The sequence below is a fragment of the Idiotropiscis lumnitzeri genome, chromosome 4, assembly GCF_059441095.1.
Source record: "Idiotropiscis lumnitzeri isolate Australia: NSW breed Sydney's pygmy pipehorse chromosome 4, RoL_Ilum_1.0, whole genome shotgun sequence".
Classification (NCBI taxonomy): domain Eukaryota; kingdom Metazoa; phylum Chordata; class Actinopteri; order Syngnathiformes; family Syngnathidae; genus Idiotropiscis; species Idiotropiscis lumnitzeri.
Genome location: NC_142394.1, coordinates 13,161,488 through 13,412,830, shown reverse-complemented (window position 1 = coordinate 13,412,830; position 251,343 = coordinate 13,161,488). Strand labels below are relative to the sequence as shown.

Genomic DNA, 251,343 nt, shown 5'->3' with positions numbered 1-251,343 from the left:
CTGTGTTATGTTGACTGTGGAAAATCCTCCTATTTCAACTTGAGAATAAATTCACAAAAGAAGCTCAGACTGTTTAAGTTTGCATGCTAATTTAGCTTAACCTTATACAAATACTTCTTGAAAAGTTACAACTGTTTCCTTGTTACGTTAACAGTTTTATTGCAAAACACTCCTTTTTGACCCTTGTAATAAAACTGCTTTGTTTTGCTTCTCCTTGTGGCCCTATTCCTACTCCTCTACAATCCAGATGACGCAAGTTAACAAGTGACATGACTGTTGATACCAGATTGAAAGTGAGAAAAACACGGGCACTAATTAAAAAAAACAAAAAAAAACACTGCGCTCCGTTGCACTCGCTTCAATTTGTAACAAGATGTTGATGGTAAAGATAATTGTGTTGGTAAGCAAGTTCCAGCGAGGGAGTTACAAGTCTCCGTAGTCATCAGAATAAAAATGACATGTCAGTAGATGCGTGCATATTTTCACTCGTGGGAAAAAGTGGCATCCATTGAGGGGGATGACCTCATTCTCTCGAGAAATTAAATCCATTTTACACGTGTACAGTTAAATTAACTTGTCGATTAATGTAACCCCAATCCCCATTCAGTTATTCGCGAAAGAAAATTGTTTAAAAGAAGATTGTTAGTTTCACAGGTACAATAATCTTAATCTTGTTTGTCATAATGTTCAGTCATCTATTTGAATTCCCCCACTGTGGCACAGTTGGGGAACATTTTCTCCTTTTAAATGTCTCACCTTTTTAAGAACAACTTGCAAGAGACCTCGGTAAAATGTGAGTCACCCGATCAATGTTTTCTCTTCATCCTCGCTCGAACTGATAAACTGTTTAAGAATAAAATAGCTTCAAAACGCACACGGGGACTGACTTCCTTTACTAGAGATTTAGAAAAAAAAACGTTTTTGACGTGACACCCCTCAAATGCGGTGATTATCTTTGGCGTTGCGCCAGTAGCAGTTGGAGACATTCTTAAGAGGATATAAATAGTAGTGTGTACGAATGCACAGCTTCGTTTCTGGCTGGCCAGCTTTTCCTCTCCACACTTTTTCCCAGACAACGCCGCTTCACCTCCTTCAGATGACACTTGCCTCCTGCCGTATAAGTGCAATAACATTATCCATGTGTTTTCCTTTCTAGGTTAAGATCTGTTCTAGGCGTGAATCACACGGGCATGATTTCTCATGCGTTGTTTACTTGTGATTCATAAAACTGAGGCATGATACGGCTAAAGCCAGCTCTTGACTCAGTCGCCACAAATATTGCTACAAACTTCTACCGCCGGTGCTGCGATTATTGTTGTTCCCAACATTTCTTTAGGGAATCTTGCACAATGCATCCAGCCATTCAAAACACAATTAAACTCAATAACTGTCAGGGAGGTCTTAAATTAACAATGTGCTGAACAAACACTGAAAGCTGTTTACAACAGTGGCAAACAGTCAAGGCAAGCAAAGTCTTCTCTAATGTTTGGCCATCAGGGACATAATTCAGGATTACCTCTCACACTTAGGACTCAAACGACTGAAATGTTTTTTGTTCTTTCAAAATACTGAAATGCACTGATACACAATACTCAAAGGCTCTCTCACATACACAAGTCAACCGCTCTCATACACATTAGTGTAACACTCTCAGGCGGCAGTCAAATACTCTCACACACACTCGGAAAACGCTCTCACGCTGATTTGTCAAACATTCTCACTAATATTATTGAAAGTGCTTTCATACTACTCGGATAAGATCATATACACATTTGAGGCACTCTCTTGAGGACACGCTGGCTGCATATTGACGTCGCTCAACCATCTCCCTCTGGACAGTGACAGAGCATAATTACATTTTAATGTTGTATAGTTGCATGTACTCTTAATGTCAAGTCAAGTCAAGTCAATTTTATTTGTATAGCCCTTAATCACAGACAGTCTCAAAGGGCTTTACATAGCCACAATCGACATCCCCGATCTTAACCCCCAGGAGGGCAAGGAAAAACTCAAAAAACCTCATTAGGGGAAAAGTGAGAAACCTTGAGAAGGGACCACAGATGGGGAAATCCCCCTTCCAGGATGACCAGGCTGCAATGGATGCCAACTGGGCAACATTTGACACTTACAATGAGTAATGGGTAGTTTGCGTGTAAAAATATGTACTGCCCAAAAAGTATTGGTCACCGGACATCGTGAAAATATAATTAAAATTATGGTCCGAACATGTAGTATTGTGAAGTGGCCGTGTTGGAACGCTCTGTCATGAGTAAACACACATCCATCTGTGCTTTAGTCCCAAAGGCGTATTCATTGTGCAACTTGGAAGCGAAAACCAGTATATTCTCAACTGGGAGCCGTCTTCCTTGTTGCTGCGGCGAAATAGCACAGTGAGGGAAAAATAAAAAACTAAAAATTTAAAAAACAAGAAGAATATCACAGCAGTGCCATCCAAAACTGTCGCATGGCTCCCGACTACCACACAGCTTCCTATTGGCCAATCAGATTCTCATGTGCTACAGATTAAAAGTTTTTCAAATTAAAAGCATTCATGATGTTAACTAAATGAGCAAAATTGTTATTGTAAAACAATAATCAGCGAGTATATGACATATGTGTAGACTATGAAGTATGTTAGGCTACTTCATGGTTATTGGGCAGCCGACGGCTTTTATTTTGAAAAACAAAAGAAAGGGATATCGTTCATGTCATATGTATAAACCTCTCACCAGAGATGCGCACTTTACCCCATTTAGCCCGTCCGTCCTCCGACCACGACCTGGGCCCCATTCTGTCATTGTCGCTCCGTCCTTATTCATAAAAATAATCATCCTCTCTCTCCACATCTGTCCTCATCCTTTTAAAGCGCTTCTGTCCTTACTTTTCACCAGCCGCCAACGATTCCTGCTTGGGCTGCCAGTCCTTGAGGCAGACCCGTCACCAGAGCCTTGCCATAAAGCGGGCACATGAAATGCATGAATGACCTAATTCATATTAATACCCTACAGACGGCGGCATGAAGGCTACTGGTTTGCACGATGGCCTCACAGTGCAGAGGTCGTGGGTTCCATTCCAGCTCCGGCCTTCCTGTCTGGAGTTTGCATGTTCTCCCCGTGCCTGCGTAGGATTCCTCCGGGTAATCCGGTTTCCTCCCACATTTCAAAAACATGCGTGGATGGTTGTTTGTCTCTATGTGCCCTGCGATTGGCTGGCAACCCGTTCAGGGTGTCCCCCGCTTACTGCCCAAAGACAGCTGGGATAGGCTCCAGCATCCCCCGCGACCCTTGTGGGGAGAAGCGGTACAGATAATGGATGGATGGATACCCTATAGACAACACTTATTCACATAGCGCTGCCGCTATGAATGGTGCTATTTGTGACAACCGCAAGTAAATATGATCATATACATTTACATTGCATACACAAAGACACCTTCTTGGAGCAGTATCATCAAGCAAGAACTCAAGAGATTAATACCAGATTATTGCTTTTGATTCCGTTATGTGATTCTTACTCATATTTTATGACAATTATTTGCTAAGTTTAAGGCTAATGCAATAGCCACATCTACATGGCTTTAACCCGGGGTGTCTGCTGCAGTATTTAAAAGAAAAAAAGGAAAAGAAAAATGATCTTCATTGACGATGTTCAAAGGGTTTGTGGCTCCTATGAATTTTTTAATGAAATGGTTCAAATGGCTGTTTAGTCATCAGTGAAATGGGCATCCGTTGGAACGTGACCTGGTTAAGGACGATTTAGGGACCCACTTCCATCCTTGCTTAGTCCATCCTTTTAAAAACTAAATTCTTGTCCTCCATCTCCAAAATGGGCGACCCTCCATAATGGACAGACGGACTGTCCCATCCCTGGGATGGAATGCCCATCTCTGCCTCGCACATCACACTGGAATGCGTTCAGAAATAAACTCAAATCCTTTCACTCATCCATATGAAACCCTGTTATACATATTACTGATACTTTTTAATCCAGAAAAAACTAATGTTATGCTCTGATACACAACTTTCGTATGCACAAATAAATTTCAGTTTGATATAGAATTTGAATTTACTTAATTAATACATATCAATTTTCTAATCTAATTATTAGTGAGAGAGAGAGGAAACAGCTCCTGGATTGGAAATGTTCTGGTTTTCTGTTCCAAGTTGCACCAAAAATACTCCTTTGTGAGTAAAGCCCAAATGGATGCGAGTTCACTCCTGGACGTAAGACAGAGAGAGCGTTCCAACACCATTTGGCGATTGCATGTGAGCGCATTTGACTAATGCGAGCGATAGCATTTGACTAATACATGTGAGAGCGTTTGACTAATGTGTGCAAGAGCATTTGAGTAATAGATGTGAGAGTGTTTGACTAATGTATGTGTGAGAATTTGACAAATGGACATGAGCTTGTGAGCGTTTGACAAATCTGTGTAAGAACGTTTTGATTCATGTGTGTGACAGCGTTTAACTAGTGCGTGTGAGAGTCCGTTTCACTAGTAAATGTGAGAATGTTTGAAAAAGAGAACATGAGACTAGTGTGTGTGAGAGTGTTTAAGTAGTGTGTGTGAAAGTCTTTGAGTATAGTATATGAGTGCATTTCACGAGTGTGTATGAGCAAAAACATTTCAATAGTGTGCATAAGAGACTAAGTTTGACGAGCAAAACACAATAACATACATACAAGTAATCATCTGAGATTCTGGTGCATTTTATTTCCATTTTTTTTATTGTTGTCGAGTTTTTAGACACATATTATGACCTTGTTTTTTTCAGTTAGTAATTCAGTTAGTTTTAATTAATTTTGAGAGCAGATTTGTTATAATTTGTCATAGTTTTATTTTTTTTCCAAATGGTATGTTTTAATCTATTTTCAGTATTTGTCAAGTACAAAATAAAAACAAGGTCTCTAGTATTACATAACAAAAAAAAGAAACAATTCTCAAATGTCTGTTTGACATTCCACTGCAATAGGAAAATAAATACACTTAAAAAAACCCTGAAAGCTCATATATGATATCAATTGACAAAAATGAACGACATTTTCACTATAATCATAGTTAGTTTTTATAAATGTAAGATGTAGTTTCAGTGAGTTTCCTCTATTTTTTAAGCCTTTTCAATTTTATATCATTAACGAAATTTTTGTTTTAGTTATTTGGTTCGTCCTCGTTAATTCTATAATAACCTTGGTTATTAACATGCACAGGTGTTCTTAATGTTCTAGCCAATATAATATTCTTGATGTCAAGTGTCAAGCGAGTCCTCTTCTGCGCTTCAATTGAAACCTTAAAGTTGAAAAACATTCTTGATCAATATCTTTGCTCTTACTCATGTCCTGGGCAATATTTCACAGAGCTGGAGTCCATTTGGGCCGGCATTGGCCTCAGTGGTGGCTTGTCTTCCTTCTCACATTGGTGGGTAAGTGTCTGTGACTGCCTGCCCTCCGGCCTGCAACTTCATCACGGTCAGTGCCTCTCTTATTTGAACTGATAAATTAAGTTGTGGCCTGTTGTGGGGCAGCCTCTCAGTCTGAGAGTCAGAGCGTCTGGGTTTAAATATCCGCCTTCTCTCTCTGGCTTCCTCCCACGTTACCGAATCATGCATTTTTGGTTAACTCAATACAAAGGATGCTTGCGTTATGACGTGGCGACATTTCTGACATTTTGAGGTGTGCCATGAGAATACCTGGTCATGCAGCACAAGAAGACACGCTCACTTACTATATTTCTTGCTGTTCTTCATTTTATTGTTTTATATTAGGTGTCTAGAAGTGTTTTAAATCCAAATATTTACTGTAATTATGACATTTTGTGATTCTGAACAGCGTGCGATGAGTTGTGGCGCAGTTTCGGAATATTTTGTCATGCGGCACACAAAGGCACGCTCAATTCCAGCCATACTGACTGCTCTTGATTCTATTGTTTTATATTGATGGCCTAGATGTGTTTTTATTACAAATATTGACTGTAATTATGACATTTTGTGGTTAGGAATGGCGCTCAGTGATACTCATTCCCACCAATTCCAAGTTTGGGTTATGACTCGGTCGTAGGAACGGAACTCCGCCGTAAAGTGAGGACCCCCTGTAAAGTATAGGTCACTCTAAATTATCCGTTGTTGAGAATGTGTACGCTAATGGTTATTTGTGTGTATGTTCCCTGTTCCGGTCTTGTGACCAGTCCAAGGTGTCCTCCTCCTCTCATACAAAAACCACCTGGGATTGGCTTCGGCTCACCAGTGACCCTTATAAGGGCAAGCAGTGTGGAAAGATAATGCCGGTGAGGAATTGACAATAAAATAGCACATTTTTTTCTAAGAGAACTGTGAATGCAAAATTTGCTAGACAGCGTAACCCAGATCTGATCTTACCTAAGTCTGTTTGTGTTTGACAAAAGGGATGTCACGTGGTTTGAATGTTTGCACACATAATATGGGAGCATTCACTTGATTTGTGCAGACTTATCCGGTGGTGTTTGCACATCCATGCCTCAGGTCAGTCATTGTTGTAGAATGAAGTGGTGCAATGAAATCTCAGAGACCAGCAAATCTCGTCGGTTATAACCAAAGGCCATACATAACATTAAGCGCACCTGCACAAAAAAAAAAAAGAAAAGATTCAATACCAGGGCTTTATCTATGGTTCTGCCTTTTGCTACTCTCACACAGTCCCAAAAAATGTTAGGAGAATCTTAGGTAAGATTTACTTTAGTTTTACACAACTACCGTGGTGCCTTGAGATGCGAGTGACCCAACTTTTGAGATACGTATACAAATCTTCAACTTGAGCCATCATTCCATCGAGGACTTGCAAGTGCAAATCTGAGATATGAGTGCTGTGTGACGGCAGTGAACTCAGCAGGAGTCACTTCACAATAAGCAGCATTTTGGAAAATAGATTTTTTTTATATGTATAAATTAATTGAAAAACACACTTTTTGCTGTTTGCAACTCCCGTTTGAAATTTACTGGCAAACCAAGCATAAAAAAAAGATAATTGTACTTTGCACATTTAAAACTAATAATAGCCAAAAGAAAATCCCTGCTAGCTTAATGCTAGCCATTCACCTGCTAATGCACAGTTGTCAAACTCAAGGCCCGGGGGCCAGATCTGGCCCACGACCTGATTTTATGTGGCCCGCAAAGGGGAAATTATGTGTGTCAACTTCCTGTTTCTAACACATTTATTTCACTTTTAACATTGAGATCTGAGATATTGTCGTTCATTTGTTTTAAAATAAATTGTTCAACAAACAATTACTTCCTGGCTTCTGATTTCAAAACTCGCTAACCCATCAGTTTGTTTCGGTACGCGGTAACGTCATAACGGCCCTCTGAGGGAAACCATAAGTATGATCTGGCCCATCCACAAAAATGAGTTTGACACCGCTGTGCTAATGATTAGCAACTATAGTCGCTGAGTTAGATCCTTTTAAGAAACTAATTTGACATATGATACTCACGTTATGTATTTACAGATATTCTTTATCCTCTGCAAAAAAAAATTCCAACATTATTGTAGATTATTGTGTCACCGGAAGATAGTGACGTGAATTGAGGCAAACGAAAAGCCACTGCCTTCTTCATTTGCCCGTATGGCTGTATTACATCCATCCATCCATTATCTGTACGGCTTCTCCTCACTAGGGTCGCGGGGGGTGCTGGAGCCTATCCCGGCTGTCTTCGGGCAGCAGGCGGGGGAAACACCCTGAACTGGTTGCCAGCCAATCGCAGGGCACACAGAGACAAACAACCATCCGCACTCACACTCATACCTAGGGGCAATTTAGAGTGTTCAATCGACCTGCCATGCATGTTTTTGGAATGTAGGAGGAAACCGGAGTACCCGGGGGAAACCCACGCAGGCACGGGGAGAACATGCAAACTCCACACAGGAAGGGCGGAGTCAGAATCGATCGAGAGAGCCTCTGTGAGGCCATCCTGCTCAGATGAAATCATAATACGCACACTGTTAAATATTTTTACATTCTATTTATGTTTCTGAGCAAGAATTTTTACCAAGTTTTGTTTTAAGTACAATGTAGCAGACTGCTTTTAAATTATTCTTCTTAAAAAAAAAGACATTTTTCTTTCAGGGGGGTGTGGAGGAAGGTAAATAAATTAATTAACAGCATTACCATATAGCTGGGCTTGGCTCCAGCCCGCCCAAGTTCAGATAATGGTTCGGGTTTGAGTTATGAGCGCTGTCACGGAATTAATTAAATTACGCTTGTATCTCAAGGCACTGCTTTACAAAAAATAAGAAAAGTCAGCCTTATTAGCATCCCAATACGACAAATATTGAACCAGCTTTTTTAACGTGCCGGTTTTCCTAATATCATGTGCCTCCATTGCCTGTATGTCATGTTTTAAACTCAATCAGGTGGAAGCGGAGATTTAGTAAAATAATAGTAATGATAAAGAATGGTTTTGTTTGTTTGTTTTTGTGATTTGTGTGGCGTCAATGCAGGGCCCCAAGAAGGCTGTGCCTTTTCTGGATTTAATTTACGTCACCTTCTCAGCGCAGCTTCTCACTGCACTTCACACTTCTTGTTGTTTTTGTTGTAGCTAAATTAAAACTTGAAACTTGATGATTTTGTTCAATGTTTGCAGACAGTCACTAACAGAAGCATCTCTGAGGTACATTTTTAATACTGCATGACCATGCACATGATGGTTATTCATACTGTATAGTTTTCTACAGTTTTTGCTCATCGTTTTACATTTTAGTCAACATTGTGATCTGCATGTACTGTATACAACACCCATTGTTACCGAAGTCACTTTAGAATTGTGCAGAGGGGAAATAATCAGCTCCGGGCTGAGTTCTGTTAATCTTCCTAAATTCCTTCCTCGCTCTTGCAAAAGAAAGCTGGGAAAGCAGCTTTGCCACCCAGAAAGCCTTCCTGTGTTTATGTGCGCCTAGGAGTCGGCCAAATGATTTTTTTGAAGGCTTTCCTGAAATCCCTGTTGAAAATTGTGTAAATGATGGGGTTGACAGAGCTATTGCAGTAGCCAATCCAAAAGAAAAGGTTGAAAAGTGTGCCAGGGATGTAGCAGCTGTCCCTGCAGATAGCGTGCAGGCTGTAGGTGAAAAAGAAGGGGAACCAGCAGAGCACAAACACCCCCATCACCACAGCCAGGACGAACGTGAAGCGCTTCTCCCGCATCTGGGCCACTTTGGTCTTGTTTACAGCGGCAGCATGTTGGCGCCCGACCGGTACGTGTTTGTGCTCCGGGTAGGGCTGTGACGCGCGGGACGAAGCCCAGGAAATGCGACAGTTCTGTGACGAGCAGTTGTCCGAACCCTCCACTTTCCCCCTTCGGCTGAAGTGGTGATTGCGAGGTTTGGTATCCGACGGACAGCAGCTCTCCTCCAAGTCGATGTCGTCAAGCTCGCCCTGTCTCTGCGGATGGCTGCCGGAACTTTGGCTACTGGGACTCTCCATCTCGAAGCGGTCGTTCCGGGTGAAGCAGGTTTCGGACTGGGAGGGCTGCCTCTCCAGTCCATTTTTGGCCACGAACACCGTGGAGGAGCGCTGCTTGGCCACCTTGTAGATCTTACAGTAGACCAAGATCATGATGAGACCCGGCGCAAAGAAGGACACCACGCAGGAGGAAAGGATGTACCACGTCTCATCGTTGATGAGACACTCCCGCTCGTCGTGCTTGGTCATGAGCAGAGGAGGGAAGGAGATGATCGCCGAGATCACCCACACCATCACGATCATGGATTTGATCCGCTTCGGAGTCCGCTTCAGGTTATAGCTCACCGCCTTCGTGACAGACCAGTAGCGATCCAAACTGATGGCGCATAGGTGCACAATAGAAGAGGTGCAGAACAGCACATCCAGTGCCAGGTAAAATGCGCACCAAGTGCTTCCAAAGTACCAGTAGCCCATCACCTCGTTTACCAGCGAGAAGGGGATGACCAGGGTGGCCACCAGGATGTCCGCCGAAGCCAAAGAAACCAGGAAGAGGTTTTGAGGGGCGCGCAGAGCCCTGCTCGTCAGCACCGCCACGATCACCAGCACATTCCCCACGATCGTCACGGAGATGATCACAGCGACCACCAAAATGATGAGCGCGGCGGCCGGCACCGTGTGGGGCCACTCGAGCGGCGCGTCCGTGTGGTTAACATCAACGGAGACATTTTCGAACACGTTCACCTCACTTGAATCCATCGCGGCTCAGAAGTGCCCCGGTGCGTCATGTTTGTGCGTGCGCCTTCCGCTCGTCCTCCCGAACAGCCGAGACGTGGAGTCGAAGCGCGCGTAATGCTCTCTTAACCGATAGTAACCTACGAGAGAATTACGACTGCCAGAGCGTAACGCTAACCCACCACTACAACACCCCCCAAAAGTCCCGATGCGACCAAGTAGTTCCGAGGGCATCGTAAATGTGAGACAAAGCATGTCACATGCAGTTAAGGATCCGTGCGTAATGCTGCCTCTGTGTTGATGTGCCAAGCGTCTCTTCGGGGACGCAGGCTGCGAGTGGTTGGAAGCTCATCCAGGAGGGAGGTGACATCACTCCGAGGACCAGCCCGTTTTCTAAACTTCAAAAGAGGAGAGGGAGAGAGACAGGGAGAAAGAGGCTGTTTGGACAGCTGGTTTTGAGATGTCTTCTAAACAGGAAACATTTTCCCTTCTAGGGTGCCCTTGGGCTTGTTCTGTTTGATTTCATACTTTTGATTTTTCTCCGTGACTTTCATCTACTGATATGCAGTATAGTGTAGTAGAAAGAACAACCTTGGACTGCCAAAATAGATGAAGGCTAACATGTTATGAAATCGTCTCTATTTTTAATGCTAAGTGTGCTCGCTTCTAAAAGGCAGGTTAAATGTCCCTGATGAGAGAAACCGGTTTGTGTCACCCTAATCACCCCATTAATAAAATCCGTTTTCAATCACTAAGCCGCAGTTTTCCAACCTTGATTTTAGCCATTGCACATGCTTTACATCCGACAAATCTCATGGAAAACCACTAAACAACTGTGACTGAAAGGTCTACTGAAATGATCGTGTCTCAATTTTATTTACTCAGTGTGAAATCTGGGACTGTTTTTTTAGTTAGTTCAGTTTAAACTGTTTAAAAGTTTGTCATTAGAAAAAGTCATATCTGGTCATGTTTGTTAAAAGAGTAGTACACGAGAGAAATCATTCACTATGTGAAAAAAATTCAGACCTCTCTGGTCCTGTCTTGTACCGCTAATTAGATTTTTAGGAAACCACCGTGCCTGAGGATAACCAACCAAACAGACAAAGAAGGCATGACTGACGAGGTGTCAATCATTTGTCATTCACTTGCTGGCAGTCTCATTGCAGGCACACCTTTGCGGCCATATGCTAACCTGACCTTTTTAGTGAGGACTGCAGCAACTTTACTGAAATTATGGCTGAATATCCACCTCTGGAAAATTTTTTTTTTTTTTAAATGCCCATTCCTTGTTTGCTAACAACTTGGCATAAGACTGGCAAACAAGTTTCACGAAGGGATTGGGTTGATTGAGTGAGGTTTGGCGTGCGGCCGTCATGCGGCCGAATTGGCAACAGGGTGCTGCTGTCACGCAATAAACGTAATCGTTAACGGAAATACACCTTATCACTGAAGGTTGCCTAATGGTCGAATAACAAGCCATATGGGTACTTTATTGTCAATTGGGCCTTGAGGGACAGAATCTCCCCGTTTAACCCCTAGAATAGTACCTGTTAGTAGAGGGAGCTCTGGTTATGTAACATGCATGCAGCAGTGTAAACCTGACGTATGACCGGGGGATATTTAGTGTGCAGCAGTGATTCAAAAAAATCATACATGCACACCCAGAGCTCTGAAACTGAAAATATTAATGGCTATTACTGCCTTCCAATTTGGGATTTCTTAAAATGAATTAACATGACTACAGGTTGTTGATTTTGAGTCTCATTTGGTTACTTGTTTTTTTCTACATTTGGGAGGCAGACACAAGATAGCAGGACACCAAGAGACATTCTTTCTTTCTCACACACAGTTCCGAATGGCGATTGTCTTCAGGCTGACTGTCACCATGTATCAGGGCCGTGACGATATCTGCTGGAGGACGTACCTGCCTGCTCCATGGGAACACAGCGACCTCAGCAAACTTGCAAAACACACGCTCTGCACGTTGGATGACTCGCCAACCCACAGGGTGTCTGGTAAATATGATGCAATTGTAATTATTACAAACGAGTAAGCCTCGTTATGCAACCCGTGATGGACGATGTAATTATGTATATGTCCTCTATTTATGTGTTTCCTCTTGAAGATTAATTTTACATTAAAGGCAAATTAACAACGTTTAGAGCACATGGGACAACATTTTTTTCTGGGGTTTAATTTAAGAAATATATGCCGGAGATATATTATCCTCTTCAGTTGAACCTGAATGCACTTTTTATTCTGTGTCACGCGCTCTTCAATATTTCAGAGAGTTGCTCTCAGGCGGTGACCAAATGTGGTCAAAAGGAGCCATCTTTTGCAAAGGTTTTTTTATTTATTTATTTTTTGCAGAGAACAAAGTGCAGACTTACTCAAAACAGCAACAAAGGCTGGAAAACAAATTCAAATAAATTCAGGACTTTGAATGTGCAATATGCATGATTATGTAACACATTATATCTTTGAAGCTGAAAGTGGCTGGACGCACTGTCGGTAAATTGACTCTCCCACATTATGCTGGATGTTACAAAAATAACCATACGTGATCACACATGCATGCTCTGCACATCCTGCATGGATCATTTCTACATAGGGTAAAAATATTATTGTACAGTGAAGCACCGTTAATCGTGGATTTAGTTAAAAGCAGAGCTGGGCATCGTCAGTCCGTCACAAAGTTGTCGTCAATATTTCAGGCCAACACACATGGACCCAGTCTGTCTCTCGCCAGCACCAGCCAATCGGCGCCGAGAACGAACTTGTGTCATGTCACACGCATGCGCCACACAAACAGACACGCTGCCAGATAAATAAAAAGAAAATATATATATAAAAACAACATACACCCACACGCAGTGTGGTGATCGCTGAAATAAATAAAGTCAGTAAAAAAGAAATAAAATATAAAGTGACATTAAAAAGTCAGTTCTCAACGCTGTTTGGCTGACTCGGACCGAATGGGCGGGGCTGAAATGCTGATGAGAACTCATAGACGGACTAAGGCACTGGTTAAAAGTACACAATAATATAATCGCAATAAATTTAGCTGACTACATATAACAAATAAATACGTGTATGACAAATATATAAAATTAACATTTGGAAAAAATATGATCAATTAGAAATACTTGTACACAAACTGCCTTAAAGTTCTGTATGTTTTTCTTTCAATGGAACAAGAATAACGAGCTTCCTTTTCCCCGGGGTGCAGTTTCCTGTTATAATGCAGTCGTCATGCCTAATCGGCGGTGTGCTGAACCTACATTACTTGCGTCCTCGCTGCCTTGCACATGAAGAAATTACATGAAGCAAAGAACCTTGCTGTTCCTGATTAATCTGTTGCCAAAAGTTGCACTAAAACTGAATCATATGACACAGTCAGCAAAATATAGAAAATAAATAAATCCTAAATTCAATTTATCCGTTCCAGACACTCCAAAATATTTACAAAAGCAGACATTTCATAGCGAATAACTAGTCGAATATACAGCAAAGGAACAAATGAACATTAACCATCACTTTTACCGATATTCTAGATGCGTGATGACTGATGAAATGAGGAATGGAATAGAGAGATTATTATTTGGAAGGGGGCTCCGCCATTTCTTACTAGGAGCACTTTCTTGAATTCTTTGGTATTTTTCATCATCTTCTTTATGAAAAAAAAAAACTCAAACTCACTACGGATCCCCCCCCCCAAAAAAATAATATGCATATGTTTAATAAGGGACGCTTCCGATGCAACTATCTTACAAAATATTACAAATTTCGATCTGATATTTTTAGATTTGTCGTTATACAAGGATCCCTCTACGGAGTCATGAGAGCCTCACAAAGAACGAACTTCACTGTTTGCATCACCATTTGGAGTAAATGTTGTCTTGGTGGGTTTTCCTTTTATTTCATGGATCATGGTTCTGACATGATTCTGATGAATCTTTGAGTAGCACTCAGAGATATTACCACATAAGAGAAAATGTATAATTGCAGTCTTACCGATTAATTGTGCATGCAGCACTTCTTACAAACTTATTGGTACAACCGGATGTCACGCATTTGCATTTTCCCCAAAGGGACAGAAAATTACATGAAAACACCACAGATAAATCACTATATTCAAGTTAGGCATGCTTAGTGAGTGGTAATGCGAGATGGCGGCTAGTGACTTCATTTCTTGTTCCGACAAGAAAGCAGCATTGTTCGGCCATTCATATATAAGTATAAATCCAGGAAATAGATCAATAAAATTGCGCATGATTTTGGGTGAGTGGATTCATTTGGTACGGACAATTTTCAACGTACGAAAACCAAGTGGCGATAAAAAACGGAACCAAAATTATGTAAAAAAAAAATAAAATAAAATAAATAAATAAAATCAAATCAAATAAACAAATCTTTGCACGCAGACAAGAGCAAAGGAAAGCCTACACTGTATTGCAACAGTTGCCATCTAATTATACTGGTGACTGAAAAGGTCAAAGTGATGCGTAATTGTTGTTTGTCATGTTTGTGACAAACATCTCGCATTTATTTGCACCCCATTCATTCACTATTCCATCATTCATTGCAATCTTAATCAATTCATCGGTCTTCAGTGAACATGCATGATTATTGAACAATTTTTCAATGAGCAGGTAATCCTCCGATTTTGATGCTGTTTAGCACTGGTTAAGTTCACTGCAGGGTCCTAAAATCTGTTCAAAACTAGATCAAAAGATTTAAAAAAAAAAAAAAAAAAATAGTGAACAGACATGTTGAAACAACAGGGGGTTGCATCCCCCAGCCTTAAACCGTTTTTTTTTTTTTTTTTTGCTATTTCGGCTGAATGTGCACAGAACCCAGTGTAGTTATGTAATATTCCAGGAATAAATGGCCTTAGGTGGTGTGTGTGAAAACATCATCATCTGAGGCTGCAGGTGCTTTGTAAAAGTAATCATTCCTTCTGGGATTTCAGCCTGCATAAATTCAACTTTGACCCCCTTTTATTTACATGCGTGAGTGCGACCCCGGCTATGCTCGATGTGTTGTAGCAGATAGCGAGTGGGAGGGGACTTATGACTTATGAGTCTGTGTAAGTGTATCACAGTGATTCACATGTTTGTTTTTTTCCCCCCAGACATCTTTCCACATCTTGCAGCCATTCGTCTCGTGTTGCCGCCGCTGTCTTTTGGCCTGGCAGGTTGGGGATAAATACATGACGGCTGACCTTTTGTTGTGTCCCAAACAAACACAATTTCCCCTTTGCATTTTCTTATAGCTTTGGACTAAAACACAATGGAAGTTGAGAGTGTGACCAGACTAATGAAGCATTGAAGGTCACACTTGTCAGCACTAAATAAAGTTTTCTCCTTGGATTTTAAAAAGCCCATTAGATTTATCTCGCATTTCTCACGTATGGCCCGAGGCATTTAGTTATTCAACTGCAGGGTGTAGCAGGTAATTATTTGGAGGGAGTGTCTTTTCCGTGGCAGGCCTTTATTCAAACAAAGTGGTTAGGTGGAACTAGATAAGCTGATGTCCTGTGGCGTGCAAAGTGTGTGCGTGTGGAGGTGGGCAATAAGGCTGTGGTCAGGGGTGCCTTTAATCACCTTAGGGGCCCTTCTGGCCCAAAATCACCAAGATCATCAGTCAATCCAGAAATATTTTATTTTAATCAACAGAAGTGCACAAACATGTGAGAAAACTTTATCTTCAATATAACATGACAAACGCAACTGGAATATGCGTCATTTTCTGAATGACAAAAAACACAATTAAGCCAAAAATATAATAAAAATGTCTCATGGTATTTTGTTTTGATTTTTAAAAAATGTGTTTAATTTATATAAGACTTTTCCATCCCGCCCAAATGTACGCAATTTAAATCAGGAAAAAATATGCTATTTCTTTGTGTTATTGCATTAAAGAGCAAATCACTGTAATTTTCATGTTTAAAAGAATAAAAAGTAGGGCTGTCAAAATTAAAGTGTGATAAATCCAAAATATTCTCACTCAGTTAATTTCAGTTTGATTTACTTCAAAAATAATTTGCATACTTTGCAAATATTGTGCAATATTAGCTGTCTTTAGCACGTCTCAGAACAAAACACTGTGTTTAAGTTACCACTGGGCCTTGCAAACCAACACTGCTGGAGTGTGGCACTTGTGGGCAGTTTTGAGAAATGTTTCGAAAATAAATGTCTGCAAAAATGTCTCCATTTAGATCGTATTCAAGAATCCAAGAAAGCTATTAGAACAGTCTTTGAAATAAATATACTTCATATTTGGTGATTTTGCAGCAATTCCAAGATATTATCCAAGTAAATATCTGTTATAAGCTTTGCAAAAAATAGTAGTTTTATTATTTTTGTGATTAATTAGTTAAAAAAATTAATCACTTGACAGCACTAATAAAATGTAATTGTAGAGGTAAGTTTTTGTTGTGGTTGTTGTGGCCGCAAGAACTTCAACAATTATAGAATCTCCGGGTTGGAAAACACAGTGGGAGAAGCACAACATATTTTGTCATCTGGCTTTATGTTCACGCTGCAAGAATTGTGGCTGCTACAGTTACTGTTGCTACACACTAAACATTCAGATCTGTGCGAAATAATTAATGAACAACAAGCGTCACTGTTCCTGAAAATATATTTGATTAATGTGGCATACTGAAATTTCAACGAGATATATGATATTGCCCTCTTCCAAAGGCAAATTAGTTTCTGGTTAGCTTTCTGTGTTTAAATAAGACATTTGAATTTATCACTTTGCCGTTGTCATTTTTTTTTTCCATCTTCTTACTTTTCTTCTTCTTTTCCTCAATTTTCCGCAGAAAGTCGGCTCCCTTTCACCGGGGTTTTCAACGTGTCACTGCAGAGGTTTCAGGTTACACGTGTCATCGATATGGATCGATATTGGTCGTGTCTCGGCCTTAGCACACTAGGCCGTGACAGCTGTACATTTTTTCCCCCAGTGCATCAATATGGTTGCATGTCTAAATGTCATTCTGTTATTGACAAAAGAAGTCATGTCAGCACTGTCCTTTCCAGTTCGGGGCCCATTGGCAATTGCCTAGTATGTCTACCGAACCGTTTTGGCGTCTCAGGCTGTGGCCTCGGCCCACCTGAAGCGTGCAGTTCTTCCAAAAAAAGAGGCTTCGAGTTGAAAAATCTCACTCCCACTAAAGTTTACTTTAAAACTAAATATAAAACAAACAGAATTTCACGTTGTGTATTTAAAACAATCACATAACTTTAAAGTCTGCTAGCTTACTGCTATCACATCATGAAAAATACCAAAGGATGGCTTATAAAAAGCATCTTTTTAGGTGGCTTTGTTATTACGCTTTAAACAACAGTCCATAAAGTTTAAGAACAGAATCGGTGGCAAAGGACAGTGTTGGCGGAGTCCAACCTTCACTAGAAACTAATCTTACATACTGCCGACAGTGCAGAACAAACTCCAACACCGGTCGTACAGGGATCGAACTGCTCATACTCCCAGAGCACCCTCCACAAGATCCCCCAAACGCCTTTGTGAAGTTCACCAAGTCTCACTGTTATTACCCACGTATTCATTTTTTGTGCCTGCATGACCATATTATACTCTTCCCACTGTTTTCTAGGATGTTAAGAATTACTCAGAATCTACCATAGCCAAGCACCAATGTAGTCTACAGGAGCAGAGGCCACTGTTTAAAGATATAACAGTGTGACCCCCTCATGAATGCATGTGGGGGAAGGTGATCGCCCTTCAAAATCCAACTTGGCAGAACACTGTTGGCTTTCATACTCAGTTAGTGTACCTTGACAGACACTAAAACGCGTTTAATTGCCTTTGCAGTGATCTGACAGGAGTGAACGGCAAGGATGCCAGTGATGACACCCGCCAACCTTTTGTGTCACTTATTGTGGAGTGAGTCATCAGGCCGTGATCCATGTCAAACCTATTGAGGCTGTGTAACTGGCACGCTTTGTCAGTCAGATGTTGGGGATAACCAGCCTGCTCCATCCACTGTCACAAACAAAAGTGGAGGTGACGTAACTATTCAGAAACTGACGCAGGCAGGCGTGGGTTAAAAGCTTGAGGCCGTGATGGGGCCGTAGACGCAAGACATAAAGACAGAAAAAGGAAAGCCTATCACCAACAACCGATTTGTAAGAATATTTGCAATGGCCCCACGGGTGTGACGTGACTGCAAGTGACCATGAATAACCTCTTAAGAACGGCTTGACCTTGGACCATTACTGTTGAAAATGATCCAGAACATTAATTGAAGTTCTTTTGTCATGGGATTTAGCCTCTCAAACTATTTTAATCTCTAAAATAATTATTAATACATATTAGGTGAAGGAATGTAGACTGTAGAGCAGGCGTGGGCAAACTACGGCCCGGGGGCTACACGTGGCCCGTTAAACGTTTTAATCCGGCCCGCCGAACTTGAAAAAAATTCAATGAATAAACATTGTCAATGTTTTACTTTTTAAATATTGTGTTTTTTTCAAAGACATATGTATTGTTGTAATACTTTTGTTCACTTTCATTTAGAATTAAATGTATTTTTTTTTTCTCCGATGAGGTGAGGTTACCAAAACACTCCATCCATCTGTTCCTGGTCCGGCCCCTCTGTAAAATTTTAGAACCCATTGTGGCCCGCCAATCAAAAAGTTAGCCCACCCCTGCCATAGAGTTTGGACATGTTGCATTAGTTTGTTCATATCTGTCAATAAAAATGATGGGTGTCATGAGTAGAAATTTTTCTGGACAGTTGCAACCTGCTGAAGTGCTGCCAACTTAAACTTTAAAATAATTGTTTGTATGTGTTAGTTTGCTCATTGCCCTACGACAGGGTATTCCCAACTCAAGGTTTTGACACAAAGCTATAAAACTCGTTAATCCTTGATAGTGGTGGACAAAGGTAAGGGATGGGTTTGGGCCTCAGCTAACATGTAGGCCTTAAAATCAATAGTGTTCTTCCTTTGCTGTTTTTAACGCAAAAGTCAGCAGGGGTGAGGTGAGGGATTTTGGATCCTTTTTTTTTATCACCATGTAAAACTAAATCTGAACAGGTTGTAAAGGCCCCAGCAAGACAAAATCTAGTCTAGATGACTGAAACATCATAATTAGTCAACCAGTCCTCCCTCAAACGTCTCCAGTTGGTCCATAATACTGCGACTCACCTTCGAACTGGAGCTCGAAAGAGGGCGCATGTAACTCCAATTCTCGCCCCTCCACATCTGATTATAGAGTTAATTTTAAGATACTTCTATTTGCCTTCAAATCATTGAATGGCCTCGCCCCAACGTTCCTCTCTGAACACTTGCACCGCTATACACCTGCCCGCTGCCTCAGGTCTGCGGGCCAGATGCTATTGGAGCTGCCAAGGACTTAGCGGAGCCTCAGAGGGTGTCCAACATTGTCTGTTGCCGGTCCTTCCCTCTGGAATGACCTTCCATTAAATGTTAGGCAAGCCCCCCTCTCTGTCCACTTTTAAAACTTGCTTGAAGATACATTTTTATTCTTTGATGTTGACTGTATATGTGTTAGTATCATTAATTTATATTTAAATTTGCTGCTTTTGCTGTCTTTGTTATTGAATTATTGCTATTTTATGTTATACTCTATGTGAAGCGTTTTGTTGCAGCTGCAGCCGTTGTGAAATGCGCTACACAAATAAAGTGATATTGTTATGCATTACTGGACGTTCAATAACAAAAACAGTGATGCATTTATAGCGTTGACACACTATTGTTTATTGTTTGTTTGTTTTTTTTTTTTATAACCCTGTCCAGTAACTATCCCATCTACAATGTCCAATCAATCTGTTGGACAATCTTTTTATTCTTTGTATTGATGCAGTCGGCTTCATAAAACAATCTGGAAAGTAATTCTATTTGTGCGTTTTCCCTCTGGACCTCTGCAATATTTTTAGAAGACAAAAAGGGTAGATCCCATGGGTAACATTTTTTAGCCTTTCTCTTTCTTCACATACGACAATCTCTGTGTCCAGAACCTGGATTCCCCCCAACACTCTTTATATATATTTATATCCTATAAACTGGAAGATTTTTCCAAGTAAATTTGACACAAAATTCCATAAGTAAGTCTGTCTCAAAGTCATTACTGATATTGACTAAAAAAATAACAAGTAGTACAACACAATACAACATTGTTGATTTTCTCTCTGAAGAGATTTGTTCATCAGCGCCTGATGGAAATTGTACTCATTCTCACCCAAATGCTACAAGGCAGCAGAAGTGACCTCATACTGCGGCTGAGAGCATTGACAATCTCCCGCCGAGGTGTCTGGCTTGATTCAGATATTGGAACTCCTTTGTATTCAGCATAGTGCTATGAAAAAGTATATGCCCATTCCTTAAATGCTTACTTTTTAACCTAGTTTCCCAACTTAAATGTTTAAGATCATCAAAATAGAAAAAAAGTAACTATCAGACCGCGATAACCCAATAAACTCAATATATATATTTTTTTAAAAGGTGTTTTTATTTTTTCAGTGGAAAAAAAAACATTCAACGCAACATGACCATGTGTCCCCCACTTGTTCGCTCATGACTTAACTGTAGCTAATCAGATTTTTTGGGAAAACTGAGTTCATTTTCTCTCACCACCTCCAAGCCTGATTAACTCCAGACCCGTTCAACGAGTATAGACGCAGAACATAACCTGGTTCATTTTTGCATCTGTGAACATAGAACTGATGTGACTTGTTACAAAGCTACGATTTTGTCTCGTCTATCCAAAGCACATTCTGATACAAACTTTGTCTCTTGTCAATATACAGTTCTGAAAATTCCAGTCTCGATACTTCCATGTTATTGCAAGTGACTATTTTTTTTTTTTTTTTCTGTAATGGAAGGATACCAACGATTTTGCCTACGTGTGTAGGCAGTCAAGATTTTTGCACATTGGCATGCTCGTCATCTCACAAATGCTCATTCCTTACAAATGGGATATCATTTAAAAGGATAATAAACAGGCTTTGGCAGGAAGCACTGTTGCAATTGAGAAATCAAATCTACCAAGCACAAATGATGTCCGATGTTTTGGTTCAGTTTGTGCATGAATGCACATCTGGCTTCACGTACGCATGTGAAATGTGTGTCTGTGGTATTTTCAATAAAGGGACACAAAAACAAGACTTCAAATATTTTCCTGATACCATTGTGTCCTAATGTGTGTAGACATATTGTACTTCTGATCCAGTTTCAAATGGTAACTCTCATGGTCCGCTGCTCATTAGATATTTCACCCCTAGATCTGTGTCCATGTATGGTTGCAGGACATTTGGAGCTACGGTACATTTAGACTCTTAAGTGGTCTTCTAGCTCTCACTCACATCTTATTTAACTTGAATCACATTGTCCCGCAGAATGGTGAGTTTTTTCTCTCTCTCTTCTCAGAACTCAAGGGTGATCATATCAAAGCAAATTCTTCACTGGAATGTACGACGCACCCACACAGTCATTTGCACCTTACACCATACAGACATGCATTATGTTCCTCTTTGGAAACGCGGCCTACTCCAGGCTCACATTGCTACAAAGTGTCAAGCTCACATCTGACCATGACTCATCCCGTGTCAGTTGGAGGCAGGCGTCTGAGGTCACTTGCTCTATTCATCCAATTATGTGACTGCGGTTTAAGCATCCATTTTCTGAGAAAAACAATCAACACTTAACTCATTCACTACCGGCTGAGTAAAAAAAAAATGACGTATTTAGCCGTCAATGGTATTGAATGGGTTAAAGAGAGAAAAAACACTTTAATTTCCGGGAATAGTTCTTGAGAGCGACAAATCCTTTCGGAAAAGCATCTCAAAACATTAATAGTATCACAGATAAGCACAGTAGCCTCATACAAATATTTTTGCCAGTCTTGGTTGTGAAACACCAGAGAAAGTTGGTTCCACTGTGCCATTGTTTTAAAACACTTTGGTTCTTTTTGTGCGCTCCATCTGTTTCTTGCTCATTGGCCACTTCGCATTAAATATGGATTTAATTTATTTAAGTGGGTAACAGAGTGTGACGACTAAGGTATGAATATCATCATCAAAGACTTGTAATACAGCTATTTGAAAAGTGTAAGAATATTTTTTTTAATTCACGTGTTTGAGAAGCCAGGCAATTACAGACTTAACATTTTTGCACCTTACTCTGAATATTAAAATTAATGGGTAGCGTCACATGAGGTGTTTGCAATGCATGAGCGCCCTCAAGTGGCGCTCGTTGAACGGTGATTGTTTTGTGGCATCTTCTAGCAGTGCTATGAACAGGATTCTTGAGGGTGTTAAAAATAAGAAATATTGTTATAAACAGCATTTAGCTGCTAATATTATAAATTGTCAAATTATATTATAAGGATCACTCTATTCTTAAATCTGGCCTGCCGAGCATACGCAATGTAGGAGTCCTGGAAAAAATTGGATAGTTAAAATGTATTGACCGATTTTTTTCAGTCATTTATCACATCTCACTATTTGCGGGGCTCGAGGCGGATTCTTACCGTGAATAGAGGGGGAAATGCAAGTAATTGACACCCCCTTTATGAAAAAATATGTACCATATTAATAGTTTGAATTGTAATAATCTCAGAACAGTTTTATATAATTTTGCACTCACTTTACAATAATAATTTGTAAATACGTGGCTTTCATATGAGTTCAGTTAGAAAATACATGTTTATTAAAGTAAAAATAAATTCAAATTTGAACAAATTAGATAATAAATAAAAAATAAAGTAGCTAAGTAGACAAAGGAACATTGTGGCTCGTGGTTTGCAGATCGGCCTTACAAGACTACATTTACATGTAGTTGTTAATATCTTTAAATAACTATTAAATAACTAAGTATGTAATTCATCCTAAATATATAGTTAATTAAAAATGAATTAATGACCTGGCCCGTCTGTCCGTTTCAGTAAATCAAATGTGAGCTTTTGGCACAATTACCCATCCCTGCCGTACTGCACCGTTACGTTAGATGTCACTGAAACGCGATTAATGCCACAGGTATACATATTCAACGTAGAAGAAGAAAAATCAAAACGAATGAAGAAGGGCAGCAGTGCGTAATGTTCATGCAGTATGTGATGACGAATATTCGGTTTGCTCTAATACCGTGTATCTATTATGTAAGATATCATACTTTGTTTTAAATAAGTATTTTAATTTTACTGTCGCGTGTCTTTATTTTGCGTTAAATGAATGTCGTTAGGTTGTTTTCATCAGCTCGTTTTGGCCCTCGAAAACCTCGACATTATTAGAAGGAAGAGGGATGAAGGTTGTTATCACCATCAGCTCTGACTCCGACAGTGATGAAGACTGCTCGGATGTGGAATTTGTCGGCTCCTACAGCATCTCAGCCGCCGAGCAGGAGTCCACCACGGCGGTGCTAGTTGACGTCCAAGACGCCATCAACCCACTTGTAAGTACGCTTTATTAGCGCAAATTGAGCTACACAAACCTTATTGGGAAAGCGTCAGGTAACGCGAGAGCAGAGGTGGCCAGCACGCGAAGCGCCGTTGGATTAAAACTTTGTTGTTGTTGTTGTTTTTTTTTTACTTTCACTTTGATAACCTGCTTGTGCGCTTACTAAATGTATGCCAGTAGATGGCAGTAAAATGTCTGACAGGAGACATTGTGGAACTCAACTAATATAGTGCTTTCACTATTGATATCTATCGGAACGCTTGACGGTAATGACGTCGTCATAACATGACAATCAATGGAGCACGGACTTTGAAATAACTGCAGATTGAACAGCTCTCCCAACCGCTTTTCAAACTACTCAGTGTGTCGAGTAAACGTCAGAGATGTAATTTTACTACCCCATTGAATCTGATATAAAAAGTACATTAGGGAGATAGGTAAGGCTATAGCTTTATACACACACGCAGAAAATATATTGTCAATACTTAGAATATTCAAAATTTAATAAAATAAAAATGATAATCTGAATAAAAAAAGAACTAAGAGATCAAGGTTTAAAAACTATCGGCTCAGTGAATGGAGAAATATAATAATAAAGTGATGATAAGAGAAATCAACCTCCCTTTACAACCAACAGGAATGGCAACAAATATCTGTATGGACACTCATTTGGAGCTAGTGTTCTTTAAAAAGGACCATTTTGTTGAGCATCTGTCGCTTCTTGTTGATCCGTATGCTGTGTGGTGCAGGATTTGCTTGGAGAAGAGGCACAACTGAGGTCAACTGTGTATGGTGGTGACAGTCGATGCAATAGCATGTGGTGTTGATGTGCTCCCCGAGTAAAAAACACATCTTTTGAGCTGATCTTCTGCACCATGGAGAAGACCTCCAACATTTTGATGGGATGTCATCCTCTGAAATCTACTACTGCCAGGCAAACGACCTATTCAGCTGTCCTGACAACCTCCAGGGTGCCTTTGGATGGAATAATGAGACTGCCGTTGTTTATGAGGGTCAGCAGGTGGTAGCTCACATCCCCCCTGGTAGAGTCAGTATCCATTGCAAGACTGAAGTGGCCAACACAGGACAGCTTCTCTAAATGTACAATAAAAAATACAAATATCCGTTCTTTTAATAAACTGATCTTAATCGTCTGGTTTGTAAGGTAAAAACATGTCTTTATGTGTTTTGACAAAAATGCCTCTCTTGTCAAGGTTCCCTACGCCTTGGTGTCGTTTGCACGTTTATTTATCAAGGTGTATGTGTGATATAAAGCAAGTGACATAACACATTTATAACGTTTATAATAAATCAATCTGTTTGTAAATCAGTCAACAATTCAGCCAGTTACGAGTAGTCAAGTGACTAAATCATCTACATTACCTCCGATTACAGCACAGCGCACCCGAGTCGTCCACTGTCCCAGGATGGCCAACCACTGATGATGCTGTCGACTCGGCCTTGAGCCATCTACCATTTTTATAGATAAGGCTGACACAGCTGCAGTGGTAACACAACAATTTGACTCAAGTAAAAACTAGTCCTCCAAATAATTACTTGAGTAAGATCGAAATATTCAGGGTTACCGACATTGAAATTGCTCAGTCTGGTGGTAGAGAAGACCAGCGGGGATTTAAAAAAATACATATTTAAAAGTTGACAGGAATTTTGATATTACAAGCCGTTTATTAACAATTCTTACACATGGTCTTACAAAAAAGCACTATCTTGAAATACGGTTGAACAAAACGATGCAATCAAAAAGTAATCCAAATGTCTATATTCGGGCGGAACTGTTGTGTTTTATTCACCACTTAAAACTTGGCTACCTGCTCAGATTCTCCACGCTTCAATGCAACCGTAGCTGTGGCTAACCGAAGCACGAGAACTTTTCATCGCCAATTCATGATGCCCATTATTGCCCAGACCACAAAAAAGCTAACAAAATTTGCTGCAAAATGTAAACGTAACTTCTAGCAGGCAAAATTCACGACACTGAGGTAATATACTCTGAATTTGAGAGGCTCTCATTACTCCATACAGGGGATCCTAGCCGGAAATTTCCACTTAGAACAGTATTTTCAGCGAAATAATAAGTTGTTCGTAACAATGGCAACGTAAGATGGCTGCCCTCTGGCTTGAGCTGCGAGAGGCGTATTGTTGGGCCAATTTGTCCGTGGGTGTCGGGACGTAGAAAAACTAATTTTGGGGGTTGGGTGGGGGCTTATTATGATAATTATGTCGTGTCAATGTACACGACAACATTCTAATACTATGAGTCTCACGTCCACTAAAGCGCATAAAAAAAGAGAGCCGTGACCGAACCTTTAGCGTACAGTGTCTCATAACTTGCATCACAGGGAAGAAAAAACTGCATCACAGAAAATTGTTAGTCGCTGGCAGCTAGAGATGAGCCAATAATATACATATTTATTTCCCCCGCTTTGTTTTCGTTTAAAACTTGTTTGGTCTGCAACGCAACGACGGCACTGGTAAAGAAACTGAATCTCATGCGACACTAACGAGAGTCGCTAGCTAGCATAGGGACGTTCCTGTGAACATGTCTTTTACGCGCTACAGAAGTACGTTACCGCCTCAGTTTCCCACTAAGGTAGGCACATTATACAGTTTTTTTTAACTCTTTATCTTTAAAGGCATCAAACTCATAACAAAGCAAACAAAAGAGAAATGCGTCGGCGGGGATTTGTATATGAATGGACGAACAAGGCGGCTTACTCGCCGTCGGCCGACGTGAAGCTATCGCGGAACATCTTAATTTGTCACTCGCTATGCCCGCCTAGGATTAATATATTGATATCTCCGCGGAGTCTTCACTTTATTTTCTGTCTCATCGGCAAAAAAAAGTGATGGCATAGGGTTGTACCTATCAGTCTGGGAGAAGTGCTGCACTCACATTTCCTCACTAAAAATGTGAATTGAAATTATCTGTTTGTGTTTATTGTGCGTGCTACTGAAAGGTTCGTCTGCATCATGTTGTCAGTACACCATAGTTCAGAGTCATCAACAATAAATGAAATAAAAGCTCATCGGGAAAAAATCGCGGCATTCGAGGAAGGTGGGAAGTCGGACTTCAGCAAATGGGAAAAGTGCACTCCAACGACTGTTTGAACTGGGTGGGAAAAAAAGGATCCCAGGTTCGTCGACTGATTTGATTGTGACGTCACTCGACAATGGCTATTCCATGGAGACGGACCGTGAATGGCAAACATAATTTATACCATGATAAATATTTTCAGCTTTAGTGATGTTGAAGTTACATGAAGAAATTATTGTTAAATGTGCAATTTTATCGCACAGAGCAAGTGTTGAGGGACCGTGCAATTGGCATGTTGAGTGCAGCAATGTCCATAATACAGTCAAATGACACATTTTAGAGTCATTGTGATCTGCCTAGGGGACACCTGTGCAATAATTATGCTGTCCAACCAGCATCTTGATTTGTCACACCTGTGAGGTTGACGGATTATCTCAGGAAACGATACATGCTTTTTTATTGACAAATTTAGATAGATTCGTTAACAGTAGTTGTGGAAAATATGCCGTGGGAAAGTCTTGGCTCTCTAAGTTCCTATGATGAAAAGTGGGAGCAAACGTGTTTTATTATTGCAAATTTGTGAATAATAAAGTTTATCTCTAATTTCGGTGTTGAGACTGCGGCTCTCTTGGTTACAACGATGGAGTGAAATCCATTTTCCCTTGGTAGCTTCAAGGTGAACCTAATAAAGATTTAGTTTTTTTCTGAATCAATTTGGGTTACAATATGACATACATAAGATGGAACAGTGGAGCTGATGTTTTAATGTCAATTTGTGCGCATTTTTATCCGCTGTTCATGTACAACTTCTATCTGGGCATATTCTTCCTGTCTGCATAAACAACAATTACAAACAAGATACTGTGTCTCCCCTTTTTCTAGGCTGCAACTGGGGAGAGAGAATCAACAAAGACTCATCCAGAAGTAAAGTCGCATGAGAGACGGACGGACTTCAATGAGAACACTTTGACGAAGAAGCCCAAACAAGAGGAGAATGTGCTAAAAAGAACAGGGAAACATGACACTTCAAATGAACTTGATTTACATAAACACAAATCATCGAAGCAGGACTGTGCAAAGTTAAAGCCAAACTTGGAGGTGTTATCTTTTCAGTTCAAACCTATCCAGAATTACAGAATACCAAAAAAACGCTCTTTTGTAGAAGCGAGAGGAACGGAAGGCACTCATTCAGCTTCTCAAGCTCCTCTAGGAGTTCCCAAAGAGGCCACTCAGAGGTCACTATGTCCTGGACAGCCGCACAGCACTCAAGCAGACAAAGTGGATGACGCCTCTCCATTCGTGCACATCACATCTTCATTCACCCCTGCGTCATCTCACCCAAACAACAGCCAAGAAGACCCAACGTCACCGTGTGACCATGCACAAGATGGGACCACCAGTTCACAGAGTGGAACAAAAGTCGTGACTGATACTGAGTCAAACGCGGCAGATCACCTGTCTCAGAGCATTCCCGTTGACTCTCCTTGGTCCATCTCAAAAAATGAAGAGTTGGATGGCTTTTGGCAAGATGGCGATGAAGCGGAGAGAGACAGTCCCACATATTTAATGTGGCAAGGAGACAGCGATGGCGAAGGGAATGCTGATGTTGAATTCAGAGGGGCCAGTCCCGATGAAAGGCATTTTGTGTGCCCACGTGCGTGTCAAAAAATAATGGATGGATTAGCAAATACCCTGGTTGGGAGCGTTCTTCACATTTTTGTATTTTAATTCACTTAATTGCACCCATTAAGCATTGGCCTCCCCATATGCTTTCTTTCTAGATGCACGAGGAAAATGTCAACTGTGACAAATCAACGGTTCAGTTCAAGCAAAGACTCAGCCTAGTTTACGTCACCATGGAAGAGAGCTACCATGAGGGCACGCTGCAGCTTTTGTCGGACCTCCTCCATCCTGGTTACTGTCTTCCCAAGGATGTCACGTCCCACCTGCTAACTGGCATCCTGCTGGACCCGCTCTGTCCACATCATCTTTGTGTGCAGGCTTGGAATATTCTGATGAGGACACAAAGGTGAGAGAGCCAACAACTGAATGATTATCTGTCCAAAGAAAATGACCTCACATTCTGAAGTTGCCATCTTCAACTTTCTGGATCAAAATCATGTTTTAATTGTAGACAACACCTGGTGGATATAAACACAGTCCCTTGGAGCTGGGAGATGTTGACTGCAGTCATGTCCACTCAGGTACTGAACAATCTGGGCAATTTTTCCTAGCTAGCTTGTTAGTCTTGTTGAACCCTTTCTCGGCACTGGTCGATCTCCAGTTTATTTGTTGTAAAATAATTTCCCCACTCTTAGGGCAAAATCTAACTTTTTTTTTTCACAAGAAGAAAAATTATAATGACAAATCTTTTAGAATTCAATTCAAATTTAAAGGTCCTATTCCCGTGTTTTTTAATAAACAAATAAAATAAATTAATCTGTAATACAATACAAAATAATATACTTAATAAAATAAATGTTTTGGTTTTATAGTTAAGGCTTTTGGTAATAAATCTAGGCAAATGAACGATGAATTAATATGGATAGTTTAACTACTTCAGTTAGAGTTCTTAATTTACTAAACACGTTGACTGGTCTTGATTTTTAAGCATTCGGTGCGACAACTTGACAAAATTCTACTCATCAATTCTGCCGTAAACCTAAATCGGCAAGTTAGAAATCAGATTAATGTAAATATCTGTGGCGTTGAAAAAAATCAAGCCGACCAAAATTATGTATTTTTTTTCCAAATGGCAGCCTTTGCGATTTGAACATTGCATTCTACTACACTATGTTGCGGTGTAAATTCCATCAATTATTCCGTTATATTTCCATTAATTTCTAGTCCATATTCTTCTTCTTGTACCACAATCCTTTTCTAAAGTGTTGCAAAAAGCTAAACAAAACAAAATCGATCATTCAATGATGGCTGAAATAGGGCCAGGTCTGGTGCGCCAATGGTCTGATCTCCAAAATCTCAATGACATTTAAAGATTGTACAAACTACCAGTTTACTGATGTTCTTCCGCTGGCATCTCACCATCAGGATGAGAAAACAACTCATCACCCTGAGGTGGTGCGCATGCTCCTGGAGTATATTGTGCAGACTTTGGAGGATGACTTCTTTCACAAAAAGTCCACATCTGAACTCCATCACTCCATCGCAAGAGCGACCTTGTCATGCAATCAGCGCTTCCCACAAGTACAGTGAGTGTGGCATTTAGGCGCTTACAGGCCTTAAACTAAACTATTACTTGATTCACTCAGTCAGCGGTTGTCCTTTGGTGCGGCTGATTTTTTTAATCAAAGATCCTGACTCTTTAAGAGAAATCCAAAGCCACAGACAATTGTGTTAAGTATCGTTCCATCCATTTTCTCTACCGCTTGTCCTCATTTGGGTCAGAGATGGAGCTGGAGATTATCCAATGTGAAGTACACCTCGGACTGGCAGCCAACCAATCACACGGCAGACAGAAACAATCAACTAATTATCGCAATACGGATTTTAGCAAGTGTTGTAATTTATAACTGAAATTAAAAAAAATACACCTGTTGACCATAATTCATGAATATTACTAAATATCATATATATTGTTGTATTGTTATTATAAAAAAAAGCTGATGGGCTAGCAAAAAGAAGATTCTGAATCAGCGCGAAAAATAAACGGAGAGAAATTACATGTCTGATGAAATAATTGTTGAATATAGTTGGCCATTGTTATTTTCATCACACATTTAGATGTCTTTTTCTTTTTAATAAATTGGTTATGATCATGTCAGAAAAAAAGGCAAAAAAGGGCAGTGTCATACTGTGATTGTTAATTAAAAGCTTTTTTTTAATACTGTCAAAGGAGCAGTAGTTGTATAATAAAATGATATATAATACAAGACAGAAAACAAAGCAGATGTTTGCCGATGTCATATTTTGAAAAACAAGACAATGAGTCTATCAACAAGTTTACATTTTTTAACGTATTAATTATCAAAAAAGTTGTTAATTTGATGAGCAATTAGTTGTTACTTGATGAATTGTGACACCGCTGTTTGTCTTATTTAAGACTATTTTAGGTTCATGCGCTATTAAAACAAATAAAATGTAACTTACTCAGCAGTCACTGAATACTCTTGCTGAAGTCATTATTTGGTGGATTATTTTTACTGAAGTAAAAATATTTTAACCTGACATTCCTCTCGATCGAGTCTAGTTTTTGTCAACGGCACCCACCTGTGGGCAATTATGACAATTTATAATCTTGGTCTTCTAGGGATGTCATCAAGTGGCTATTTTCTGCCATTATGAAATCGACTGATAGTGGAAAAAGTAGTGACACGGCCAGAGAAAAAGATGAGCATATCAGGTAAACATCACTTTTTTTTTGTGCGCACACATGGAGAGAACAAAAATTAGCATTAAGGACAAAAGTTGAATTTCCGAAATACTTTTCTTTTTCCCTTTATTATGAAACTTGCAGAATTGTGTTCGTTCTCCAGAGGATGTTATGTCTAGCTTTAGAGGTGGATCGCTCTCCAGCTTTAAGCGCACCCAAGATGTCCCAGGAGCTCTTTTTCACTCTCATCAGCATTGAGCCTCTACGAGCACACAGGTGAGCATGAGAGAAGAGTAGTGGAGGCAAACTAGAAAACGTTACCGTTCTCCTGCTACACTATTGTTCTCTTCTCCTGAGTTTCTGTCTGTGCCCCAATGACTCCAAGGCTCCTTCTGCTGGACAGCCTGAAGAGCAACCATCTGAGACGAAAGCTGCTGGAACAGCTGCTGGACTACGCGTGCCCACTGAAAACAATTGTGCCCATGTCTCTGAGCCGCTTGTTGCACTTTTTGGAGAACTGCACACTGGCTGCTGACCCAACGGTGACGACTGCACTACACCACGAAGGATGATTCATGATTTATGAACGAAATGTTATTGTATGGATATGACTGTTTAGTATGCATACATTGGCCGTTTAGAAACAACCTCCTTTGTCCATTCATTTATATTTTATAATTAGGTTGATGGTTTACATGATATATACAACAAAAGCCCGTTTGTCACAGGTGATGTGTTTTCCAGTCCTACCCATGAGCGAGACGATTGGGGGGGGGGGAATCATGTCCAGCTTTCAACACATTTAAACTCACTTATCTTAAAGGCTCATTGGACACCTAAGTGACATGGCCAAACACAACTATTTATCTTGGGGACTCTTCACTGCACACATTGCAATTGAACATTGCACATCTCCTGGAGCGCTGGGGAATTTTGAGTACAAAATTACTTCGTGGATTATATCGTTTCAATCGATCAAATACAAATTATGATGATAATACATCGATTTAATAGATATATTGTTACACCCCAACGCTCGCACACACTGTATTTTTTTAATTCCTGTAATCCTGCGCTGATTAAAATAGCATAATACATGCATCATCTACTCTGCATGTTGCAGCACAAGGTCATACTGTCACACGAGTCGCACAACTCAAAATTCAGACGTGCCTGGATATATTGTAAAAACACATGAAAAAATGTGATATGGCAAACGATGAACCAAATATCTAATGTGTCATTTTCATCCCCAGGATGACGGTGAACGTTGGAAGAAATGGGAGGAGTTAGTCCAACACTTCTGGATGTTGCTTGTCAGCTACAACACAACAATGAAAGGTGAGATTTTCAGAAGAACCGGGATGGTCATACTGCATTATTTCTCTGCTGGAGAGAGAATGTTGGAATCATTTTTTGATGTCCCGTGTTGTTATGCCGCTAACCTCCACACTGTACACGTCATCTCTAGGGTATCTGTACAGCTCAGTCAGTAAGCAAATAAGCCAGCCGGGCTCCTTGGCCTACAAGGCCGATGATATGCTAACAAAAGCGGCCATTTGTAAAGCTGTGGAGGCCTTCCTGTCCAGATCCCAGGCAGACGTCGGCCAAGCGTTGCCCCCTCATGTGGAAGAGTCCCTCACTTATTTACAGGACGTCCTGCTAGATGTCTGTGAATGTTAAATGAGGAAACGTTGATTTTGTTTAATATTGTCTTACTCTATGTAAGATAAGTCTTTTGAGAACAACAAACAAATGACTGCTTTTGCACTTGTTTATATGTGAAAAGATTCATTCTGGATTTATTTTGATCTTTTATTTGTTCTATTGGGCTCCGTGTGCATTAATGAACATTATTGACTGATATTATATTGTTAAATGGCATATATGAATTACAAAGGCCAATCAAATATATATTTTTGGGGTTTTGTCTAATTGTTAAGATATTCCTCGGCAATGTTGTTTTTGTTAAATTGAGTTTATTAATGAGAAAGATGCAAGGCTCCTTCCAGCTACCTGTTTTCTGGAACTCATAAAAGCTGTTGCCTCTCAATCCCAGTTGACTTTGAGCAAGAGGCAGGACACCCGCTGGACTGGTGCCAGGCAGTTGCAAGGCACGATGACGATTCACACTCACATATTCAGTGATTTAAAAAATGGTTTGTAACCACGGACCTTTTTATGATGAACCAAAACCACTCAATTAGGTCCATTATCCTTCCATTTATTTTATATACCACTCGTCCTACGAGGTCATGGGTTGGGCAAGGTTTGAATCTGACGCCGGGCTTCCTGTGTGGAGTTTGCACGTTTTTCCCGTGCCTGTGTGGGTTTTTTCCGGGTACCCCAGTTTCCTCCCGTATTACAAAAACAATTGGTTAATGCAGTGTGAAATCTTCGACCAGCAGGGGTCCTCTGCCCAATGGCGTGCTGGTTTGCATTTTCTAGCCAACAACCTATCAGAGTCCAATCTTGTATCTAAACAGCACAATTACTGTACTCCTAATTCTTCACAATTCCAGCCATCTTTTCCTCACAAGGATCGTGGAATGAACTCTGCAACTCTGCGCTGTGAGGCGGACGTGCTAACCAATCACAATGATCCTTCACTATTCCAGTTTTTTACCAGTGCTGGGCATTAGACCATTTTTTGCTAGTCTGTCCCTTGCCTTCCGGCCGAGATCTCAGTACGGTTTCGGCCTCGACCCTCCGTCCGTATTTGTAAAAATTGTCAACCCCCCGACCCGGTTACTTTGAGACTGGATTACCTTTGTTCAAGATAGAAAATCTGATGGTGGTGATTGTTTTCAGTTAATATGAATTGTACATTAATAAAAGACTGCTTTCTTTTCGTAGTTTTTATTTTATGAGTGTTGAGTTTATTTTGTCGTGGTCCCAATATTGTAGCACTCGGTGCATCAGGAGAGATTCCCAGGCTATCTTGACATATTGCAGCAAGACTACGGATTGAATCGGGTCAAGGTTGAATGTTTTGTATGCTTTTGAATAGACAGAGAGTGTCTGCCCACCTGACTGTAACAGGAAAATCGTTCTACAGGAGGAGAACCTCATATCGAAAGGCTTTATTGATTTGCTTCCACTTTGTCCTGAAGGCATCGTAACTAGATTCATCGACCATCCTGCGTTCTTAACTTTTTTTTTCCAACTGAGAGGAACATTCAACGAGGTTAGTTAGGCACCGCCAGTTTTTTTTAAATGTCCCATGTCACTACTTTTTTTTTTTTTTAATATTTCATTGTCTTTATCGGGTTTACAAGATTATTTTTTCCCATTCAATGTATTCACATTTTGGATGCTCCCTTTTCAAGCTTTCCTAGTTGGTCTGAAACTTATAAGCTTTGCTCTGATTGGATCGCAATTTCTCATCAATTAGAGCAATTTGCAAAATGTGATATGAGTACCATTGCTGGTGAGTGGTCCTCTTCTCTCGAACCTGAGGATGATAAAGTAGCTCCAATTAAAAAAAAAAAAGACAATCCAGTGCAGTACATTTTTTAATTGCAATGAAGTCACATTGACATATTTGTGATCAATCACTATTAATATTTTTTTCAAAAATGTTTTCACGTACAATTTCATTTGTATTAGCATTACATTTTAAAACATTTAAGTGTATTTTTGTATATTCATTTTTCTATGAATTTTGTTCTAAGAAATTATACTAAATACTCCTAGATGTATTAAAATATTTAGTATAATTTTAGGAAATATTTGCTAGATTTAAGAGTATTCAGCTAAATTTAGGGAGAATTTCAGTAGATTTAATATGAGAAATTACGTAACCCAGGGGACTGTTTCAGTAGTATTTAGGTAGCTTTTCGGGAGGAGCTAATATATTTGGGAGTATGCACCTTTGAGGGAGTATTTTGTGATTTTAATGGTATTTAAGTAACTTTAAGGAAGTATTTTATATATTTAACAATACTTTCTTAACTTTAAGGGAATATTTTAGTTAATTTAAGAATATTTCAAAGTATTTGAGTACACCCAGGAGTGTTTGTGTCACATTGTACATGAACACTTCGGCCCACTATGCAACTGGATTTCAATGTTGGCCACTTTGGTTATAGAAGTGTTTTTTTGGGGGGGGGTTTTTTCGTGATACTCACTGTAAAAACTTTAACAACCACTTGGTTTATTACATCACTTCAATGAGATCTAGATATAGCTGGAATACACAAATATGGACAGAGCTGGAAAAAAATACCGTTAAAATATTGCAACTTTCTTGCTCAGCATTCTCCAGGCCTTCTCTTTTAGATATTAAAGTTATATCACTACACATCTTGCCTCTGAGGTGCGAGACGATAAGTACTATATTTCATTTTTTTCTGACTTTATTTGACCATCCCCAACAAAAGAAGCCAGCGCACCTGGAGAAAACTGACACAAGCTTGTTGAGAATATGCAGTCACCATCCATTTTCTATGACCTTTCTCAGCATTTGGGTCACGGGTCATCTGGAGCCTATCGGAGCTGGCTGCTTGACAGGTGGAATTATTATTAATCGTAACGACAACTGACAAAAGAACTAAAACTCAGATTGAGAAAAACGTTTTTGTATACAAAATAAAATAAAAACTAATTTTAATTTGAAAACAGAAAATTAAATTAAACTATATCTTACGTGTATAAAACTAACTAGAAGTTAAAAACCATAATTGTATCGAAAATGTCTTTCATTTTCGTTTTCGTCAATATCAAACTTGAGCTTCCGGGACTTCATTTTAAAAGTATTTATTTTGCTGTTGCTGTACGTCCATACAGTTGAAGAAAGAAGGAAGGACAGTAATTTGAAAATTGTAGTTTAGTTTACCTTATTAAACAATACTTAGTGACCTTTTTGGGTTTATCTTGCACTTCACAAATACTCCATATAGTAATAAAATAATACTAAAACTAATTAAAACTAAATTACAATGAATCATTTGGCAGCCTTGAGCAACAGACTTGCCCTAAAACTAACTGAATTTAAACAAAAGTCAAACCAAAATAAAACTAACGATAATGAAATATTATAAGGCAAACAAACATTCCGACTCACAACTATGGACAATTTTGAGTCTTCACATAACTTATTAGGCATGTTTTGGGGATCTAGGAGGAAGAACTTGCAGAAAACTCTTGCACCAACATAGACTCTCGACAAAGAACGGTCAAACATTTGAACCCCGGACCGTCAACTTGCGATGATTGCTAGTCCGTCGTGATAGATACCTCTCTCCCTTTACTAAAATCGTTTATTTTTATTAAAGATCCTATGAAGTGATTTTGGTTGTTTGTTTTTAAATAGAATAAATGTGTTTGAAGATAAGTGATGAAAACATGCGCAAAGTCTGAGAACAAACTAGCACGAAATCTTTGAGATCTTGAGATCAAACACCATTTCAAGTTGTCCGTTTTTTGGGTGGTGTGGTTAAAGCCAAACACAAGTATGTGTTTTCTAACATTAGTCTACCGCTATGCTCTGTGGATCCACAGACACTCAACACAGAACTGAATGAGGCGGTGATTTACTGGATGACACCAGTTTGTTGTCTACGGATTAACGAGCCAGCCAGCTCAAGGGCTAGAAGGCCTCGCCAACCATGCCGCCCGTAGGGTGTCATCGTTTAATAAGTCGCCACCTCAATTGATTTTGTGTTGCGTGTGGTTCCTGGGAAGTGGACAGAAATGTTTCAGTAGGGTCGCCGGGGTGAGACAACATCTCACTGGCCATAGATACGAGGTGGCCATAAGCCGCAAGCGTGCACACACGCTTGCAACCAACCATCTCTGAAACTGAGAAGTCATTGTTTATCATCAGCTAAATTAGCACTCAGAAATCACTCTGCCGGTCTCGCTCCTATTAGTGCTTTCTAAATTGATGGATACTAGAACCTTTTGTTTTTAATTCGGCGCACACAGCATCAGGCTGTTGGGAGCAGGGCTCTTTTGGATACTCGTCTTATATACTTGCACTTTTTAAAATGCATTTATTCAAATTTACCACTCTTGTTAACAATATTCGCTGAAGTGTTTTTAGCCATTTCATTTTCACTTTCCAGGGACTTTAAACTCATTTTGCACCCATGTCTGTACTGCATCATATCAGTGTAAGAAAGCTACCCATCATTACTGAAGGGAAGAAGGAGCAGAAGCCAAATTTGTAATGTTCACTAACGATGAGGGTTTTATTTTGATTCAACAGCTGTTCGAGGCCGTTAGACGCCGACCAATCGGAGCGCTCGCCGTTATCAGCAGAGGGAAAAAATCCCCACCGTCGCCATAATACAGCAGCAGCGGAAACGGCTAAGAAGTGGCTAGAAAACAAAAGAGAGCACGCAGTCGTCCTCGCCATTTGGTATGCTCTTGCAGGTATAAACGCCACTCTTTCCATCCTGCGGACTTTGCATTGATCTTGTCGCGCGTCTAAACCGAGTCGGATATCGAAAACGTATCGGTGTTTGTTTTTTTCTTCTCCGCAGCGAGACTTATTAGAATGGCAAGTCGGTCAGCTTCGAATAATTGGATCTGTTAGCTTGTAGCTTGCTAGCTAGCTAACGAGCGCTAAAGCTAAAATAGCTCGGAAGGAATCACTGACGCGATATTGGGATGCTTTTGTTAGCCCGCGTACTTTAATAAGAATGATACATTTTTGGTGCATTCTGTAATGTCAGCTAGTTAGCAGTAGCTTGCTGCTGCGATGTTTCTTGGCCTAGTGTTTGTTGTTCGCTAGGCAGTGCACGGCTGTTATGTAAACAATTGTGATGTACCTTTTAAATAAATTTCACGTTTCGCGTCTTTGATAAGCTCAGTGGGACAATGCTAACCGCAATAAATGCGTGATCCGAGCCACTTTGTGACTCCCCTTCGGTCTGCGAGGAAATGCGTCCGTGTTAACATTAGCTGTGTGGCGTGTGTGTTGTGAAGAGTTTGGTGGCCAACAAAACCTATTTAGGTTAATCTAGGTTAATCAGCGATCGTCAATGAGGGAACAAAAATTCGCTTAAGCAGTACCTTGGATTGAAACTGTTATAAACACTACCTTTCTAGGCTACAGCGTTGTTGCAAATATTTATTACAGTGATCTATGGCGCTTGAAGTTGGCGTAATCTCCTGACTCACATGTAATATAGTTTGCCAAGACTTGTTAGATATCATTTTCATATGGCTCCATTTCAGGCACGTGCGATTTTCAGCGGCTCAATTTAATAGTATTTAATATGCGCACATCTTCAAATAGCCTTCATCTCTGCTAATCTTTAGAGCAGGGTTTCCGCAATTTTGGAACCCATATGGTTTGTGTCATTTCAGTAAGTCATTTATTGATCATTACGCAGGCAAACGTCTATATTTTTTCATGTACATGACTTTTATTGTGTTTCAGTCTTGCAATTGATGACACAACTTTATCTTTTTTCCAGCCACTCCTAATGGCATTGATCTGTCTCCCTCTCTCTCTCTCTCTCTAGTGTTACAGGAATGCCCAAGGAAAAATATGACCCGCCGGATCCCAGGCGGATGTACACGATAATGTCCAGCGAGGAGGCAGCCAATGGGAAGAAGTCGTCCTGGGCTGAGTTGGAAATTAGTGGTGCGTATTTATCAAAAGATCCTGACTGCAAAGGTTTTCTTTTTTGAATTTTTAATATAATTATACCAACTTGGTGTTTTTTGTTTAATTTGCCTTACAGTATTATTTTGGATTATTTAAATTATATCAATTTGGAATGCACAGAAATGAAAATGCTTGACCTTTTCCTGCACTTTAAATAGTTGGTCCTGCAATTCTGTCATTCGTTATTTTGTTTGAATAAACACATTTAACTGAGTGTCTGTTCCATTTGGCCACAAAAATAAAAATAAAATAACTAAAATTTTCATGACCATAAGGCGCACCTAGTCTTAAATTTTCTCCAAAATGGAAAGGCGCCTTATGCATGCACCGGGTATGCTGAAGTCACGCCCCTAGTAGGTACTGTATAGTGCAGCAAATTATCTCTGAACTTGCCATCATTCTCACCGTTGGAAATCGGTGTAAACAGGACGTTCAAAGTGACGTTGCGAGCAATGGATAGATGGCTAACACAGCTTTACTAAGACTGCGGGGCAGTGCCTGGTGAGTTAGGCCACAATTTGTGAATGGATTGTGGATGCTTGGGCTAACATGTATGCATTCACTATTGTTCGAGCTTTCTTTAAAGCCGACATCATTTCTGAGGAGCTGCATGGCAACGAGACTGACTCTGAGCAGAGGGAATCTGGCATAATAAATACTTCAATACTTCATTAAAGTACAACCGATCATTCTACCCTGTGTTTTAAGATAGCATATAATTTTATTATGCCTGTGCCCAATAATACGCTGAACTTTATGTATGAGTTAAATACAGAAATATCACCCGTAACAGAGACAGTGTCTTTGCGTGGTATGGTTGTGAAAATACGGTAATTACACTGGTTCATGGTAACTAAACCTAACCATTCTCTTGTTTCTGAAGTCTTCTATTTTCTCAAATGCATTGATCTCATAATGGAATAAAAATAGGGCTGTCAAACAATTAACAATTAATTGTAATAATTGCAATTTGAACTTGTTCCAAAATATGCCATATTTTAGACATGCTTATGGAGAACAAGCTGCGGTGGAACTGGAATTCCTTCTTGCCATGAGTGCAAATCACTACCTGTGTATTTGTTTCATCTGTATTCTTGTTTTATTTAAATTCCCACCCAGAGGGCCAATCTGCTTTACTTTCATGTTTACATTTACACATGCATGTGTCCACCGGGGCTGAACGATTTCAGGAGAGAATTGTATTGCGCTTTTTCTGACCGATATCGTGATTTTGATTTTACTTGTGTTCTTCTTTACAATGCGCAGTTAAACATGACAGAAAATGCCAGAATACCATGAAATCAATTAGAGCCATTATTGTATAACTGCAGGTATGACATTTTGTGAGAGAGGCAGTCCTTTTTCAAGTTGTTAAAAATGTTTCAAGTAAGGAAAGACCTTCTGCACTACTTGCCGTCAAGTATAATTTTCTATTTGCGTAATTTTGTATGAAAATGTGTTTTTTAACCCCCAAAATATTTTACTTTGAAGTAATGTGTATTTTCCTTGTACTTATATGTAAACTTATGTCAATAAAAAAAAACTGTCCTTTATCAATGCTAAATTGATTTAAAATTGATACCTATTATTGCATAGATCTCAAAACGCTATACTCTGTGGTGCAAAATAGAGTAAATAACATTAACGAGATTATACATATTTAATACACGTTTGACATGGAGCTCTTTGTCATGGCTGACGTCAGCCGCTTCCGTGTTCTGGTCTGAAAGCGTTTGCTAAATTGGAGTCGTTTACTTCACCATGGAGGAGATGATCTGCATCATGCAGCTCGTTGCTGCTGCTGTGCACAGAATATAGTACAAATAAAGTCCATGATGTTGCGACGCAGTCTATTTTAGCTGGGGGGGAAAAATGACGCCTAGCGTTCAAGTAGCTGCAAACACTTCCCGGAGTACGTGCGGCAGCTTAATGTAGGCATGACGTTATCTTATTTTATTTTTTTTTAAACTGGTTGGGTGCTGGTTAGTGTGACATTTTTACTGTAATATGTCTCTGGTTCGTGGCGATAGGGGGTGGATGGGTTTAAAAAAAAAACGCAGCTTTGGCTATCTCAAAATCGCATTGTCTGCGAACATTGAAACGCTGGCCGCTCTCATGCTCACGGCACGATGCAATTATGGGATGCATGGGCGGGTTATTCTGCGCATGCGTTAAATTCATCAAATATTTTGACTCGATTAATTACTGCCCATTAACACGATAAATTTGACAACCCTTGTTGGGGAGGCTATTAGGCTTAAAATAAAAACATCTTGATGATTCTGCAAGGCGAAGTTATGGAGAGTAACTGTTGATCATATTTTACTTTAATTCCACTTTAAACAAAGCATATAAGAGCTTTGTGACAGTCATTGAAGTGATCTGATTGTCTCATTTCTCGCCTCATCCTTATTTCAGTCTTCCTGTGTTCTTGTTGGGATTTCTGGTGGGAGGCGTAAACATGTAAATAAAGGAACGAGGACCTAGCTGTATATGTGCTTTTTCTGCATCACGTTTTAGTGCTTAACTCCGTCAGTGTGTGGGGTGGTGTGGCTACACTTTGACTCGTTTAAAAATGGCCGCAATTTGAGTGATAAAAATGATTTGTGTGTTTTGCGATGCGCTCAAAGCGGTCTTCAGCATGCGGTTTAGAGGTTTGGCAATGTCTTCGAAGTAGCAACAACTGGAGTTAAAAAAAAAAACGAGTGGTCCGTTTACTTTCGTGTCAATGTTGTTAATAAACGTGCCATATCTAACTCTCTAAACTACTGCTAGTTGCTCATTGGGTTGCCATTGTCGTAACATTGAGGTATGCTTGGCTAGAAAGCGAAAGAAAATCCAAATGCTTGCATTACCTTACTGTGGCTCTGTATTAGCACCGCACTACTATTAGCTATGTGACAGGATTTCACAAGCAACAATAATTTTGTAAATCAGATGAAGCGCTCCTCAAAAATTGAGCTTAATGCGTGCGTGTTCGAGGAAAATCTGGTGAAAAATGCACTTTCAAGTTTGAGTAAAACAATGTCACTTCATTATTTCTCAACACATCTCCAACACTTACTAAACAAAATACAGTAATGTACTTGGCCATACTAAATTCAATTTTGAACTTATTCCCTATAAAAATTATTTGAAAGCCCTAATTAGCATGCATACATTGCCCCATTTGTTTTATTCTTTAAAGGAATTGACTCTTATTTTCTTTCCAAAAGGAAAACAATTGAGTTAACCTATTCAAACTCTGACATAATATATGAACCCATAATGTCATTGAAAATGTAGAAAATATCATCCTCGGTTGCCATGGTGACGGGAACTGGACTATGGACGTAGGTTTAGATCAGTAGTCCACAACTGCCCAACTCCATAACCTTTGCGAACTGGTAATGGGGCATGGTGCTGGCCACTCATTTTTCAGCGCGGGCATTGTATGTGGTACGGTTTGTACTCATTTTACTAGCTTGTGGGTTTAATATTAGCGTGATGCGACCGAGACAATTAGCATCCTGATTTGCATCAACTGCAAGTTCTTATTTTAATTTTTTATTTCTTTCATACGGTGGCTATGACCGCTGGTTGGGGACCACATGTATATGATTCACTCGTAACGCTATTTCACCGAAATTGATGGATAGATTTGGTTGAAACTTGTCATGCACCTGCCCATAATGCGATTGAGTGTAACTATGAAATTTGGCGCTATGCAGTTAAATTCTGCTTGATGCTATATTTGCACTAAATTCTAAAGCACCCCTACAGAGCTCATCTTTCCTAACCTTGAGAAGTTGAGAACAATATATTGGGAAATTGTCATTAGAAACGGTTGTAGAATCCTGTTTGCATTAAGGAAAGAGTCATGCAAAACTGTGAATATTTAAAGTTATGTTTAGTCGATGGTACAATCTATAGATTATATCAAAGTTAGTTACGATAGATATCCCAGACGACCTCTTTCATAGATTATGCTAAATTTTATTGGGTCCGCCTATTTCCAATTAAAATGACGGCATTCTTCAAAACAGGACTCATGACATTGTTGACATTTTGCTGAGCGCCGTGAGTTGTAATTAAATTCAGTGTGGAATGATAGTTGTATGTATCTAAGGGAAACTACAAGATTACACAATAATTGACATTTTAACATTACCACAATCAAATAAAACTAGATCAGTGCCTTTTTTGTTGTTATTTCTTTCGGTGACTTCAGGTCGTGAGCTGTTCGGCTTGCCACTTCTTTAGAGACAGCGAGGCGGAGGTCGATCTGCGTATGTTATTTTCTGTGTTTAAAAAAAATGCGGGGTTGTGCTTTTTTTTTTTTTTTTTTTTTCCAATGGTACAGGCAAGTTTTCTGGCATTTTATTTATTTATTTTGTTTTAACTGAGCTCGAGGACATCGCACGTACACAGTGCACGTCGACGTGCGGCGTGTTCCGTATGCTTGGAAAATCTCTCGTTTCTATGATCAACTCTGAGTTAAAAGCTTAGTTATACATGACATTTGGGATTATAACAGTTGAAATTGGTTTCAAGAAACATACTGAAACCCAAACACAATGTCAGTACTTACTCATTAAGGCTTCATTTTCCGTCAACTTTGGCATTTGTTGTGTGGATGTCCACAGCTGGTCTGCGACTCAGAGAACAGTTTCAGCCTAAAACATCCACAAATTAGTTTATATGGGTAGTTCCTAGGTGTGCTCCAAGTGGGCTTCTTAAATTTACTGTGTTGCTTCAAACTTCATCACTTGCCCTAAAAAAAAATCCAGTAGTGCAAATTAAACATTGTTCACGAGCAGAGCAGTGTGGCCAGTCAAATAGGTCATGTACTTTAGTCAGCAATTATTTTCTCATGAATTTATCTCATTTAGAATTTTAGAGCAGTTTGAAGTGCAAATGATATGTTTGTGTGTTTTTATTTTTTTTAAAGGTTATAAAATTCCTCCAAGATGGCGGCCCCTTGTCACGTTGCTACTATTATGCTCCGCAGTTGCCATTTAGCTGCAGTAGTTTAAGTGTCAAAGTTGTGGACATCTGTCTTGTGAAAACCTACTACTGGGATCATAACCCCCTTCTCATATGCTTTTAAGGTCGAGTAAGGAGTCTCAGCACAGCCCTGTGGTCACTCACCCACCTCACTGCCCTGCACCTTAGTGACAACTCATTGTCACGCATCCCGCCAGACATTGCCAAACTTCACAATTTGGTGTACCTGGATCTTTCATCCAACAAGATCAGGAGCCTGCCGGCAGAGCTCGGCAACATGGTGTCTCTCAGGTGAGCCATCTACGGTTTTTCCCATTCTGCCTTCTCTTAGACAGAATGAATTTTTATTTTTATTTTTTTTTTTAGAATTAGATTATCGTTAAAATTCAGTCTTGTCTTCTTCAAGTGAATAAGATACTTGTTGCAAGGCTGAAAGTGTTCCTTCCTTTTGATCAACTACTATCACCTTTTTTCCTCTACAGGGAACTGCTTTTAAATAACAACCAGTTGCGGGTTCTGCCGTTTGAATTGGGAAAACTGTTTCAGTTACAAACACTGGGGTTAAAAGGTGAGTAGCTCATTAACATCAGGCGCAGCCACCCGTACCTTGAAATGTCATTTTCTCTCACTGCTTTGCTTTGCCCTCTCAAGGAAACCCACTTGCACAAGAAATCATGAGCCTCTACCAGGAACCCGATGGCACGCGAAGACTGCTCAACTACTTGTTAGACAATCTGGCTGGGGCAATCAAGCGCAGTGAGTGGTCTCTCTGGATACCCCATCTCTCCATATTGCAGGCATTTCTGTAAAACCTACCCGTTATCACACACGGTAAACATTATTTTACTCTTTTTCAGTACCAACTGAGCAGCCCCCCGCCCGGTCGTGGATCTCTCTCCTGGAACCAGACCGAGCCCGGCCATCAGGTAAGTCGGTTGGACCATTAGTACACTGTGACAATTTTTATATGGTTAAAAATTAGCCAATAAAGTTTAAATGTATTTACATTAGAATTTTTGTACGTCGGGGTGAGGTGCTTCCCATTTTCTAGATTAATTAAATGAACGATATTAACCCAAATTAGTAGTCCTGCTAAACGAAGAAAAAACAAAAATCTTGATTAACAAGGAAATAAATAATAGTTGAATATAAAAATTAATTTTATTTGATTGTCGATGTCGTCATGATTGGTCGACTAATCATGGCAGCTCTACATGCGTCCACTTTGTGCTGGGTGACGTATAGATATCTAGATATGAACATTAAAGATATTGGAAAATTAAGACTATATCTGCCATGCGGACTTTGCACGCTTGCGCCGCATGTTCATTTTAGGCCAACCAACCACATACCTCTTAAGTTTGGCATTGATCAATAGCTAAAGCTAGCCAATAGCATTCGTCTGACGGTGGGAGGGTGGGAGTGAGGGAGAGACGCACAGACGCAGAATCGCATACGCGTAGCCACACGCGAAAAATCCATCTGTGTCATAAGTGAGGGAGACACAACCGTGAGCCGACAAGACATACAAATACAGTCTATAAGGTACACATATTGTGTTTTACAACAACACGTAACCATATTTATAATTTCATGTACCAGTGGATAAAATCCCAAAGCTTGTTTTAAAACTGTATGAGCGGGCTGCACCTTGCGGCGCCATTCAATTGAATGAGAGCGTCTCGCCTTTCAATCCACACTTGCCTCAAGTTTATCGGCCATGTCCTATTTCTGTAGCAAACCATTTGTTGGTTGACTGACAGTCTGACATATTTTTGTGAATTAAAAAAGTGTATGGGGAGCTGAGGTGTTACGGGCTACCACAGTTTGCATCGCAGTGAGTCCGCACAATAATTCGCCCAATGCCCGGAGTGAGTGGCCACCTGTCTTTTTTTTTTTTTTTGCAACAATCCAGTCAAAAACAGCCTCATAAGCACAAATTGGTACAAAACAAACACAATGATGCAGTTACACATACACTCGTATGAAAACAAACGCTCCGTCGTAGAATAAAATTATTGTTAAAGCACAGTTGCAGTACAATGTGGATTTTATTTGATTTAATTGTTGACTGTCAGTGTATTTTAATAAAAAAAAACAACGCATTCCACATCCTTTTAGATTGATTTTTTTGCTTTTTCTTTAAAAATGTTTTAACTGAACACAGTATTGTTATCAGTATTTTCATTTTTTTTTTTCAAAAGTAGTGAATAAACATTTTTCCTATTTTTTTTTTTTTAAATTATGTGAGAGGAACCAAATGTTTTCTGTGCTTTCTCCCTCGCAGCTTTGTTCTCTGTCATGTGCTACAACGTGTTGTGTGATAAATACGCCACGAGGCAGCTGTACGGCTACTGCCCCTCTTGGGCTCTAAACTGGGAGTACAGGAAGAAGTCCATCATGCAAGAGATTATGGGCTGCAATGCAGACATCATCAGTTTGCAGGTGAGACTTGTATTATTGTCCCTTCTGGCACACCATTTCCTTTTTTTTTTCTATTTAAATGTGTGCCAATATATCTGTCATCACCTTGTGTTCATCCTGTGACCTATGTGTCTCCTTGTGAAACATAGGAAGTGGAGACGGAGCAGTACTACAATTTTTTCTTGCCTGAGCTGAAGGAGCAGGGTTATGATGGGTTCTTCAGTCCAAAGTCACGAGCTAGGACCATGTCAGAGTCGGACCGCAAACATGTGGACGGATGTGCGATTTTCTACAAGACAGAAAAGTATGTTGTCAAAGGTTTTCTAACCCTTCTTTAAGAAAGAATTCAGCATTGTTGATCTCTTAATGTGGCTATTTTCCCAAACATTTCACCCAAACTGGAGTTTTTGGAGTTATTGTGGTATTGTGTCGTGAGATAAAATTTGAAGTTGCCACTCAAGTGAAGTGAAAAACTAAATTGAGCAACTAATGTACTGTAAGGCACCAAAACAAAATCAGGACACTTACAAGAATCATGTCTCATTCCTAGATGCTCACACTGAAGTACGACTGCATTATTTTAATAATTATTTTAATAATGGAAGATTAATTTCCATTCCTTTATTAAACAGTGGGACGTAAATAGTTATGATTCATTTTGTGTGGACCAAAACATCAGAAAATTGGCAAAACTGCTCATTAATTTTCAAAATAAAAGCAGATGTTTGCAAAAGTGTTATTTTGGAGAAGAAAAAAAAGCTAAAAGGGGTGCACTCATGGAGAATTATACAAATCTGAGGCAGTTTACTGTTCAGAGAAGGGCTGTCGCAAGCAAATCTTTTTCAAATCAATTATTCTATTTATTATTCCATCGATTACTTGAGTAATCATCATAATCGCAATCACTGCCACTGGCTCGTCGACATGCGGGGTCACATTCCCGTGCGCTCCTCTCCAATATCCGCTACCTCTGCTTTGCAGTAGTACATAAAACAATACCTCCCCCCTTCTCGGGTATTTGTGACCACAAACTCTTGGCATGCTGCTGTAAGATAAAGATGGTTAGATAGGTGATATTGCTTGCTGGTGCGATATTCTGTGATTTGCATATGATCCAATTAGTCGACTAATTGCACTACTATAGTTGACTAGTCAACTAGTGAAATAGTTTCTGTGGCAGCCCTACTTGAGACACCCTACTGATCAATCCCCACCATCTCTTCATTTCCAGATTCAGTGCAGTGCAGAAGCACACAGTGGAGTTTAACCAGCTGGCAATGGCTAACTCAGAAGGCTCAGAGGCCATGTTGAACCGCGTGATGACGAAGGACAACATCGGGGTTGCTGTGTTGCTCGAAGTCCGCAAAGAGATGATGGAAGCCTCCTGTGAGTGGATGCTACTACCTCCGTATACTTGTGTATTTTTGGGAGCTTTTGTTTTACTTCTGGATCGTTGACTTTTCAGCCGGAAAATCATTGCACGGCATGGAGAAGCAGCTGCTGCTGGTAGCCAACGCCCACATGCACTGGGACCCGGAATACTCTGACGTGAAGCTGGTTCAGACCATGATGTTCCTGTCAGAAGTGAAGAACATCGTGGACAAGGCGACACGCAGCCTCAAGTTGTCCTCAGTCTCTGGTGAAACCAATGCCATTCCACTGGTGCTCTGTGCTGACCTCAACTCTTTGCCCGACTCTGGTATGTGGAACAGATTGTTTAGTTCACTCGTGCAAATCAAAATTAAATCAACGACAAAAAAGATGGTGCGTCATGATCACTTTCTAGAGTAATTGGTCATGCATTCTGCCATCTAGAAACTTCATTCTTTGGATTAGAAGGATTGTCACAGCCCGAATATTCACAATTACACCAATAAAAGCTTATCCATCGAAGACAAAACAATACAAATAAGCAAATACAAAAGCACCATGAGAGATCGCAAGGAAAAAATAATTAATCTGAGCCAGAAAAAAATGGAAGGAAAAAATGGAAATATTGCTCAATTGCCACCTCAGTGGAGAAACGACACACACACTCTTAAGATGTAACTCAATCATTTTCACATCTGTTTTCACAAAGTTTTTGACACCTTTGGACTTTGTTCATTTCATAAGACGGTTTCTGGCTCCCAATGCAGGTGTGGTAGAGTACTTGAGTACTGGTGGAGTGGACTGCACTCACAAGGACTTCAAGGAGCTACGCTACAGCGACAGCCTGACCAAATTCAACTGCAACGGCAAGAACAGCACGTCCAACGGCAGGATCACCCACGGCTTCAAGCTGAAAAGCGCTTACGAGAACGGCCTGATGCCTTATACCAACTACACGTTTGACTTCAAGGTAAGCAGAATGACTGCTGATAGTCTTGGTCAGTGGTACCCATCCTTATTTGTGCCAAGGGCCAGTTTCAGGTAAAACAATCTTTCGACCGGCATAGAAATAAATACAAAGTAATCATGAAGAATGTGATTCCCCATTTTGACGAATGTAGCTGATAAAATTAGTGAGAGCCCTGAGCTTGTTTCTCTTCAATAAAACAGACCGATCTTAGGGTAATGCGAAACGATGATTCCCAAAGCATTTTGCTTCCGTCCTTTGAATTTCTTATTTATTTTTTTATTCGCTGGGATGTTGGTTTTAGAAACAACGTAGAGTGAAACATGGGGTTATGACTTTCATTGTCTGTGTTTCCCTTTGAAATAAGTGCAAATACAATTGATCAAATCCAGTCCCAAGACTGCATAAGGAACCTTGATACCAGTACAGAAACCATTCCATGCCAAAAACTTAGAACTTCGAGAAAAAGCAGTGTAATAATATCACACAGATAAACAACTTCAAATTCTACTTTTGATGAAATCCCCCCAAAAATTAAAATATTTTTACTCGCATTAGAAGAATTGAAGAAAAACCTTTTAACATTTTTGGACTCATCTAATAATATAAATATTCAGTACTGTACTTTTTGTGGGAGGGGAGGAGGCTCAGGCTTTGCACGTTTTTGTTTTTTTATTTCGTGTAGCCTGTGCACACTTTGTCTTACAACCTCAAAAAGGTATTTAAAAAAAAAATGTAGATCACCTTTAACCTGTGGTTGGCGGCTGACTTGCAACACAGGAAGTTGTTAGCAGTCAGCAGACGCTTTCAGCTAGCAATCAGTCGTTAAATTATGCATACTTTTTTTAGTCTTTTTTTCTTCATTTATTTCCAAAATGAGCGAAAATAAGCATACAGTTTAATGCAGTAACTTGTGGAAAACAGCAAAATTAAGACCATCCGACCATAGAGGAAAGAAAAAACCTGAGCAAAGCAGACTTACAAATAATCAAAATAACACTGGTAAGCTACCTGCTTCCACCTTTCATAATTAATAGTATCGTTATCTAATCCTGTCCCCTTTTATCTATTTCATTATTGGTACATGGCAGTTTTTAGGTATAGTCATGTGTTGATCCATGAAATAAAATGCAATACTATGCACAATATTCCAAACACCTTTTTGTAACAATAACATATTTAACTATCAACATACCCTTAGCCATTTTTTTAGCACTTGGCCATCAATATAATAGTTTGTATAGCCATTTTACCAAATAATATATTTTATACCCCTATTTAGTAGTGGTGCAATGGATCATCTTTGATCCGTGATCAGTACTAATCAAGCATCATGGTTTGAACAAAATATGCAGTGTGCCTAATTAGTACTGTAATATCAAATCAGAGATTTGACTTCCTTTTTGTCTCCTTTCAGGGTGTCATCGACTACATTTTCTACTCCAAGCCTCACCTGAACGTCCTGGGCATCCTAGGCCCCTTGGATCCTCACTGGCTGGTAGAGAACAATGTCAGCGGCTGCCCGCACCCTCACATCCCCTCCGACCACTTCAGTCTCTTCACCCAGTTGGAGCTGCTCCTGCCCAATGTGCCCCCCCAGGTCAATGGTCTCCATCTGCCTGCACGCAGGTAGTGAGTCCCTGCCTCTCCACCAGGGGGCGCCTCTCTCCCTCTCTGCCCACATCCCCTCCCATGACCAGCTCTTCCCTCTGCCACCCCGGAGGAGGAAGGCAAAAAAGAAAAAGAAAAAACACAACCTGTAAAATATTCGTACAGTGAAGTCTGGCCAACAGGGATTTCGTATGATGTTATAGATATTCTATATTTTTCTTTCTTTTTTCTCCTCTTTTTTTTTTTTTAAACTGCTCAATTCAGTCCACTTCGTGTATCATATTTTGTCTTTTGGACTCCCTTTCCCACCCATCCGTACTCGTTCCCGTCTTATTAAGCTACACAGGATGCTAGCTCATCCCGCGTTTTTCGACGCGAGAGGGGGGGGCCACGTTTAGCGGAGAAGCTTCCCAGCTGATGGTGCGTGTGCGCGTGTGTCTGCCAGTCGTGTATAAACCTGAAACCAGCAAAGACGGCAGACGTGTCACTCTTTACACCGCCATCGCGCGAGAAGAGGGCTGGTATCAGGGAGTCGAGATGGAAGCTTTTGCCGCTGTCGTTCAGTGGTGCTCGGGGCCCTGTTGAGTGCTCACGGCCTCCTGTGGTGCTACACCTCCGACCCCCTCGGCCGGCCCTGGTGCAATAGCTCCCACACCCACAGAGCCACCCAACGGTGCTGCATGACTTCACACAGCCTGGAGGGACGCTTTGAGAAACAGCTAGCAACCTAATTTCAGACTGTTTTGGGTGTTGTTAGTCTCGTCTTAATGCTACACGGCACTCTCAGCTTGCACTTAATTTTGCGTAGGGCCCATTTGGGGATTGTGGTCTTGATTTGCTTCTAGTCAGCAAGTGACAAAGCGAGTCATGGGTGGTACGACCAGCATTCCTCTCACTATCCAGCTCAACACACACACACACACACACAGATTTTGTAGCACTGTCTTGACGGCCAGTAGTGATGTTTCCGCTCCATCTATCCCACGTACACACACTCTCATAATATCAGTGTTTTCTGTTCTTTCGGTCTTTCCCCCGCCCCAAACAAGTGTTTGTACAGAAACAAAAGCGTAGACTCAGTCTTTACATGATTGTATATGAACCACAGAAGACTTGTTTTCTGGTGTTTTTTGTACCAAGAGTAAATTATGATCCCATTTGAGAGATTGTATGTAAACTATGACTAAATTTTTATCCCGTTCATGTCGCGGTGAAACAGATAACCAGCTTGTACAAACGACGTAAGCAGAAGATGAAGAGGTTGTTCACGGCGTTATGTCACGACTTTGCACTCCTTTCAAGATCGCATAGCGAATCTGTTGTTTTCAAGCCCCCGTCATTTCTGATGTTGATTTGGTTTGTTTGTGGCAATTTGTACATAGACGCTGAGTCAACTCTGCCATGCGTCATCCCCACCCCTCCATTAACATACACGCACACCGATGTGGCGTGTGACTGACACCCGATTACGAATCCCCCCCCAGTCCGAGCAAACATCGTGCCTCATCGTAGCAGTCGTTGTCTTGCACTACTAAACATTTGACAGACGCCTGAACAACCTTTTCTGCTTTTATTTTTAAATACTGTTGAGACATTTGTGATGATTTTATGTCCTTTTGTGTTTTGTTAAAGTTGGTTCTCCTTTTTTGTTTTTTTTTTTTTTTTTTTACAAACCTTGACATTGTTAATGATGTTGTGTATATTGTTTTTGACCCCTCCCCATATAATCAGGTATGTGTGTTAAACCCCCCCCCCCCACCCGCTACGTTCGCCCCTTAAGATCAGGTGTGTCTTTTATGAAGTCATTGTACATTAGCACAGCTCTGCTACTTTGCTTTCACAGCCAGATGATCTCCACATTTCAAAAACACCCGCCGCCCTCCCCACCTCCAGTCTTTGGTTAGTTGAGCTGTGTCGTTTTAAATCCCTCTTGAGCAACCACTTTGTATCATTGTCACGCACATTCACGTGCACGTGCATGACGCTGCAGCTACTGTGCCATCCGTGGACCCCCCCCCCCCCCCCAACCCCCCCAAAAACTGAAACAAAACAAACACGAGCATACTTTGCATTTGGTCCCCCCTTGCCCCAAAATGTCAGCGATGGGCTGGCTTTTTATACCACAGGAAGACGAGCACTTAGTATATCCCCCCCCCACACACACACACATCGCTGACATCTCACCACGTTGTTTTAAAGCGACGGAAGCAAAGAAATAGGAAGTATAAAGTTAGTCCTCAGAGGTCTTTCCTCTCCTGTTTGTTTGCCGACGAAATGTTTTTAACTGAAAACCAACAATGTTCACTTTTTTTCCCCCTTCCTTTTCCTGAATGGCATTAGTATTGTAGTAGATGAAAAGGCTAGCTTTTTTTGTAAAGTGTGAATAAAAGATGTATCTCATGTTTCCTTTCTAAAATGATATTGAATTGTGTTGATGTATAAATACTGAATTCTACGACGGTATTGTTTGCTACTTTCCCATTGTACACCCGCCACAAACCAAATCCTCTGTAGATGATTTATAACGGGAGTTGAATGTTCCGGAATGAAGGATGGAGTTTTTGGGCATCAGGAAGGGCAACATCTTTAGGTGTTGCGGACTCAACCCTCCCCCCCACTGTTTTCTTTTTTTAGTTATTATTTTCATTTGTTTTGTTACCTTTCAGCTTTTATTGCGGATATTTTGCCTGGTACTAGCTGGAGAGTGCTAGTGCCCGAATGCGAGGGCAGCAGAGCTGACCTCCTTGTGGCTGCTGAGCTTAGATGTGCCGCTGGTCGCCAGACTGCTCCTGTGATCGTTTCTCCTTTTTTTTTTTTCTTTCATTTTAAAAAAAAAATTTTTTGGTAATGTCACATCGCTTGATTTCGCACGCAACCCTCACGAAGGCAGACTATTCTCGCCTCCGAGGGCCAAATCGCAGAGCAAAACACGTGTGATCGTGTTGTGCTTTGTGATGTTTGGGAGTAGAGCGATCCATTTTCCCCAAGCTGCATCTTGTTGTTGCGGTGCACACCAAAGCTGCTTGTAGTAACGGATTTTATTTTCTCCCCATCCAAGTTCTGTTAAATGGAGGGCTTCGAGGAACGTTTTCCTTGGACTGACTTCATTCCTTTCACAGTCTAATTGATTGCATCCTTTGCAAAAAAAATGGCAATAATACTCAACTTTCAAACACTTTTTTAAGGCATTTTATGTGGAGACTATTGTAGCTTCTTTCATCCTTTAACACTGCGCTCACTGTCGTTAGCTGATGCATTTATTTCACCTGTATATTTGCTCATCTCCTTCCCCTGCTGACCTCGTGCTAGTTGTTCAATGATCAGGATTGTTTATCTGTAGTCAGCTGAGTACATTTTTATTGATCTGTCACTGTGTTTATGCACTGGACCAACTATTGTTTACCATTCATGAAATACCAGCAAAAAAAGAAAAAGAATAAATTAATAACTGATGATAAAACACTTGCACAATGTTGTAGAATGTCCATTAACCCAGACAAGAAATCAAGGCAGCTCTTTTCAAATCAACGCATAATTGTTTGAAAAAGGAACTGAATGGTAAACAATGTTTTCTGTTGTACACTTAGCCGTCCTCTCAATTCTCTTTGGACTAGTTTTGTACTTTTTTTTTCATTGACTACAGTTTCTGCTTGTTTCCTTTTCACCTACCTATGTATTTTCCTACTTCTTGTTCAGAATAAATTCTATATTATCTGTTTCAAGCTGTGTCACCTTTTATTCTTTGCCATGAATATTGGAAATAAATTCTATATCTGTTCTCATCTGGACTCATTCTCCTATTTTATCCTCTGCCAAATGTTCTTACTGTACATTTTAATGAAAGTCACTGAATACACCACAGGAGCTTCTGAACTCAGCCTAGTTGTGAATCAGGTAAATTTGCCCCCCAGCGATTGGACAAATGTGTAAATTCTACTCCGATTGTGACCTGCCTCCATCCAATGTTTCACTGAAAACATACAGAATAAAATACTATTTAAAAATCTAGCACAGTGGCTTATACACACAAAAAATGTCACAGGTCACATTAATAGACTAAATGGGTCATTCCAGAATTTAATCCACATTCAAAAATAATAAAACATGAATTTCTGAGCAAATTTATATATAAAAAAAAGTTATAGAAAAGAATGCTTGAAAATTGTTTTAAAATACCAAATAAGTCTGGAGTACACCCCTAAAACGTCAATTTTCTCTTATTTCCCATTTATTATTATTATTGTTATTAGTAGAAGTAGTAAAGATGAATGTGTGGCAGTAAATCAGAAAAGTTTATTTAAAAAAATGGAAACCCAAATGCCCTCCTATTCTGAAATGACCAATAAATTCATTTCTTTCGGGTTGGACAAATTGTATTAAACACACACGCACGCGTGCGTGCACGCCCACACGCACGCAAAAGTGTAAACAACTTTATTTTTGTGATTAATGAGTTGAAATGGTCTACTTTCACGTTCAAGACTAAAAATATTAAAAACACACGCACATGAAAATCGATTTTATTTTTTGTCACAAGTGGATAGTCAATGAGGCTAAAATATACATTCAAAGCAAAAAAAATGTAGTTCCAGACTAAGAAAAATAAAATTCTAAAGACCTATCCATCAATTCTTAGCGAATGGGTAATTCCGAAACGAAGGAAAAACAATCACTGATGTACAGAGACAACAATTTGTAATTTTTAAGTAGTGGGGGCGCTCGAGAGCACACTGGTTCATGTTCGTGCCAATAATTCTGTTTTTCTTCTACGCAATGACCCGGTTGGCTCGCCTCATAAACAACATGCGTGGCCTAGCGATTAACATATATGGCGATATAAGGATTTTAGCCTGACTGCCGGAGGCGACAAAATTACCTGCTGATCACTGTGCCAGCTCCATTGGTGTCTGTGGAAACATCATCCTCGGTGCAATAACAGACATAAAAAAACAATTCATTCGGAGTACAACAGAGGACTTATAAAGGAAATGTCATTGATGTTTTGAGAGAGACTTCCATCTCCAAGTAAAGGTAAGACAATAAAGCATTTATAATTAAATCTAAAATGAGATCAGACTATAAAAATAATCATCCAAAAGCCTACATAAAAGCAACATTTGGAACTTTTTTCTTCATATTCTGTTGTTGAAAAGTTTGTTTAAAATATTTGAGCAATATAGTAAAAATATCAAAACCAAGCATCACATTTCCTAATATTCTTAAATAATTTCTTTTATTCAAAACATTGGGTAGCAATTCTATTAATGGTTGCAATGAAAACTATTATTGCTCTACCCCTTACGGTCTGTGGGGAAAAATGTCGATCGATTTTATTATTATTATTATTATTATTGTATTATTGTTGTTGTTGTAAATGCGCTGCTCAGTTTAACCCATGAATGTGTAAATCTAACTTTTATATCACAGCCATTCACATTTCATGTTTGTCGGAGCCCTTGGACAAAAATGTTGAAACAATAACAACTACAAGAACAACATCAGATAATTGTTCCGTATCACTACAAATATTCTGCTCATATTTAGAAGTGAAAATTATAGGTGCACTTTCCAATCAGCATGTTGTGTGATGTGCAGCGATCGTTGGCGATCCCAAGTCCCGACAAATGACTTTTTGAGGTTATGACATCATCGCCCATTCCTAACCAAGCCCGGAAAAGAGTAATAGAAAGAATCTAGATTTAGTATTTTGTTCCTGCAACTATTTACTGTAATTATGACTTTACCATGCGTTTCGATTTACGTTGGTTTCGTCGCCGTGGAACGGAAGTCCATCGTAAACCGAGTACCACCCTGTCCGTCTCTGAAAATAGCGTGTAGAATCACTTATAGACACTAGGGAGAGCCAAAGATTCACATGTAAGATTCCCCCATGAAGCTAAGATTCCAATGAGTTTGGTCAAGCCTGAGTGCATGAAGCTGTGTAAATTGAAGCGCAAAATAATACAGGTTCAACTGTTAACTGTTAAGCATGACTCGATGAAGCTGGAAAATAGGGATAAGTGACACTGCTGAACATATTATCACAATGTAAGTATTTCATATCAGCCAATATTTATAAATATATGTACATATCGATCCATTATCTAAACCACTTCTGGACAGTAGCCGAAGGACACCCTGAACTGGTTGCCAGCCAATCGCAGGGCACACATTGACAAATTATCCGTGTTCATTTATATACCCTATTCAGTATTATTTTCCATTGCACTCTCTTATTTATCTAATTTATATATTTGTCTGTATTATTGTTGTATTGCACTGGAGAGGGGAGCTCTCTAATCTCGTTGCACACTTGAGTACAATGACAATAAAGGGATTTCTAATTCTAAAAAAAAAAAAAAAAAATTTAGAGTGTCTAATCAACCTACCATGCATGTTTTTGGAATGTGGGGAACCAGAGGTAGATACACACTAATAATGCATTCTAAGCATTAACGGAAACCTTATAAACATGAATATAGTCATAGAAATTGCACCTGAATGGGCATATGAGGATTTACAAAGATAAAGTTAACTTAGAAAAACATTGTCAGCAATGCATGGCATTTTGTAGCTAGCCGCAGGAGGGCACCTTGGTATCAATGACTGGTATCGACTGGTATGCCAGATACTTTGAAATAAGGAATCGGTACTTGCCCTGTGAGTGAATGATTGTCTGTCTCTATATGTGCCTTACAACTGGCGACCAAGTTTGTCTTTCAAATGGAATTGGCTGTTATAGGCGGGAAAGAAATGGATGGTTTGATACTTTCCACCACTCGCTTTTAGTCCTTAAATAATCAAACAATCCCAACTTTTCGGAAGCTGTGATGTCATCAAGCTGTAATTGTTTTATTCCGAATGCAGAAAAAAGCTTTCAACCGCCTAAATGAGATTTACATAATTTGACTGAGGAAAAGTCGTCCAAGTATCTGACTGGAAGAAGAAGGGTGCATTTGTGGCTGACGTCCCGTTTCGTTACTTGGCCGGTGTTGTATTCACTGTCGACTTTCATTTATGTTGGCTGGAATGTCGGGTCCTGCTGCAGCTGGGAGCTTAGACATGGACAGTGTCACTAAATGATGATCATTTATGTGTTTCAAGGACATTTTTGCAATTGTGAGACTTACGATCACGCACGTTTATGTGTGCGAGTACTGAATGTGACCCTTACCGAAGCTTTGTTGTAAGACACACTCCTCCTTTTCCTTGTCTCCTCAAAGTTGGCAGACGACGTCTGTTGTGTTGACGTGGCAGCGCCATTGCAAAGCCTATGAAGTCCTCTCGCACATGGACACTTTCAACCTTCCCTCGCTTGTTTTTGTCCTCCTCGGCTTCACACTAAACCACTTAAAAAAAAAAAAAAGATCCCTCCCTCTGAAAGTCCCACTTGTGTCTATGTGTGCATGCATGGGGCCATTTGACTGAGTGATGCTCTGCCAACTCCCGCTGACACGCTTCTTTGGCTTTCTTGTTTGCAAATCCAAGTTGTGAGGAACCAGAAATGAGCCATTTGAAATATAGCTCGGTGTATGTGTGTTTCTAATTGAGGCTGCCAGACTCCACATAGCCAGAACAGAAAGAGCGGACAATAAAATGTTCCTGGTGATTCCTGTTGAGTGGAAGTTACAAGTCAGAGTGTCACTGAACCGTGACAAGTACCAAAACAGAGAAGTCTTGGCCATGAGCAGACACCTGAAAAACAGAGAGTGCTGTGAAAAGAAAATGGGGTCCACACATCCCAATAATCAGGGTGAATTTGCAAATTTCCCATGGATTACGATCAACGCCAGCCAAGGCTCGATTCTGAGATGTCTCTCAAGATTATCCTGTGGTGTGCAGAGTTTTCCCTTGAAAATCATAAATGTCAAACCTGTCTCGTGGCAAATTTTTATTTGTGCGATCTGGTGGCGGCCACATCCGGCCCACCGGCTGCCCATTTGTGAATTACGGTAACGGTCCTTCCCAAATTCTGACGTGGTTGCTGAGTGGAAGCAACGGATTACAACTCAGGCAGTAGCGTGTGAGCCGGATAATGAATTCTATTTCGTTTGGGTGTGCCTCAATGACAAAGTGGGTTGTGAGACCGTATGCCTTATTTGCTGAAGCCATGAGTTTTTGCACCAGAATGTGTAATTAGAGAATTTGACGTGATGTTTATTACGGTTTTATCAATCTCTAAATTAGTCACGAGCGTGACAGCTACTATCGGAAGTGCTGCAAGTTGTTTTTCAGAATAAGAGCGTAATACGACAAGTGCTCTGTTAATTAACTGTGTAAATGTGACTTACTTACCAGCTGTATTAATCATATATGATAATTCTTACTCTCTTAGAAAAACACGTGTGTATATATATATATATATATATATATATATATACACACAAACACACAAACATGCTCAAGAACACCGACCGACAGACACACACACACACACAGGCAGAGTGACTTTTTACTTAATTTATATGAAAAGAGAAGCGACATTTTATTTGAGTTGTTTTTTTTTTTTTTTTTTTTAATTGTTTTGTATGCAAAAGCCAGTGCCTTTTGAATTTATAGTATTGTCGCATGTGACCTGACCAACCTCGATAAATTGGCCTTTGACTCACTGCAAAGTTCCCTTGCGCCCCATTGCGATTTATATTTGAGTACGCTGGGTATAAAGTTTAATGTCCCAAGTCCTTCATCACAATTAAAAAGATTATAAGGAGAAGCCTTTTAACTGCAATTTAGTTACCGGAGAAGCTGCTAGTTGGCTTAGCAGGTTTTTGTTCTTCGTATTTTCCAGCAGTGAGGATGCCTTGTGGCACCTTGTGTCATTTCACAGGTCAGTTTTGGAACGACTACAGACACACAGTGCGTGTCCCACTTTGCACAATATTGTTTTAAACTAAAAACAATTGGAAATCTTTGTTGATTTGGCAACTCATTGAAAGTACAAACTTGATGGATCTTGAAGGTTGAGTTTTTAAAATAGCTACATTAAAAAAAAAACAAAAAAAAACAAAAACAAGTGAACAATGTGTGAGCACACCACATTCAACATAATCATTAGCTGTTTTGCTGCTCGATATGAACTTCGAACCTCTTGAGAACATCGTCGTCTGTGCATGAAAATTTTTCAAACAGTTTTTTACTCAGCGGTTGTGCTTTAAACAGCTGCTAGTGGGTAGGACATTTGAGGCTGGCGAGAGTCCGCCGTAAGCACGTGCGCATGGATTTCTTTGCATGTGAGAGCAGGGCGGTCAGTTGTTATCATGGCCAGATGTAAAAAGTCAGAACCGAACCCACTTCATATATGTTTGGTTAGGCTGCAATGAGCTTAGACACATCGAACATGCACCGGGACACTTGCTGTATTTCACTTCTTTTGGTGTTTTTTTCCCCCCTCCGAAGTTCCTTCATCGCGGGCCATTCAAAGGCTGTTTCCCATTACTCTGTTTTATTGTGATGATTTGGGACGAGCCTCCTCGAACATATTTTAGGATGCCACGTGTTGAAAAACTTGAAAAATAAAGAAAGGTCTGCAAATGCAAGACAGACTTTCAACGTATGGACGTTTCCTGCTTTGATGTGCGCGGTTTGTGTTGTGTTTTGAACACACCGCACGGCTACTGTATGCTGGCAAGCCACAGAGGCAATGTGATCACAATTCAGAATTAAAACACAGTCATGCCTGAAGACGTTCTGGTAACAATAACATGTGGCAACAAGGAAAATAGCCCCGCTTTAAAGAAAAATGGACAAATTACGAGTTGCGGAAGACAGATTGGGCGATACTGAATTTGACTTCGTATCGTTTCAAGATTCAACAAGACAAATAAACCATGCTTATGCATCCATCAGTTTTATATAGTGTTTGTCCTTTTTTGGGTCACGGCTTGAGCTGGAACATGTCCCAGCCATCCTCCAGGCGCGGTGTACTCAATTCCAACCCTTTCTTTCATTTAATGTATTAATTTTCATTTAGTGACATTTTTGGGTTGAGTCCCATTCCAACATTGAAGATCACCCAAAACCCAAATCTGATTAGATTGTGCGCATTTACCGAATGTTGTGGCCAGAGTGTTTATTATGCACCGAGCGCCAGAAAGGAAACCGGGCAACTTGTCAGTGAAGCCGAGCCAAGAATTTGCGGCACGTATTTTGTGAAAAGGAGTGAGATTAAAAAAAAAAAAAGTGTTTGCCGATTTTTCTCAAAACAAAGCAATGTTCCGTGGTTCCTACGTTTATTTGGAGTGGAGGTGTAAGCAGTCAGACTAAACGCACTGCGTTGGACTGAACCAAAGCTGCACTTAGTCATGGAAAATTGTGACATGCACTACTTGGAGAGCAGTTTTACACATACACAAGGTAAAGATCAAAGTTAGCATATCAAAACAAACCAATTTGGTTGCGTCTCAGTGGAACAAGATGACAGGTTGTTCGTTGAGGCCCAAAGCTGCTGAACCATTCACTCAAATTACACGTGAGAATTGGATCCCAGTCTCTTTTCCTCTCTGGCATCACGACAACATGTTACGTGGCCCGAGCAGGATCTTTGGGTGACAGTGTCTATCTTTTGCTTGTCTATTCCTGTGGAATCCCGAGAAAAGGAACAAAGCGCGAGTTGCGAAAGTGGCTGCGCTTTCCACTCAGTCTTCGTCGTACAACGATATATGGAAGTGGAAAACCTTGAAGCTACCATTCAGTGGTCTCAAGGAAGCACAAGGTGAGTTGTTTCACACTCCAGGGACGCTAAAGTATTAGCAGATGGCATCGAGGTTAGCACAGGAAGCAAATAGAAAGCAGCGGAGGTGGTGGTGTCACACCTGAGACAAAAGGCACAGGTGGGCGCCATGGCAACCAGCAGAGCAGGTTTTCATTACTTTCAAATAACCTCAGCCGGCATAGCCAAGTGATAGGAGAGAGACGCCACCTTCTCCAAATGGAATTATGATCCGGGGTGGAGGAAGAACAAGCCAATCGGGGCCTGGCAGCAGCAAACTTGGACCAGGCGGGAGGGGACACTGGGGCACAGAATCACCTGGTATACGATCAAGTCCTGTTGCTGGTGCAGACAGTCTATGACGCCTTGCCAAGCCCAGTAAACCTTCACATCGGAGAAAAGAACGAGGCACCTTCCTGCCTGCTCTGCTCTGGAAGAGGCTCATTAGAACATCTCCTCAGTAGCTGCCCAAAGGTTCTGGCTGACGGCTGCTGTTGCTGGCGACATGAGCAGCTGCTGAGGGCAGTTGCCATGAGTCATCCATCAACACATCTCCACTCACCAAAGAAAATAAACGCTGTGTGTTCAGACCAGAACGCAAGTTGATTGTTTCTTGCTGTGTTTCCATATATTGTCAATGCAGTTTTTGCGTTCAGGAGTGAAACGGTGCGGATGAAGTGTGTGAAGTGAAAAATGTGATTCTTCACGCATATTGTTGGGGTTCGCAAATGTGATCTCGAAGGGGCATTTTGTCGCTAACTGCCATTCGGCATCGCGAATGTCCTTATTAGTTCATATGCAAAACAAGCACTAACAGACACACAAAATTGTGGTCATATGAAAACAATGAAAAGCAATATCTGAGTGATTGTTTGTGCAGTTGCTCAGATCGATTTTTCCTTGTTCTCTCAGCTTCAAAATGGTTTGGTTTTCTTCCATTAACAGCTGTCTGGTGTTCATGTTTGCTTAACAGCAAATGCAATTTTCTCGCATGTAGCCCAAAGCCAAAAACAATCATGATCTAATGTTTAAGCAATCAACCGAAAAGGCAACAATGAGCCACGACAAACACCCTACAGTCAACATGTTCCAATAATTTTGCTCACTTGAAAAGTGGGTGAGTTCAAACAGAAGGTTTCTGTCCTGAGTTGTTTAACGCAACTAGTTGTCAATATGATGAGATAAAATCTGGAATTCTGACATTTTGTCTGATATTCAACTTTTGATTTGACTTTGGCATAGAAAATAAAACAAAACAACAAACAAAAAAAAAATACAAAAGAATTGACCTTGCCATTCCAACACTTTTGGAGAGGACTATAAGTTTGAAACTTGAAATCCCTGCATAATAGGACAGTCCATTTTTCTTCTGGTTCTTTGTTTATATTTTAAAAATAAATGTTATTTTGAACACCTAGAATATATATATTAATTTTTAATTCAAGACAGCGGTCATATTTTGAGTTAATCAATAATTTTAATTCATGTCTAAATTAAAATTACCGACATATTTTTGCACATTTTAGCTCCTATTTTTGTTGTGTTTCCACATCGGTGCATATCAGGGATTGATTATCGTATCAACATCATTCAAAATCATTTTAGCGAGTTGGTTATTTTACCAGGGTGTATCAAAGCATTAAGAAGTACGTCATTCTTGTTTGGTGACCCGTGCGGAGTACACTAAAGAAAAAAATGACCTCAGCAAGCAGACTGTTGTGGTTGTTGACTCACAGAAGCTGTGACTGTGAGTTGTGCGATTGCCGCTGTCACACTTGAAGTCCATGCCTGTGCTGTCAGCCTGTGGGAAGGAGCAAAAAGCGGTACGCGCGAGCCTGCCGTCTGGCTGCGGTTGTCTCTTCCTTAACTCTTGTTTAGTCTCTTGTATTTATAGGTGGAGTGCTGCGTGTTTCAGCGAGCCATCGGGTGGCCACCGTAAGGTTGATTGATGCGATCGTGGACTCGCTTTCCGAAGAAGTTTGACCCGTTTTTTCCCCTGTCACTGTGGAAGTATGTACTCTTTTGTGGGTGTATGCGTATCCTCAAAGCCTGCAAATATGCATGGATGCAGTCATCCCTTTAAGATGTCGCCCCGTGGCATTTTTCACATTTTATTCTCCGCCATTAAATAGTCCACCTGACAGGGGGCTGAGGTCTCCTCCGTCGCCTATTTAACATGCAGACACAGACCCCAGGAATGTTCTTTAATCAAACTTAATTATAGTTTCCCTGACGCGGCCGCTCGCAGGTCCCTGTTAATCCAGGCTTCTGGTTCAAAAGTTCACTGAGGTTTGTTCAGACAGTGAGGAGTGCCGGGGGGGCGCGGACCTCCTGCACAATACTAACTAACTGTTGGTGATGCAACATTCATTACGAGCTTCTTGTCTGCACTCCCGCATGTCGATGTCCTGACAGCAGGATGCCTTTAATGCAGCGTAATTGGACCAAGTAAGAAAGTACAAATAGATGGTTGTTATGTTTAACTGGAGTTAAGATGAGTTTATTTTTCTGAAAACTCAAACTGTATTTACTTTCTATTCTAACCTTGTCGAAATTGGTTCAACCTTCGCAGACAAATCCAATCCAAGTCAATTATGTAAGGAGAAGCAAGCTATTCCCCATCCATGGCCTTATTTAGGCAAATTGTTTGATCTTGCTCGAAAAATTGCTTCAGAGCTCGTGCATTTTGTCTTGCGCCTTACCCACACGAGAAAAGAGTTTGAACCTTCACCGTGTTTTGCATATCCGCCACAAATTGCCCCTCAAAATTCTCTCGTTTGTTCTCATGTTTCGGGCTTGCAGCTGCATGAGGAGAATGAAGACAGTGACAGGTGGCGGCGCTGAATTGACACATCACTGAGAGAGAATGATGCCTTTGTTGTATTGCCCTGTGTTTGCGTGTAAATAACAAAAATTTCTGGGGTCGCTCCAGCACAAAGAAATATGGAGAACTCATTGAGTGACGCCTGAACAATAATTCAGGCCACACCAGGATAAACACAAGACACATGTGGAGTGCGGATGTTGTGTGCATAGCTTGGAACGGCGGTTGACACGTTTTCGAAACAGTGTGCGCTGCTTGAAAGTATGCTGGACGGGTCATTGGAGTTTGACGGGAGAAAAACAGCCTGTTGTCAGCTGCGCGCAACTTATCGTGTTTGACTCCCACCTCAAGAGGCCCCCGTGTTTATATACACATTTGGATTTGGTGGAAAAATGGGAAGTGAAGTGGGTTGCTACAGAATATCTGGCAAATTTAAAATAATGAGGCAGCCAAGTAATAGCTCATTCCCATGTCCTCCCTAAATAACTGTGACTTACTGACACAAATTGTATAAGTAGCACGGTCATGTGAATGCAAATAATGTTACCGTATGTGCTGTTGCCTTTATGTCTTAGAGGCCTGATGTCTTACAGTATTTAAGCGCAAAGTTACGCAGTGACAAATTGTCAGGACGTGAAGCTTTCTTCAAGTGAAGAAGTCAGCTTACTTCCTTGTCTTCTGAATCAAGCCCTTTAGTTTGTATTTTCCCTGATAAAGACTTTTACTTTTCAACTTCTGTGTCAAGTCTCCTGTTCTGCACGTGACAGGTGCAAGCGTTTACAATTCTAGAAATACCATCCATGTATCGATTATATTTGTAAAACTGATTGCACAGTCTTCACTGAAGATATGTTTTTGGAATGTGTGAGGAAGCCAGAGAAAACTTTTCAATTCAAACGGCACACAGTAGAGAATTGTTTTCTGCTGGAAGTGGCCGGTTGTTCATTTTTGAGCATTTTTCAAACTAGCGAGTGGAGCAACCTTGTCCAGTTATATTAACCTAAAACTAACTGCATAGGTTCCATTCATGAATGTCCTCTTTTTTCATAGTTATTACAACTCGGCGAGAGCAATATTACATTCTGACGCTATGATAATCATAGGCAGAAATTCTGAAGTATCACGGAATTAAAATGACATCTTTAAAAATGTCCTTTTTGGAAAATATTTGAGTACGGTAAATTAAAAACTGCATTTTTTCGCTCCATCGAACCTAATCTATTTTCTTTTTAAACTAAATATAGAATATTTGGTACAATGAGATGCGAGCTCCATGTTAAGTTGAAAGAAAGAAAGACAATGAAAGAGACAGAGTAACATTCTTCTTATGTTTTAATTCTTCTTAGTCGCAGTGTGTTTTTTGGGAACAGAAGCAAGCTAGTCATGTTGTCCTTGGGGCTAACTAGTACCTGCTGGCACAGTTTACATTTTTTTAGGACAATGCACATTAATCAACGAAGAGGAATTAGGCTGTAGCATGGCACTTGTTCTCTGTTCTCTCTCACTTCCTCTCCCTGTAACTGCTCACCCCTCCCCTCTCTGCTCAGTTGTGAAGGAGGGAAAAAAGGTGGCTGGCGTCTCTCCGTCAGTCAACACGACGACTCGTTAACTGATCGCTGCAATCAATCACATTGCAGCTGCTTACAAGGGACCTCAAAAACAAAAGTAAAGCTCATTACAGGTGATGGGCAGTTTTAGCGGTAATTGAAACCTTGACTTTTTAAAACCAAGATTAACCATCAAAACCAGTAATCGGCCCATGCCTAATTATAACACACACTGGGTTATGTGGATAGGTTCAAAAGAAACAGCTGTGAATCTAGGCAGCATGGTGGACTAGTGGTAAGGACATCTGAGTCATGGTTCTGGGTTTGAATCGTGGTTGCTCTGATTTCCTCCAGCATTCCAAAAAGATCCCATATTAAACATTTAAAAGACAGAAAACACCAAATGTACTGTAAGTGTATATTCTATCCGTATTTATTTGTCTTTTTTTCCCAGCGTATTTCTTACTGAAGTAATCCAAATGCATTTGAATGAACTGCAGTCACATGACTTTAATGTTATGGGACATTATTTATATTGCACGTTTTTTATAAAAGCTAACCTTGTGTGCTTTATGTGATTCAAATTACAACATTTAAAACCATTTCAAAACATTGGAAAAAATATTGGAAAATAAACTACAGAAATGAAATGCATCTCACTAAAAATTCATTTTAAACGTATTTTAGAAATGCTTAAAAACAACTCATTCATAAGAAAAAGAGTATAGTTCTTAACCTGGACTTAAAAACATTCACACTTGGCTGATTTCACGTCTGTTGGTAGTTTATTTCATTTGTGTGCGGCATCACATCTAAATGCGACGTGACCATGTTTGCTTTAACCCCAACCCTACCTTTGATTGACTGGTGACCAGTCCAAGTTGGCTTCTTGTCCAAAGTCAGCTATAATTGTCTCTAGCTCGCTGCGACCCAGAACAGGATAAGCGTTGTAGAGAATCGTTAGATAGAAAAATGACATGTAAAAGTACAAAACATTTATTTTTCCAAAAGATTTTGACACGGTTTCATGTTATGTACATTTTCCAAATGTTGAAGTCACTCATGGTTTAACAACTCTTTATTTTGCCTGACTGTAGTGCAGGCAGCGTGGGTTCAATTTCCACTTCACAGTGGTGTGAACGTGAGTCTGAAAGGTTGTTTTTATTTAAATGTGGCGACCAGTCCAGGCTTGGGTGCAATCTGCCTTTAGCTTGAAGTCATCTGGGATCGGCTCCAGCTTTCTGTGACCCTGATTAGCGGAATTGAACAGTCCAATCAAGGCCTCGTTGGTAGTGTGGCTTCTGCAAGAATATGGAATTTGCTACTATTTATACATTGCAGACACAAATAGTGTATGTTTGCATAGAGAGCAGGCTAATTAGAGCTGATCAGCGGTCAGAGGACACGCAGGCAGAGATTCATTCTCATGCCAGTGTGAAGCCCCTGTCCGTGTGCCCTCAGCTCACCCAGGAAGAATTTTAATGCTAGGTCCAAACAGGGCCGCAGAGACCCGGGAAGTGTTTCGGAATATCGATCTCGATTGAGCACAGCCATCTGAGAGGCGCGCAAATGACAGCTGCTGGTCGCTTCTTCCATTTCATTATGCAGTCTGCAGTGCTTCATTCGCATCCCACTCGGCTCATTATGTCCTGCAGCAGTCCTCAAGGCAAGTAAGCGAATGTGTGCGTGCCTGGCTCACCCCTGTGCAGGGGGGACTTTTTATCTGGACCTTGTGAAATCCAGCAGGTGGCGCTCTGAAGAATTCTTTGAAATTAACTTGCTATTCAATATGCAGAATACAGTTCGTTGCAAACCTTATCACTTTTATTATTATTATTATTATTATTATTATTATTATTAGTCGTAGCAGCAGTAGTAGTAGTAGTGTATGAATACATTTAATCCACATTTTAATGCCATAGTTTGTCTGTCTGGTTTTGTCTGATAATTTCGTCGTCTATTACGTATGGTCTTGTCACATAACACAATGGCACACAAAAAAAACCCTTTCAGATTCACTTTAAAAATTATTGATGTATTTGTTACGTTTTAGTCTGCGTACCGAATATATTTAGCTCTTTGGCAACTCTTCAATCAACCAGAGTTTAAGAGTACACGTTTTAGATACAGTATATTACGTACATATTTTTGTGTTGTGTATTCCGCATCAATATGTTAAACCAAATTTGTCGAGGGGGGGAATCATCAAATAATTTGCTGAGAGGGGAAGCTATTGTCTGAGACGGGAAAAGAGCTGAGAGGTGAGAATAGATAATGATGCAGCTGGCGTGTGAGCCCCTGAGGATTCTGGGAAAAGCGTCTTCACGTCCTGTGGCATTGACCACATGACGACTCTGTTGTCACGAGACCACGTTGTAGAGATTGGCTCCGTATTGATGAGATTGTGACTTCACAATCGACTGTTAATTGTCTAAGAATCCGAAAACGGACGTTATATCGGATGTGCTGTGTTTTGTATTGGCCCTCAACTGTTCCAGTTGTTGTTTTAGCTGTTAAACTTCAGCAGCTAAAATATACCATTTTCTCTAAAGTGTCTGTTCCGTCCATTTCACGTGGGCAGTGGAAGGAAAGATGTCTGTCGTGTTCCAAAGGAACACATTTCCATGCATCAATGACAGTGTACGTCTATCAACAGCTTGGGTCTGTTACAAAACCGCCGTGGTCTCTTTACTCTCCATCCAGCCTTGACTTCATGGTCTGGGCCGATGACACTCGAGTCTGACCCGATGCTCGTGTTCTCACAGAAAGGGAAGATTTTTATTTTCACGTTGTACACTCGACCGTGAAGCAGAATGGATCAGCATTTTGATAGATACATGTTACTGAGTGACCTGTTGAGGCAGCAGATAATATTTCAATATCTATCACTCGGATATTTGTGAGGCGTCTTCTCTTGCAATGCAGTATGAAAGCCCCCGGTGTTAATATCTATGTGATGGAAATAAGTGAATATCAAACGGATGAAAATGTTCTATTCCTACTTCCTTTTTAATGAGACATTACAGAGGCAAGGCTCAGGTGCCTTAATTTCAAGATAGGGCAGCTGAAAAAGATTAGCGCTGAAGGAAGGGAGAAAAAAACGTGTTTACGATGTCATACCTACTAATGGATGAAATATTGCAGCTTGGGGTAAACATTTTCAGAAGCGCACTTACCGCTGGCTGGGTTCCATCGCAGCCTGGAGGCTCTGCGGTCACTCGGCCCCACATTTTTAGCCCCCATTTATAGGATGATGGCTTCAAGCGGCCGCCAGAGGGTTCGAAGGTCGGCGAGTTATGAGGACCGAGCTGTACCTTTTCCTCTTTAACGGTACTTTTACTTTTGCTGCTGGATACTCTAAATTGTGGACTCAATTGGAGTAGAGTAGAAATCGACTAGTTCAAGCGACTTTTCAGCGCATTTTCAACAATGTCCGCGTGCTGTCCTCAGTCTCGGCCGTCTTTCCGCTACATAAGTAAGTTACACAAGATAAAAAGACTTTCCTAAAAGTTGGCTGATGCCACAGTGGATCTTTGGGTCAGTCTCAAGCAACTGCAGTTGAATCTATGTTTTTACTGATTCGTTTAAAGCAGACAATTTTTTTAGGTTGTTTTGTTACCTGTCACATGATCCGGCGAGTCTTTCGCCTTCTTCAGAGTGTCACATCACACAACCGCGGTTGAAGAATGTGTGGCATCAGACGACCTTTGCCGCCTGGTTTAACTGTGCACCGTTTTTGTCTTCACATTCTAAACCAAAAAGGTATGTCAAAGCTTTTTCCAGCAACACATAAATATGCTCTCTAAAATATTTTCTGTATATTTTCCCTGCAATGTTACACTTAATGATCCTCTCTACACTGCGAGGCCTGCTTACTTTGTTCATAGATAATTACGTGCAGGGCAAGCCGCGGCCCTTGGGGCCTTTGGGAAGACCTTTAGCTGAGGAGAGACGGCTTTACGCCTGTAATATAAATTAAGAGCGGCCATGCAGGGGAGGAGAGAGGATGGACACCTGAACCTCTTTCATGAGGCAATATCTGCTCGTTGACTTTCCTAGCCGGTGATTTATTGCACCCAGAAGGAGAGGCGCAAGTTTTTGCAGCCTGAAGTTTTGTTGTGGTGACTTGTCATGGACCACTTTTAAACAAACAAATTGTCTGTTTGCAAAAAGAAAAGCAATAAATATGCCAGACGCCTGAATACATCGGGATTTTTGACTGTATGATGGTTTTGTAATGAGCTTGATGGGCCCCATCCTAGTCAGGACGCTTGGGGGGAAAATGACATCAACCCTTTGGTCCCGTTTCTCTTCTTTGACTTTTGGGTTTAAATTAGGGTTAGGTCTAGTTTTGGGATGAGGGGTTGGGGTTTGGATGTTTAGGTATTGATAAAGGGGTAACGTAGGTTATGAGGGTTTAGGTTAGGAATTACGTTGGATTTATGATTGGGGTAAGGCTTTGTCAGGATAAGATCTGGGTTTAGGTTAGGCTTTAGATCCTCTTATAATTTAGGTTAGGATCTTGGTTAGGGGTGAGTTTAGGGTTGTTTAAAGGAACTCAGATGACATCTTTTTCTGTATGATTTATTTTGTTGTTTGTAACATAACTATAAGATCAAAACATGTCATTGCAGTTGGGGTTCCTTTTAAGGGTAACGATTCTCAGGATTTGTACATCGGGGGAAGGATTTGTGTCATGTTCGGGTTTGTGTTAAAATGGAATTAGGGTTAAGGAAAGGGAAGGGTTATAGAGTCTGAGTTTATGTAAGGGTGGGTCAATTTAGGTCTAAGTAAGAAATTAGGTTCAGTAGTATAGTTATGATTTCTTAGGTTACACAACTGCAGTTTCCCACTACTGGAAACCAAATAATAATTGATAACGTCTGTCAATTTCAAGTGAGCATTACAATGGCCACCTGTACCTAATGTAGCATCCGGTGGCTGAAGAAGATTTACCACAGTAATTTACATTTATGTTTCAACATTCTGGTATCCCAATTTGAACCCTGGTGGGCGGTCATAAAAATGATTTGTCCTGTCTTATAATTTTCACCATGACATAAGTAACCATTGTCTTAAAAGTCTACCATTGCCTTACTTGAGGTACCAAAGCTCTCAAAATGATTGTTTCAAAGGGAAAGTCTTTGTGTACTAGGAATAGTTTTTCCATCTGGAAGGAACATCTGCTCTTTTAATATGGAAGACAATGAATCATTTCCCCCATCTTCTAATTCTTAAAACAAGAGCTCACTAGAAGGAGAAATCTCTCTGAGCGACATCCGCGCTATTCTTTTACTTTGCGTTCTCGTGAAAAACTTCCAAGCGGTTTACTCGCCGTCCTGCAGTTGCAAGCAATGCATTCATCTTCCCAAAGTACTTGTTATGGCAATCAAACAAAATAAAACGGTCATGAGCCGTGACCTTGTGATTTCTGTCAGCCTGCTGTAGCCGTTGCCTGTTCAGGAAGTCTGGAAGCATCAGCAGGCCCGATTAAAAAATCATGAATCAATTTGGGCCGGTTCAAAATTTCAAACAGAGCTCCCATTAAAAATTCACAGTCGCCTGGCCTTCTCTCGCATGTAAATGCATCATTGCTATTGCGGAGGCTGATTAAGCCTCCTTATGTGCTTGATATTTGACATTGGTGTTAAATACTTAGTTGGATAAAGTTCTCCTCAGAGGGGTTGACCATGAAACGCATTTTACTGCTGAATAGCGAGACACAAACTGTATTGCCACATTTTCACTCATTCACAACGTGAAAATGCGGAAAAAAAGTGAACTCCGTGAGGTGAATGCACCTTTTTACCCGATGCATCGCTCTTCCTTGCGCGCGCACACACAACCTCCCAAGTTTCTATGGATACCAGTGGGGAAATAACAGAGATCTCAAGGACAGGTATGTTTTGCAAATGAGAGCCGCTTATAATCAGCGATGTCATCGCTACACAAGATACACGTGCATTTCAACACAAAACACGATGAACCATCGGAATTCAAATGTGACATGACACACGCTAGCGTCGATCACAAGAGTCTGGCTGAAATGTCGCCAATGCGTAATAAACGACGAGGAAATGGAATTGGAGGGCAGCTTGCAAATGACAACAGCTGCAGTTGCATGTCGAATTAATTATGCATTAAAGCAGCAAGTATAGTCCAAATCTTGTATTTTGACTCCATTGTGGTATCTCCATATTTGCACTTTAGTTCAAAATTCATTATCTTTTAAAACATTCCTCCTTCAAATGTTGCAAAAATAAAATTGAAAGAACATTTTCACATTATTTACTAATCATAGGAAGCAACTTAATAATTATATTACATATTAACACATATGGATATTTATATATTTATTGAGTGGTTGACTCATTCTGCTCATTAATGATAAAAAAATCTCTTGATCTTTAACAAAAAGACATTTATTGATTTAAGTTAGTTCTCTTTTTTAACATTATTGATTAATTTAACAACAAAAAGCGTCAACATATTTTTATTGAATTTAATTCAGTAACAGTGTTTTTGTAGAGTGTAGATTTGAACAAATACTTACATAGGGTCACTGTATCACTGAAACAAATTTATCTGTGAAGTCATTGCACGCAATTAAAAATGGATTATGACTAATGTATTATATTATTTATGCAATGATTATTTAACATTAATTCAATTTTATTTGACTGTTGTGGTGTTTGTTAGAAAACGGTAAATGCCCCCAGTGACCGGACACACACGCACACACACAGTGATTCCGTGCTCAGATGAGTTATTTAATCCCTTCCAGCATGCTCTGCTCGTGGGCTACCAGTTTGGCATGACCGGAACACCTCCAATGGGAGGCACCCACAAGGCAGCAGATGCCCTAACCACCTCAAATGACTCCGGTGGATGCGAAAAGGCTCTACTTTGAGCTCTTTATACAGCTGTCTGAGCTGCTCACCCGATACGGCCGAGGCCCATCAGCTCCTTTATGAAACCAACTCATTTTGGAATCCAAATTAACATTCAGGTTAGTACCACGTTGGGCCGCGACATGCCGGGCAGCAACAAGGTCTTTGGGAAGAGAAGCAGGCGGCATAATTAAGAGCAAGAATAAAAGGCAGGGAAGGTTCCCAACTAAGTTTGCTGTCACAGAGGAGGCATGGTGAGTATTGTTGTATGCATGTGGTGCTACCAGGATTGGAGAGTAATGTAATACATGTCACGGTTACAGTGTTGCGCCTCTTGCGACCTCACTTCACTTGCATTTTTTATGTTTTGACCATGTGGCTCAATCCTGCAACTGACCCGTCCCAAAATGCCGACCGAGCCCAACAGCCAAGTCAATACCCATAAATCAAATAAAAGTAATTGTCAGGAGTGGGATTTGAACCCACGTCTCCATCCAGAGACCAGAAGCCCCAATTCATCATTGGAAGATTACCACCTTGAGTCTGGCGCCTTAGACCAGTCGGCCATCCCGACACTGTTTGAAGGGGACTCTTTACTGGTGTTTGTTTTAAAAAATGCTCTATGTGGAACTGCAAAGTTCTTGCATTGTATTATATTTTGGCCTTGTGACTGTGGTCCAGAGTGGAGCTCAAACATGCAAATGACCTGGACTAAGAAAATATCCCAACAGCAAAGTCAATACCCATAAATTGAAGTACTTGTCAGGAGTGGGATTTGAACCCACGGCCCGATCCAGAGACCAGAAGCAGTAATTCACAATGGAAAGCTTTACACCTTAAGGATGGCGCCGTAGACCACTTGGCCATCCTGACACTGGTGGGATGATGCTCTTTTTTGGTGGGTTGTTTAAAAATGCATTACGGAGAACAATGGAGATGAATTTTACACATTTAGTGTTTGTAATTGCAGTCAATAAGGGGCTCAAACCTGCAACTGAGATGTCCCTAAGACACTAATCCAACAGGTAAAACTAGACTCAGAATCACACACTTGTCAGGAGTGGGATTTGAACCCACGCCTCCAGTTGGAGACCAGAAGACCTAGTTCACAATTGAAAGTATTGCACCTTAAGTCCGGCGCCTTAGACCACTCGGCCATCCTGACACACAAGACATGAAAGTCTTTTCTGTTGAGTGATTTTAAAATTGTAAAATGGATTTTTTTTTATTTTTTTTTTTTTTAAATTTATTTTCTTAATTTATTATTTTTTATCTTTAGACCACGTGGCTGTGGTTGACAGTGGGGCTCCATGCTGCAACAGACCGGTCGCGAAGAAAATATTACAACTGCCGAGACAGAAATAATAACAAGCTGACTTGACAGGAGAGGGATTCGAACCCACGCCTCCATCCAGAGACCAGAAGCCCCAATTCAACATTGGAAGATTAACACCTTGAGTCTGGCGCCTTAGACCACTCAGCCATCCGGAGACACAAGACATGAATGTCTTTTCTGTTGAGTGATTTTAAAATTGTAAGATGGATTTATTTATTTATTTATTTTTTAAATTTATTTTCTTAATTTATTATTTTTTATCTTTAGACCACGTGGCTGTGGTTGACAGTGGGGCTCCATGCTGCAACAGACCGGTCGCGAAGAAAATATTACAACTGCCGAGACAGAAATACTAAAAAGCCGACTTGTCAGCAGAGGGATTAGAACTCACGCCTCCATCCAGAGACCAGAAGCCCCAATTCAACATTGGAAGATTAACACCTTGAGTCGGGCGCCGTAGACCTCTCGGCCATCCTGACACATTGGGTAGGCCACTCTTTCCTGGTTGGTGGTTTAAAAATGCATTACAGAGCTGCAAAGGAGATTAATTTTATACATTTTGTATTTGTGATAGCAGTCAATTGGGAGCTCAAACCTGCAACGGAGATGTCCCTAAGAGATTAACCCAACAGGTAAGATAATAGTCAGTAATGCAAAGAAGAATATTCGTCAGGAGTGGGATTTGAACACACGACTCCATAATCCCCAATTCACAATGGAAAGTTTTACACTTTAAGTGTGGCGCCTTAGACCAGTCGGCCATCCTGACACTCTAGATTTGGGAGTCTTTTCTTTTGAGTGAATTTAAAACTGCATGATGGAGAGCAGAGTGAGGACATTTAATCTTTAGACCGTGTGAAGGTGATTCACAGTGGGGCTCAATTTTGCAACAGACCGGTGCCTAAGAAAATATCCCAACTGCCAAGACACAGAAATACAAACAAGAGCTCATGTCAGGAGTGGGATTTGAACCCACGCCTCCATCCAGAGACCAGAAGCCCCAATGCATCATTGGAAGATCAACACCTTGAGTCTGGCGCCTTAGACCACTCGGCCATCCTGACATATATCTCTCCGCACTGGTGTGTGGTTTAAAAACATCAGAGCGCAACATTTTGGCCTTGTGACTGTGGTCCAATACGGAGCCCAAAAGCCCCAATTCACTTTGAAAACATTTACCCCTTATGTCTTACACCTTCGACCGCTCAACCATCCTGACTCCTGGTGGATGAAACCTTTTACTGGTGGGTGGTTTTAAAACTGCACTAAGGGGAACTGCAAAGTAGATGAATTGTGTACATTTTGTATTTGTGGTCAATAGGGGGCTCAAACCTGAAAACGTGTGTTTTAGTCACTTGTGTTTAAATCATTTGGGATGGGTGCAATTATTTAAAAAACTGTTTTTTATTCAGTCTCTCTATTTGAGGATATTCACGTTGCGGTTGGGCCTGGACAAACGAGGGTTCTCTCTTTTATGTTGTCTCATCCATAATCTCCACATGGGTGTGCGCAGTTTGTGTTCAAGTTAGTGCTTAAATACATCACTCCATGCATGTACTGTACGTGCTGAACAGGTTGCTCTGCCCCCCCTATAGCACTCCATACCATATGTCAACCCCGCGGAAAGAATTAGCTCTGCTGTTGTATTAAGCTGTGCAGGCCTTCACTATATCATGAACCAAACATCCGATTTGCATACATTCCCATGTTCACGCCACACAAGTTGATATAGTGACTGCAAGTCAAAGTGTTTAGTCAATTAAATCGAAGTGAAGTCGATTAAAAAAAAAAAGCTCTCATCATAACTCGTGTTTCATTTTTCTTTTTTGACCACAAACCTACGCTATTAGACAAAGACATTCATATGTACTGTAATCAATCTGATATTGTTAACTTAAACAAACTAACTTAAAAAAATACATGAGAAGGACCTTGAAAAAAAAAAATCCATATTAAATCACACATTATTGAGGGAGGGGCTGGAATCATAATTTTGATCTTATTTTTCAAAATGGTTCTGCCCATCATTCATTCTTAAATATACCAACGGAATGATTCAGTAAACTGCTGTCATATTAGACGTTTTTCTCAAAGGATAAAGATAATAAGGTTGTGAGCATTGTTATACTTTTGCGTAACACGCAACCAACAACTATTTGTTAGTTCATCTACAGCTTTTTGCATAATGTGTTAGCATTAAACGAGTGGAAGGATAAGTTAGGTTGTTGTTTTGAATGCACAACATGCAATTTCCTTTGTTTTATGTGTTTTAAATACACAGTATGTAATCCCCCTTAGATAGTTTGACAGTAAACCTCAAGTGGGGGTGGTCATAAACAGCTTGAAGCCTTTTTTTGAAGAAATATTCACAATGCCAAACTGCTGGCTGCCTGCGAGTTGAGTTCATATTCGTATCTCAAATGTTTGCTTACAAGTCAAAGCAAATTATCAACCAAACAACAACGCTTACCCCAAAGAATTGGAGGTTGAGTAACATAAAACATACTGTGTTTAGAGGTGTTAAACTTGATCGATTAATCAACAATCAATACTTTATCAGATTAATCGACAACTATTTTAACAATCATGGAATTATTTAATTTCAAATTTTCCAAATCCTCCGATTTCAGCCTCTAAGTAGTAAGTATTCCGATTTCTGTATCATCCTTCACGAAAGAAGACGGATTATCTCTTTTTGTTTTACGAAAATGTGAATATCTGCTTTTACTTTGCAAAACAATGACTGAACCAGGATCGTAATCTATTTAATCCATGTACTAATCGACAGAATAATGTCAATATTCCAAAAATATTGACAGTCCTAATTGTGTTTGACGATGAGCTTGTGTATTTGTGCACTCGGAGCGCCGTGTTAGTCGAACACTCGTAATGTAACGACTGTCGCGTTCTGTCTCATCTTTCCTCCGTCGTCTGCGTTGCGCTAACAAGGTGGATGCGTGTGGATGATGGCCTGATTAACGTCACAGCAGCTGCATTCTCACATCGCCACTCTCATGCGTAGCAAGCAAATTGTTTGTCTCCTTTCATCGTTTGTCTTCAACTCAGGGTGATGAGTGATAATGTCTGTTAGCATACTCTCACACTGAAAATTGTCGACATGGTTCACCAGACACAAAATCCAACTTCTCCCATGTCCATCTCAGTCCCCAGACCTCAACCCCATAGAAAACCTGTGGAATGAATTGAAGAGGAGAGTGCATCAATGGCTGGATTATTTAGAGAGATTGCGCAAATAGGAATGCTCGAAGATCCCCCGTTGTGCATTCTCCCATCTTGTGAAACATTATAAGAGAAAATTCTGTGCTGTTCTGTTGACAAAATGGGTTGTACAAAGTAATAATATCAAGGGGTTATTTATTTATTTATTCATTCCATTTGATGTATTTTTTTTTTACTTTCATTATGTATTATAATCTCAATCTCAAAAGTGTGTACTGTTTAATTTGTGCCCTTGCTTTTTGAACAACTTCACAATTCTTCAGAGGCACACATTGCTGAGCAGAATGATGCCAAGCAATGGGAAATCTTATTAGGCCCATTTGGGAGCTGTTGTTTTTATTTCTTCTGTGAAATGCGCGCAGTAAGTGGAGTCACATGTAGAACTAAGCAAGAGCACACAAGATTTCAAGTCGTGCATCTACAAGTTCTTTTTTCAAAAGGGAAGTCATAGTTGTGATGACTTCAAATCTGCCACTGCACTCAGAAATTGCACAAAGTGGAGGTGAATCGCGTGTAAAATTGTTGATATCTTTGCAACAACACTAATTCTTTATACAACATAATAAAGTGAGTGACATAAGACACCAGGCGATGAATAGCTACAGGTAAAATACTGTCCTGTTCATTGTGCATTTAAAATATATATTAAGATACAAATAAGTAAGATTCAAAATCAATCGAAAAAAGGTAGATGGGGAAATTTAAACATATTGACTACGCCTCGCAAAAGACTCTGAAATGTAATTTCCTGAACAAAGGCCCAAGTTGTTTACTGCCGCAAAAGAAGAATTAAATGTTGTGTTCTCAAAACAACCACAAGTCTTTGAATGTTAACAAACTATGTACAACTCCATAGACAGGCTAAGGAATAGGATTGGCGTTAGAACAGTTTAAGCAACAGATGCACTCAAACGTAGACAAACACCTTAACATTACTCACAGTCGCAGGCATATATTATTCACCAATTGGAAAAAAACAACAAAAAAAACAAAACAATAATCCTGATTCTTAAAAAGGCCAGTCGTTGCATCATTTCCCCATTTAGGCATCCTAACGTCCGGTCGCTCGTTTAACTATTAGCGATACTATCAAACTCTTTAAAATAGACTAGCAATCTACTGAGACGACATCACTTTACCATAAATGACATATTACATTATTGTTTGCGCCAGTTGTCCGAGAGTTGGCCAAGCGATCAAAGGACTGTATCTCATTAAATGAGCCATTTGCTGTCTCTCAGTTCACGGAGGTCCGTGTGAACATTTTCCAATTGCTGGATTTATTTTGACACACTTAACTCAACGTTGTTTATAAGGCACAAAACAACCGCAACCTAAAATAGAAAGCATTTATGGTCACGTTCTGTGGTGGAGGTGCAACAAATCTTGAGCGTATGGAAAGATCAAAGGCAAGCAGTAAGATGATAATAATAATAATGACAACTGCTAAGTGCAGGATGAGGATTAATGTTCAAACAGCTTTGTGACAGAGTGGCCGACGTCACCGCCTTGCTATAGCCATTTCCAAGTAAAACAAAACTAATAATTAACAGATAATAAAAGAGCCCATTTTTAGATGGAGACACACGGCAAACAACTCCATTCAAGAACACATAAAAAAGGGAGACTGTATTGTTTCCAGGTTGAAGTGAAGCATTCTGTGACTTGGGGAAGGTGACGTCACGCACGTACGATGTCGTCTTTTGACCACTTGAAAAATAACAAAGGAGGAAGCAGAAGGTTTTTAAGTTGAAAATACGATTTTGAGTTGGTGTCAGCTAAAAAAAACGTTAAGGTGCGTTGTTGCTACAATCCCTCAGTCACTGTGGGACTGCATTTTTAAAATCCATATTTTGAAATGTTCAATGTAAGTCGTTAATTATGCGGTTGTCATGCAATCTCTTTTATTACCTGAATTTCAGGGCAGGATATGAATGCTCAGGTTCCAAAGCATTTAATTACAAAACATAACCCGTCTTGTAGCAGTACCATTTTATTTTCATTATTGCAATACTTTGTAATTTAAGATATAACATATAAAAACTCATTCTTTGTGTGTCCGAACTTGTAACTCAGGGTTAAATAAATGAGGCATAGAAAAAGTTACAATTAACTGGAAAATAAAAACTTCAACGTAAGAAGCAACTTCTTTCTCTGCACGTATGGTAATAATTCAAAGAAACATATAAAATGTAATATATTACATTGTGGAAGTTACCTGCCCAACACTGTTCACAATGAAGAACAGAAAACTTCAAAATAAACCCCCAAGCATGCCAGTTGTCTACTAATCACAATTCATAGCATTTGATCCAAATTCCAATTGAGCGACAACGCCAGCATAGAGACAAGTCTAAGAAATCCAAATATTTGTCACTGAAGTGTGTTTAAGCTGGCAGCACAAAGAGCACTGAATGTCTACACGCGAGTAATGAAGAGCCAACTCGAATGAGAAGAGCACGCCGAACAGCAGGTAGGGGAGATGGAGACATGCAGCAGCAGTGTGGCGCTTCATCACTTTGGGCTTTCCTGTTTATGACTGCTTCTGTCTGCCTAAGTCAACAGTCCGAAAGGAAAAACAAGTCCTGGTATGTGTTCCCTTTTCCAACCTATCTCTCCATGACTTCAAATTAATTAGCTGTTCCCTTTCTGCACTCCCCCTTATTTCTCTTCTTTTCTCTCCCTCCCCCCGCTATAGTCGCGTCTGTCTGCTTCTTCCTGCAAAGGCATGTGCTGGGTCTTGGCAGAGTGGCACACTTCCATATGGAAGTGTTCAGGAGATGATATATAACATATGTGACCCGAACTCACTGGCTCTGCACTCAGCGGAGATCGCACAGTGTCATTAGTGGCAGCGAGAACACCAGCGCTGCAGTGCGAGGGAGGAGAAAGAAGGATGAGGATGGATATAATTACAGTAGGTTAAGGAAGGGGAAATGGGTGGCGCAACAAGGAAAAAGATGGTGAGGAGATCGCTGCGTGTGTGTTGTGGCCTCAAAGTTTTGATCTAAAGCAAAGTACGACACGTTCAAACGGTTCAAACCCGCTGTGACCTGCTTGCATAACGGTGACGGTCAGAGGCTTATTCGATGGGTAAAAGAAGCAAATTGGACACTTTCAAACCACATCCAAGTGTACTTTGCACAATGACAATATGTTAGAATTGTCTTTTTATTTTTTACTTGACACTGAATGAATACAATTTTATTCAAGTGACATTTTGACGAGCAAGAAATTGGATTCTCTGAAATTGCATGATGTCAATAAGTCACATGTGTAAAATAAAACAAATAATACACATATCACATCAATTATATGAATTAATCATGTTAATATACACAACCTGTGCAATCTAATATAAAATAAAAGATCAAATACTGTGATTTCTTGAGCTATAAGCGACCTGACTTCTGAATTTTTCAAGATCCAATCCATTGTTAGCAGAGCAGCCAACTGTTCCGGGTTGTCGGCATTTTGTAAGAGAAATCACTGAATGCTCGTAACACTGAATGTTATGGATATTTTAAAAAAATGATGGGTCACATAATTGCTCAATCAAACGCATTGAAAACAAGCAAAATAGATAATTGTGATGTATGATTGACAACGTGGCGTCATTCCACTGGTAGGCTCTAGTGACATTGCGTAGTGTAGTGCAAGCTAGCGGAAGAGTCCGACGTTAGCCGAAAGCTAACGATTTGAGGCTTACCGCAATCGTTGCCAGCCTTATTTATTCACTGAAACATTATCTTCTGTGAAAGATGGCTCATATTCTTGCCGCTAAATTACTGACGAGCCTCCGGAAGGAGCAGAACAATATCTATTGAATTAAAAACGTGGCAAAAACTGTTTTAGTTACTGTATGTCATTACTTATTGTTTTTATAGAACACAATATTATAGAGTACCAGGTTGTTGTTTTTTTAGTTAGTAAAAAACACAAATGCATTTCTTTTTAATGGAAACTTCATATAAAAGTTGATTAATGGCAATTCCATTCATCTCAGTGGGGAATGATGATTTGAAAGCTGATTGTTTTGAGTTGTGAGTCTGGTCATGGTACGACTTTGACTCAGATCTCAAGGCACGACTGCATACTGTATAATATATAAAGTGAGCTGTACAACAATCTGGTTTCTGACCTCTTCCAAAGACGCTTTAAACCCCATTTTCAATACTATGATTTCTATTGGTTTTGCCTCTTTGCCTTCACTGGTACCATTTGAAAAAGCTTCTGGAGTTAATCGTTTTGATCACAAACGGTGCACTCACTCTCGCCGTCATTCAAGCCAGCCCACGACCAAACTGAGTTTGACACCCCTGCTGCTGTCTGACGCTTGGCTGAAATTTGGTGATGTCTCGCATGACAGTAGTTGTTTCTAAGTTTTGTATGACTTTTGACTTGGCACAATTTCCATTCCGATGCCAAACTGTGGAGAACGTTTTGGGGCATTACACAGCCTAAAGTCATGGTGAGATAAGATTCCGAATTATTTCGAAGGAAGTAAGCACATTTGGAAAGAGAAATTGTGCTAATTAACTGACAAAGTGCATGATAAGCAGTCAAATTGACTTTGAGACGGTAAGAGAAGGCAGTTCAGCGAGAGCAGGATGACACAACGGAGAAGAGGGATGATCCAACGGAGAGAAAGATGGCATCTGAGAGAGACAGACACGACTTGTTTGCTTAGGCATTGATTCAGGGCCCCTCGAGGCTGCGTCTTCCATTTACCAATTTGTTTCTTTCCCTCTCTCATCCTCACCTCCGCCCATCTTCCCTGTCTCTGGCAGATCATTCGTCAGGAACAAACAGTGCCGCTCTGGAACACCGGACCCTTGGTTGCCGGGCAACCACACACTGACTTGATGGAGTGGAGGCAACTTCAGAGGCCTGTGTGAGAACAGTATCATAGTTGTTATTAGACCCGAGTCCTGATAATGCCAACACACATCTAGAAGGCATGGCACAACAGTTTAACCGTGCCGAATCGACAAAAAGCACAAACGCATGCTGGGAATCCCACACAAAGCTAACGTTGTGCCTTTATTTTAAACATTTAGTGCACAAAATACGCACATTTTTTCTAATGCACAACACAGGTCCAAAGTGCTGTTTTAGTTGTTCTTTCTTTTGAAACCTGTCGATTTTATGATTGAATGATCCAAGTAGTCTTTAAGTACAACTGAACAAATCACCAGAGGAGCAATTTTTGGTTGCTTCCAGATTTTGTTCGAATCGCAGAACTAGTACAAACTAACACTACTACTATTCCGCAATACAGAACACGCTACTCCACCCACGTGTCACCAAAATGTGATCATATGTTTTAAATAGTCATATATGTTGCTTAAAAAAGTAACAAAAATCTTGGCTTGGTTGCACAAATCTCATTGCAGTGGGATAATTTGTGCATTAAATGTCTGGTGTGTTGATGTGAGTTTACAACCATTTTTTTTTAATAAGACTGTTGTTACGACATGGTTTATGAAAACAAGTGAACGAGCAAACAAAGTGTGTTTTCATTGGTTGTTTACACGTTCAGTGTTGTCAGTACATGGAGACCAGTCATTAATTGGGCGATATGGATGTTGATATATGACGATACAATTAAGGATTGTTGTGATGTCTGCTTGTGTTCAGATATGTGTTGTGCTTGTTTCAAATACACAACATGCGATTCTCTTTGTTTTATGTTGAGGTCAGTAAACTTCAACTGGTAGTGAATTAAGGGTTGGGTTCAATACCGGGCTCTGGCCTTCCTGTGTGGAGTTTGCATGTTCTCCCCGTGCCTGCGTGGGTTTCCTCCGGCTACTCCAGTTTCCTCCCACATTCGAAAGACATGCAATGATAGGTTAATGGAACACTCTAAATTGACCCTAGGTATGGCTGTGAGTGTAAATAGATGTTTGTCTATGTGTGCCCTCTGATTGGCTGACAACCCCATGACACTTGTGTGGATAAGTGGCAAAGATAATGGTTGGATAATATAATATAATATAATATAATATAATATAATATAATATAATATAATATAATATAATACAATACAATACAATACAATACAATACAATACAATACAATACAATAGAATACAATACAATACAATAGAATACAATAGAATACAATAGAATACAATAGAATAGAATAGAATAGAATAGAATAGAATAGAATAGAATATAACATGCTACACTTACCACATGAAACACATGCACCACCAGATCAGATTTAGTAGTGTCTGGAATCTCGAGTGTTGCCAGAATGTATTGGCTGACCTGCTATTTTTGCACTTATGTCCTGGGTTTTACTCAATTTTATTGCAGATGTCAAACACATCTCTTTCACCATGCTCTTTCTTGTTTTAATTTTTTCAATGAGTGACGCAGGAAGTTTTTGCTAGCTCCTCCCTGTTAAAGTACGGCTTTGATAATAACAGAGACTGCTATTAATTAAAGGGGGATTGGACCCATAGCGACTCTCTTTAATTCAGCAGTGCAGTATATACCACATGACTCTAAAATGTGGAAGAGAAAAATGTAAGTGCTGGCATCAGACAACACTTTCCACTGATTTGGGCTTTAAAATGAACAGCAACCATACAGTCTTTTGATTTAAAGAGGTTGGACAACATTCAACTTTTGCTTACCATTGGCACCCTGTGCGGCAGTTGCAACGCCATTAATTCACCTTTTCTTCAAAGATTCTCTATGAACCTGTTGCAAATGGTATGGTAAGGCTAGTGTAGGATAGTAACTCATAAAAGTTGCCTTTAAACAGACAAGCTAATGCAGCTTTAACAGTCCAAAGGAAAAAACCTCATATATGAGGAGCAGTGAGGGGAAAGTATGCAATAAAAAGGTCAAGAGAGGAAAGTGGTAAAAAAAAAACGTCTAGCCTTACTGTAATGAAATGTTTGTAAAAGTCCTTGCATAAATAGAAATGTAATGTTTAATTTATAATAGTAACTTTAAGCCAACATTGTTTGAAATTCCGGGAATCACCAGTATCGAAAAACGGATTCCTTTTTAAGTGGCCCAATGTACAGCCTCCATTCTGTGAAAAAAATGTCCTTCAGTCGAAGCCTTGGGAGGTGGACACAATTTGAGAGGTTATAACATTGGGCAAACACAACGATTTCAGTTCTAAAAAAGTAGGCTTTATTTAATATTCCTCAAAGCCACTGTTGCATTCTTCAGTTTGAACATTGCGCTCAGGAAATAACTTTAAGAATAATAATGAAATGAAAATCAAATAAATGAAAAATGTATCTAACTACCTTGAAAACCAACAGTTCTTAAAGATCCAAGCAAATATATTGAAATTAAAGTTAAACACAACTGAACTATGTGAATGTATTGATTGGTTCACATGCCACCCCTCGTGGTACCTTGTTTCCGTCAGTATTTCAAGCAGACCCAAGTAGTCCCCGTATGTTCTTCGTCGCCGACAGCCAATCAGCGTTGAGAACTGAATACTGTTCTAAATGAAAGAGTAAAATTGAAAGAAATAAGACGATCAGAGCTGTAATTTCCTTCCTAGCTACATTGCAGAATATCCTCGTACCCATCCCAGAGAGTAAAGTCTGATGATTGCTCCTGACACCATTTATTATGGGTTTTGTTCTTCGGCAGTAGTTTGAAAACGGAGTCAACGTGTGAATGGAGGCGCTGGGAGAAGGCGCTAAAAAAATCAGACAAATTCACACAAAACATAAAAGCAAGAGACTTCTCAGCAATACCACAAAGTCGTCTCTCTCTCTGCTTCTCCAATCGTCCAAATGCAGCGTCGTGCAGATGTTCTCAAGGTTCCTGCTTGTGACTAAATGCTTTCAATCTTACTTATCCACAGGTGGCAAACAAAACTAGGCAGAGATCTGTGCTGAGGATGACAAACTTGGCTTCGCGCAGATTGGATTGGCTTTGCCTCGAGGACGCCTGGGGCCGCTTAACCATTTGGCGGGGCCTTTTTTATCGTGGCGACCCTTCTCATCTTCGGTGCAGCCTTAGGGGAGGAACAGGCGAGTGAGGTCAAGTGGAATTGGACACAAGATCCTCTCCAAGAACAGTGAGATGACATTCCAATAACCCTGAAACCTTCACTTGGACCTGCCTCATATCACGGCTTGGGGACATGGTGTGCAAGTTGGCGTGTTTACATTCCAAGTGTCCAAGTGGAATTAAATGCACGTACGTACGTACATGAGATTGCATAATACAGACTTATAATGCAACACTTGAAATTTCAGCTAAATGAGCCGTATTTATAAGCAAAGAGATTTATGTCCAGTCCACATCAGCACACCCTGATCTGGCTTGTGTTATCACCCTGGGGGTTTGTAAACGGCAGTTGTTAGTCAGGAAGGCCTTCACTGTTGATTTAAAAACTTCAGAAGTATTGTATTTATTTATTCCCAAATCGGTTTTCTTCACTTGATAGCTTTTCTCTTTACGCTGCGCTACTTCCAACGTTCGAATGGAGATATTAGATGTTTTTGTCCAGTCAGACTTCAGTTTTTTTGTTCCCATGAAAATCAGAATTAGTAGTGCTTGCCGGGGTAACTTAAATTGTAGTTGAGCTGGTGCAGTTTTTTAAATAATGGTCGGGAGAGTTTGAACACAAGATTTGTGATCCCGAGATTTGCAATTGACATAATTAACTTAAGTGAAAACCCGCTTGTCAATTTTGTCCGCCGATCACCCTAATTTGGGTGATCAGGTACGTACACATCCACTTTGTATCAAAAAAATGCCTGACACCTGGTTTGTTGTGAAGTTGCTTGATAGATTCGGCCTGTGCAACTGTAAGACGACTGCAATGATTACCGCGAGATCAAGGTTTGAAAGGTGCTGTTTTTTTTGGTTTTTTTTTATCTCAGTGAGTTCAGTTTGAATAGCTTCCTCAACCTTGTAGAAGCCTTATCTAAATCACCTTTTGATTAAAAATTAAAAATGGCTAAATATTGTACTTGTACTCCGATCCGACAACAGCAAGTCCAGTTAAAAGTCCGAACTTTCCCACAGCGAGGCAATTCTTCATTATTTTCCCCTCTGATGACCTAAGTATGCATAGTCATGGCATTCTTCGATTGTGATGTAAGCAGAATTTTCCCCCAGACTTTGTCAGGTTTCTGGTCACTCTCCCCGTTGATCTTCCCAATTTTCCAGAGTGGCAAATCCAGCAACGTTTTGCCCCAAGTGAGCTTCTTGGATGAGAAAGCATTTCATGAGCGCCTTGAGTGTCAGTTCTGTGTTTTGGAGACAGACTTAATGAAAATAAGCCAATGTTAATATTTCTTTTTCCAGCGTCTGCTTCTCTCACTTTTGAACTATAAAATGTCTGCTAAGAAACAGGCCTGTTACCCAACATATGGTGGAGGTTTACAAACTGAAAAGAAATTTGACTGAGATGATGACTGATTACGGGAGCTATCTACCGTGTAGCGTATGCTGTGCGCCAAGTAAGCCCAAATCCACTTCATCGCGGATCATTTGCTCTCCGAATCATGGAAGCTGTCTGGAGAGAAGGAGGGGTTCCCTTGACGGGGGCAGCAAGCCGAGAGAACACAAACTTCAGGGCAGGGTAAGTGGCTTCTGTTGTATGTTCTCAATCGATGAGTGTTGCATAACTTTAGGTCAGGCACTTATCTAACCATCTTTTGCTTTCCCCCCCGCCCCCTCCTGTCTCGCCTCGGAGGTACTGGATGTTCATCTGTGAGGGGAGGTTACCAATCACATGGCAAGGAGAACTCCAACCGCGCCACACTGATCCCTCGTTCACGCATGAGCTGGCTCCTGATTGGCAACCGGAACGACATGTGGTTGACTCTGGCATCTAATTAACAGACGCAATTGAATAATTGAAAGGCTCCAAGGAGAGATTGTGTGGGCATACATAAAAATGACTAAATATTTAGATTTCTGGCTTTTGAGAGAAAGCATCATCTTTAAGTGGATTGTATGCATTAAATAATACAGAATTTTATTTCATAGTTTATCAAACTGATCATGTGCCATCGCAAAAATAATTAATTTACCTTTGCAATGTTTGTGTCTTTATTGTTTTACACTATTGGATTCAAATGTAAACAGTATCTAGGTGATGATCGCTTACCCGAATTAGGGTAACAGGTGTGCTTGAGCCTATCCCGGCTGAATTAACGCCAGCCAATGGCAGGACACACAATTTCAACAACTGGTTAAAAGTACAAAAGTGGTAAAAAGTCAAAAGGACAACTAAGGATGCTTAAAGCAGTCAGAGCAGATTGTCTTGAGCCCGACAGGAGGGTGAATGAGATGAGACGTGAAAAAAAGCGAATCTCTGCAGATCAATAAATCATGTCAGCAAACAAATGAGGGCATGAAATCAGAGGAATAAAACAAATTCATCTTAGAAAAATGTGCGAATCACGTGTCCGCGTTTACTGCTCACAGATGGCAATAGTGCTCACGCTCCCTAGAGCCGTAGTGCAGTTACTTGCGTAAAATAGTCGTCTGTTAAATATAAACTGCCAATGTTTTGATACCTTAACACAATGGGCAAAAAAATTCAAAACAGAAAAAGTTTTCCTTGCATTCGTTGTGAAACTTGTGAAAAACCCGACTTGACTCGAACTTGGCAATCATGAGCCTCGACTTGGCTTTGCCTTTAACGACTGGACTTTACATTTGAAAATGTTATTTTAAGTCTAATGTGCCTTTGGTTTTTGGAAGTTGTTATTTTTGTGTCATGTGTGCTGTCTGTATTATTGTTGTATTGCACTGGAGAGGGGAGCCCTCTAATCTCGTTGCACACTTGAGTACAATGACAATAAAGGGATTTCTATTCTATTTCTATTCAACTCATGGAGGGACCTCCAAATATGACATTTGAATTCACTGATTGTCTTTGTGATGAAACTGGACAATGGAAACATGCACGGTGTGTAACTCAAAGATAGGCAACATAACATCTACGTCTACATTCATCTATCACTGTGAAACCTACTGAAGCAGTCAAGCTAACTAGGTTAGCTTCACAGTTTAGCTCAGAAAATATTTGATGCGGCAAAGTGGCTAGGAACTGACCAGTGATGAAAACCTGTGCCACCTGTGTGAAAGTCAGCAGCATGCACCAGTCTTTGCCACATGTGCAACGGCATGAGCATAGTCGGTCGGTGTATGTTTTCAAAAGTCAAATAATCATTGACCTGATCATGATTCAAATCACATAAAAACTAATTTATAGCCACAATAAAAAAGTTGAAAGAACTCCAACATAGAATATGGAAAAGATTAGAACTTACATTAATTAGAATAATTCACTGGTAGTACTTTGGAATTTCCTCCAACAACCCAGGCTAAACTCTAATCTCGTTGCACACTTGAGTACAATGACAATAAAGGGATTTCTAATTCTAATTCTAAACCTGGATTCCCGACATACAAAGATGTCAGTCTGTCAGTTAAGATGTATAACTTGATCATGATAGTAAGAACTTGACAGCAAAGCCGGAGAACATAAGAATGTTATAGAAAGTGCACAAAATACACAGGTAAGTTCCTCAAAATAGGTTTCTCCAAAAAAAAAAAAAAAAAGCACAAATAAGTGAATTTGTGAATTCTCTGTATTTTTCGTGGTCCAACAAAATGTGATGCGGTATGCTCATTTAAGGTAGACCACTTAAAAAGGGGAAAGCAATCAGACTTCTTTTCATAATAATTTCCCCAAATATAGCAGTTTATCAATCCAACGGCTGCATAATCCATTTTTTTGGAAATAAGTGGCACAAAAGCAGAACATTGACTTGTGTGTCACATATGATGATGGTTAGATCTTGTTCTTGTGACACTTTAAAGGAATATTGGTGATTTCCAAATTTCCTGACCATCATTCTGCTCAAATTCTGAGGCAACCCGTAATTTGTGAGCTCAATCAGAGGGCTCACAAACTGCTCATCTGAAAAAGAAAAATTTGTCCGTTTCCCCTTGTCTCCATGTGAAGGCAACTGAGGCAGCCCATGCACATGTGTGCACTTTGGAGGGGAACGGGTTTGGGTTGAAGTTACCTGGCTCTGACTGTGGCACAGATCGTAAATCATCAATCGTATATTATCTTGAGGCTATCTTGAATTCATGCGTGCATTTTCCAAAGCTATTCTTACTTTCAAAAATATTTCAGAGCCACACCTGACACCCTCGGCATTCGGAAGGAGCCCACGATCTGTGCGTCTCTCAAGGTTCAAGCTACAATTAAATATCTTCAAAGGGTGAATTTGTGCACTTAATGGTACCTGAAAAGAGACAGGTAATGATTTTGAGAAATAAACAACAAGTGTACTTTTGTTACGTTTCTACTTTTGTTTCGTTTTACAAAGTTTACATGCAAGGTTTTGGTTCACATCACAGTCATAGCGTCCAACTTTTATTTGTCCCTTTGAGGAGAACCCAGCCAGACACCGCCGCCTAATTGGTAAATACAAGAGGAGTGTTGCTGAATACATTAAAAGGCAGCTGACAAGGGTTTTACTTACGATGTGAGGGAGGTTCCAGACGTAGCATGATAAACATCCAACTTTGCACTTGTGAAGTATATTCATTTGTTCCATGATCAATGTGGAAGACGACGCGGGTGGCGTGTGAAAGCTATTCAGTGCTTTGATACGACGTAAGCTGCATGTTGAAATTGGATTGAAGCGTTCCTTTAAATCCCCACTCTACAGTATGTGCACGCGCGTTTGTTTGTGTATAAATACTTTAATTCAAGCACTGCCGGTGGATGCAGATTTACTTTCTCCAGAGAGAATAATAACTCCCTCAATGTGCCACTATTCTATTTTAGGGTACTGGTACCATTGAAAAAAAAACTAATCATCACAAGATTAACAGCATCATTCCCAGTCTCTTTGGCATTTTATCTAATACACATTTTAAAATACCAAAACGATTAATTTTCATGTGGGGCCATAGGTCAGCTTAGCTCAATAATTCTTGTAAAGACTGAAACTACTTGATTTTGTTTGATCAAGTGAAAGGCTGATAAGCAATATGTGAAAATGCAATCAGAGTTTTAAATGACATCATGCACTTTTCTAGGACTATTTTTAGTAATTCCTTAGCCCTGAATTAACAATTGCTCCATGTGCAATTTTCAGGAATTTTCCGTGATGTAGTCTCGGTAGTAATAGCACAATCTGTATTTTGTTTTGAGAAATTAAATTCTCGGGATATTCATGGGTTGCTTCAAAACATTCCCTCCATCTCCAACGTTCACATTTGTTAACCATGTGTCACGAAAAGGAATCCGAAACAGCTTATTTAGTAGTACATTTTTAACATATTTTGTGCAGGAACAAATCTCGAGACTAAGACCCCGGGCTTTGGAGCCAACACCTTTGGCAAGAACCCCGTTGCTTGGCACAGTATCTTGGCTTTTTTAAAAAAAATTTTTATAGCTTATTATTCAACTAGCACTTGCTAGTTAATGTGCCACCAACTTTGTTGCAAAGTGTATGAATATTTGTTTTGTTTTCATGCAGAAGCACAACTGGCTAATCTCAGCAATGCAAATCTCTCCACGAACAAAAATGCAGTCATTTTTAATACTTCAGATAGTACTTTAGATAATAGTGATAATTGTCTCATGATGTACCACATGTATATATTTTACAATTGGGATAATAAAAAAAAACAACATGAAAATAACGAAGACAAGACTATCAGATCAAAAAGAGATCTGTTTTATAGTTCCAAGAAATCATGAGCCAAACAGATGGTGAAAGAAATGTCCAAAGCACTTCAAGCTTTTTTGATTGACTTAATATCAGTCAAAATACAACTTTTCAACCTTTAAATTTTTTTTTTTGCTAGGTAGCTGTCAGGACATGCAGACAACAATATGAATTCCAAATATGCGCTTGCGTTTCTCAAATTTATTTTGTGTATCCTGGCAGCAGTTGGAAGATGATGAATGAGCATCAGGATTGAGTTGATGTTTTTACAGCTGGATTATATTGCATCTCAGAATGAGCCCCAGATAAAATAACATCCAGCCCTAGATTGTCTTCATTATACAAAAAGATACCGCCGATTCCATACAGGTTATATTTGACACTCCGTTGCATGTTCTGTATACAAACAAAGACACAACCACACTGGTAACCACAGGCAAACAAATCCTACAAACTGTACCAAAGATTCCGCCGATGCATGAATAACAGACCAATTTAGTTTTGGACAATCCACATTTCTCATTGGGACCTGTGTAGAATTTGTGTCTGCTCAGAAGGGTCCACTCTTTGATTGAACATGACACTTTGACAACATAATCAGTTTATATTTGGTTGCTTTTATTGACTGGTTTTCATTCTCTTTGGGTTTACCCCCCCAACTGTGGTTCACCGAAAAGAGAAGCTAATTTTCCATTGAAGAGAATGAAATGCATTATACATATATGTTTTCCTGCTTCAAGTGCAAAAGGCATGATCAAATAAAAAAAAAAAGTTTCTGGGTCATATGCAGGCATGTATGCTCCGGTTTCAAGTTATAGCACAATTTTAAATAAAGTCAACGTATCAAAATTGCTCCAACTGAACATCAAGCGGTCTGAGCTGTCTTCTTTTTTTTTTTTTTTTTGTCGTTTGACAACGCCTCCTCCTGTTGTTGGCGTGTGCAGTAAGTCAGATGACTTTTCCGAAGGTCGTCTCTTTGGTAAATTTTTGGGCTGCCCCGGTTTGGTCGAGGAAGTTCAGTAGATGCAAAACGTGTTTTGAAGAGCAGCTGCTAAACAAGGCAATTCCCAAAAAATATCAAACTTATATAAATGCCAACGGTCAATCTTCAACCAAGTCAAAGCGATGTTAATAAATTACTAGAACACTGTCTTAAAATAATTGAGAGATAGCATGTGTAATGAAAGAGACGCTATAGACCCTTTCACCATAACGTCATGTTTGTGCGCAGTGTGCAAAGATGTCTCTTTATTTGAGGGCAAGTGAGTGAGACAACAGAGACAAAATAGTCACTAAGTCCACTTTACAGGATGTTCACAAGTCAAAGCAGTGGTAAACATCTGTGCAGTTTACAGTTGCTACGCTCGCTCAACTAATGATAAGATATCAGTCTTGACACTTATCTTTTTGCAAATACCCATGCAAATTTTTTGTTGATGAAATCTCATAGAACATTTTCCGTCAGTCTTGTAAACATTTTCACATGATAATCGCAACACTTTAAACCCAGACTTAATGTCTGCTGAACGATTTGTTCCAAACAAGCACTTCTCTTTGTTAGCAGCTAGCAAGCTAAGCGCTAGCTTGGAAGGCTTCAACAACCTGCGTATCCAGACACAAATGATTTAAGGATTTATGTTTTACACCAATAAAGTAGAGCTTGACGCACTGTGTCAGCCAAAAGCAACATACCTTTGCTGTCACGAGACCAAGATGGTGTTGAAAGCAGGCGAAACGTTTCACCCACCCTGACGCAGAGTAAAGAAAAGAGTCCAGGCTCTTGACAACATCAAAGTGTTTCTATGTGTGGGCACTCTTCCTTATAATCAAGAAATTCACAATGTTGTGACTCAACATCTAACTTCGGGGAAAAAACTAGCCTCATTTGACCAGTCTGATTTTGGAAGTACATACTGATCATTCCCTTCAACCAACTTCAGTTCTTCTTCAAATCCCGTCGAACAACTGCTTCCAATATATAGTGTCCGATAGTGACCTTTATCTCCAAACTAAACACAAGGAGACCGATGACTGAAGCTTCCAATGGATTAGGCTTCTCTTCGTGTTTTTCTTCCGCGTGCGTGCCTTTGAATATGGCACGACACGGCCATTCGCCCAAGCCTCAAAGGTTGGTCCAGTCTTGTGTATACAGTAAAGTCAACCAGAGCTTCACACAACTTTGTGGCGTGTTACCTTTGATGTGAATAGTGCTTGCTTTTTCCAGACCTTCACTTTTATCTTCGTAAGAATGTGAATAAAGATATTTGTTTGAGTCCTTTGTATTGATATGCTGTGCACAACATTTCCACCTTGGTCGAGGTCTGTTGTGTTTGTTTTGTTTTTCCATTTAGATGCAGTACTATGTGTGTAGAACGTGTTTTTGTGTTTTCCACGAGACAGTTGTAATCATCACCTCAAATATTATGCACGGACGTGAATTTGTGGGAAACTAAAAGAAAGAAACACCTCTGAACTTAAAAACATACAGTGTATGTTTATTCTCTGCACACCCTGTGTCTTTTTAACTCGCTTTACTTGAACTGGAGTTGTGTGGGGTTTCATGAGGAGACGCGCTCCCGACAGAAGGACAACACAACAACATGTGGCTTAAGAAGCAAAACAGGAGCTTTGAAAAGGAAGGTTTGTGATTTATATGCTGCCAAGCTGTTTTCAGAAGGATGCAACTTGTTCACGTGCAATGGGACAACATTGATTTGTCACTTTCGCCCATTTTCAAACTCCTCTTTATTCTTGAATACACGATACACAAACCTAAAATGTATCTTTGGCAGCAACCGTCTGCAATTACAGCACATTTCAGGGTTGGACACACTTGCAAATTTGTCTTGAAGGAGACCGACCTATTGTGCTTTTCTTCACAACTCAAAATAGTTCCCATATGTTGGAATAACACGTCTGTGACATTCTTTTGTCAAAACACCCTTAGGATCAAGAATGGCAACTGCATCAGCTTTACACTCCATATTTCTTGTCTGCCTGAAATTAGCTCACTTTTAGGGGCTGGCCTTGTTTCATGCACGTGAGCAACATACCCCAACCCATGCGTGTATGCTGCGTGGCCAATGGCAGAGCCCGAACATTGGACAGGAGCATCTGTGGGTAGAGTAGTCGAAAATTGTACTCAATAGTATAGTTGCTTTGGAATAGCACTAAAGCTAAAGTAAAATGAGTAAAATAGTCCTAATAATAAGTACTTGAGTATGAGTAAGTGGTGTCTCAGTGAAAAAACTACCCGAGTACTGAGTAACTGCTAACTCATGATTTTTGTGACTATTGAGAAAATGATCAAATGGAACATGAAACTTCAGATATCTCCCAACAAAGCCACTTTAATTAGAACTAAAAAATAATGATAATTCAGCCACAAGAAATGATCTTAAATTAACTTTCCTTATTTACATTAATTAGGCAGAGAAAACAAGAAAACGATCTTTTTCTCTCGTGTTCGAAGTGGAGTTCTTGTAGATTGAAATGTGTCCTTTTTAGGTTGAAGTGAATGACAGCTGTCTTTTTTTGTCTGATAGATCAATGGATTGGATGTGAGAGCAGGATTGTTGTGAGTCTTTTGATTGTGAGTTGCACTCTTTTTTTTTTTTCTGTCATGCTTCACACAAATGAATCACTTTGATGAGCACTGCATCATTGTGGTCCTGAGTGGCTTTACATGTGATCATGTGACTGCTTGGATCCATTTAATTGGTGAAAAGGAGTCAAACCGTAACCTAGTGATTATGTTGGATTGATCACGATGAACCAAACAGAGTAAATGTTGCATTTCGTCTAATTAAAATTCTCAAATAAAAAGTATGGTGCATCAAAAGTAAAAACTGAGTAGCGATGGGGGACTTGAGTCATGTGAATTAACTCGAGTCAGACGCGAGTAATTACTTTTAAGACTTGCGTTTTGCCTGCCAAAAACACTGGAACGACTTGATTTGGTATTTAACTGACTCAACTTGAGGACAACAACAACTTATTTATAGTTCAGTATCTGCATTCTAACATAGTTAGCCTTTTTAAAAGGAAAGAAAGAATATTGGGAACAAAGTCACTGTTTAGCTAGCAAAGCGGTCATTGCTTTGGGACCAGTAAAAAACATGATTGTGAACATTTAAGTAGAAATAAGTGAGACGGTTTGTAAAAACTGAGAAAAAAATGTTCATGCATCAATTTACTCCCACCTTTTGCTATTAGCGGACACTCATTTATCCATCCAATAGAAGTTGTTGCAGCTCTGCTTACCTTTTGGCTCTGACTTGATAGCTGGGGTGTCACTCCCGTGGTGAAAGTGGGTGTGTCTTTGCATGTTGCAGTTGGATTTTCACGATCAGCGAAAAGACCCATTTGTATACATTTCTGTAACAGATTTCAGATGTGACAAAGCTGTTATCAGCGACTGAATTTTCAATTAACATTTAAATTGCCTGCGATTGCTGTCACCTCATATACACTGACAAAGCAAAGATTATCAAGCACAAGGCAAATTAACACTGACAAATAGAAAAACTCAGAGGGGCGTATTCCTCTGCAGCGGGTTTGGCCCCTACGAGTTCTCAAGCAAACAGAAAGTCAGATTTCATTACTTTCTAAAAGCCTGGACTAATTACAGTACAGAGACATGAGGCGAGTCTGATCTTTCAAGTGTTTTCCTTGATGTGACCTACGACGGTAAAACGTAAATAAAGCGGACAACAGAGATTTGCTTGAAATAAGTTGAAGAATGTGCATTGGCGTTGGTGTTGCAAAAATGGAGACGCACTAACAACCCGTTAACATAAACTGTCATCTAACAAGACAACATGAATGCCACAGCACAAAAACACCTTAGTTGCAGTCTTGGCAACTGTTTGCTTCTTTTTTAATTAGAGCAAAAGATCAGAGAAATACCAAGTGTCAATACCACAGAGAAAGACAATATGCCAACGGCGACCTTTGAGAGCTCCTTGATCTTTTATAATGTCAACGATGCAGCATCTTGTTCTCTGCTGTCATGCTTTTATTCCACGCCCTCAAATGGAAAATTAGAGAACTGCAAACCATTACAGGCAATGGCTGTTTTTCACCATCTTCATGTCGTGGTTCTCATTGGGGAAACTGCATTTGGCATCAGATGGCGCAGTCTTCTGAATCTACTTTTTACATCGAATCAACAGATTTATTTATTTATCTAGGGAACGTAAATATTCGGTAAATAACGCAGTGTTCAGTTCCTATTTATAAGAATTATTCCTCGCCATTCTGCAACTCGATTAATGAAGTGTGCATCTCATGAGCCCTGTTACATATTTGTCTTTACAAAATACTGTTGTTGTTTCAACACTGAAAACTACACCCATAGCTAAAATAAAGACGATAAGTCACACCACTCAAAAAACATACATCACGAGGAAGTCAAAAACATATAAAAATGGCTAGTATAAGTCACATATTTTTGCTAAATGTATTTGACAAAATCCGAAACCAAGAACAGCAGAGCTCAGACTCCAACCTAAAATCTCACATCCCAATTTGGTGTTGACAGATGCAAAAGAGTTCCAGTAAGATTTTTGCTCTTTAATTCTTTTTTTTTTTTTTTTTTAATCTTGAATTATGACCTTTGTTCAATCAATGAACAATGTTCCCTTTAGGACAGTTTAGGACTTTGTTTTATTTTTATTGTATTAAATGTGTCGGCGGCACGGTGGCCGACTGGTTAGCACGATGGCCTCACAGTGAGAGACAGCATCGGGCGCATCCGGCCATCCTGTGTGGAGTTTGCATGTTCTCCCCGTGCTTGTGTGGGTTTCCTCCGGGTACTCCGGTTTCCTCCCACATTCCAAAAACATGCATGGCAGGCCGATTGAACACTCTAAATTGCCCCTAGGTATGAGTGTGAGTGCGGATGGTTGTTCGTCTTTGTGTGCTCTGCAATTGGCTGGCAACCAGTTCAGGGTGTCCCCCACCTACTGCCCGAAGATAGCTGGGATAGGCTCCAGCGACCCTAGTGAGGAGAAGCCGTATAGATGATGGATGGATGGATGGATAAATGTGGCACTATTATGGAATAGTGGTTAGCACAGCTGCTTATTTCCTCAGGGATTCAAATCCAGGCTCCACCTTTCTTTCCATGCTTGTGTTTTCTCCATGTACTCTGGCTTTAACACACATTGTGACAACATGTTTCTCAAGTTAAAATGCTCTAAATTGTTCATAGTTTGGAGTTTGAATGGATTTTTCAACCATGTCACTGTGAATCAAGGATTGTAGCATATTTCCCACACCCTGTTTCTTGTCTCGCTGAAATTAGCCAGTTTCTAGCGGCTGGCCGTGTTTCATCTTCCATTGCAGGAGAGAAGCCTAAATACAAGCATAAATAAATAAATATATATATATATATATATATATATGGGCTTTTGTAAGTGATGAGTGTATCTCATCCATTCGTCAGGTGTCCTGTGTGAGATCTTCCATCACAATTCAACCCTCTCCCTCTTGTAGGGGAAGGTGCTTGTTGTGTTGGCTCTTGTATTACCCTTTGGGGCACAGTAAGACTTTTTGTGTGGCGGCCATATCTCCTAATCCATCTTTATAAATGGCCGGCGTTTATGTTGTCAGTCGACTGGAAAACAAAGGCCAGAGCAAGCGGCTATAAAATGGCGCGAGTGATAAATGTACTCTGCCCTGCTCCATGGATGGTGGCGAAGGTGTTGAAATGAAAGTCAGGCAGTTCTCCAACCCTCATCTATTTTGCTTGTACTTCTTGTGTGAACTAACTTGGAGCACTCGTTTAAACCATCAAAGATTTTATGTGTTGAAAAGATACGGCGGAATTTCGTGCAAAACACAACAAGTGAAGACAAGAAGATGACAAAAAATGGACTTTTAGCAAAGCAGACTGGCAGCAAAAAAAATCCTCGAATAAGGTCGAAGGGACTTTTATGGGTCTGTGTAAAGTTCACACGACATCGACACATGCTTACTAACATGTATCGCGTGTGCTAGCTCATGTCCATGTGGGCCTACATGGGAAACGGGCTAGCTTGGCTTGTGGCCTTGGCTGGTTTAACTGTGATATCTTCCTCCTGATCCAGCAACTCACAGCCTGTGGCTTAGACTGAATTAGTATGCCCAGAAATCACTTTTGGTGCACCAGAGACCAATGTATTCTTCCAACTTCATTGTACTGAGTGCATGTTCAAAGTTTTAGAAACGCTGTCCATCTAGCCAGGTGGTGGTTTAGCTGGAGGCTGTTCCAGGTCATGCACTAAAAAAAGTAATCGTTGATATTTTCCCGAAATTCCCAATGGCCAACCCGCCCCTGCTCCGAAGTGAGTTCTCCACCTCAAGCAGTACCCAATAAGTAGCTCTTCTTTCATAAAAGCTTGTTGACCCCTTCACTAGCCCCACTGGTCCTACTTTATTTATTTGTGTTGTCACTACATGAAGTAAGTAAGTCAGTCACATTCATCTTGTCGTAAAAATGGACAATAGAAATAAAAATCATTTGGAATTTGTCATTCTTACAGAATTACTTGACAATCAAGGGTGGCGCTAATGAGAGAGAGTCTAGGAAAAGTGTAGCATGAAAAGTGCAAGACACAGATTTGCGAGAGCAAAGGGACGTCAAGGGGGTGTGAGGAGCAGTCCTGTTATTGTGTGTCTATGTGGGACCCAGATGGACTTTGTTGAGGTAATGGACTTGCCTCCAAAAAAACCTGTTGAATTTTTTGCATCCTGCTCGAAAATCACTTGTTGTACTGCGCAACATTCGACAACATTGCGTATGTATTGTGACATTTAGGTCCCAGTACACGAAAAATTGAAGAGAAGAACTCGAATCAGAGGTAAGAAACAGAAAGTGATATGAGCTGCTTACGACTAAGTTTTAATGGTCAAGTTAATCCTGACCTTTGTGCGTACTTGCACACTCACACTCGCTTGCTCAGTGTTACACAAGCGACCAGCTGGGTAGGAATCAATCAGGTAAACTGGGTCAAAGGAAGCAAGGAGCGAGAGATGCGGGGGGTCTCAGAGGAGCGGGCCTTTGTTCCATATCGGAGGTGGATTGAGACAAGCTCCGAGTTCCATTAGGTCGCCGGTACATGTCTGCATGTGATGCAAGAACACATGCATCGCCTCTGATGTGTACTTGTATGTTCAAGCGAATGCACCACAACAGTTTCCCAAGTGATGCCTTGAGACTTTGATCCCAGCGGAACTGAGGCATTAATGTCCTGTCGGCTTCCCTTCCACGAAAGGAGCGGTCAACTTTGCAGAGCAAGCTCCATCCGATCAACAGGTGACCGCGTTACGTCCTCGCTAACCCAATAAAGATCACATCATGCTCCCCAACTTCGAACAAAACACGGCGATGTTGGATGAAATCTCTTCAGAACCAATTTTTTCGTCTCATCCCTAATAACGGTGACTATTGCAAGCGCAGCATTTACCCATATGGGGAAATAACGCAGCACACAATCGAATCAATGAAATCCATCCGCTGTCATGTAATAGAAAAGATGTATTCTGGTTAACGTGGTTATCCGCGCTGTTCGTTCAATTATGCATTGCTGCGTTCACAGGATTTATCAATATTTATTTTTAGGTGATGAATTTTAAATCAAAAGTTACATAATGGTTTTATTATGCATCGACACCAATTATTTTGCATGCTCAGTTTTTTGTGTGTTGGCGTTGTGCATGTGTCAGACAGTCTCCTTCTACATGCGGGCTGCAGGGAAGTTCTATAAAGTTTAATTATATGTTGCGTTCCCAGTGGGAAGGCTGAGATTAAACTAAATTAAATTGTGTCGGGGTGCATAAAATGTTTCTCTGCTGTGGAGTATACACACTCTCACACGCACACGGACACACACACGCACACACACACACGCACACAAAGGAAGCGCGCCAAACCGACACGCGGGGGTAGAAGGCACAGCTCTGCGGTTTCAAGAGCTTCGACGGAATTATATGTGGCTTACATGTTTGCTTTTGCTGAAAATGACCGTGTTATCTAATACGTCTGCCGGCAGGTCGTTTTGTTTTCTTTGCCGTCTCAAACAAAAGTAAGGACTTTGATCATTTCGGCCGATAAGAGGAAACCTAAACAGCGCATTACATCCCCGAAGATTCATGGAGGATCAGTGCTTCTTGCCTCTGCCCAATGTCCTGTCTTAGCCCTTTCAGTATTAAAAATATTACTTTGAATCTATATGGAGACAAATCACGTGGTAGGCCTCAGGTCAAATTTTGCGCAATTATTTGAAATTTGGGGTCAAACATTTGAATTGTTAAAAACCAATCTTATTTTCTTTGACAGCAAAGAAGATCAAAGTTTGATCTAGATAAATTGAAAATTGGCCTGAGCTGAAAAGAAACATATGAAAGTGATTCTTGACCTCAGCTGCCATGATCATTTTGTATCAGGTGATGCCAGTCATGCTACAGCAATCACTTCAGTTTGACTAAAGTAACGCTGTGAACCTCCACAATCGACTTCAACCAAAAACTTTACGACTCAAACATCACACGAATCTTTTTATGATGTTGAATCATCACCATGCATGATGTCAACAAATATCATCGGCTGGATTCACGTTGCAGTTTTCGGTGCCCGGTAGGAATCCTAATACTGAAATCGCGTTTTTCTCTGGGCCGAAGGACACAGATTGCAATCAATCAGTAACTTTTCTGACATGAAGCCTGTTATAGAATCTGATGCAGTCCGTCTCCATTAATTCAAAATAAATTTCACACAATGACAGCGCAAAACAAGCCACTGCCAATATTTTGGGCGGATCTACTCATCTTTACATTTCCTCTTTTAATCGACTCCGATTGACTTCAAATTTGACAGGGATTAGCGTTTGGTGAATAGGATCACAATGTTTGTTTTTCTTGTGAAACCTTCCTCAGTTGCCATGTTTTGTCTATTTTAGGTGTACTTTCATGTCTTGTAGTATTCCAAATATGCTGCCTTGTGAGTGTCCCGCTATTTTGATGTGCCATCAACACATGCCGCGGGTTTAATTAGGATTAGTGGAGTGATTTTGTTTTGTTATCATCGAAATAATGGAGTGACACATTTGTACATTTAGCCAAGTTAATCCGATTTGAGACAAATATAGATATGTATGTATTGCTTTTGCGTGGTAATGCTGGATAGCATTGAGTCTTTTGTGAAACGAGGCGCATCCTATTTTATTTTTGATTCCCTCCTCATCTATCAAATAGTAGGGCCTACATAGCTGGTTAGGGATGTTGTAAGTGTTTTTGTCAGAATCAGTTCATAAGCGTGTCGTGGTGTAATTACTGCAATCACAATCAATCAGGGGGAATGACATCAAACTCGTGACAAATTAAAACTGCATGTCGTGCGTCCTACAAAATGACAGCAAATTCCATTGACTCTGGTTTTGGCCTCCAAAAGAGGCGCAGTCTTGAAGCGGGCCTCATATTTGTTGGAATGTCTAAATGTTTGAGTGGACTATGACTGCGCTTCCAAAGCTAAATTTGATATGTTGTTTGCTTGTGAAATTGACCTCTGCCCGCATTGGAGCTTCGGGATAATCTTTACAAACACTTGAGTGGACAGTCTAAACCCTGAACAATGTGATCAGTTCTCCTTTTTATCAATTCCAAAAGAAAGGCTGTATGGTTTACAACCTTCAAATGGTTATGAAACTGCAATGATTTATTTATAGGTTATGCAAGAGAAGAAAACGTACACAATTGATGGTGAATTGGTGAGGCCATCCTGTTCTGAAACATAATATGTTGATACAGCATTTGTGGACACGTTCCTTTGCAAATATTTTATAGTAGTTTGCTAGGTTACATTAAAACGTTATAGTTGTGTATATGTCACAGGTGTCAAACTCAAGGCCCGTGGACCAGATTTTATGTCGGCAGCAAAGGCAAATTTTTTGTGTCAATTTCATGACTCTTGCAGTGCACCACTTATGTGCACCCCTGTGTATCAAACGATCATACATTTGTATGGGCTCACAGTCAAAATATGGCACCATAACCGCGATGTTCCCCCGACAAAAAATGACTCCAACAATTCAGCTGCTTCAGGTTTTGCTTGTAAAAGTGACACTTGTCTAAAGGAGCAGCATAATGTCCATTGTATTCAAGCAAAAAATGTTTATTTACATTCTATATAGGCATTAATGTATTTTTTTATAAGGTCACCTTTTGTAGAGTGTTATTTTTCAGTTTTGTTTTTTGTGATGCCGAAACGGATTGATTTCTGTTCATTTGAATGGAGAGCGATGATTTGGGATGCAAGTGATTTCAAGTTACAAGCGTGGTCACGAAACGAACTGAATTGGTATCTCAAGGCACCATTATATACTGTCGTTAATTGGTATTCAAATGAACCGTTAGCGTAATCCTCACTAACATTAGCCAGCAAGCTGATGCATTTGCTGCCTAAATCACAGCGAGCAGCGTTCCACTGTCCCATGTCTAACATGGAGTGTTGGAGTGAGCCCATCAGATGACGGTCACTGCAAGAATACAAATAAAACTCACATGAATTCGGTTTCAGCATCACTGCTGACAATGACACAAATACTTATTGTTGCTCTTGGACTCGCGGAAAGAATACAGAGAGACTCCAATACACGTTGCACAATAGTATCTTAACGCTTTTTTATTTATTTATTTATTTTTAATAAGTTCCGCCAAAGCATTAGAAATGATGTGACAAACTGCCGCGCAGAAACAATCTGTCAATCATACTTGTTCGGTAAACAACGGCCAGAACAAGAAAAAAAAAATGCTTCTCGGACACAACATGATTACTTGATGACGTGACTTGATTTGCGCATTTGAAAAGACCCCATACATTAACTTCCTTGACAGATATTGCAGTCATCTAGCATCCAGCGCTGCTCATTAGACAACATCTTCACACGCTCTGCTTCCATGCAATGATCAACACTGGCCATATTTGGATGTTGTTACGAGCTGCATATTTGATTAACAGGCAGACAAATGAATTGTGTCCACTCTGCCAGGGATAACGGTCGCACTGTGCTCGTGCTGAGCCGTTTGTGCTGTGTAAAAGCCCTTTCTACGTGTGTGAGACTAACACCAATGTCACACTGATCTTTGCAGAATTGAATGGTTCATGAGGGACGACATCAACTCACCACAACCCTGAGCCGCCCACACCGTGAAAGAGAGGAGAAGAAAGGTGTCCATTCCTTTACAAGGCCCTCGTGCCTCCTCAGGCTTTGCAGAACAGATAATGTATGTGCAGCATGTGGGTGTGTGTGTGTGTGTGTGTGGTGCACAGTCAAACTTTGTCTTCCTATGAATTGTGCTTATGCCTTTAAGAAATATCCATCTTTTAAAAACGGCACCGTGAATCAAAGTATTTTTTTTCCCGACCGTTTCCCCAAGAGGTTGTGAAAAGTGACTAAATATATCAATCCTTTATAAACCATGCATTTTTTGAAATGGTGATCTGAAAGAGAAATCTCACACGTTATGTATGATTCTTGCTTCCTTGACAAATAACGAGACGTTGATGGCAACTGAAAACCGAATTATAAATGTATCCACGGCAATGTGACAGCTGATGAAATGGTTGTTGCTTTACCCTTGTGATGTGGTTTGCGTAATCAGATGCTTTCGAAACAAATTTTGAATACGCCATGATATTTAATGAAGGTTCCAAAAACTGGCAAGTTAGGTGAATTGAAGACTCAAAATTGTCAAGGGGAGCGATTGTGAGTGTGAATTGATATTTGTTTCTATATACCCTGAGATTGGCTATAGAGCAGTCCAGGTTGGATACTCTCGCCCAAAATCAGGTGGGATTATCTCCCGGTCACTTGTCACGATGAGGACAAGTGTTATAGAAAACTGATGGCTGCATGAACATTTTTTTGTACTGCACAGATGATGCAAAGAATTCTCATTTGTTGACTGCAGAGGACTCTTTATTTGTAAAACGGATCCTGTCAATCAATTGCAAGTGCCGCCTCCGAAGAGTGGGCGGTTACATGTCAAAGAGCACTTATGTATGAACTGGCAATGATTAGCCATGCATGAATTATTGGATGAGCGATTGTTTCACGGTGTTAGTAGTAGCTTGGGGTTTGGCTATATGTATAGCCAACATCAAATGGAAGACAGCAACTGTTCACGTGAGATTAAAATGCTTCAAGAATATAGTTGGACTTCAATCTGTCATAAATGTTACACATCTGGCAATAAATAAATAAAGCATATCTGATCTATTATTAGAGTTTATGCCAAAAAATACCTCACCCACATGTTGTAATACCATTGAAACATAAAAACCATCATTTTAAATTCTCCCATAATGTTGGACTAGAAATTACATCTGTCACAAAATGCAAAATGAAGAAGAAAAAGAACATATGTACTGTAAGTCACTCCATAGATGAAGTCACATTTTTGGGGGAAATTTGTTTTGGGCAGCCCGGAGACCATGGTAAGCACATCGGCCTCGCAGTGCTGAGGTATGGGCTTCGACGCTGGGCTTCCTGTGAGGAATACCTTTGCTGCATTACCGCCACCGGTGGTGATGCACCAAAAGTATTTGCTAACTGTCAAAAGACAGTTAACACGATTAGGGGCCGAGTATTTTGGGTGGCAGTCCAAGCTCTAATTTATGTATACACAAGTTGAACCTGAATATACTTCACATGACTTGCCAAACTATGAAAACAATTGTGGATTAAAGTCCAAAAATGACGGGTAAATCCCCGATATAGCAGGACAGCGATAGATTAGATAAACCATGTGCAGTGGGGATTTCTGTAGTGTAATTGAATATAACTTCCTATATATTTGAGGGTTAAATTTGGGATTCTAGTCACTGCCCCCTAAATCATAATTTACCCAACGATTGAGGTAAATGAATGTGTTAGTAAACAAGGAAAAGCTTTTCCGCAGTAAAAGCCCACAGCTAAGATGCTCAGAACAGAAGCTGCCATCACTCAATGGAATATGAAAGTCAGTTGGCCACGATGCCTTTGTTGCACACACCCTAACCCAGAGACTTTTCCAAACAGCCTGTTTTTAGTCTAAATTCCACCTTTTGCTTCCTTTCTTGAACACAAAAACACATTCTTTCCCACGGATGATTATAGTGCTTAGACTTCTCTTTCAGGACCTTGAGCTTCCTGTGGTCAGGTCAAATTCAGCGGCCATTGTGCCTCTGAAGTCGCAGAATTTCTCTACTTGTACACTGCTCCTCATCTGCATCTGAGATGAGACATCGGCCATCCAGGTTGCGCATTTGCCCTGCAGCAATATAGCAGTATATATAAAACTGAACACAATGAGATAAACGGACTGACAAATAGTAAATTCATGCAAAAAAACATAAGTATTAGTGTTGGGTTGTGAAAATGCAAACAGAAATACAAACCTCCAAGCTCCAACTACCCATCCATCAATTATCTGAACTAGCAAATGGACCGAACGGATCACAGGCGAGCGTGGGGGAAAATAGGGCATAGGCACCCTCTGAGTTCTTAGATAACATGCATGTGTGTGTGAACAGTCAATGCAACACTGGAGAGTCTATGTGTGCACCTTTGAGCGGCTAAGTAAACACTCAAGGGTGGTCCTGAAGTGCATGGTGGCATATTGGCATCGCCAAGCAAAAAGTACAGGTACTATTGACCTGCGGGTCAAACTCCACGGGATTTCATAGTTCTTCACTCGATTAAAAGTATTGACAAAATCATGCCGTAAATCTTACTGAAAAGGCATAATATCGGAAAGAATAAAAATGAGCTCGGGGACGATGTGTGGGGTGAATGGCTGTTTCGCTCAATATTGTTGACCACCTCTCAAAATGTAGATTGTCGAATTGCTGTGTGTTTGTATAGACGCTAAATGCCTGCACACATTCTCAGTTAAATCTATCACAGGCATTGCTTATTCATCAGAAAACAATACCACAGTCATTATTCCCTCACCTGATCCTTTCAGTTATTGTTTGTGGCACCATCAAGGTTCATGGCTCTTGCCTGATGCGCTGTCATCGGCCTTTGATGCTTCGTCATGTAACCTCAGGAAGACACTGGCAACACCTGCCATTGCGCTCATAAGGCATGCTAATGCATGCAGACACATGGTGGCCTGCTGCCTGACCTTGCTAGGACGGCAGGAGTCATTGGAGACAGGCCACGGCCACTCTGCAGGACACAATACGGCATATGCTCACTTGGTAAAGCCCTTATACATGCAACATCAAATTGCTGATCCAATGGGGACAGAAAGCTCAGGTGAACCATGACCACTTAGCATTTATTCAAGGTAATCAGACGTAGACATTTATGTCTTTATGTGCCGACCTTAGCGTTGTTACACAACAAAAATCCATCTAAAAAAATAAATAAATACATTCAATTTCTGGTGCGAATGGATCTTTGTATCATTCCATATTTCAATTTTAGATTGACAATCAAAAATCAAAAAGTGTCTCATTATATAGCTCTTGTTATATTTATATATTTATTTATTCATATATTTTTAACCCAAGACAATAATAAGATACTGCCTTATTTACATATGTAAACGTAAGACTCGGATTACGAATATCATAAAGAAAGAGTGACCAAATTGTATTTGGTCACTTTTTAATTGAATGAAAATGTTGGTAACGGGCATCCGTAAAGATACGTTTACTTGTTATCTTAATACACTGTGATCCAAAAGCCATGAATATGATCCTAATTTATCAATTCACTGCATGTAGTTAAATACATTAATTAAACCGCACCACATTTAAAGCTGCAGGAGGAGAAACTTTTAGTACGGTAATTATAACATATAATGTTTAGAGCGGGGTGACCAACCGTTTTGAACCTGAGGGCTACTCCCTGGGTATAGACGGAAAGGTCTACTAGTTATATGCACACTGCTGAAAAAAAAGACACTGATCGTGTTAATGATTGTTCATGATAATCATCACATTGATCTAAGAAGGCAGGAAACTCTTTTTCTATAAATCTCTACACACGTTTACATTTTCAAACGATCACTTCTACAACAGTCCTTGGAAATCACAATGTCCCATCACTGGTGAGCTATTTCTAGAACAGAGCCATACTCGCCATTGACTCATGTGGTCCTTGGGGGCGATCTGGTGCCAACGGGCAGGATGTTAGTGACCCCTGATTTAGAGGGACAAAATGTGTGACTTTCAGGAAGAGGACAAGACAATTGCGCTCTCTGCTCAGTTTGTCCACACGAAACATCGCATTAAGACTGGTAGACTTGGCGCAATTCACTTCAACAACACTGCTATTTTCATTCTTCTTTCAGCAATTGTACAAAGATGCAAGGAAATGTGCGGATATTTTTCGGTTGGTTTTAGATTTTCTATCGCCACATGAAAATGGAAAGTGCGAATGATATACCGATTTGTACACTTCCTCTCAGGGACATCCAGTTATCCAAACTTAGCGCTTCAAGCAGTCACTTGTTTAGACAAGTAGCTTTTCAACTCGTATCATCACGGCCAGTGCACTACAATGAGTTTTTAATTCACATTTCTTGTCTGACCATCTTGCTTATTTTCATCACTCACAATCTGTTTGTGCATGCACCAGCAGCGGACATCGGAACAACCCCCTCCCTGAAAAATACACAACCACGTGCCTGTACACACACATACACTCTGCCAAACACAGCTATAATAATAACCTCCACAAATACACAAGTTCATGTGTGTGTGTGTGTGTGTCTGTTTGTCTGGGGGAAACGGGATATTATTGTCTCTCTCCCTAGCTCCTTCAAAGTGCACTTTTCAAGGTGCAGGGCTTGGTATCTCCATGGCAACAGCTTAGCGACCAGGATCAGTAAGAGGGAGGAGATGGTGGGCGATGGGGATGGAGGAAGGAGAGGCGATGGGGTGGCTGTGGGTGGATGAGGGCCACATAGGCATGCAGGGTACATCGACTGGGAACATTGTGACATTTTCTTGAGTCGTGATGGCGGGAACAAAGAGGGCGGGTCGTTCTTCCAAAGGTGGATATTTGTATTTGTGTGGCATTATCTGGCCATCTGACCATGTTCCCAAATAGCCATGTTGTTATCTATGCACCAAGAGCTCAGGTGTGATCTCCATGCACGGTAAATTATGACCTCCCTCTGTCGAACACACACACAACGACACTGGCTCTTTAGTGTTACTCTTTGTATATCAGTCTTTCATTAAAAAAAAGAAAAAAAAGTGTTTACATGTGTCTGTATCCATTCTGGCCCAGACAGACCACTGATTTTCACCTCCTTTTTTCTCTCTCTACTACACTCTTTTTAAGCTTTCAACATATTACAAAATAAATTCAAAGTATTCCGTCTTTGCACTGGTCATTTGCAGAAATGGGAATCTCATCCCACGGATGGAATGGTCGGACGCTCATTATTGGGATGGAGGACGAGAGGTTTTTAAGGACAGACTATGCAAGGCACAAAATGGGTTTAAGTCCATCCCTTTAATAGTCCCTAACCAGGTTAAGTAGCGCATGTACAGAATGCAAATATTTGCACTTACGGCAGAATTAAATCTTGTGACTTTTACGTGTACTGGTCTTTTAAAACTGAGATTTCAACTGAGAGCGAGCAGGCGTGAGAGAGCGAGCAAGAAAGAGCAAGTGAGCAAGGACAAAAACATGCGATACACATGGCTGTGTGAAGAAGCAATTGAGAGCCAAAATAAGACTTTTAAGTTGTGTTTAATTTGTGCAAAGGGATCAACTTGACGGATACAGCCTTCGCTACAGTGCCACCCCGGTCCAAGTTCATCTGTGAATTTGCACCGGAGTGACAACAGGAGTCTGAGAAAGGTTCCTGTACGCTGTGTAACGATAGCTGCGCTTGATCGTTAGGGGAAAAATTACTGTCTACCGGTGTTTTTAATGAAGATAATAACCTATTTAAAGTTTGGAGACCAGGGGCTATTCGTCCGTTTTTTTTTTATCCGTTTTTAGAGTCTGTAGTTTTGTAGTCTGGAAATTACGGTAAACGGACATGAATAGGAAATTGGCCATCTAATGAGTCTCAAATTATGTTCATGATTTATGAAACTTCTGCCGTTAGCCTCTCGTCATGAATGGAGGCTTTTTTTGGGGGGGGGGCAGGTGGGACAGACTGGTAAAATGCATTATCTTATGAATAAGGTCGGAGAGACAATCACGGAAGGGTGCCCAGGTCGCGGAAGGACCTCAGACTGGCAAAATAGGCTGACGTAGCGATCGTTGGTCATTTTTTTTACCCTTGTTAATGCCTTTAGGTAACAAAGGTTTTCTTTGTGTTCTTAACCAAATAAATAATAACAGTGGTAGTCAAGGAGCAATTTATTTTTGGAAAAAAAATCTCAAAACACTCGCGGGATGGACTTTAGAAAGAGATTTTTTTTATGTGTGCCAAAATTGACTACTCAGTAAAAGTAGAACTGAATTCTATCTGTGATATTCTGTAGATCAGAGGTCACCAACTTGGCACCAGCTAGCCCACACGGACTACAAAGTAAACCAGCAGGCCTGATCGAGAAACAGTTTACAGTTGTTGAGACATTCTGATTTTCTAGGAATGTTGCACAAGAGATCATTTGAAAATGTAAACACTGGCAAGGCCTTATAGAAATAGTGTTGCCTATTGATGATATTAATCTGTTTCATAATTATTGTGTGAAAGAAAAGTATCTTCATATACAGTAAATGGGTATCATTAAATCTAAATTAAAAATAAATGTTGCTAATGTGAGCAAATTTATTTCAGCAGTCAAGGGGGTTTGAAATTGGTAAACTTTCACCTTGATCAGCACCCAATCCATCGATCCATCGATTAGCAGGGTAGTGCAGACTTCCATCCCCACAGCCACTTCCAGCTCTTCAGAGATCAAGAGGTGCTCGATGGCCCGGCGGGACACATATTCTTGCCAGCGTCCTGGGTCATCCCTTGGGCCTTCACCCAGCGGGATGTGCCCGTAACAGCTCACCAGGGAGGCCTCACAGAGGTATCCTAACTAGATGACAGAGCCACCTCATCTGGCTCTGAGTCCCTCCCCGATGACCGTATATATATATAGATATATATACCACATGTAATAATGCCGCGGCGACGTAGTGTGTACGATCCGCCTATATACTTTTTACACTTTTTCAGGGTTGAGTGGCAAAAAAAAAACGCTCAAATATTGAAGAACTAGTTTCGAAGTTTTACTCGCGGAAAAGGGTCTCGTTCTTGATTATGCCCTTGAACAGATGAATTCCCACTGTGGGCCTGTCGAGTGCAAACACACTTGCACGTGTGTATTTTAGCCTGATGTGTGCGTGCACTCCATGGAGTGCGGTGAGTGGGGACTACTCGCCAAAATAGAGAGGAATTGATAGTGTGAGAGAGGAGGAGAGTTGTGGGAGTGGAAGAGAGAGAGAGAGAGAGAGAGAGAGAGAGACTTCCACTGAGAGGAGGAGAGAAAGAGAGCGAGCGAGGCAGAGCGAGACGGGAGGAGAGCTCCGTCTCTCCCGGTGCACTTGGCAGTCTTGTTGCGGGCTGCTGTGCTGTTGCTGTCGTGGCGTGGCTGGTCGCGCCAGGCGGGGGAACTTCACCACACTGGAGCCCGGAGTCCCACTCTCTCACCTGCGCAGTTCGGAGCTGCCATGGGTCTCTCGCCTGGATTTACTGTCCTAATCATTTTACCGGCCTTTCTGCTGCACACCAGCGGCCTTTACATCGCCAGTAGCGTTGGTACGTACAGCGGCGCGGGTGGAAACGTGGCCGGTGTTTACGTTGTTGCCTGTCCTATCGGCTCATGTCTTATCTGCACACATGGGAACTCCCCCGGTGGCGTGCGGAAGCTCCAACGCGGGCGTGCTTGTTTGATTTGTGCCATGCAATTTCTGCAAACAACTTCTGCGTGTCCCGCTTGCGGTGCTTAATTGCGGAGACTTTCCAGAGGTCCCCGGGCGGCGTTTTGATTCTTCCACGGCCCATCAAAGCATCGTTACACTACCGGAATAGGCAGGACGGCATGACCCTCCCGCCCCCACCAACAACTCTTTATGATGTGCTTCGCATCTATCGATCTGTCACAGGACGCTGGAGTCGGATGTCAGCATATTGATTACACTATTCTGAAATCATTCTCTAACACGGGGTGTGAACATTGTTGTTAGTGCATTGCCAACCTGCAAACTTTTTAAAGACCTTGTACGGTGATGATTGACAGCCAAAGCAAGGGCACCTGAGGATGACTTCAAATGATGCTGCTGCTTGCGTGTGCCTCGTGTGTATGTGCGAGCGCTTGTGTGTGCGGGGCATCCCCCAAAACTTGCATGTCACTGTCACAGTCACGTGGTAAATACAAATGTTGCCCAATGCAAAAATGTGCATGTTATTAGTGCTCCTCGCTCATGGTTACGATGCGACAATGAATATTCAGGATGATGTGTTGATGAGAGTATTAGGCAATAAGGGAATTACTTGACAGATGGGTTTTGCTTTATTTCTGTTTCCTGTCTGTGAGGCTTTTCGAAAGAAATTTTCTCAGCTCAAGCAGCCTGACAGTGAGAAAGCAGTGTGAGAGAGCCGCAGTTAGCACCTTGATCTCGCACGGGCATCCTTGTTGATGGTGGAAGGGCACAGAAGGTGTCAGGAGCGCAGTGCGCTCTGCTGAGGCTGCCGTTTCCAAACATGTAGCCTGCCTCCCTGCACGGGTTCGCCTCTGGGTTCATGGGTGTGCCTGTGCGTGCGTATGTGTGTGTGTACGCCACACACCTTTTATTCCCTTTATTATTGCTCACCATGTGACATCTTGGATGGAAGAACGCATTCCTCGACATGCTTGACATTTCTTTTATCCCTTATTTTTCCTCCCATGTCTTTTTTTCCCCATCCCAACCCGCTCAACTATTTATGCACCTTTTCCTTTTTTTGCTCTTCTCATCTGTCATGATCAATCTAATCTTTCCATGTGCATTGTGACTCCCTCAATCACACGCTCACCTCTTCGCCCCCTGTCCTTTTCTCAGACTCCCTGCAGCATGTCCTGGGGGAGTATGGACTGGTGAGGCCGATGAGTGTGGATGCAGAGGGCCACTTCCTGTCGCACGCTGTTTCGGCAGGCCGTGTGGCAGGAGGGCAGCCCCGTAGGCGCCAGAAGAGGGAGGTAGGAGGAGGCAATGAAGAGTGGGAAGGACCGAGAGGATCGGACCAAGGCGGAGAGCCGGCGGCCCGCCAGGAAAGGCTCTACTACAACGTCACCGTCTTCGGCCGGGAGTTCCACCTGCGCCTGCGCCACAACGCCAGGCTGGTGGCCCCCGGAGCCAAGATGGAGTGGCACGACGACGACGGTAGCACACGGCACTTTGACACGCTGCACGACGACTGCTTGTATGTGGGGGACATCACAGACACGCCAGGAGCCACCGTGGCCATCAGCAACTGTGACGGCTTGGTGAGTCACTTGCGCTCTTGCTGTTTTAATGGAAAACTCTGAATATTTGTTCTTGACCCTGCCATTGTTCCCAAAGTGTCTTTCTGCTGCTCTGCAAACTTGACCTCTCTGAAAGCAAAACAACCAATCACAGCAGTAGACAACTAAGCTTCCTTCATAATATTTACAGGTCACTTGGATGGATTTTTTTTTCTAGTTGCCCACTGGCAGGTTTTTGGAAGTTTGCCAATTCGATGAAAGTTAGGTATTCGGGTCGGAAAGACTCATATTAAGATTCAGTGTTTCACTTGGGCTTTGTTCACACCGCCAGACTCATATTTAATTTCTTCATCTGCAGCGTGCTTTTATGAAGTCTGAACAACAAACCGCATGGAGGTGTTTTAAGGGCATTACGTTGTTCAAGACTGGTCCGTTCTGGTTGTCTTGGAATACGTTTCACCTCTCATCCAAGGAGGCTTTATCAGTTCATGCATGAAGGATAAATTGGACATCTCAACATTTCAAACCTGGCAACGTCCTGAGACGAAGGCTGGTAAACCCCAAAGATTTGAACCCCCAGCCCAGAAAAACAATCTGGTGTATGCTGTCCAGTACACTGAGTGCAGTGAGGAGTGCACTGATGCATATATTAGAAAAAACAAGCAGCCACTGAACAGGTGCATGACACAACACACCAAGGTTATAATCGTGAATAAAAACTTGTGTAATTATGACAAATAAAATTGAAAAAAACATTGAAATTTACTAAATGAAATTGAAACAAAAACAAGTGTTTTCATCTTTGTCCATTAACATCATGCCTGAGCTTTCGTGTTCATTTAAAACATTATTTCAGTAGTGCTGTACAACTGTAACTACAGAACAAGTATGATCAAATAGTTGTTGAGAATTGAATTACTTTATCATACTGTAGATTATATATTACTTTAGTTTATTATACAATACTTAGTGTCACTCGACTCAGTATATTAAAAAAAGAAAACTATACTAAAACTAACACCAAATCTAATGAACATTAAACTGAAACGAAGTATTAAAAACTAACAAACTTGCCCTAAAATGGGTGCCAAACTCATCGTAGTTTTGGTTTCCTTTGAAGGGCTGTTATGAATGTGAATACAAATATATATACTCAACTAGATGGTGAATACCTGTGTAAAAATGGTTTGCTAAAATATTATTCCAATAGTTATTGAAGCAGTATTGGTAAAAAAAAAAATCTTGCACAAACTCAATATTATTCAAAGTGAACACTAGTTGCTATTTTGGTATTTTACTGAGAAACATGAAGTTGATGCAAATAATTTGCTTTTGCCCGCCACATAAAATGATGTGGCGGGCCAGATCTGGATCTCGGGCCTGGAGTGTGAAACCTGAGCTCGAACAAAATTAAAACTGAAAAGAAAAAAACTAATTGTTAGAAAATTTCTATTTAAATTATATTCTAACTCTGCAACCTAGATGAGCTAACACTTAGGCTGTGTCAGGGTCTGCCGGTGAGGCGAGGAGGACCCAAAATGCTGTGGCGTGCAGAATTGCCAAGACAAGGGCAGCGATGTCGGGAAGGAAGGGCAACGCACCGACAATGGGTTGCTGGATTGAGGTGTTTAAATAGTCCAGTCATTAGGGGAGCAGATGGGAATCAGGTGTGTGAGGCTAACGGGCAACAGGTGCGTGGCTGGTGGGGAACGAGTGCTGAAGGGGAACGCCCCACTCAGCTGACCAAATAAACAAAGGAGCACATGGCGGGAAGGTGAAGAAAATAACAAAAACACTGACATGACCGACACGGATCATGACAGGCTGACCTGTACCTGTCTATCTGCAACTTAAAGAGAAACATCACTTTTTTTTAGGACAAAAATGCAGATACTCTGTACAGAGTAGAAATATGGTTTGAAAACAAAGTGAGGAGGTTTGGATTTGAGGGGGGGGTGCGTTTTCTACGTCCTGGTTAAGAATCCATCTGTAAACCTTTGGAATCGGCTTACATCGCCACCAATATCCAACATTCGATGATGTCCTTTAAGACCTTCTAAAGAGACTATAGATCATTTTTCATGCAATAAATGACAAATAAATAAATAATTAAACAAACAAACATAGACACTTTGGACCTTCAGGTGAATGCGATTCCACCCACATAACAGGCAAAATTGTCTTCCAAGACAACCAGAACAGTCCAGTCCGTGACGATGAAATGACCCGGATGAATGACAATATACTCACATACACATGAAAGTGAGGGCGGTTATAGATTCATAAAGATGCATCTTCAGTTTGGATGTTCTGTTCTTTCACATCAACAGCTATATTTTCATATACATGGAAAATGCAATCTACCACCGGCTTTGATGCACTAAACAAATCCTGAGAAGTTGAGGTGAAGCTCTGCATAACGGCAGTAGCAGCAGTAATAGCTGTAAATGCGTCCAAATTGAAATTGCCATCGCAAATGCCCATCTAAGAAGTGGCCTGGCAGTAATTTGGCTGTCCGGCCGTCAAACGTGTCCACAAGGAAGATACTGAATAAACCCCACAGTTGCTGCTGATGGATCATTGTGAATGCCCCTCTGTGGGACGATGCAGGATGGCTTTCTTATGTTAACATGAGGTGCACCGGCACAATCTTGTCACATCCAATGCACAAATATTTAGATCAGGGATGGGTGGCTGGCAGACCAAACATTTTTGGGGGAGGTGGGTAGGGGGGATTACAAACAGTTTTCCTCAGTGGATCGCAGAATACTTGTGCCTCGGCACCATTTGCAGGTTTTTTTTTTCAATATTCATTACATTATATGAAGTGGAAAGTGTATATTGGAGGTTTAACAGTGTTTTAATGTTTACATTTTTTATCACCACAATGCATTTCTATGGGTGGCAATTCTACCCAGATTTTCGATATTTGCGGGTCGGCCCGGTCCCGATTCCTCACGAATAGTGGGATTCAACTGTGTAGTTTTAAGTTGTAATATCAGCACTCACTACTAGATGGCAGACTTGTTCAGCCTATATTTGATACCTTTGAGTCAAATGCTTCTGAAAGCCAATGTTGGCGATCAGTTATGCAGATGACACACAGCTATATCTATCAATGTCTGCAAATGACAGCGGTCCAATCAATGAATTGTGTCACTGTCTAGCACAAATTGACAACAGGATGAATCAACATTTCCTTCAGCGAAACCAAAACAAAACAGAGGTAATTGTTTTGGGCAATAAAGAAAAGAGGATTGCGCTTCGAAAATACATGGAGTCACTGTGTTTAGAAACCAAAGAACAAGTCTGAAATCTTGGGGTACTGATAGGCTCAGACTTGACTTTCAGCTATCGGATCAATTTAATCACTCAAACAGTCCTTTTACCTCCTGAAAAGTATTTCCTGACTGAAGGTTTGCTTGTGAGTGTTTGTATGGTATATAATAAATGCCAAGTAATGTGTTGAGTCAATATGAGATGGTGAGGAGGAGATCCCCTCAGTGGGAGACTGCTCATTAGTCAGCCAGACCAGCCCACCACTAGAGCTGAGCAGAGGCAACTGGATCCGTTTAGGACTGAGGATGCTGGGGAGAGAGCGAGCATCTGAGGGAGCAGGCAGGGAGCCACGACAACACAGACCTGACATGCCCATTCAGCATGACACCAACCAGCGGCAGCTCATTGTCGCTGGTTCCTACGGCCTGCCATCGCGGGGCCTGTCGACAATTTGGGGGGAACGCTACTGTCAAAACGCGATCCGATTGGGATAAAGGATGAGCTTGACTGCCCCAATATGGCAAAGCACACATTTAAGTCATAGTTGGGCCATTGTTGGTCTGTCATCACCCATGCGCTAATCTAATATTGACACCATTTAAGATTATAATCAAATAATGTGACTACATTTAACAAGAAGTAGCTGCAAATACAGACTTATCCCTACAAACCACAATATTAAATGAATTTACTACAAGGATATGTTCAAATGAAAATAACATCATTTTGTTGCTGTCTTTTTAAGGAGGTTTAATCAAAGCCGCTGCTGCACTCGCCACTCAGTATAAGCCCTACTATAAGTAACAATCCAGAGTGCTGTCCACTTGTGTTTAATTTGTTTCTCCTCGTCCCTGAGCAACTTACGTCGTCACCCATTAGTTCTTTCAGCCTCCGGAGGCATGCAAAGAAGTACAGCCAAGCTTTTTTAAACCCAGTGGAGCTACAATGGCCGCTGTCCGACCAACTGTGTCCCCTTCTTCAGCAAAGCTGAGTCTTTATGTCTCGTTGGTTCAGGTCCAAAAGTTTCAGATGAGGAGCCGAGAAGGGCACAAGGGAGAATCTTTGGCCTGCCAAGTGACCCTTGAAGGGAATTGGATTTATGTGACGTGTGGCTGTGATCAGATGGTTAGCTGCTGGGTTTGGTTGTGAGGAGTCAAAACACTGAGCAGCATTAAAAATGAGCTGTGTGGTGTGAGTGCGTGGATTTAACATTTTTGGTGTGGGGCATTCAAATTAAAACGTGGTTTTGGGATGCAAGCACCAGAGTAAACAAAAAATGTGTTACAGCCAAATAGAAAGAATATATCTTTGTGTGGTTTTAGGAGTGGGATTTCTATAAATTGTGTGCTGCAATGTCTATCATATGCTGTGGTGGGATTAAGGATACAGTATGGTTTGTGCTCTCTGTCATTATAATTCCATTTGCATCTGTCAAAAAAAACCCCAACATTTTAGCCCAAAGCTTGATCAGTTTGATATCAATAGTCATTTAGTAATTACAATGTAACTACTTCGATGAACGTCATTTTACAACCAATTTGGCATGCCGTTTCCTGCAGCATGTGGCAGACTTTGTGGCTTGGTGTACTGCTTTTATGATATGACTTCTGTTTCTTTTTTTATACTCATCAACAAACTGTAGCAGCTTTAATGTAGATTCAGGCACAATCTATATATATATAAAAAGAAATAATAATGCAAAAAGGATATTTAAAAAAAAAACTAACAAATAAAATAAACCCATCCCCCAAAAAAGCAAATATTTTTAGCAATTGTCCGAAACAGCCTTTTTTTGCCACATCTTAACCACACACGGACATAGAGAGATTAACTTGTGGTAACTGCCCTTTATTTCCCTGAACTGAACTTTCCACAAAACATTTTTTTAGTCATCATTAATGAAGTTATCGGCCGCACAGTGGAGACTGGTTAGCACGATGGCCTCTCAGTGACGATGTCGTTGGTTCGATTCCACCCCCGGACCTTCTTGTGTGGAGTTTGCATGTTCCCCCTGTGCCTGCGTGGCTTTCCTCTGGGCACTCCGGTTTCCTTCCAGACATGCATCGTAGATTGATTGAACACTCTAAATTGTTCCTGAGCGTGGATGGTTGTCCGTCCATGTGTAACCTGGAATAGGCTCCAGCTTGCCCGCGACTCTTGGGAGCTTCAGCAGCTTGGATAATGAACAGGAGGATAGCAGTTCTGTTGGACACATAGAATAATGAAACACTGTGCCATGTTACTTAAGTGTGCTGTGAGAGATCATCAAGTTTACTGGAGAATATAATTACATTTCATTTCCCTGGTCAAAAAAAAAAAAAAAAAGACGATTAGTTTAATAAAAATAATGCTTCTTTCAAGGTTTAGATTGGGTTGCAAATTGGTGCTAGGGCTTCAAAGTAGGGTTAGTTTTACACAAAGTAGAATTTTAAAGGAGAGTTTGGCTTTCCACGCATGGTCACAATGTCCACGAGTCCAAGTTGCGAGTCCCCATCTCTGCTTCTTTGTTAATCTAGCTATGCCAGCAACGCATAGCGATAGGCAGCGCAATGAAATGCTCTTCGACTCAATAGCATAATTTTACCTGTGTATCCACCTCTTGCCATCCATTCGACAGAATAATAGCCTTATGTTCAATTCAACAGCCCTAGATTTCACACTAAGTCATTTTGTGAGTAAATTATATTACATTTAAAATATTACACATTTACAGGAAAAACAAAAGTATGCTGATGAGACTGTGACTGTTTCAATCGCTAATTGTTGAAAGATTTCAATATCTCCTCCTTTGTCTGTAAACGTACACACGCACACATAGTTGTTTGTGCGACTGCTGCCTGCGCTCTCGAGTTCATCATTGGGTTGTGACAAATGCTAGGGTAGCCACGCTAGCGTGCCAATAGCGGGGTCATAGAGGTTGCGCTTAGCAGCATGCAAGCAGGTTGCGACGGAGCTTCAGCTGGACAGGAACGGATCCTTATGTCCCAAATGAAGTGTGGGACCTGTCATTCCTGAGTTTGAGAGCCAAAATCCAGGTGGACGCACACCTGGATGACCAATGTTTTACATCTTTTGATGAACACCTCCAAAACACACATTCAATAGCCATTTGGCTATTGCCGGAGTAAAAATCAGGTGGGCTGATGTGTGATCGCACTAACAGTGTCAAAGCAACATTCGTTTGCACCAGCTTCACTTCGCCAAACAATGCATGCACATTTCGCATGTCTCCACCCACTCTGGTTACTTATATCCATGGATATTGCATGAAAAGTAACACTGTATTTCAGTTGAAAAGCACTTGTAATTTAGGTTTGACTAGTTAAAAACAACATTTTATTTCAAGTAATCAGTGCCAAAGTATGACAAAAGATATTGGCTCTTTGAGAGCCAAGTGACAGGACTTCAAAGTTTTTCAGATGCGATCGCCTGATTTGTAGCTTGACTTGCGAGCCAAAATGGGAGCGCTGTCTGGTGGCAGTGAGCTTAACTCAGCTCACAGCAAGCAGAGTGAATAAATCTTCAAAAATGAGGGTTCAGGCTGTTTAATGCCACTCGTAGTTAAAAGTTAACCGTCATACTAATCAAAAATTAAGAGAATTATGTGTTGAAATCAACCACACAAATTTTCCATGATGGCAAAACAAACAAACAGAAGTTATGTGGCACTTAGAACACTTTAAAGGGTGAGTCAAGGCCACATTTTTTATTTATTTTTTTTAACAATGATATGGCCTCGCTAGTCAAAACACAAGACGGCCCCTCGACAGCGCAAAGCCCTCTGAAAAATCTGAGGTTGTTTTGTGTCTGTTTTCTTTTCAAGGCTGGTCAGGTTCAGGCAGACAAACTGACAGCTTACCATAAAAACAGTTCAAAAGTCTAATATCGGAAAATATGCTGTTAGATATGGAGGACCAATTGTCCCATAAATAAACAACGGTGTAATTATGTATTTATATCAATAAATACATTTATTCATTAATTTCATTAATTCAAATGTTATTTATTTTATATTAAAAAAAAATCAATCCCGAGCTAAATAAATACCCATATATTTATTTATATATTGATAAAAATACTTAATTGCGAAACTCTTGGTCCTCAAGAAATAGCAACCCCGCACACCTCTTGACCTCTTGACTTATCTGTTTTAATAAATATAACAGAAAACTCAAGTGGAAATCAAGTTATGAGGCAATTGTTTTCATCTCATGCCATCATGGGAAAGTTTTGACTACCTTAGGAAAATTTGAGTCCATCTGTCAAGCGAAGAGGAAAATTATGTTGAAAAAAGTTATTTCCACTCGAGGCAGTCAACTTCAATCAATACGTACGGGCGCGGTTTCAAATACAAATTGACACCAATCAGGGTTAAATCCAGGTGCCACAACATTTTAACAACGTATCAGTGTTACAACCTAGACGACACAGGTTGTTTTGTTACTGAGTGGTGTTATTTTTTTTTTGTGTCCTGACCCTTATGATGTTCTGTCCCCTTTTTGTGGCACGGCACTCATATACGGTGGAGTGGTGTGAAGTTGTGCTGTGCAATTTTATCTTAATTGTTCAGAAGCATGTATAAATGATTACTTAAAGAAAAAATGTACTTTAAGGATGAATTCATGTGATTGATTACTTTATAGCTGTCAATATAATTTAGATTGATTCAAAAACAAATGCAGTTCACTTGATTGTGCTTGCCATTGTAGTGAACATGCACACACTGCCATACTGGTAGCAGAGGGTTTAATTGCGAGTGAGTGTGTTGACAGAAGAGTAGGCCAATCATAACAATATCACAAGAAACACAAAACGAGAGTGACACAGACTGTTACACCAGCCATGCCCCGGGAATACTCTCAGTCATTACTGCAGCATTAGGAGTCAATAGACAAGACATCCCTTAGCTGAGACAACCCATCCATCCCTCCATCCATCCAGCAGGCCCGACAGTCAAACCCGATCAAGCGTGGCGGCTCGCTGGGCCCTGCAGTGTGTTATTCCAGCCCGGGTCACATGATAAGCAGCTCTCAGTTGTAATCAGCTCAAATTGAAATGATGACATCAATTACAGCACAGCGCACAGATGTTATTGACCCCAGACCTCCTGGCTTTGTAAAGTCGGTCGTGTGTGCAAACGGAGTGGTGGGGCCGGGTAGCGGAGTACCTGCAGGCTGCGCGGTGCTGAAGGGAGAGCCCGGTTGTGCGAGCGCAAGGCATGACTGAGAGAGAGCGATTAGTGTTCTCTGTATCTGATTGCAGGTTCCACCCTGCAGTGTAGCTCACTCAAACGCACAATTATTCAATCTAGAGCTATTATCAGACAGACAGAAACACAGGAAGAGAGGGGGAGAGAGCCGGCCCATTCTGAGGAGCGCTGAATAGAGCGAAGGAGTGCTTTTACCAGAGCTGTGATTACTGCCGCTCTCTCAGTGCACTTAACCAGCCCCCTCACCTCGCTTTCCTCTGGCGCTCTGTCATTGAAAAAGTGATGGCTCAGATTGTTTGAGTGCGGGAAATAACAGGTTTCAATTGAGAAAATAAAAGCGCGGAATCCCAATGATTAGAGGGGAATACGTCTGATGTCACTTTAGAATGATAGTGAAAAGGATCTCGTCAAGAAAGAAACATGGCCCGGGTATGGAATTTCAGTCTTTCCCGCAGACACGATGTGCCAGTCAGTCAATCAGCCAGCCAGTCAGTCGGTCGGTCGGTCCCTGAGGCTGCAGGGGCTGATCGATGCGAGCCAACATCAGCATTTCTCTTACTAATAGGGCCTGGAGCTGCAGAATCTTGCCAACATTCTCCCAGTCAGACATTTCCAACTCCCTTCTGACACGATTCTACCTCGCAGCCATCATATTCCCAGAGACTCATTGCAATGTTTTCATCCTCAGAAATAAAACACTGTTGACTGAAAATGTTTATTAATCCAGAAGGAGGGTGACGCGCAGCACACGGCGCACAAGAACGACAGAAGCATCATAAAGCCGACAATGCAATCATTACTGTCGCAGTGAGGCCGAAACAACTATTTCAGCATTTCTCTTTTTATGCTCTTCTCTGAGCGAGGGTCACTTCCTGCCTCGGTGAAACTCGGGCACCTCTCGGCCTGATCATGGATATTTCATGTCAGACAGTCACTTTTACTACATAAGTGCATGCTTGAACCCATTGCACTTAGAAAACGGGAGCGCCAAGTCGGATGTAATGAGTTATGTGTTGATTTGCTTCTATAATGTGCCTGCACGTTCCTTAGTGGAGAGGAACACAGTTGAGAATTGCACCGACTAGCAGAACCTCACACCCTCCTCGTTACGCAGACTGTTTGCATTTGTTTTGCCTGCAAAAGAGAAACAATCACATTTTCTATTCTAATGGAATATGTTTTTAAATTTGTTTTAATACAAATACACAAGGAAGCAGAATATGTAATATATTATGTAATTTATTGTATCGTAACTGACTGTGGGGGTTGGAGTGAAGCAACAGAAACAAAGAAACACATCTCATGTGCTTTGATGATGATGACTGATTATCTGCCAGTGCATGCAAGGAAGTCTTACTTAGTTTGATGTAATATGTTTTAATGATGACTGTCTCTATATACGTATATAAGGAAGGGCTGATTTTAAATTGCATCAATTGTGTAAAATGGATTATTGTTTGTTAATAGCATCTTGAAGCAATAGCGGTAAAATGGCATTTTCATAATAGTTAGCAAAAACTAAGTAACTACACTGAAAAGAGATTTTGTTGAATTTACTCAATTTTATTTCAAGCTGTTGCAAAATATCCTCTAGATCCAGATCCAGTCATTTGTAGACATCTTTGTAAAAAAAAAAAATCTGGATCAATATTATTTTATTTTGAGCAATCTTTTGCTGAAATAAATATAATAGAGAAAATTTAACATCATTTTCTTTCAGTGTGAAATTGCAATTACAATCAACCGGGAAAAAGAAGGGATTACTGTAATCATTAATTTCGCGTGTTTGCTTTTGCATCACTGATAAACTCTAAATCGTCCATAGTTGTTGATGTCAGCGTAAATTGTCGTTTGTCTCTACTTGTTCTGTGACTGGCTGTCACCCAGTTGGGTGTGTCGACCCCGACTCTTACACTCAGTCAGCAGTGCTCAGCTCCGACTCGCCCTCGACCCTCGTGGGGATAAGCGGTACAGAAAATGGAGGGATGCTAACTTTTATGTTCAAATGCCTTTCCCTAGTATCTTTTCCGACGGCTTCTGAGCTGCGCTGAAGGTGAATCAGCGACAGGTCATGTCAAACAGTCGCAGCATAATGTTCGCCTCGTTCACATCATCGGTCGTGTCCTTGAACAGCTCCATGCAGCGGTTTTGTGGCGGACCTTGACCTCTGATCTCTTCAAGAGAGGAAGTCGATCCGTCACGGATCAATAAAGCCTCATGTTCATCGGAAGAAGCTGCTTGCTGTCACCCTTTGCAAAGGTTTTGTGTTTGTTTAATAGCCGTTAATGCTTGCAAACAGAATACAGGAACACATACCTATTTTGATTTATGATACCTGTACGGTCATTGCCAGAACTGTGCTGATTCATAGTTCTGTTCCTCTCCGTCTCTCACTTTCTCTCCGTCTCTCTCTGTCTTTTTTTTCCGAGGCTAATCCTGTGCTTTTCCCTTTCCACACACACTGACATTCAGACACAGACGCACTTGGGAAAAGAGACTTATTGTCGTGTTGCACCACAGTTCATCTTTAATCCGTTGCCTCGCCACCTCCACCTACGTCTCCGCTCGCAGCGCCTTGGCCGTATTCCTGTGGCTCCAACCCACGCAGGGATACGCCACATGAGTCTCCGATGCGGCCCAATCAGGAGAGTGGCATCACAGTGAGAGGAGAGTGGCAGATGTGAGAGATGAGGAATGGGACACAATTGAAATGAGGCTCACTGGAGAGGAAAGACTAATTGAGGAATAGAACAGAGCAGCCGTTCTCCATTAGAATCCGTAGGGCAACAATAAATACTGTCTTGTTCATGCTTTGCTTTATTCTCCTCTTCTCACAGGGCGGGTGTGACTTTGATGTGATCTGACAGAACCCCCTGTCTCGATTTTATTTCGGTCTGACAACATAAAGGCAACATCTACCTCCGTGGCTTTTCTCTCTTCATCCTATTTATTCATTTTACACACTAGTTGGGTGGTGGAAAATCTGTATGCGATATGTGTGTCTTCACGCATAATCACACTATGTCATTGTTAAAAAAACCAAAAGCAAACTCCAAAAACTGCTCATGCTAATAAACATAGCACAAATAGTAAGGACATTGGTCATGTTTTGCGAGGTAGAGGACTCAAATGCAGGGAGGCGAGGCAGAGGAGAAGCAGGGCGTGCAGAAAAAAGCAATTAAAAAAACACTAGCAGTGCCTACTGTGGAAAAAAAATCAACATCACTAAGGAAGTCCTGAAAAGACCAAAACTCAAAGCAACAACAAAACACCAGGAAACAAAACACACCACTTGAAGAAACAAAACGACGTGCCAGGAACAGCAATCCAATACCAGGAAACTAAATACAAGCCGACTGACGAGACCACGAGGAACACCTGGACAAGGTATGACTGGCAGGCGGAGCTGATTGGAAGACACAAGCACAGGTGGAAACAAATGCCCTAACGAGCAAGACGGGACACAAGAAAACAAGCCTAAACAAGAAATACATCTAAATACAAACTAGACAAAGACAAATCATGACAAAATGCCTTTGGTAGATTAGTTCTTTGTTGTAAAAATGATTCTTGGCAGTATAAAAGTCTATCATTGGAAAGCCTGTTTCATTCCCCTTTCAACTGTGCCACATTTGTAAGGAACATACATTGGTGGGATGAGCAGCATGATGAAGGGGGCGCGGGCTGCCCGAGAAAAATGTGTACACGTATGCAAGGTTTGTACGCGTAGCGGTGCACGGCGGTTTAGAGCCAAAATAAGCATCTTGAGTTGAGCTTAAATTTGCTTTCGTGACATTGAAAATTCCCTTGTGTGTTTGATTCATCCAATCGTGTGATAGATAACAATAGAACTCAATGCTCCATATTTGTGAAAGTTGTTGTTGATGGGGCGAGAGATTTGTTGGCAGGAAACGTTGACATGAGGACGTTTTTTGAACGGAACGTCCTTATATCTTCAAAAATTCCAACTGGTATGACCAAGTCATTCACAAGCTGTTGATGTCTACCTGCTGATGTGACCCGCGAGCCCAGTGTACATTCCCCCCATCATAATGATAATGTATTAAAAGTGTTTTTGCTCAAATAGACAAACACTGCCTGGAAAAAAGAACATTTGAATCGTTGCTTCCAGTTTGAAGAGTGAGTGATTTGATACATTTACAAGGTGGATGACGACATCATTGGCGAGAATGACTTTTGGTCATAAGTGACATTGGTAAGAACAAATAATCATTTTGCAGATGGGGTGATGTAACTCAAAGGTGGCTTTCCCAGAAATGATGCGTTTCTGCCGAATCCTGATGGCTTTGCTCGCTTTTTGCCCGTCGCCATCTCTTGTGATTTTAAACCAAAAGAGCTTGGACAGTCTTAACACCCTATATTTGTGTGATGCCTATGATGAGCAGTCATAAAATTGATTGATGTTTGCCGGAAGAGAGCTGAGCGTGACCACCTCTTCTTACATTGCTGCAGCTCGTTCCTCAGTGTCGATGACACCGGGGGATAGCTGAGATGGGGGCTGGGGTGTAATTTGGTGACTGGAGGTAACTATGAGTTATGGTGGAGGGGAAGGCACAGCCGTGCACTGGCGATGGCCTGTGATGTATAATGGCAATGCATGTGAGCTCAGAAAAAAATGGCCGACATGAACGACACACACACACACACGCACACACGGAGTTACACACCATGAAAGGCTTTCTTTTAAACATATCGAAGCAACTTAACAACTTTCCTCCCTGATGTGTCAGACAGATCCCCGTGAAAGTATTAGATGATGCGCAGGACAAAATTGCACAAAATCCCTTTTCACAAAGCGCTTGAGTCATTTACGCTCTCTTGCAGTTTAAGTGGCTTTTGCCGAAGCCCGCTTGGCAGCGTCGCGCTCAAAGCAGAGGCGAAAAGGGTCTGATTTCCTCCGAGATGATGTGATTGTATTAAACTGTGGCCATTGACTTTGCTTCCAAGCCCCAGTAATTGGTGGCAATAGAGGAGCCTGGTGTTTCCCCCCCAGATGAAATCTCTGGTCCAGCTCAAATGGATGGGAATTACAGTGTCCTCCTGCATGCTGGGTGCTGATGTGTGTGCGTGCGCGTGCGTGCGTGCGTGTCTGTGTGTGGAGGCAGAACATGTCTGAGGGTGTTATGGGTGCACTAGCCCATATTTATTTGTTAGAAAGTGTAGGGATTCCCCAGTGATTGCCACTTTGATAGCTCCTCTTTTATTTTTCTGCTGCTGAGTTTCCTCTACGGACACACAATATAAATCTATTTCTTCTCCATGTGTAGCAGAGTGTAGGCAGCATAGTGCCGAGGGGCTTTGGACATTCTTGCCAGTCTATGATCAGTTGGAGCTTCTGATGCTGTTGCAAAGGCAACATGTCCATCTGATTTAACTGGCACATTGGATTCAATTCACCGTAAAATATACGTGCGGTTGTTGACATGTTATCATACGACTGTATAGATTTATTTTTTTGTCCCAATTTATTTTCATTCCTGATGTTCATACAGGCGCCCATCAGATTTTGATTTTGTTTCAGACACAGGTAGACAAATGCATGCAAACGATCGATGGCAGCAGTTTATACATGACGGCCATCAGCATTTACCAGCAACAACCATCAACTGATTCTGCATTTAATGAGGGTACTTACACCGGACAAGTGCTTAGGTCACATACGGATCGCTACGTCCCTTTCCACCTTTTTAGTGAGTTTGCCACATTTAAAGGGAATTAGAAGACCTTTTTTGATCGGTGGCAAATGGTGTGGGCTATATTCACGCCCACAACGATGCAAACCGCTCTTTTTTAAGTGCATTGGCTTGTTTGGGTCAGCAAAATTACCAACACCTGATCAAATTGCGTCAGACATATTTATATACCACATATTCTTTTTTTATTTGTAAAGGCGCAACCATTTGTATAGTGGAGTGCATTTCATCCGAATAATAAACTTGAATATACAATATGGATGCTTTAGCCGACTTTGGGGAGGAACGCCTTCAATTACATCTGAGCAAGCTTATGTTGTTGTGACAGCCAACAAAGTAAATGTAATCTGATCTTAATGTTTTCCTAATAGATGCATGCACACCTGCATCATTACGCGCAACACTTTGTTATACATCTCGCTAGGGTGCTCTGCATCGCCTGTATGCGAGAGTTCAGTTCCGACTGAAATTTGAATATACTCGTATGACATCCTTAAGGCTGACTTCTCATTTTAAGATATAGGTTAGTGTGATTAGACCCGTCGGGCCTCATACTGTGTGTATGGGTCAGCTGTCAGTGGCAGTTTGCACAGTAAGTGTTTTTCTAGCATTTCTCCTCCCTCAGTTTGAGTGCTGCAGATAGAGATGTAATAATTATATTTCCAGAGTGGGAACACGTGTTTTCCACTTCTTGGCAGTTTTCAAAAAAACAACAGGTCATAAGATGACACATGTGACACAAAATTCCTATGCTGTCATATTCGAAGAGAACCGCTGACAAGGTTTGAACTTCAAGTGTGACTCTTTTGCGTTTCAATTCATATAACTCTGTTTAGTTGCCTGTCATCTATATACTCCAGGTTCAAATATGTGGATCATATATCTGAGCAATGGCTCTCCTTTTGACGAGGCCCTCCAGAGATGACTGCATACTCTTGGCCCAGCTAGACTGCAGTGGATTGACAAAGTATACGTTCTGTTCGAAAAGTTGACATTCGTCAGTAAGGCAGAGTTGTATTTCTCTTTTCTTGTTCTCTCCAAGTGTATGTGGAATGAGACATGAGGACGTTTCTTACACTTGTATGTTATACGATCTTATGCCAGAGGTTTCCTCTATTATGTATGCAGTCTCTGTCACACACTTAGGAAATGTTTTTTTTTGCTTTTTTTTTCTCCCTTTCTTGAAACGCTGAGATCTCATTTTAAGTTCTCAAATGTTCTCATCCAAGTAGAAAGGTACAATATGTTTATTGAATTGGCTTTCCATCATTTCTTTCATTGCTTATCATGCACATGATTTTGGCAGGTCCCACACACTGTAAATTGTTGATTGATACAAAATCATTTGATACATTTTACTGTCCACAAGTGATTTGATAAAAGGAGTCATTTGATCATTTTCTGATTTCATAATCATATTAAACATTTTGCAGGTGTGCCTGAAAGCGCTGACCACCCTGTCGTTATGGGTAACTTCCCCTTCCGCAACTCACAACCCACTTACTATACTGTACTGGGAAAAGACAGAAGAGACGATCACTGGTTCAGATGTGACGTTGGCTTCAGGAAGCGGCCTTCTCAATTGACACCCCACTCCGAGATACACCTCTCTTTTTTAAACTAACGTAAACTAGCCCCACAGTTTGAAATTAAAAATAGCCCAAGTACAGCACTCAGACAGATAGCTCATTTGAAAATTGAGACAAGAGGAAAAAATGAGTGCGAAATAGCCCACAGTGCATAAGTGATGGATTGCAGAGAAAAGGGGAAAAAAAAATTCCCTTGTACGTCTGTTTGTTTTTGTTCCCATCACTCAGCTGGATGATCCAAATATTCCAAATGTTTTTGAAACCCAAAGAGGGAAGCAATCTCTCCTCTGGGGTAGCACACACACACACGCACCTCTCATGGTCGAGAGATTGAGCTTGTGGAGCATGCCCGCGAATATTTTTTCTCAATTTGCGCACAAGCGCTCTGGATGCATGGGCGCTGGCCGAGGCCCTCCTTTGTCATGGAAACACCGATCTTTAATTTGGGTTCCTTTTTAAAACTAATGAATTCAATCCGCTCATAGCGGTTAACTGACTCCCAGACTCCCAGCATGAGCACACACCTTAGATTAGTGCCAGTGGTGTGCAAAGAGGTGGAATGAGAGGAGCCAACACCTTGATTGTCAATAGCCAGTCAACACCTTTAGTATGCAAAGCATCAAATTGAGGCAATGTAAAGTCCGCCCTGCACATAAGGTCAAATGTGGAGCCATTTGGCACATTTAAAACACAATTGGTTCGAGAGTGTCAGTTGGGGTTGAATGTGTTGAATTTTTGTCAAATCTCTACCTTTGCTTTTATCTCTCTTCTTTTATTTTTTAAAATTTTGTTTCTTGAAACCGACACTTAAAATCCCCCCAAACAACAGCTTGGGTGAACATTGAATTAGCATTTCAGTCTGTGGTGTAAAGACGTAACTGTGCCACACCCATTTCTCTAAATTTTCACAGGCGGCTCCGATGGTATCCCTGGCTACCGCTGGTAACCTTGGTGATACTGGCGGAGATATGCTGCAGTCAGTGGGCGTTGCCAGGGCGTGATATGAAAGCATAGTGTGTGAGCGTGTGTCTGAGATCCCGATAGCAGCCTCCGCCTGAGCCTTCAATTTGACGTATCCTTTGATGACGGCATTGGCATTCGAACACACACACGCACACGCACGCACGCACACACACATGCTTAAAGCAGTGGGGCAATTAGGGAAATTGTTCAATGTGAAACTGGAACATTTAGGTGAATATACCTGCATGCATAAATAATTAATTAATTAACAATAAGCCACCAGTTCATTTCAAGGGAGCATTGTTTCTTTACGTTTTGCTGTCTGAACTACATTAGATGTCCCTGTGGGCCTGTGAGGCCACAGAAGCCGGACCTCTCCTCTGTGAGATTTATTGCCAAATAATTGTGCTTCATCAACAGCAATTGCTTTCTTGGATCTATACGCGGCATCACGGCCTGTGCTGCATACTTATCAACGTAATGAGCAAGGCCACTACGTGCAATGATATGATTATCAATAGGATTATAATTAGGATTGGGAATTAGAGAAACACAATTCCTTTTTTTTAATTTGGATTTATTTATTTATTTATTTATTTTCTTTTTTTTAGTGAATGAATTAGTTATAGCCTAAAGTGACAGGATTTCCTAATATTTCGTATTTTCTCATTTCCACTCACTGGCTGCATCAGGTTTACCTCATTGAGTGTATCAGAAAAATTGAACAGAAAAGTATTTATTTAATAGAATGCAATAGTATATACTCTAATACATTTATATTGTTGACAACTGCAGTGGTGTATAAAACGGAGGTGCTCTCGGCCCAGTCGCAGTGTGTAAATGATAAACATTATCAGTCAGGTGAATTTGATTGTTATCATTTATTATCTACAAATATGTTTTGTTATTTTCTCATAAGAAGGCCAGTCCTGGATTTGTTTATTTAAGGGAATTATATATATATATGTACTTTATAAGCAGGGCTATAGACTGCAGACCTACTATTTTTGATGAGAAGAACAGTGGCCATTCACTTGAAATTTTAAGGACGCAAGTAGAAAATTTAGGCAGGCACATGAATCATATAGTCATGTCATGTCATTATCCACACGGCTTATCCTGTTCGGGGTCGCGGGAGGGTGCTGGAGCCTATCCCAACTGACTACGGGCGAAAGGCACACTACACCCTGAACTGGTCGCCAGCCAGTTACAGGGCAGACATCGACACCGTCACTGAGTGGGAACTGAACCCACGCTGCCCGCACACAACTCAGGCGAGTGTACCACTACACCATCAGTGACCTCGAATCATATAGTGACTGTATTACTGATATATATAGGCGGAAGAGTGGAAAAAATATGCAAATTTATTGTTCATACGTGAGTAGATAAATTTAGTTTCACTATCTCAAATTGTAGGGGAACAATGTCACTAATTAGGGGCAGTCTAGAGTCTTGATACATGTACAAAATATTAAAATGTATAGTTTATGCCCCACAATATTCTTACCAAGGCCCAAGTATGATTTAAAATTAATTAGTTGAAGGCCTATTCATAGCTGGAAACAACACAAGAAAATTACTTTTAGTAAATGTTTTTAATATCCCCCCCAAATCTTGAGGAAACAATTTTTATGAATTATATGCGTGTTATTATGGACAGTTCTCACAGTTCTGAAGTTGTTCTCCCGGCTTTCTCCAAGTTCTCTGGCTTCTTCCCATAACAAAAAACGTTCTTAGGTTAATTGTATTACATTGTCCTTGGGTGTAGGATTCGGGTTAGTAAATGGTTGTTGGTCTAAATGTTGTAACTGGCGACCAGTCCAGGCTGCACGTCTGCGCGCCTGCTCAGCCTCGACCCTATTGAGGCTAAGCGGTGCAGAAAATGAATTTCTATGACCCCAAAGCATTTCGATTTAAGGCCAGAAACTGGATGAATAAAACAGCTTGGAATTTTCACACAATGTTATTCACTAACTACGTTTTATTTCATTTCATAACCAAATTTCTGGAACAGATCAAGTTTCCTGACTTGAGAGTCCCAGTATTGGCTGTGTTACTAGCAAGATTTGGGGCAAATTAAATCAGTCTAATACCAAAACGGAAAGCCCGTTTTACTCGTGTTTTGAAGGTGAATAATCCCCTTCTGTTATGCGAGGTTTCAGTGCAAGGACTCACAGACGCACTCACTCAAGCTAGAGCGAGCAGCTTCCCAAAGTGGGTTGATGTGGAGGCCAGAGATGTTCACTGGTCTGTAGAACACGCACACTGTGTGTCCGTAAGAGCGAGGTTCCCCTGGCCTGGCCTGGCCTGCCTTCGGCAACATATTAGCGATATGCTGCTGCCAGCTTTTGTGACTTCTTTGAAGAACACGCGGTTGCTATCCACACACTGAAGGACGAGCAGGGAGCAGGTGTTAAGAATGTGCTCAATACTGCATGAGGTATATTCAGTAGACTTTTTTTTTTTTTTTTTTTTACCTGTCTGCCAGTGTGCCTGATTTCACTCCAGCAACCTTGACTTCTTCTCATTTGCCTGTTGCAGCCCTCCCTTCCTCTCCACCTTTGAATTTCAGCAAAGGGGCTCATTACCAGAGTTCCCCTCAGGTTCCTCTTTATCAAATATTTGACCTAATGAAGGTATTTAATTAATGATTGCCTAGCGCTGGAGTTGCCGGATTTTTGTCACCCCCTTTTCCTATTTTCTTCTCTATATTGTTATACTGACAGCTCGAATGCGCACTTGCAACCATGAGTGTGTGAGAGAGTGAAATGTTCTTTGAAGCTGCCCGTTGTAGTCCGTGCGAAGCTGCGTTGGCCACTTGAGACTGTGATGGCGGAATGGCATCTAAACTATGCTAATCCTCGCCACTTTTCTGTACAAGGACGGCCTTACTTTGCATTCTTTCAGTGAGATGCCCCAACAATGCGGCAAATCATTAATGTGCCATTTTCTGGTCAGCAGGAAAGAAGAAGAAATATTCAGAATGGCGATGCCCGCGGTCCGCTCTTCTGTCTTCTCTGACACGTTGTGGAAAGTACACGATTGTACTTTTCAGGGCAGCAGTTTCCAACCTTTTCTATGCCCTTCATTGCAAGAAAACCTTTTCTATGTTTTTCTGCACCTTGTACAAAAGTATTTTTTCATCTATCAAGCCATCCATTTTCTGTCGCTTATCCTCTTCAGGGTCACTCGTAAGTTGGAGGCTATTCTAGCTGAGAGGCGGGGCGAGTTTCACACACTTTGTGCACGTGCATGTGTCCATGCATGCGTGTGTGTGTGTGTAAGGGATGGAAAAACATTGGCTTGGCTGTTCAGATGCAGCTTGTAAGTTTCAGAAGATCATAATACATTTTACTGATAAGATTGTGAATTGCTTGAAAAGTAGTGCTGCACATTTTTTTGCATTTTACTTGCAAGCAAACATTTTTAATAAAATCGCTGTACGGTGGCAACAAACTCAACTCGACACTTCACAAGCAGCAGTTTGACAGATTTTGAACAATTCTTAAAAAAAGGCTTGAAGCTGTTATGCCACTTTCAGTTGGAACTTTTTGCCTACCAACTAAAAATAAAATAAAGAGAATCACTGAGTGTATTTTACACCCCCATAGCTTTGCTTTAGATACGTCTGTTTAGCTTCAAGGAATCATTCAGCCAGCTGAGTACAATGGACCAAGAATTTTGAGTTCCGGAAAAATTTAGTTTGTTGTGTTGGAAATAAATGACAATATTGGGGAATCATTTTGTGTCACATTGCCTGTCACTTTTTTGTTTCTCAACATATGGACTTGCCCCATCTATTTCATTTGCGATGTACGAACCCCTTCCCTGATTGGATGACACATTTTAATGGAATATATCCCGCTATAAGATGCTGCAGAGTGAAATTTTAAAGGCTTCTCCAAGTCCTTGCATAAAATTGATTGTGACAATTCAAACCATGTCAGTTGCCCTAAAAACTCGACTTAAACAGCACAAATGGAACATCACGCATGAGAAAAGCAGTGTGGACTGTACAGAAGGTCATGTACTACAGTCATAATTTGTGAACTTTTTGAAAATGTGAGAAGTGCTCATTCAACATTTCCACAAATATGGCGGCCACTCATTCTGTTGCTAATTGTACTGACTCAGGTTGCCAAGGGAAAGGTTCAGTATCTAGTTGCAGGTCTGTGCGTATCGCCCTGAAAGGTTCTGTGAGTCTCCAAATGGTTTTGATGGGCATTCCTTCCCAGGGACACAAGGCTCCTTCTGTCTGTCCCGGACGGACTAAGCAAGGACAGAAGTGGATTTTTGTCTGTCCCTGTAATGGTCCCTACCGCTTTGAGGGTGGGATCATCGCCAAGAAGTTACATATCGTTCAAAATATGCAACGATGTTTTGATTTCTCGTGTTTGTAAACCAGGTGGAGCGTGCCCAACATGATGCATTTGTCATCTTTTTGAAATGTGAAAGCTGCTACCAACTGTTTTAAGCTGTTTACTACTGAGAATGACTAATTGCTCATATTTTCTGGGTTGTACTCCAGGCAAACAGCCTTGCGCCATATGTGCCAGACACAGAAAAGATAACAAAATACCAACAATAAAAAGTTGTTAAGAGAGGAGCATTTTGAGCATTTTTCCAAGATGCCCTCCAAAGCACACTTTTCCTCCCAACATTGCAATCCCATTAGTTATTTGATGTTTTGGAAAATCCAAATTCCAGCATGTCTCTATGCTTCCTCGTTAACTCCTGCCAACTCTCTGCTTCTCTATTCTGTGCACACAACTTATTTTCTTTTCTTTTTTTTTTTGCCATTGGTATGTGCATGATGATATATTTATGTAACTGCAGAAAGAGAGCATTTCGTCAGGAGGGACCAATGGCTTGCAATTGGATGCATACTTCCACAAGTCTAATTGAAATTGGCATAAACATGTGAAGCAGTTTTGGAGAAAACAAAAAGTTAGTTTGCAGAAACACCGTTTGTCAATCCTTGTCTTCTGCATCAGCAACAAATCACTTGACTCACTAGTCTCTTATTTGTTGAGAGCTAAATGCTAGCAATGCAATAATGACGCCTCACTCCCCAATGAGAGATTCACCTGCAAGTTCCAATAGGAGACATTTAATAGGAGATGCATATTTTTTCACAATTCAAAACAGTTCCCCCAAATAATCCAAACATGCACCAACTAACTAACTAACCAACTAACTTACACATTTTTAGGAAAAGTCTTCCATACAATTTTTTTTGCGCTGATTATGAATTTGCCTTTGTTTCTTCTCGGCATGTCAGGTTTTCCTATTACCATTGCTACCGCTACTATTAATGAATAATATTGTAATACATTTAATAATATTCATAAATTCCATGTTAGGTTCAGCAACAGGTGGGATTTTTTTCGGAAACGTCATAACTATAAATAAAATATGTATTGCGCAAGGTTTTATGGGTCAAACTCATAAAAATCAAAAATGAAAATAACTCAAAAACCTGATCAGTGTAAAAATTATGCTTGGGTACACATAAAAGCATGTCTGATTAAATTATTTTTTTTTTTTTTGCAAAAGCAACATATTTAGTAAAGATTGAAGAAACAAATAAAACAAATTCAAGCTGGCTATGTACTGTAGAAGGCATTAGCTTTGTTGTGCGTCGTCGTATTGCAGCCCTCGTCATGATACAAGTTGGTTTGTCTGCTATCCCCCCTTTTGTAGGGCAGCAAGAACAATCCGGCACAGCTGTTGAGAACGCATTAGTTGAGGTTTGACGCTAACCTTGCAAATAGAATGACCACCTGAACGTCCTTGTTTGCTACAAAAGCAGCACAAAATGTTTTGAGTAATTTTGAGCCATGTACATAATACGTGTTTCGCTACGGCAGGATTCCATAAATCAGGCTGATGGTGCATGCGACCAGCATTGCATAATAAAGCTTTTCCTCCACAAAACAAAATTGCATTTTACAAACACTTTCCTTCGCTTCACCGTGAATCTGAAAGGAGGTGTAACGTGCTGACTGGAACAGAATTTTTGATCCTCTCATCTCAACTCAATCCCTTATTTTCTTTTCATGGTCGATGGGCCAGTGTTCCATTTTGATCATCATAGGTATGACCATGACAGCTGTCACGCTGTTTGGAGCTCACACCTCCAATCAAACGTTCTTAAAGTATTTTCAAAGCTGTCATGAGGTAAACAGTGATGGAGAATGGCGGTACTCAAAGCTTTTTTTTTTATTTTTGTTTTATTCCTGTAAAGAAAAGTATCATATTTTGCCTCTATTTTTCTGCCCTATCTAATGAGATTCCAAACATAAGCTGAATAAGAATATCAATCGTCACTAAAGTAAGGAAACTGTCAGTGGTATCAAATTAAGTAAGTTTATAATTGTGGTGAAGAATTGCACTGAGAGGTGTTTCTAATTTTCATGACAATTTTAAAACTGACCTTTGCCGTCTTTGTATAAGACACATTGATGAAACAGTTCCACAAGTGCTTTTTCATGTGGGGTCAGGTACCTTTGAATATATTTTTAAGAATTATAGAAGGGGGCAAATACTTATTCATAGCAATGTATTTGGATGGATTTTTCTTTAACCCAAGCTGTTCTTATTTTATGGGCCATCTCTTTAACTTTGCCTCACCATCAGGATAGGACAGTCTGATGCCCAATACATTATCTATCCATCCATTATCTGAACCGCTTCTCCTCATGAGGTTTGCAGGGGTGCTGGAGCCTATCCCAGCTATCTTTGGGCACAGCTGACATCCTGTTTCAATGGCCATTGCTCGCAGTTGTTGTGCTAAATAGCTCGGACCCCTCTCAGTTGTATTTGAAGTACAACTCCGTCCTCCGTTCCCAGATGGGGAATGCAAACTTGGCATGAGGACACAGGAGGAGCATCCCACAGTAATCAGTGAGCGAAAAGAGGAGGTTATAAAAAGCACGGATGAGAAAGAAAGAGAAGGTCGAACACGTGGCGCGCACCGCATGTCATTACGGTCCAAATAGACACAAACAAATAATTTTGATTCCAATTCATCGCTGACATTATTCATCAATTTTCCTCCGCTTCTGATTGAACATCCATCCACCTCTGCTGACTCCTCAATGTGAAGAAGCAGAAATGTCAAACCTTAGCAGTTATAAAAAAACATATAACGAGAAAGGCATTCAAGAGCGCGCCAACTTTTACCAAGGTGACAAGATTGTGGTCCACATATCAAAATATGAATGATTTCTGGCAATGAATAGTTCAAATCAAAACAATTTACTGGATGTAAAGTAATTAAGAAAAAAACTATGAAGGCATACTGCAAAATCAAAAGCTAATGTATCTCAAAAGGAACATAATCGTGAGCTCCCCAATGCTCCCTGGCCTTCATAAAGTTCCTCACCAATGTGTAATAATACTCGGTGCTTTATTGCACCAAGCAGCACTACAAAGTTACAAGATGCAGCCATTGACATTGGCTGCTGAATAGTGTGATCGACTTAAAAACAAAGAGTCCCCGCAAATGTAATGCAGCACAGACGTTAGCATAGCACGGGATCAGCATCATACATTCCTCTCAACATTTGTTGTTTAAATGCAGTCGGCATTTTCAAAATGTGACTGTGACTGATGTCTCCGAGCGTTATGTCAGGTTGCAGTTGCGTGAGAACACACGAGAGTGCCTCCGCCCAGTGAGGCAGAGGGAAGATCAGAGATCAGGCTGTACACAGACGGTGCACATCTCTATTAGTGTCCAGGCTGGGAGCAAGGACATCAGGTGATTAAAAAGAGAAGAGGGAGAGGGTCAAAGTGGGAAGGGAGCGAGTGAAAAGAAGAGCATTGAAGGTCAATGGATGACCTTTTGTCAAATTGAAGCATATGCACCTTCCATGCAAAAGTTGGTGGTTTGTGCCCCTCTTGTGTCACTTACTGTAGGTTGGACTCAGTGTTGCAGCATCGACATGCACACGTATGTGTGTGTCCATTGGTTAAATATTAAGTCGGAGCTGTCAGACTGGCTCGAGTGGAACTTTACTTCCAGGCACGTCCACCTCAAGCTCCTGAGGTGAGGTGAAGAGGTTCAAACATTCGGGGTCCGAGGGCAAAACCAAATGGCTCCCTCTCTCAAGACACAGAGAGAGTGAACATTCCACTGGAAAGGGAGAACACAAGTGAAAGATTCTGTTCTTCCTCCCACATCTTTTTGCTTGAGTCATCTGTCCGAGTTGGAAAGAAGAAGGGGAGAGCGAGAGACACACTCAGCTGCCATTATGAAAAATACAGCATGTTTTCATTTCTGTTTGTTTTCAGTTGTCATGGCAGCAGGAAGTTGAGTTAGCCTTCCCCGGGTCAGGTGTGTGTTGGTTTGACCCTCGTCTTTTCGAGCTGACAAGTGCTTGAGAGACGGCGGTTCACGCCGGCTAACTCACAGACGCTGACATATCCGCACACACGAGGCTTAAACCGCATCTCAGGCGCGGAGGGCCAGCATTAGACGAGTGGTTAAAAATGGAGCCTGTGAACGACGGGCATGTGGACAGGGGCACTTTCAAGCTCAGGGCGTCCTTGAACAAGACACATAACTCCTCCAATTGCTTGTTCTGAACATTCAGAAATAATCAAAATAATATCTCATGTTTAAAAAACACGTCTTTACAAAGTGCTTTGACAGACCAATTAGAACGCAAATTTCAAACCATAAAATGTTAACTACTTAATGACATGAAAGTGATAATAACTTTAACAATAACAATCACAACAAGAATGAAGGAAAAACCCTCGGCAATGTCATGACTGCAATGGCCTAATTGCAACATTTTAATTTTGTCGAACCAGCTGTGAGGAGCACTTGGTTAAAATAAAAACGTATCTGTCTTGTCATCTCGAAGAGGTATATTTAATGTCTCCATTTGCAAAAAAAAAAAAAAAAAAAGATGGAATGGAAAAAACAACAACAAAGCAGAATAATGATGCTTCAGCTGTTGTGGCTAAAACAACAATTAAGATCAGAAATGTAAATATATACTGAATATCATTACACGGTCTCACAATGTATTGTTTAATGTGTTAAATAGACATCATTTTCGGGGGATGAGCTTTTTTTTTCTGATGGTTTCCCATGATTTTACAAGCTGTGAATATTTTCATCAGCTTGTAACAATAGATCGCAAGGTAACACTAGAGTGAACCCCTTTTAGATTTATCACAGGGACTACACAATATAGAAAGCCCTTATAAAAACCTCGTCTGTTTTAAAATAGATACCCCTCCCACGTACTTTAATCACATTTAGACTTATTAAAAGAGACTTTTAATGCAGTCCTCGGCGCCTGTTCTCAAGCTATTACTGTCGAGCAATGGAAGTACAACATCCATTTGTGGAAATAAAAAGAACACTTTTGCTCGCACAAACTTTCAAGTAATAGACTGTTTCAAGTTGGTTATTTGACGATTAGTTTATTTTACTGCAAAGCTGACACGCGCGTAAATGATACAGCAATTATAAACTTTCAAATAACTGATAATACAAGAAAGTTGTTCTTAAGATGAATGTTCGGATGTGATATTAAAAATCTGAGATAAAGTGGTTAACGAATGAACCACGATAAAGTTTACGTGAATATACACTTTTTTAATGTCCACAATTTGAGCAAAGCACTGAATTTATCAGAGCACGTTACCATATTTTGCCCGTCGTGGGCAGCCTTCCGTCATTGTCTCTGTCATAATTCATAAAAATAATATTGGACAGGAATAAAAGGTTTTGAAAACTTTTTTAATCTGGTAAATGACCCCAAAAAGTTTGTCTGTGCATTTTCCTCACTTAATTTCAACCCTGCGTCTAAACAAATGGAGGAAAAAGTCCAACATGTTGGGGCCAAAATGAATAAATAAAACCAAAAAGTGGCACGTGCACATAATTCATGTGGCGCTGTCCATTTGAACTGTATGTGCAGTACCTCAGTGCAGGGAAGAGGTAGGAAAGTGGAACAGCTCTCTCTTTCAGCTTAGTTGAAGTGAATGAATCTCTCATTCTGCGTGCCGCGTAAATATTTCAACAGTTTAGGCGCCTGCGCTAAGCCTAGCCACAGCGCTAACATGTCATTGACCATTAGTGCTAACCTGCTGCTTCTGCTTCTTTCCTTTTATCCTTCTTTCACTTCACCCAAATAACTTCAGTCCCCATACTAGTTCATATAAATGACAACTATAAGATGTTTTCTTTTCTTTCTATGTCTCTTTTACACAGTTTCAGATGCATTTAATGTAACAATGTAACTTAAAATTTAACATAGCGATACATTTATGAGTATCAAAGCTGGGCATGATCTTGGTCGTGGATGCAGCTTTTGGCATGTATTGGAGAGTGTCAGAGAACATAATGAAGTGGACAGTGAAAGTTCAACAATCTTTGAATTAAATATACTCCATATTTGGTGATTTTGCGTTACTTCAAAGATATTATTTAAGTAAATATCTGTTACAAACTTCATAAAATAATGTGATTAATCACAATTAATCAGGGATTTTTTTTTTGTGATTAATTAGTTTAATAATCACTTGACATCACTAATTTAAATAGTCTTTCCTTCCCTTTAACACACAAAAAAATGAAATTCAATCAGGAGAACCTCAAGGTCCGAGCCGTCACTTGAAGCTCATTCTGAACCAATCGATCCAGACGCATATTTTATCGGCATCCCCTCCATTTGGGCTGACACGTGACTTACAGACTTGTAAAGAAATGTGTTACGGCTGTGTTGAAGCCGTGGAGGTGAAAAGTGGACCCAAGAGCAACGGAGTCAGCAGTGGCAAAGAATAGGGATTCATTGTGGAGAAGGTTGTTACAGGCGGGGGGGTCCAGTGGAAGGCAGGCCAGGTGAGAGGACGATGCAGCTTCAGGAGGTTCCAGGTGTTAACGCGGGGCTTGGGCAGACGGGCAGGAGGGACTGTAGACGGGACAAGAGAGAAACAGGAAATTGAGTCAGTTGGCAGTAGTTCACTTGAGCAGGGTTGCATAAACGCAGGTGGGAGCCTGCGTACCGCAGTTGACGCAGGATAATCTGGCGCCTGACTCTTTGCTGCACTGAGCTTTTATCTGCTGGATGATTGTCAGTGATGAGCTGCAGGTGCGCCGGATCAGGAGGGCGATGAGAGGGATCCGCCCAAGCCCTGTAGGGAAACACAGAGGCTCCAAAAAGCAGGACACCGTAAAATGTGCCATAAGACAAAGATTAGTGAGCCGACTTAAACAAACATGTTGATGGGTGGTATTTTGTTTGAGTCATTCACGGTGTGTGTATGGGCATGTGGAAGTGCGTGAGAGGATTAAACCATTTAGAAGTCCCGCTTGTCCATTTAACCTGATGAGTCATACTGAAACGACAACACCTTGAGAACGTACACAAGATTCAAGGCTGCTCGGAAATGAATTACTATTAGCACAACATGCTAACTAGCTTTCTCTCTATCGCTATGTGACCTGTGATAGACTGGCAACCGGTCCAGGGTGTACTCTGCCTTTCATGCAAAGTCAGCAAGGACAGGCCTTAGTTGCCAGCAAACCTGATGTTAGGACAAAGTGACCTGAATGATCGTCCTTTTGAATTTTTGCTAGAATTGACAGCTAATATGGTGCTAGTAAGCAGAGAAGTCCTTCCCTGTTAAGTTATAGTTGCAAGTTTTTTTTTATAGTGTTCTGATAACATATGTTTGGCTTAGTTTTAACAATCGTTTCATCTATTTCAAAGTGAGTTCCAAGTCCGTCTGTTGTGTCTGAGCTAATTAAAGTTGAATTATTGATACACTTGTGAATTATTCAGAAAGGGTAATTAGCCACCGAGACAATGGTAAACACAGGTACAAGAGGAGCATCTCGGGCGAGAGACGATGAAGGCAAAACGTGATGGTCTGGCCTTTCATTCGTCCTCAGACTTCCTCTTCCTTCTTCACTTCCTTTCCTCCACGATGTTTATGTTCCCATCACTCCTAGCTTGACGTTTCTGTGTTGATCACTCCGTTTCATCCCTATACTTCCCTGATGTCCTCCATCTTCCTCACGAACCTTCTATTACTGGACTTTGCTTCCCCCACTGCACCCACTGGACTTTCCTTCCCCTTGTTGCTATGACATTAGCTAGCTGTAGCGGTGTCAGGCATGTCTTGAGGGATGAGACTAGAGAGCTAAGTCTTGTGCTCTTTTAATTTAATTACTCCTCCTCCTCTTTGGCTCCCTCCTCCCATCCCGTTTCTCTCGGTATATCACACACTCTCCCCCTTTCTAATCCGCCCATCTTTATGCTCCTTTGTCTCTTGCTCATCTCTACCTGCATGCTGATTCCTGAGGTGGGGAGAAGAGGTGAAAACGGCACACCCACATCATGCGGAATCCTGCCCGATTTCACTCATGATTGTCACCCTTTCTGGTTCTCAAAGCAAATATTGATTTGAAATGTTGGTTGAGCAAAGTGGGCAAAGGTGTGTGTCGGGGCGAGGGCCCGCTTCTGTGTGGGTTGGCCTAGGCTTGACCTTGATTAGCACGGTGACGGTGAGGCTCCTCATTAGTGCTGGACTGGAGGAAACAGTTGAGTAATGAGGGAGCAGTGTTGTCCCAAGGCACAAAACACACACGCACACACAGGTACCAATGCAGCACTTCGTGTTAGCACTTCCATGCACCTGCTGACACCTGCACTTATGCAAGAAGCCACACACACGCGCGTATACACGCGCAACTACTTGTGAGTACATCTCAGTCTCATGCCTCCCCCCTCCCCCACTCACTTGTCTCGCCTCACCTTCTGTTTAGTGTTTTTCTCTCCCACACACATTCTGCCTCTTCCCCGGTCTCTCGTCTTCCTCTTGCTCGTCTTCCCACCAGACAGACCTGGCAGACCTCTCTACCCAGTCACTTCCTACAGGCCTGGAAATGTCTCGGTGTCGCCCCCCAGTGGCTTCGCTCAAATCGCAGCTCCGGAAGACTCGCAAGGTCGCACCGGTGCAAAAGTTAGTGCGCAACCCTGCTCAAAGTCAGCTGACAAAGGTGGCTGGCTTGAAAATGGATGAAGATAGAGATACAGAACATGCATACTGTTTGACTTCCAAGTAACCCCGGCCCCACAAGTGACAACCAAAAAGTGTGACAATAACCATAGAACCAAGAATCAATTTTCTGTGCCAGAGCAGATGCTAATGTACTGTAAAAGCACTTATACACTTTCTGCAGTCTTCTAACAACACCCATAAAACATAAGACAGTGTCGCTTTGCAACGTGCCACTATGTGTCTGTCGGATGTCCTTCAAGGAAAGAGCAATTTCATTTTAGTTCCGTCTTATTGAATTTCATGATACAGCAGCCAACTTCTCTTAATACTTTTATGACAGATATGAATTTAATGTTATTAAAAACTCTCAAAATAATGACAATGAAAATAAACGATTTTGCTAACCCATATTTGAATAGTTTTAAGCTTGCCACAGACATCCTTCATGACTTTACATGCATGCATTATGCATATTCAGCCATGTAAAATCGATTATGAAAATTGACCTCACAAATTGCATTACCAATAATACTGGGTTTAATATGGTTAAGTAGCAATTACAGACAATAAATCGCCTGCAGGGTTTGGACCATGTGAAACCTGCAATCACATAATTAAAGAGGTGCACCAGAATCAACGCCTCACTCTGTGCGATTAGACTGTATCAACACTCGCTTTTCACACACTTAAACACGCACGCTCATGCAGTGGAATCCCTGGTATTGCAGCTTGAAAACAATGACTGTGTTTTTTTTTTTTTTTGGTTTGTTTGTGTTGTGATATACTTTGCGAGTATGACTTACTAGAAAATGTCAATGGTTAATGTGTTTAGTCTTTCAGGTATTAAGGCGTTTGCAAAATAATTTTCTTAATTTCCTGACGAATAAAAGGACATTATTTGGCTGGCCCCTTTAAGTAGTTCTATCCAGAATGACGTAAATGGACATTTTTCCCCCCATGCACTCGGCCCCTTATTTGGACCTTTAGGTCGTTCTGTGTCAACTGAAGTCTAGCTTCATACGTTGAATGTATGTGCTTTTGATGCAAAATGATTACTTGTGATTTTGTCTTTCACATCATGCCCAACAGCAGTGTTGATGATACAGATGATAAACAGGAAATATGATCTTGAAATGTTTGCCTCTGTGTGAAGCGAGGCTATATAATGATCCTATATAAAGAATGTGCCTTTTTGAATAGAACTAATAAAATAAATCATATTTTCTAATTTTGTGAGACACACCTATATCCGTCTGAATTGTTTCCACATGTAACTTCCTTCCTTCCGGTTCTGCAACAGGTAAGTGAGCCCATTTGTACAGTTTAAGCTCTGGCTGTGGTCCTATGAGAGTCATGTGCACCGGTTCCTTCGGGTCAAAAGAGTGCTGAGCACGGGGCAAGTCCCAGTTGGTTCCTGTTACTGCCCTGAGACAAAGCCATTAGCTTTCCCACCCAGCAATCAGTATAGTGAGCAGGTAGGGGAGGGTCTTCTCGGCGCTCTGTTGCTAGGTTACAGGTATAATAGATGGGGAGATATTGAGAGACACTGTAGATGGGGATGAGGATGGATGTGTGCACTTTGTGTGTACGTGTGTGTGTGTGTGTGTGTGTCAATGGGTGACAATATCAGAGTGGGGACACACATGGAGGATGCAAGGTGTGGTGCATGCATATTTTAGCACCGAGTGGTAAAATTGTGTTGAGGATTTTATTATTTTGCTGAGTTACACTAACCTTTCATGTACATTCCAAACCAATTATTGTTGTGGGATTTACAACTTTTCACTTTCAAAACTGAAAAAGAATAGACAGTCAAGTGGGTGAAATGACAACCAGATGGCGGACAAATGTGTTAACAAGGATCTTTCTTCATCCAACCGGGAGATACAGGTGCAGTTTTGTAATTGTTCAATGCTGGCAGATCTCAGGCCTGCGGTGCGTTTGAAATTCATTTAGTGAGCAGTTGTATTAATCACGGACTGCTTTGGACAACACTGCTCGCAGAGCAGCTGTTCCACTGCAATCATGGAGCGGTCAGACGCCTCTAATCGGGGTCATTTATCAAGATGTAAGACTGCGCGTAGCAAATCTGCACCAAATAAAATATGGGTACACACACACGCAATCCCGAGGCGGAGTTTGTAGGATGATGGATACTTGGCTGGTACTATATGCAGCTCTATCTATCTATCTTTCCATTCATCCATCTATTCAACCTTCCATTGTTCCATCTGTCAGTCAAGTGCATCATATGAATGTGTCCTGTCCCATGTCCTGTTCTGAGGTTTTTTTTTTTTTTTTGTCAGGGAGGCCTAAATGTGAACCCTATCTCAATATCATCAAGCATCCACAAGCCAGTACCTGACTGGAATGCTATTTGCCTCAGTGCCCGAGTGAATTCCATCCAAGCGTACATTAGCTTTATGATTTATCACCTCCCAACTTGGCAGCCTCTGTACAAGGTACAGACATTCTCGTATAATCCGACCTGCACAGTATAACCCCAAAGAAACAAAGTCGATACACGTGCAGCAACCAGATTGTGTTCATTTTTCAAATATATCCTAACTGTTTCTCAACACAATTGAGGGATTGTTGGATTCTGGAGTGCCAAATTATCGGCTACAGAAAGCCGTTTTTTTTTACTGATCTACAAAAATTAAATCCAAACATTTTCGTTACTTCAGACCAGCTTGATCAGAGGTGAACCGGATTCAACAACCAAAGAGTCAAGCTGCCTTGATTGAACCGCTGTGAATTAAAATGACTAAGATTCTACATCGACATTTTTTTTCTATGAAGAGTATAAAAAAAATAGGCAAAATATGACATTTCTAGTGCTGTTACTGTTTTTAATGCTGATGTGAATCCTGCTACGCTGTGTGCTCACCTGCTCGTACCATTCGCTACTTGCTTTCTGTTTGGTTGCAAGACAATATTTGAGAGGATGAGGCAATAAGAGCAATTAGAATGGAGAAGGATTTATCACAGCAGACAGTGATCTGACGACGGAGTAAATTATCTTGATTTGCTACTTTCGCTCTCAATTGGTTGAAATGACTCGATTGTGCCTCCCGGTCATCCTCTATTCTTGTCTCTGATTGGGAAGTGATGATGCTTATCGATCCTTTTCAATACCAACACTTCCTTCACTTGGTGCTCGTGTTCACACGGCTTTCTTTCAAACTTCCCTGCTGACGACTGACATAGACTTTACTTGGACGGAAAGAGGTGGAAAGCGTCTGTCCTGATGAGTGACACGGAGTATTAGGAAGGAGGCAACAATATGCGTGTGTGGGGGTGTGTGTGTGTGTGTGTGTCAGGCACTACTGCTTGATCTGCCAGGCTGTCAGTTCTTAGCTGCCTGTGTCAACACACTCGCCCCCCTGAACCAAATTTTCTATGGCTCATGTGGTTTGGGCTCAACAGGTCTGGCTTATTACTGCTATTCTTGAAAAAGTAAGTCCCCTCTGAATTTATATAACTCTGTATGCAACATGCATGAGGAAAAGAAGAAAACCTTTCATCTCCTGAAGGGGAGAATTTAGAAGATGGCGTAATAACGGGTTTGTGTGCCTTTTGGAATCAAGTGATAGAAAATCTGACCGTGGCGCGGTGGAGTGGGGGCTCTTTAAGATGTTCTAGGAGATAAGCAAGGCCTTCAAGTGGATCGCTGGCCCTGTGTTCAGGTCTCACTCACCTCCTACCGTTGAACACGTAATCACTCTTCAAGGGGCTCGCTGAGAGTTAGTGTGAATGGCCGAGAGACCATGCTGTCCAAAACCTTAAATGACCCTCACTCCAGCTCCCCATCTCTCGCTCGCTCTCACTCTCGCTCATTCTGTGATCAAAAATTTAGGTCATTAGACGAACAATTTGCAAATGAGGTGGAGAAAGCGGAAACGGAGGAGTGACCGGGAATGGCTTGCGTGTGAGCGTGTGTGGGTGTTTTCTGACTCGATGTGTGTGACCATTTTAGAGACCACTCTATGTAATGAGTGGAGCAAGATGACAGGGTTGGGTCGCTAAGTCCTCTATGGCTTAAATCATACTGGCATCTGGCTTCCACCCCCAACCCGTAAACACACACATCACACACACACACACCCGCACATACATAACCTTACATATTAGTGTGTTTAAGTATGTGCGTCGAAATGATGAAAAAGCTTCTCTTTTCACACGTTTACAGTTTATTTCTAATTCTAATCACTTTGCTTGCTCTATGGAGATCCATTATTTAGTGTTACATAATCAATCTGTCCTCAAGTCGCAGTGAGGAACTATGGTTTTATTTTTGCTCCCAAATTGTAAATTTCAATTTACTTTTAAGGCACTGTTATTGATAAAAAACTGGCAATGATAAATAGTAGACAAACGAGATGTGTTTTGATTCTGATTAAACACCCCAGCCTTTTTTTTTTTTTTTACACGTCTCTGTCCAGATATTTGAGAGTTCTACAATGTTTAAGACCACTAATATGGGTATTCAAGGGTTGCCATGGCAATGACAGATGTTATTACATGGATAGTGTACACAATATTTCATCAGTGCAAATGGGGCGGCCACGCACTTCCTAATCAGATGCATGATAAAAAATATATTTTAAATATGGACAAAATATATGCATACGTGCAAAATACCTGTACGTCTTAAAATATTTCATTTTCAATTCATCTATAAAAGATCAACTATCCTCACCCAATAACAAAGGGTCTGCGTCACTTTGGTGCATCCAGGAGCCCTCAAACCAATCAATCGAGTAGTCAATGTGTCAACTTTACTACTCCGCATTGACCTTTAAAGCTGGAAGACATGTTTTTGGCATTCGTCTCATTTTGTTGCAAAGTAAGTGCAAGTAAAACGGCATCTTTGTCTTGCGTGTGCAACATTATGACACCCGTGTCGCTTTACAACACTGTTTCTTAACACTTGCTGCGAGTTTTTTTCCTAAAATGACACCAGGAGCTTGGTCGCTTGGAAAAAATGCAAGTGCGTCCTCCATTACAAGAAAAGCAAAGAAGAGAAACAGAGAAAAGCATATTTTTTTGGAGTCAGGCTAGAATTAACAACACGGAAAACAAGATGAAGCCAGCTTGCTCATTGAAGAGAAAAACATGCACTGCTCATAATGATTACAACGACGAGTGTATTTTTAATCGATTGTTTTTATTTGTTCCTGGACTGTTTGATTGAAATATGTCTACATCAAACAGGTTCTGTGGTGCAAAAAAATAATAATTGGGGGTTGCTGTGCTAAGCTGGAAAAAAAATTCACTGATTCAGATGACGGTCATCGATTAATCAACTTTCAGCAGACTTTAATCACATTGTGGTTGACGACAAGAAAACATCTTTAGTTGTTTAACCTCTTGCATCCTCGCAGAAGCACAGCTGATTCAGTCTCAGCTCGTTTTGCTGTCTAAAGAAACAACGGGCATCGCACCGGGCCCCCTCGGGAGGGTCCGATCCGCTAGTTGAGAAGGACTGGCTTAATGGAACCGTTTCTAAAAATCTGTTTTGTGTCAGCACAAAATGTAAATGTCTGAGTACAGCAGTGGGTCGAAGGGTTATTGTGTGAAACAAAAGCTGATATTTTCAGTGACGTCTGTCCTTAATCTGCCTCTTTGAATTGCTTCTGATTTTTCACTGCAGCCTTATTTCTGTAAGGGACTGATTTTCTTATGACTGAATGGGTGAGTGAAATGGAGGATTATTGCATGTAGGAGACACACACATGCACATGCACACACACACGCACACACATACGCACGCGCAAGGTAGACTCACTGAAGGACCCCCAACAGGGTGTCACTTTGATCGTCACCGCAACATCCGCTCGCTGTGCCCCCCAGGACACTTCCACATGGTTCAAGTTACTTCTTTCATAATTTCAAGCCCGAGTACTGTGATGTATATTCAGAATGCAGGATACACCACTACTAGTTCGATTGGAGGTTTGCGGTTTACATGACATCATTTACAGGTTGAAGTGGACAAGGGTCTTTTAGCTATGCGAAAGTTTTGTCTCCATAAGCTATAGACAGGCAGCCAGTCGTGGATGTTAGCTCCTGCTAGCTCCCGTGGCTAACAAAAGTACAGCAATTAGCACTTTACCACTAAACAGACAAGGTTAGCAGAACAAAACTATCTTCTTACCATCCAGACATGGACCTCTGTGTTGCAGGCATCGAAGAGCCCCGCCAATTCTCCTGCTGTAGCAAGAGAAATTGCTAATTCTGTCCAGGCAGAGATGTGGCTCGCGTCACGGGGCGAGCTGGTGTCAGTTTCGTATAAACAGGTCCTCAACAAGCCCCAGAGGTCGGTTTTGAAAGATTTCCGCTCGCTAAAAACACGGAGCGAGAGCGTCAATGTCAGTAAGCAATCTCCACAACAGGGGTGGGCAAACTTTTTGATTGGCGGGCCACAATGGGTTCTAAAATTTGACAGAAGGGTCGGACCAGGAGCAGATGGATGGAGCGCGTTGGTAACCTCACCTCATCGGAGAAAAAAAATACATTCAATTTGAAATGAAAGTGAATTAAAGCATTACAACAATATATATGTCTTTGAAAAACCACAGTATTTAGAAAATAAAACATTAACAAGGTTTATTCATTTAATTTTTTCCAAGTTTGACGGCCCGGATTAAAACGTTTAACGCAGCACATGTGGCCTACGGGCCGTAGTTTGCCCACGCCTGCTCCACGACAATCCCGGTTGTTGCGCTTCCAAATTGGACTTTGAAAAATCCAGCATGAAATGGATGGCTGGATGGATAGACTTTGAAAAATTTGAGCACCTAAGCTTCAGCGAGGAGGTCAACTCAACAGTTGAGTGTGGCTGAGTTTGATGCCTCATTTTCGGATGAGTGGTGCAGCGCCCCCCCCTCCCCCTAGAGGTGGCCATAGCAAAAAAGTAAATCAAGCTAACGCTCATATATTAAAATCTAATATATACATCCTCCAAACAAATTAAGACACTTGGAAATCTACTATCAAAGAAAAGACATGACATGCATGTAAGCTGCTCATTTGCTTATTTTCTTTTAAGTCAGCCATGAAAAGGGTAATCGTTCTGATATTGTCAGAGGCCACATACATTTTGGGGCCGATTGATCTCCCGGGCGGTTTTAAAGGTGTTTATTATTTACTGATTTTGCCAAATTGGTAAAATTGAAAATGCAACATTTTCAATTTCATTTTCCTGATAAAAAAAAAAAATCCATAAACTGACCTTGGTAGTGAGAAATGGACCATCCCAGCTGGATGATCCCATTAAGCTTTCAGATTTAGTAATAAATAATGTGCTTATTTAACAATCAAGTTAACATTTCCATTCGTCGTCAAACTGCCCTCTCTTTGTGTGCGGCGGAGCTAACCTATGACATCCACTTATACTTAATGTTCCAGCTTTTTGTTGCCACAACACTCAAGTGGCTCTTTCAATAAACCATCTTGTGTTGGTACATGCCGTTCATGCTGAGTTTTCCTGGATCTCACATTTGGACAAGCCGACATGTAATCCCCTGGAGGAGCACAAGGAGAAGATGTTCATTGTGGATTTGTGTGCCGACGCTTTGAAACTGTGTTGACTTGAGCTTTTCAAAGGACATGTCCATTCACATGTTACCCTCCCTGTGACCCGCCCACCTGCAAACCCCCCCCCCCCTCCCCCCACCACACTCCTCGCCACTGTGCTGGTTCAGATCGATCCAGCGACATCGCTGTCCCACATGTCATCTTTTTTCTTTGACACAACGCTTCTCTCTGCACTGCTTGGTATTCTGGGTTGGCAACGCATGCACCATCTAAGATCTATCAGCTCCGATCGGAATGCCGCACCACCGCTTTGGGGAGATGCAGGGATGAAACGAGTGCGAGGGAGGGAGCGAGTGAGATGACAGGTCAATGGCTAGTTGATGTGGTTTTGCCACCGGAGCCTCAGGCTTATAAAGAGAAAGACAGAATGGGAAGAAAAAAAACTGTGTTAAGTGAATAGAAAGAACCTTCTTATATAAGAAATGTTTAGGATTTCACAAAGGAAGTGATAAATTACAATTATTGCACAACTGAACAATTTTTTGGGTGGCTTTAATATATTCTCAAGTAAGGTTTTGGCTTCAACTATTCAGGAATCTACTTTTATCAAGCCAATAATTTATTCCACCTCGCAATTTGTCATTTATCTGCACTAACCAAGATTGCCTGTCACTTTAACTTGGAGAAATAAATACAATAAGCAAGAAAAAAAATATTTTCAGAGCATGAGTTTTATTTTCAAAATCACTCCCTTTCACTTTGATGACATTATGAGGTTTTAACGTTTGGAGTTTTTATTTGAATCTATTTCTCAGGTCTTTTAAGCATAAATGAATGCATTGCAAAAACCTTTGCAATCTTTTTATTACACGCTCTTATGCAATATCTGAAAGTTTCAGCGCTCAGAATGGAAGTAAAAATCCTAATGTTGTTTTTCTGCTCTTTCCGTTTATTTATGGCTTTCTTTCTTAAAGTTCCACTCCAAAGCCTTGTCATTGTGCCTTGTCCCTCATGGCTCTCATCTCCGGCAGAACGTTGCCTTGGTGATTACCAATTGTCTTAGCCAGGCACACGCAATAAAGCAAAATGTTCAATTTCACTCTGCGTATTATCGAAACTCATTTTCAACATTATGCTTGTATAATTCTTGAAGTGTGTTCATATTCCCACAGTTTCTATCCCAGTTTGAGCCAGTCAGTGAGAGTTTGTGCACAATTCATGCGTGTGTGTTTTTAAGACAGATGTGCAGGATTAGCTGGTGCAGAATGGGAGAGAGACAGTCTCATCTCCTGATTTGACCATTTCACACGTCAGGTGTCACTCGGGCCTCTGCAGGGTCTCACTTGGGATCACTGCTGCTTCCTCCCCAAAGTAAAAGACTATTTCTGACTTTTAACGTGTCAGTGATTGAAATGCAGTAAGATGTTGTAAGTTCAGTTACCAAATAACAGGACCCTGCTGTTACGACAATAGTAAAGCTGGAAAATAAGTTTTTTTTTTTATTTTAGGGAGCATCTCCAAACAAACAAAAGATACAGTTGAAGAGATCTTGGAGATTGCCACACTTTTGTTCAATTTTCTGACTTTCTGGAATTTTGTCTGCCAGCCCTTTGATACTATATCCTATATTTTATACACAATATGGTGGCAGTAAACTCAATTCAACTCACTTCACATTAAGTAGCACTTCAGCAAATATTGAGCAATTTTACCTCAAGGTGTTTTTTGCCACTACCAGTTGACGTTTACTGTAAAACTAAACATAAAACAAAGAGAATTACCTTTACTGTACATTGAAAGAAAGCTGAAATGACTTTATGTATTCAAAACAAACACATTGCTTTAAGCCTGTCAGTCCGGTTGCATCTACTGTATGTGCCGTTTTATTTTTGTTTTGTTTTGTTTAAATCTTCCGTTCTGAACAAGTACAGTTAGTGTGGCACTGATGAGCTGAGAAGAGTTGAAAAGTTGATGCAGTGAGACAAAAACGGTTTTATTTATGTATTTATTTGCGTTTAATTATGCTATTACTGTATAGTTTTGTAAAGCGCAATATATGTCCTCATCAAAATACACTTCACAATGTTTTTAGTTGTTATAATTAGAGGGCAGGGGGGCTGGAACGGATTCAGCACATTTCCATTCATTTGGCCACAAGCGCGATCACAAAATATATGAAATTTGTATCTCAAATCCCACTGTCATTTCGGAATGATCTAATCTATGGTCCATGATAGTAATCCAGTCAGCCCTTTGTGCGTCTGCGTAGCATATCAGTGTTGCAACAGGCTGTAATATCACCTTTTTGTCGCGTCGGTCACACTGACACAGAAAGCAGCTGCTACACAACATGAGCGCCTCAACAACAACAGCACACCCACTATCCCTCTCAGTTCTCCTTCCGTGTTACTCGCAGTCTTGATCACACATCATCCACGGGAGGGGAAATGATGTCTGTATGAGTGCCCATTTTTGGGTCGGATTATCCAATTAGCTGCTTTGAAGTGGTATTTAAACAAAGCAGGGAAATAATGTTGGTGTGATCATGACGATTGTTTATGATTTTGGGAACAACACACTCCAGTTTCCAAAACATTTGGGATTACCCGTTTACTCCCGTATCCATAGTAATTCTGATCAACTGGAATAGGTAGACGTCACTATTAGAGAACACAAACCAATGTTCCTTTCAATGGAGGTATTCTGATACATGTTTATATGGCCAAAAATCCGGGTTAGAAAAGGAGTAAACCAGGGTTTCCAAACCCGAATATTGCTAATATTCGGGTTTTGAAAGGGTTAATGACTACATGAAAACGTAGTCACTTATTTCCAATAAATTCACGGGCCAATCCATTTAGAAGGTACAAAATAAAATCCAACAGAGGAGATTTGGTTACTTTTGTGTTTTGCTATTTTTATATACAGTATGTGGGAGGCACATTAATGGTTGTTGTGTTGGATAGCAAGAAAATGTGGAGTTGTCATCTCTATAAATAATTCCAACTGTCACTTGATTGTGGAATTAGATTATTTTGGCTTCAGATATCCCACTGCTTGAATGAAAATCACTGATGTGCTTTATGCTGTTTATTGACAAGGATAAAATCACGAGTTCAAAATGAAAACACTCAAAAGGAGCATGGAGGTCATGCTAACACTGAAATAATCGCATGGTAAACAGATTACCTTAACGCATTGACTCCGGACTTCAGATGTTACTCATTAGGCAGAGCTGTGTGTGATTCGGGCGTAATGATGCTTCATAAAAACTGTTTTATATTTTGCAATACAGATTCAAGTCAAGGTATCACTGCACCAAGGAATGCAAATGAAGTTGCTTTCAAATTAATTGACATTAGTTGTATCCATTAGTGAAATGTACCTCATCTGTTTTTTTTAGGCTGGCATGATCAGGACCGAGCAAGACGAGTACTTCATCGAGCCCGCGGAAAGAGCTGACGGCGTGATTGAGGAGGAAGAGGCAGCAGGAGGAAGAACGCACATCGTCTATCGCTCTTCAGCCGTAAAGAAGGTGCCCATCAACAGCTCGGCGGGAGACTACCATTCCAGAGGTCAGTCTGTGACTCACACTCTGTGTGTGTATACCGTATACTACGTTGCAGTTAAAGACCATTTGAGGATGGTACATTTTCAAGTCGAGTGATTCGATTCAGTTTGGTGCGATGCGCTCATTCATATCGTTTAAATCCAAACGGATTTTCTGATTCAAATCTCTTTTCGTTACACTCCTACTGTATAACCTTCCCTCCTTTTTAACAGCGCTCTAAGCCTCGCTCACAAACCCTAAATGCAGTATTAGTGTTTTGTTATGTGTCAGTAGGATCTTAAACACTTCACATAATCATGCCCGCTGCACCACCTCAAACTACAGAAAAGAAATGCTCGCCCTGTCACCTCGTAAAATGATACAATTGATTGAGCACAAAGCAAACGAATTGCAGCAGGATCGGAAAGAAAAAAAAAAAAGTTTCACACGGACTGCACGAACACTTGCAGCCATCCTAAATACACACATTGTTGAGAAAAATATGACGCGGAGATGTTAGCCCCGTTTATTATAGCCTAAGTTTTAACACCTTCCATGGTTTTATATTCAATATTTCACTACTTGGACTAGCTCAAAAATTAAGCTGTACAAATATGCACGATTAAAGGATGCATTATAAACAACGGTTGTGAAAATCAATTCATTCACACTTACAGTACAACATTTTCTTCAAATTGGATTTCTCGGAAATAAACGGCAACATAATACATCGTGAAATGACCCTGGCCATAAGGCAATTCATCTCGCTTCAAGGGGATTTGACATTACTGAAGTAGCACAATAAAAGAAGCTATGCTGCATTTCAATATGAATAATCATTTGACCACATTTCACCTTCAGTTTCAGGCCCAACCTCTGCACCATTTCAGAGAAATTTTTTATCAGTATGATGGTGGAAGATGGCGTATTGGGTTTAAATGCAAGGCTCTTTGATGTGGTGCGTTTTTAGAAAGAAAATATTCTCCAAAGAGAGAAAGTACAACATGCTTTTATTTACTGACATTCCACGCACACTCCTGCAAACGAGAAGACTATTTGTGATTCTTTGTTCTTGCTATACGCCGCATTTGTTTGATAGTTTGCTCAAAACAACTTCACTTTTGAGGGGAATGAGGCTATGTTCACACTCAGGTCAGTTTAGTTTTTTTTTTTTTGTCCGTACGCGACATGTATTTTTATTTTTTTTTCATGCATTGTGAACAGTACAATTAAGGCCTCTTTCGTATGTGTATCCAATACGTCTTCAGTATGAACCATACTACTGACAATCATCTGTCAAAAGTTGTTTTCTGGTACCCGTGTTACTTTTATATTTGACTTTGATTTATTCCCACCTGAAACATGAAGCATGAAATGGACGTTTGTGGTGAGGAATTCATCCACGTCAACGGTTCATTTTGTAAGTGTTATAATGTCATCGTTAGTGGGCGTCTCCATGAAATGAGGGGATCAAGGAGTGTTGTTTCAGTTCCCCAAAATATTTCTACATCCTCCAGCCTCACTGCTCGTTCAATAGGAGTCACGTGAATCACGTGATGTTGTTTTTTTCATTTTGTGCGTCACTCGCCGTCGTGCTTTGATTTTTTTGCATGCGTGTCATATGACCGATGCGTTCCGTTCACATTAAAAGTCACATTTGTTTTTGAAACGTGAAAGACGACATATTTTTTTTAAAAAATTTTTTATCAAAAAATCTGAATTGGACATCACACCCTGTAATGTGAATGGAGTAGTCAACATATATCTGGGAAGTTTTTTTGCGGGTTAGGATGAACCAATTTTGTCGTTTGCTGTGGTGAAAAGCTTCACATACCTGAAAAGGTAATATTTTCCTCACCTTGTGTCAGGTACCTGAGAAGTTCATATTAGAAACATTTCTTGTCACCACACCACCTGAAACAAACAATAAAAAACACAGCGATAATATCAACAACAATGGGCAACACTGAGAAGATTTTCTAACAATCAGGTCCCTCACCCTGTGCGCGCTCGAGTCGAGATGAGATTTCTAATGAGGATTTTGCAAAGGCTGTGTCTTCCTACTCGGAGCAGATGACACTCCAATGTCTAATAATACACAGAAGAAGAAGAGAGTTTCCATAGGAACACCCAGCGAGGACACACTGCAGTGGAGTAACACTGATCCGCTCTCAGATGCTGCTGACACCTGAACACACCCTGCACAGCGACACGGAGATGCAAGATGCTCTCTCACACACACACACACACACCCACACACAGGGAGGGTGTAACCACACACGGATTCTTTGATGATGCATGTGCGCACACATGCACACAATGCCCCACTATTCCTGTTGCCTTTGCATCCGTCTTTCTAATGAAGAGTGGGCTGTGGATCGATCGCGTGGGATAAAGCAGGCCCTTGCCTGTGCATGTGTGTGCAAGTGCGCGTGGGGGTGGGGTGTGGGGGTGTGTGTGTGCGTGTGGCAAGGGTTTTGTAGATGTCTGGCTTGCAATGTTGCAGACAAGCAGGCATTTGAATCTTGTTGTTGCTTCTCTTTACTCTTCCAGAGTGCAAGTTCATCTGTTACATTCACTCACTGTCATATCAATGTAGAAATCATTATAGCTACTCAGGCTATTTACGTTCATCTCCTCAGTTTAAAACGCAACCTCTCCACTCTCTCATTCCCCTGGATTGTCTTTCATCCTTCCCTGTGGATCAATCAGGGGCATTAGCAAATAAATATATAATCAATCAATCAATCATTTCTGGAGATGTCCTTCACCAAAGTCTGTTTAATTTACAGTCAGTTATTGAATGCCAGACTCATTTCCTGGCTAAAGATAAAAGGGAACGGGGTTATATTTAGCAAGGCGAGATGGAGAGGGAAACAGGATTGATCAGTTCCTTGCACCATGAACTGAGGAGGTGTGAATCGATGTCCTGGGAGGAAGGAGCAGGCGTTATCATTCAAATGGCATTCACCAATTAATTGCCGCACTGATAAAAAAAAAAAAAAAAGGAAAGTCTACCATTCTTCAATTTCTTTCTTATAATGTCACTTTCTGACCTTCTTTCAGCTGTTTTTTATGTCCACAGGGCTCAACCTGACATCGCACTTTTGCCCCCAGACAAAACTCATCACGCTTTGCTCTGTTTGTTTCTTATACTCAAGCGTGTGTGTCTCTGTTGCTACTGCAGCCTAGTGTCAACATGCATTTGTAAGCATTCCATTGCAGAACAAAATGTAACCGGGGTCATCCAGAGCTTTTCATTTAATCCCCATGTCGTATCACAATCACAAAAAAAAGCCTCTGAAAATGAATCATATGATCATTGCAGTAGTTCCGCCAATGAGGTGTTTGTCATTGTGGCTTTTGTATGTTTTCTTATATTACGAGTGTTGATATCAGCCTGGATAATTTGTACTTTAAGAGGGGTTGACACATTTTTCTTTCCATCTGAGAGCGATTTCTTTGGCACTGATTAATGCAAAGGGCTATCGGTTTGATGCACCCTTCTGAAATAACACATTTGCTCAAATTACATGTAATTGTATGTCATTAGTAATAATTAGACATTATGAAGACAGATTATGTTAAATATTTCTCACAATAATTATTAGTAATGATTTACTAAGGTAGGAAACTGATCAATATCATTATGCAACACGTAGTTTTTTATAAATTGTCATGTATTTACACTTTCAAATGGTCTCTTCTTCAACCAAGGGAATCACAATGTCCCATTTTTGGTGAGCGATATTTAAAACAGGCACTTCTTGTGTGGTCCATGTTGGTAAAACCTGCAGCTGAACATTGAGGTATTCCTGTTAGAACACATATTTACGAGTAATGAATTATTGTTTCAAAAAGTACATAATCGACAGAAAATTTGTTTCTGTCAAATTTCCTCAAGTAATGTGATGTCAAGTGCTGTATATTTAGGACAAAAATCTTAGATTTTAAGATGAGGTACGATCACACTTGACAGCTTTTCATTTCCCTTGATATTTGAAATATTTTTCTCAAGAACCGATGGAAATGGAAATAAAGAATTCCAAGTTTTCCATTGCATCAGCTACATTTTTTCGTTTTTAATTATGAATTACAAAAGAAATATAAAGAGTGTCATGATACTTAGCAGCAGTTAATAATATAAGACAAAGCACTCTAAATTAGCTTAAATGAATTAAGTGACGACGCATCTGCTGACACCATTCTTCTGATGCGGCTTAACTTGACTTCTCTTAACACCTCTGCTTGAGGCTCCAGCTTCTTTTGAAACGAGTGTCACAACACAACACAATGAAAAAGAAAAACGCACACTCAAATGAACCGATAATGCTCGCTGACATCTCCTGTGACAACATTTTCAGACTTGGGTTATATATATCGTATATTTTTGTATGCTTTTCTTCTTTTGATTTGATTTGAGTGGCAATGTGGCTTTTATCTGGTGTGATTGACCGATCCCATGCAGCTGCACTTCTGTGCTCTTCCGGTACGTTCTCTGCTGAGTGATGTCAGATAGTTGCAGGCTGGATGTGCGATACAGGTGGATGTACAGTATCTGCCGGTATGTGTGTGACCTAGTAGAGCTCTGACATGCTGCTAATAGGAGGTTGGTAGTGGGGTCAACAGGGGGCCAGTGGTGCTCATAGTTGCTATTCAGTATCTGACTTCCACAGACGATGATGGGTGCCCCATCGAATAAGCGAACGTTATCGCTTCTTCCTCTGTCATGTTTCAGATAAGGATAGTTGTATGGTGAGGCGATGCGCAACACAGCACTTTGTAACACAGACACATCCACTTTGCACTACAATGGAGTGAAGTACATGCACGCAGACACATTACTAGGCGGATGATGAAAGCTGCCTCACACGGTGCCAACCAGTTCATCGGGCGCAATTAGCAGTATAGCTTGTTGCTCAAGGTCATTTTGACACAGTCGCTTTGGGGATTCAAACTTTGACCTTCTTCACTTAATAGCTCTACTCGTCCTGTGCCAAACTAGAATCATTTTTTGGGCTCAGTTTCTTCATGTTTATCTGACACAGTGGCGGGCTAAGATACTTTTATATAAGTGCAAGTTATTGTACTATGCAAAGATTGGATCGACAATAATTTATGGAGCGTTTAAACAAGATGCATTATGTGTACAGTATTTTCCGGACTTTAAGACACACCCATATATAAGCCGCAGCAACTATTTTTTGGTGAAAAAAATAAAAAATAAAAATAAATAAATCAAACATATACAGGCCACACCAGGCTATAAGTCGCAGTTTTCTATGTTGAAAAAAAAAAATCGTTTTTTTTACTGCATGTACAGAACGATTTTGTACTGTGAATGCACATAAAAGATAAAGATAAAGATAAAGATGTCCTTTATTAGTCCCACAATGGGGAAATTTGAAAAGGTACAGAAACAGATTGTTAAAACAGTGCCTTTTAAAACCGCAACAACTTTGCTAATTAAAACAAAACAGACCCAAGAGAAAAAAAAAAACGAGATTTATTTAGCTTATTTTCTGAACTATAGAGCGCCCCTATCGGTGAAAGAAAAACCCACAGAAAATATTATTAGCCGCACGGTTAAAAATCTAGGAAAAAAATTAGTGGCTTATAGTCTGGAAAATACGGTAGTTAACTTTTTAATGTTTGTATTCCAAATAGTTGTGTGTCTGGAGCGTGTGTCCGCCCCTCAAGTGTGAAACAACTATAGAATCACTTTGATGCACAAGCAGAAGCACTAGCATGTCAAATTCAAAATGTAAGCAGAGCTGCAGTATTGGCATGAGCGAATAGTATTACCTACGTTTGCTTCTGATGTTAACTTGTAATTATAATGTTCAGCTTAGTTTTCAACGTGGTGGTGGAGGTGGGGCAATAAACTGAATTGTATTGGGTTTTCTGGGCTTCACAGGACTGCTTTAGCTAAATGGTACGTTCTTGATGGCTTGCTGAAGTTGTTGACAGGGCGGCTGGTGGTGTTTATGTTTGCTTGTGTGTCCACGTGCCACAAAAATGCTTTCATTTTCTTGGGTACTCACTTGTTTTTTCCACATTCCGTGCTATGCTTTTGTTTGGAGAAACAAACAGCTGAAAGGCAGGAACGTGTCAGAAGAGCTTCAGCTTGTCATTGGCCGACTTGAATGCACCATATATGTTATTAAAACAACTCGGGACTGTTTGAAATTGTGAAAATGGGAATAATTTTTCTCTTAAAGTCGTTCAGGTTGTTACATTAGCAGAATGAAGCAAGAGTAATTGCAGTGAACTCTTCAAGAATGTAATTGGAATGTGCCTAAAGGATTTTATTTTCTATTCATCCAAAGTCAGAGGTCACGAATGTGGGAATTAACATTCGGAGTTCACTGACGATCTTAGTCAAACCACTAATAAATTGATTGATTACACGTCATCCACTAACAGCCCAGGTAAAATGAATGCACTTTTTGGCTTCTACACCCATCAATGGCAGTGAATGAGTTCAGCAAGAGGTGTGTACGAACATGATCAATCTCGGCACAAAGAGGTGATTGATGGAAATGAAGATGAACTCCCAACCACTTGGTTATTTTAGTCTGTATCTTCTGTCATGATACTGCTTGTCTGAAAGATTGTCTTTTCTGATCTTCCCATTTGCCCTAAAGCAAGTTGGCCATCTAAACTGTGAGATTAAAATCAGGAGCCGTCTGTCATGTGCCTTGTCAGGCTCCCGTTTTGAGCTCTAAAATGAGTGGTTTTAGAGGAACATTCCAGAACTATATATAGTGCAGATATGTCCTTTGCCTGTGTGAGCCTGAACATTATTTTTGACCGTGAAGATCCAAAGCGTTTTTCCACAGCATAAACTTTATAGCCTTTACCAAGCATGATTCAATAGGAGCTTTCGCCATTACAATGAAACAAGTTTAAAAAATGTTCATCACTGCAAATATTCTGACACAATCCACTGTGTGAGAAAGGTACATAAAATAAAATGCAGTACTCAGGGCTGGCTAAGATGCTTTATTGACTTTGGTCGGCGTAAATAATTTCAGAGGAGGTGGTTGTGGTTTCACGCGTTTGTTATCTAAAAAAATAGCAAAATTTCCAATTCCCACAAAGATTTGCATGGATCTAAGAAACCATGACATTTTTTGCCAATTGGGATAGTATGTCAATGTGTATTTATTTTTTTACAATTCGAGGAATTCTCCACATGTTGTAGGGCTGTGCAATTAATCGAAATTCAATTACGATTATTAGTTTGAATAATCGTGATTTCAATTATGACTAAAATTATCGTGATTAATATTTTTTTCATAATCCAGCAGACTTGTCACATATGCTAAAATCCTCTCCTCCTCTTTGCGCACAATCACACGGTATACAAGTAAGCGAGCATTGGCTCAGGTGTGCCTCTGGCGGGAAATTACTGCGTGGTTAGGGGAAGTATTTTCTGATGCCAGCTGCTTCCTCCCTCCCACCCTCTCTGTGGCGGCCGGCGTGATCCCAGGAGAGCACGACTGGCTTATTATCACATGTAGCATATGCGTGTGTTTGTCTTGTTTGTATGTGTGAATGTGCACTTTGTGTTTCTCGCCTGTTTAACAACTGACTGATGGCGCTCATGCGTCCAGCAGCGTGTATTTGCCCGTGTGCGTTCTCCCCCCGGCTGCTCACCTGCTAGGAATCTCCCAGCAGGCCTTTCTATTGAGCGTAACTTGACATACTACAACTGCCGTTGCCGCCTTTACACTGAGCTTTGTAGTGCGCATAATAGCAGGGTGGAACAAACGGACCTCCGCTTCAGTGCGCGACCCCCACACACTGATTGTTTTTGTGTGGGTTTTCGTCTGTCAACGAGAGAGTGGGCGATAAGTAGGGAACCCTTGAAGGGATAAAGGGGTATCGTATTATCGCAGCTGTGATGGAGAGAGTGCCTCTATAATCATAGCGATCATAGTGTTTTGACAAGATTAGCACCTTTCTGCCTCTCATGTGGTTCTCAGAAATCCACTGTCTGTTGTTGAAGTCATGCTACTCAGCGCAGCAGTGTCTATTTTGGGTTTAGAGCGAAAGACCAAAGAAAGCAGGGATTATAAAATTATTTATTTGCAGTTTACACTGGATGCAAAACACAACTCATGAATTATTCACTTTTGTTCAGATTTCTGATTCATTTCTAAATATAAATTAAAAATCCGTTTCACAGGTGTAACTTTCACTATTATACAGCAATTAAATATTATATCATTATTTGTATATTGAAAATATTAATAGATATACATGAATCGTTGGTGACCTGACCAGTGGTTGTGAATTGGTCAATGAAAACGAACACCAAAGAATCTATAGGCGTGACGTACGTGCTACATTCAGCAGACACGCACAATGGAAATATTTGGCCGACTAATGAGTATTAAACTGTTAAGCAGTCAATCGGTGAAGCCCAGCACGGCAGTGTATCAACGCCTCGCTGTTTCCCTCTCATGCTGTCCTTGCAACAAACAAAAGCGTCCTGCCAAATTGGACGTCGGATCTGAGAAACCAACGAACTTAGCGCTAGCTAGGACGGGGCTAGAACAGCACACTCCGATATGTTTAAATAAGATAAGTGTAGCTTTGTAAAAAGTATAATGAAGATTAAACGCTGTTTGAGTGCACTCCATTTACAATTTTAACGTTTTGATGACGTCGCATTGTTTGTTCGTTGGTTGATGACGTGTCGTATGAATCAGGTTTGTTGGAGGAGGGAAACAAGTAAAACACTCTGAAAAAACACAAAGGAGCTCTTGAGGACTGGACTTCTTATCGTAACTGTTTGTTATGATTCAGTTAATGGCTTGGTCTGTAATATGCAGTGTTAAGGAGAGCGGGAAGGGACGCTGCACACAGACTGGTCTCTAGTTGGCGGCAGGTTGCTAAGTCCGAGCTGCGGTTGATCGACACGCGCTGATCAAATTTTTTTCCCACAGAAATTGGCCAATCAATTTTGGAATTTCGAATTTTAATTAGCAACTGTTGCCATCATATATTTATTCGTTCGTATAATATGCACTGTATGTTTAGCTATTTTTAACTGCAAAACAGAAAATTAACATAAGATTGAAAGATTTTTTTAGATCAACCACCTCAGTGTTGAGTGATGGGCTTAGATCAAGGTTCATTTTCCCGATTTAACTGTGTTATGACTATATTGGGTTGCCTTTATGCAAAGTACTTTGTGTGTGTATGCAGGTTTAGTGGGAAGCAGCAGGTAGTGCTGTGTGACGACAGTTACGTGCAGCGGGCCTCCCCGAGGGTGGTCAGTGTTCTGCGTTAGGAACCGTTATGTAATGGGCAACCCAGGGGACAGGAGCCCATGGATGATGAGATGGCGTGTGACTTCCTTCCTCCCACCACCGTCACTGACACACACTCAACACACACACGTACATGCACACTGTGTTAAATCTGGCACTCCTCAGAGAAGTGTGGGAGTCATCGAGGATGCGTCTTCATCGATGCTAGCGCAAAGGCAATTTTATGTGATGGAACCTCGCTTTCATTGATATTTGGATAAAAATATTTATGCCATATGAGTTAAATAATTTTTTTTAGGAGTCCATTTATTAATCACAGCCTTGTTAACCCTAATAGCTCTGTGAAATTAAGCCTGAACAGAAATCACCAGTGTGGGAGTGTAACACGGAAGTGCACTTGCTGTAGCTTGTAATGTTTCGACACGTTTGAGAAGCAGCTGATTCGCAGGTTAATGGAGCTTATCATGTGAATGAGGCTTTCGTTGCTGAGAGGGCTCGCTACATTCATTGCCATTACAGATGAGTGTAGTGCAGCTGTTCTGTGTGCGTGTGTGCGTGTGTGCGCGTGTGTGTGTGTGTTTGTATATGCTTGTGAGAAATTTCGTAGTAATTGCGGGCCTTTTTATTCTACATTACATTATATTGGTTCCTCTGTGTTTGTGGCAGAGCTTTTCTGGATTTATTTGTTAGTTTAAAGAGAGCAAACAAAAAAAAAATCATTATACTCTTGTAGGTAAGCCCCTCTTAAAATAGCTTCAATTCAAACTCACTTTTACACCTGTGGGCAATTTACAGTCTTCAATTAGTCTGAGAAGCACGTTTACTTTTGGGGATTTTATTGTGAGGGTGTTTTCAAGAAAGAGGTTCACTTCAGTTTGTCTGAAGTGAGTTAACTGTTCGCTAGAACAAAGGAGATTAGAGGATGGGGAGATAGGGGGGGATAGGAAATCCAAAGACAAGTGTGATTATGTTTATCAGACCCTACGGACCAGCATGACTGTCAGAGCTCCTTGAGGGTCATGTTGTGGTTGTGCCGTACATACTGACTTTAACTACTCGAGCATTGCGCTTGTATGCAGCAAATGCAGGAACATTACATTGCTGACAGGAGGTTCACTTCAGTCAATAGTGTTATTTTCTCACAAGTTTTAAGAAAGAAAGAAAAAAATGGAACTCACAATCACACATCACAGTGTATTTTCCGTCAAAGCAAAATCAAATGTAGTAAAGATTTGTGTTGAATCCAGAAAGACAAGCAATTACAACAATAGAGAGCATTCATTTCTGTACAAAAGCACATTATTAGTCCAATGATGTCATGCATAAATGATGCAAGCTTGTGTACAAAAATATAGATTTTCATGTGAGTGTAATGCTGATATCTGCTAATCGCCACATCAAAAGATAGATGAATCAAATCAGGCTGACTTTCATTTCGCAGCTGGGAGAAGCAGAGGAGTGACTTTGTACTGCTCATAAACACTTGAAATAAGTGTGAATCTTTGTTATTATGCCAATGTGTTTTCTGCAGCTGAGGTCGCAATTGTTTGTATGATACTTTGGCACAACAGGATGTGGAAAAACACCTTTCCTAATATAAGTGCCATCCCTGCGGTGATGACAGGGGGATACATCCACTGTGCACAGTGAAAGGACAAAATTTGCTGATGCCAGAGAAAAGTTAGTTCACTTCTTTGGCAAAGTACCGACATTATGCTACCGCTATGATCCCACTCTTTCCTGCTATTTCCAGTAATCACTCAGATGTCAGGATGAATGCAGCTGACAAAGTTCTGGCTTCCTGTCATCGTGTAAGCGTCTCCCGAGCTTACAAAATCACCTCTCTGACATGCATGGACCTTTTTCCTTCTTGAGACAGTGGTTATATTTGCATTTTCACACTGTTGAAAAGTTTTATTTGGTGACGAAGGGCTGAGCTCACAAGTGAAAATCCAATCAATGCCGTGTTATGGCAACAACACAGGTGCACACTCACAGAACAACGAGGCGCTCTTGAATTGCCACGCCAGCGCACGACTTGAAGGGAAGATATATTTTCGGATTGTAGTTTTGTTGTCTTTATTTTCTATTTTCAAACATATTATGTCTTGGCCGCACGGTGGGTAACAGGTTAGCATGATAGCCTCACAATGCAGAGATGCAGGGTTCGATTCCGGCTCCAGCCTTCCTGTGTGGAGTTTGCATGTCCTCCCCGTGCCCGTGTGGGTTTTCTCCGGGTTGTCTGGTTTCCTTCCACATTCCAAAGACATGCACGGCAGGTTGATTGAACTCTCTAAATTGTCCCAAGGTATGAGCGTGATCCTAGATGGTTGTTGGTCTCCGTGTGCCCTGCTGGCAACCAGTTCAGGATGTACCCCGCCTACTACCCGAAGACAGCTGGGATAGGCTCCAGCACACCTGCGACCCTTATGAGGAGAAGCAGCTCAGATAATGGATGCATGGATATTATGTCTTGAGGAACAAATCTCTGAATTGACTTTATAGTGGCTTTCATATGTGGTTCCCTGACCTTAAAAGGTCTACACACAGCTATCTAAAAGTTTCTCAAGGTTGCAACAAGATGGTGGTGGGTCTTTTGTAACTAATTATATGAAGAAATGAGAAATGAAATAAAAATAAGACCTTTGCTGGGTCAAGGCAACCTAATATTTAATATTGTTATATGATGTTGAATCCAGCAGCGTTTTACCAATTATATTAGTAGACACACTGGCAGCTGCTCTTGTGCTGTAGCTTCTCCTAATCATTTCAGACATAATAAAAACAAATTTGTTCGGCTCAGATTTAGTGTGACATTTGCAAGCTTTCATTCCTCCACTCTATTGACACAAACATACAATTTCCACTAATAGGATACGGTATGTCCCAAGGCATTTGTTTTCTTTAGTGTTTTCCTATTTCATTATATTCATGTTTATTTCTTATTAAAAGAAAGAAAAAAAACAGACATGAGCTGATGGAGTCACACACAGAGGCGGACATGATGTTGGTGTCTGCCCGTGGCAAGCGTGTTGCTCTCGCCGTCTGGGTAGTTAGTGCTGAGATTGCCAATAAATAGTGGCCGGTGGCCTTCAGCATCACCAGCGGGGAGAGATTTGTGTCCTCGTGCCTCATTGGCCCACGCCTGAGGATGCGGATGAACCATCTTGTTAATCAGGATACACTGTGGGGACACACTGTATGCGTGTGTATGCATGTGTGTGTGTCACCAGCTCCAAATGGTCTTCATTTCTGTGCGAATAAGTCACTTTCTACAATATATTTTATTAGTATATCCTGGCAGAGAAATTGGTGAGAGAAGAGAAGGTAATTAGAATTCATCTGGACATGAGCTCATTTGAATTAAGGGAAAGCTAAGATCACCTTTGAAAGATGAGAAATGATGTGCCCAAGAGACTGTCATTGGTAGTCACCTCAAGCCTTGTCACGCTATCTTTTTTTTTTTTTTTTTTTATCGGATAGCAATCACATCTGACAGTTGTTCTTTAAAAGCGATGTTATGTTGACAGATGAATGTAAGGGCTATTCCTTATACTTCTTGAAATATGATCATAGAGATCATTTAGGATTTTTTTTTACGCGTTTATCCCTTTCTTTAAAAAAAAAAGTTTAAATTCACACTTAAACCACGTTCCTGGTTTTTACTCGGCCCTATTATCCTAACATATCCAGAATCTATCATATCTTGTTACAGGAATTATTTTTGTGTGTTATTTGTTAATTAAATCATCATTTTTTATGTGATCATGGTAGTGTGCTTGGTGACATGTGATTAGCATAAATACCATGTGGCTATATTTCATGTATTTGCACCATATTCTAATTAAATTGTATGGATTGGTTTTATGAAAAAAGTGAATATAAACATACACGCTCCTTCAAAGTAAAGTAAATAGGCCACGCACTCGCCACTGGCGAGTGCTTCTGGCCCCGCCACACAAGTTAATTTCACAAAGTGTGCCAAATCGTCAAACGAGATCTCCTTGGAAGTTCTATGTCTCATACAAATGCCACGATCTGGAAGTTAGGGCCACTTTCAGAAATCATCAAATAATTTCCAGGTTACGCACGGTGGCTGTGTCAGATGCCGAGATGGGAGAATCGCCACATACCTTTAAAGTGCAGTGCACAAAAATCGCATTTGAGGAATTGACTTAAGCACGAACAGGAGAATGTGCCCCTAAGTGCAGTGTGAAAAAGCCTTGATGTGTGTTTGCATAATATTGAAATTAATAGTACGTCTTCCAAATGAATGAATTGTCACTTTAAGATCACCTATCATGTAATGGATTAACACGGCTAGTGTGTTTTACTTTCTCAACTGCTTTTTGTGTTTTGTTTTGGTTTTTTTTTTCTTGAGATTGGAAACGTCTGATAAGCATCAAACCAGGAATGGAATGTATTGCAACACAAAAATGAGTTTGCCAAGTTTCTACCCGAGTTGCTCAGTATAATATGCCTAAAACAGCATTAATTCTACATCATTATTATAAGAAGGTTGCCAAATTAGAAGGCTGCAAGTCTTTATCAACACAAATAGTTGTTACATTCTAATTTGTTAGTGCTGACGCTGTTTAAAGTCCATTTGTTTGAAGGCAAATTCCGAAGCGAGGGAAGCAACTTAAGTTTCTGGAAGAGTTGGTTTAGATGTGAGAAGCCTTTGCTCTAGCAATTCTCTTATTGTGAGAATCACACAGTGTGGCACCATGATGCTTTGTGTGGTTCTCTTAATGAGGTCTTCTTAGTGGAAATACAGCAGGATGTCGCATGAAATCCTCCCACTTCTTCCTCGTTTTCCTTCTCTTCCTTCAGTGCCATCACCTGTTCTGTCCTGGAGGTAGCCTCAGGGCTGACAGGTGTGCATCTGTGTGTGTTTGTGCCAAGGCATTCCTGAGTGACATTTGTGCAACTCTTGTGTAATGATTTCACATCCCTTCTTTTAATTTTTTTTTTTGCTTTATCCACATCCTACTTTTGACACTTTCTTTTCTGTCCACAAAGTTTTGACTTTCGATTTGACATCTAAATTGTTGCCACTGCTGTTATATAACTCCCTCACACTCAAAACACAATGCCCCCCCACCCTTGTTTATTTGCAAACACTTTCTAAACACTGCCTCTGAATGGATTCATTAGTCAGCCCAAAAAGTATACACAGGGGAATTCAGCTGACATATTGGTGTCAAGACAAAATGTCAAAATCTTGCTCTCTGTTTATCAACTTGCATCATTATGGTGGCTTGGAAGAACTGATCAGTTTTATGCACATCTATTAGCAGTTCCATTTGCATATATACCGAACCCCCATTCATCATGGGGATACGGTCCAGACACATCGACCAGAGGTGAAAATACGCAATACCGAAAAAATGTACCACCCAAAGTGCTTTAAATAGATTTCAACGTATTAAAACACACTTTTCCAAATTTCATTAGTGCCGAGTCTCACTCCCTCGCAGTCAAAAATGGCAGCGAGCTGAAGTGTGCTTTCTTCACTTTGACACTCACTACAGAAGATGAAAACTGACTAAATAAAACAAAATAATTAAAGATGTTGAATAATTGTAAGATATTGTATGTACGTACTGAACATTTTAAACATCCCATACCCCAGTGCTGCCCGGTATGTTGCAGTACACCACATGCAGTATACTGTAAAAACATGTTAAGAACAAAAACAATTAACATTTAAAGGGGGAGTGAAAAACATGAACCGCAATAATATGGAGACTAGCCAAAGGGGTCGCAGTCAGTGAAGGGAAAGGTGATGAGCTGTACTTAAAGAATGAAATATTAATAGTAGAAGCCAATTAAAACCTTGTCGGTTGGAGTGTCCTATGCGTTCAAAGCAGACATTAGCACAGCACTAATAAGGTGATTTCCATCGCCTGTAGTCAGGCGAACAGTCGCCACGGCGACAGCAACTAAGAATGGGTGAGTGGTGGCCATGAATTGGGGGAAACTATTTTCTTTCCTTCTTTATCATCTTCAGCCTATTGCTCGCCACATTGTTAGCATTTAAAGACGTTTTTTGTACTTTGTAAGAATATCAAATATATATTTGATATCCTATCATATAACTTATTTAGCATTGCGCAGGCGTGATGTAGGTATTTGTCCGAGTGCGGTCGCCATAATTGGCGATCAAAGATGGATGACCCCCATAGATCGTGTAATGACATAACTCCTCTCGCGTTGTTACTCTGGAGACATTCAATGATAAAATGAGCCACAACACACGGGATCATATTTATTCCTGTAACAACACCACGTCACGTGATGTCTTTTTTTTTTTTGTGCACGTCCACATTACAGCAGAAATGACATTTGTTTTTGTAATGTGATCGAGCACATAAAAAGGTCGGCTTTCACGAAAGCATTGTTGGTGTACAATCAAAAAATGCTTGTTAAAAATCCGAAATAGACAACCTGCCCTGCAGCGTGAACGTGAAAATCATCTGCGAGTGAAAAAAGTAAAAAGTTTATTTAAAAAAAAAAAAGGGGGGGACTAGAAGGTTTTGGGAATCAAATTTATGAATATTCTGAAAAATAAATATTTGAGCAAAAAATGTAATACTCATTCATCATTTTGGCTACGATTTCCCTCGGAAATTTTGTTTAACTTTTGAAACATTTTCTTGTTCAGTTTCAAAACCAACTTTATGTCGTATGGGGACATTGAGGTGAATCCATGTCCTCAGCAGCCACCGTAGCAAAGAGGTATTTATGAAGCACAATCACAGAAGGCTTGACCGACTTGTTTTCATTATTTATGAACAAAATGGAAAATGAAAGTAGAGTTTGTTGCCTGAATACCGCCAGGAAGCCCTTCATCAAGAAATGAAAACTCCCCCAACTGCTCAGGTTTTCTGCTCATTCCCACACTCTTTCCATGTCAATAGATGCCGTTCGACTGATGGGATGATAGACGTGAGCAAAAATAATACAGCGCCACACTATTGCAATTACTGCTCGAAAATGTATTATTTTGAAATTTTTAGGTCAATTAAAACATTTTTATTATACTTTATCATTAATATTTCTTAGTCCATTCCTTTATTCGTACTAATCCAGATTTTTTAAATAATAATGCTGAATGGTTGTGTGTATGTTTGTAAATATTCCTAAATCTGATTGAAGTTGGCGTAGAAGCATCTGTTGTTGCAATGGATTATTGAAAGTTTGGTCTTTAAACTTATAGTCTGGTTGAACGGTTCATCACTACTAAATGCAAACATTGTTAAAGCTGTTGAAAAAATGTGTATACGGGTCTATTTTCTGTTGTATTTCCTCTCTTCAGTGAATTCAAATGTTCTCATTTCCAATAGTTTCTGATCAGTTCTTTTCTCAATTTATTATACGTTGTACTTTTTCCCAGACGAAAATAAGTGTGGTTTACTGATGTGCCTCATCGTCCAGTTCCCGTTGTTCGTTTATACGTCTACAATTTCTTCATCCTCCTGATTACCAGAACATTCCCAAGTGGGCCCTTAAGTTTTTTAGCTGGAATCAAACCCTGCAGCTCTGAACTGTGAGGCCATCATGCTAACCAGTCGGTCACCGTGCCGCACAGGTAAAAATAATGAAAAATCATTTTGACAGTTATGGTCATGTCACTTGGCTCAAAACAAACAACAACAAAAGACAACTCAATCATTTCAGTTTTATTTCTATTTTAACCGTGATAAACGCTCCAACCGGCTCGCTGTTCCACGCCTACTTTTGACACACTGTAACTATGTAACTAAAACATACGGACATGTTCCCATTCATTTTTTTCTTTCTTTCTTCTTGCTTTGCATGGTAGTGTAGTTTGCTGACTCATCATTTTTAAAGGACACACAGTACATTACTTTCCTTTCCGACTGCAACCTCCTCGTCGCTCCCATTTCCAGGCTCGCTCTTCCTATTCTTAGCAGGAGCTGTCATATTCTCTATTACAACCAGACAGACACGGTCTACTCTTGCTTACTGGTGCTGGCCTTGTGATGTGTGTTTGTTGTCCAGCACTAAACCCGTTTAAGCCAGCTGCGTGTCTTACAACTCAAGTATGGCTTCACTGAGCTGGCGAGACCATTTCCATCGTTTGTTTCCGCGTACGCATGTCTGCTCGTATTAGCCACACACCTACGATCCCGTCCTCTTTGCTCCCTCGCACGTTAAATTGCTGGCAGTCATACACACTGACAATTCGTTCATCATAATATATAATAACCTTGAACTTTCTTACAGCTCAATCCGATTTAATATACCTCCGTAATGCAATGTCAGTAATCCTCTCGGAGTGATTTGGCTGTGTAATGGACAAATGACAGACTCAACAAATACTTGGCCCACACATTGTGAGCAAGCACTCTTCTAAGAGTGTAGAATACACACACACACACGCACACAAATGCACATAGAGCGGTATTCACAGAATCATCAGTGCTGCAGCTATTATTAATGAGAGGGAATCAGGTCATCAATATTTAAGTAGTGTCACTGAGGCCACCGACATACTGTGTGTGCGCGCCCGCATACCGAATAGGGACATAGGGACCATAACGGAATTTGCCCAGGCATTGTAGTGAGACCTTGTCCATAACAATCGCCAGACAGAGACGGAGATCTATTAGTCTTTAAAAAGAGAACTGTAAAACCTCCTCCCATTGCTTCTTGTCCACTATCTATTTGGAACCTATAGTATATGTAGCAGAACAAATTTGTATGTAAACTGCCGTCAAACACATTCACAAACACACACACACACACACGCACGCACACGTACGCACACACGCGGAGGATCACATTCACAAATATGAATATTAGTATTAGTAGTATTATATAATTGCCCTCTCCCCTACTCAGACTGCTCTTCATTCACCTGCGGTACTTAAAACACATTTCAAGATGATGAAGGCTTTCACCATTTATTTTCCCTAACTATTTCTGGAGAATAATTGGTTATCGCGAGTGTATGATATTCTAGGATAAAAAAATGCTGCACAGTTGTATTTCTTTCTTTCTTTTTTTTTTTAAACAAAAAGCTTTGGTCGTACATAAAATGGCAGTAATGCATAGATGCACGTTAGCTGGTATCGAGTGACATTTTTTTCTGTCCAGGTGAGAAAAAGAAGAATTTCATTCAAAGAATTCTTCATAACTTACACTGAATGCAAAGTGACAACTTAATTGAACAGGCTTCACTTCCTGCAATAATAAATTCCATTTCATAATAACGTTGTTTTGGATATTTTTTGCGATTTGACTCTGGTGTTCTGTTTGTAGAAGGACATTTAAAAATGCAGAAGTAAAGAACACTGCAGTTTGGCAGTCATTTAATCAGTCCTTTAACCTCTAACGTTCAAAGCCCCTCAGGTCATACAATTCTAAATGTGATGAGAACGGGTCAAGGTGAAATTGTCATTGTCATGTATGATGTCATGCGAGACATCACAAATAATTGTAAATAGTTCAAAGAATGAACTGCAAAGCTGATTATGTCATAAGTGTATGAAATTTGACCGCCGACCACCCGTTTTTTTCCCTTGGTGGTAGCATTCTGATCATTTGCACATACATGCACATTTGCCGCGCCCCCCACTACGCTGCCACAATGCTTGGTGCTAGACCTTCTCCTTCATCTTTGTCATGATGGTAGACCCTGGCTGTGATTTGGACCAATATAGATAAAACTGAATTTTATTGAATTGCCTTTCTTCCTCTACCATCCCCAGCCTCTTGCTGCGTCTAGGATTAGTGGGTATTATTGCTCTGCCGAGCAAGGAAAATGAGACAGGCCAACCCCTTGATTTGGAGAGCATGGAAAATATTCTTTTCTAATAACCTCTCTTTATTAAATCTCCCTGGAGGACATAGAGCAGCCTATTTTACCCTGTGGATGTGGTCATCTGTAAAGCTGCCAACAGTCCTTATAGGTTACTTAATGGTGAATGCAATTTGTGGATTATTGCTTCCTACAAGTGGGAATAGCCTTAATGTTTTCTCTCTGTATAAGGTCAGTAATGGGAGGTTTCTTGTTTTAAAAATAGCCCCACGAACTGGAGGGAAAAATAACACTTTTTTTTAAATGAGCCTGACTTAAATGTTTTAATTGGAAGATCTTAGATTGACGCGATATAATTTTGCATTTCGGAAAAGAGGAAGGTGGGCGATCCACACAGAAAAGCCCCAGTGTCCCTTGTTTACCATCTGTCTGTGTGGACTGTGATTTGATTACCTTGGAGCTTCATGAGAAGAGGGAGATTGAAGCCATGCTGCTATCACCCCCATCTTCCCCTCTCGGGTTACACTTGCAAGAGTGAAGCTGCACTGATTGATGCGCATTGAAGGTTAGGGACTAAGTAGGGACGACAACATCTTTGAATACTGTTCTTCTCATGAGAAGTCTGTTTCTTACAAGAATTAAGAATGATTCAAAACAAAGTAATAGTCTTCTTAATGAAGAAATGAAAGAAAATGGGGCAGTAAAAAAAAAAAACACAATATTGTTTGGTCAAAGAAAATATTATTTGTGCAGCTCTTGCTATTCTTTTGGGAGGTGAAATGACAGCCAAGCAGTGATTTAAACACAGACATTTTTAGAAGCAGTTACAGCAGTTGTTGTATTAAAATATGTAATTTATTTATTTATTTATTTTTAACTTTATTCGTATAATGTCAGTTCATGCCTGCAAAATTAAGGGTGTCTACTTCGGAATTGTTGCCAAATTAGGTTGTTGTTTTCATTTTGGTAGAAAATTTGTGCCAAAATTGAAACTGTTCTTCACTTTTAATAAAACAGATATTATATAACAATTTTGTTCCCCATCAAATTCCTTCGAAAAGGGACTGTTGATTGGACAAAACATTGGCACTTGAATAGGTCCGTTTGTTAAAACTATGTCAGTACTAGTATTCGCATTTAAAGTTGGACTTTTAAAAATCCAGCATGCCCGCGAGCAACGTTGGAATATGTGGTGCAGAAAATGAATGGATGGACTTTGAAAAATTCGGAGCACCACAGCTCCAACCAGAAGGCTGACCATCCAGCTGAGTGTGGCGGCTTAGGGTGCGCCATTTTTTGAATAGGCGGTGATGGGGGCAACCTCTGGAGGTGGACTTGGAAAAAAAGTAAGTCAAGCTAACTCTTCTAAATTGAAATGTAATCAACAACAACCCACGAGCAATTCAGAAAAACCTTTTCGGCACACAATTGAGAGAAACTTCATGTGAGCTGCTCATCATTCTCTCATAAGTGAGTCTTGGAGAGGCTATTCGTGATATTTTCAGCTAGTAGCGATGTCCACATTCATTTTGGTGTTTCAATATCTGTCCATCCAAGAATGTGAAATCACAAAATCCAGCCAATCCAGTTTTTATGCTTTGGGCGTGAGGCTTGTTACACCTTGGATTGGTCAACTGTCATATTAGACACACAAGTACAGAAATAGAACATGGCAAACAATCCCATTGGAAAATGTACAATTTTGAAAAGTGTATATTTGCCTTGAATATTAAACTGCGGAGTATTTCGAAATTTCGAAATCAGTAAAGAACACTTATTCCTGAGGAGTGCAGATTACAAATTAAATTAAAATATAACCTGTTCTTAATTCACAATGAAAGAAAAAAAAATGTCAATGTCAAGAAATGTATTCAGTTTTTTTAAATTGGCCTTACATTTCGCGGTGGCAGTGCCACATGTTGCTTTGACAAGCAGTAGGCAACCTGTAAATGCACTTTTTGGTTTGTGGACAGAGATCTTGTTACCTGATGGGGCTGAATATTATACAGACAAAAGAACTCGTCGCTACCGGTTACCAACAAAGCATCGACTGCGACTTTTGGGGACAGAATAAAACGTGTGTCAATAAACAAAGCGCACAGATCGAGCAGCACATGGCTTGGTACTGCAGCAGACACATGCCGCACTGACACTCGCCAAGAGCTCAAGGAAAGTCTTGTTTGTGCACAATTATGTCTCTTCACAGCTTGTCCTTAAAACTGTTCTTGCCCTGTTTTCTTCCCAGCACCGTCATATCCTTGCACAGATTCTGTTCTGCTTTGATAGGCGGCGCTCCAACCGGTGAAGCCAGGTGGAGATGTGATCTCGTTGTCAACACACCACCGCCTTGTTCAGATATGCCACTGTTAATGAGTACTAGGAACTGTGATTATTTTGATGATGTTGTATCAGCCTCCCCGCGCCGCGCTTCCTTTGAACGACTGATGAATGGCTTTTTTAATTGTTTCTAATTGATAACTGCTCTGAGAGACTTTGTTATGAAACGCTGCCAATTTAGTAACACCGATACACTGTGGTGCCTTATTAATTCTCTCCCTTCTGGCTCGGAGCACTGTGCGATTGAAGAGAGCTCCATCTGTGCGTCTGTGTCTGGGCCGAACATGCAGTCAGTCGTACTTTGTGCTGATAAGAAGCAGATACTTGTACTTTTTATTCGAATATCCAAGTGTCTGGTTTCTTCAACCAGGCATTCGTTATTTGAAGCATCTCTGCTTATTTACTACCCTATTCAGTTTGCAGGGTCTGATCAGCGTATGCATTTATCATTATAATGTATTATAAGGTGATATTTTATGATAAATCCGACCTCAGGCTTCTTATCTGCTACTGAGTCATCAAAAAGAGAACATTTGCATACATATTGTCTCACACCTTTATAGATAGATTTTCCAGAGCGGGCTGTATTAAGCATAGGCTACACTTAGAAAATATACAGTATATTGAATAACAAGAGGGAATCATGGCCAAAGAAGTGGAAGAAACTGCACAGGAAGCACTCACTAAAAGTTTTGGACATTTAGTGTTTATGAAGGTCGTTGCTGGGTGATCTGCTGTGTATGCTTGTACAAACAGATGGTGCCCACCTGTGTGGCCTGTGGGGACTTTTAAGTGGTCCACCTGTGGCTGTTTTGGGAAGTTTTGTAGTTGTTGAAGGTGTGCGCTCGTTCCTCAGAAGATTTGATGCGTGAAACCTTATAGGGATCGTCACGCCGGGATGTTCCACAAGCTCAATTAATGATTTTTTTTTTAAATCAGGAGAATTATATTAGCTTTGATTTTCAATTTTATCTATTTGCTTTGGAGAATTCAAGACAAAAGTAATGACCTTTAAACCACCCACTAAAAATTAGGAATATGGCCGCGCCTCCTTACCTCCCTCAATGTCTTGGCGGGACTCGCAGGACGGACCGATCACACATTATCCATTCAAATTCATTGAAAATACGCCGCTAATAATGCTTTTCTGCACTGAATATCCTCACGAGGGTGGTCCGCTGACCAACTTTGAAATTTCACCAATGCACGACAACTGGGGTTGCTGTGAAGTTTTAGTGCAGATATAATTTTTACATGCATACCCATTATTTGAGTGCCAATGTTCAGCTTGTAATAATTGTCGTGTTAAAAACAATACAGAGCAAGAGAATGAGTAAACTGCTCATAACAACTCAGTAGTGGCGCTCAGCAGAGGCACAGGAGCGATGGGAATCTGATTCCATTTCCTTGATGCACTTTGGCTAAAACGAACAATCAATTTATCAATCAGTTATTTTACTGGCATTGTAGAATCTGTCTCTAAATGTTCTGAGCTCCCCGTTTCAATGCCCGTGTCATATTGAGCACAATAATGCTGTCCATAGAAGTTGTGTCATAGTAGTCTTGGTGGATGTCACTCAACTTTTTGTGGTTGATTTCATTTGTCCTTCTTTCGGTTGCAAAGTACTTAATACTGAATCAACAGTGCCTGTCCTGACTGCAGAAGGCAAGTAGTTTCTCAATAGAGGCATATTTGGTGCCGTAAAGGTAAATTTCAGAAGGATGCTCAAGGTCATGACTGGCCTTTCCGATGGTGCAAAAGATTATATCGCTAAATGTAGCAACCTGCTGTCACTCACAGTGAATTATGCCTCAGTGCTCATTATCTCCATCAAGTGGTAGCTGCAAAAGCTACGGAGTGAGGGAGGTACACATTGTGAACTCTGCCTCCCTCATAATCCCAATGTTTATCATTTAGGTTAACATTCAGCGGTTTTATTTGGACTGCTCCCAGAAGACTGTGATAATTATTCATACATCAAACAGTGAACGTTGCCCATTTATTAATAACTGCTTCAAGTTTAGAACTGTTTATCTCCAACTCTGAATTTGATCATGCTCATGAGATATTTGTTGATTCTGATGCCCTAAGATCTCTGGTATTTAAGATGATGAATTATATCTACCTATCTGTCCTCTCTGCAGCTAAGCAGAGGATTGTTTTTAATATCGAGAGAAGCAGCCTTCATAATCAGCGGGTGAGAGGGCCACCTATCCTTGCCGCAGCTTGGTTTGTCTGCGAGGATTTTCTGGCTGTTTGGTAGACGAGGCAACCTTTGGCTCCTTCTTCTTACATAACTGTCTGTCCGTTAGAAGCACACAGGGAGGGCGGCTGGGTGGGAAAGAGGGGGTGTTTTAGAGAAAACCACCCCCGTCTGTGTCCCACTGAGCCGTGCCTTCAAATGACGAGTGCTTGCAAATGGAAGTAAAGTTCACGCATGGCTCAGGCAAAGTCACCAGGTAAAACAAATTCTAACACAGAGTGCAAAAGGAACGTTTATGCATTCTATTTGCGACAGCAAGAATTTGAGTGCTTTGTGCCCCGTAATTAATTACAGCAAAAAGGGAAATCTCGCAAAAAGACAATCATTGCCATCTAGCAAAGCCGTATGAAAGATTCATCGCAAAGCCTCCTTTCTCAACCTGCTTGGATGTAAAGCAGACAGCCTTAGTGCAATAAGACTGCAAAGCCAAGTTGATAGGAAGCTGAGCTGGTCTCATCTAGACTAAAACTGACCTGGCTGACAGCGTGTCTGCATCTGTTTCTGTCTATATCACATACACACATAAAGAAAAGATTTCTTATGAAATGAATACTGGAAAATTTGTCAGCACAGCAACAAACAAATACTACATGAATAGCATTAGAAATACTTAATTAGGCAAACCTGCAAAATTGTGAAATCCATAAATGCTCAAAATGTAGAGGCATCACAATATTCAATTGCAATATTATCACTGATGGTGTAGTGAGTGATTTGGCTAACTTGCATGTGGGGCAGCGTGGGTTCAGTTCCCACTTGGTGATGGTGAGAATGTGAGTGTGAATGGTTGTCTGTGTCGGTATGTGTCCAATGATTGGCTGGAAACCAGTCCAGGGTATAGTCTGGCTTTTTCCTAAAGTCAGCTGGGCGAGGCTCCAGCTCCTCCTAAACCCCAAAAAAGATCATCAGTATAAAAAATAAATGGAATGATTGATGGATGAAAAGCTCTCCGGTGCACGTACCAAACCATTTATGGCAGGGAATTACACTGACATTGATGCTACAGGTTTTTTTCCACACCAAAAGAACCATTTCGTATATGCTGTTCTTTAGCATTGTTGTCAGACATAAAGCGTTAAATGCCATCAATATTTTCCAGCGAACTGCTGTGCAAGCTCAAAACAAGTCTTTTTACATATTATCTGTTGAATGTGGAGTACAGCAAGGGCTTCACACCTGACTACCAAACTTTGGCCTGAGTCTGAATTATGATCGCCCATCTCGCAATTTCTCTCCTTTTGGCTTGGACTCCGCTCCTTTCTCTCAGCATAGACACCCCCCCACCAGCCCCCATCCACCTCTTCCTTGTATGCAACTAGACATTCTTGACATTTTGCAAAGGTTGAAAGACAAAGAACCTTTGTGTCCTAATAAGGCTGCACTCTGTACTCTACCAGAATGAGAATATTAAGAAAGTGAGGGTGTGTGTGGGACTGAGGAGGGTTCGTTTGTGTTATAGAGGCAGATCATACAACTATGGCACAAACCTGACAAAAAATGCAAATTAGGTTGTCAAATAAGGTAAATAAGGGGTGGTGTATGTTTTTGGTGCTCACAGCATATGCCGCTGCACAATGAGATTTAAACCTTCGATTTTACAGCAGGGGCGCCATCAGTAAATTCTGAAATCATTTTTGGTCCCACCACATCAATAGAGCAAATCAAAAAACAATTTACCATTGCATGTTCTTATGGACTGAACTACAGTGGATTGGGAATTAGTGTACACTCACGGTACACGGCGCGGTGGACAACTGGTTAGCGCAGTTCCTCTGGCACTCCTGTGTGGAGTTTGCCTGTCTCCTCGTGCCTGTGTGGGTTTCCTCGGGGTACTCCGGTTTCCTCCCCCATTCCAAAACCATTCATGGTAGGTTGATTGGACACGCTGAATTGCCCCTAGGTGTGTTTGTGAGTATGGAAGGTTGATCGTTTATGTGTGCCCCTTGGATTAGTTGGCAACCAGTTCAGGGTGAACCCCGCCTACTCCCCGAAGACAGCTGTGATAGGCTCCAGCACGCCTGCGACCCTCGTGAGGAGAAGCGGCTCAGATAATGGATGGATGGATGGATATTCACCATACTATAGTCAAGATGGTCGTGTATAACCCTACTAACATGCAATTAAACCTTATGCCATGGATTTATGTTTGTGCTTTTATAAAGCTCTTTCTATCCAAATAGGGGGAGAACGACCGCTGAATATTTTTTTGTTGTAGACTATTCAAAGGTGATAATGGTCGAGTTGACTTCAAACAATCCATGAGGTCACTGATTCATATTTTCGCTGTGCGTGACTCCACTCACTGCAAGGCCGTTACACAGGTCCCCCCCCCGTGACTCGATCATCCAATTACATTCAGATACTTTTATGGCGTTGGAGACAGTCAGAACTTCTGTCACCATTTTTCACAACACACATGCAGCGTCACTACTCTACAGAGTTTATAACTTTAAAAAACAATAACGGAGGTGAGGGAATACTGTGTTATAATTTATTGTAGCGAACCTACAGTTGTATTAGATGGATTTTTGCAAGAGTTTCACAAGATCCGACTGCCTGTGAGACCATGAAGGTTAATGTGAGATGTGATTTGGTGGGAGAGGCCAATGCAAGGAAGAAGAGGGTTGCGAGCACATCTGTTGTATGAAGACTGACAGTCAAGAGATATGTTGCTTAGATGTTGTCTTTGGTGGCATTTGCAGTTCATTTCTTGGTTATTTATTGACAGAAATGGGGAAATCCACTTCCAGAAAGTAAAAACCCCACAATTTGGTTCATTTGCACCTGTCGGTTGACTAGAAGCACCTATGACTAAACTCAAACTGAAGTGACGCTGACTGGCTTGCCAGGTCGGTGTGAATGAAACAAAAACCCTCTTTTTTTTCTTTCTTACTTTCCTTCCCAGAGATCGAGTCTAAATCAAGTTGATTCTCAAGTCCCAAGTTTTTGGCAAGCAAATTGCAAGTCTTAAAAATAGCAACTTGAATCAAGTCGTATGACGACAACTTTTGACAATGGGAATGTCTTTCTGTGCCGAATAGTGCGAAATTCCCAGGTGGAAACGAGGCTGGTATGAATGCGATATGAGTTTGGGAAACTCAGCAGCACACCCCGATGCCTCGTCTTCAGTCAATCAAGCAGACAGACAGATGTTCTACAAGTGAGCAATATCCCGCACCACCCCAGGAGCTCCAAGCGGAACTCACAAGCACCCAAGGTCCTTGTGGTCTCTTCACATCTCCCGCTCTCATCCATCACATCGCCTCAGCGCTTACCACCCGCCTCCCTTTTTGCCTCCATCAATCTTTCTTGTAGCTTATTCCTCCTCATTTTCACGGAAAAACGTGCACTTTGACAGCTCCAGAGAGTGTTCTTAGCGAGTGTGAGCAAGGACATGGGAGTGAGGGCTTGCATGGAAATGTTTAAATCACTAGTCTGGAAACGGAACAACACCTTTTAACCTTGAACAACCCAAAGCCCTGACGTGGTCGCTCATGTTGCCCTATGTAGCTGCCACTCGGAGGTATCTACCTTTTCATACATCTTAAGTCTTGAGTTATGTAATCCCCAACCCCCCTGTATTGTTTAATCCACAGTTTTAAAGGCGATGCAGTTTTGCAAAGGCACATTATTACAAGTGAGAACACAACCCCGTCTCCCTGTCGTCTCAGTGTTACATAAGTAAAAGGTAAAAATATCCACATTTGCCTTTTCAAAGTAGTTGGCGTGGTTTTGACACGGAGCTTGTTAAAGGCTGCTTCTTTGTGTAATTGTCTCTTTTTGTCCCACTCCCGCCGTGTTTCTTGCTTTCTGTGTGGGTTTTCTGTCACTCACTGGAGTGTAGGCAGATATGGGATCATATTCAGACTTCCAGATTCAATCTGCTTACGACTCAGGAGCCAATATTAGCCACACGGTCGTTGTTTTACTCATGAGCCCCGTTGCCTTGGATACGTTGCATAAGAGAAAGATGGGAAAGCGCCGTGCCCCTTGCTGATTGGGAGACAAGATGGCAGGTCTCACTTTTTCTTCACCACTCTTCACTGGATATGTCAAAACACTGCAGACTCCAGCGCTCCCCTGATGACACATCTCTCTCACAATCAACTCCCCAATTTCCAATATCAGAAATGTTCTTCTGTAGATAGGCATAGTCATGACAAATTAGAAACCTTGTTGCAGGAATGATTTGTCGATCAATTTCAAAGCAAAGAGTTTTGTATCTGTCATCTTTGGCTGTGGGTCATGGTTATTTATTTTTTTTGTGTTGGCTGCACTGCGACCACGTTTTAAGAGCATTGGGATTGTCCTTCCGTGGCTTTTGGATATGCAAAGCCGTAGAGGGAGGGCATTTTGAGAGTGAAAAGAGACCTTGGTTCAAGAGACGGCACCATTTATCTCCTCTCCTTTCATTGCACAGTGCTCTGTGAGGCCTTAAAAAAGGGCTGAACAACATACTTAAAAAAATCAGCATGCTTGATTTGTGAAAATGTTGGCTTGGCTGTAAGTGTCAACTCCTGTCCAGTGCCTCTGTAGGCTGCGCTGTTAACACAAGTTGACTTCTTGAACAATTTACATGTTTTCCAATTTGTTGCAAGCCAAGAAATGAGCAGGGCGGGCAGCCCTGTGAAATCGGAGCTGTCTGCATCCATGTGTTTAGCAAGCACCATCTGCTGCATTTATTCAGGCAGAAGTGGAAATATTTGGTTTATTAGGAGCAGATCTGTGAGATAGAGCTGCCACGTTATCGCGACTTAAATGGTGTCAACTGGTGTACTGGAAAACAAACACAACACACAATTGCAACACACAGCAAAAGTACAGAAGGAAGAAATTCTCAAAATTAGAAATAATACGACCGCTAGTGTTTACACTGTGGGATCACAATTAATTCATGTTAATATTTTGTTTTAGCTTGACTGCCAACATAGTTTAGGATACACAGTAGTGCTGACTGTAAATCTAATTGCATGAACAGTTTCAATGTTAATGAACATAATATATTAGAGGATACAAATAAATGTTTGCACCAATACAGTTGATATAAAATGTCTATATCGCCCTCTTCAAATGCTTTTTTTTTTGTGATGAATTTCCATTCATGTAAACTACAACATATACAACCCAATTAAACAATGTTTTAGAGAGGGGAAGTAAAAATCAAGCACAAGCAAAGATAATGTGGTCGTGGATGCACATCCTCTTAAGCTCTGGGAAAGAAATTAAGAGACCAGTGCAAAATTTTCACTTTCTCTGATTTAGCTTTTTTAGGTATGTGTTTTGAAGTTAATTAAATTATTATTATTTGTTTTTTTATTCTATAAACTATTGATAAGATAACTCGCTAATTCAAATTACAGATATTGTCATCAAGAGCTTTTATTTGCAAAAAATGAAAAATGGTCACTTATACACAAAAAGTTAAAGTTTTGTCACACCAAAATAATAAATCATATTCATTTTTGAACAACACATTAATAATGTTCGAACTTGGGAAGTGATCAGGAATCATTATTTGATGGATTAACCCTGATTTGCAATTAGAGCCTTCTTGCTATTTGGCATGCTCATCAGTCTTTCACATTTCTGTTCGGTGACTTTTTGCCACTCGCGGCGCAAAAATCCAAGTGCCTCAGTTATCAATGAAGGCTTGTGACAATCTATCTTCCTCTTGATCACAGTCCAGAGTTTTTCATTGGAGTTCAGGTCTTGAGATTGGGCTAGCTATGACATGGTCTTGATCTGGGGGCCCTTCATCCACACCTTCTTCGACCTAGGTTTGTGGAATGGAGCATTGTCTTGTTGTAAAAAAACAATCCTCAGAGTTGGAGAACGTTGTCAGAGCAGAAGGCAGTAAGTTTCCTTCCGGGAGTCCAGCCTTGCTGAAGAATCCCCAGATCATCACTGATCCTCCACTAAATTTCACAGTTGGTGCAAGACTGGTCGGCCTCTCCAGGTCGAGCCATTAGAGGTGAAAATTACACTCATCAAGTAAGATGACTTTATCCCAGCCCTCTCCAGTCTATTTTTTATGTTCTTACCCTTCAGCATAGCTCTTCTTTGCCTGTCTTTTTTTTCTTTCTTTAAACGACTTGGACCCATCCCCTCGGAACATGTTTCCAACTGTTGTCGCTGCGCAATTCACACCTGCCATTTGCCATTCTTTTTATGGGTCACTTAATGTCACCCGACTGATCCTGAATGGCATTAGAATGAGGTGACCGTTATCCCAGTTGGTGGAGAGCCATTTTTGACCTCTGCCGGTTTGTAGCTTTATGGTTCCCAATGTCTGCTACTTGACCTTGTTCCTATGAACCGCTGTCTTTGACATTTTAAGTCTGTAAGCAACCCGACATGCACTGTATCCCTCTTCCAGTAAAGCCAGATTTGAACCCCTCTTTTCATCACCCAAGGATGTGAGGGCCCGATCTGGCCCCCAGGCCATAAGTGTGACGCCTTTGGTTTTTGTCATCCACTTTGTCCTATAACAAGAGTCGTAGGGGAACATGGAAATGTATATTTTTTCAATTTTTTATTTATTTTTTTCCATTTTTTTTTACATGTTTTCCTTGTTAAGTGAGATTTGGTTCCGATATAGAAATAGGTGTGGTTGAGTTGGAATTAAAGAGATACTGAAATAGAAGATTGTCTTATATGTAGAGATGGTGATTTCTGAAAAAAAATCTCCAATTTTTTCCACAGCTGTAATTGAGGTGGCTTTGTTTAGAACTAACCAACCACGTTCAAGCTGATGTTAAATGTGAGCACACGCCGTTCATCTTTCAAAGTGCCTCTGAAAAAACTTAAATAGATTTCCGCTATTCAACAGGGCTTTTCCTCTTTCATCCTCCCAGACAGACTTGCTCGTTCAGCCACCCCTTTTTCATGTTTCAGTTAATATCACTAATTGGTCTCACTTCATCCAACTCAAAAATTTCAGATCCCAGCATTCCTGAGTCAAATCCGGTGTTCCTCAAAGCTCTTTTCTCAGCCCTCTTCTCTTTATCATCTACATCATACCACTTGGTCAAATGCTCTGAAAATTCGGTATCTGCTTTCAATGTTGTGTGGATGACACCCAGTTCTATACTGTATCTTCTCCAACCCTAACACATCGCTTTGCTTATGTTACCTCTCTGAATACCTTACAGATATCACAACTTGGGTCTCAACTTTCTCAAACTAAATGCAAATAAAACTGAGCTTCTGCATAGCAGTTCCAAATCCACCTTGTTCTAATTTTTTGAATACACAATAATAACCCAATAACAAACGTCATTTGAACAGCGGTGGGTGGACTTTTTTTTTATATACACGGTGCATGTACCAATGTAATACACCTCACTTCATATGAATTTTACATGTGTTTTCAGGTGCAGATCTTGGTGGCCTTATGGATCTGGAGTCTCTCTACCGAGGCGTGGAACAGAGCATCAACAACACCCGAGCAGGACGCGCTCGCAGGCAGAGCATGGACCGAGCCTACAATATCGAGGTTCTGCTGGGTGTCGATGACTCTGTGGTCCAGTTTCACGGGAAGGAGCATGTCCAAAAGTATCTGCTGACTCTCATGAACATAGTAAGTGCTGGTCACGTAAAAATCGGATGTATCCTTATATGCACTCATCCCATCTAGGGTGCCTAAATTCTCAAAGGTGACATTGCTTTTCTTCCATCTCCTCCTTGAATGAAAAAATGTTCTAGTTGAGTTTAACAGGAAGTCACGGCGAGGTCGAAGAATGCTGGCAGCGCAAATACACGCGCTCACACAGACACACACACGCACACACATTCAGACAACAACTGAATGAGGATTCAATTCCTATCCCACATGTTCTCATCTAGCAATCAGCCACGGGTAATCCTTTCTTCTCCATCTGAATATGATGAGATTTCATCTGTGTGTGTGTGTGTGTGTGTGGGTGTAGTGCTAGGTGAGCCCTGTGCTCTGGAGGGGCGACAACATTTCATCAGGCTTTGTGTCCTGTCACCCCACACTGTCGTCATGTCATCTCTTCCTGGCTTTTATGCATATGAGCCAACACGAGTGTGTGTGTGTGTGTGTCGGCTTGAACCCGGCGCGGACTTTAAGCTTCGCAAATTAAACCTGTGGCACACGACTGCGTATGTGTGGGAGTGCGTGCCTTTCTTTTAGCTGTGTCTTGCAGGACGGCGTGCTGTGCAAGAAGCCAATCTCTGACTGCTAAGCAGGTGCAAATTCTGCCACATATTCTTTGTCTGAGGAAGTACACGAGCCGCTCGTCTCTGCGCCTCCACTATTAGTCGTGTGTGAGACAATAGAGGAAGAGAAGGGAATACGCAGTACCCCCTCTCGTGTGCGGGGTAGGCGAGGCGGAGGCAAAGAAAGTATTTTAAACAGCGCATCTGGAATAAATGACTGACAGCGTGATAAACAGAAAGAAGGAAGGGTTGCCTCCCACACGTAGCGTCTCTATAACGCGTCTCCTCAAAGTTTGCTTTGCTTTCTTTAAGCTGGGTGTGTCTCCCTCACCTTTTTTCTCCGCACTACTTTCTGACTTGCATCAGCAGCACTGCTGTAAAGTTAGTAGTTGGAAAAGTAATTAAATAAGCATATTTAGATTTAGTATGTCGAGCAAATATTTATTTACTGTAGCCAATTAAGCCTCATAATTTTGTTTGGCTTTTCATTTTGTTAGTGTGTAATGTTTATGAGACCAATTAGGGCTGTGTTTTACTTCTGTTTATGTGTATAACATCCCTAATGCACTTACTGTACCTACCGTTTCCACCAGGTTTTAATTGAATATTAATTATTGACTAATCTAAACCATATGCTGGTTTGTTGCTGCTATTTGCACAACAAATTATGCCCTGGTGTGTAGGTTGCAAATTCATGGCCCAGGGGCCAGATGTGGCCCACCGCATCATCGAATATGGCCCACTAAAGTTGCTGACAGCAGAACGTGACAAAGCAAGCCAGGAACAATATTACGATGCTTGCCTCCTTCCGTTGCTGATGCAGTGAGGCTGAGCTGAAAAGAAGCAACCCGCTCCCATAAAAATGGACACCATTAAGCTTTGTTAAATGTAGTCATAAAAAAATGCATGAAATCACATCTGAGTTATTTGGGATGATGAATTTTACTGCTTACATAATTTCTTACATTAATTCTTGATTGTAAGTTCAGCCCAATCATGTGTCCCTGTAACAACTTGGAGAGTATCCCAATGGACCCTTGACTATAAGAGTGCCCAAATTGTACGAATTACAAGCTGTCACTTGGTCAATTTTTATCGTTATGCTGCGAGCCAAAAGATCCATTCAGTAGATATATGAGTAAATTGACTTCTGAGCTTGGTCGCTGCACAAAATTCAACTCATAAGTTAAGCAACCACTGTACATTATGTGCGACGCATCTGATATTTGCTGTGTAATTACTTGGATCACTTTGTGTGTCCCAGACTGGCTGCAAATGAAAAGCAAAGGTCAAGAGCAAGTATTTGATTAAGTGTTGTTAACGCATGTGTGTTTGTGCATTAGGGGTGGGGGTGGACTCAGGGTATTGCTGTGTTGCAGGACATCAAAGGACCCACCCACAGACATCTGAATCCTAAAATCTGAATTCTATTTGAGAAGTTCAACTGTAGTTCAGTGCGTGTGTGTGTGTATGTGTGGTGTGGTAATTCTACTTCCCACTCCTTTCCCATGTGTTTACCTCTTTTCTTTATATGCCGCTCTGTTAAACTATTTAGCTGGGATTTCGTCATTGATGACCATGATTAATACTCATCTGGTTCACCTGATTCAAAACCACCTGTTATGTGTCGAATGCTGTGGTCCAACTTGCAACAAACACACGCAAACTTCAATTCTACATGAACTACAGATTTTTCCAATCACAATTAGTGAATCTATTAATGTCCATAGCTACTTTTGGTTAAAGGGACCAGTGAATGGGCACTCATGTAAATAGGTCTGCATGTAAAAATGATGTCAGCACAAAAATTCACCCCTCTGAAAAAACTCAGTTGTGATTTAATATTTTTTATTACTACATCCAGCACACCTTAATGATACCCATGAATTATGGAAAGGGTCTATTTTTTTTTAACCTGGAAGTAAGTAGGTTTTAGGCTGGTGCAGCGTAGTGATGGGCATGAAAGTTCTTTTAACTAAACTGAGTCATTCGAATAAATTCATCAAAAACAATCGTTCAAAAGATTTGTTCCCTCCCTGACTCCTTCGTGAACGCCAACAGCTTGGCTGTATCCCTCCATCCTCCATCTAATGCTGGCTACTGATCGGTCATGACAACATGCAGGTGGCTGAGCTCAAATGAACTGAGAAAACAACGAATCACACGATGAAGTGATCCATTTAGTGAGATTCACGGAAAAATATTTGTTCTTTATGAAGAATAAACCGTTCGCAAACGACACAACACTACGCTCGCTGACGTGGCCCATGAAAGTCTGTCTCTGTGGAACAGTCAGCAGCTGTGTGAGACCCGCCGCAGGTTGGTTTGGCAACATTTCAAAGTTGCACTTTTAAAGAAACAGCGCATACATGACCCGAGTGGGGATGTGCTGAACAGGAAATGGATGGATGGACTGTGAAAAGAAATCTGAGAACTGGAGCTTCAGAGAGGGAGACGACCCGAGTGTGGCTGCTTTGGGTGCGTCATTTGGAGGTGGACAGGAAAAAAAGTAAATCCTGCTAATGCTCATAAATTGAGATTTAATCCTATATATAACAACCCACAAACAAGTCATCTTACGAAAAGCCTATTGGAATGCATTATGTTTGTAATTTAGGGATTTATTAAAGAAAAATAGATCTGCAGGTACTGTAGGTAGGGGACTCGTTTCCTCATTCCTTCAAAAGTGACCATGGAGAGGCTAATCGCTGTGATGTTTTCAGAGTCAGATGTCCACATTGATTTTCTGTCGATTAATCGCCATTTTTGGACATTATTACCGATGTATATGTACTTTGATTTTCAATGGAGAAATTGTGTCCGGTTTCTCCGCTGACTTCCATGGAAAGAGGGAGAGGATATGGCCATATTGTAAAGCAGAAAGTGGCATTTTGATTAATGTCACTTAAATGGTGTCACATTTTTTTCAGCTATATTTGCCAACAATGTAGAGTGACAGTTCGATCACTTAAAATTTTTTTTTTTAGAGAGCAGAAGGTATGTGACTTGTATGCAGTTTTGCGACTCAGCTATTTATTTGCTGATGCTGTGCCATGAGATTTTCTTTCCTTTTTTTTTCTAATCGATACCAAATTTGGACCATGTACTCTAATATCAACTTGTGCATGATGAAGAGATCCACGTCGCTATCTTTAATTAGTCATAGCAGCAACAGTCTTGAATTTACATATGCTATTTATTAAGCTACTCCTGCATTCATATTGTGACAGGAGACAAGTGCATGATATTAAACTGTAAAGCCTTTGCGTGTCCATGAGCGCAAATGAACGTGGATAGCCCCCCCCCAAAAAAATAAATCACCCTAAACTATGACCAATTGCCAGATACGGAAATATCATATAGTGTACAGTACTTTATAGTTTTGTATATTATCAGTGGTGCCTCCTGACAAAAATGTATAAATCGCTGAATTCTACTCGGATTACTTCAATTTCACAACCCAACGTTTTTTTAATTTATTTTATTTTTTAGTTTATTGTTTTTGGAGCTCATTTGAAACTTGTAGCTATATTCATTAGTTGACAAGTGAAGTGAAATGGAGTACACTAGGAGTGCCCCTCAAAAGTGCAATCACACATCACGCCGTAACAGAATCTATTTGGTGCGAAAATTAAGGTGCAGCGGGTGATAATTCACTATATTTAACCTGGATGGAGTAGAATAGAAAACATTTTATCCAACGCATTCTTCAGCTTTATTTAAGTGTATCTCAATCTTCAGAAAATGAAAATTTTAAGCCTGGAGATGACCATCAAGGTGAAGGATTCAATAGCTATGGTGCGCCGTCTGTCTCGTGACCATCCATAAACAGAGACCTTTTGAGAGGTGCTAGAAAGTGTTAAGCGCACTCTCAAGGGATAAGAATAGCTAGTGATAATAAGGGATATGTGTGTGTGTGCGTGTGTGTGCGCATTTGAGGAAAGTTACTCATGTAGATTTCTGTACATTACGTTGACTTTTATGCCTTCACAATACAGGAAGCACCTTTAGCTGCCTCATTGTGATTTTGATGTGCTTGTCTGTTTAACAAGCTGCAAAAGATGTGAGCAGTCAGATTATCAAGTGGTAAGAGGATCCGTGGAAAGGAATTGAAACTACTGTAGGTAATAATAGACTGCTCATCAGCTGGAAGTGTCAGAGCTTTTTGTGAAGCGCTGTCAGAGAGGCAACTCAAATTCTCACTATTTTAAGTCTTCCCAAGTGTGTCCCCAAAAAGATGTAGACAAGCTGTGCAATGCTGCTTCGAAATCACACAGTGCTCGTGCCAGTTTTGATGTGATGACTCACTTGTGTCTCATCAGCAGATGAGATGTTTTTAATGCTTGTTTTGCTACAACAAATGTTCAGCACTTACTGAATATGGCCCACTACATATAAGTCACTTAAGTCTCAGTCAGAAAAGATATATATCTAAAATTTTGTCTTGGTTGATAATCAACCAGAGGTTAGCTATCCTTGCCTTGACTAGCATTTCCCACCGCTTCGGAATCAAACTCTCCAAAGGCCTGATTATCGGATGTCTGTAAAAGAATATCTTGAGTGATTTGCTAAAAAACGGGCCAATAATTGTAAATGACGTGCCTGTTCAATATTTACAATAACAAATTATTGAGTGCGGTCACTGCAGCTTGGTCAATGCGCAGACTCTGTGATTGTGAAGTAAAATGGAACGATGGCCAATTAGTCAAGGCAAGTTTCTTACTCTTTCTCCTTGATGACGATTGATTGATCGAAGTCTAAAATTGGTACGTGTGTAAAAAACGTTTTGGGAAAGTTCTGTTTGCAACGACAGTGTAGAAACACGATCGCTGATTATGTTTTCCTTCTTCTCACATGGCTACTTAATGAAGATAGATTGCACTGATTTATTTTAAGCCTTTATTTTCATATCTGCATTTGTCTCTGGCCAAGACATATCACCTGTTTTTTTTTTTTTTAGTCATTGTATTATGACCCAATGTGGGTGTGAGCTACTACTGGAGATGTGAGGTGCCAGCAGCTAGTTAAGTTCAGATTAAAAGTAGCAACATCTCAGTTCTTCTTTATACCTCCTAAACACCTTTCTAAGCTTTTTAAGGGTCTACTTTTACTTTGATCTATTAACACTGCAACACTAATAATGCAAGGCTGTGCACAGGGATGTACAGACTGATAATTTAACACTTTAGCACATCTGTGTGTTTGAATGCGCCATATTTGCACCACATTAAATGGTATATGCGTTTCAGTATTTTTAATGCACAGAGTTGATTTTGAAGAGTGCATTTTACTCTAAAAAGGCTATATTTGGTTCCATTAAAAAGAATAAAAGTTAAGAGTTAAATATTCAGCGTAAAATTCTGAATCAAATTTCCTTTAAGGATATTAAATGTCATTCACACAGCCTGCAACCCTATTGGTTGCGAGTGTTGAAAAAGTGGCGGAAGTGCGACACCCACATCACTTACTGCAACACACCTGATGACTACTACTTATAATAATGCATTTGACTTTAAGAGCTATTCTAGATCAGCAAAGAAACTATTTCCAACTAAAATAGTAAGAAATGTCTCTTCATAATGCCTCACAAATTAAGATATTTTAGTTTCTGAAGCCAAAATGTTTTTATCCACTTGCTGCTGTCTGTCAAGGTCTGATTCGTTAACGTATCATAATAATGACTAACGAAGATCCTTAAGTAATATTAGTAGTTTGCCTTATCACATTAAACAAGTGTTTAAAGTTACTAAAAAAAAGATAAAATAACAATCATACGTAATTGCTCGATTGTTTCTATTGATTTTTTTTTAACGTATTTAATCAAGTTGAGCAATGTCAAAGTGGCTCTTGCATCCTTAGATTTTTCTATATGAAGTATCTTCTTTTTTTTAAACATACATACATAATGGGAAATTTAAAACTAAGCTCAAAATAAACAATAAACATGCCTTTGCTATATATATATATCACTCTTATAACATTTACCTAAAAAAATCTGAGGCATTTCAAGTGTAGATCATCAGGAAGAAATTTTGTCTCACCAGGGAAACAAGTTGTAGGGCATACATGTGTCGCATACCATTTTATTGACAGGCTAATGAAATGACTGAGAATATTTGCTCATCATTTCCAAAATAAAATATCAAAAGTTTCCACATGCTCCCTGCAATGTCCTTATGTACCCCTAGGGGTACGCATCCCCCTGGCTGGGAAACACTGATGTACAACAATGACAGAAACCGTAGCATACAACTTGAATAAGAATAACAAGCATCAATTATTAGTCCCCCACAAGTAAAAATAACGTGTAAATGAGCCTTCTATAAACAGGTTTAGATCTACCGCTACGTTGCTAACCTGTTGCAATGCAGGTGCACCACTAATGTTTGTCTACATCTAGTCAAGTCAGTCTTATCCATACAGCTCCATTTCACAGCAGATATTTTTCTCAGAGCACTTAACAAAATGAGGTCAAGATGTATTCCTCATATATACAGTTTACTTTTTATACAGTGTAAGAAAACCAACCACACATAAGCAAGTATTTGGCAATGGCTGCAAGGAAATAAAATGCAACAATGGGCACATCAGCCGTATCAAAAAGAGTAATAGTCACTTGATGGCAGCCAATGACAATGCTACTCCAGATAAGACTGACTCTGTTAAAGCACAACTCTCAACTCATCTTTAGGCTGTCTGTTCTCAATTATGAAAAGTGTTTTTAAACTCATAACATAACAAAGTATGTTTTATGTTTTCCCTTTGTCTACATTGTTCTGCTCTTATTCTATGATTTATTAATCTCTGTCAGAGACCTCTCCATGATTTTCTAAGCCAAAGCCAATTGTCCAGCAGACAGGGAAGCGCCAATAAAAAATTCCATTGGCTACAAAATCCAATCCCTGCTTTACTTCTGACCATTCTTTTTTTTTTTTTTTTTTATCCATCCCTTGAATTGTTGAGTGTTCTTTTATGTATTTGTACTGCTCTGTCCTGTGCACAGCTTGAGGTCAAAGAGACCCATTTTGTCTCATAGGCTAATTACAGTTTGCATTTATTTTGGTTTCACTTGGGTAAACACACACTTCCAGATGGAAAGTGCTGTTTCCACTAAAACCGCTAATGTTATTTTAGGGATTGTACGGAAGTCTATGTACAGTTTGCTTTCAAAACATTTGTCTGGATTTCATCATTTACCATATACACATGTTAACACAAACAAGCTTTAACCAGACAATGGAGTCATGCTGATGCAATGCAGTAAATCAAATCCAGCCATTTGCAAAAAAACAAATGATAGATCTTTTGGATATTTCCAAACAGGCTGCTAAAATTTCCACACACCAGCATTTAGGTGCTTGAAGTCTTCTCTCTCATCCATGCAAATGCTTCTCCACAGCTCAGTTATTCCCTAAGAATGCATAGTTTCCTCTTTCCTTTAAAAAAAAAAAAAAACTCTCTCTCTGTTCTCAGTTTGGCACTGTGTTTCCCCACTCTTCATCTTGGCTCTATTCGAAGCATTCCTCAATTTTTTTTCTCTTAGCCTTCCTGCGCTGCCACTGATTGTTTCTCTCCCCTAACCTTGTGTGCACGTGTACCTGCCATCTTGTGTGTGTACGCGTGCGTGTGCGTGTGCGTGAGTGTGTGTTGCGCTCTGCAGCATGTCCATCAGCCATCTCATTACGGCTGTCTGTTTTTACATCCCTTTGCCTCATTAGGCACCACACACAGCCACTAAGATCAGCAGGCCATAACTCCCACACCAATTTGCCCTGTGTTTATGCATTGTTTTGTCTTTTGTCGTGTCTTTTTTTTAACTGTTTCTTGTTGCATGTGATTGTTTTGTGTGATTTAAATGACACTAGTGGTGCAAGTTAAAGGTTAAGAAATTGATATGTTCATATGCACACATTATGCAGAAACTAAATTAAATGTGACTCTATAACTGAACCTACTTTCTCAAATGAATAATGGAAAGGGATAGTAATTATTGGTTTATACACACATACACACACACACACGCACACAGATATATACATGTATATATATATTTTTTTTTTTTTAATCAATTAATTAATTTATTTATATATTTATATTTAGATAATGTGTGTATAAAATATGGATCGGTTCACAAGATCTATTGTAGCGTTAGGATCTTGGTTTTCTGCTCACAGTTTTCTGTTTGGTTGGGTATAAATTGACTCTTGGCAAAAAAAATCTATGTCTTGTATATTTAGGTTAAAAGTGAAACTGAAGTCTCATTTGGCATTAAACATGATGATGTTCGGCCTTCAAGTTTTATGGGACTTTGGTACTTCGCCCAAAGTTTTGCTTTGGGCGTTCTACTTTTATGTTTTATAAAATATGATTAATTCACATTATATCAGAGAACAAATTCAAGGGAAGACTTAAGTTATTTAAGTATCAAAAAGTAATTGGTATTCTGATTACATTTCAGTGTTTTCAATGAGACTCTTGCCTTCCTGTCCGCAGGTGAATGAGATCTACCACGATCAATCTCTGGGGGCAAAAATCAATGTGGTGCTGGTACGGATTATCATGTTGGGCTATGGAAAGGTAAGACCCGAGACAAGCGCTTCTTAAACTGTGTTCTTAAAAAGTGCAAACCTACACATGGGGAATGGCTCGCCCATAAATCAAACATGACCAATTCATTATTCCTCCCAACCTTAGCTTTTGGCACTTAAAGCACTTGTATGACTGTGACGTATCACATAAATCCCTAAATGCAGCAGCATTTCTAGTTCTCGAAAGCTCTTTTCTAACATACAGTTGCACAAGTGAAGCAAGGTATTCTCTGCAAAATATTTGCGGCTAGGATGCACAACTTTCCACCTTCACAGCTTTTTCAACATAGAAATGCGCACCGTATTTTTGACTATTGTCTCCGTGAATGCTTTCCACAAAGCTTCTTCCTTATAATACGCAAAGCAATGTGAAAATAATTCCGCTCTTGTTATGCTTCTTCACAGGAATTAAAATTGTTTATACAGTCTAGAAAAATACTGCTGTCAGAAAAGTTGCTAAATATAGCAACCATATCGCTGTTGGTAACACTGACAGTCCTCCCTCTCTGACTGCAGCCATGTTGTTAAGTAGTTCTGAGAGCTGGTGGATTTTTTTTTTAATTTGGTTAGGTTTCTTTCTGTTAACTCAATCATGTTTATATTTGTCACCTGGAATCCAAATGTTTACTGCCACCAACAAAGCCCTTTCTCATTCTTGCTTTTGTTGTTTTATAGCTTTAGGCAGGGGTCCTCAATCCTGCTCTCGTGGGCTGGTGTTTCAAATGATCAGATTCAAATGATCATATAATCAGCAACGTCTGCTAAAGCTAGATAATGATCCTGATCGGTTGAATCAGGTGTGTCTCAGCTGGGACAGATGGAAAACAGGCAAGGCAACAACCCTCGGGAATAGGATTGAAGACCTCTCAAAAATATTAGCGTCACAGTTCATCTTGACATGATTTGTTTTTACAAAAAGATTTTTTTTATCCCACTTTTTGGTCAGAAACCGGTGTTTCTGTAACCAAGGGATGTTCTACTGCTGATTCCTAAACAACGGGAAGGAACTAGAAACAATTCTTTTTATCTGATGAAAGAAGCTCTAGATTTACTTCTGGTAACTTTGGTACCTTTATTATCACAGTAAACAATATTTTGTGTATCAGTCAAAATGTTTTAAATTGGTAATATGGGCTACCCTTTTTTAAAAACAGCTGGCAATGTATGAGTTAAGTCATGAATATTTCGGTTGAAATGTTAAAATAGCTGAATTTCCATCGGTTCGCACATGGCAGTTAAGTTTAATTGGCGTTGGGAGTACGAGAGGGTCCTTGTAAAAATATGTCTACCCTGAAAATGTGTCCCCGGACAAAAAAGGTTTGAAAACTGCTGTGAGACACAATGTGTGTTCCTGGAAACCGTCTTTTTTAAAGGGACTAGGTTTGATACAAGGATATTGCTACGGTCACTTTGAATATCCACAGTAAGCATAGCCAATTCTTTCATACACATAAGCAAGCACACAGACACACGCAACGTTGCCCCGAAGCCTGTTATTCCAGTGGACTGAGCAAAAGAAGAACTAAAAGCATGGGGAATCTCGAGGGAGTGTTTTCAAGTTGCACGCCTTCACAGTTCAGCACCAAAGCACACAGAAAACTGGCCGTTATGCAATCAGCCTTCCTCCCAGTAGACTGCAGCACAGAATCATGGGAAGTCCAGCCAAAGATAAACAATCAATGATCAGAATCTCTCATTCATAAACAGAGAGACGAGACAGAAAGGGCTCGCGTCCGTAACTCGATCGGCCTGTAAACGCAGAGCATAGGAACAAAGTAGTGATGAGTTAAAAGAAAGTTGAAGCGCAAAGGATTACCCCATAGGATGATAACGGCCATTATAATGCTGGGATTGCTGTTCTATGATACGGTGATACACTTGTCCTTCTGTAGCCTTATCTTTTCCTCTGCTACCTCCATGTGCACAGTCCCAATGGAGCCCTGCGACACAGTCTCACGCGCACTCACACACACTCACACACACATACATCAGTCATTCCCTATTGCAGCTTTAGCCAAAGCGCCGGCTGTCCATCATCCCCAATTACCGTGGCAACCGAGCTGCACCCAGACAGCCTGCAGATTGGCTGTGTGACCCTGAACACGGACACACCCTCACACAAGTGCAATAGACTCACAGAATGCTATTAAAATTTGATTTGGAAAGAAAAGAAATATCCCACAAGCACTGAGTGTCAAATGTTTACAGAGGACTCCCTACTCGCTAATCGCCGTCTTGGGATTTTTATATTGTGGACTATATCGTTCAGTCAAATGACAAGGATTCAAACACTACTCAACTTAATTACATGATTGCTGTCACATAATTACAACGTCGCGGCTCAACGTCAGATGGTGGACGTTTCATAATAAATTTTGAACAAATGAATAAATTATAATAACGTAGTGTTGTTTAAAGATTTGTGTATTGTATACAAATGATACAAACAAAACACTTTATTTCCATCTGTGTCATTTGTTGTTCTGTTTATATCAAATATATTTTCACTCTACAACAGATGTATTGTCTAAAAATAGAACAATACACTCGCATTGGAAAATACATTTTCTGTATTGGCAAAATGCATCTTGGGGTATACAGTAATCCCTTGTTTATCGTAGTTCATGAGGACAAGAACACCCTGCGAAAGGTGAAAATTCACAAAGTAGAGTTGACGCTTTTCATTTTATTATTTTGGGGGGGATTTAAGCCTCTATTATTCCGTTGGAACCTTCTAAATTCTGACACAACAATGTAGTAATGCAAAATGAAGAAGAAATACTCAGTAGCAGTCTGTGAGAGGAACTTGATCTACAAGCCAGGCAGCAGACAATTACGACAGAACGTTGGCTAATACATTAAAGTTTTCATTTTTATCCCAAAATGGTCTCACATTAACTCCAATCAGTTAGTGCATTTTAGCCAAAGGTGCAGTCCTACTGGATTAATGGACTTTTAAAACCAAGAAAAAGCACTGTCAATGGAAGTAATCATGGTTTAACTTTCGCTTTCCATAATAACCTCAACAAGAACCTTTGGATAAAATGCAACGCAGATTCTAGTAAAGGTTTGAACCACTTGAACTTTTTAGCTGCGAATGTTTCATCGTTCTTGTCTTGTTGGGTGAGCCGTGCTTGTCGAGTAGCTGAGTGTGCTCCGCTCACAGTTTCTGAACACAGCTGTTTACTATCTGCTTATCCACCTCAACTCTGTCTAACTGAACGGCACATTTGAATAAGGTTGCGAGTTTCCGAGCAGAGTGGCGAGACACAACAACTGAATAGGCAGGGTCATCGCAACCAGTCAGCTTTGTAGGAGAGGTCGTGGTTAATCATCTCTTTGAAACAACGCGTTTTCCACAATATGGCTGCCGATATGGCTGGGTTTTTTCTTTTTATTATTTTTTTAGATGAATATTTTGAACTAACCAACAAAACACTGAAGTCGTAAAAAGTGATGCGCGAAGTGGCGAGGGAACTCTGCATTTGATTTTGTATTTACCACTGAACTGTTTGAACGTTGAACTAAATTTTCTTGGCGTTGTCTTGATTTGGGATTAGTTGAAGACCTCCTTGAGAGACCTTTTCAATATAAGTTCGATTTTATGCAAATTAACTTAGAATAACCGAAAAACAATTATTCTGGTGAAATGCAAACAGTAATCAGAGATGGCTGTGTTCCTGAATTTCTGACAGTGATTGAAAATATCTTTAGTTTTTTTCCTAGCACGAGGTTTTTGAGATAGTTGAATCTGTGATTTTTTATTTAAGTTTAAAAATACGGATTTTACCATGCGTTGTAATTAAAGCTTCCACCTCTTGCTGAACCAAACCCTTATTTCATATTACTAAATATATTATTACACATTATTTTATTTCTTTCCATTTCATATTTATTATTAAAATCATCTGGATTGGATTGGGTGGCGCTTGTATTCTCTGACTACTTGTATGTCTCTGAGAAATGTGCAGATGTATCACTAATAAACGTAACACGCCTACAGAGTCAAAGTTAACAGCAACTTTTTGTGCGAATTAAATTTTCTGTCACTGTGTCTGGGTTCTATTTGTCTCCGCAGTCTATGACGCTAATCGAGAGGGGGAACCCTTCTCAGAGTCTGGAGAACGTGTGTCGCTGGGCCTTTCTGCAGCAGAAGCAGGACATAGGGGACGCAGAGTATCACGACCACGCTATCTTCCTCACACGGCAGGAATTCGGCCCCACGGGCATGCAGGGTAGTGACAGACGACACACAGAACGCCATCTGATGAACGTATTGCACTGTACATTCAAACCAGAGTATTCAAACCGCTTCCTTTCGCTGCCTCACGCAGCATAGTGCACTGTGGCTTTGGCAGTCGGTGGTTTTGCGTGCATCAGAGTGCGAGCTAACAGGAAGGCCCAAGGGAGAGTCGTCTAAAGGCAATGGCCTAGCTACGCAGAAGCCCTTCAGCTGCCCTTGGGCTCAGCCTTCTGCAGCAGAAAATCAATAGACAGAGCAGTGCCAGAAAGAGCTCCACAATTAGAAGAAGCATAGGACACACAGGGAGATGAAGATAGAGACCCTTTAGCGCTTAGCTTTAGACACATAAGCACACAGGTTTGTGCTTGTGTGCAAAGTACAATTTCTGCTTTTTTTGAGAACTGACACAGCGAGACTTCAAATAAAGTCAGTCATCGTTCTCATATGAATCATTTGACGGAATTGAACAATTCACAGTTCTACTTTGTGTCATGTAAATAATGTCTTTTTAATGATTGAAGAGAGTGCTTCTTCTTTTGCACAAAGTACCAGTAAAAACTAAAATATTAAGCTCGCCAAGTATGACCATAATGATCAACATTGACATACAGGAGAGTAGTAAGCCAAAGTTTTGTTTAGAAATTAGATGTTATTATGAACATATTCCCTTTTTTTAAAAAACATTTGTACTGACACCTCAATCTACAGGATGGTTTTATTTTTTTTAGTGAAAAAAATAAATAAATTAAACATCCAGGATTTCTTGCCATGCACTGGCCGACGGCTGAACCCATGGTCTTCGTTTGGACCAATTTTAAAATCCATCCACAGATGCGAGCTAATGCTAAGATAACCGGGGCGATTTCATATTCCGTGCCACTTGCTAGGAAGGAGTGAAAGGCCAGCGGTAAACAAAGACATTTTAAACAAAACAAAAGCAATCTTGCACAGCCCTCTTGACAATGCTTAAGGCGGTTTTAATTGCCAATACTTTGCTTATCAAAATGATTGGGACAACATAAATTCTAACAAACATGTCGTGTGATGCCGTGCAGTTCCACACCACAGCGAACTACAACAGTGCTTTTCAAACAGCAGCAAAGTTACAGGCAATTTTTGACACAGCGTTTCATGTTTTACTTTGTTTCATGTTGTGTAGGATATGCTCCAGTGACGGGCATGTGCCATCCAGTAAGAAGCTGCACTTTGAACCACGAGGATGGTTTCTCTTCTGCCTTTGTTGTAGCGCATGAAACCGGACATGTGTAAGTACCTCGTCAGAACGTTATGTTCTGTACTTGCTTCATCTTTCCCTTCCCTTGCCTTCACTAATGTTCCTCCTGCGCCTTTATTACCACTTCCCTACGCCGATGTTTCGCCACAGGCTGGGCATGGAGCATGATGGACAGGGGAACCGCTGTGGAGATGAGGTGCACATGGGGAGCATCATGGCCCCGCTGGTTCAAGCTGCCTTCCACCGTTTTCAGTGGTCCAGGTGTAGCATGCAAGAGCTGGGACGCTACCTCCAGTGAGACTTGCATACACACGAATATAAACCTAACAAAAATCTGTATTATGTTGTACGTTACTGCTTTTAATACATTATACTGTATATGTGAAAGTAGCTGACATTATGACACAATTCAGAGGGATTTTAATACTTGCATATTAAAACTGCGGACTGCACGGTGGCCGACTGGATTGACTGGCTGGCAGTCCAAGATTTAGACCACCGCACCGTTTACTTGAAGTCAGCTACGCTCGGCTTCAGCAGGATAAACTTTCACCCAACGCTTCCAAAACAATAAGACATCTCATCCGATTGTCTTTCCCAGTTCCTATGACTGTCTCCGTGACGACCCGTTTGACCACAACTGGCCATCGCTGCCGCAGCTTCCTGGCTTACACTACTCCATGAATGAACAGTGCCGGTTCGACTTCGGTGTGGGCTATACCATGTGTACTGCGGTAAGAGAGCCCCCTTATTTCAACTAACACGGCTAGAGACACTTCTCCTGAACTCTTATCAGTCTGTCAGTTTACAATGTTCCTCTTATGAGAGCAGTTTTAAAGGTAGATAGTGACATCTCATGTACAGTATTCCCCCGGTGTATTGCGGTTCAAAGGTCAAGGTCAAATGTGGTAAAAAACTGTATTTTCTTTCAATTTTATGCTTGCGATTTTTTTGGGTGCGTTCAAATGGTTAGAATATTTTAAGAGTTGTGTTTTAGTGTGTTTATATATTTTAAAATAAGTGTCTTTTAAACGTAGGTCTCTTTGAATGGGCGGGTTTGGAACGCGATAAACGGGGGTTCACTGTACATTGTAATAAGGATGAGGGCCGCATATGCAGTATACACCTATTCACATTCTTCTGATGTCCTCTTCTTTTCTCTCCCGGCCACTGGTGGGATTGATATCTTGCTTAAAAGCAGGTAAATCGGTTTTGACAGCTCTTCCCAACCTCTCTTTTGTTTTGCAAATAAATTTACAATCTGTTGATTTATATTCCAATAATTAGTTTGTCAACGCAGTTTTCTTTTGTAAATACAACATGGTAAATGAGCTTCAGACTGCTGCAAGCATCTTGCAACTCTCGCCGCTCGCTCTTCTGGGACGCTTGCTTGATTGACAAAGGGTTTGTTCAGGAGCTTTTGCACACTTTGCTAGATTACCCTCTATTCTCTTGTCAAACCCATTCCCTTCAGCTACAAAAGGCAGGCCTTTCAGGAACGCAGGTAAGGTAACCACAACTTCCTGAGGACATTTGGCTCTTCGTGTTTTGATTTATTTCATTTTATTTGTCTTCTGAAAATGTGTAATGTTGCTCTGTTCTTTCATTTTGTTGCAATCGTACTTTGTCTCTGTTCCACCCATTGTCATTTTTGGGACTTCGGCCTGCAGGATTCTAAAATGCCTGTCAAATAACTACAAACCCTGCAACTTTTAAGGTTTATAAGATGAATCACAGAAAAAAAAAGGCCTTTAAATCATCACATTGCTAGCGGGAAGGGCCTCCTTCGACTGGCACGCTCTATAAATGAGTGGAAAAGGTCTGAAAGATGTCTTTCCCAATAAATGGGAAAAGGACTGAGCCAGAACAGAGGCAGTTTTTCCCATGTTTCACTTCAGCTTTTAGGATCCTCCAGCCTGACGTCACTGATGATTACCTATCACAGTCTGGCCATTAATTGTGACTCACCCTCTGACCTGCGGGTCCCACTGGGTCATGGTGAGTATTGACATTACTGGAGAGGAGGTAGAAGGGCATGGACCCTCAGACACTGGTCTGTAGACACGTATGTGGTGTCTTTATCATTGGTTTACATCAGACAACGAGGGGAATCGAGTCCCTGGTCTTTGTGTGCAAGGCCACTGAGATATCATCTTTTTTTGGGCTCTTGAATCTTTTGCCCTCTGACCTCCCTTACGACTTATACAACAGGCCGTTTTATTCAGAGAGTCCCTTCTCTCGTGCATCTTTGGCTTAGTTTGCATGATTGGCTGTATGTTTCTCAGTGGAGCGTAATGTGCAGTGCAGTGACAGTGCAGGGTTACTGTTGTTGTTGTTGTGGTGGTGGTGATGATTATTCTTCACGTTTCTCTTTTTATGATCTATTTTCAGTGTTAAGCTTCATTCCAACTTCCGGTCTAAATACTTGGTGCGAATGGTCTCAAGGGAAGTATTTCTTTGTCCTTTGCAGTATCGCACTTTTGACCCATGCAAACAGCTATGGTGCAGCCACCCAGACAATCCCTTCTTCTGCAAAACCAAGAAAGGACCGCCTATTGACGGGACAATGTGTGGAAATGGGAAGGTAATGAGAAACTTTCTCGAATGCACATTTCCTATCAACCTACCATCCCGTGTATTCTGATCAAGAAAAATAATTTGTCACGTGCCCATTACTTAGTACATTATGGTCTTGCAGCATTGTTTTAAAGGTCACTGCATCTGGCTGACGCCTGACATCATCAAGCAAGATGGAAACTGGGGTTCATGGAGTGAATTTGGACAGTGCTCACGCACATGTGGTGGCGGAGTTCAGTTTCGCACACGCGACTGTGATAATCCCAGGTATGGAACAACACTTTCTCCTGATGACATTCTAGAATTCTGAAATGTTTCATTTTGGATGGATTTCAAATAAACTAGGAAAAGGGAAATAATGGAATGGAAATAAATTGGATTCTCGAAAGTTGTTGGCTCCAAAAAAAAAATAAAAATTCAAAACAATTCCAAACATTTATGTACAAGTAATGTAGCCAATAGCATTTAAACACTCCGGGCCCAAATATCCTGCCCAACGCAAGTCTAGGGCAAAGCGCATGCTAACTGTGCAAGTGGGTGGCAATTTCTGTCTTTTGGTATTTTTGTTGAAGCAAGCCAGTAGAAATGGCCGTTTGCGCTGTTGTGAGAGTGAACTTAGTCAACTTGATTCCCGGCCAATCGAAGCAGCACCTCTCATTCCCTTTAAATTCAGGGCAGGACATTCTAATAATCGCACATTCTACATGGGAGAACCATAACGGACTCGCTGGAGGACGTGCATGAGATCAGAATATGTCTAGAAGGAGCTCAACTCAATGTTATTTATAGAGCACTTTTAAACAACCACTGCTGCATTTATGTAGTAGAAATGAGTCATACAATAGCAAAGACAAAAAACTAAATATAAAAAAATAATAATAATAACGTAAAACCAACAAACACCACAAAACACTAAAATAATACAGAGCCTCATGCTGCACAAAAAGCCAAAGAATAAAATTGCGTTTTAACCAGAGTTTTAAATATGGGTAGAGAGGGGCAAGAAGAGCTCCACTTGCACATGATGTAGAGTTTGAAATACATTAAAATGTAATGATGCATTCAATTTAATTTATCTTTACACTAATTTCAGAGGGTTTGATGTGTGCTGTCATCATATTGGTGAATAAAATACGATGACATCACCCACACATTGCGCAGAGCAGAATCTATTTGGCTGTGCTTCAGTCAATACCACCAAAATCGCGTTACAACACCGGACTGAACAAGACAGAAACAGAGCAAAGAATAGGACGGCAATATAAAGCAGAAAAGATGAAAGCACTTTTACCAAAATCAGTCTTAGTCCAGGGAACGTTGAGCAGAGAATTTTTAGACTAAAATGTACTCTACGAAATAAACTGTGCACCATTTCATATTTGTGTGAACATTTTGGAGAGTTTTCTAGCAACATTGAAGACATCTTTGAAAGACTTTTTATAAATAGCTCCAAACCATGAATGAAATTATCTTCCACCAGACCAGCGAACGGAGGCCGCACTTGCGTAGGGGCGACATACCAGTTCCAGATGTGCAACACCAACGAGTGCGAGGACCTCTACAGTGACACGCGAGAGGAGCAATGTCATGCTTGGGACCCTCGTTTGGAACAACCCAGCAACAAGCAGTGGCTGCCCTATGAACACCCAGATGGTGAATATTCACACATATCCTCGGAAGGAAGATGAAGTCATGTGGTTAAGCGAGAGGCTTAGTGATGATGCACTGTTTAACAAAATCCCAAAAAAGAGGACTTAACACATAATTTTTGAATGTGGTCGTTAGATGGTTATATAAATGTTATGTTCCAATATGGTCATCCACATCTGGCCATGATTGAGTAAAGCTCCGAGGTATGACTACTCCCTCCCATAAAAACACGCCGTGTCTTTGGAAAGCTCTTTAAAAACAGTTCCCTCTCTCTCTCGCCACCACATTCCCTGACGTCATTCGACCTTGGCCGACCCCTTCGTCTTGCACCTGTTTCTGCTTCCATGTAGCTACTATCACTTGCTGGAGAGGGACACAATTTTAACAAGACTTTCACATACATGCCCGCATGGCAGATAACTCCATATTTTTGTAAGGCGTTCAAAAGGAGGAGTCACGATCCTCCTGACAGGTATTAATATTGTCATCCAACCAAAGGGAAGCACTGACAAGTGCTGAGCTGTCAGTATATCAACACATTTCCTCTTTTGCTAACTACTTGTTCTCTTTTCATTGTCTAAATGCCATATTTTTTTTAGCAAGGCTCTCAAGTCTCAAATAACTTCTGCATATCGGCTGAATTCCATTCATGGCTTGTCATCTCTCAAGAAACAGATAGTGTGCGAAGAGGAATGATGGTCTGCCATGAACTTGGATTTTATTGGGAAATGTTCGACTCCCTTTTCCCCAGGCCAACAGAAAGACGGAACTTTTCTGGAGCCAAAGTGCCAGGAAATCTCCACATTTTGTGCTTCTCCAAAAGAAACAACATCTAATCATGTTACTTTGCAAGAACAATTCGTTGCAATTATTCTCAACTGATGAGTTGTTGACCCATTTCGGATCGGATTTTGTTTATTGTATTTGTTAAGAAAATACATGGGAAGAGGACTTTGAAAAAATGTGTGCTTTTGTAGCGCAAGATGACTTAATTCTGTTTCCGCCACATACTGTAATCTGCAACAATTGCACAGCTGTTTCTGACACACTCTTACAGCCACAAGTCTCTCCATTAGTGTATTCAACACAAGGAAGGAGTCATGCTGATACTTATAAGATGAACTGCCAGGTTTCATCCTTCGGGGTAGTCACGTGTAGTATGAGTCACACGTACACACATATCAATGAAACGTAACAACGCTGGCTCGTGTAAAGCCCATTCAAGATGAAAATTTGCTTGTAAAGTGAATGTGTTTTACATATTTCCGCCCACAGCAAACAAACGATGCCACCTGCACTGCCAGTCCAAGGAGACGCGGGACGTGGTCTTTATGCAGCGGATGGTCTTGGATGGCACGCGTTGCTCGTATAAGGACCCGCACAGCGTGTGTGTGCGTGGGGAGTGTGAGGTGAGTGATGTTAGGAGAAGGACTTGATGTGCTAATGTGAAAGTTGTGCTCAACTAGTCGCTGTCCTCCTGAGCAGAAAGTGGGCTGTGATGGTGTGGTGGGCTCCTCAAAGCAGGACGACAAGTGCGGCGTTTGTGGAGGGGATAGCTCGAGCTGCAAAACCTTCAAGGACACAATCACCCGCACTGTCAAGAAGCAAGGTAGAGGCTCAAGGCCAACTCGAGTTTCATCAGAACAACTGTCGCACTCTGATGTGTTTTGGACTCATTCTGCTGGACTGAACCATATTCAGCTAAAGGTCGCCCTCTAGAGGACTAATAGTGACACTGACACTGTTTTCTCAGAGAAACAGTTGCATGAGTGCTCAATTTTTGAGCTGTATAAGTTGTAGGAGATGACTCCTCAGCTGGAATGTTAAGAGACATCTTTTTTTTTTTATTTACCTCTGCTGTGTTTTTTGGAAAATGGTGCAACGAAGCAACTGTAATGCGGGCAAGGAGAGATGTACTTTGCATGGATGTGTTCTTATGGCAAAACAAAATATTTATATTTAAGCTTAATTGTGATTTCCAACAAATTGCCATCAATTCCCCGAGAATCAGCACTTAAATTTTCTGACAAACATTTCAACATTTCCCAGCTTAACTTCTCATGGAAATTTACTGGAAACTTTGACTGGAAATTTACCACCTCTTTGCAAATTTACTCCAAAGATATTGTTTCAAGTAAAATGTCTCGCTTTGCTGTATTGGCTCAAGCCACTTGTTTCAAATGAGCGTTAAAGTTATTGAAGTCATGAACTACTTTCATATCATTTCAGGTTCCCTCAAAGTTCTTGAAATTCCCAGAGGGGCGCGACACTTGCTGATCCAAGAGCTGAAATCTACCTTGCACACATTTGGTATGGATGATATACTTCGCTTTGAGCATACATTTCAATATTCACAGGTGTAATTGCTCTTATTCGTGTGTTTGTTTGTTTTTTTTGCCAGCTGTGAAAAATGTGGCTTCAGGACTGTTTTTCATCAATGGAGAAAATGAATACCCTCAATCAAGATCGGTCATAGAAAAGGGAGTAGAGTGGGAATATGAAAATGACAAAGACAAGGAGACAATTCAGACTACTGGCCCTCTCAGACATGGAATTCTGCTCATGGTATCTAGTTATTCATTTCACTGACTTATTTTGCTGGAGTGTCAAAATAAAAGTTTTTTGTATCCCTAGGTGAAATTACATGGTGATGAAGAGGTGAATTTGTCCTATAAGTACATGATGAACATGGACAGTGATTCTGCCATCCAAAACAACATCCTGGTGGAGGACAGCGCCTATGAGTGGGCTCCTAAGAGATGGTCCTACTGCTCCAAGCCATGTGGTGGAGGTACAAAAGCTAAATGCTACTATCTGCGCGGCACTGCTCCTTCTCCACATGTATAGTTAAGTGTAGTCAAGCTTACAGTATTTTTGGGGTTGCGCAGGGAAACGGTACCTGCGATACGGCTGCAGAAGAAAAGTGGACAGTAAGATGGTCCACAAGAGCTTTTGTAACAAGTCCAACGTGAAACCTCGAGGAGACACCCAAGACTGCAACCAGAAGCCTTGCCCTCCACCCATGTATGTGTAATACCGAACTACACCATGCAATGTACTCTCTCTCTCTCTCCCTCTCCCCCTTCTCTCTCTCTCTCATATATATATATATATATATATATATATATATATAACAGGATAAAACCACAAACTAATATCAATTATACACAATTCTTAACCGTAAAGTCTTTGTTACTCAAATAAATGTTATTTTTGTAGCACACGTTAAAAGGACAAATCAGTTTGGCTGTCTACTTGTCCAATTTCCAATCCGCATGATCTTGAAACTTCTCTCCTCAGTTGGGTGGCAGGAGAATGGCAGAACTGCAGCAAGCCATGTGGAAAGACAGGAATGCAAGTCCGCTTGGTCAGCTGTGTCCAACCGTCGGACGACAACAGCACCAGATCTATTCATAATAAATATTGCAACGACGACCGTCCGGAGACCCGCAGGTCTTGCAACCGACTAGCCTGTCCCACTCAGTGGAGGGTCGGACCATGGTCCCAGGTACCGAATGTAAACGTTATTAAGGAATATAGTCATCTTTCAATGCATAATATTGCATATTCAAATGATAAATGGGCATTAATTTGTGTAGCGTTTTAACACCATCTCCTCGGGCGACTACTGAGGATGCATCATCAGGAGCTAGTGGGGGGTTCAGTATTTTGCTCAAGGACACTTCATTTCACGGATATACTCAATTTGTGCTTGCAGTGCTCAGTGACCTGTGGTAACGGGACTCAGCAGAGACAGGCTGTGTGCCACACCAGGGACAACACCATTGGGCTGTGTCTTGACAGTAAACCCGACACTATCAGAATGTGTCGGATGGATCCATGTCCTAGTGAGTAGCAAGAAAACCACCATCCCTCAGACAACATAAGTGCTGTTGCTTTAGTTTTATCGGCGAACAATAGAACATCTATCATAGCCCAAACAGATTATGAATCAAACAACATCATTCACCAAAAGAACCACTCAGTGACTGGTTATCTCATTTAAATGTTCTGGTAGCATGCCACGGTCAAGGGACGAGCATTCCATATCAGGAATTAATTAGTTAACTTTGTCCGAATTTCCACCACATCAATTGTCTAATCAACTAACCTTTTGAAATCGAAGTTTCGGCCCCTGTCAGGTCTCCCTTCCAAACAGTTTACCCCACATAGCATCTTCTGTTCGACTGACGTTTCACACAAAGTCCTGTGGAGGAGAAGAAGGCTTGCCAATCAGAGACATGTTCCCTTGTGAATGTGAGACTTTGCCTAGCACCTTGCTGAAACAAAATGATATTTAGTGAATATCTTATTTAATATTTACCATCTTTTCATAATCACTCTGCTTTGGTCAAAGGAAATGCTATAGGCTTTGTTAACCAATGTCGGCGGGAACGCCTTGGAAAAGTAACGCCCAACGCGGGTTACAAAGGTTATACTGTTTTGTTTAGGTGGTAATAAAGTCATGTGTTTCTAAATTTATTTTTTTAATATTATTATAGTTGCTGTGACCACAAGAAAAATCCTGGGTTCATGAAATTAAATTAATTATTTCATTTTTTTTTTTTTTTAAATTAAAAAAAATATTTTTTTAAATTAATTAAAAGCTTATTTGAGATGGTGAACTGTCGTAACGGTTTCACTTGGATTTTAGTTGACAAACACAACACAAGGGATGTTTACGCCTTCCTTGACACCAACTCCTCCTTTCTTTCACAGAAGGCTCATCAGACCTCAACAAGAATGGCAACATCCTGATCCAGTGGCTGTCCCGCCCCAGCCCCAACTACCACAAGAGCTCCTCACGTAAAACCTCCCTCTATAGTTCCCAGCCTGGCCTCCACAGCGGCAGCCGCAGCTGCATGTCTGTTTTCCACTGGGCTCTCCCCATCTCTGTCCTTCTGTCTCAGCAGGGCCGCCCCCAGCTGGCCCCCTGAGGCACCCCTCCCCTACGTCCTGTGCCTGTGCCCGCATCCAAGAGCGAGCGGCAAAGCTTTTGCTTCTCTTTTGGGGGAGGGGGGGCCGGTGTTGTCTCTCTCGCTCTCGCTCAACCTGTCTGAGACGGCTCTGACTGGGGGAGGTCTCTGGCTCCTGTGTGTGCAAGCTGGTTCTCTCTTGCTCTGTCTCTCTTGCTATCTCTATCTCCTGTGTGGAGCATTGTTGTTGTAACCGCTGGCCAGTTGAAAACTCAAAAGATCAAAAAAAAAAAAAAAAGGAAAAAAAAGAAATGAGAAGGAGATCCAAGTGACAAAGCCAACAGGTTTTTTCTGGGCACCTTCCGAGTGTCAAAGAGCGCGTGCAGGGGCCTCCACCTGCATTTAGCAACCGTGTTTTGCGCGAGCTATCTGCGTGTTGTCATGGGTTACCACTTGGGGGATACAGTTGTGCTTGTTTCTTTTTATAGCGCACTGTCATTGTGAGAAGAAACAGATGTGAACATAAACAGAAAAGGTATATAAATATCTATATAGAAGAAAAAACCACGTTTTTAAAAAATATATATACGAAAGCTTTATTGTGAATGTGATCTTGTCACAATGAGGACATCTTTGCTAAAGTGCTCATCTCACATCCTGGTTCCATTTTGGGATGAGAATGGCGTCTCATTCCACGTTCCATTCTCAGATTAACAGGAACTCAGCACAGGGACAGGAAGTGACAGAAATTATGATTTGGGGGATTGGGAATTGTGAGGTGAATAGCCTTAAAGCAAAGGCTGATTAAAAACAAACAACAACAAAACAGGGTAGTCTGACCACTTGTGGTTGCTTCCCATTTCACCTCATCATCAGCCATCCTCTCTTTGACTGTTATACTAAAGTTCAATAAATGCAGCTTATTTGTGCTTGCAGACTTTAAACAAATACATATATAAATATATTTGTATTCACATAAATATATATACCTATAAATCTAAATCGCTATGAATAACAATAATATGAATAATGTTTTACCATGAATAAGCTGTAGCTTATTTGCCTCAAACCTTTGGACTGCTATTGATCGCTCAGATCCCGACTGTTATGTGTATTTTTTTTTTAATTATTGATTTTACATGATTTCAGAAGAATCTTTAATAAAGGTAAGGTGTTTTGGGTGGGGGGTAGACCTATATTATGCAGGACTTGGTCAGTTAGTTGCCTCTCCATTTCACTCTTCATCAAAAGTTCATTTTCACCTCACTTGTTTGCTTTAAGGCTCCAATCACTTTTTTGTCATCCACATTTGCATCCTTTGCGTGTTTTGTGTGACATGCATGAGGGACGGCCAGAGTGTGTGCGTGTGCGTGGGTGTGCGCGTGTGTGAATGGGTGCACGTTAGTCTTGCATGTATGCTCAATTAAAGGACGAATTATTGAGTTATGATATTCATGAGGGAAGAGAGTCTGTGTGTGCGTGTAAGTGTGCACGTGTCTGCGTGCGTGTGTGTGTGTGTGTGTGTGTGTGAGTATGTGCATTTGGGCTTCTCCACACTTCGATCAGCTACAGAAATACCTCATAAACTTTGATTTTACGAGTGTCTGGTGGTATCATTTTTTTTTCCTTTTTGGGATGAACACTAACCACATGAACGATGCCTTATCTTGGATTGAATGTAATGGCATTTATCTGTGAAAGAGATGGCTTTACTCATTCAAAGTTTCACTTGGAATAGAGGCAGCTTCAAACCAACTTAAACTCACACCCGCCAACCGTCAAACCTACCAAGGAGATGTTGGACCCAATGTCTAACTACAGGGAAGGGTTTACAAAGGGCCTAGGGTATTGACGCATACTACACCATGAAAAAAAAATGAATAAAGACACAAAACACTTCAGACTTTACACTTCATTGTATTGTGATCACATATTTCTGTTGTGACTATGTAGCCAGCTATCCAAGGTTTCCTTCTGCTGGAGTTGGACTATAAGAGACCAAGCCAGATCTAGCAGTGCGATACTGTATATAACATTGGTGTTGACTGTATTTAATAATGTTCATGACTGTTATCTTCTATAATATTCTATACTATGGGTAACTGTTTTGTGGCTTCACTGGCCTGTTGCGTGGGGCTGGCTAACGTTTGGTTAACGTTGAAGAAACATTCAGATGGACTATGTGCACTGCGTCTATATGCACTTTGATTTATCAGGGAAATTGTATTAATGTTTTGTAAATGTTTCATATGACACTTAACGTGCCATTCCAGTTTTTACATCATCATGGAAATCACGGATTTCATTTTGACAGCAAATATAATTTATGTACTACTTTTTTTCCCCGCTCGGTCGATAACCAGATTGGTTGATTTCCAAGTATTGAAGTGTTTTACCAAAGTGACTGTGAACTTGTAACTTTCGATACAGTTGAATTATTTTTCTTAAAAAAAAGAATATATCTCTATATTGAGCAGGGGGGCGTACATCTCATTGTTTAAGTTCCTGTCATTCTCAAACAGCAAAGTTGTATCAATAAAAATGTTTTGAAAAGTGTCCCCTTCCTCTCATCAGGAATGTTGATTTATATCTACGGTATATTCACCTTTTTACTGGCTATAATAAATGTAACGTGGATTCAGCCAACAGCTTTTCTGAAGTGATCCAAATTAGTCATAAAATGGTTTCTAGGACGACATTCAAAGAGACAGGTTTATATTGAAACCACCAGTCTAGCAACCTTTCTATTTCAATTTCCGTGGAGTAATCTAATCAGTGTTCTTCCTTTTTGGGTATTCCTCTTCTACCCCCCTGCATTCTCTGCTAATGGCCCGGCTTTACATCTGTTCTTTGCACCGTGTGGAACTACACTCTCCTTCCTACACACAGTCACGCATGTCTGGTAGACTAAGATGCCTTTGCAGTATAATGCTTAATGTAGACTAACTTTATTGAATGTTCCACATACAAACTATACCCTTGCAATAAAATTCACATCTTTTTCTTTTCTTTCACAGGTCGTCATTGTCATGGAGACCGCTCCGTGTTCTGTCGTATGGAGGCGTTGAACCGCTACTGCGCTCTACCAGACTTTCAGCGTCTATGCTGCAAGAGCTGCAGCAATATTACAGTCACAGAGTCAGAAACCAAGTCTACATCAACCCCCATCATCTCCAGCCAATCCCCCGTCACAGCTTATCCACCCACTAGCCGCACTTTTTTGTTCACCCCCACCACTCACTCCACTGAAACTGTAGCCACTGTCATTCCAGATGCCACCACCAACTCCTGGACCATGACTCATCCTCCTACATCCATGACTCTGATCCATCATTCCACCTTGAGCTCACTTGATACAACAGGACTGATCACCACCTACCCGAAAGCAACTTCCACATCTCCCCTAATTCCTCTCAGCTTATCCGAGGCAACCACATCAGTCGTTAAAGACGTTCCGGTGCCTACAGAGGAACATCTTCCTGCGCCTGCCCCAGGAATAGACAAGAGCCTAAACCCAAAACCACAGAACACTACAAATAATTCAACACTTATAACTGCCACAGACTCTCCCACAAATTTAACTCCAACCAGCCATCTGAGCGTAAATAGTGCTAAAAGACCACTGGTATCCAAACCTAAAAAGAATAACGATCCAAAGAAAAAAGCCCCAAAAGTGATTGTGCCAAAAAAGAAAACTGCACAAAAGAATACTGTAAAAAAGGTGGCTACACCCAAGGTCAATGCCAAACCTAAGATAAGCACTCCATTGAAAAAGAAAACACCACCCATCAAAAAGACTAAAGATAACATTGCTCCCAAAAAGATGACCACTCTCAACACAATTCCCCCCAAAAATAGCACTGCAAACACAACTCCCAAAAAGATTACACCAATTAAACCTATTTCCCAAAAGACAACAACTGTCAAGACAACTCCCAAAAAGAATACACCAGACAAGACGGCTGCCAAAAAGAAAAACCCAATCAAAACAACTCCCAAAAAGGCAACACCAATCAAAGCAACTCCCAAAAAGACAATCACTGCCAAAATGACTCCCAAAAAGGTTAAACCTACCAACATGACTCCCAAAATGATCAAAGCAGCTATCACAACACAGAAAAAGACTAAGCCAGCTCACACGCCGCCCAAAAAGATTGTTAAGACTACCCTGAAAAAGTCTCAATCAATCAAGAGGCCTCCAGAGAAAAAAAACAAACCAACTCCCACAAAAAAGACAGTCCATCCCAAAAAGTCTTCTAATTCTGATTCGAAAGGTAATAATCAAACCAAAACAATAACTAGCCAGAAAAAGAATACTGTTACTCAAAAAAACATGACAGTGAAAACGATACCTGCAACAACAGCTTCATATCCCACAACTTGGACCACTCCATTCACAAACCCAGAGTCAAAGAGAGATTATATTTCTTCCCCTCCTCCCTCTACCACCAGCATCTATAGTAAAGCAGCAAGCCTACCGCTGCCTGACTCAAGAGTCAACGTCACATACATCACAAAAAAATTAACAACAACAACAACAGATAAAGCTCCGCTCTTGCCAGACGACAACTCCCACTGGGGAACCACAACTCCTAGCAATTTCGTTACAATGCCCAGCGGGAATGTGCCATATACAGACGTCACAGTAATTAGCAGCGGGGATGCCGTTGCCAGCAGTGGAGCCGTTCTTAGCGGTGACGGCGTCACAGTGCCATACGGTGACATCACGGTGCTGGCTGACAGCTTGACTGTGATGATGCCAACCATCAACAGCGAGGACATGACCGATCTGGCTTCCTCGCCATGGGTTGACCTTTCCGAATACATCCCTGTGAATATCCCTGCCACCGTGGCAACACCAGACGCAGGCATCTCCTTTTCTACCACGACTCTCCCACCCCAGCAAGGACTGAAAGAGAACAATGAGAACAACTTTGTCGACATCTTACACAGCAGGAATACTGGTGCGGACAACGACATCTCTCAGAACAACCTGATCCCAAAGCGTCGTGTCAACTTCCGGGAAAAGACCAGGAACAAACGCATTCAAGAGCTTCTGGAAGAGAAGCGAAATCTTCTCCTCAGGATGAAGAGAGGCCATGCAGAGCGATAGAGCACATCAGTTCTCTTATAGAGACAAACACTTGTACAGACTGAGGTACCGTAATCGCCTATATCGGGGCTTCAAATCGCAAACTGTCTGATCATCACATGACTATTGTGAATCGACAAAAGGTTTCTTTGCAAAGACAAAAATCTGAGCTCAGAAACTGTAGCAGAAATACACATCTAGTTTAACTAGCACTTTATAAAAGCAAACTTTTTACTCCTCCAAATCATCCAAAATCATGTTCAATAGCTATTGATGAAAACTCATATTGGTACTATTTATTTTGGCTCTCAAGAAGCAACAAAGTACCACCTGGAAATCAAATGTACAGTATATTTGATGATACAAACCAGAACTAGATAGTGCCTCATGGTCAGACTAAGAACAGCTACTGCGGCACATCAATCGTGGGTGTCTACTCGAAGAACATGTACAACTACAATGAAACTAATGTATATATACACAACTCACAAAAAGTTAGGCATATTCTTTTTGGGGGGGGGGTGAAATTCTTTACAGGTTAACTTAATTGACAGAGACACAGAGAGACCAGAAGATTCACAGAAAGTCATAGAAGTTAACGATCTTGGTTATGTTCATGGTTCTCACGCAGACCTTTGCAGGAGAACAGTTGTTGCGAAAAACATAAAACAGTTGAACATGTAATAAGGAATGTACAGTAGTTCATTTTCCCCTTGAGCGATTATAATAAATCAAATTAGTCATAAAATTGCACAAGAAAGCCGAATAGCTTCCCTAACCTTTTATGAGTCGCGTATACATATAGGTACGGAGTTTGAAAATGGTGCACAAACACAAACTCACATTTCAGTTCACTCATTTTAAAACTACCTGGTTTCATGTTGCCACTTCCAAAGTTGCATGCACAGAGGTTTCTCATCTCTCAGGAAGTTAAGATCTGGAATACTGGCAAGGTCTATGACACGTGGTGCTTCCTACTTACATTTGATTAAGCTATTGCTGAAAAAAGTTTAAAGGGGACATGATAGGGAAAAACTATTTTTTTACATGTTTGTATACACATATAAAGTGTCAGTGTTTGACAATGTGTTACATGTACAGATCCAAAACTCTAATTGTTGAGCATACTTCAGTAGAGGTTTTGGTGTTCATTGCATGAAAGAGCATTGAAAAAAAAACAAAAAAAACCAGTCTGATTCAAGACAAAACTAAATGCAACGCTCCTGCAAAAGACACTGCTGGCTTTTTTTAGCGTGCCCCCACGAGCGCATAACGAGACCATTTTGTGTTATCACTCATGCAGGCAGCATTTCAGCACAAAGCTGCCCGCACGATGTCGCCAAACACAAACGCATTCCAGCATGTGCCGTTTGTCCAAAACTAATGCTGGCAACACCGTCAGTTCAGGCTAATCCGCGCTAACACTGGAGCTCTGCTTTGATATGAGCTTGAAAGTGGCTCTCGCTCTGGAAGTCAGGAAGTCATGTGGGGAGAAACTTGGTGTCAGGGGGGTTATGTAAATGAGTGCAGAATGACTTTTGATGGGTGAGTCAATTATTTGCGTACAACTATTAAAAAGTAAATTTTTCATGTCCCCTTTCAGTTATGAGGAGTAAAATTAGTCTGTGGCATGTTTTTTTTTTTTTTTAATTTGTATTATTTACATTTTGGTCAGTCAGTTATGATATTTTGTAGTCAGTGGTGCTAAAAGTGTTGTTCCTGATTATTTGATGTACAGAAAAATAGAGATAATATAACATTTTAATTTTTTTAAGCGTCAAATTGTCAGCTTTGTCTACCCTGCTTTCAAAGCTAAGTGACTCATGTATTTCTAACTAGAAGCATCCGCTGAAGCATCTACAGATTTGTCTGTACAATACCTGTACATATCAAAAAGAACTTAATGTCTAATATTTATTAAAGTTTAAGTGCCTGTGGTATTTTGCAATCTATCTGTGTTGAGTAACTTATGTTACAGTAATGACTGTCTCTTCATTCTTAATTTTTCCCACCTCTAAAAATGTAAACAGATTTCAGTTATGTCACTCAGCTATTCAAAATATGGGACGTCGGCGTAACAGTTACACGTTTGCATAATTGTAATGGCCATATTTATATAAAATATCTCTTAATTTAGATTCTAAAGTATTCAAAGTATTTTATAGTTTAGAACTTCTCATTAGCACCGGCAAATTGTTCCACATTGTTTTCATTCATCCATGCATTCTCATGCTACTTATTCTCACTGTGGTCACGGGTGTGCTGGAGCCTATCCAAGCGGACTATGGGGCAATAGGCGGAGTAACTACAACACTGTAAAATCCAATTAGATCGCTTTACTTGAAAAAAATAAATAAATAATTAAAAATCACGCAAACCGGTTGCGCTTAAAAAATAAGTTAATGTGTTATACTAACAAGCACTTTTACACTCGAGTTGTTCAAGTTGATTTCACAATTAGTCTTTAAATTTACTCTGTTCTGTTCATATAATATACTTATCTAAGTTTTACTAAATTATATTATAATACTTGACTAAGTTATGTTTAATTGAACAGCAATTTGACAACAAAATTCGTGCCTTGCTATCCAGCTAGCATATTCATGTCGCGAGGTTGCCTCCCAAGCAGTGTACGACACCGCTTGCAGCCGCCAGCTTCGTCGTGAGAGTAAGTGGGCGTTCATTTCAGAAAAAGACCTCATCGAACCCCGGGACTGTCTTGAACGATGCGCATCGCGGAGCGGCGTGTGCTCTTAGTCGGGGGCCACTTCTGGCTCATATCTGATAACTTCCACATTTCCTCATTCTCATATAAATCGGCCACGGACAGGTTAATCCTTTTGATATGTTGAAGTGGTCATAGGTAGGGATGTCCACATGAATTTCTGTGCCAATTGAGCACCATTTTTGGGCGTTATAAGCAATGAAAGTACAATGATTTACAATGGAGAGTTTGTGATCGGTCCCTTTCGTGACTCCCACCGAGACATTGAGAGAGCTGAGGGGGGCGTGGTCATATTCCTCATTAAATGTAGGCGATTTTCAAGTCACCTCTTATTTCTTAATTTCTCCAAAATTAATAATCAGAAAATGATTTAGATAGATAGATAGATAGATAGATAGATAGATAGATCCAAAGATGGTATTTTTTAATTAAAAAATTAAAAGGAATATTTCCAAGGGTCGAAATGTTGGATACAGACTACACATTATTAAATATTTACTCAAGTGCAGGTGGGGAGCAGCCAGGCATTGGGTTAGGGGATGCATCCCCTGCACATGCTGATTTTCAACATTTCTCATTGATATCTTTGTCTGCCTTGTGTTTTTCTCCTTCCATCAAGACACTCGCCCAATGATGGGGTGAGGAATGAATGGTGGGTCTGTTTTTAGAGGCAGGGAAGGAGGGCAAACCAAAAGTAAGCAAGCGAGAGGAGAGGGAGAGCATGTCTGGGGAGGGAAAGCGGGGCGAGGGGGCGTGTAGAAGATAAATCTGCATTCTGCCTCTGCTGCTGGTCAGAGACAGCAGCAGCATCAGCAGCCACAGAGTGCGCTCAAGGAAAAGCGCCATCAGCCAGCATCTCACCTGATAAACAAACACTCGGCTATAGAGAGAAGGCGCCACCTTGACATCGGAGATTGTCGCTGTGGAAAAGGACAGATCAGCCAAGAGCACCTGTGAGTAGGTGAGTGTGAAAACAACTGCAAGAATTCACTTAACGCAATAATCATTTTTACTTGTAATGTATGAAGAGAAAATGCATCGGGTGCATAGTGTGCGCTTGCAAAGAGGGCTGCAGCCTGGTACCACTTTCAGCCATGTTTAACTGTAGATGTGTTCTAAATTTAGCTCTGTGCTACACCTTGGAGGAGACTGGGAGAGGCTGGCATCTTGGTTTGGCTTGCTCTATTTTTGGCACAGAGGTGGCGACTAAAATATAATGTGGGTTACTCTGGGCTCCGATGGGAATAAATAGACTCAAAACATTCTGATTTACTGTACATACACTTCTTGGGATTGTTTGTATTTCCAAGTGTCTACATGTCGTGATATGATAATAATCAAGTCATTCCTTTGACTGAAATGAAATAAATGCTTGTCATTTAAAAAAGATCAAACTATTAAGAGTTACGATATAACTGTGTCCGTGGTGGAGTCTCGGTCCAACCATGTGTCTGCTCTATACTCACGTTATACAACGTTAGCTGAGTTTTAAAAAGTCTGTTTACATATCAGTGCTTTCCAACCTTGATTGAGCTACGGAACATAAATTACAACACAAAAATCTCGCAGTGTAATGTCCGAAATAATGATGATCTCATCTCAATTTACTCTACTCACAAATGTAATTACTCAGTGAGAAATCTGCATCTGTTGAGTTGAAAACAAAATTATTATTCTGTAGAAAACGTATTTAATTGGTCTGCCTGTCACCAGATACCCGTAAATGAAGAGAAATACATCATATGTAGTATTTGTAGATCATCGCCATCAGAGAATTATTCATTTAGCAGCACTTTATGTGTACTGCACTGCATCACACATAAAGATGTTTGAATATTTGTGTTGCCTCATACCCACAGTGAGGAGCAAGATTATTAAGACAGTCCAAAGGTCAGACCACAACATTAGTGAGCTTCAGCGAAGTGAATTCACAACAAACCGATCTCAGCTGATGTTTATGTTCTGTACCTTGGCTGCAGTGTATTGGTTTTGGCAATAAACATTGCACCTTCCCCTCCCCTGCGCTCTCCCTCAGCTATGCGGCCACGATCCAAACTGCTCTCCAAGGGAGGATTGCTACTACCTACGATCAGCGAGGGCACAGAGGAGACACTGAGAGATTTGAATGAGGCCAATGTGCAACATGTCACCGAACAAGTCTCCTCTGACGATTACCTCCTTTCCATCTGTCACCTGGCGCACCCCACATTCCCCACTGGCAACATTTCACCAAGTGTACAACAGGTGGATCAAAGGATACGAACGTCACGCCTCAGCGAGACTAAATCCTTGATGATCAACCGCAGACAAAAAAGTGTGCAGGAGGTGGAGAGCAATGAAGTATTAGGCAGCTCGGATCCCCTGGAGTATCTTTACGGTCATCAAAACAACCTTTCGACCTGTCAGTCAAGCTCCAAGACGTACCCGCAGGATGGAAGGCAACGCGAGAGTGAGCGGGAGAGGCCAGCTCGCTCAAGAGCTCACAGCATCCCCCACGCTACAAGGCCTGGTCTCCCACGGCAACGCAAGAGCAGCTGCCCTGAGATACACACCAACACTGCCACGACCATTCCGAGCGTCTCCACAAAACACAACCGACCGGCCAATAAGGGAAGTGTGTCAGACAGCAAAGCAGATGGAGAGGGGGTGAACCCCAACAAGAGGCACTCGATAGTCTCACAGTGGATTTCTGATTGCAGGGCAGCTTGGAGGGAGGGACGAATGCGAGCCTGCATGCTCCCTGCCATCACTGAGATATAGAACCTGCAGTCCAAAACATTCAGTAGAAACAAACTTTCAAGCCGTTTCCACCAAGCAGTATACAAATCAGTTCAGAAGCATACAAAATAAAATGGTGGACTCCCGTCAGCCTTGCCTGATTGCAGACGGCGATTGCTGTCGACTACCAGAGGTGGTAATGTGAGTCACAAGACCTAAGTCGTAACCTTCAAGTTTCAAGCATATCAAGTCTAAATTTTGAAGTTCAAGTCATGCCTTGAGTGAAGCAAGTGAAGTCATACAATCGTGCTCGGTCACAACATATATTCGCGATAGCCACTTTGTACTCAGTGCCGTTACTTGCTTGCTCGCTGTACAAATACAATCACATTTTTCAATGGTTCAAAAACCAGTCTCCATATAATCTATTTTATTGTCTTCTATGAATAAACACATAACTGACATGAAGCTTAATGTTTGACAAGCTACTGGTTTTCCAAACTGTGACGTTACCTTAAACATGTGTAGCAATCTTTGGGGCTCCCTGCACAATACGTGTATCATAATACAGTACTTGCTTAATGTGGTGACCTCTACACTGCATTGCCACATACTTGGTTACCAGGTTGTCCACACACACACACACACACACCCACACGCACACGCACACACGCACACAAAACGCGCGCGCACAAACGGCACGTTGCTTTATACACGACATATCAAGTCATTTAGTTAAAAATCTCAAGTCAAGTCTTTCATAAGTTTGAGCCATGCATGTAAGTCTATAAATTGTGGAGGTTGCATGGATTTTGTACTTGGTACTGCGCCTACTTTCCACATTCCAAAAACGTGTGTGTTAGGTTTACTGAAGACTGTAGATGTGTGTCCTGTGAGTGGCTGGCAACCAATCCAGGGTGTACCCCGCCTCTCGCCCAATGTCAGGACAAGGACGTATACTACAGAAAATGGATGGTTGAAATATACGGAACTGTGCTGCTTGGTAGAAACAGGATGTGATAGAGGCATTAGGTGACTTGTACATGTGTTTCAGGTATTTATGTATATGTTGAAACTACTTTGTCTTGATTATCCTTCTTTAACCTCTGAGTGCTGTCATGGTGATCACAGGAAAAAAAATCTTCAAAATCGTTTTATACTGTGCACTGTCTTGCTACGTGATAATTCATGAATAAAAGTTTTTTATACTATCATTCAATCTGGGTGATTCCTGCTCTGCTTTGGGTTTTCTTGCACTAGTAAACCTTTGGAAAATGAACTCTTGTGACAGCTGTGTCAGTGCCAAGAGCTGAGGTTTCTATGGCAACTAGCGTGGGCTCCAGCTCTGGTAAACACGTGTGAAAAAACAGGAGTGGAGAGGTTTAGGCACTAAACCAACACATGCATTACGCATGTTGTGTTTTTGATGCAACGAGGCTGTGTTACAAGTGAAAATGCAAACTTGAGCTGAACAGCTGCTGTGCAGAAAAAAAACCCCACAAAAACAAGTACTCCACTCGAAATTGTTCAGCCACAGATGCCTTGTGGGATGTTATATCCCTAATAAACACTAGGGGTCAGGCTCTCAATGGGGTCTGGAATAGCACGAGCCAAAGCCAGATTTAGCTGACAATAAATTACATTTATTACAGTAATTTAATGCACCGACAGAATATAGCACTGGTCTCCAGTCATTCGAGGTTATGTGCAAAGGAACATACAAACATTCACACCCATGAGCAATTTAAACGTTTCACTCAACCTGAGTAGCATGCATGGGGAGGGTCACAAACTTGCAAACTTTACCCATATATGTTCCAACGAAGATTAATTTAGAAAAGTTCAATTTCATCTCTGGTTTAAAAAAATATATGTGTTGAGCCCATGTAATCAATTTCCTTTGTCTGACTTGGTTTTATCATCTACAAATGAAATGAAAAAAGTCATGAGTTACTCTTAGCATTAAGTGACTTTATTGGACACCAGTGACTGAGATTTGTTGATATAAGACAATATAATAAGCTACAACCTAATCTAATTGGGTAAATTAAAGTCAACATATTCTCAGCTACACCCTAGTTGTGCTTTAAATGATGTTAAATATGTTTGTAATGACAAAAGACTGCATTAACTTCCTATCGTGTGCAAATTTAAATGACTGCCATATTTGTCCAGAGAGTGGACCAACTTCAAAATATTCATCATTTTATACGAATGAAGATAAGACAAAATTATTACTGTTCACCGTTTTTTTACTTGAAAGTGAACACTGAAGTCAGCCAAATAGCGCCTGAAGATATAGTTGAACATAGCCGTGGAACAAAATTTAACAGAAAATATCATGCCCATTAAAGTCCTTAGCACCAGATGCCACATTGGCTATGACTCTCTGTCTGAAATGTCTGATTTATCTTCCTTAAATAAAATATCATAGAAGTAACAGTTGGACCTGAACAAACATAGTATCTTAATAAGGTTTTTTGAAACATACACAGCAAGTGTCAATGATACAGGCAGCAAGGGCACAGCACGCCACTAGACCTCAAACTTGAGTTAACACTCACAAATCCTGACTGTCTGCTCGTGCTGCACAGAATCGGAATTAAATGTCATTGCACAAGGACGAGCTGAAGATAACTATCGCAGAAAGCCACACATGGGTCACAGGCAGATGAAAGCCTTTTTCACTGTTGTCTATTTTAAGTCTATCAGTTCCAGTGCGGTTGCTCGCCTAAAAATAAAATGTTTTGTTACAAATAACGCAAACTTCTAAGACGTGTATAAGATCCCAAAATAACTAATAACTGCCTGGAAATTGAAGCACAATACTTGTTCTCTTGTCTCATATTTATTTTTTATGTCAAACCAAAATGTTTTCAGTTTCCAACACAGCCTTACATATATACACATTATATATGTTATATAGTTCCGTTAATAGAGTCAACAACATGGGGCCACCAAGAAGCCCACACAAGCGACCCTAAACCTATTGTTAGTGCCATGAATATAAAAAAAAAAGCTTTAGGCAAATTTATACAACTACAGTATAAAGCATATGATATAAATGTGTAGTTTATTTGAAACCACAAGACACACTCGTCACAGTGAAGCCACACAAGCTTTTTCAGCATACTCAAGCAAATCTTCAATTCAACGTATACCGCTTTTTTTAGTTTTCTGTGAATTAATAGATCACTTTTCAAGTCAAATGAGAAGTGCAACCGCACAAAGACTTGTCGGAAGAGGAAGATATTGTTGACGTTATTTGTTCCTGTGGTTTTGCACCAAGCTGGGGGTGACACTTTTTGGTTTTATGCTGCTCACATTCCAAACACCCCCTTGGTGTGAGCAAGAGGAAATATTAAGGTCATTTTTAACATTCATCTCACCTACCCACACAAGTTTTCCAGTTGCCATTATTGTTGAACAATTGTGTAAAGTCCTGACAAGTTCATTCATATTGATAAATGATTTTGTACTTTCAATAATTGTAAACTCATCGCATCAAACCCCCTTGAACCTTATCAAATCGAATCATAATCCTGAATCCAACCCAATGTACCGCTCTTGAATTGCATCGCAAGAGATGTATTGCTATACGAATCAAATCCGATTTTACTGGAGAGATGCACATCCCTAGATGCTACCCTTTCCTCACAAGCTGTCCAATTCCTTCTTTTTAAAATTATTGTTGCTGACCAAAGGTAAATAATTCAGCTAAGGAAATCAAGCCTGCTGGGTGTCCCCGATGACACGAAAAAACTGGCGTGCGCCCACGTGTGCATGGTAACACCACAGCAACGATACTCCATCATGCACTCTGTCTCTGTCGTCTATATTTATGTATCGGCGGGATTTTTCCAAAGATTTTCTGAACAGTATTCTTGCGACAGGGCTCACAGCAGACAGGGTTCACATATACATATAACAAAAAGTTTTAGTTTTTATAGGCGTGTGCCATTTACCGGTGTGAAGGTGTACTTTGGTTAAAGTGGAGTTGAGTTCAAAAAGTCAAGGTGACAATAACCGATAAAACTGACCGACATGTAATCTTTTTCTTGTTGTACACCTATTAAACAGAAAATGTCCTGCTGCAAAGCGATTGGCTGCTTACAGAGAAGAAGATTGTAGCAAAACTATTTTTTGAAGTTATTGACAAGAGGCGAGGCACTTTTTTTCCCCTCCTTCTTGGCTGAGCAGAGAGGGGAGGGGCAAGCAATTACACACAGCCTAAACAGTGGTGTCAAGGTGGCTAGGCGAGAAAGAGCAACTGCGTTAACTCCAGCATATTTACACAAATGCCTTTTTGCTTTGTCGACTAATGTGCATTGTCTTAAAATGAAAAATGCAATTAAAAAAACTAAATCGCTAAAGGACAACACAAGCAGCCCACGGGTCTCACAAGTGATGGTACGCTGTGACTCAATAAGTAGAATTAAAACAGAACAATTTTGATAATTATTTCTTGAATAACATTGATTGAGTTTTATGGGAGGGGGAATGATGTTGTTGTTTTCTTTATTTTTTTTTACCCAAATATTTTAAAAAAATGACATTTTAGAGCTGTAATTGTAATACAGTGATACTGTGATATTTTTGTGAATGGCTATCACACCGTCAGAAACTAATATCGGTGAATGCGTAGAATGGACTATAACCTAAACAAGCTTTAATGGAGTCCTCTTTCAATTATGTCACCCCTCCGCGAAGTGTCATGGAAGACAGTATCAAAAGTAGTCTCCAAATTGCCCAACAATCCATCAAATGGCGATCAAAACACTACCTGCCAACCTTGTGCGATATATACTTGTCGTGAATACTTGCCAGATGTAATAATATTTATCATTTCATTTGAAGTGCACAGACATCAGGGTATTGTGTTTTTTCATGGATCCCTTTCTTTTTGCTGCTTGCCCTCAATAGACAGGGAAGGAGAACAAGACTGATAGAGAGACAAAACAAAAGAAGTACTGAATGGGATTTCCTCTTTATCCTGAAACACCAGAAATGGGAAGTGAAAGTGAAACTGTTGATGTTAGGTCATACTTTTATTTCAAATAAAGCATTTCTTCTCATGCCTATGCCCTGCTGGGACGACAGCGGTGCTTAGTGCACACCTTCCACATCCTCAGCACTTTTACCAAGGCTCTGTTCAGGGTGATCATGCTCTTCTGCTATGATCCGCCAGTGGTGGAAGGTCAGGTCCAGCTAGGCTTTCTCTGCTGGCCTAAATACGATCCAACGGACCTACATTTGCAACATAAATTCTAATATTTGTTCCACTAAATGTTATTAATGTATTTCCAACAGTATATATTTTTTGTGTTTCCTTTCATTGCTTTTCTCTTGGCTACACTACTTTCAGTACATATAGAAGTTAGACACAGTTTTTTTTTTTTTAACGCAAATCAGATTTCTGCCTTTATGTATTCTATCCACGGCCTCTAGAAGCAGGAATATTGGACGCTCTAATGCAAACTATATTGAAACGGGACTGCCGTGATTGGTTGGTCAGAGAAAAAAAACCTTTCAGAGCCAACTTCAAGAATCCGTTCATTATCCTCACCTATCCCAGGTTGATTGGTATGCATATATATGGATGGATGTCTTTCTTTTCACTAGCATTGCTACAGTTTTCCACTTTATTTACGAAGAAAACCAGGCTGTTTTAGTAAATATTCAGTTCTGAAAGGCTGCAAAAGAAAAATGGAATCATCTATCTGCATGTACTTAGCAGGTCATGAGCTGATCTGGAGCCTTTTTGCGGATCTCTTCAAAAAGTTGTTGGAGTCAGTTTATTTTTTATATATATATATATATATATATATATATATATTATAAAAAATTCCGGAATTAATTTTGATATATGACATTTTTTTTTCTACTATTATTTTTTTTGGTGAAGCTTTTAACAGGTATTTACTTGAATAATATCTTCACCAAATCATCCAATATGAAGTGTAATTTAAATCAAAGACTTTTCTAATAGCTTTCTTTGATCCTTGAATACAATCTAAATTGAGTCATCTTTCCAGGCATTTTCCTTAGAAACAATTCTCAAAACTTCAACAGTACATTGAGTTGTAAGCGCCACACTCCAGCAGTGTGGGGTTGCAAGACCCAGTGGTAACTTGAGCGGGGTGTTTTGTTCTTAGTTGACGTGCTAAAGATGTACAAGTGTTTGAATTTGGCTTTGTAAAATATGCAAATTATTTTTTCAGTACAGTGAACCCTCGCTACTTCGCGGTTCACCTTTCGTGGGTTCAGTGCTTCGCGGGTCTAAAAAATATTCGGGGGCATTGTAGTTTCGCCGAGCGGCACGACGGGGCGCTGGAGCGGTTAGACGGCCGGCGTGCGCCGAAGAAGAGCGTGGGCGAAGAGGAGAGTGGACGAAGAAGAGCACGTTCCCCCGGGCACGATTTGGGGCGACGTTTCGCGCGGTTCAGACCATACCAGAGCTCCGGCCAGCGTGCGTGGCAGTTAAGCCGAAGAGGAACACCTTCCGCCCGGGCATGAGTGGAGCGCGAGGCTGTCAGTTATGAATGACTAAATGAATAAATAAATAAATGAAGAATGCCACCTTTCATTTCACAGGGCACACCGGACGGCGTACCAGCAGGTAAAAGTCGAAGTAATTAAATAAATACAAAAAGAAGTAATTGAATAAATACAAAAATAATGGCTGGGGAATAAAAAAATAATAAGTTTTAATAATAATTTGGTTTTTTTTTGTTAAACATGAATTTCACTCTCTCTCTCTCTACCCATATATATATATATATATATATATATATATATATATATATATTCTTTTATTTATTTTTTTTAAGCATTTTAGAAGGTGCGCCGCTACTTCGCGGATTTTCAGTTTTCGCGGGTGGTCTCGGTCCTCATTTACCGCGATAACCGAGGGTTCACTGTAAATAAAACTGAGTTAACTGAGTTAAAATATTTAATTGCGTGAATTTCTTAATCCCGAGTTAACGCTTTAATTTTTTAATTTTGACAGACGAGATAGATAGATAGATAGATAGATAGATAGATAGATAGATAGATAGATAGATAGATAGATAGATAGATAGATAGATAGATAGAAGTGGGAGGAATTACGTAGTGTTTAGTTTCCCCGTGGTTAGGAAGTTTCACTTTCCATACACAAAAACCCCTTTGAATAAAGGAAGGCTGTGTGGTGCTTGAAAGTATAAAAGGAGCGGGCACTTTCACTCAGGCAGCATTTTAACCACCTCATCTCTGCCGCAACAGAGGACCTGCCATGGGCGCCACAACCAAAGTTCTTGTTTTCCTGGCTGTCACCATCTACATGTGTGCAGCTCAACGTAGGTTGTTAGTTGTTTGTTATTTCAGATTGTATCAGAACTCTTACAAAGCTGTTTGAAAAAAAATATGATGAATGTCTAATGCTTTTTTTTGTCTGTTCTAGTTAATAAATCACAGAGTTGTTTGTGTCAAGATGGCGTAAAGTCATTTTCCTCAATGTTTGGAATAAAAGACGTCACGATATACCCAGCAACCACCTTCTGCAACAAAGTGGAGATAATGTAAGATGTTTGAAATGGGGTATTTGGTGCAACCGGTTTTGGAAGATGTTTTAAATCTGAACTATGTTTTATATTTTAAAATCATGAGAAAAGGATTCGATAGTATTACAAAAAGATGTAAAGTAGACTTGTGTGTTGCAAAGATGATAGGGGTAATTCGTTTAAGGGCTAATACTACTCTGTGCATTATTTCAAATGTTTGTTTCTTGCATATTTTCACAGTGTCAGCACAAAAAATGGCTCATATTTCTGCTTGAAGCCTAAAGCAGTGACCCGTATTCTCGCAAACCTCATGTGAGTATCTCAGCAAACATGAAAACATCAGAAGGACACTGAAAATCAGACCTAAAAAGCGGCACCTTTGTTGCATTTGTTGAATTGTGTCTACTTCTGTCCTGTGTGTTGTGTGTTCAGGACGAATAAGGCCACCTCCAGCAAAGGCGCCCCTGCAGTCAGTATCCGTGCCACCCCAAGTACCAGCAACACAACCAACATCTGAAATTTCTGAAAAAAAACAAAGAGGACCGAAAACAAATGGACCAAAAATGTGAATTGCTTGAATGCAATATAATGCTAATGAATACTTCAAGAAACATAATACATATGTATATATATTATAATAAAAGGAATATTCTTTTGGTTCAATGAATTACTTAATACAATAAAATGTTTTTTTTTAATAAAAAAAAAAAAATTTAACGAATATGTTCAGAATCATTCACTCATTCGTTAACACTTTAACTACTTTTATAATTATCGGACTAATTAATAAATTACATTATATTGGTTTAATTACATTTTACCAAATTAATACAAAGCACTTTTTCTCCATCTGTGTTGTGATGTGTTGGTCTGTTTAGCTTAAAGGTATTTTTGCGCAACAATTTTATTTTCGTGACCATCGGCTGTTCTTTATATTGAGGGCACTAGAAAGTTTTCAATCACTCAATCAACATTGTTTGTCCGCCATGTTGGAGGCTGGAAAAATGGTAGTGGACTGAATCATGTTCATTTTTGTATGTTAATTTTTCCAGTTTTGTTAAACCTACATAAAGTTATATCAGCAATGTTTAAAATGTTCCATTAAAATTATAGTACAGGGAAACTTTGAACGCAGTGGCAAAATCAAAACACAATGACATCTTGGCCGTCATAAACAAATGTGAGCCCAAACAAAGAAACAAAAAACAGTATAGACCAGCATTGTTGTGTTTTCGTGCAGGACCAGCAACAAAATTAAAACAAAACAGCCAAGAAAAGTTCGGACTGGTTAAGACTGACCACGACGCATTGCGAGCAGGAAACCAAAACGGCGACCAGCGAGAGTTGACTTAAAATAATTCATTCATTTTATTTCGTCAAAAATATGTGCAGTTTATCCATCCATCCACTATCTGTACCGCTTCTCCCCACTAGGGTCACGGGGATGTGCAGTTTAAAAACACATTTCTTCACACTAAATAGTCGGAGATTAATACGCAGGTGCGCCATAGGTGCCTCATGACAGGATGCCACATTTTATGCGACGAGTCGCAAGTAGTTAGCTGGACCGCCAAACCATGAGGGAACTAACTTACTATATAGTGCGGGACTAGGGAGTATTTGAGGGGTTCGAGGAAAAGGCAGGACATTCGGTCACAGCCAAAGGTTTGGGAATAATCTATAGTCTAAACAGCATTACAATAGGGTTTCATCACAAGAGTGGATAGGGACTGACTGGAATGATAACAAGTTACAGTTCCAGCTGTTGTGAAATGAGCTATATAAATAAAGTTGTATTATATTGAGTTGTATTGTATTGTACAAAGTCTAACTTGTTTTCTGAGAGAATTTTTGTCTCTCGAAGCAGCACCACCTGGTGGTTCGAGGCTAATGCACAAGAAACCCACTACTCATGTGACGTCATTGAGACTTGTGTTTCTTAACTAATATTTTATTTGCATTGTTGGATTTAATTCATTTATCAGAGAATAAACAGTAAGTGGATATGTCAAATGCACAATAATTCAAATAACAACAACAACAAAAAGGCAACTCAAGTCAGTTAAAGAAGATTATTTATAATATAATTATCATATGTTACTATCATCACCCTTACCTGAAAAAGATCTAGTGAACTGTTTGTTTCCATGTTCGCTGACAGGCAGCTCATCCATCTTACGGATAGCTTGGCTAGGCTAGGCTTGGCTAGGCTAAAAGTTGGCCATTGTCACTTCCGTGTGTTGCGTTCACCGACACTGTGTCACGGCGCAAGCTTTGACCTCGTCTGTCATGGCCAAAAGTCATGGACGAGCAAACAAGTCAACTGCACTGTTTGTTCTCTGGCTCGGACAAATGTGACATGAAGGAAGCCAGATAATATTTCAAGAGGTGAGGGGCTACTGACAGCGTGGGGTGAGTGTCTGCATTATAGTGTGCACACTAGGCTGTTGAATGGATATTAGTCGGGCGCTGCTGCATGCATGCAGACAACGAAGCCTAGCGGTCCAGTAAAGACAAAGCTCACAGAAAGTTTTCCGAGTGAATATTTGTGTAATTATAGCGCGATAGATATCAGATTTAATATCAAGGCTACTGCGATTTTTTTTTCCGGCTCACTCTGTCAGCTGACATGTCACATGATTGCTAACCAGTCTAGATATCCGCATTTATAGCACCATGGTCAGAAAATAAGAAGGCATATGTCCTGCAATGTATACAGTCATTATTAGTATATTACGTTATCATGTTCATGCAGTATTTGTTACGCAATTTGTTTTTATAAACTTTTGAATAGTTCTTTCCATTTCTTGTTACACATGTATAGTTTTCAGAAAGCTTTTGAAAATAGTCTTGTATCATGATTTGTTAATATGTAGAAAAAAAAATCGAACATCGATATGTAAACAATTTCTGCAACTGGGAAGATAGGGTGGCTTTCCATAATGGAAAAATATTTTGTTGAAATTACATCTGCACACAGAACATTTGTGAATTTATGTATTTATTTTATTACTTATTTTATGTTCCGATGTGAATGACGTAAATTGTCACTTGACTCACCGCTCGCTCTCTGTCTCTCTCTCTCTCTCTCTCGCTCTGGCTCTATTTGAGGCTGTTCAGAAACTGGACACCCCACACAGTGCTCAGTCAGCAGGTCTGTTTGCTGTGTTTTTTTTCCCAATGACCTATAAAGCCAATTAAAGCTGGTTTAGTATTCTTCTGAAATAGAATGTGCGACCTTGATCAGAACTGACATCGAACCAAGATTTATACGAGTGGACACAAATCTGGACCTGAAGTAAAGCGGACCCAGCCGAGAGACCGGTGGTGAACCCCTCTGACCCGGTGGCGGAATGGCGTCAAGACAGGGAGACATGCCAGGTAAGATTTCCTTTGGGTTCTCTGGCTTCCTCCAACATTTTAAAACCATTCGTCAATACAATAAAATCAAATACTTTTGTACTTATATAGCGCTTTCCCAACAGGTTAAGTGAAGACTTTAAATTATCCATCGATGTGAACATGATTATGAATGGTTGTTTGTCTATATGTGCCCTGTACAATTGCCATAGAAATTGAGTATGCGTGTATGACGTTCATAATGATTGGATACAAACTATTGGATAATTGATCTTTGTTTTTTACCTTTACTATTTGTCCATGCTGTGCTTTATCAAATGGTTTGACCATCTCAAGAAATATTATGTGAATCAAACCTAAAGAGGATTGCAATATGTTATTCACATCCATGCTTCAGCTCTAGAATCTGGATCGTCATCCGGACTCTTTGGTGCACTGTCGTTTCCCATTGGACTGACCCGGCACAATATGTGCTACGACCAGCAAATGGATGTCCCGATGCATTCCCCACCTGCGGACTTTGCAGGTGGCACCTTATGGGCAGACCCTGTCATCCCGAAACACAAGTTTAGGAAAATCACAGAGGTGCTTTACAGTTCTGTTTGCACTTCCTGACCTAAGCAATGTTTGCTGTGCATGTATTACAGTGGTGCATTGAAATACAAGCGACCTGATTTACGAGCAATCGTCCGGCTGATTGTTTGCTTTGACTTGCCAATTCTTTCACAAAATGATTGCCACTGCCCGTTGATGTTTAATGTCATCCTAATTGTAAAACAAAATGAATTGCATGTTGTGTATTCAAATAAACCCCATAACTTTGCCGTAAAGCTCATTAGTTGATTCCTAACACATAATAAGGCAGACTCACAAGTAGCATAGCGGTTGTATCTCAAGGCACCACTGTACTTTGAAACTACTGTGAGCTTGTCTCACAAGTTTTGTGTATGCTGGTGTGCATTTAATTTGCTGATGTAACTGCAACCAGGAAAGTGAGAGGAGTGGAAAGCTGATGACTGAAGGATTGGAGCCAGCCATGTCCCCATTGCCCGTTGTGAAAGCCAAAGCCAGCTCTTTCATGAGCTCTCTCACTCAAAGTATGTGACTGGCCTTTTCTTTCTCTTCAACCTCCAATGTAAATATTTGTTTACAAACATAAAAAAAAGTGTGCATTTATTCAAAGTGTGTACATTTTGCAAATACAGGGTGCTCCGTGTATGACATGATGTTTTGAGGTTCCGAACAGCATTGAAAATGCGTTGATCTAGATGTGCACTTAGTTACCTTTTGACTGTTTCTGATTTAATTGTTATATTTTTATAGCTTAAATGTGCTTTTTATACGCATATTAACTGTAATAATCACATTTCAAGGTTATGGACTGCACACAGAAAGTTTGCTCAGCAGCTTAAGATTACGTTATCATGTGGCACAAGAAGACATACCCAGTTACTACTGTCCTTTTTTCTTTTGAATGTTTAATATTTATGGCTTAAAAGTGTTTTTCATCCAAAAATACTTTAATTATGAATTTTGTATATTTTTAGCCTAGACCGGTGTTCCTCTGCAAGTAGAAACTTGAATTGCGGAGCTACCATAAGAACTGACGTCCATTGTGAAGCAAGAACTGCTTGTAAATAAAAATTTCAGTCGTGTTGATTTATTTATTTATTTTTTAAATTCCGCAATATGAGTACCTCTATCGGTCCACGGACACCCTACAGCAGTACAGAAAAGAATCGCTGCAGACATTTCCGCGGAACTGTTTGTTTTTAAATTTATTTAGGTACAACGTTAGCCTAACTTTTATCTGCAATACAGTTTCATGAAACTCTTTTTTTTTGTCTATGTCTAAGTAACATGTCATTGTTTAAACTGCATATAATTTTACAGTGGGCTTACAATTATATCAAATCTACTTTTTTAAAACTAAATGAAATTTTGTATTAAAAAAAAACAATTATAAACACAAGGGCCCACTCTGCTACTGTGTTTTCACATTCCTCATCTTGGTGGCTCATAATTGGGATCTCATGAAATCCAATACAACAGCTGGATTAAAAAGTCTGCACTACCGCATACTGAGATGCTTGTAAACTGAGATGAAATATTAAGATGTGGCTTGACATATGCAATGCAGTTCTACATCACTGCAAACAAAACAGCTGTTCATTATAAACCTAGATTGAACTCGATACCTCGGAAGTGTTCAAACTAACATAAGCTTTACTATTTTTGTAAATGCAGAATGACAACGCTCTGATAGTGAATGCTATTACTGACATTGGTGTTCTTGCCGCCAACTTGTCAAATAGTTTATGAATGAGGTCATCCTGGCAGTCAGGCTGGCGATCATACAAAATGTCCCCCTTTCTCACAGAGCAGACCCAAGAGAACCTCCAAAGTTTTGAGCACCAGGCAGGGCTGACTGACTCCGGCTACACCCCCCACAAGGGCCTGTCTGCTGAGGGCACTCGCTTTTGCCGTCTGACTGACGGCACACAACCCGTGAGTATAAACTAAGTATGAAAAGGAATTAACAGCCATCAATGGTCGTGTTAGGTTAGAATGATATTGAAATACTGTACTGTACTAATAATAGTCACCGGCCGTATAGTCGTTCACTGGCCTGACTTCCGCGCAGTGATGGGGTGACTGTAAATGTTTGTCTCTAAATCAGCTGGGGTTGGCTCCAGCTTGTAGTCTATGTAGTCCCGCAACTTGACCGTGCAAGCTCGTATGTACTGTCCTGACCTGTCACAACATTCGGAACGCCTGTACAGTCTGATGAATTCTATACAAGACAAAAATAACAACGCTCAGTTTGATGCACACTGACAGATTGGTAAAAAAAAATAGTCTGAAGTCCCAGAATCCAGTTCTGAACTATTATGGCCGTCACACTGCTCCAATGTGTAGTACAATCTGTGGCAAGTTTCTCAAAATGGCAATAAATACAATAAATGAATGATAACTCATCAAAGTGTTAATCGATGTCGACAAACTTGACACAGGATAATTTTATAATCAGGGCTTTCATAACATATTCCTTATAAAGGGAAGCAAAAATGTGTTTTTTCTTTTCTTTTTTAAAAAAAGTTATCTGCAAAAACAACAACCACCCAACAATTAATTTGACCTTAGATTAAATCTTTTGTTTTTCTTGCTGTCATTTTTGAACAGTGTGGAATTGATAGAAACACTTAAAAAAAAATGAAAACTTTGAAAACAAAAGTTAAAAAAATTCAATTTTATTAAAAACATGATCCGTTGAAGCGCAAAATTGAAATATTGGCTTATCTTCTTTGGAGTTCATATTTTCATATCAGACTCCTTCAGAGTAGTGCCTCAGCAGTCATGAACCTCGTCGCACGTCATGGAGTTAATGTTTACATCACTGGTGGTAGAAGTAGGCCTTACGTTGTGTGTTTTGTCTCAACAGGACTTTGGGGTCATATTTTTTTTGTACACAATGTCCTATGGCCTATTCCGAAATTGATTTGTGTTGACACATTATGTTTGTATTCAACAACTAAATTATATCCACTTCAAATGTAAAAGGTCAACACGTTTCGTGGAAACTGGAAATTATTTTGCCATCAGATAGCCCTCGTGGTCCCATAGTAGAACAAATCTTTATTTGATGAACTTGCCATTAAAAGCGTGAATTTTACGACACACTGAAGCAGTAACCGCTTGAGTCTCAATTATCAAGATTCAGGAAAAATTATAATCAAATATGTGAAATATAGGTTAGTTAATCTTTTTTTCTAAGATAACCAGTCTACATTCATGAATGACCACAAAAATTAGATAATATTTATGGTTGAAAGGCTGAAATCAGATTGCATGGACAATTTTAAGTTAAGCAATGGCTGTAAAGCATGGGTGGGCAAAAAATTTTGTAAAGAGGCCACATGACAAACTGGAACGATTGCCAAGGACCAATTCAACATGCTGATCTCAACTTTGTCTATTATTTTTAATGTTTTTAGAAAAAAACATTTTCTTGATTCAATAAATTGCTATGAGTATAGCTATGGTGTGCATTGTTATGATTAGGAAATACAAATCCATCCATCTATTATCTATGCTGCTTTTCCTCATGAGGGTCACAGGCGTGCTGGAGCCTATCCCAGCTGTCTTCGGGCAGTAAGCGGGGTACACCCTGAACTGGGTGCCAGCCAATCGCAAAGACACACAACCATGTGCTCACACATAGGGTCAATTTAGAGTGTTCCATTAACCTACCGTGCATGTTTTTGGAATGTGGGAGGAAACCGGAGTACCGCCACATCGAAAACCTGCACAGGAACAACATGTAAACTCTACACAGGAAGGCCAGAGCCAAAAACTGTGGTTTGGCCGAATTTGGCCCCCGGGGTCTTCCCTAAAAGATTCATCAATTATCAAAATAGTTAGTTGTCCTTTAAATGTGACACTAGGGCTGCATGACACTGGAAAGTATCCAACATGATGTTGATAGATGTTGACCATAGCAATATATAACATGTACCTAAATAAATTGCATTTGTCCATCTAATGAAGGAAGTAAAAAAATCATGCGGCAAAATAAGCTAGCTCAATATTTTAACTAATGAATTGTAACTCCCCTAATGTCCCACTTTTGGGTGGCAATATGCATTTAAGTTTGCATCTGACTGGTGAAACTCAGATAAAAGCAATTCCGTAAGTCAATTATTCAATGTCTTTGCAATATACACATTGCATAGGCCAGTGTCGCGATATAGATTTTTTTTTTCAGTTTATTGTGCAGAAAATGCTGCTTACAACCGCCTGCCCGAATGGCTTCAAGAGAAAGTGTATGGCTAATTTTCGGACACCATGTACTGTATGTTGAACCAGGAAATTAATATGCCATTTATGACTACAGCACACACCATAATTTATGTTATAACTATTATTATATACATGTATACAATGTGAATGTAAGTGCAGATTGTTTTTACTGTAAAGGGTGGAGTTTCGGCAAGGTAGAGAAAAAAAACAGGGATCTGCGTAAACAGATTATGCAACACTTGTAGCAGCCACGTTGCTACGCAACCCCTGATATGAGTGGCACGATCTCTTTGCGAGCTCATAGCGCAGCTCCAACTTGAGGCCCTTCGCGTGCGTTTGTGTCGTTGCTCTTTTGAATCATGGACATACTAAGGACGGCAAACGTCAGGGAACGTCAAAGAAACATGATTATAAAAAGGTAGGCGCAAACCAAACTCATCTTAAAATCCAACCTTGAGAGGTTTTTTCGGTCGCCGGTAGCAGGCCGCGCCGGTGTAGTCCTCGGGGCTAACTTATGTTAGCATGGAGACTACCAAGCGTCTAAATGACATATTTGTCCGAATTTATCAGTTTTTTTGTAGTTTGTAATTCAATCTGGGGGATATGGTCTTAAGGTAAGTCAGACAGTTTGAACGCTATTACTATGTACAGCTAAAATGTAGTACGGCTCGCATGTTTTGTACCATTAGCATGTTGCTATGCGGCAAATACGAAGTGCCTAAATAACACTGTTATCGCTTTGGATGTACACATAAGCACACAAAACCATAATTTTGTAATTGAATAAAATTAGTTGTTGTGGTCAAAATGGAAACGCTTTTGCAAACGTTAGTATGTGATTAGCCTTAGCGTGTGCTGCGATAAAATATCGACTTATTATATATTGTTATAACCGATGCCAGCTGGTTCCTAACACCAATCTACAAAATATAAATACAACTATACTCATATGCCATTCCCTTGTCATTCAAGTGTTCTGAATGTGAAATCACTTATTTGTGGGGTTTGTGTGAAGAAGCAAAATTTAGTGGACGAATGGCGTTATGTAATTATGATCCACCAGGGTAAACAAAACCAGTTATAATGAACATAATTGGCTGGCCCAATTAATGTGACAACTGCTTGTTTTAATTTTCAAATGAAACAAAACATGCTTGGCACATGATAGTAGTCAACATCCCGCCCACTCCACAGGACAGATGATTGGTCCTGATGAGTTCTGAGTTCCTTTGGTAGTTAGCAGCTTGCCAAAAGGTTATCTACTGTTTTTGTTCTGTGTGGATCAATGGTTTGTGTCGTGTGTCATCATCCACACTGCTTATCCTGTATTGGGTCGTGGGGGTGGGGGGTTCTGACTACGGGCGAAAGGCACACTACACCCTGAACTGGTTGCCAGCCGGTGGCAGGGCACACACAGACAACAAACATCACTGGATCTATGGTTTGTCTGTCACAAAATATTGTGTGACTCCTGTACTCTTAATAAACTGTTGTTTTTTAATCAAAAGAAAATGTTTGTTAAATCTTATTGCTTTATTATGATTTAAGTGATTTTTTTTGTTTTTTTGTTGACTGTTACAGAAGCTGAGAATGTCAATCGGGGACTTCAAAGACGACAGGCTTACAACATCAGCACAATCCACTCCAAGTGGGACCCCCTGCGTCACTCCCTCTGTCACCCCCTCGGTCACTCCATCTGTCACCCCCTGCGTCAGTCCCCTCGCATCACCCGCTGTCAGTCGCAGGTAGGCTGCACGTTGTTCACATTGTGTTCTGTTGACGGTCCATATGCTTTGTGTCTAAAATTGGCGCTCTGCTTCAATTTGTCACAGTAGTGTGTTCGTAACTCATACTGTGTCTTTGGCTTGCTTGTAGGAGCTGGTTGCAGCGAAATCCTGTGCCCTTTCTCACGTTAGAATCCAACAGTCCTGACCAAACAGTTGACATGGGAGGAAACCAGGGCGGAGAGGACAGGTGGAGCTTCTTTGGAACTCGCTCAGTGGTACAGAAGTCCCCCACTCACCCAGGCTCTGAACCCAATACAGGTGAGAGGCTTTCATGTGTGTGTGCATGACACAAACACTGCTATATTGAAGATTCTATAAACCCGTGTTTCCCAACCGTGTTTGAACCAAAGCACTGTCACAGCCAATCACAGATACCAGCTGGCAGGTGTGTTTGTTTGAACTGAGATGGAAAATATCTCCCTTGTTGACCATACGAACTTTTGCTAAAGGAGGACACGAGAGATACTGCGGTCATAACAGACATGTGTTGAGCTATTGTCACAATGCGATTACACATGTATAATAACAAAAATACACCGTAGTAACGGGGTCCCATGCTAATGTTTTTGACAAAGGGTTAAATGCTTTTTATGTAATGAAAACCTTTCCATCCATCCACACACAAATAACATTATTACAAATATCTAATAAATTATACATAATTTACTATTACTGCATAATTTTTACTTTAAAACAGATTATTAAAGTTCCTGTTTTTGAGGGTATGCCTACTGTGTAGCTGTTTTTTTTTTTATTTTCCCTTTAGACCAGAGGTAGTCAATTAAAAGTCACAGAGGTCCACGACGAAAATTTCTTCCAATTAAAAGGTCCGAACCAAAGTCCAACTTCCCGAAATGTCTAGCCTATGTTCACATTTTTATATAGTTTCAATATTTAGTCATTTTCAACAGAGCACACTTATATACTAAATATTTAGCAATGTTCCCATTAAACACCTTTGCCAGTCAAACAAATATAAGGCGTTTATTTCACATTCAAGAAAATGTGGCTCCAGGAATTTAAGGGCAACACTTCCAGAAAAAAACTGTAAAATATCTCCTGCAGAACTATATCAAGTGCTAAGCATTGAGTTAATATCTTTCAGCCTAAAAAAACGGAAAGCCTAATTATCCAAGTAAAACAGGTCAACATGTTCAGTACACAATCAATAAAAATGGCTGTCCTCATGAAAAACTAATTCAAAATGAGCTTTGACACCACTTTTTCTTTTGAATATTTTTTTAACTTTGTTGGAACGGAGTCAGGGCCATTGGGATTTGGTAGATTATTTCACACATCTGGGCTTTGTGTTTTCCTTTAAATAATGTTTGTGCAACCACATTTAAGCACTCCTTCACAACTTCCCCATCACTTGAACGTTTTTTATGTTTCCCCAAAATCCATGATACTTTTAGTGAATATTCGTTTGCATGCCGCTGGGCTGTAAACGAAAATGTAAAAATCTGTTGTACTGCACTCGAAGTTGGATGTTTTTGCCTGCGCTCACCTCAAACGTCAGCGGATAACTGTGCACAAAAGGGCGGTGCTTTGTTTTGTTGTGGCGCTTCGCAATGTTGCGACGGTTTCGGAGCATATGATGCACACTGGTTTTGAATTGGCTGCAGCCAGAACGAAACTAAATTTCTCCGTCCATTCATTTAAAACAAGATGCATCGACCTCTCTAACTTTTTAGCAAGGCATACTGTCAGCAGCACTCTCTTCTGGTCTGCTGCGCAATTGGCAGTGGATCGTAAACAAAAGATTTGATTGGCTCAAATCAGTGACACCTTTTCCGTATTTACTAGAATTGCAACGCCAACGTTTGCGAATGCGCCCTGAAAAAAACAGACATGTGTTGAGCCAAATGGTGGATCCGGACCGCGGTCCGCCATTTGGTGATGCCTGCTTTAGACAATCAGAACATGTAATGTGATGCCGTTGATAGCTGGTTGCTTGCGTTCCAGCCCAGACTTCTGTGAAGTGTACACCTAGGCACTTATTCTGGTCTTTGGTGCTTGTGCTTATCCCTTGTGTTTAGCATTGGATGCTTGCTCCATCTTCTCTTCCTGTTTTCTCATCTTGCTCACTGTCGCATGCGCAGCCGCTTCTCGTCCGCCTTAAGTGATCACGAGCCTTGTTACAATAGCTTTCAGGGGTGAACATCACTCCACAACAGACTATTTGATACGCACGTGGGGTACGATACGATTCAAGGATGTGATGATTAGAAAATGTACCAATTCTGTTTGGGATTATGATTCGATTCCATCTGGTATGGCTGTAGCTTCTGTCATGTTTATTTGTATGCAACATTTTGGTAAAGTTCTCTAAAGCCCAAACTATCCAAGTTAATTCTATTAGAAGAAACAAAAATATCATGAGCAATATCAAACCGATTTATATCTGGTGTGCATCTCTCATAAAAGACGATTCCATAGTATTGCGATACTTAGGGTGTGATTTGGTTCAATAATGCAACATTTTGAAAATGTAATGACAAATCTACTCTAGTAATAAAACCTGCTTCATTTTTTGGTCATTATGGTGGTATTAGGAGAGCTAACTTTTTTGAGGTGGTCCTCGGCTTAAAAGGTTTTGAGAACCACAGCTTTAAAAAAAAAACTTGATTTACATTTGTGTCATCAAAGCCTGGGTTTACATCTGTGCCTTCTTTACAGGCTTTTCACTTCAGTCCTACTTTGGCCTCCAGAAGTCCTCGACCATTGCAGGCACCGGGGGACAGGACAGCCTCACTGTGGGGGACACTGCCAGCTTCATGCCCCCCAAGATTGAAATTTCTGGCGTGGACCCCAAGCAGGCGCCCCCACGGCCACACAAACTCAAACCACGGGACATGAATGTTTTAACACCTTCGAGCTTCTGACCACACACACAATGATTACATCTCTGTTCCACTCAAGTCATGTGCTTCCCTGCCTTCCTTCGTCCCCTTGGCAGACCACCCCCCAGCCCCCTTTGTAGTACCAGTTCATCCAGATAGTACGATAGCATTAGATATGACCGCACTGATACTACTTCCAGGGGACTGCAGTCTTGCACTCTGCTCCTCCATTTCTTCCAAGTAATAGGGTCAAATATGTGGAAAAAATGTTCAATATCCCTCACGAGCTGATTGCCATAAATGTGCAATGACTTATTATTTTAGTGGAATGATGCATCAACATGTTATCAAGGTTCCATTGGCAGTCATTGCATGAGATTGAAGTTGTCAACCTTTCTCTTTTACATAGCGCAACCTCATACTAAATTCAGTTTTCCATTTCGGTGAGACAACGCAGTCATTGACATAGTGCGTCGTGCCTAAGCCTGCAGCAGTGTTTTTCGTTTCTAAATATTTGGCTTTGTTTTACATGTGGGGTATAACTGCTGACCTAAGAAAACAGATTTACGATTACAATTTTTCATGTTACCACGATACTCCTAGGTCATATTCTAAATATGTTGTGTATGAATTTTTTGTAGAGACTCACATTATCACTTGTTAAGGTACTCAAAGCATTGAAGTGGTTGTTTTACATTCAATTTTGTATTTTTGGTCCAAAAAAAAGTTGTAATTGAAAATGGTGATGAGTGACTTTAATTGCACAAAGGAGATTGTATCTCCCACTTGCACGTGTAAATAAATCTACATACAAACAGACTTCATGTTATTTAGTATTTGTGACATTCTTTTCATGTACCAATTTTTATGGAAATGAACAGATGCTTCCCATAACATGTGTTTGTTTTGCTTATTTTAAATGACAGTTGGAAGATAAATATTCTGTGGAGATGTTAAATATGTATTTGGTTGGATTGGCTCCGCTCAAGGAAATGCAATACTTAATCACAGTGGTTGACCAGAAGAGAGCAGCATGGGCTCACATTTTTCACACCATGAATCAGGTTGTATCTGAGATGTAATGCTGATGATTGAACAAAACATTCACTCTCAATAGGAACAAATTGTATAATTATTATGTTTCAATAAATTAAGTATAGTCATACAATGTCACAAAATATGCTTGCGTATTTGTGTTGTTATGTAACATTTTATTTTGGAATGTTTAAAACTTGCTTGATGACTAGATCAACAGATAAAAAAATGTTTTTTAATTTTACAAAATGCCCTTTAATATCACAAAAAGGAAGACAAGTCTAAAAGGCCCACAAAAATATATGTTTGGTTTGCCCTCCCCCCATATAAACATGTTGCTGCCAACTTAGTGACTCTTCAGTAGTATGAAGCAGAAAACAGATTTGAAGCCTTTCGAAACCTTGACCACCCACATTCAAGTAGCTCGTAGCCATCCATCCATTGAATTTCTACAGCACTTGTCCTCAGTCATGTCGCAGATGAGCTGGCGCCTGTCCCCAATAAGTTTTGTCGAGAAGTACATTTCAACTTGGACTTGTCGGAACATGCAGACAAACAATTATCCTCTCTTACGGGCAATTTAGACGCAATTCTGCTAACATGCATGTTTTTGGAATGTGGGAGAACATGCAAAAGCTACACAGGAATCAGGATTGCCTAAGCCAAGATTCAAACTAAAAAAAAAAAAAAAACTCAACTGTGGTGCAGATGTTTTCCACACTCGACGAGTCAACGTACTGTATCATAAAATCTAAATCTAAATAATAAATCTGTATTATACATATATATTAACTCAGTAGACCAGAAATATATTTCACCAAAAAGACATTGGTTGCGGAGATTTTAAGAATAAGGAAGTATCTGCAGGGTCAAAAGTCCATCGGATTTACTCTACGCCCTCATTTAAAGCCACGTTTTGCTTTGTACCCTTATGTCACCCCATAATATTTTGAGTAAATGCAACATTGTCTTGCCACATGAACGCAAACACCGCCCAGGCCAAGGCAAGGAGCAAACCGTTCTTTCCCAAAGTCTCAGTCATGAGCTGAAAGGCTTTACAACATTGTTAAAGATCTCAGTAGTTTTTGTCTGTCATGTAGGTGTGTGGGGGTGTGCGTGTGTGTGTGTGTGTGTTTTTACGTGTGTTTGTCTTTCTATACTTGTGTAGACCAACCCCTGACAGAACACCCTTGCTGTGTGGAATAGTGGGTATGTGAATGAAAAGGAAGTGAAACATTTATCATGGGGTGTGGTACCTTAAATATTTCCTAAAATACAGTTGTTTCATCCAATTCCTCATTGCTACCGATGTACTGACCTCCTACCACCCCTCAATATTTACTATCCTCCCAAACCTCTTTTAAACCTATCACCTTACGAAACAAAAATATATTGCAATATATAGAAAAATATAATGTGGGTCATTCCAGAATTATTAACCTTGACGGTGCAAGGAAGTGTGGCACACATGATTTGATGTAAAATAATTATTTTATTACTGTAATTTCTCACTCTGAATAAATGCACTTGAATTAAAGGTTGGGATATCCTCTTCTTTTTTTCTATGTTATTTAGGGGGCAAAAGTGGAAGGTTTAGACCAGGGCTGACTACAATTATGGAGGGCAGCATAAGTCATGTTGATCAAAATGGATGATAATATGACTCTGCTTGGTTCACAGGGCACCTGACCCCTTTGGCCCCTCCCGCAGGTGGTAAGCCCTTGGGAAGGGGGACCCACATTTTCTTTTTGGGCTGAGGCAGGTGTTCGCCAACGAGCCCCACCTCCAGGCCTTTCTCTTTCTTGCACACACACTTGAGTGAGCGAGCGAAAAAAGAGAGAGAGAGAGAGAGAAGGGAACGTAAGGCTGTGTGAAGAAGCAATTGAGAGCCAAAATAAGCCTCTTAAATCGCGTTTAATTTGCATAAAGGGATACAATTCAATAAATACAGCCATCTCATCTCCCAGCACGCTTTTTTCTTCTTCTTTTTTTTAACGCGTGGAAGTGTGGTGAAATGCAGCGCTTTAACATGAGAAAGACAGACGGCGAAAGAGGGTGATTTTTTTTTTTCTGAATAAGGACAAAAGTGTAAGGACGGAAGGGTTCCCAGGTTGCAGACAGAGGACGCTGGACTACCTACTTCTAATGAAACTGCTTACCCACTACTTTCCGACCAACCGTCTACTTATTGACATACCTACCCAGATGCCGACTATAACCATTTGCTGACCTGTAACTACTTTCCCACTACCTGCCTAGCTAGTAATCAACTGGGGCAGGTTAGCTTTTTAGCTATGCTGCACAGCTTTTGAACTTGAATATTACTTTCTGAAGGGCATGCATATTTACTGTATGTGCATGTTTGGTTTTCTGTTGATGTTGCATCAGTGAAGGTGAACATGAAATGAGCATGGCAAGAACAGAGAAGATAACTTGTCCATTTGAGGCTGGAGGTGGACAGCTGGACATTAGTTGCAGAAAAAGTGATGGAGAAATAGATAGTCAAGATACGATTGGAGGAAGCAGGGTGTAAAAAAAATAACGGTAGAGAAACCAACAACACACTAGCCTACGTGGGTGCAGGGGTCTACGTTGTAGCGTAAGGGGTACGTTCCTGGGAAAGTAGGAAAAACTGGGAAATAGAGCAAAGGGCGGAGTGTGCTGGCAGTCATGACATAATACAGATGGCTTCCTTTCTCTGCGGCCGACATGACGTGGTCTTGAAACGCCCTCTCTGCTCACTTACAGATGTGTGACGGCAAGCACCACCCTACCGGGGTGACCCTCGTCTGTCATCTGCAATCAAATGAGTTGCGTGGTTCTTTCCTGCACAACCCCACAACAATTTTATAGTGTTTTTCATTCCTCACACCCATATGACACAGTTTTGACGTGCCGCTATGACGATATTTGGAAACAAAAGTAAAAACAAATGTAGGCAATAAATTGCTATCTCCGTAGCACCAGGGTTTGTCTGAATGAAGTTAATGTGTGTAAAGGTCATCTTTTAAGAGGAATGAGTGAACTTTCATCCAAAGCTTATAGCAGTGGTAGAAGCTAATCCTCTTAAGTGCGTTCACTTTAATGGACTTTTATAATGAAGCGTCCGGACATCGTCAAATGGAAAGTAACACTTCGCAAGACATGACTCTTCTATCTTGCACTTATCGACCATATCAAGTCTTTTTTCACATGTTTATGGATCAAGAGAAAGATATGCTAATATCCTCAAGTCGCCAATGGATGTACTCCACTGTATCAGAAAGTTAATACAATAGTTTCATTTAATAGATGTGAACATATCAGAATTGTTTTCATAAAATCTCCAAGCACAACAACAACAAAAACTATATATGTGTTGCGCAAGTTAGCTAGCTTCTCACACAAAGTGACTTAACTTGAGGGAATTTGAGATGGCCCCTTCTGACGTCTTTAGCTGGGTGGGTTGTGTCTTGGCGTGCGAGCTGCGCCATCTACATCTGGGCCTGATTCTTTCTGAGCTGGCCCGGAGGTGAACTCACCAAACTCAGTCAAGGTTCCTTCTTTGTGGGTTGGTAGACCAGGGCTGCCTTGCATGTTTGCGACTTTAATTTGTCCCCAAGTGCCCTAACCTTTCAAAACAGTAAATGTGAAAATCACTGCTGACCGAAAAGAACAATTGCTCGTTTTACTTTTTTGCAAATAACATTTGAATGATTGCCTTGACTTTAGGGAGAATATTCTATGGACTGATGAGCCGAATGTTGTTGGCTGCCCTTTGTCACAGATTCTGTTCAGAACTTTCATGGAGAGAATTTCTAGGCGTAACCAAGGAGTTGAGGGTGTCAGGTTTGGTGGTCTCAGTATTGCATTTCTGCTTTTTGTACATGATGTGGTACTGTTGGCTTCTTCAAGCAGTGATCTTCAACGCTCACTGGAGCGGTTCGCAGACGAGTGTGAAGCGGTTGGGATGAAAATCAGCACCTTCAAATCTGAGACCATTGTCCTCAGTCGGAAAAGGATGGAGTGCCCTCTACAGGTTTCTGAGATCCTGTCCCAAATCGAGTAGTTTATCTATCTTAAGGGCTTGTTCATGAGTGAGGGGAGGATGGACCGTGAGATTGACAGCATCTGCAGTGATGCGGACGCTGTATCGGTCCATTGTTGTGAGATGTTTGGTCATCTGGGAGGAGCTCAGAGTCGAGCCGCAGCTCCTCCGCATTGAGAGGAGCCAGATGAGGTGGCTCAGGCATCTTGTCAGGATGCCAACTGGATGTCTCACTGGTGAGGTGTTCTACGCATGTCCCACTTTTTCGCACAGGGCCAGGTAGCTTTAAATATATATTCTTTTACCTGAATAAATAAAATCACCATTTAAAAAACAGATAAACACAAACATAGATACATATTGTAGATACATAGATACATACACACACACGCACATGCACCCCCACACGCACAACCACGCACATACACACATGCATGCGTGCGTGGGTACCTACGTACAATCGTAGACACACACGTACCTACGTACATATGTAAGATTCTACGTACAATACAATACATACGTGCATATATACGAACGTTCAACTAGCCATCCATACATACACACAGTACATACATACAAACATACATTCTGTCGAATTTTGACCAATTTTTAGTTTTACACTTGGCACAATAGAGATTGGTTGGTAAGAAAATGACTCAAAGAACAGACGTGCTTAATAAACAAGATGAGCTGAGATCATGAGTACAGTATTGATAATTAGTTAATTGTGCACAGCTGTGAACCACATTGGAACCAGACAATCTGTGGCAGCCATTGCAAACTTATTTTACTCAATAAAATGTACATTTTGTAACTTTTACATTGTGCGTTTTATACATTTTTTATTGTGTTCTGTCTACTATATATATATATATAGTATCCCAAAACTATGCAAAAAAACCCCATGTTCCCCAGGGTCCCACTCAGCATCTCACCGCACCCCCCCAGGGGGGCGTGCCCCACTATTTCAGAATCACTGCTATACACTATGCTGAGTTGCACCATTATTATGAAACAATGTATAAATAATTAAAAAAAGAATAGTTGTAAACATATTTCCCTTTTCTTGAGCACCAATCCAATTTGTAATATACAAGTGACTGAAATGATATGAATTTTAGGAAATTAACTGTGCTAAAGAAAACTGAAATTATCACTTGGACTGATTTTTAATTTTGCTTTTAATTAACCTGAATACAAAACGTTTTGTTTCGGTTTTTGACTATTCATCATATCATCTACACATTCAAAATATGGTATGTGTCTGGAAATAAAAGAGAGAGAGAGAGAGAGAGAGAGAGAGAGAGAGATCATGAGTGATGCATATCATTAAACTCCGAAATAAAGCTCAGCAAAACACAACTGTTACCACATCAACACTCATAAACCATTTTTTTTTGCACTCTATATTAGTATTTTTTAACAACCTAGGTAGGTTATATTTTATTGTTGGGTGTTGCCGTTCATGGCTTGCGACAAATGCGTCATGTTGTACTTTGGGTGGTGAGATTCCCGAGTTGAAAAGTGCAACACACGGTGCGTGGTCATGACTTAGGTCCGCTGACCTGAGGCAGCGGGGAGGTGCATCAGGGTGAAGCTCAGAGAGGTACGCTGAGAGGAGGCCATTTAAAAAGACGAACAGAAGTAAACTCTAAAGTGCACTGGGAGCCAGTGAAGAGAGGTCAAGTCTTCTGAGCTCCAGTTAAGGCGAGCAGCAGCATTTTGTACCAGTTGGAGGCGCTTGAGGGAGGACTGGCTGACTCCAAAGAAAAGTGCATTTCAGTAATCGAGCCTAGATGTAACAAAGGCATGGATTTCTGTTCCTAAGTGCTGCTGGGAAAGAAATGGCTTCACTTTAGCCAGCTGCCTAAAATGAAAGAAGCTTGATCGAACAACAGCACTGATTTGCTGATCTAATTTAAAATCACTGCCCAGTTTAAAACCCAAGTTTGAGACCGTTCGATTTAGATAAGATGCAATGGGGCCGAGGTCAACAGAGTTGAAAGTAGAAGGGCCGCTGAGACTGAAGACCATAACGTCTGTCTCCTTTTCATTGAAATTCAAGACATTAAGTGACATCCAGATTTTGATTTCCTCCAGACGGGACAAATGTCATCTCAAGGCGAAAGCGTCTTTTTTGCTCAGCGGGACATAGATCTGACTGTCATCTGCATAGCAAAGGAAGGCAATTCCATGTTTTCGTAAGATGGAACCTAGGCACAGCATGTTTAATGAAAACGGCGAAGGCCCCCAAACAGACCCTTGTGGAACACCATACGACAAAGGGGTAGAGTGGGACTCAGTGCAACCTAGGCGAACACAAAAGGTTCCGCCAGTCAACGAGTTCCAGTTCCAGTTCACCTACGGCCCAAATGAAGACGCACTGTTACAGATATAGCTCAAAAACTGTGATTCGATTCCTGTTTGACGTGTGTACAAACACTAATATCACAAATCGTACTGACCAATAACTGCTAATAATTGCTGCACATCTCTTCTGTGGAAGTTTTTAGCGATTAGGGACATCTGTCTCTGTGGTGTTCAGCTGGCACTGTCTTGCTCTTCCCCACTAAGAGGGAAGTGAAGAAGTGTGTTCAGGCCCTCCTGTGCAGTCCCCCAGCGCCTAACATGAAACAGATGTGGACAGCGAGGAGATTCCCCTGCAACAAAATCTGACCTTGCTGAGCTGGATGTGTTCAACTCACTGGAGCCACATCCTGCTGAATCATGCTTAGTGTGCTGCCATTCTGTGACAGCCAATCCACAAAGAAAGTTTTTTTATTATCGGTGGCCCCGCATCAGGTGTGCAACAATAGATTGACACACTTCTTGCATTTTAATTATTTTGATTGTGTTCCTGTGAAAACTTAGATAATAGTTTAAATGCTTTTCCAATGTACACGCTCCCTGTTGAGAAGAGCTGATGAGTCACCTATGCACAATTCAACCCATTAAAATAACACTCGAATAAAATAGGAGCAACTTGACGAATGAGCGTCAACTGAGAAAATGAGAGGAGGTCAAGACGTTATATTTGAGTTGTAAAGTAAAATCCTACACTCTTGCTTTATTATCGTATATCAACACGATAATGAGTGAACATTTGATTTTTATGATGGCCATAGCTTGTCCCTTAGCTCAATGAACAGCAACAAGACATTTTCAAATGGGCGCTTCACTTTATTTGTAGTCTGGTACCACCGGACATGGTCTCCAGTCATCAAAAAATTAGCTCCATGTGAACATCAGTTCCAAGTACAGGACGGTGATACATACAACTCTCTTTTTAAGCATAAAGAAAATGGCCTTGTTCGTCTTATCTCATTGTAGAGTCAAAAAATAGACCAATATATTATAATTAGTTAGAGCTGCTTTGTGTTTGAAAACTTTAAAGTTCGAGCAAGAATTGTGTTCTTTTTACCCTTAGAGCCCTGTTCCATGTTACATCGCCCTGAAGGAGGTTTTTTAATAAAGCTTTGTGACATCGAGATGATTATGTGAGAGTACATGTCATTTACAATGGATCTGAGTGGATAACAGTCACATTGCAAACATCATTAGACTGAGTTGTATTAAGCCTTTAAGCCTGCAGAGGAATGCAGTGACTCCCTTATCTTTCATGGCTCTTACTCACGCAAACCTCAACCTTTTTTGAAATGTTCCTATCAAAACCTTGATTATATGAGCGGCTCTAAAAGTCAACCTTAGGTAAATACAAATGAACACACTCAAGTACTTGCAGAATGATTTCTGAAGATGTCGCCTGTTTTTGTTGTCATCCGTCTTTACATTTCACACGGGTGTGCGCTCCTCCATGTCTCATCTATGTAGCTCTGGGGAGTTTATTGGTCCCTTCAATGACTTCGATTGAAACGTGGAGAGTGCGGCGGTTGCATGGTCATAATCCTCATTACAAGTAGCCATTTTTTTTAAGTTATCACTAATTTTGCCAAAATTAATAGATAAAAAAAATGATAACTAATTTCAATTTCCTGAAAAACACATAAACTGAGCTTGTTAGTGAAAACTAGGCCAACTTAATCTTGTCCTTTAAGGTGAGCGTGGTTTGGGCAGAGCAAGGGGAGCCATGTGACAGAGTCAACATTCTGCCGGTCATGTCAGGTTTTTTGTTATTATTTTTCACATTTTTGCCATGTCCTGGGTTTTGTTTATTTTGTCAGCTGAGTGGGGCATTTCCCCTCAGCACTCGTCCCCACCAGCCACGCACCTGTTCCCCGTTAACCGTCACACACCTGATTCCCATCTGCTCCCCTAATGACTGGACTACTTAAACACCCCGTGCCGACAACTCAGTGTCGGTGCATTTCTCCGTTACGGACTGTCATGACCGCTCTCTGATCTCGTTCATGCTCTTGTTCTCGCTCCCGCTCCCGCTCCCGCTCCCGACCCCTAGCATTTGTCCCTGTCCTTGTTCCTCGTCCTTGATCCAGTTTAGTCACGTTTTAGTTTGCCTTTGTTATTTTTTGCACCCTGCCACATTGTTTGTCTTTGATTGAGTTAATAAATTCCCTTTAAGTTACCCCTTTTCCCTGCTTCCTCGCATTTTGGGTCCTCGCCGACCGGCGACTCTTGACAAAACGTAGACACTGAACAGATCATTTTTGTCATTATTTGTTATCATAGTCTTCCCTTTTTACCTCATTGCCAACCACTAGTACATTTGATACCAGGCCACACAGATAAGAGAGTGGAGAGAAAAAAAACTTTTATTTATATATATATATATATTTATATATATATATATATATATATAATTAGCATCACTACATTTTTTGATAGAGCACTTATTCACTATTGACCTTCAGGTGTATCTTAAGTTGTGTTGTAAACGGAGCAAGTTATTGGTACCGTAAATCCATATAAGTATAAAAATGTCATTCAGTTGCTATCAATCGTCATTCAGTGACAAATGTTAAAATGTGAAAATCCAGAAGGAATAGCAGTTTTCGGTGTGACAAGGTGTACAATTTACTCCATAAGGGGAAACAGTCCATTGTATATTTTACGAGAACTGCTTTATTTGTGTGGTTACAGAACACATTCAAGAGTTAGGCAACTGTATTATGTCTGCTCAATAGTTTGTAATTTCGAAAGTGATGGCGACTCGCCCGAGTCAGATTAGTTCAGCTTGTAAAACTTATTAATTTAATTTTTATTCTTTATCTTGAGATTTTCGCTGTTCTGCCGTTCTTCTGGTATCTATTGTGTTAATTTGTGTATTACACCATATGGGAAGCGCTTTGTGACAGCTCCAGCTTTTGTAAAATGCGAACTATATAAATAAAGTTTGATTGTATGGGTATTGTACTTGTATAATGATACGCTTTCTTCTCTGGACTCATTTTGGTTTAACTGTTGACATGTTGGCCTTATAAATAATTATTCAATAAGACATGCACAATGCGCGCACATATTCCAGAGTCCAGTTAATAGTCATAGATGATAAGGCAGCAGTCTCAATAAAACGGCGAAGGAAGAATGGACTCCTTCAGATAAGAAAAGAAACATTCTAATTTCTTCTGTATAATCCAGTAGCATGTTTAAATAAATTGCCCTCAATCATTTTTAATTCTGGCATTTTAGAAGTGCAAAAATGTGAGGACTTTCATTTCACTCATTAAATCTCCTGTCGCTAAAATGGAGGATTGCTCAACTCCCGCAAAAAGTGCTGATATATTTGTTATTTTATTCTTCAGAGCAGAGTGATTCCTTGCAGGGGAGTATGTCCAACAACTCTCATGTTGGCAATTAAAAGAAAAAAAAAAAAACGATCGTAATGGCCAGTTTATGTCAGCTGTTTAAAAACACTAAATCACGGATTTAAAATGTCACACAGACACTTGCACTGCTCGGTAATTATAAGTGGCCGAGTTTTTGGAGGCGCCACTCAAAACCAACATCTCACCCTTGCTTTTGAGAAAGTTAGAGCGTACCACATTTCCCGGGTGATGAGGAGAAGCGGTTTGGATAATGGATGGATGGTGAGCGCAGCTTTGTTGCTGGATCAGCACGTTTCAATCACATCGTTTGACAGACTTCTGTTGAATGCGTTGGGCCCTCACAAATCTCTCCATATGCTAAAGAAAGAAAATGTCAATAACACCACCCAGGGGTGATTTTTAAGATATTTTGAAGGTTATCATTATAAACCCCTTGACAATATATATTGAAGTCAACAATACTTTATAAATTTATAGACAGGGTGACTGTAAAGTAACTGCTTATTTGTAGGCACTTGAAATTTATTTTTTGAACTATAATTCATACAAGAAAGGAATATTAGATGGAAGTATATATATAGCCTGATGTTTTATTAGAAATTCAATATGGGCACCGCCAGAATTCGCCATCTGTTTCTCAAGCCACCTGAGAATCGCATCAACTGATTTCACAAGGAATTCTTGTGGGAGGGAAGACAAACTGTAACTTCTTGTTCGTCATTCAAGTTCTTCCAAAGTTGTTGCTTTGCTGGAGACTGCGTGCTCCTTTCACAAACCCCCAAAGAAAAACGTGGCTCGGTGTTAGGTCAGGACTTCTGGTCGGCCATGATGGCCCTTCCATCTCCCAGGGAAGTGGGCAATCAGCCAAACATGAACCACATTAGTCAAATGTGATGAGCACCACCATTCATGAAAACCAAATTGTCAATATTCACCATAAAACAAATAATTCACCAGATTTGTGAGGTGCCATTCAGAGTTTGTGGAATCGCCAAGGATGAAGTGACCCACCATGCTGTCCAAAGTCATTTCACCCAATGGGTTGATCCTGCATTTTTTTTCAGAGGTGATAAGAGAATGTTCTCCCGCCTTCTTGTGGCACTTGTGACTGTTCACAAACCTACTTTTGTGACTACTGGTATTATCCGTCTCTTCAATTTGTCTTACATTTTCCTCACACGGCTATGACCAGGGAGGTCGTCTACAGTCCTTTGAATTTTAGATTTCTAAATATTTGCAATTGTAGTCGCAGGAGTATTAAGATGCTTTGAGGTCTTATGGACTAACATTAACATGCTTGTCTCTCATTTTCTCTCTAATCTCTGGAGACAACTTTCTCGCTTCCTCTGGTCCATGTTTAGTCTGTTACACACCATGTCAACAAACAATACAGCAAGTACGCCTGAAGTGTGAAGTCACCTGTGATGCTAATCAGAAGTCACACCTTGGTTGAACATGTTCCTACGGGCAAATTATTTTCAATCATTTCTAGGTATATCATCCTTGTTGTTCAGGACTGTTTCACGAGTTAGTTTTTTTTAAATAATTTTGTTGAACCACAATTCAAAAGCAATATTTTATTTTCATTGATAAATTTTCATTACATCTGTATTTATTACGCTCGTCAAATTGACGGGTAGATGACTCAGAATCAACTGCTAATACAGTTTAATTACACTGGATGGCACTACCGATTCTGAAGGCCCTGGGTAGAGTACATTGGCACGGAAGCACAGAGGCTCATATCTGATTTGCCAAATGATAAATCCCAACTTGCGCATAGTGAAAGTAGGGCAGCTAAATGAAACTATTGGGAATACATGGATACAATTTCATTGGACAAATTAAAATTTAGGTCGTCAGTGCAGACGTGCTAAACATTAGGCAGACCACTGCTGTTTGGACGGATGATGGTGGTGATGATGATGATAATGATTTGTTTAAGTTTGTTTCTTATTCGCATAAGGACACACTATCTGTTGTAACCCAACCGGGTAACAGACTTTTAATAGCTTTGTAAACGAGTGCAGTAATAACTCGGTCTCACACTTGTGACGTCACTCTGCGACACTTCAGTG

At 40.6% G+C, this 251,343-nt stretch overlaps 8 protein-coding genes, 1 long non-coding RNA gene and 2 other non-coding genes across 23 annotated transcripts; 7 read left to right on the top strand and 4 right to left on the bottom strand.

The window, feature by feature from the left end:
* Positions 1-8,633: 8,633 nt before the first annotated feature.
* adra2db (adrenergic, alpha-2D-, receptor b) lies at positions 8,634-10,526 on the bottom strand. The gene has a single exon (XM_088295173.1). The coding sequence runs from the start codon at positions 10,181-10,183 to the stop codon at positions 8,912-8,914; it is 1,272 nt and encodes a 423-aa protein (XP_088151299.1). The 5' UTR covers positions 10,184-10,526; the 3' UTR covers positions 8,634-8,911.
* Positions 10,527-23,203: 12,677 nt separating this feature from the next.
* Positions 23,204-33,530, top strand: simc1 (SUMO interacting motifs containing 1). Of its 3 annotated transcripts, XM_088295239.1 has the most exons (11): positions 23,451-23,598; positions 24,353-24,574; positions 27,541-28,353; positions 28,440-28,687; positions 28,793-28,862; positions 29,707-29,867; positions 30,926-31,018; positions 31,133-31,264; positions 31,374-31,530; positions 32,245-32,329; positions 32,460-33,530. In XM_088295239.1, the coding sequence occupies exons 2-11, from the start codon at positions 24,479-24,481 to the stop codon at positions 32,669-32,671; spliced, it is 2,067 nt and encodes a 688-aa protein (XP_088151365.1). In that variant the 5' UTR covers positions 23,451-23,598; positions 24,353-24,478; the 3' UTR covers positions 32,672-33,530. The 3 variants fall into 3 exon arrangements, with proteins under 3 accessions (XP_088151364.1, XP_088151365.1, XP_088151366.1); XM_088295238.1 differs by lacking the exon at positions 24,353-24,574 and having other exon boundaries at positions 23,204-23,598; XM_088295240.1 differs by lacking the exons at positions 23,451-23,598; positions 24,353-24,574 and adding an exon at positions 26,069-26,214.
* A 3,593-nt stretch (positions 33,531-37,123) lies between these two features.
* On the top strand, positions 37,124-53,690 carry cnot6a (CCR4-NOT transcription complex, subunit 6a). The gene is made up of 12 exons (XM_088294429.1): positions 37,124-37,366; positions 38,464-38,585; positions 43,700-43,886; positions 44,078-44,163; positions 44,247-44,351; positions 44,453-44,521; positions 45,883-46,040; positions 46,169-46,323; positions 47,251-47,405; positions 47,485-47,718; positions 48,158-48,360; positions 49,775-53,690. Exons 2-12 carry the CDS (start codon positions 38,474-38,476, stop codon positions 49,988-49,990), a joined length of 1,680 nt encoding a protein of 559 aa, XP_088150555.1. The 5' UTR covers positions 37,124-37,366; positions 38,464-38,473; the 3' UTR covers positions 49,991-53,690.
* Positions 53,691-54,757: 1,067 nt separating this feature from the next.
* LOC148338193 (uncharacterized) lies at positions 54,758-87,222 on the top strand. Of its 4 annotated transcripts, XR_015842894.1 has the most exons (8): positions 54,758-54,999; positions 73,217-73,471; positions 73,541-73,759; positions 73,848-73,905; positions 81,304-81,407; positions 84,359-84,696; positions 85,951-86,089; positions 86,204-87,222. It is a non-coding gene; the product is annotated as an uncharacterized LOC148338193 (long non-coding RNA). The 4 variants fall into 4 exon arrangements; XR_015842892.1 differs by having other exon boundaries at positions 84,359-86,089; XR_015842895.1 differs by lacking the exon at positions 81,304-81,407 and having other exon boundaries at positions 73,851-73,905; positions 84,359-86,089.
* On the bottom strand, positions 72,990-73,102 carry trnal-uaa (transfer RNA leucine (anticodon UAA)). The gene is made up of 2 exons: positions 73,065-73,102; positions 72,990-73,035 (listed from the first exon to the last, which is right to left on the bottom strand). It is a non-coding gene; the product is annotated as a tRNA-Leu (tRNA).
* Positions 74,225-74,337, bottom strand: trnal-caa (transfer RNA leucine (anticodon CAA)). The gene is made up of 2 exons: positions 74,300-74,337; positions 74,225-74,263 (listed from the first exon to the last, which is right to left on the bottom strand). It is a non-coding gene; the product is annotated as a tRNA-Leu (tRNA).
* A 22,506-nt stretch (positions 87,223-109,728) lies between the features above and the next one.
* On the top strand, positions 109,729-214,640 carry LOC148338192 (A disintegrin and metalloproteinase with thrombospondin motifs 2-like). Of its 2 annotated transcripts, XM_088292856.1 has the most exons (23): positions 109,769-109,967; positions 111,251-111,675; positions 152,386-152,557; positions 183,581-183,786; positions 192,882-192,965; positions 197,055-197,211; positions 198,379-198,484; positions 198,604-198,747; positions 199,055-199,187; positions 199,928-199,957; positions 200,924-201,037; positions 201,152-201,297; positions 202,511-202,683; positions 203,956-204,089; positions 204,166-204,289; positions 204,910-204,990; positions 205,082-205,245; positions 205,315-205,471; positions 205,569-205,704; positions 205,981-206,188; positions 206,399-206,528; positions 207,400-207,486; positions 210,614-214,640. In XM_088292856.1, exons 1-23 carry the CDS (start codon positions 109,880-109,882, stop codon positions 212,707-212,709), a joined length of 5,295 nt encoding a protein of 1,764 aa, XP_088148982.1. In that variant the 5' UTR covers positions 109,769-109,879; the 3' UTR covers positions 212,710-214,640. The 2 variants fall into 2 exon arrangements, with proteins under 2 accessions (XP_088148981.1, XP_088148982.1); XM_088292855.1 differs by lacking the exon at positions 199,928-199,957 and having other exon boundaries at positions 109,729-109,967.
* On the bottom strand, positions 138,992-226,195 carry LOC148338190 (uncharacterized). Of its 4 annotated transcripts, XM_088292859.1 has the most exons (7): positions 226,050-226,195; positions 206,792-206,887; positions 154,532-154,620; positions 154,391-154,446; positions 147,601-147,787; positions 139,440-139,587; positions 138,992-139,345 (listed from the first exon to the last, which is right to left on the bottom strand). In XM_088292859.1, exons 5-7 carry the CDS (start codon positions 147,601-147,603, stop codon positions 139,146-139,148), a joined length of 351 nt encoding a protein of 116 aa, XP_088148985.1. In that variant the 5' UTR covers positions 147,604-147,787; positions 154,391-154,446; positions 154,532-154,620; positions 206,792-206,887; positions 226,050-226,195; the 3' UTR covers positions 138,992-139,145. The 4 variants fall into 4 exon arrangements, with proteins under 4 accessions (XP_088148985.1, XP_088148987.1, XP_088148986.1 ...); XM_088292861.1 differs by lacking the exon at positions 154,532-154,620; XM_088292860.1 differs by lacking the exons at positions 206,792-206,887; positions 226,050-226,195 and having other exon boundaries at positions 154,532-154,633.
* On the top strand, positions 216,181-219,345 carry LOC148338191 (uncharacterized). 2 transcript variants are annotated; one of them, XM_088294131.1, is made up of 2 exons: positions 216,181-216,366; positions 217,449-219,345. In XM_088294131.1, the coding sequence occupies exon 2, from the start codon at positions 217,451-217,453 to the stop codon at positions 218,171-218,173; it is 723 nt and encodes a 240-aa protein (XP_088150257.1). In that variant the 5' UTR covers positions 216,181-216,366; positions 217,449-217,450; the 3' UTR covers positions 218,174-219,345. The 2 variants fall into 2 exon arrangements, with proteins under 2 accessions (XP_088150257.1, XP_088150256.1); XM_088294130.1 differs by having other exon boundaries at positions 216,181-216,374.
* Positions 225,345-226,383, top strand: LOC148338189 (uncharacterized). The gene is made up of 4 exons (XM_088292862.1): positions 225,345-225,468; positions 225,573-225,690; positions 225,913-225,984; positions 226,105-226,383. Exons 1-4 carry the CDS (start codon positions 225,405-225,407, stop codon positions 226,187-226,189), a joined length of 339 nt encoding a protein of 112 aa, XP_088148988.1. The 5' UTR covers positions 225,345-225,404; the 3' UTR covers positions 226,190-226,383.
* Positions 226,384-227,921: 1,538 nt separating this feature from the next.
* On the top strand, positions 227,922-239,281 carry kiaa1191 (KIAA1191 ortholog). 3 transcript variants are annotated; one of them, XM_088294844.1, is made up of 8 exons: positions 227,922-228,084; positions 228,901-229,053; positions 229,430-229,617; positions 230,021-230,129; positions 231,413-231,540; positions 235,414-235,577; positions 235,708-235,877; positions 238,299-239,281. In XM_088294844.1, exons 2-8 carry the CDS (start codon positions 229,026-229,028, stop codon positions 238,502-238,504), a joined length of 993 nt encoding a protein of 330 aa, XP_088150970.1. In that variant the 5' UTR covers positions 227,922-228,084; positions 228,901-229,025; the 3' UTR covers positions 238,505-239,281. The 3 variants fall into 3 exon arrangements, with proteins under 3 accessions (XP_088150970.1, XP_088150967.1, XP_088150968.1); XM_088294841.1 differs by having other exon boundaries at positions 228,793-229,053; XM_088294842.1 differs by having other exon boundaries at positions 227,923-228,060; positions 228,793-229,053.
* Positions 239,282-251,343: the final 12,062 nt, after the last annotated feature.

Bases quoted from the DNA above. Each gene is read 5' to 3' on its own strand.
- LOC148338192 (XM_088292856.1), top strand. From the start codon at position 109,880: ATGGGTCTCTCGCCTGGATTTACTGTCCTAATCATTTTACCGGCCTTT. The intron at 204,090-204,165 runs GTGAGTGATGTT...CCTCCTGAGCAG, and splicing joins GTGTGCGTGGGGAGTGTGAG to AAAGTGGGCTGTGATGGTGT. The intron at 206,189-206,398 runs GTACCGAATGTA...TTGTGCTTGCAG, and splicing joins GGGTCGGACCATGGTCCCAG to TGCTCAGTGACCTGTGGTAA.
- kiaa1191 (XM_088294844.1), top strand. From the start codon at position 229,026: ATGGCGTCAAGACAGGGAGACATGCCAG. The intron at 230,130-231,412 runs GTATGTGACTGG...CCTTTCTCACAG, and splicing joins CATGAGCTCTCTCACTCAAA to AGCAGACCCAAGAGAACCTC. The intron at 235,578-235,707 runs GTAGGCTGCACG...GCTTGCTTGTAG, and splicing joins TCACCCGCTGTCAGTCGCAG to GAGCTGGTTGCAGCGAAATC.
- LOC148338190 (XM_088292857.1), bottom strand. From the start codon at position 139,620: ATGGCACATTTTACGGTGTCCTGCTTTTTGGAGCCTCTGTGTTTCCCT. The intron at 139,346-139,439 runs GTACGCAGGCTC...TCCCGTCTACAG, and splicing joins ATTATCCTGCGTCAACTGCG to TCCCTCCTGCCCGTCTGCCC.
- simc1 (XM_088295238.1), top strand. From the start codon at position 23,449: ATGAAGGTTGTTATCACCATCAGCTCTGACTCCGACAGTGATGAAGAC. The intron at 31,265-31,373 runs GTGAGCATGAGA...AATGACTCCAAG, and splicing joins GAGCCTCTACGAGCACACAG to GCTCCTTCTGCTGGACAGCC. The intron at 32,330-32,459 runs GTGAGATTTTCA...CGTCATCTCTAG, and splicing joins CTACAACACAACAATGAAAG to GGTATCTGTACAGCTCAGTC.
- adra2db (XM_088295173.1), bottom strand. From the start codon at position 10,183: ATGGATTCAAGTGAGGTGAACGTGTTCGAAAATGTCTCCGTTGATGTT.
- cnot6a (XM_088294429.1), top strand. From the start codon at position 38,474: ATGCCCAAGGAAAAATATGACCCGCCGGATCCCAGGCGGATGTACACG. The intron at 38,586-43,699 runs GTGCGTATTTAT...TATGCTTTTAAG, and splicing joins GGCTGAGTTGGAAATTAGTG to GTCGAGTAAGGAGTCTCAGC. The intron at 44,522-45,882 runs GTAAGTCGGTTG...TCTCCCTCGCAG, and splicing joins AGACCGAGCCCGGCCATCAG to CTTTGTTCTCTGTCATGTGC.
- LOC148338191 (XM_088294131.1), top strand. From the start codon at position 217,451: ATGCGGCCACGATCCAAACTGCTCTCCAAGGGAGGATTGCTACTACCT.
- LOC148338189 (XM_088292862.1), top strand. From the start codon at position 225,405: ATGGGCGCCACAACCAAAGTTCTTGTTTTCCTGGCTGTCACCATCTAC. The intron at 225,691-225,912 runs GTAAGATGTTTG...ATATTTTCACAG, and splicing joins TGCAACAAAGTGGAGATAAT to TGTCAGCACAAAAAATGGCT. The intron at 225,985-226,104 runs GTGAGTATCTCA...TTGTGTGTTCAG, and splicing joins CGTATTCTCGCAAACCTCAT to GACGAATAAGGCCACCTCCA.